This window comes from Pan paniscus, chromosome 9 (genome assembly GCF_029289425.2).
Source record: "Pan paniscus chromosome 9, NHGRI_mPanPan1-v2.0_pri, whole genome shotgun sequence".
NCBI classification, from domain to species: domain Eukaryota; kingdom Metazoa; phylum Chordata; class Mammalia; order Primates; family Hominidae; genus Pan; species Pan paniscus.
Window position 1 is genome coordinate 39,775,059 of NC_073258.2, and position 288,358 is coordinate 40,063,416.

The 288,358-nt window shown below is 35.1% G+C and overlaps 1 pseudogene; it reads left to right on the forward strand.

Annotated features, from left to right (window-relative positions):
• Positions 1 to 52,644: 52,644 nt before the first annotated feature.
• Positions 52,645 to 159,401, forward strand: LOC130540628 (large ribosomal subunit protein eL8-like; annotated as a pseudogene).
• The last annotated feature ends 128,957 nt before the right edge of the window (positions 159,402 to 288,358 follow it).

A 288,358-nucleotide genomic window follows, 5' to 3' on the forward strand; every position in this document is an offset into this window, starting at 1 on the left:
TTATAACATGTTCTTGCTAGCATCTCACTTGCTGGTATTATTGAAGCAAACTGCTATGTTTTGAGCTGCTGTATGGAGAAGTTCATGCAGTGAAAACTGACAGTGGTCTCTGGCTGACAAAAAGCAAAACAATCAAACAAACAAACAGAACAATGCCTTTGTTTCTACAATCCACAAGGGACTGGGCTCTGTCAAGAACCAGATGAGCTTGAAAGTAGATTCTTCCTCGGTCAGGACTTGAGGTGAGACCACAGCCCTGGCTGACACTTTATTGGAGGCATTTGGGAAGACTCAGCTAAACTTTGCCTAGAATTCTGACCCACAGAAACAGGGAGACAAAAATCTTGTGTTGTTTCAAACCACTAATTTTGTGATAAATTGTTATTCAGCATTAGGTAACCAATATAGAGGGTAAGAACTAAGTGGCTACCAAATACAAAAGAGGTGAATCTGGTCATAGCCACATCATTAACATGTCTTTTGATCTTGGAAAAATGACTTAAATTCTTAAAACCTTGATTCCTTACTACTATCCTAGACACTATGACTAATTAATGGCAATGAAATATTTTAAAATTAAAACTGGCTCGTGAGATATACTTATTTTGAACAGGATTTATGAAACTTATACTAATATAAGGTGTTAAGCATACATATTGGTCATCATCATCATCATCATAATTATCATGTAATGTATTTCTGGAAACTGTATGGTTTTAATGTACTCAGAACTAATACATGCAAAATGCTTAGCACATTGCCTGGATCTCATGTGATAATAGCTATTATTATCAGTTCCAAAAGAAGTATGTCAGATTTGAAGACTATTAGGCAAACCACAAAGTAAAATTGTCTGAATCCTTGTAAGCCTCACAACATCAAGCATGCATACTTTGGCAAATGCTATGCCCCTCATGAAGAGATATTATTTGTATAAAATCTACTTGCCATAAATCCCATGTGTCTCATTGGACATATTACCACTAAAAATTATTAATGCAATCACAATTTTGCAAAATGTTTATCATCTCTAGTAAAACCACTATGTAATTATTATCATTTCATAGCTTAACATTAAGCAGCATTTACCGATTTTGCTGTTAGGGTGATTTAATCGTATGTCAAATCTCTGGAATGGTGAAACACCTTCAGGTATGCAGTATCTTTCATCCACAAATCCCTGCTATTTACAACTATCAAAACATATCATTACAAGCAAAAGGCAGGGAGATAGAAGGGAACAAATACATGCATTATTCATAAACTGTATTTCTCTTCTGCTAGCTTTCTCAAAAATCTTCTTTTCTTTAGGAGATGCCCAGAAGCATGCATTTAGATTAGTTTATTAACAAGATCATTAATCAGAAATCCATGTTTTAAGACATCTTGTTGATCAGCAAGAAAAAAATAAGATACCTATGAGATGTGAAATCTAATATTGTAGCAATACATTAGTAATTACCTCAGTTATGATTTATTAATGTAATAATTCACAAACTTAAAAGAAATGTACTTATAATTAACATAGATTTTATAAGCCAAAATATACATTCTCAAATATTATCATAAAGCTATGGGTGTTGATTTTAGGAAAAAATGATCGTTTCATTGACATTTCAAGGTGACTTTTCTATCTATGATCATTCTTTTTTTTAATTAAAGATGAGCATAAAAGGTATTCTCAATTCTAGTTTGCAGAAGAGAAAAATGAGGTCAAGTGATTCACTTAAAACTGAAAAGGTATGAATCCCATCTCTGATTACTAACCATGACCTTTTCCCAATCACTGTGCCAGACTGTATCCTACCTCCTGAAAACTTGTGCCTTGTGGTCAGAAAATAATACTGTTTTATGAACCTCAGTTTTCATGTCAGTAGGCTAAAAAGTATAATACTTATTACCTAGCTGATAATATTAGAATGAAAAACATTGGATCTAAAAAATTTCAGAGAATATACACATTTTAAGTATTAGTATTACTAACATACTCTTAACATTGTAATAAATTAATAGCAATCTCTGTTATTACTATTCTATCCAGAACATGTAAAAATTTCATTAAAACTAGTGCCCTAGAGGATATATATGTTATTGATTTTATGTGTCAGTCCTCATCATAATACATTTTCAAATTAAAAGCTGTTTTCAATAAAATATGCAAATGATTGGAGTCAAAGTAGTTTTTTTGTTCTAATGATGCTGTGTAATTATATTTTCTACAATAAATATATTATCTGGAAAGTGAAGTTATGTAGTAAACATAAATTATGTGAGTTTAGATAATAATCTGAATGAGCAGAAATATAAAAGCTTTTCCTGCATTTAATAAAGAAATGTAATAGAGTTCACATCTTTCAACAAAGAACCTAAGATTAAAATATGTTACTTGTGTTATGCAATGATTACTTATTAAAATTATGCACTAATTATTTGCAAATTAGTTGATAGTTATTACATATTCAGTTAGGCCTTTCTTTGGACATTTCTTTAGAAATTCCTCTTAAAATTTCTGCAAAACCCTTTTGTATTTGGTCATTGGACTAATTATTAAATTCTTATTTATGAATCACACATTCTAGTTTTTGTTTTCAGTAAGAAAAATTTTTTACAGTTTCCAAAGCAATTACAAACTTCAAAGACCTAAAGAAGGATTGAAAAATTTCTCAGGAGCTGGTACTTCCAGAATGATAGAAAGATGAAAGTGAGTAAGTTGCCCTTATTTTCTATTTTAGGCGGCTTGTACATCAGTTACTTTGCCAAAAATCAGTGATGTGGTCAGTTTCTTATCCAGACACCTGCAAAAGAATTCATTTTAACAGTAACTCTGAATTTCTCCCAAGTCTGCCTATTACTCAACCATTTGTAAAGATTTTTCTGTTTTTCTTTTTGAAGAGAGGAAATACAGTGGTCAAAATATCTGAAATGAACATATTTATTTTGAGTAATAAGCAAGACCAGGGAAACATTCAAGAGTAATGAGACCAAGAAATAAATCTATGACACAAGAGAGTGATTTAATATTTAATAAGACACAAACAAAATAGTGTTTTGTCTTTAAAATGGGATACTTTATTTTTAATGGTGAAACATTCTATGTTACAATGTTAAAACTTCTTATGGTGTTGATAATTCTACGATCTATGACATAGTTAAAAATATCTGTTCAGGAAAGTCAGGAACTAAAATTATCCAAGTTTTAATGCAAAGATACCCCTATCTAATACTAGAAAATATTTTTTGTTAGTCACTGAATAATAGTCTTCACCAACCTAATTTGTGGAACTTGTGAATATTTTACCTTAAACGGAAATAGAGTCTTTGTAGATGTGATTAAATTATGGATTTCAAGATGAGGATATTATTTTGGATTATCCAGGTAAACCCAAGCTAATCATAAGGCTGTTTATCTAAGGGAGTTGGGAAGATTAGAATCAAAGAGCAAAAGGCAATGCAATGGTGGAAACAGAGAGGCCAATTGGAAGATGCTATGCTGCTGGCTTTGAAGATGTAGGAAGGGGCCACAAACCAAGGAATTCAGGTAGCTTCTATAAACTGAAAAAAGCAAGCGAGAGTATTTTTTCCTGAAACCTCTAGAGGAAAAGCAGTTCTGCCAACACCTTGAATTTAAATTTTTGACTTCCAGAGCTGTAGAAGAGGAAACTTGTGCTGTTTTACCTTACTAAGTTTGTGGTAAGTTGTTACATAAGTAATGGAAAACAAATATACTTACACTAATATGTGGAGATATACCAGAGATGGGTGAATTTAGTGATTTGGAAAATTATAATTTCCACTTGGAATATGTAAAACTGTAATTATCCCTAATTATGATTTTTGACCTGCTATTTTCTAGAATAAATATTTATGATGTGAAAGTTTGAAAAGAAAGATACTTGTGGCAGCCAAACAATGTTTTATAATTCATTTTGTTCACTTTTAAACTTAATTTCCCAGAAATATATATTCATATTTTATAAATTGAAGTATAAAAATGTATCAATGAAAATGATTCAACCATATTATGAAAGAAAATCACCAGTGTTTGAACTTATACGTGGTTTACTGAGCATTAACAAAATCTGCAAAAAAAATATTTAAAAGGCTATGGAAAACCATAAACCACATGTTGTTTACCTTAAATGAGCTATTGATGGTGGTTATGTGTTTATTTTTTGGTATGAGATACATTCTGAAAATTCTTCATTTTCCTCTCAATAAGAGAGCATTTCAATTGGTCTAAGATACAATATTTATTAGTATTCAGCAGCATAGATTTTGGCTGGACCTGGATTGTCTGTCACCAAATCCTAAGTGTGTGGCTTAGGGAATTTTAGCTATCCTATGCTATATATACTCATCTATAAAACATAGTTTAAAATAATGCCTTTTCATGAGGATCACATGAATTAATATATGTAGCACATCAATTAGTACCTAAGACAGTATAGATAAAGTTTGTGTGTTAGCTATTTTATTTCTGCTCTTATTTGATCCCTGAGTAGTTCAAGTGGCAACAAGTTTTTACTTTATCATTTACAAATACAGTTGTGTACTCCATTAAAAGACTGGTATACATGTTCCATTGTAAATTGTTATATTCCTTAATCTCCAAGATCTACAGAATCTCCTTTAATTTCTATCTCACTTTTCCTAAAAAAAGGTTTAATATTAAAAAAGCAATTCCTGTAGGAACACAGCTGTATTAAGAACTTTTCCCTCTTTATTTTTAAAGTAGCTTGTCTTATTAAAATACAAGATATTTTTTAATTGGATGATTAGAATTTTTTAAAGACGGTTCAACTTTGAAACATAAGATTTCTTAATTCATTTTTTAATAGAGGAGAGTCAAAAAGCAGCTTTCTCAGCAGGTTTAAATTTTGAGATTTCAGTGAAAATTTATTATTAATTTTTTAAATATAATGAGAATTTGTAAGATTTTTATTTTTAAACACTCAGTACTCGCACCTCTGCAACTTTGAGTTGGTTTCAAACCACTCAAAATAAGTGTTCTAAATGAAAATAATTGTTAGGGTTTCCTAACAATGACAAGTGTCATTACCTGATTGTCATAAGATTGAAACTCTTGGTTTAAAATCAAAACGCAAGATGAAAGTTTGAGTTGTTTGGCCTGGCGCAGTGGCTCACGCCTGTAATCCCAACACTTTGGGAGCCAGAGGCAAGTGGACCATGAGGTCAAGGGATCGAGGCCATCCTGGCCAACATGGTGAAACCTCATCTCTACTAAAAATATAAAAATTAGCTGGGCATGGTGGTAAACACCTGTAGTTCCAGCTACTTGGGAGGCTGAGGCAGGAGAATCACTTGAACCTGAGAGGCGGAGGTTGCAGTGAGCCAAGATGTGACCTGAATGCCTATGTCAATGTTCTGGAACTAGAAAGAAGTATCTGAAAATAGAATATATCTCTCCCACTCTCCAGCCCCATGCTTTCATACAAAAAATCTCTCCCCAAATGAGACACAACCTTTTGGAGAGTTGTCAGCAACCCTAAACTCCATGGGAGCTTATTATAAACATTAGTAACTGATAGAGTTTGGCCATGTCCCCACCCAAATTTCACCTTGAATTATAATAACTTCCATGTGTCATGGATGGGGCCAGGTGGAGATAATTGAATCACAAGGGTGATTTTCCACATACTGTTCTGGTGATAGTGAATAAGTCGCATGAGATCTGATGGGTTTATAAATGGGAGTTCCCCTGCACAAGCTGTCTTGCCTGTCACCATGTAAGATGTGCCTTTGCTCTTCCTTTGCCTTCCACCATGATTGTGAGGACTCCCCAGCCATTTAAAACTGTGAGTCCATTAAAACTTTTTTTTTATATAGTTACCCAGTCTCAGGTATGTCTTTATTAGCAGTGTGAAAATGGACTAATACAACAACATATATAAAAATGAGTATCAGTAACCAGAAAAAGTCTTTTCTTGCTCACCTGGAGTCATGGGCTAATATTTGTAGCTGCTACATAAAAGCGATAACTCACAGCTCTGCAATTTTGAATTTGGCCCATTTAGTCAATTAAATATATCATTAAGCCATACATGCTACTGTAACAATTTTAATGATAGATATTCAGATTTGTCAGCAAGAAAATTAAAGAGTTTGTAGCAAACGAAACAATCAGCAGAGTGAAGAGTCAATTTATCCGATGGAAGAAAATATTTGCAAACTATTCATCAAACAAAGGGCTGATATCTAGAATACAAGAAATTCAAGCAACTCAACAGTAAGAAAAATAATCACATTAAAACGTGGGCAAAAGACATGAATAGACGTTTCCCACAGTAAGACATACAAATAGACAATAGGTATATGAAAAAATGTTCAACGTTATTAATCATCAGGGAAGTGCAAATCAAAACCACAATGAGATAGCATCTTACCTCAGTTAAAATGGCTGTCATTAAAAACACAAACATAACAAATGCTGGTGAGGATGCAGAGAAAAGGGAGATTTTTTTATGCACTGCTGGTAGTAACGGAAATTAGTACAGCCACTATGGAAAACAGCATGGCGATTTCTTAAAAAATCTAAACATAGAATTACCACTGTCATGCACATCTGGGTAAAGAGACCACCAAACAGGCTTTGTGTGAGCAATAAAGCTGTTTATTTCACCTGGGTGCAGGTGGGCTGAATCCGAAAAAGGAGTCAGCAAAGGGAGATAGGAGTGGGGCAGTTTTATAGGATTTGTGTAGGTAGTGGAAATTACAGTCAAAGGGGTTGTTCTCTGGTGGGCAGGGGCAGGGGTCACAAGGTGCTCAGCAGGGAGCTTCTGAGACTCATTGTCCAACAGAAGGAATTTCACAAGATAATGTCATCAGTTAAGGCAGGAACCAGCCATTTTCACTTGTTTTGTGATTCTTCACTTGCTTCAGGCCATCTGGATGTATACGTGCAGGATTGGGCTCTGAAGCCTGACATTCCTGTCTTCTTATATTAATAAGAAAAACAAAACAAAATAGTGGTTAAGTGTTGGGGGGTGGTATGGAGAGATAATGGGCAATGCTTCTCAGGGCTGCTTTGAGCGGGGTTAGGGGCCACATGAGAACCTAGAGTGGGAGAAATTAAACTGAAGAAAGACTTGGGGTAAAGGGTGATATTGTGGGATTGTTAGAAGGAGCATTTGTCATATAGAATGATTGGTGATGGCCTGGATGCGGTTTTGTATGAATTAAGAAACTAAACGGAAGACAGAAGGTCCAAGTAAGAGAAGGAGAAAAATAGGTATTAAAGGGCTAAGAATTGGGAGTACCCAGGACATCCAATTAGAGAGTGTCCAAGGAGGTTCAGCATAATTATTTGCTTGGTTGGCGAGTTTTGGGGCTTTATCCTTGAGTTTTTTTATGTTGTCATATACCAGGCCAGATTGATTTAGGTAGAAACAATGTTCTTCATTTAAAAATATACAGTCTTCGTTTTTCAGCAGTGAGAAAGTCAAGGCCTATTCCTGTCTTCTTATATTAATAATAAGAAAAACAAAACAAAATAGTAGTGAAGTATAGGTGTCACGAGGGGGAACAGGAAGCTGTTTGGTCCTATTCGCAAATTAATTTTGGGGGGTAAGGAAAACTAGAGTACATGTGCCTGTCCACTTAACAGGTGGACACATGTAGGTGGAGGAGCCACATAGGAAGAAGAGACCTTGTGTAAGGCAAAACTGAAAATGTAAAGTGGGTGAAAGAATTGGAGTGTGCCTTCCCAGCAAAAGGCATCTATCCACTCCAAGAGGGAGTTAAGAGTGGGTAAGACCAGGGGATAAGGTCTTAGTGGATAAGACCAGGACCAGCTATGATGGTTTGGAGAAAAAGCACAAGCTGGCAGTGTAGACAAGGGCAGGGCATTTATGGATAGGTGAGAATGAAGAATAGGAGTATGACTAGACAGAAGATAGCAGGGAAGAAATTTTTTGGGATGCACTCTAAGTAATGGGGGTGAATGCATAAAGCCCTGTTGCAAAGAGCAGGGTAAGGAAGAATAGACTTAACAAAATAAAAGTATGTATAGAAGTGACAAGGCCAAACTGAGGAATTATGTCTGACAGAAGGGAAAAAATGACCACAGACCCTGTGGGAAAGGCCTCTACCTAACCAGTGAAAGTGTCTTCCCAGACGAAGAGGTATTTTAGTTTCCTGACTCGGGGCAAGTGAGTAAAGTCAATTTGCCAGTCTTTGGCAGGGGCAAATCCTCGAGCTTGATGTGTAGGGAAGAGAGGGGGCCTGAACAATCCCTGAGGTGTAGTAGAATAGCAGATGGAACACTGAGAAGTGATTCCCTTGAGGATAGATTTCCACAATGGAAAGTAAACAAGAGGTTCTAAGAGGTGGGCTAGTGGCTTGTAACCTATGTGGAAGAGGTTATGAAGTGACAACAGAATAGAATGGGCTGTGAGGCTGGAAGGAGATATTTTCCTTTGTTCAAGAACCATTTGCCTTGAGTAAGGAGGGATTGATAGGTGGAAACTTCAATGGGAGAGTAAGTAGGAGTGACTGATGAGGAGAAAAACTGGCTGTGAGGGATAGAATTAGGAATGCTAGCTGCTTCTTTAGCTACCTTATCAGCATAAGCATTGCCCTGAGCGATGGGATCTGATGCCTTTTGATGGCCCTTGCAGTGAAGGACTCCAGCTTCGTTTGGAAGTAAAGTGGCCTTGAGAAGAGTTTTTATTAAAGAGGCATTAATGATGGAGGATGCTTGCATAGTGAGGAAACCTCTTTCAGCCCATATAACAGCATGGTGGTGCAGGATATGGAAGGCATATTTAGAGTCAGTGTAAATATTGATGCTTAGTCCCTTTGCATGTGTGAAGGCCCAAGTTAAAGGAATGAGTTCAGCTGGCTGAGAGGTAGTGGAGTAGGGCAGAGTGGTAGCCTCAATGATGGATGTGGAAGACAATATAGCATAACCTGCCTTTGCCGGTGATTGGTGATTGGGCCTGGAAGGACTACCTTCAATAAACCAAGTGTGGTCTGTGTGGGCAAAAGGAAAGAGGGAAATATGGGGAAATGGGGAGAATGAATGGTTTAGTTGGGATGGCAAAACCAGGTATCCAAAAGTGGAAGTACCTAACTATGCCTAGGAAGGAAAGGAGTTGTTTTGTAGCAGGGGTTAGGGTTTGGGAGATTAGCTGGAGATGATCAGCAGGGAGAGCACATGTGTTTTCATGAAGAATTATGCTGAGATAGGTAATGGATGAGGAAGAAATTTGGGTTTGACTGAAGTAATGGGGGCTGTCCCCGAAGCCTTGCAGCAGTACAGCCCAGGTAAGTTGCTGAGGCTGATGGGTGTCAGGGTCAGTCCAAGTGAAAGCAAAGAGAGGCTGGGATGAAGAGTGCAAAGGAATAGTAAAGAAAGCAGGTTTGAGATCCAGAACAGAATAATGGGTTGTGGAGGGGTTGTGGAGTGAGGTATTGAGGATAGGGAAGTATAGGGGTTTAGCACCACGAGGTGGACAGGCAAGACAGTTTGGTTGATAAGACACAGATCCTGAACTAACCTGTAAGACTTGTCCAGTTTTTGGACAGGTAAAATGGGGGAATTGTAAAGAGAGTTTATAGGCTTTAAAAACCCATGCTGTAGCAGGTGAGTGATAACAGGCTTTAACCTTTTTAAAGCCTGCTGTGGGACGGGATATTACCATTGAGTGGGGAAAGGGTGATTAGGTTTTAATGGGATGATAAGGGGTGCATGATCATTTGCCAAGGTAGGAGTAGAGGTATCTTATTCTTGTGGATTAAGGTAGGGAGACACAAGGGGAGGATGTGAAGGAGGCTTTGAACTGGGGAAAAGGACAGCAGTGAGGTGTGGCTGTAGTCCAGGAATAGTCAGGGAAGCAGATAATTTAGTTAAAATGTCTCGACCTAATAAGGGAGCTGGGCAGGTAGGGATAACTAAAAAGGAGTGTATAAAAGAATGTTGTCCAAGTTGGCAATGTGGAGTGGGTAGCCTCCATATTTATGAAGAAGGGGATGGACTTACCTTCCACTGTAAGAGTTATCCAAAGCTTCTGTGATGGTCTTGTAGGTTTCTGAGGCGATTGGACAGTGTCAGTCTTCAGCTGCTAAGCTGAGAAGATCTGGGAAGTCAGTCAGAGAGCCTTGGGCCAGAGTTCCAGGGCATCTCGGAGTGGCTGCCAGGCGAGTTGGACAGTCTGATTTCCAGTGGTGTCCTGCACAGATGAGACATGGCTTAGGAGGAATCCCAAGCTGCGAGCATTCCTTGACCCAGTGGCCAGATTTTCGGCACTTGAAGCAAGATCTTGGGGGATGAGGTCCTGGAGGAACACCTGGCTGCTGCGATTTAGGCATTTTGAAGTTCTCGTGTGCTGAAGATGTGGCTGGGGTTTCTCTTACAGCAGAGGCAAGTAATTGCAACTTTTGTCTATTATTATACACCTTGAAGGTGCATTGGGAGCAGAGACTAGGGAAGGACCAATGTGTAAAATAATGCCTGGACATCAGGCATCACAAACCATTTGCCCATTTTATGACAATAATTATCTAGATTCTGTAGGATGGAAAAATCGAAAGTGCCATTTTCTGGCTATTTGGAACAATTGTTGAGTTTGTATTGGGGTCAAGTGGTATTGCAGAAGAAATTAAGGCATTTAGGTTTTAAGTGTGGTGTGAGTTGAAGAGGTTTTAAGTTCTTGAGAACAGAGGCTAACAGAGAAGAAGGAGGAATGGAGGGTGGAAGTCTGTCCATAGTGAAGGAGGCAAGCCCAGAGAAAAGAGAGGGTATAGGCATGGGGGGGGTACTTGCCCCCCAAGGTGAGGTGGTGCTTGCCACCAAGGTGAAGGATCAAAGCAAGCATCCCCTTGGTGATCAGACACCTCTGAAATGTGGTTGAATAATCAGGTAGGCGTCTCCGCAGTGATTAAACACCAAGGGAAGACTGTTTTCCCAAGTCCATGACCGGCGCCGGACTTCTGGGTTCATGGATAAAATGCATCTCTGTCTCTACCAGAAAAGAAAAGGAACTGAAATTAAGGGAAGGGAGAGATTGAAGGGTGATGCCAAAATTGAAAAGAGAAAGAGGTTGAGGGGTAGTGAGAGAGGTTAGAGAACAGAGTAAAAAGAGGCAGCTTACCTGATTTAAATTTGGTGAGATGTTCCTTGGACTGGTTGGTCTGAGGACCCAAGGTCATAGGTGGATGTTTCTCATGGAGCAGGAAGACAGGGGATTGATCTCCCAAGGGAGGTCCCCGATCCAAGTCATGGCGCCAAATATCACACACATTCATGTGAAGAGACCACCAAACAGGATCTGTTTGAGCAATAAAGCTATTTATGTCACCTAGGTGCAGGCGGGCTGAGTCTGAAAAAGGAGTCAGTGAAGGGAGATGGGGTGGGGCAGTTTTATAGGATTTGTGTAGGTAGTGGAAAATTACAGTCAAAGGGGTTGTTTTCTGGTGGGCAGGGGCGGGGATCACAAGGTGCTCAGCAGGGAGCTTCTGAGACTCATTGTCCAGGAGAAGGAATTTCACAAGATAATGTCATCAGTTAAGGCAGGAACCAGCCATTTTCACTTCTTCCTGATAACCACATAATTTGGCAATCACTTAACTGTATTTATCCAAAGAAAAATAAGTCACTATAACAAAGGGATATCTACACTGGCAAGTTCATTGTACCACTGTTCACAGCAGCAAATATATGGAATCAATCTAAATGTTCAAATGAATGGATAAAGAAAATATGGTATATATACACAATGAAATACTATTCAGCCACAAAAAGGAATAAAATCATATCATTTTCAGTTATGTAGAAGGAACCACAGGTCATGTTACGTGAAATAAGCCAGGCACCAAAAGACAATTATCACGTGTACTCACTCATATGTGGGGACTAAAAAAAGTTGATCTCAAGGTTAGGAAGGTTTGGGGTGTGGTGGGAGGATAAAGAAAAGTTGATTAATGGGTACAAACATACAGTTAGCTAGAAGATGTAAGTTCTAGTGTTTGATAGCAAAGTAGGGAATAATTAATTATAATATATTGATATTTCAAAGTAGCTAGAAGATAAGACTTGAAATGTTCCCAACACATAAAATGATACATACTTAAGGTGTTGGATATCCCAAATACCTTGACTTGATTATTACACATTTTATGCATGTAACAAAATATCACAGGTAATATATAAGTATGTAAAATATTATGTATCAATGAAAAAGAATTTAAAGGAAAAATATTAAGGTATTTTATCTGAAATGTTAATTATAGAGGCTTGACTTTTCTCAGTAATTTAGTGAAAATAAATACATACATACATAAATACACAAATAAATAGAAATTCTGGAATGCATTACTATCTTGATTGCAAACAAGTATGCATACTGAAATAAGTCTGGTATTAAGTTGTACTCATTTGAAAGCTGTTGGAGCTCAGGCAGGGTGGCTCACACATGTAATCCCAGAACTTTGGGAGGCCAAGGCAGGCAGATCAGGAGGTCAGGAGATTGAGACCATCTTGGCTAACGTGGTGAAACCCTGTGTCTACTGAAAATACAACAAAAATTAGCTGGACATGGGGGCACACGCCTGTAGTCCCAGCTACTTGGGACGGTGAGGCAGGAGAATTGCTTGAACCCGGGAGGCGGAAGTTGCAGTGAGCAGAGATGGTGCCCCTGCACTCCAGCCTGGGCAACAGAGTGAGACTCCATCTCAAAAAAGGAAAAAAAAAAAGCTGTTGGAATTGTTTTAATAGCTCATGAGCTCATGCCTCTAAGTGCAACAAAAATGAAAAGACTGCATTTTGACAATAGCTTTTATGTGAGCTTCTCTTTCTGAGGTTTTACTTGCTATTGCTATCAGGCATCACTGCTTACTTAATAAATAATGTTAATAAATGATTTAACACACATTCATTGACTTTTATTTATGCATCACATATTTTTTAAAAGCTAATTAATCTTTCTTATATTCATCATTACACATATATTATGTGAAGCAAACACATGGAAAAAATAAAAGAAATATCCCTAGATTTATCCAATTGAATTATAATTATTTTGAGTAAATTTAACCTTTATTTCTTACAACCTTCTAAATTATATATTTTAGCAATCTGCTTTTGTATAATATTTGTAAAACTAGCAATAATATTTATGTGTTATTTCATGCAAGAACATTAATTAACTGTTACGTTTTAGGATTTGGCCTCAGCATCTAGTTTAGTAAGTGGTGCGCGTAGACCTCTTTGACTTGTTTTTGACCTTACAGAAAAAGCATTATGTCTTTTATCATTAAGTAAGGCGCTAGCTGTATGGTTTTCATAGATTTTCTTTATTAAGTTAAGAATGTTATGTGTTATACCTGGTTTGCTAAGAGTTTTTAGTAGGAAATGAACTTGAATTTTGTGCAAATATTTTATTTTGCATCTTTTTGTATGATCATGTATTTAATTTTATTCTGCTAATACCATGATTGACAATGATTAATTTTCAAATTTTAAACAAACTTTGCATTCCTGGGATAAATTCCACTTGGTCATAGTGTGTTATCTTTATTATACATTTTTTGATTCTCTTTGCTGTAAATGGTCTTAATTTTTGCACCTATGTTTATGTGAAATGCTCAAATGTAGTTTCCCATAATGTCCGTCTTTTGAATTAAAGAAATGTGGACATGATGATATGAAGTGGGAGCTATCATCTTTCTTCCAAATCTTTGCAAAATTTGTGGATAGTATTATTTCTTAAATAATGGTTAGAGTTAACCAATGAATTCATCTGAATCTGAAGTCTCTGTAAAAGAAGGATTTCAGTTATACATTTATTTTTATCAATATAGTGCCCTTAAGATTCTCTATTACTTCTGTGTGAGTTTTGGTAGTTTGTATCATTTACACAATTTCATTTCATTTAAATTGTCAAATGCCTTTGTATAAAGATGTTCAGAATATTTTCTTATCACCCATTTAACATTTGTAGATTGTATGGTAGTCAACTCTTCAATCACTGATATTGGAATTTTTATACTAATTTCTAATCAAGTTGGTCAGATAGTTATCAATTTTATTGATCGTTTTAGAGAAATCATTTTTCATTTTATTATTTTCTGTTTTCTATTTCATTGATGTTGACTCTTCTATTAATTTCTTCACTCATATTTTGGGTTTTCTTTGCTCCTCTTCTACTGGTTTCTTAAGGTGGATACTGAAATCATTCATTTGAGAATGTAATCTTTTCTAATGTAAATGTTTACTGCAATGAATTTCCTTCTTATACTGCATTAGCTTTATTATGCAAAATTTGCAGGTAATTTTGCATTTTCATAGATGTGTTGCATTTTTATTTGTATTTAATTTAAAATAAATTTTAATTTTGCTTTTGAGATTTTCTTTGATGCATTGATTATTTGCATAAGAGTTATTCAGTTTGCACATATGTATTTGTTTTTCCAGATATCTTTTTGGAATTGCTTTCTGGTTTTATTGTGTTCATAGTACATAGTTTGTATAATTTAGAACTTTTTAAACTTGTCAAGACTTATTTTATAGTTTTAAGTAGGTTTTATCATGGTAAATGGTCCATATACACTTGAAAAAAATGAACATTTTGCCATTATTGGATGGAAATTTCTATAAATATATATCAACCACTAGCAAGTTGGTTGATAGTGTTGCTAAACTTCTACATACTTACTGATTTTTAAAAAATCCTTTTTATAACAAATACCAGCAGAGGTGTTAAAATCTCTGACTTTATTTGTAGAATTGCCTATTTCTCCTTATTGTTCTACAGCTCTTGTTTTATGAATTTTGAACTTCTGTTATTATATATATATATAATAATTTAGGTTTGTTCAGGTCCTGTTGATAAATGGACTGCATTATGATTATAAAATTCACCTTTTAAAGCCCAGGTAATATTCTTTATCAACTTACTTTGATATTAATATAGCCCCACCACCTCTTCTTTTGCTGATTTTAGGATTTTCACTTGTTTAAGCAATTTTATTGTGGCCTGTTCGTATTTGATTTCATTATGTTTTTTTGTTTTTTTTTTTTTGAGATGGAATCTCACTTTTGTCACCCAGGCTGGAATGCAATGGCGCAATCTAGGCTCACTGCAACCTTCGCTTCCCTGGTTCAAGCGCTTCTCCTTCCTCAGCCTCCAGAGTAGATGGGATTACAAGTACCTGCCACCATGCCTGGCTAATTTTTTTATATTTTTAGGAGAGACAGGGTTTTATCATTTTGGACAGGCTGGTCTTGAACTCCTGACATCAGGTGATCCGCCCTCCTCATCCTCCCAAAGTGCTGGGATAACAGGCATGAACCAAGGTGCCCAGCCTAATTTCATTATGTTTCTTAAGCTTGGGGTTTGTTGAGTTTCTTAGATCTGTGGCAATACAATTTTCATCAAATTGGTAACTGTTCTTGAAATACCAACTTGAATAATGCTTTTAATAAATGATTATTTTTATTTTTAATAAATTTTATTTTAATAATTTTTTATAAAAACATTCGTTTTATTTTTTCCTGTTCATCCCCTATTGGAATCTCCTATTTTACAATATTAGGTAGGCTATGTGAAGTTGTTTCACAGCTCACTGGTAATTTGTTAATTCGTCTATTCTTCATTGTGTGATTTATTTTGAGTAGTTTCTTTTTCCTTGTTTTCATGCTCACCAAACTTTTTTTTGCCATGTTTAATCATCCTAATGCCATTAATTATATTTTTTACTTTAGACATTCTAGTTTTCATTTCTAGAAGTTTAGCTTGTTTTTTTTTAATATATATCTTCTATGCTTCAATTTAACATGTTTAATTCTTCCTTTAGGATTTTTTTTCCATGGGTGCCATTATAATAAAAAGTATCCACTAATTCTAGTATCTGTATAATTTCTGGGTAAATTTAATTGATAATTTTTTTCTCTCCTTTGTTACGGGAAGTCAGGGACCCCGAACGGAGGGACCGGCTGGAGCTGCGGCAGAGTAACATAAATTGTGAAGATTTCATCTTAATATGGACATTTATCAGTTCTCAAATAATACTTTTATAATTTCTTACGCCTGTCTTTACTTTAATCTCTTAATCCTGTTATCTTCATAAGATGAGGATGTACGTCACCTCAGGACCACTGTGATAATTGTGTTAACTGTACAAATTGATTGTAAAACATGTGTGTTTGAACAATATGAAATCAGTGCACCTTGAAAAAGAACAGAATAATAGCGATTTTTATGGAAGAAGGGGAGACAACCATAAGGTCTGACAGCCTGTGGGGTCGGGCAAAAAGAGCCATATTTTTCTGCTTGCAGAGAGCCTATAAACAGACGTGCAAGTAGGAAACACATCACTAAATTATTTTCCTAGCAAGGAATATTAATATTAATACCCTGAGAAAAGAATGTGTTCCTAGGGGGAGGTCTATAAACAGCCACTCTGGGAATGTCTGTGTTGTGCAGTTGACATAAAGACAGATACGCCCTGGTCTCCTGCAGAACCCTCAGGCTTACTAGGGTTGGGAAAACTCAGCCCTGGTAAATTTGTGGTCAGACTGATTCTCTGCTCTCAAACCCTGTTTTCTGTTGTTTAAGATGTTTACCAAGACAATACATGCACCGCTGAACATGGACCCTTATCAGTGGTTCTGCTTTTACCCTTTGCCCTGTGATCTTTGTTGGACCCTTATCAGTGGTTCTGTTTTTGCCCTTTGCCCTGTGATCTTTGTTGAACCCTTATCAGTGGTTCTGCTTTTGCCCTTTTCCCTGTTCTCTCAGAAGCATGTGATCTTTGTTAGACCCTTATCAGTGGTTCTGCTTTTTGTTGTTTTGAAGCATGTGATCTTTGTACCTACTCTTTGTTCTTACACCCCCTCCCCTTTTGAAATCTTCAATAAAAACTTGTTGGTCTAAGACTCAGGTGGGCATCATGGTCCTACTGATATGTGATGTCACCCCTGGCGGCCCAGCTATAACATTCCTCTCTTTGTACTGTCTCTCTTTATTTCTCAGCTAGCCGACATTTATGGAAAATGGAAAGAACCCACATTGAAATATTGGGGGTGGGTTCTCCAAATACTCATTATGGATTTCCTCTTTACATGACTGTTAAGTTTTGTGAAGTTACCAAGCAATTCTGCTTCAGCCTCCCGAGTAGCTGGGATTACAGGCATGCGCCACCATGCCCGGCTAGCTTTGTATTTTTAGTAGAGACTGGGTTTCTCCATGTTGGTCTTAAAACTCGTGACCTCAGGCGATCCACCCACCTCGGCCTTCCAAAGTGTTGGGATTACAGGCATGAGCCACCGCATTCAGCATAACATTCTTAATCATTACTATGGAACATTATTAAGTTAATAGGAAAGAGTCTTGCTTTTAATCTTCTAAGACAATATCAGCAGCGTTTATTTTAGCCTTTTTTTTTTTTTTTTGCCCATTGTTGAGACAAAACTCTTTCTAACTGCTCTACCCAGTACTCTTTCAATTATTGGACTTTACATTCTGTTTGGTGGGAATCACTTTCCTTTGTTGCCTCATCCAATGTCTTGCGAGCTACTCTCTCATAGGCATGTTTTTTCTTTTTATTCTGTTTTCTTTTTTTTTTTTTTTGTCTTTTCAGATGGGAGGTACCAGGGGAAATTCCTGCCCTCTTATTACATGTAAGCCAAAATTATTGAGTCAAAAATGTTTTCTAGCAACAGAAACTCTCAGCCATTGCTGATAGGAATGCAAAATGGTACAGCCACTTTGAAAGACAGTTTGGCAGTTTTTTACCAAACTAAACATACTCTTACCATATGGTCCAGCAATCATATGGTAAGCATTCCACTGTGTTTACTCAAAGGAGTTGAAAACTTGTGTTCACACAAACATTTTTATGTGAATATTTATAGCAGCTTTATTAATAATTGCCAAAACTTGGAAGCAACCAAGATGCCCTTCAATAGGTGAATGGATAAAATAAACTGTGGTACATTCAGACAATGAAATATTATTTAGTGCTATAGAGAAATGCACTATCCAGCCATGAAAAACACATGGAGGAAACTTAAATGCATGTTACTAATTTAAAGAAGCCAATCTAAAAGGACTACATACTGTATATTTTCGACTATGTGACTTTCTATAAAAGGCAAAATGACAGAGACAGTAAAAAGATCAATGATTGCCAGGGGTTTAGCAGAGAGGGAGAAGTTAATAGGCAGAGGACAGAGAACGTTTAGGGCAATGAAAATACTCTGAACAATACTATAATGGCAGATACATGTCATTATACAGTTACCCAAACCCATAGAATGTACAACACCGAGAGTAAACCCTAATGTAAAATACAGACTTTGCGTGATTATTAAGTGTTAATATAGGTTCATTAATTGTGACAAATTAATTGTGTTAATTGTGACACTCTGAAAAGGATCTTAATAGTGTGGGAGGTTATGCATGTGTAGGGTTCGGGGGGGCATATGGAAAATCTTTGTACCTTCTGCTCAATTTTGCTATGAACATGAAATTCTTCTAAAAAGTAGTCTATTAAAATTTCTTTTTTGCATTGTTAAAAAAATAGAACTTATAATTTTTTGTTGAATATATAGGAAGTTCTGTTTTCTAATTTAGTGTGTTTTGTTTCAAGATAATCTTTAATTTGTAGGGGTATAAAACTATTTTGCAAAACCCAAGAACTTGTTAAGTCCTATCACAATATTTTGCATATTTGATGAACATTTTTGGCATATTGCTTTAATGCTGTTTCTGATTTGATTGGGTTTGATATGTTCAGATGGTGATTATTATTTTATGACTAGACTTTTCTTCTTTAGCATTATTTAAAAGCTCTTTAGAAATAAAAGGCCATACAATTACAACCTCTTCAAAAATGTAAAGTCATACTCTGAAACTCTTTGTACTCTCAAATTATTTTAAAAGCTGTAAGCATTCACTGTGTGGTAGCAGGACAACTGCTAAACAATGTCAAGTACTGAACAGATGTTTCTGAATCTTATGTTTTTACCATGGCTGATAAATATAATATATATGTTTTTTAAGATGGAGTCTTGCTCCTTTGCCAGGCTGCAATGCAGTGGCATGATCTTGGCTTGCTGCAACCTCCGCCTCCCTGGTTCAAGTGATTTTCCTGACTCTGCCTCCCAAGTAGCTGGGACTACAGGCGTGTGCCACCACACCTGGCTAATTTTTGTATTTTTAATAGAGACAGGGTTTTACCATGTTGGCCAGGATGGTCTCAATCTCCTGACTTTGTGATCCACCTACCTGGGCCTCCTAAAGTGTTGGGATTACAGGTGTGAGCCACCACACTCAGCCAATATTCATTTTTAAAAAGCATCTTAGACTAACAAAGGGTAAAAACATTTATACCATTTTAAAATATAATCCCATTATTTATAGTATGAAGATAAAACAAAATATTGAAGGCATCTGATATTTGCAAAGACAATTGTGTATTTTTAAATTAAAATGTATAAAATATTTATGTACTTAAATATTTATAAAATATTTATGTACTTAAAAAATATTTATGTACTTAAATATTTATAAAATATTTATATACTTAAATATTTATAAAATATTTATGTACTAATTTGAATCATTGGTTTTGGTTAATCTTTGGAACATCTTAGTAAGAGTACAGATTTCCACAGATTATAGATAAAATCATGACCTTGGCATTTACAGTCAATTACACAATGGCTTGTCAAAAAGTTTTAGTATGTATCTTAAATCTATTCTGTTATTTTATTTATTCATTTATTTGTTTGTTTATTTGTTTGTTTTTGAGATGGAGTCTCCCTCTGTGGCCCAGGCTGGAGTGCAGTGGAGCAATCTCGGCTCACTGCAACCTCAGCCTCCTGGGTTCAAGCGATTCTCCTGACTCAGCCTCCTAAGTAACTGGGATTACAGGCTCATGCTACCACGCTCAGCTTATTTCTGTATTTTTTAGTAGAGATGGGGTTCACCATGTTGGCCAGGCTGGTCTCAAACTCCTGACCTCAGGTGGCCTCCCAAAGTGTTGGGATTATATGTGTGAGCCACCCACACCTGGTCTATTCTGCTATTTTTTGAAGCAGAATTTCTCATCTTCATTAGGATGTGTGACTTGAACATATTTGAGATGAGAGGGAGAGATAAAAACATACAACAAAAATATTTTAATACAAAGACAATTACTTATAAAAATAAAAGGGAATAATTGAGTTTTGTCATTGAATATTTTGATGTTGTAAACCTAACTTAACTCTTTGCCTAATTTTTCACGAAGATTTAGTTCTAATATATTTGAGGGCTTTTTATTATTTTCTTGTAAAGATTGGTGGAGAAGAAATTATTGAAGCCCATATCTTTGAACTACTACTGTTTGAGGAGAATAAAAAATCACATATTCCTTTGAGACACCTGTCTCATTAACTTCAGTATGGATTTTGTCAGCATGAAGCCTGTATGATTAGGCATTAAAATTAATTTCATAAGAAGCTCTAGCGAAATTAGATTTCACATGGGTTTAGTTTGGCAAAGTATTTTTCATCAGGGCTTTGGGGCCATTTACAAGAAGTATTGGAATTTTTAGTGGATGTAACTGATGTAAAATATAAATAATTTTTATCATAAAATCATTTGCATGTATTACTTTTAATAATCACTAGATATTGACATATATGACTGATTCAACAGAGTATATGAAGATCCAAGCTCTTAAAATGAAAGAAAAACAAATATAATGTTTTTTCTAGGACCTATTAATTCATACCTCCATATTCTAATACTGCATATACACCTAAAAATGTTTTGATGACGGATTCTTAAATTTTTAAACATTTCATTATTACTAAGACATGATCAACAACTTTTAAATATGCAAGGTTCATAGATTATGACCATGTGAATATTTCATGGTTATATATATATATATATATATATATACACACACAATATATGAATATATTATAACCATTGATTAAGTTAGTATTTAAAATGTAACATGATACATTTGGCTCAAGTTCAAGACATAATCTCTACTTTCAAGTTATAAAATAATTATGAAGTAATGAGTTTTGAATATATTCACTTTGTTTTTAATAATTTTTAATTTTTATTTTTATTAAAAAATAAAAATTGTTTTGCCACAATTTGCTTGCACAAGACCTGAAAAATATAATTATTATCCTTTGAAAGCTGATGTGAAGTTAATACAACATACCACCAGTATGTAAAGAGACAGTTTATTATATACAAGAATCTGATTGTTTAGAAATTCAAAAAGGACACATGGAGGCCAGTCTTCCTCTGTCCTCCTACATCTGGGTCTTCAGCTAGGGACATGAAATGGTGACAGTCTAGAACAGCTTATCTGCAGGGTCCAGTTCCATCTGGCATTTTCACTCACCTGTCTATGTGGGCTGGGCTCAGCCGGAACTGTCAGAGCACCATCTGTGGCTTCTCCACAGTGGCAGTCTCAGGGTAGTCTGATTTCTTACATGGTGGCTCAGGAACACGGCTTTTTCTGATTTAGTCTCAGAAGTCAAATGGCAACACTTGTCCCACATTCTGTTGGTTGAAGCAGTCCACAAACTCATCCAGATTCAAGAGGGTAGGTACTTGGACCTTTCCTCTTAGTGGAATAAATATTAAAGAATTTGAAGCCATGTTTGAAAATCGCTACATTGTGCATGCAATTTTGTATTCTGCTTTTCCACTTAACATTATACTATAAACATGAAATGTCTTTCTTGTAAACATCATTTGAACACCTATTTGGCATGATCTAGCTCTCCTAGCAAAATTTGTCACTCTACATGCAAATATCAAATTATACAGCTATTGAATGGTTTAGGTAGGAAAAATGTAGCGTCTGTTTATATTTCATACAGCAATATATTCATAGTAAGGAATCATGAAAAAATAAAACTACTTCATGAACATTTAGCTAGGTAAAATTATTCTCAAAGACCATCTGCATACAGAAATATATATTTTAGCATTTCATTGAAAGTTACAGGGCATATTTAACTCCACAAAAGAATATTAGATACTTATGTGTATTTTAGCAAGTGCAATATAGTATCTTAGAACTACTAAACTGCAAAATTTCTGCTGCATCAGCCAATCCATGTTTGTGTCTACAACTTTGTCAAAAGCCAATAAAGCAAAAAAGCTTATTCATCTCGCTAAGGGGTTGTAAGCTCTATTTATTTAAAATGGAGTTCGGAGATTGGCTTTTTCCATTTTGATATGAGTCGTGTATCACTTTCATTTAGTGACATCAAATGTTAAGCCTCAGTAAAACTGCCTTATAAGAGAAAAAATATGTTGTTGACTCAGTGATAAACAATTCCTAGATAAAAGAGGATGCTGGCACTGAGATGAGTTGCATAGATTTTGAAAATTTAAAAAAAATCTTCTGACAATATGTCTACTTTAGAGAAGCTCCTGGTTAGTAGAAAGAAATAATTCCTATTTAAGGACGCTAGACTATGATAAGGTACTATCTTACCTAAAAACCTTGGCTGGAGTGCTTGTCATAACTGGTAAGCTGTAAAGAAACAGGAAACCAAACAAAGGTTTCTAAAGTGGATCAACTTTTAATGATTCTTCCTCCAAATTCATCATTTTCCTGCAATCCAACTTAGGAATGTTGCTGCTGTCATTGACACATGCTTCATCCTAATTCTCCTTACATAACTAGTCATTGGGTTGTATTTTTTTTTTTTTGTCTAAGAAATCTTTTGTCTAAGAAATCTTTTGTATCCATTTCCTTCTCATTTTATAGCAGCCATCTTGCCATCTTAGAATATATAGGAGGATAAATATTGATTTTTCTGGGGCTGAAATTGCCTTTTTAATGGAATTTAAATGCTTTTAGGTAGAATAGCTTCTCATTAAATCCTTAGCTTTCTCTGTGTTTTAATAAATATGGTTGTGTATCAGTATGACCCATAAAGGTATTTGAATTTGTGATGTTTACTATTTAAATAATCTCAGAAATAATGAAAACTACCTTGGCAATATTTCTTGCTTTTTCCCAGTCACTCCTCTACACTCTCTGCCATAAACTTTTCACACTAATCCACACTGTTAAAAAAAAAAAAAAAAAGACAATAAACTTCTTTAAATACCTGCCTTCATATGTCACTCCTCCATTGTACTTATCCTTGATTCATGGTAGTATAATATCAAGTATGTTTTCATACTCTAGTCCTATTAAACTTTTACAAATACATTTGTTTTCTACCTCATCATGGCCCTTCCACTCAAATCAGACCTGCTGAGCAGATGCTTTATACATGCTTCAATTCATGATCTTAAAATACCTAATTTTATTTCAATTTAAGGGGTCAAGATAACCTCATCTACCTTGTTCCAGATAGTTTCCAGGGAAAGAAGATAACCAGGCATACTGTATTGTCAGCAGAACCTGTGAGTGAAATCACCCTAAAAGTGGTGGCAGGGACATTCCCATAAGAGAATATCCCAAATAGTCCCTGAGATGGGGCTGGTTGGGATTCCAAAGAAAGAAGTACTAAATGTCGCAATTATCAGTCCAAAGCATTTATTAAAGAAACGTACAGAGTGGGCTGCAGAAATCCTTGCAAAAATGTCAAGGGAAAGGAGTGTTATACCTAGTTATGTTGGCAGCATGGGGGTCAGGTTATATAGAGTTTATATGAGGGTTTAAGGAATTTTAAGGCTCAGGGTCAGGGCCAGTTTCTTTCAATGTCTTAGGCAACAGCCTAGATACCTTTATCATTGCCTGGGAATGTTCAGGGTTCTGGTTTGCGTTAACCCTGTTGGGCAAATCGTGCAGCTAGCTGCGTCTCAGAATGGTGAAGGAAACAGAAAGAAAGTGGAAGAGGGTACTGGGGGACCCTATAATCCATGTCCCTGACCAGCTCTTACTTAAAATCTTACAGCCACCTCTTCTGTGATGTTTTCTGAGCTAGCAGGAAAGGGTGAGATTGCCTGCAAGGTCCTTTTCCCTAACTTTATTAAACATTGCAAACAAAATTTATACCAGCATAAATACAGGTGAATATAATAAGACCTAAGAACATGATTCCTAAAAGGCTTACTAGCAGAGCTTTCCACCAAGGACCCTTTCCTGAAAAGAATGACTTTATTGTAGACCACCAGGGTCATCCCCTCATGTGGTCAATTAGCTCTAATTGCTTTTGTAAAGGAAGGAGGAATTGATTAACTTCAGATGATTCCTCTGGGCTAGATACATGACATTCAGTTTTCAAAAGGGCACATGTGGCCGGGAGTGGTGGCTCATGCCTGCAATCCCAGCATTTTGGGAGGCCGAGGCGGGTGGATCACCTGAGGTCAGTAGTTTGAGACCAGTCTGGCCCACATGGTGAAACCCCATCTCTACTAAAAATACAAAAAAATTAGCTGGGCATGGTGGCAGATGCCTGTAATCCCACTTACTCAGGAGGCTGAGTCAGGAGAATCACTTGAACCCAGGAGGCAGAGGTTGTAGTGAGCCGAGATGGCACCATTGCATTCCAGCCTAGGCAGCAAGAGTGAAACTCTGTCTCACAAAGAAAAATAAATAAATAAAATAAAATAAATAACAGGGCACATGTTCCTCTTTGCACAGCTGTCAGCATGTCCAGAGACATTCCGTTCTGTAAGAGCACTTTCTTCATTGTAGTTGTTTCAATGTTCAAGGCCTCCAAACCATGCTTGGTGTTGTTCAAAGCTGTGGGAAATCTTGGAAGGACTTCTGCCTTCTGCATAATATCAATAAAGCCTCATGAAGGCACAAATATAGTCAGTATGTAATCTCACCTAGAAAAAGCAGACCTAGTCTACCTACACCTCCAGATGGGTTTGTTGAGGCGGACAGGGATGGTGTCAGAGATTCTGAAGTGCACCTGTGGACTCACGGTCCAAACCACCCGGGGGAAGCCAAAGCCAGAGGTTAGTACCACGGAGCCACTGGCTGCCATTCAGGACAATCCAATATATTCCTGCCCAACCATACCAATCTGTGGCAAACCAAGTGCCTGGGTCTCTAGGTATAATTGTGCATCAGCATTGGGCAGTTGGGGGGAAACTTAGTGTTGTTTACCTGGATGTATATAGAGTGGTTACTTTGTTCCCAACAGATTTCTGCAACCCAGGAGAGCATCCCTGCTCTTGGGGTGAGCCACACAAAGCCATCCTGCATTTGCCAGTATGACCGCTGTTGCTGGGATGTGGTGTTCTTCAGAACAATTCTGGCTTTGGTGCTGGCCGCTCTGCAGGACATATTTAGGGAAAAACTTACATTGTATCCAGGGTTGCTTGGTGTCACATCCAACTGCACATGTTTGTGCATGTGATGTCGGGGCATCCAGGGTACTCATTTCTACCATTGTTTAGTTATCCAGGTCTGCACAGAGTTCCAGTCTTCATCCAGTAGTTGCTCAGTCCACCATGAAGTTGTTCAGCCCAATGCTGATGCATAAGACACCCAGCAGTTAGATCAGCCTTGCATATGGGCTGTATGATGGGCCCAGGCCAGGAAAATAATTCTACAAGGTTATCTAAGTAAACACTAGTGGGGATGATTTAACAGCAATAGAAAAGGTAGCTCAAGCTAACAAAAGATAAAAATATATTAGAAACACATGGGGGAGCTCCTCCCCCTCTTGTATAATAAAACTGGTATTAGGTCTCTCCTCTGCAATGATCTTGGCTGATTTGGAAATCTTTCCAGGAGGGCCATACCAGACTTTGTATCCCAGTGTGGGAGGAATTGTAGACTCCACAGTGACAGGACTGGCTAAAATCCACCAACCAGTGCCATTCCGGTGTATGGGAGCACTGCCTGCCCACTACCAATGCCTCTTCCCAGGGCCGTCATCAAAAAGAAAAGTGAGGGTCAAGTCCAGGGTGGTGGTAGCCTCCTGCCTCAGGAGAAGACAGATACCAGTCCAGCTTGGTGGCACTTTCTATCCCAGGTCCCATCCCAGGGTTCTTTGCCTGTGTGTTATGGGATAAGGGGATCACAAAATCAGAACATTCCATGTCGAACTGAGTTCTGAGTCATTGATTTTTTTTCTCATATCCGCATGACTTGCCTCAGGCTCAGTTCTGTCAAGAGCTTAATTAGTTCCTTTAAGAGGCCATTTTTGCCTGTCTGTAAGTCCTTCTTTGTTTGAGTTGTAGGGCAGATAAACTGCCATGCAATACCCTGTTTTCTACCTAATCTTGGATTAGGGAGCCTGTGAAATGTGTTTATTGATCAACGGTTATTGTTCTTGGTGTCCCATACATGAGTTGCAAGCATTGCAGACTCTGTATAGTAAAGGTCTAATTTTTTTTTTTTTTTTTTTGACGGGAAAGCTTGCAAGAGGTCACTCATGGTGTCTATGCATGTGAGTAACTATCGGTAGCCCTTTTTCTTAGGGAGTTGGCCAATATAATCAATTTTCCATGTGTCAATGCCTCTCTCTTCTCTTTTTATGTTTCTAGTGGCCCAGGGTGATAGGGAAGGGGGACAGGAAAGTGCTGGGAGAAGGGCGGGTCCCTGGTGAGGGTTCCACCTCTGGGCCTGTGCCCATGGACTTAGGTGAGGACAGGCACTCCTGCCTTTGCGCCCAAATGTTTCATTTCCCAAGACCACCCTGGCCTGCCACACCCTCATCCTGTTCCTATAAAAACCCCTGAAACCCTAGCAGGCACAGATACAGGTGGCTGTGTCAACGGTGGAGGGTGTCCAGGTTCTTGGCATCTTGAACAAAGGATTGGACAAAACACATAAAGCAAGGACAGAATGAAGGGATTTACTGAGAATAAAAGAACACTCCAGAGTGTGCGAGCGGACCCAAGCATAGGGGCTCAAAGGCCCCTTTACAGAATTTGGGGGAGTTTACATACCCTCTAGAGGATTCCATTTGTTACTTTGGGTACGCCCTGTATAAATGAAGAGGATGAAATAAAGTTAAAGTGAATTACTCTGCATACGCCCTATGGAGAGGATATAGCTCATAGCTGAAGTGTGAATTGGCCTTATGTTCCCTGCCTCTAGATCCTATTTGCCTGCCTCAGCTGGACGTCAAGAGGAATGCACCAGCATTGGAGCACACCGCTGGATGCCAGCAGGCCATCAACTGGCTGAACGACATGGAGTTTGGCTGGGACCGTTGGAGGAGAGCTGGGCTGCTAAGCGGCTGGACTCTAGGGGAAAACCACCTTCCTACTCCATCTCCCTGCCACTCTCCCATCTGCTGAGAGCTACTTCCACTCAATAAAACCTTGCCTTCATTCTCCAAGCCCACGTGTGATGCGATTCTTTTGGTACACCAAGGCAAGAAACCCCAAATACAGAAAACTCTCTCTTCTTGTGATAAGGCATGGGGTCCAATTGAGCTGACTAATACAAGCTGCCTACTGATGGCTAAATTTAAAAGAGCACCCTGTAACACATGCCCACTGGTGCTTCAGGAACTGTAAACATTCACCCCTAGACATGGCCATGGGGTTGAGGCCCCACAACGTGCCGGTCTGCATGCTCCCCCTAGAGGTTTGAGCAGTGGAGCACCGAAGAAGTGAGCCACTCTTTCATTGCATGCCCTACGAGAGGGACAAGGGAATTTTCTAGTTTCAACAGCACTTGCTGTGAATAGGCGTGGCAACAGGCAGGGTAATTTTGAATTCTTTTTTATGTTTTGTTTGGACACTGATAAGCCTGATTTGGGGGCCAGTTTCCAAGTAGAATGCAGCCCCCTAGGACCTCCCTCATGATATATCCAATGTGCTTTACCTGCTTCTTCGGAGGTGACTATTGACGAGGCTTGGGCCAAATCTGCTTCCATATTTCCATTAGGGAATGGTTGTTGGTGAGCTGCTATATGGGGCACTGTAACTTCAGCCCCTGGTGGTTGTAATCAGTCCCAAATGTCTGCCCATAACTCTACCCTTCATAACAGCCTTCCATTTATGGATTATTGATACTTTTCGCATTGATTTATTCACAAGGTTCACCTGTTTTGTGCTACAGCTGATGTGGGTCTGGCAAATTTGCAGGACTTCCCAGGAAATTAGGACACAGAGTTACTGGATGTGGCTCTTTCACAATCACTCAACTCTTAGCTTGTAGCTCTGTCCATTGGCTGCTGTATCGTGTTCCCAATTCCAGACATATGATATTGGTGGTTGGTTGCCTAGCCATATCAGTCCACTTGGGTGGTTGACCCACACTGAAGTCATCTGTGTAATAAGCATCCTTGAGTGGTTCCCATCTCCTTACCTTATTTGGTGGGGTTTCTCTAAGGGCAGTGTTGGGACTGGTTTTAAATCTACAGTACATTTTACATTCCTGGCAGGGCCTGTGGTTCTATAGACAGAAGGCTAGATGGAATGTGCCCTCTCTGCTGGAGATACACACGCCACCTAAACAAAGTACTGCTTTGTGCTATGGCTAATGTAGTTCTGGCACATAGGCCATCCACCATCCACCTATCCATTAATAGGTAAGCTGTTTTTACTTCCATTGGCATGTCTCCAACTAGGGCCTCTGTTTGCAAAAGAGCCTGGTAAACTGCAGGGAACCATTTTCAGACAGGGTGTATCATTGTTCACCCCCATTGAACAACAGAAAACACAAGCCAATGGGCATTCATTGGCTATCCTCCCCCTGGAGAAGGAAAGGAACAATCTTTCCTTCTTCAGTCACAGAAACATCTAATTCAAAAAGTCTTCCAGGCATGACCATTTGTAAGGCTAGTGTTTACATCACTGTCTTTTGTCCAGTAAACACTTATTCTTTAGGGCCCAAGTCCCAGTGTGCCCCCTTCTTGATCAAGCAGTATAATGGCATGAGACATTAGGCCAAGTGGGGAATTAAGGGCTTCCAGCATCGTAGCAGACTTGCAGATGTTTGTAATTCTTTAACAATTTGGGGTCATGGGTATGCCTGTATCTTGCCAGTCATGGCTGTTGGCAAAACCTGATACTTACCAACCAGACTATGCCCAGGAATTTTATGATGATCCCTTACCCCTGGACTTTCTGCAGATTGACAGCCCATCTCCAGATTGCCAGTGCCCTAGAACCTTTTTTGGTAGCCTTCTGCAAAAGACTCAAATCTGTAGAAGTTCACAAAATGTCATCCACAGAATGTTTCCGGTCAATGCCAGAGACAGCACTCACTCATAATGATCAGGTCTCTTACCACCAAACCACAGCAGTAGGGCTATGTAATTATTTCTGGGAAAGCAGGGGATATTGTTTTGGGCCAAAAGTATCTCTTAAGCCTGAATCAGCAATTTATCTTTCAAAAAAGTAATGATCCCTGAACATTTTCAGAGTCTTAAAGAATTCTCCAGTGATTTAGAGGAAGACAAAGTAGAATGATACAAAAGATCCCATAAGACTGATTTTTTTTGCTTTGAGATATGGCAGACAATTATATTTCTTGAATTGTTGGCCCAACAGTGCACCCATTTTTGGCCTCCTAGGTGAAGGCAAACATGTCCTAGAACTTTGAATCTAAGGGTATGCTAAATAAAGTGTTTGCTAACTTCAATAAAGTATGTCATGTACCTACATTTTTCAATGTAACTAGACAAGAAGTCAGCCTTTCCAATATCTGAACCACAATGGGGACAGCAGCATGTATGGCCAGAGTCATCTTATTCAATTCCTGGTAACCATCATCCTCTAGGTGCCATCAGCTATTGTCTAGCTGTGACCTTGGGTAAGTTAACAACTCTAATGCCTCAGTTTCCTCACCTGTGTGATAGAGATAACAATACCATGTATTATTCACAGTTAATCACTATTCAAACAACTCTTAGAATAGTGCCTGGCATTTAGTAAATATAACTTAAGTGTTTGGTGAACAAACACAAGCAGCTGAAATATTTATGAGTGTTCTATATTAAATATTTTTATATCTAGGTTTCAAATATACTTGATGCATATAATATATATATGTATATAGTACATATGCATGAGTCAGAACAGGAACAGTGCGTAGCAGCCTGAGTCATATACTTTTGTTCATACAAATGGAATTATGAAGCTCAAATGCAGAATCTCTGGGACTGACCCATTTCTGCAGACTGCTTGGTTTAGAATTGACTCTACTTAGGATGCCTTAAGACCATACTTATCATAAACAACCCCATTATGTTTCTTTAAGAGTATCATTATTCATAAAATATAAGAAATGAAGAAAGAAGAGGAAAAAGCCCATTTTCTCTATTTCAATACAGCCTTATCAAAAAGCAGATTCATTCAACCTTTCAAATACTCAGCAAATGGAATCTGAGTACCATCAAGACCTATAAGGTAGGAATGCATCTTCAGAACACCTTTTTCTCTAAAAGGGTGCATTTGCCTCAGGGTACTGAATCTTGGTTGCTGACAAATCTATGTTTTCTTTTGTCATTTTAGATTATCTTATTAAAATAAACAAAACCTTAGATATTTTACAATTTACTATTTTGTCTACAGGTAATATCATTTTTATAATAATGATATTATAAAAATGTAATATCATTTTTATAAGCCTTTACTAAATTATCTTCCAAATCATATAAAATATTGTCAATTAAAATATATAACATAATAAAACACTAGGGAGGGAAAACAAAGGTTTTAAGTGTTTGAAAAATTTGTCATCCTTTCCCTCCCTCCCTCCCTCCCTCCCTCCCTCCCTCCCTCCCTCCCTCCCTCCCTCCCTCCCTCCCTCCCTCCTTTCCTTCCTTCCTTCCTTCCTTCTTTCCTTCTTTCTTTCTTTTGACGGTGTCTTGCTCTGTCGCCCAGGCTAGAGTGCAATGGCATGAATCTCAGCTCACTGCAACCTCCGCCTCCTGGATTCAAGTGATTCTCCTGCCTCAGCTTCCTGACTAGCTGATATTGCAGGCATCTGCCACTGTGATGGGCTAATTTTTGTATTTTTACTTGAGACACGGTTTCACCATCTTGGCCAGGCTGGTCTTGAACTCCTGAACTCATGATCCACCTGCCTTGGCCTCCCAAAGTCCTGAGATTACAGGTATGAGCCACCCCGCCTGGCCTATTTTCATGCCGATAATATTAGAGTTTTCCAATAAATGGTTCTCATATACACACATAAGATGGATCAACTAATTTGTAGCTCTTTAAGAAAAATTATGTATGTGTGTTTGTATGTGTGTGTATGTATTTGTATTTCATGACATATAATTAATAGTTCCTTTTGTCCCAAATAAATATTTAAAGCTATCATTGTTTGTCATTGCTCTGATTAAAAAAAAAAATGACTCCTATAGAAGATTACATCTAGTTTGTCTTGTTTATGTACTGTTCATATTTTTAAATGAAAAAATGATGTATCTGGTAGGAATATAAAAAAATCTAATTTGATTATTTTTATTGAATAATAGTTTCACTAGACGGAAAAAGACTAAATTCACTCAAGTTTATTATTCTCCCTTATTTTTCTAACGTAAATGATTTTTGAAAATCTGTAGTCTAAATTGAATCAGTGCTAAAACTTAAGAATACTGTGTCTTAAGAATACTACAGATTCACCCAGCTTTTTCACAGAGGTAATAATTGATTAACAGAACTTTTAGCCCCTAAATTCTCCAAGATGGTTAGGGTGGTAGGGCTTGGAGCCCCAACCCTCTAATCATGCCCTGGTCTTTCTAGTGACCATCCTCTATCTAGAAGCTATTTAGGAACCCCCAGCCCCTAAATAAAGTGTCTTTCATATGCTAATGAATTTGGGTCATTAGCATATGAAAGACCCTTATCACTGGGGATTCCAGGGACTTTATGGACCATGTGCCAGAAACCAGAGGCAGAGATCAAGTATGTAATTTTTATTACAGCACATAATCACAAATACATACGTATATATGTATTTTTTTAACATTGTAGTTCAGAAAAACTAAATGTTATTCTTTTTTAAATGGCTAAAATGGAATTAGCTAATTACAAACCATAAGCAACTTAGACCTAAATTAGTTTCTACTCACATAAAAAAATCTCAAAGTCCTTAAATATTTATTTTTACTAAAATATCCCATAGTTTAGGATAGTGCTGTTTTGGCAAACTGTAACAATCACTTATGCATTTTTTTTTCTAAGAGAAACTCATTTCATTCTTAAAATGTCTAGGATGATATGCTTTGCTTAGAATATGTGAAAAACCTTGCCTATTATACAGAAGAGATGGGCCAAGCTGCATTTCTGAAATGCTGGTGATTTTAAGACTCTTTGGAATTTACAGAGCCTTACTTGTTAAAATGAAATAAGGATCTACTTCAGAAGGTAGCAGGCTCTGAGGAGAGTAATACGGAGGATAATGTAGCTTACTTCTTCAGGGAGTTATGCACCAAGTTCCCAAAATAAACCAGAATCAGAGCAGTCAGCCCTGCCACTTCATTAAAAATTGCAGGAAATAAGTGGCTTTCCTTAACTATTGTTTTAAAAAATCATTTATGAGAATAGGAATTCTGTCCCCAGGTGAACATAATTTGACTTCAGAACACTGAAAGTTGCATGATGAGGCTGTAGTTAAAACTAAAGGGAGGGCTTGTTCGTTTGACTTTCTTTTTGCAAAATCAAATGGTAAATATTTAAAGCATCTATTCAAGTTTCATATCTGAAAAATGGGGGCTAACATAAATTTGCAAGTAGATGTATTTTTTATGTCTGTATGTCTTGATACATTGAGTTTTTAGATAAGATGCAGCAAAGGTGCTAGATAGAACTTTACATAGTACGTTAGTCAGGGCTTCTTATCCTGGAAAGTAGAAAGGGTTCTGGTGGGGGTGGTCACAAACACTCAAAATTATATTCTAAATTGTACATAAGTATGTCTTTCTGGGGTGAATTTTACGTTTTTCCTCAGATTCCTCAAGTGTTCTCGAATATAAAACATTTAGGTCCTTGACTCTTAAAAAAAACATTGAAAACATGCCACAGTTTAAATGTTTTGCAGTTAATAAACATGCTTCACATCTCTGAAACCTCTACTTTTTTTACTGAGTTCTCATAATCAGCCTCCAGAACTCTGTAATTTCTCAGCATGCAAGTTTAATTTTCAATACTGCATCTGAAAATAAAATTCCTTGAAATATTTTAGGAAATCCTGGAATTTGTTTATGACTTCATACAGAATCAATTCAATTTTTCTGATTTTTAGTGAAGTTTGATCATATGTACTAGGTGGGAAGTATTGTGGCAGTTAAGGCAGCCCAGAGGTCTGGATAAAAACCGTGATTCTAGCACTCACTATCTGTGCAGCCTCAGACAAATGATTTGGTCACTCTGTCTTCAGTTTCATCATCTCTAAAAGAAGAATAAAAACAGAATCAATTCATAGCTCTATTCTGATAATTTAATTACATAATCTACATGAAACTCTTTGAAACATATTAAGCATACAATAAATGTTGACTAATAATTATAGCTCATCCCATATATCACTAATATATGCTAGGTGTGCCTCTAAGTACTTTAATCTCTTTAACCCTCGTGACTATCTAATGATACAGGTTTTATTGTTATTCCTACTTTGCAAATGAAGAAACTGATTCACTAAGAAATCAATCAAGTAATTTATCCCTAATTATATAGCTCATGAGTGGCAAAGTCAATTCAAACCTAGGCAGTTTCGTGCTAGATACATTTAACCACTACGGCTTTCTCATATTTATATTACCATTGTGTCTTTTACAAAAATTTCACCATGTAGCATGCTTGTTATAGTTGATGTATAGGTAGAAGAAATCACAGTCTGAGAATTCTTAGGAAAATGTACACACTATGTAGACTATACAAAATCATAGTTCTTGGTAATGTACCTGGAGAATTAACTTTGTGTGTGTGTGCTTCCAGAGAAAGTAAATGCTAGCTAATGTTGATAGAATGTCAATACCAAATATATTTTCTAAAAAAGCAAAGTCATATTTACTTCCATCCTGTAAACCTTTATGTGGAATAACATACACAGTGTCATTTTCATGTTAATGATGAGAGAAAACACAGTTTAGAGCTAATGAGGGATAGTTATCAGTTATTTGCAGAAGAGAACTAGAGCCAATATTCAACATTAGCCAAAGAGAGAATTGAACTGACTCCTAATCTAGTGTTATAATTATTACTACATAAAATGGGTCTGCTTTCAGAATATAAAATGAATATCTCTGCAAAGAGAAAAAAATTCTGGGTTTTACCTTAGACAAAATTGTGCTACAATGATCAATTTCACCTGCAGATAAAGGAGTGTAAATTATATATTTTCTTGTTCAGCAGCTATTTTAGGCAATAAAATATGATGGGATATATAACCCACTGGTTTATAAAGAAAAGAATTGAAGAGAAAAATGTGCAAATTGAATATTTTTCAAGATGTGCTTATGATAAAGGAATCCAGAGAGAAACTCATAGCAGTATAATGATTGCTTAGAAGAAAATAATGTAAATGCCCAATGAAAATGCAAATTATTACTTGTTTTAAAGTGATCATCGAATCCCTATAAATGTATAATAAAGCAACTATAAAAAGATACAGAGGAGATATAAATTTGGTATATAAACTGGCTCTTTAAAAAATTAAGCACATTTAAAGTATATACAAACAAAACCCCAAAAACTACCAAATCCACATTAATTTATTTCAAACCATGTTGAGAGAACATTATCCTGAATCTCTTAAAGTGGGTATGTCCTCTCTCGTGATAGAAGTTTTTCCCTTTACTTTTATTTTTCCAATTTCAGTTGTTTTGTTCCTTTTCACAAAAGTGTATAGTTTCCCTTAAAGGTATACGAAGAAAATTTTCTTCTCTCATGCCTCTCTTAACTTTTATGTTAATTCATTTTTGAAGAAAATAGTTTAATTCATATTTTGAAGAAAATAGTTTACTCTCATTGACTCAGCTTTCACAGTCCCCACCTCCTATTGATCTCTTAATGTCTGAAGGGTATTTTCTTCTAGAAAAATACTGAAACTGTTCTTGCCAAGATTACTTGCAAAATGCCAAATCCAATGGCTTCACCTTTCTATATCTTTCTGCATAATCTGCTATTTTTGACTACTAAAAATTTCAAACCTCTCATCTTTCCAAATCCACTACTTCTGATTCTTACTCTTTTTCTTAACCATCTACCTTATTGTCTTGTTACTTTCACTTCTCCCTATGTTGCTTTCAAAGCTTTATTAGCCCAAAAGATTGACTTCAGTTGTTCTTATTTACATTCTTTCTTTTGGCAGACTCACTCACATCCATGGCTGGAACTGCCTCAGTTATTATTTCAAAACTCACACATCTGTAACTCCAATTTTGACACCTCATTGAGCTCCTAATCCATTATCTCCAATTCTTCCTGTGCCTACTATCAAGAAAAAAAGGCCAGCTGATACTGCAAACTCATCTTCCAAAAGATGAATTTGGTTAGTTTAAGATTTGCAGTGTATATTCAACCAATATTCAAAGTAAACATAGTAAAAAATTGGTGCTATTGCTTTATCCCTCTATTTCCCTATTGCATTGCCAAAGTTTTTGTGCATGTAGTACAGCTACCAAAAGTAACGCCTGTCACTGTGGGTCTCTGTGTAACTCTAAACAAGAGCTCCTGATTATATGTAATATTAATTACATGATCTCCTTGGTTCCTATAGGCATTTTATTTTGCAATGACTTCCACAGATTAATAAAGACAGTTTCATTGTTGTTCCTTTGCCTCTATGCACACATTCTCCTTAGGGATTTTATTGGAAGAAGTACTGAGGAGGTTTTTTAGCTCCACACCTAGACACAGGCTTAGGCACTTGGTAGCTGCCATTGGGATCTCCCTCATTGTTAATAAGTGTGCCTGCCATCAGGGGACCTGTAGGTGGGCCCGCCTGGTCTGGCTCCATCCATCTTGCCTCTTGCACCCCCATGACTGGGGGATGACCATGAAACTCCAATGACTGTGCATTCCATAAATCAGCCCATTATTTGAGGCAAAAAAAGAGCTTCTTCCAGTAAAAAAAGAATCAAGTATATACTTTGCCACATTGGCTGCATCCAGCTCTTACTCAGGAATACTATCTATTGACTTGTAAGTTAAACTGTACAGCCCAACCCAATATAAAACCAGCTGAAAGAAGTGCACAGAGCTATAAAAGAAAAGCCAAATGACCCTACCAAACGTTCTCTACAGTCACAAGCCATGGAGATGGGGGAAGAAAAAGGGAAAGGGAAAAATAAACTAGAATATTATGGAGAAAGAAAGAAAAAATTCCCACCTAAATGAAAATATTTATGAAAATTAGAAGTGCCAGCATCTCTAGATAAGAAAGAACCAGTGCAAGAATTCTGGCATCATGAAAAATCTGAATGTAGTGACACCACCAAAGGATCACACTAGCTCTCCAGCAATGGTCCCCAATGAAGAAGGAAACTCAGACCTGACAGATAATTCAAAGTATGAATGGCAAGGAAGATCAATAAGATCCAAGAAATGGTTGAAAATAACATTACTTCTAAATCATTATAGGAAATGAAGGAAGAGATAATCATCATAAAAAGAAATCAATCAGAACTTCTGAAATTAAACAATTCACTTAAGGAATTTCAAAATACAGTTGGAAGCTTTATCAACAGGCTGGACTAAATAGAAGACAGAATTTCAGAGCTTAAAGACCAGTCTTTTGAACAAACTCATTTGGACAAAAATAAAGAAAGAAGAATTTAAAAAAACTGAACAAAGCCTATGAGAAATATGGGATTATATAAAGTGAGCAAACCTAGGAATTTTTGGCATTCCTGAGAGAGAAGGAGAAAAAGTAAACAACCTGGAAAACATATTTGAGGGAATGATTCAAGAAAATTTCCCTAACCTTGGTAGAGGTAGGCATCCAAATATAATAAATCCAGAAAACACCTGTGAGATACTAGACAAAACAAACATCACCAAGGCATATAGAGAGTGGACTGCCTGAGGTCAGTGCTAAAGAAGAAATCGTAAAGGTAGTGGGAGAAAAAGATCATGTAGAAAGGGAACCCCATCAGCATAAAAGTAGACTACCCAGCAGACACCTTGCAAATAGGAGAGATGGGGGCCAATTTTCAGCATTCTAAAGAAAAGAAATTCGAACCAGAATTTTGTATCCTGCCAAACTAAGCTTCATAAGCAAAGAAGAAATACATTTTCTATCAGAGAAGTGAGCCCTAAAGGAATTTATTACCACTAGACCAGCCTTAAAAGAGACCCTTAAAAGAGTTCCAAACATGGAAACAAAAGAATGATATCTGCTACCACAAAAACACAATTAAGTACATAGCCCACAGACTCTATAAAGCAAATATGCAATAGAAACCACAAGCAAACATCTAACAACTTGATGATAGTATCAAAACGTCACATATCATTATTAATTTTGAATGCAAGTGGTCAAAACTCCCCCACATTCTAATAATGACAGAGCTGCAATAAAAACAACTCAGAGTTGGATAAAAAGACAAAACCTATTCCTCTGCTGTCTTCAAGAGGCCCATCTCACACATCAAGACACACATACACTCAAAGTAAAAAAGCGCAGAAAGATCTATCATGCAAATGGAAAAAAAAAGAAAGCAGAGGTCACTATTCTTATGTCAGATACAATGAACTTTAAACAAAACATAGTAATAAAGGACTGTTGTAATAACTTTGAGAAAAGGGCATTACATAATGATAAAGGGTTTGATTTAACAAGAAGACTTAACTCTCCTAAATATATATATGCACACAACACTGGAGCACCAGATTCATAAAACAACTACTTCTGGAAATACAAAAAGACTTTAAAGCCACACAATAATAGTGGCAGACTTCAATACCCAATGACAGCATTAGACAGATCAGCAAGGCAGAAAACTAACAAAGAAATCCTGGACTTAAATTCACCACTTGGCCAATTGAACCTATTAGACATCAACAGTATACTCCATCCATTAACTGCCTAATATATTCTTCCCATCTACACATGGAACATATTTCAAAATTGACCACATGCTCAGCCATAAAGCAAGCCTCAATAAATTCAAGAAAATAAAAATTTTACCAACCAGAATCTTGGACCATAGTAGAATACAAATGAAAATTGATACCAAGAAGATCTCCCCAAACCACACAATTGCATGAAAATTAAATTTGCTCCTAAATGACTTTTGGGTAAACAATGAAATTAAGGAAAAAATTTAAAAAAAAATTTGAATCTAATGAAAACAAAGATAGAGCATACCATAATCTCTAGGACACAGCTAAAACAGTGTTAAGAGGAAAGTTTATATACTAAATATCTACCTAAAAAATTAGAAAGATCTCAAACTAATGACCTAACATCAATCCTAGAGGATCTACAAAACCAATAATAAACTAAACTCAAACCTAACAGAAAAAAAGGAAAAAACTGAAATCAGAAGAGAACTGGACATAATTAAGACTCAAAAACTCATGCAAAGAATCAATGAAATAAAAAAAGTGTTCTTTGAAAAAATAAACAGGATTTGTAGAATGCTAGCTAGATTAACAAAAAAAGTCCAAATAAGCACAATCAAAAACGACAAAGGTGACATTACAACTGATCACACAGAAATACGAAAGACCTTAGAGAGACTTTAGAGACTATTATGAACATCTTTATGCACACAGTCTAGAAACTCTAAAGGAAAAACAAAACAAGAAAAAAATATATAAAGAAAATCTAGAGAAAATGGATAAACTCCTGGAAACGCACAACTTCCCAAAATTGAAATAGGAAAAAAATAGAAACCCTGAACAGGCCAATATTGAGTTTGATATTGTATGAGTAATAAAAAAATCTATTAACCAAAAATAGCCCTAGACCAGATGGATTCACAGCTGAATTCTACCAGTCATAGAAAGAAGAGTCGGTACCAATTCTAGTGAAACTATTTCAAAATATCAAGGAGGAGGGATTCCTCCCTAACTCATGTTACAAAGCCAGGATCATCCTGACACCAAAACCTGGCAAAGATACAATGACATAAGAAAACTATAGGCCAATATCACTGATGAACATAGATACAAAAATTCTCAACAAAATACTAAAAAAAGCAAATCTAGTAGCATATCAAACCGTTCATTCACAGCTATCAAGTAGGCTTCATTCCTATGAGTCATAGTTGTTTCAACATACATAAATCAATTAATGTGATTCACCACATAAACAGAATTAAAAACCAAACTATATAATCATCCCAATAGATGTTGAAAAAACCTTTGATAAAATCCAACAATCCTTCATGATAAAGGCTGTCAACAAATTAGCCATTGAAGGAATATGTCTCAAAATAGTAAGAGGCTTCTATGACAAACCCACAAACAACAGCATACTGAAAACTGGAACAAGACAAAGATGTTGATTCTCTCCACTCCTATTCAACATAGTACCAGAAGCCCTAGTTAGAGCATTTAGGCAGGAGAAAGAAATGAAAAAAAAAAAAAAAAAAAATCCAAGTAGGCAAAGTGGAAGCCAAACTATCTCTCTTCATTAGCGATATAATTCTATACCTGGAGAACCCTGAAGACGGCCAAAAGGCTCCTGGAACTGATAAATGACTTCAGTAATGTTTCAGGTTACAAAATCAATATGTGAAAATCAATAGCATTTCTTATTTTATTTTATTTTTTATTGTACTTTAAGTTCTGGGATACATGTGTGGAATGTAAAGGTTTGTTACATAGTTATACATATGCCATGGTGGTTTGCTGCACCTCTCAACCCATCATCTAGGTTTTAAGCCCTGCATGCATTAGGTATTCATCCTAATTCTCTCCCTCCCCTTGCCCCCCACCCCTGAACAGGCCCCGGTGTGTGATGTTCCCCTCCCTGTGTCCATGTGTTCTCATTGTTCAACAATAGCATTTCTATACACCAATAACATTGAAGCTGAGAGCCAAATCAAGATATAATCCTATTTATAATAGCCACACAAAAAAATAAAATACTCAGGAATACATCTGATAGGGAAATAAAAGATAACTATAAGGAGAACTACAAAACACTGCTGAAATAAAACAAGAAGAAATTTCAAGCTATTCCATGCTCATGCATTGAAAGAATCAATATCATTAAAATGGCCATACTGCCTAAAGGAAATCTACAGGGTTAATGCTATTCTTATCAAACTACCAACATGATTTTTCACAGAATTAGAAAACAACTATTCTAAAATTCACATGGAACCAAAAAGAGCCTGTATAGACAAAGCAATTCTAAGCAAAAAAAGACAAAGCTGAAGGCATCACATTATCCAAAGTAAAACTATACTGTAAGACTATGGTAACCAAAAAGCATGGTACTGGTACAAAAACAAATACATAGACCAATGTAACAGAATAGTTAGAACACAGAAATAAAGCCACACACCTACAGCCATCTGATATTCGACAGTGTGGACAAAACTAAATAATGGAGAAAAAACTCCCTACTCAACACATGGTGCTGGGAAAACTGGCTAGTCATATGCAGAAGAATAAAAGCGAACCACTACATTTCACCATACACAAAAATTAACTCGAGATTGATTAGTGATTTGAATGTTAGACCTCAAACTAGAAGAATGCTAAAAGAAAACCTAGGAAACACCATTCTGGATAATTGGCCTTGGGAATGAATTCATGGCCAAGTCCCCAAAAGCAATTCTGGCAAAAACAAAAACTGAAAAGTGAGGCCTAATTAAACTGATGAGCTTCTGCACAGAAAATAAACTATCAACAGAGTCAAGAGACAGCCTACTGGCTGGGCGCGGTAGCTCACGCCTGTAATCCCAGCACTTTGGGAGGCTGAGGCAGGTGGATCACGAGGTCAGGAGATCGAGACCATCCTGGCTAACATGGTGAAACCCCATCTCTACTAAAAATACAAAAAAAAAAAAAAAAAAATTAACCGGGTGTGGTGGCGGGCGCCTGTAGTCCCAGCTACCTGGAGGCTGAGGCCAGGGAATGGCGTGAACCCGGGAGGCTGAGCTTGCAGTGAGCCGAGATTGCGCCACTGCACTCCAGCCTGGGTGACAAAGCGAGACTCTGTCTCCAAAAAAAAAAAAAAAAAGAGAGAGAGAGAGACAGCCTACAGAATGGGAGAAAGTATTCACAAACTATGCATTCAATAAAGTGCTAATTTCCAGAGTCTATAAGAAACAAACAATGCAACATAAAAAAAGCAAATAACCCTATTAAAAAGTGGGCAAAAGACATGAAGAGATACTTCTCAAAAGAAGATGTACAAACAAACAACCAACATATGAAAATATGCTCACTAATCATCAGAGAAATGCAAATCAAAACTACAGTGTAGTTTTCACATCAGTCAGAAAGCTATTATTAAGAAGTCAGAAAACTATAGATGCTAGCAAGGCTGTAGAGAAAAGGTAACGCTTATACACTTGTTTGAAAATTAGTTCAGCCATTGTGGAAAGCAGTTTGGATATTTCTCAAAGAACTGAAAACAGAAATACTATTTGACCTAGAAATCCCATTACTGAGTATATACCCAAAATAAAATAAATTATTCTACCAAAAAGACACATAAATTCACATATTCATCACAGCATTATTCACAATAGCAAAGACATGGAATCAATTTAGATTCACATCGACGGTAGCTTGGATAAAGAAAATGTACCCATGCATCATGGAATACTATAGAGCCATAAAAAGCAATAAAATTATGTCATTTCCAGCAACACTGATGTGACAAGAGGCCATTATCCTAAGCAAATTAATGCAGGAACAGAAAGGCAAATACTGCGTGTTCTCATTTATAAGTGGGAGCTGAACATTGAGTACACATGGGCATAAATATTACAATAGATATTGGAGACTACTGGAGAGGCGAGGGAGGGAGTGAAGTAAGTGTTGAAAAACTATTGGGAGGCTGGGCATTGTGCTCACACCTGTAATCTCAGCACTTTGGGAGGCCGAGGAGGGTGGATCACCTGAAGGTCAGTAGTTTGAGACCAGCCTGGCCAACATGGTAAAACCCCCATCTCTACAAAAACTACAAAAATTAGCCGGGCGTGGTGGCAGATGCCTATAATCCCAGCTACTTGGGAAGCTGAGGCAGGGGAATCACTTGAACCCTAGAGGAAGAGGTTGCAGTGAGCTGAGATCACACCATTGCCCTCCAGCCTGGGCAACAGAGCAAGACTCTGTCTCCCCCCTCCCCACCCCCCCTAAAAAAGAAAAAAGAAAGAAAGAAAAACTGTTGAGTACTACGCTCACGACCTGGGTGATAGGGTCATTTGTATCCCAAACCTCAGCATCATGCAGTATACCCATGTAACAAACCTGAACATCTACCCCTTGAATCCAAAATAAAAGTCACAATTATTAAAAAAAAATACAATTGATGTTTTGAATGTTTAAGAAAAGAAATACTCCTTCAAAGATAAAATAGGCATTTCAGATGTAAGGTATTTTATATTAATTTTTGTATACAGTGATGTATTCTTCGGTGATATCCATTTAACATGCACAGTATGCTTTATACTACTGGGACAGGGAATAATTAGCGAGGGTGTGAGAGGTACCATTTGCATATATTGGAAGTCATACTGAGGTAAGCCTTTTGCAAAACCCCAGTATTATGTCTGTTTGAATTATTCAATGCTACTAAGCACCACTCTAAATGGATAGCAATAGAAACTTATCACTATTCAGGGGATACCTGGGAAAGTGATACAATGAAAATCAAAGGAGAATCTGAGGAACAAAAAGCCAGTCCTTGTAAAGCTTAAAACACTTGGCTGCTTTCATTTTGCCACACCTTCTCAGTTGCAACTACAGAAAAGATGGTTCAGATGATGTTGTATACTATAACTGACAACATCTGCTACCTACCGCAAACACAGCCATTTGTTTGGCTAAATACATGTGTGACCACAGGGAAATCACTCTGGTGGATTTACTGACATTGCCATGGTGTTTCAGTAATAAACTTGGGAATCAACTTATGATACAGATGGCTGCAGAAGGATTATGCCACAGTGGGCTCTTGGAAATGAATTATCCAACCAACTGGTTTGAATTCTAAAATGACACTGACTCATGATAATTGACTACAACTTAATGAGAATATTATCCTGTTACATTTAGTATGGCAGAGCCTCTAAATATTTCCCAAGTAATTTAGGAGTCAGACTTAATTGCAGCCCTTGGATTTTTCTTAGGGGATTCTGCAAGGCAATGGCTTCACTCTTTTGTGACATTTAAACTTGGTCAAACCTGTTCTTCTTGAACCTGGGTATAGCAATTTATCTGCCTAGCCAAATTGCAGATATTTATTTTCTGGTGTTTAATTTTCTATTTATTTATTTCATCAAAGGGACTTGGCATCACACAGTTTTTAAAATATTTACAGTAGCTTCCTAGGTTCTCTGGAATAAATCTACATAAAATGAATATATTCAAGTGATACACAAATAAACACAAATACTTTTTTCCAGTGGTTTAGAAATGTGCTCCTAAATCTGTATTTTTATAACAAAACAAAACACATGAATGTGACAGTGAAAACTCTGGGATGTTATTACCTTATTGATATTTCTAATATACCTCAATGGTGAGATAATAACTATGTTTTGAAAAACAATTCTATTTCACTATTTGTAAACATTCATCAGATAGATAGATGTAGATATAGACATAAAATAAGTAGGCATTACATATTCTGGGTGTGTGGCGGGGAAAGGAAAACTCTCCCTGCCCTCATGGAGCCTATTTTTTGGAAACAATTTACGTTTGTCAGAATTCATTGATCACAAGAACCATCCGCATTCATTAACAAAGCATGCTTTCATATGCATCATTATATTATTTCATCTTAATAACAGAGAGAAATGCTGTGCTTGTTTTTGATAAGAAGAAATGTGGTTCATAAATAATATCTGCTTAGAGAACACAAGAAGGGACACAGGTGTATTAAGAAGTGATACTGGGTTAAAACAAAGTTGTGTTCTTACTGCTAAGCATCATGGTCAGTCTATAACAGCATGATTGATCTCTATTAATACAAGATCAAGAAAGTAATTGTGGTATAGAAGTGTTTTAGAGATACTTCTGGAGTAATGGTGAAAAAGGACACAAATACAGCAAACAGCCAGTAGAACATATAAGCCATTGCATAATTTGGAATAACCTAAGTATATAATCTAAGTAAATATAATATGTGTTAAACGCAGTGATTAGTTGATAGCTGACAGCACTTTCTACTAGTTCTAGGAATAGAACCATCTAGTCAGATAATGCATTTTGCTAAATCATATATTTATTATTCATCTCTCTTACTATGAATTGAAGAAAAATCAGTGTAGACTATGAGCCAACATAAAAGATTAGGTTGTTAAATAAGAATCATACAAATCAGATATTTTACCCAGAACCAAGCTTTACTAATAGTTTCAAGGATATAAACAATCAAGCCACAGAGGCAAAACTGGAAGAGGTCTCAGACATTGTGGGCAGCTCCAAGGCTATTCATTCTTCATTAACATCGGATATATGCCTCACACAGTGGGTTTTAGCTTATTTATATAAGCTGTATTGTATAGCTTACATGACATTCTTCAGGGAGCCATGATTCATTGAAACATAGCTCCTAGATTTGTTTCTCATAAGCAATCGTAGATCTATGACACCCAGCTAACAGTATTCTATAGAGAGGTATTTTGCTCCTATCAAATATCATTATTGTATTTACTAAGAGATCCAGTTATCATAACATTCACAAGGAGATTAGAAAATGCTCTCTATCTTGTTTCTTTGCCCAGAGGGTTCCCAGTCATTGGGAGAGAAATTAATCAAAGACAGGCAGCTTTAACTTTTTCTTTCCCAACTTAATGTAGACTTTGAATCTTTTATCATGAAATTATGAGCATAGCTGATTAGTATGATCCTCTTTTTATGAGAAAATGTGGATGAATTTCATATTTATTTGTGATGTGGGGACTACTTACATAATTCTATATATAAGCTCTGAATCTTTCTAAAAATAGCTTAGTATCATACAAATGAATGTCATAGTCATAAGGAAATTCCTGGTTAATTTATTTAAAATAAAAAATAATTTTTGCATACTTCGTGGGTTAAGGCAAGGTTATTTTTGGACATGTTGAATAATCAAATATACAGAGCTATATTGCCTAAATATTTACACATAATTATGTGTATTAAATACACATAATTTTTAAGTCACAGGTGTGAAAGAAACTATGATTTCTGCATGCAGGCTGTAATGAATATATTTTTATAGTGAAATACTTTAAATTTATTTTATATTTTATTTGTTTTAGTTATAGTTCAGTATATGGTTATTTGATGTGTTTTAGAGAAAAAAGAAACTTCCATAAAGGACTATGCAATCTGATTGATTTGTGTGACTATAGGAAACTTTTTCTCCTTTCTGAACAGCAATCCACCATCTGCAAAAATATATATAAACACGCATATTTATTCATTTTTATCTAACAAATGTTTTTTGAGCATCTGCTTTGTGACAGAGACTGCTAGAAACTGGAGAAAATGCAGAGAATAAAACTGGAGAAATCCTCCCACTTCCAAGGTTGTACTATGTTAAGTCATTGTGAAGATTAAACAATATAATGTGTATGCCTTCAATAAACATTAGCTTCATTTTTTTCCTAAACACTATTTACCTCTTTTCCATAACTTATTAAAGAGAAATGTGTTCATTGTCATTTCAAGAAGTTTGAACGGCCTGAGTTTACCCTACTCACGAGCTAACAAGTGAGACTGTCATACGTTTAGAGTAACCAATAGAACTACTTGAGGCCAGGCCCTGTGGCTCACGCCTGTAATCCCAGCACTTTGTGAGGCTGAGGCAAGCGGATCACGTGAGGTCAGGATTTCAAGACCAGCCCGGCCAACATGGTGAAACCCTGTGTCTACTAAAAGTAATAAAATTAGCTGGGCGTGGTGGCAGGTGCCTGTAATCCCAGCTACTCAGAAGGCTGAGGTTGCAGTGAACCGAGATCACACCATTGTACTCCAGCCTGGGGCACAAGAGAAGACTTTGTCTCAAAAAAAAAAAAAAAAAAAAAAAAAAGAAAGAACTGCTTGAGTTCTCTGGGTCAGAAACAGAAGACAGTTTATTACTCACAGCACCAGCCCTAGCTATTATGTGACACATGTTCCTCAAGTCCCAAATTCCCAAAGGGCAATATCATGAAAACGACATGTTGCCAGCATAAGTAGTGGTGGTAATTTACAGAACTGGAGCCCTGACACTAGAAAGTGCCAATTTTATATAGGGGCTGCTGGCAAATCTGTCCAGAAAAAGATATTATCTTTATTATCTGGAATGTTAGCAAGTCTGCTCTGGAGAGAAGAGGGAGATGTCTCTATTTTTACAATCTTAGAATTTCTCCAGAAGACGGAGACATTTTTATCTTTACTAACCTGGAAATTAACTAAATCTGCTCCAGAGGGGATTACTGTCTTATTCTTACCAAAATCATTTACTCATACAATCATTTCTGAAAAGATAATCTGAAGCAAATTGACTGTTAATATCGAGATGTGTTGAAACAAGAGAGACTTTTGGAAAATTCTCTTTCAATACAATGTTTCCAAAATAATTGGTTACCTGATATTTATTGGCTAAAGATAAATGCATACTTTCCAGGTTTTAGGGCATAAAAGATGAGAGTTTCACCTTCTCATCACATGGGGGCAATGTCTGGGAAGAAAATTATGCCCTTCATTTCATATCCTTATTCTATGGAGAAGTAACCAATTTCATTTTGTGTGTGTGTGTTTGAATGATAAGTATGAGATCTTATTTTACTAGGCTGTAGAGTTATGGTTGTGTTAGAGCAAGAACTCAGCTTTTGTCTCTTTGATCTGTGCCCTGGTACAGCAGGAGCTCTGTTCTCCCCCTTCTGAATCCCTTTGAGCTTCCTGTTTCTTTGTATTAATGAGATCAGAGAAGACTTTCCCACAGAGGACAGAGGGAAACTTGTTATACTCTGGCTATCTACGGGCTCTTCTGCCTATAACTGGATGGGTAGGTCAGGACAGCCTTGAATTACAAGTGGTTTTCAATTCCAAAGTAAGGAAACAGGAGACTCCACTTGAACCTTCCCCCTAATCTGTGTCTTATAAATCAATTTTTACCAAAACATGTGTTTTAAACATAATAGTTGCTGTGGTATTAATAAATGGTCTCCCGGTACTGTTTGTAGGTACTGTTTCTCTTGGGTTGGGGTGGGGGCGTAGATGTTTTATCAAGCAGAATCTGAAGGGAGAAAGAGGGTGAAGGGTAATTCTTATGCCTCAGAATGCCTACTTAACAAATTAATAACTCTAGGTGAGTTATTTCCAATATATCATAGCAAGAAATTTCTAGTGTTAAAGTGAAGCTAAGACTCACTCTGCAACCACTAAGGATTCTATAAAATAAAATAAAATAAAATAAAATGTGATAAAAATATTAAACATATTGTTTTTTACAATTTGTTGATATAACAACCCTATTTCCATCATTGTGATGGCAGGTGATGATTTTTTTTTCTAATTTGATAGGAAAAAAAAATCCAGTTCCTCTAGTAATATAATGTTTCTTAGTGGTTAGGCTAGACTCAGGTGGACTGAAATATCAATGAGGATAGAATAATTCTTTGAAAGTTATAAGCAATCAAATATCCATTTTCAGTAATATATACAGAAGTTCTAAATGAATATTTTTATCAAACATATATATTCAATATATACAGTGTAAAAAGAAAGTATTTATTTTGCATCTGTGTATATATACAGCTATGTGTGTATATACATGCATTCATATAAAAGTATTTATTTTGAAGCTATCTCTGTGTATGTGTGTGCTTGTATGTCTGTGTGTGTATATATATATACATATATATATATATATATATATACATATATAAAACTTTTGACACCAAGGTGGGGGAGGGCAGCTTTTATCATCTCTGAAGACACATACTATCAAGAGAAAATGAGGAAAATCAACTGTAGTGATGCTGTTGTTATCCTAGATGATGACCCGAGACAAAGAACATAAATTCAGAGAAGAAAAAAGAGAGTTCACCAAAAAGACTCCCTGATTTCTGAATCCTCCAACACAGATGCTTGAGAAATGACATAGTCATTTTGGAAAATTATCAGACAACACAAACACCAAATAACAATGACAAGAAATTCTTCTAAATACAAAGGGTTCAGAAAGCATCAAGAATACTTACACAGCAGGAAAAATTATATTTATGCTATATACCTGAAAACTTGTGATTTGCATATCATTTTTGTCTGACTTATTACTCTTAATGACTGCTTATTAAGCACTTAGTGATGAAAAACATTATGTGAGATAATAATAGAGTACAAAGTATTATTATGCAAATGTGTTTGACAAGGTGTACGACTACAAATTTAGTTTCATACTGATTTTACTTCTGCAATATTCTCTTAAGTTTATTCTTTCTTTCCAGTTCCAACACTACAAACCATTAGTATTTTGATCTTCATAATCAATTTATCTTTCAAAATACCCCAAAAGTAATTTTCTCAAGTTTAGGATGGCATTCAAGGCCATCCATTTTTTCACTCCAATCTACAGTTTTAGTCTTATTTTTCAATACACATCCAATCTATCATACCTCAGCCACATCAAGGTTGTGCCTTTTCTCATCGTTGACTGTTGAAATCTTATTTTTCAAGGCTCAAAACATCTGTCACCTTTCCCATGTATGGATATTTTTCTGGATATTGTTTCACTATTTTTTATCTTCTTATTTTAGGCTCTCAAAACTTTGTTTCTCTTTTGTATATTTACAATTTGTATAATTGTTGTCTACATACAAATCTATTATTTGAGCTCTAGTTTAATAAATTCTGTCAAGTCAGGAAAATGCCATGTTTGTATCTCTTATAGAAACTAGGAAGAACAATTATGCACTAAAATATTTTGGTAAATTCTGTGTCAACAATTTAATTATCTAGATTTTAAGGGTTTATTATTTAAAATAAATAAACACATTCCTCAAGAATATTTCTAGCTGCTAACATGACATGGTACCAAATAGCATGATGTGGTACCATTTAAGGAAGACCTGGAGGGAAAGGGTCATGGCTTCAATATTGATTAATAGCGTATTTTTAGTTTTCTGTTTCTACCTTTGGTGTCCTTCCATGGCATAATCAGTTAATCCTGAATTGCCTATCGTAAGCATATCTTTAAAACGGTTCTCTGTGTTTATCCAAACATGTAATCAGGAATTTCAGTTAATGCTAAAACAAAAATTATTTTACATGTGAATTACAACCTAATTAAGTGGGGGAATTTGCACAAATACATATGAAAATGTTGAGCATCATATAGTGTATAAAAAGGCATCTGGTGTTCATGATGCTGAATGATATAGGGGTATCTGAAACAATTTTTCTGCATTGCTAGGTATTCCAGAAGCCAGCATTTATTCTTTGATAGAAAAAAGAAATACAGTCCCTCCAGCCAAATAATGTTTCTAAAGGGTTAAGCTAGATTCAGGTGGACTGAAATATCAATGAAAATAGAATAATACTTTGAAAGTTATAAGCAATGAAATATTCATGTCCAGTGACAGATTTAGAAGTTCTAGGTGAATATTTTTATTTATATTCTATTTCTATCCTATTGTTTATATCTCACCATAAACTACCAAAATCTAAAAGGGACTCCGGAAATGATCTAGTACAAGCCCATTGTTTTACAATTAAGAAAACTTGTGTTTCAATGAGATAAAGTGATTTTGCTCAAGGTTACACTGGCAATTAATATGAAATTTTAGTTCTCCTGAGTCTTAGATCAGGGTACATTTTATTTTCCACACATACTATATTATATTACATTTCCAACCACTATAGTACATACTAGGCACATAATATTTTTAAGCTAAATTTTGTTTTATATTTTCTTGTGTTCATTTATTTTCGTCATCCAATTACTTTTTCACTTAAAAATATTTTCTTTTACTAATCAACTCTGTACTCCTACTATATGCAAATATGTAAGTCCATCAAACCCCATATCTATCACTTTCTTGCCTTCACTGAATAAGACTGAGAAGTAAATATCCATTAAAAACATGTCAGTGAGAGACACCAGGACTGGAAAAGTAATAGGGCTGGTCATTGATAAACTAATTTACTGAGATACAGATCAGAGAATTGTAGATGAAACTATGAGGTCAAGAGAAATTGAGTTTTGCTGTAATGGAAATAGATGGCTCCGGAATCTAAAAGATTGATAATCTGAAACACAAAGGAAAGAAAACAGAATAATGGACAGCTTTACAACTCATAACTGGGACACACAGTGTTGATCTAGATAATATGTCAATCTAATGACAGACTGTGATATCCTTTAACATCACTAGGGTCTTAAAGTGAATTTTAGGGAGTTCTGAATCTTTTCCCACAGGAAAACCCAACTGTCTAAGTTCATGATCATTTTGCTTTTGTAAGAATACAAACTATTTTATGAGACATGAGCAGATGTTCATGCATCAAGACAAAAATCTGTTCCACTAAGAGAAAGCTTTTAGAATTCTCAGAAAGTAGTCTTCTTCTAATATAATCAAATCTGATTATCATTTCACAGATTCAATTCTTTATAACAGTAAAAGTCCTGAATAAACTACAGCATAAAACTACACATTGCATAATTATATATAGGGGTTTGAATGGTGTTCCCACCAAAAGATACATCCAAATCCTGACCCCCAGGACGTGTGAATGTAACATTACCTGGAAATAGGTTCTGTAAAGATGAATTAAGTTAAAGATCTCACGATCAGATCTTCCTGGATTTAGGGTTAGCCCTAAATGGAATTATTGAAGTCTTCATTAGAAAACAGAGAATGAGAGTTGAGACACTGAGCTGCAGATCAGAGAAAGCCATGTGAATATAGAGTCAGAGACTGAAGTTTTGGAGTTACAAACCAAAGAATGCCAAGGACTGCTGGCAGTCACAGAAGTTAGGAGACAGACATGGAAGAGATTCTTTTTCAGCTCCTCCAGAAGGAATCAACCCTGTTGACAACTTGATTTCAGACTTCTGACCTTCACATTTGTGAGAGAATAAATATGTTTTTTTTAACCACTCAAATTGTGATAATTTGTTTGGGCAGTCCTAAGGAAGTAGTATATTACATAATATAATTTTTGTACAATTGATAGTTGTTTTTAGGAAAAAAATGAAAACTTTAATCTCTAAAAAACGTTTCCACACTAATTTCAAAGAAACACAATTCAACCTACTTTGAAAGGTTTTGGTCTTAAACTGCAGTACACATCAAGAGTGCTTCATGGTAAACATTATAATCATCATAAATCACATCATGATGCAAAAAGCATATAAGATCATATATTTTGAGTTTATTTAACTATTTTTGTTGCTGTTGGTTTTGATTTCACTCTTAAGAAAAATGATGGCTGGAGTTGTTAACTAATCACAAATACAGGCTTTCAGGTTGCTATGGTTTGAATACATTTTTATGTGCCCCTCCAAATATCTTGTCGACACTTAGTCCCAAATGCAACAGTATAAATATGTCTATTGATATGGCTTGGATTTGTGTCCCTGCCCAAATCTCATGTTGAATTGGAGGAGGGGCCTGGTGAGAGGTGATAGAATCATGGGCTGTTCTCAGATAGTGAGTGAGTTCTCATGAGATCTGATGGTTTACAAGTGTGTGACATTTTCCCCTTCTCGCTCTCTCCCTCCTCTGCCATTGTAAGACTTGCTTGCTTGCCCTTCACCTTCTACCACGATTGTAAGCTTCTTAAGGCCTCCCAGTCATGCTTCCTGTTAAGCCTGCAAAACTGTGAGTCAATTAAACCTCTTTTCTTCATAAATTACGCTGTCTCAGGTAGTTATTTACAACAGTGTAAGAATGTACTAATACAGGAAATTGGTACCAGGAGTATGGGGCACTGCTATAAAAGTAGCTGAAAATGTGGAAGTGACTTTGAAACTGGATAACAGGCAGAGGTTGGAACAGTTTGGAGGGCTCAGAATAAGACAGGAAGATGTGGGAAAGTTTGAAACTTCCTAGAAACTTGTTGAATGGTTGTGACCAAAATACTGATAGTAACATGGGCAGTGAAGTCCAGGCTGAAGTGATCTCAGATGGAGATGAGGAACTTTTTGGGAACTGGAATAAAGGTCACTCTTGCTATGCTTTAGCACAGAGACTGGTAGCATTTTGTCCCTCCCCTAGAGATCTGTGGAACTTTGAACTTGAAAGAGATAATTTAGGGTATCTAGCAGAAGAAATTTCTAAGCAGCAAAGCATTCAAGAGGTGTCCTGGATGTATCTAAAACTGTACACTCATATGCACGAAGAAAGAGATGGTCTGGAATTGGAACTTATATTTAAAAGGGAAGCAGAGCATAGATGTTTGGAAAATTTGTAGCCCAGCCATGTAGTAGGAAAGAAAACCCATTTTATGTGGAGAAATTCAAGCCAGCTGCAGAAATTTGCATAAGTAAAGAGGAGCAGAATGTTAATAGCCAAGACAATGGGTGAAATGCCTCTAGGGCATTTTAGAGACCTTCTTTGCAGCCCCTCTCATCACAGTTCTGGAGCCTAGGAGGGATAAATGATTTCACGGACCAGAGTCAGGTCCCTGCTGCTCTGTGCAGCCTCAGGACATGGCACCTTGTGTCACTGCTGCTCCAGCTTTAGCTATAGTTAAAAGGTGCCAAGGTACAGATTGGGCCACTGATTCAGGGGATGTAAGCCCCAAAATTTGGCAGCTTCAACATGGTTTGGGGCCTGCAGGTGTGCAGAAGGTAAGACGTGAGGTTTGGGAACCTCCACCTAGATTTCAGAAGATGTATGGAAATGTCTGAATGTCCAGGCAGAAGTCTGCTGCAGGGGCAGAGCTCCCATGGAGAACCTGTACTAGGGCAGTGCAGAGAGAAAATGTGAAGTTGGTGCCCCCCCACCCCACAATCCCCACTGGGGCACTGCCTAGTGGAGCTGTGAGAAGAAGGTCACCATCCTCCATACCCCAGAATGGTACATCCACTGATAGCTTGGACTGTGAACCTGGAAAAGCTGAAGGCACTCAATGCCAGCCTGAAGGCACTGAAAGCAGCAATAGAGGCTGTACCCAGCACAGGCACAGAGGCAGGATGCCCAGATCTTTGGAGTCCTTCTCTTGTATTGGCATGGCCTGGATGTGAGACATGGAGTCAAAGGAAATTATTTTGGAGCTTTAAGATTTAATGACTGCCCTGCTGGGTTTCTGACTTGCATGGGGTCTATAGTCATTTGTTTTGGCCAATTTTTCCCATTTGGAATGGGCGCATTTACCCAAAGCCTATACTCCCATTGTATCCTGGAAGTAACTAAGTTGCTTTTTTTTATTTTACAGGCTGATATGAGAAAGGGACTTACCTTGTCTCAGATGAGACTTTGGACCATGGAATTTTGAGTTAATACTGAAATGAGCTAAGACTGGGGGAATGTTGAGACAGCATAATTGCATTTTGCAATGTGAGAAGGACATGAGATTTTGGAGGGGCTGGGGCGGAATATGGTTTTTATTTGTGTCCCCGCCCAAATCTCATGAAATCGGAGAAGTCCTAGTGGGAGGTGATTGTATTAGGGGAGCAGATTTTCCTCTTGCAGTTCTTGTGATAGTAACTTCTTGTGAGATATGATTGCTTAAAAGTGTGTGGCACTTCCCTCTTCTCTCTGTCTGTTGCCACCATTGTGAAGAAGGTGCTTGCTTCCCCTTTGCCTTCCGCCATGATTGTAAGTTTCCTGAGGCCTCACAGTCATGCTTCCTGTTAAGCCTGCAGAACTGTGAGTCAATTAAACCTCTTTCATTCGTAAACTAACCAGTCTCACCTAGTTCTTTGCAGCAATGTGAGAACAGACTAATACACCTATCTTACCTCATTGCTTACCTTCTCATAATGGTCCTTGTGTCAAGGGTACCTCCACTTGCCTCAATGGTATCATTTGTAAATTGAAAAATGTGAGGTTACCGGGTTTTGATCCAAACAAAAAGCTTAGGATTCAATATAAGACTATGACTTTTTATTTAGTAAGACAATATTGTTGGGTAAAGATGACAGAAATGTCTTAGGTTTATAAATATGCAGTTTATCAACACTCCGGGAAACACTGCAGTAGACGTTTAAGTTATAGAGACTGTCTTAGCTGACTTCCACTTAACTCATCAAATCATTGAACACTCTCCCTTCACAATAGGACCAGGATTCAGGGGTTTTCCCTAAAGTCAGCCTCCACAATTCCAGGTTTATTATTTAAATTGTGTGCTTGTCAAGAGTAACTTGTGGTTTTTATTTTTCCCCATATTTGTTCCTTTTGTTATTATAATCAATACAATGCTTACTCTGATTAAATATAAATGCAAGGGGAAAAAGAGCTGTGTTTTTATGCAAACTGTTAAATAATTTTGACTTTATAAGGGTAAGCCATCTAAAGCAAAATCGCTATCAGAATAGATGTGGAAGAGGTGAGTAAAAATTATTTAGAAAACAAAAAGGTCATAAACATCTACAAATATTTTGTACTGGATTCAATTAAAGGGGTTTAAAAACTTCAACTTCACCTTAAGAAACCTATACTGGAAATCGTAGAAGATACATTAAATGGATTTTGTTGTTGTTGTTGTTGTTTATTTTATTGGCAAGAAAGAGTATACAGATTTCTATCAGCAGACACATTCAAGGAAGACTTGACTCTACATCAACAGAGTAGTTAAATAAATAACCTTTTTTGTTTTAGGCTAAAATAAAACATTTAAGGCACATATTTATTATTTTTTTACATTTTTTCACTTCAACTGAGTTTTTCAGTAGCTTACCAACAACATAGATGCTTGTGACTTTTGATGGGGTTACATTTTAATAAACTCTGAAAAACCCATCATAAAGTCAAAATATTACAAATTGAACCCTTATAAGTCTGGTACCACCCCTATTGGTTATGATCTTGTCAAGCGAGAAATAGAGAGTTCACACTGCAAATACCCAATCAATGGACATGGGTTTTACCTTCATCAATACTGAGCACTTTTTAATGACATTTTTCTAATGGGTTTATTTGCCATTTTAATTTATGAATTAATAATTTCTAAATAATCTTATTGATCAAACTTTTTTCTGTGCTTTGTGACTCTTTAGATAATAATAATTCTTATGAATTATGAATAAAATTAAATCATAATTTACAGCTCTCTTAATGAACTTATATCCTCAAAATATATAAAAGCCTAAATAATTTCTTAGAAGAATCATGTTGGAATATATTCAGTTTGCAGAAAATGATTTCAGCTGAAACTTTTAGAGGACAGCTAAATGTTTTCAGATTTTTCTGTGATATATTCATATAGGCTTGATCTTTGGATATCACTTTAAATAATTTAGCATTTTGTTCCTCTCTTGGATTCTCCCAAACTCCTGAAGCAGAACATATTTTTGATTGATTATGCTGTCTTTTTCCTCCTCCCTCCCTTCCTTCTTTGTTTTATTCAACACATATTTATAATGCATCTACTATGGTCAAGCTGTTTCTTCAGGCTCAGTGAACCAAATGAACACAGTCTCTAGCCTCATAGAATCCTATATGCTGGTGAGGAGAGAGACATAACACAAACAATTATGCAGATATTAACTAACTATAATTATGATAATTGCTATGAAGAAGTAAATAGTTATAAAATGCATAAGAGGGATTGAATTAAACTAGTCGGGGCAGTGGGAAGAACTTTATTGGAGAAACTGACATTAAGATGAAATTTGAAAGATAATCTAAGTAAGTCAGAACAGTGTGGAAGGGAGAGTAGAGAGTGTTCAATGCAAATGGAACAGTCTGCGTAAGGGCCCTTTTGGAGCATGGGGAAGAAATCAAAGAGGTAGGGATCAGAATTCTTATAATTTTGGTAAGGTATTGCAAAAGGAAGTCTAGGAAAAAGCTGCATCAGATTGCATTAGTGGGCACTTGTAAAAAATGAAGATTACGGAGACCCACTCACGACCTTCTAATAGAGAACATCTGGAAATGAAATCTGGTCATCTCCTTCCTGGCAGATACCCAGGTGGTTCTTTTGGACTGGAGAAGTAATTTGAGATTTACTGAATTAGACTAATTTGCTTTCTAAATGTATTACCATAACAAATTGAAGACATGGCCTTACAATGCCAAGCTTTATAATCATATTCAATTCTGGAAACACTATGTTCTTTCTTTCTTTTTATTTTATTCTCTTTTTACCCCAAGACAACAATAAAGAATTAAATGGAGAGAATGTAGTAAAAACCCTTCTCTCTATTTTTTTAGTAACTGATGCCTTACTTTCTCCTCATAAACTATCAAAGCATTAGGCAGAAGCATCTGTTTCTCTCATGGTGTACACATCAGAATCAGTGGCCCAAAGAGATTAATTGTCTTTCTGGGAGTCATAGTTTGCCTGAAGTAGTGCAAAGATCTCCTGATTCCCATGTCCACATCCTTGCCCCCTACATCCTCTGCATCCCTTGATCTCATGTGGAGGTCATTAGTATTTGTTCTTTTCCCCAAATAGCACTTTTCACATCAACACTCAAAGAAAAAGGAAAACAATAGGAAATGCTAAATTTTGAACTTTTCGCAGGTGATGTTTTCAGAAATTGATGTCAAGAATAAAATAGCTGTTGTCAGTTACAACTGTTTGGATGTCATTTTACAGAACAATTGCCTATGAGGTCTTCGTGGATTAAAGTTCTTACATAATCTGGGGAAAGCCTGCTGCCTGCTCTCCCTTCTGACCTCCTCTCACTGGCAATTTTTACATAACTACATAGCACAGTTGGTTCCCAAGTCTGCTAAGCTTTTCCTTGCCTAAATAAATCATAATTAGTAAAGAAGAAGAGCTTCAAGTTGAGGAGTCATAAAAATCATGGGGATATTCTCATTTATTAACAGGTTTTGAACTTACAGCATCCCCTGAACTTCGATGATTCTAATCAGTGGTGAAATGAGACTAACTTTATCCCTAGACATTGGTCAAACATATCAGGCTCAGCTGTATGGCAGATAAGGCATTGTGAAGCAGTTTTACCTGGAGATGTACTTGCTACTGAATTTCTGAAGCAGAAGCTAATTTGTATGATGGAGCCATCCACATGCTCATTTTTGTGAAGGGGAATAATTAGCAATTCACCACGTTGAAGTTTAACAGAGAAACCTCCTTAGGAAGATAGAATTTCACATGACCTCCAGGGTCCTATCTTCTAGTATTCATGCCTTTGTGTACAACTCTCTCACTGACTGTGTGCTGGACCTATGACCTGCTTCTAAGCAATGGAATTCAGAAAAGATGATGTATATTTGTAATCACAAATACAAAATTACATTACATAAAATTGTAGTGCCCATCTTGCAAGGAGATTTTCTCTCCCTGAATCACTTTAAAGAAGCAGGCTCAAATATTGTGGACTGCCATATGGAGAGGGCCACATGGCTAACAGCTAAGGATCACCTATAGCTTACAGTCAGCAAGAAAATTAAGTCTTTCACCTAGTAACCTGCAAGGAAATGCATTTTGCGAACAACTGCATAAGTCCCCTGATAGAGGCTCAGATCACAGCCACAGCCAAAAATATGACTGAAAATTTTTGAGACTCTAAGTAAACCATTACCTGGAGACCAAAGTCAATCATGCTTGGGCTCCAAACCCACAGAAACTATGCAGTAACAAATGTATGTTATTTTAAGTCACAAGTTTGTCGTGTTCTTGCTATGCAGCAATGTATAACTAATACACATCTGCAAAACACTATAATTTGTATAGAAAGTAGATTCCTCGACAGAGATCATGTTAAGGAGTCTATTCTCCTAAATAAAATCATGAACTCCTAATCTGAATACTCAAGCTTGAAGGGAAGGGTAGTTAAAGATATTTGGGAATTAACTTCCTATTTTCAAAATGTGGGGATTTGAAGTTATTAAAGCAGCAATAAACCAAACGTGTTGTCGCATGCTTTCTTTCTTTCTTTTTTTTCATTTTCATCTTTACTCTATAGGATGGGTTCCTTCTAGCAAAAACTTGGTAACATGGCCTTTACTTATTTCATAGTGTAATTATTGAATGTTTTTCTTTTTCTACCAATCAAACCCAGGCCTTTGTAGCTCCATGTGGTCATGGTTTTGGGCTAGTCTATAAAAAAACAAGCTACTCGCTCTCCTTACTTGAGCTTGCACCTGCTCACTCCTCTTTATCTCCTTAACTTTCTGTTCTCTGCCTTCTTTGTCTTCCCTTTCTCTCACCCATTCTGCAGGTCTCAGCTCAAACATAATTTACTCCTAAAAGCTTTTCAAAGCCCCCTAACTGTATAGCTTAAGATTTCCTTCACTGTATCAGTATACATTTAATCTTGCCATAATACACCTGTCTCTTTATTGAAATGTTCTTTTTATTATCCAGTCTCCTTCACTACAATGCAAACTCAATATTGAAGGTAGTATCTTGGTCACCTATTTATCTTCTATTCCGTAGCATCTAGCTTAATGCATAAGTGCATACAAAATGATTTTATTTTAAATAGATGAAAGGATGTCATAGTAACAAGAGTGGAAGCATTAGAGTCAAATTTTACTCAAAGTTTAGTTTACTGTGTGACCTTGGGTAAATTACAGAATTTATGTTAACCTTGATTTTCTCATCTGGCAAAATGAGAACTATTAACTTCTATTCCTTCTGTGATTCATTGAAAAATTAGTTTTTTTTCAACAAATGAATAACTACTTGTGCTTTTATAGTGTATCTGACATGGATCTAGGGTTTGGGATACAGGATTGTACAAAAGAGTCAAAATATTTGCCTCTGGAAGCATAAGACATTTAATAAACAAGATGGATAAAATATACAGTATGTTAGGTAGTTATAATTGCTAAGGAGAAAAATTAATTACAGAACAGGAGTAAGAAGCATTGGTGAAGAGGAATTGCAATTTTAGATAAGGTAGCCAGGAAAGACCTCATCGAGAATGTGCCTTTTGCATTAAAATGTGAAAGGGATGCAACAGCTAGCTACACCAATAAGTAGGAGAAGAACATTTCTGACATAGAGGGTGGGATATTTGTAGTAAATTAATTTTCTGGAATAATCAGTGGCACAGTACCTGTCACATAGAGTTCTCGGGATGGTTAATTACTACCTCACACCCATTTTTTAGTATTTGCATTTGTAATATTTGCATTTGTTAATTCTAAACTATATACTCATTATTTACATACTTCCATGTTTGTTCTTGAAAAATGCCTTAATCTTACAGTCATCAGAGTCAATGTATCACATATACTGAGAAAAACTGTATCTATTTTGATTTCCCTAAATGGAAAGTTAGAAGCTTACTCTGCAGGTGGCAGGTAAGCACCAATCCTTTTATCAGTTTTCTAGGTAGGATAATAGAACATCAATATCCAAGGCAAGAATTCCATAAGGAAACATTAAAACTGCGAAAACTCTTCATTGTGAAAGTACAAAATGACTGTCTATGCAGGCAGTGAAATATAGCTCAAAAAATTTACAAAAAAATTATTTATCAGTTAATCTGATTTGGAATCTGAGTTCTCATACTTCTGTACTTACAGAGGACTCCAGCCTCAGGCACTGTTGGAACTCCAGTACCCTGGATGTAAAGAGGTAGTGTGGAAGCACAGGAGAGGCCTTCTTATTGTCCCAGGTTACATGGGTCTTCAGGACCACTACATCTATTGCTTCTGTGCCACGCTTGGGATACAGTGAGGCTAGGAATCCTTATGCCCAGGATTTGACCTCCCTAAGTCCTCAACATGGCCCTCAGGCTAAAGTTGGGTCCCTTCTTGAGGACACTGTTCTGGAACAAGATTTATTGTCCTATCCTCTGCTCCTCTAAATGTCTCTGTTTATTGTTAAACATTTTAGTGCATAAAGACATGTTTTTCATAACAGGTTTGGGTTTTTGGAAACAATAGTCAATGAGGGACATGTCTTACATTTAACGTCAGTTTTCCTTCTAGTCACGTATCTTCCTTGAAGCGAGGTAATGAGTAGACAGCTACTTACCAGAAGGTGGAAACCAAAGATGATGAAATATAAGGAGAAATATAAAAATTACTATTTTAAACTTTATCCAAACAAATCTATATGTTAATATCTCCAAGAGTATTTACATTTAGTGGAAATCAGTAAAAATTGAAATATGTCAGTTGTAAGTTGCATCATCTCTCTTTCCTTCCTCCTAGGATGCTTTTCTTTTGCATAGCAATGACCAAGATCTTGATAACTATTTTTAGAAACACTCACATCAAATTCCATATACTTTAAATACTTGATTAAATATTGAATAATAAACAGACAAACAAAATATCTTTTTGCATCATCAACTTTCTTTTGAATCAGTAGGTTAGAACTTGAGAAAATAGGAATTCATTTTTGTTTATGGTTATTTGTTAGCCTAATTTCCTCTAGGAATTATATCAGAACATGGCTCAGACACAGGCAGCCTAAATCAAAAAGATAATAAACGGCTTTCTAAGACTATAGCTAGTAAATGCTTTTGAAGTTGGTGGCAGTGACATTTACCTACATCAACTGATAGGACTCAGCCAACACAACAAAGGTATTTTCTGAATAGACTTGGTCTAACGTGCTTAAAATCAAAATATTCCCAATGGATTCAGAGAGAGAAAAAAAGGAAAATATATTTTCAATTATTTTGTTTTAGTATTATGTTTTACTAGATTCAACCTGGTTTTCTCCCTCTCTGTCAAATCTCTCAGGTGGATTGGCTCTCATACGTGAATCTTTTGCACTACCTCATTTGAAATGAAAAACAGGTTTGTATAATTCACAATTTTATCACCTTTTTGTGAAATTATTTGGTACCATATTCCTGAAAAACAATATATTTTATAGTCAAACCCTATGTTGTACTATTTGTTATTGACACATTATAATTGTACATATTTATGGGATGCAATTTGATATTTTCATACATGCCTAGGTTGTTAATTGATTCAATCAGGATAGTTAGTGTATCCATCACCTCATGCATTTATCATTTCTTTCTGGTGAGAAGCTTCGAAAGCGTCCGTTGTAGCTATTTTATAATATGCATTATTTTACTGTGAACCATAGTCACCACACTATGCAATAGAACACCGCATATTTTACTAATCCTATTAAATTGTAACTTTGTATCCATTGACCAACATTTCCTCATCCTCCCCTCCATCTCCCTCAGTCCCTGGTAACCACTGTTGTACTCTGTCTCTATGTGTCACCTTTTTTAAGATTCCACATATAAGTGAGATCATTTGGGTTTGCCTTTCTGTGGGTCTGGTGCATTTCACCTGCCATGATGTCTTCCAGGTTTATGCAATGACAAAGTTTATTCTTTCCATGGCTAAGTAGTAGTCTATTGTGCATATATACCACATTTTCTTAATCCTTTCATCCATTGGTAGACACTTAGGTTGATTCCATTTCCTGCAATAACATGGGAATGCAGATAGCTCTTCAAAATACTGACTTCATTTCTTTTAGAGATATATCTAGTAGTGGGATTGCTGGATCATATGTTACTTTCATTTTTAGTTTTTTAGCAATCTCCATATTGTTTTCTATAATAGCTATACTGACTGACATTCCCACCAACAGTGTGTATGTTCACTTTTCCACATCCATGCCAGCATTTATTACTTATTTGTCTTTTTGAGAATAGCCATTTTAACTGGAGTTAGGTGGCAATCACAGTGCAGTTTTGATTTACATTTCTAGATAATTAGTGATATTGAGAATGCTTTATGTACCTGCTGGTCATTTTTTAATTGGGTCTTTTCATATTTTGTTTTTGAGCTGTTTACATTATTTATATATTCTAGATATTAACCCCTTGGAATACATGTATAGTTTATAAATATTTTCTCCTATTCTGAAGTTATTGTTTCTTCACTCTGTCAATTATTTTATTTGCTGAATGGAAGTTTTCTATTGTACAATCTTATTCGTCTATTTTTGCTTTGGTTGTGTGCTTTTTTAAGGTCTCAAAAAAATCCTTGTCCAGTATTGTCACCTAAATTGGTACAGGTACTGACTGAAAATCTCTAGTGGATAATCATAACACTCTTGGTCACATGTTCTTCTTTCTGCTTGAAAACTTTTTTTTAAAAGGAAAATATACCAAATGCCTGCTGCTACCGCCCTTTTCAGTTGCTATCTTTTGAAAGGCACCAGTATGTGTTTTAGATTGATTTCCATTTCACAAAAATGACAGACAGTAGTTTCAGCTCTGATGGTATAAGCAAAATAAATAAAACATGTTTATAAAAAATAAAAAAAAATCCTTGCCCAGACCAATATCCTGAAACATTTCCCCTATGTTTTCTTTGAGTAGTTTCATAGTTTGGGGTCTTACATTTAAGTCTTTAATTTATTTTGAGGTAAATTTTTTGTAAGTAGCGAGAAATAGGGATTTAGTTATATTCTTTTGTGTGTGATTATCCAGTTTTCCAAGTACCATTTATTGAACAGACTGTCCTTTCTCCAAGTGTGTTCTTGACACCTTTGTCCAAGATCATTTGGCTATAAATGTATGGATTTATTTCTGAGCTCTCTATTCCTTTCCATTGGTCTGTGTGTCTGCTTTCATTGCAGTACCACGATGTTTTTGTTACCATAGCTTTGTACCATATTTTGAGTTGAATAGTGTGATGTCTCAAGTTTGTTTTTTTCCACTCAGGAATGCTTTGGCTTTTGAGTCCTTTGTGTTTCATATGAATCTTATGATTGTTTTTCTATTTGTGTGAAGAATGTTGCCAGTATTTTGACAAGGATTACATTAAATCTGCAGATCACTTTAGGTTGTATTGTCATTTTTACAATATTAATTTTTCCAATCCATTAACACAGACTACCTTCCCATTTCTTTGTGTCCCTTCGTATCCCCTGTTGTAAAAATTTCATAGTGTTTTCAATGTAGAGATCTTTTACCTCTTTGGTTAAACTTATTTTTAAGTATATAATTTTTTGTAGCTATTGCAACTGAAGTTGTTTTCTTGATTATTTTTTCATATTGGTTCACTAACACTATATAGAAACACTAATTTTTATTTTGATTTTGTATTCTGCAGCTTTATTGTTTATTAGTTCTAACAGTTTTTTTTTTACTGAAGCCTATTTTTTTTATATACAAGATAAAATTTTCTACACTCAGGGATAATTTTATTTCTTTTCCGATGTATATGCCTTGTCTTTGTTTCTCTTGCCTAATTACTCTGGCTAGGACTTCCAGTAGTATATTGAACAAAATGGTTAAGGGAACATCCTCATCTTGTTCCTGGCCTTAGGACAGATTTTAGCTTTTCCCCATTCCCTATGATGCAAGTCTCAGATTTGTTATGTATGACATTTATTGTGTCGAGGTACATACCATCTATACCTAATTTGTTTAAAGTTATTGTCATGAAGCAATTTTGAATTTTGTCAAATGCTTTATCTGCATCTATTGAAATAATCATGTGGTTGTTTTTCTTTCTCTTAATAAAGTATATAACATTCATTGATTTACATATGTTAAACCATCCTTGCATCCCATGAATGATTCCCACTTAATTATAGTGAATTATCTTTTTTAATGCACACTTAGATTCAGTTTGCTAGTATCTTGTTGATAATTTTTGCATTTACTTTTATGAAATATACTGGCCTATAGGTTCCATTTTGTTTTTTATGTTCTTATCCAGTTTTGGAATTAGTGTAATGCTGGCTCATAAAGTGAGTTTGGAAGTATTAACTTGTCTTTAATTTTCTGAAACAGTTTGTGGAAAATTGTTATTAGTTATTTAAATGTTTGATAGAATTCAAGAGTGAGGACATCAAGTCCTGGGATCTTCTTTGCTGAAATACTACTTTTTACAGCTTCAATTTCTCCACCCATTATTGGTCTGTTTAGATTTTCTATTTCTTCATAATTTAATCTTGGTAGGCGGTGTGTATCTAGGAATTTATCCATTTCTTCTATGTTATCAAGTTTGGTGGTGTATAGTTGTTCATAATAGCTTTTTATTGTCTTTTGTATTTCTGTGATATTTGTTCTAATGTCTTCTTTTCATTTCTGATTTTATTGTGTGAGTTTTCTCCCTCTTAGTCTCACTAAAGGCTTGTCAATTTTTTATATAGCACCATTATATTCTGGGGTATTTAGAGTTTGATTTATAAATTTACCTCTACTGGTGGGTTTCTGTTTAATTTTCAAAAAACCTGCTTTATATCTAGGTACTCTAGTATTGGGTACATATATTTATAATTATTGTAATTGCTTGTTGAGTTGATCGCTTTATCATTACATATTAACCTTTTCTCTTTTTACAATTTTTTTACTTAAAGTCTTTTTTAAATTTGATCTAAATACAGCTGCAAAAGCTGCATGCAATTTTTTTTTCATCCGTTCACTTCAATCTATGTTTGCCTTTAATGGTGAGGTGAGTATTGCAGGCAGCAAGGAGTTGGGTCTTGTTTTTATGTTTGTTTGTTTGCTTGCTTTTTATCCACTCAGCCACTCTATCTTTTAATTGAATAATTTAATTCATTTACATGCAAGGTTAATATTGATTAATAAGAACTCACTTTGGTTATTTTGATCATTTTCTGATTATTTTGTAGTTGTTTTGTTCTTTTCTTCTTCTCTTGTTGTTTACCTCTATGGTTTGACAGTTTTCTGTGGTCCTCAGCTTTGTTTCCTTCCTCTTTATCATTTGTGTCACTTATTTCTTTGCGGTTAACATGGGCTAACATAAAGAGTTTTGTAGTTACAGCAGACAATTTTAAGCTGATAACAATTTACCTTTAGTTTTAAAAAAGTACTCAAGACCATTTATATTTTTGTTACCTTAATTTACTTCTTTATCTATTATGTGTTCCTTAGTCACTAATTTTAGATATGCTGGTTTTTTTATCGTTTTGACTTTAAATCTTCATGATAGAGGATTGAGAGATTTATATAGCATCACTACATTGCTGGGGTATCTTGAGTTTGATCTATGAATTTCCCTCTACAGATGGGTTTTACCTATGGTGTGTTTCTATTTAACAGTTTTCTGTGAACACGTTTTAGTTCTTTAGCTAGACTACAAATTTATAGCTGGACACATGGCAGTGGTAAATAGATATTTTCTTTTAAAGTATTTGAGTGCTTGCTACATGCAGCTTCTCTATCAGCATCTTACATACATAGTTCATTTAGTGCTTACATCAATAAAGGAAAGAATGTATTGTCCTTTTTTCCTAATAAGTAAAATTAATTTCTGATCGTTAAAATAGCTTGCAAACATGTTTACACAAGACACAACACGAAGTCATATAACTGGCATCCGAATACATTTTTCTCTGACTTCAACTCTGTAGCTGAGCCAATATGCTATCATGATTCTCTAAAAGTGAAGTCCTTCATAAAAGGTAATAGAAGGTTTGTGAAAATACCCATACATAGAGGTCAATCTTCTTATAATAAACAGAAAATGTGATTTACATATGTTGTTTCTCCTAGGAGGAATATATATTCCTTTAGATATTTCACTTGATACCTGTTACACTGAAACTGAACTATTTTAACTAAGGAATCTTGCAAAGAAGCCTAGTGATTAGATGAATAAGTTATCTGAGCAGAATGGTACAGTCCAGAATAACAATATTTCAAAGGTCATATAAATGGATTAATTCAGTAAGCATTAATCGATACTAAATCTCAGGCGCTATGTTAAGTGTCATGAATACAAAAAGAATGGCATACTTCTTAATCTCTACAAGCTTTCATTTTAGTGAGAAGAGGTATATGTAAAAAAAAACTCCTGATATAAAACAGACACTTATTAAATAATATATGTTGAATTTAAATGCCTTAACATATTCATGGGAGTGCAGATGGATGAGTGATTAATTCTGTCTAGGCAGGAAGTAGTGGGAGATTTAGGATGCCCTATGAAAGATTTAGGATGATAGTAAACCTATGATTTGAAAAATAAGAGAACATTAACTAGTAAAGAACTAATGAGACAGACATACCAGAAAGTCAAGAGTGTTTTTGGAGATACAAAATATAACTTGTTCAGATGCATCCTATTTTTCTCCTATGTATAAAAGGGGAGGGATGAGAAATAGCAGTGAAAAGTTAGATGGAAATAGACATTGAAGCATTATCCTCAAGATAAGAATTTTCTGCTGTGATCAAATATCATTGCAAGTTTCCCAAATACTTTAAATGTATACTTTTTAATACACTCAAAATAGTCTTAATAAAATTATTGCCCTCTTAATTTGGTACTGTCTATTAACATCAGTGGCCATATAGTAATAACAACATAGTTTTAAACACAGTAGGGAAGCTCAGTGAAATAGAGATAAGAAAGTAGAATGGTAAGTTTTTGTAATAACCTTCTAGAAGAAGATTCACTTAAATCAGTTAATTTCATGGCATTCATAAAATATTTGCAAAGGAAAATGAGCTCTCTGGAGGAATAACATTGGTCTCATTTCTTCACACTTTCTTTTTTTTTATTTTTCTTTCTAAGAAGTTTTGACAATTCAGGAGTGGTTTTTTAAATTTTCTCACATTCTGTAACCATCTTTTTACCATATTTAACCTCATTGCCTCTTACACCATTTTAAGACTTGGTGGGAAAAAATGAATAGAAACAGAAAAAAGAGGTCAATTCTTTTTTCAAATCTAACACATTTCTCTACTTGATTATAAAACAAAGAAGAGTTTGTAGTTAATATTTGGAAGGGAAAACAATTTTGTTTCATTTCGTTTTTCAGCAGACCAAGTGGTACATATTCTTTGGGAAAAATATCAAAAATTAGATAAATAGATGCAGTGGATAAATTATAGAAACATTATCTCTAAATTGGGAAATATTCTATCCCTTTATAAACACCACGTGAAACTTCTATTGTTTATAGCGTAACTTCTGAAAACAGGAAAATTTTTAAAATGTGTTTACTATGTACTACTTATAATGTAACATTGTTCTTTTTTCTTATTTTAAATAATCATATTGAAGTATAATTAATAATACACATGTATAAAGTGTACCATTTGATATTCCCACATATGCATACCTATAAAACTTGTGCACATTGTAATTCCTCCAACCTGTCTTCAGTGGTTTACATATGATTTGTTTCCACTAAAACAAATTTGATCATATTGAGGGATCACATTTCAATGGGAAACACTGTCAATGAGAAACACATTGATCCCCCAATGTGACAGTGTTGGGAGCTGGAGCCTAGTGGCAGGTATTTTGGTCATGGGAGTGGATCCCTCATTTACAGATTTATAGACTAGTGCCTTCTTATGGGGATGAGTAAGTTGTTGCTGTCTGGAGAATGGATTAGCTCCTGTGAGTGTGGGTTGCTAAAACGTCTAACTACTTCCCTCGCCATGGGATCTCTTTGCGCGGGCCTACTCCCCTTCTGCTTACGTGTTGAGTGGGAGCAGCATGAGACCCTGACCAGAAGATGAGCAGATGCTGACGCCATGCTTCTTGAGTTTCCTAGGCTGCAGAACCATGAGCCAACTCTTTTCTTTTGAAATTACCCAGCCTCAGGTATTCAGTTGTAGCAACACAAAATGGATTAAGACACCATCCTTGCCATTCCAATTCCCATAAGTATCAGCCTAATGTCACTATGGAGTAGTTTGTATTTTCTATAATTTTATAAGTGGAATAATGGACAATATAATTGGGAGAGGCATCTGGCTTATTTTATTAAAAAAATTACTTATAGGTTCATCCATTCACAGTGTTGCATGTGTAAATGACTTATTCTTTTTATCACTGAGTAGTAGGGCATTATATAGGCAACCTCCCATTTTTTAATTCATTATCTGTTAATGAATTTGCATTCATTTTCTAGGGCTATCACAACAAAGTAGCACAGATTAGAAGTCTTAAAAAACATAAATTTATTTTCCAACAGTCTGGAGGCCAAGTCAGAGATTCAGGTAGTGGCAAGGTTGATTTCTTTTAAGGTCTCTGTCCTTGGCTTCCACATGTGTCGTTACTCTCTCTCCTTGGCTTCCACCTGTGTCTTTTCTCTGTGTCTTCACATGGTATTTCCTCTGTGCACTTCTGTGTTCTAATCTCCTTTTCATATAAGGACACAAGTCATCTTGAATTACGACCTACCCTAAGCACCTCACTTAAACTTAATTACTTCCTTAAAGACCCTATCTTCAAATACAATTATATTTAAAGTATTGAGGGCTAGAACTTCAACATATAAATATGAGGGGGTGCACAATATATAAGTATAGGGCACAATATGCGAGTGCTCAAAGTAGACAGGGTCCTGTCTACTTTTTGACTATGAATATTTACTTATAATCTTTCTATGAATATATATCTTTATTTCTTTTGAGTAAATACCTGGAAGTGGAATGTCTGTGTCGTATGGTAGATACCAATTTAACTTTAAAAAAGAAGCAAACTTTTCCAAAAGAGTTGTACCCCATTTTACAATTCCACTAGTAATATATGAGAGTTCCTGTTGCTTCACATCCTCATCAACACTTATCATTAATCTTTGAGTATGTGGGGTGTGTGTGTGTTTGTGTGTGTGTGTGTGTGAGAAAGAGAGAGAAAGTCCTACTGTTACATTTTTGAAAAATCTCAATGTTTATTAAGCATAATAAAGCACCACAAAATGATATTTCAGGCAACAACAGACCACATATGCCATGATGGTGCCATAAGATTATAATACCGTATTTTACACTACCTTTTTACACGAATACTTACTATTGTCTTATAATTGCCTACGGTCTTCAGCACAGTAATATGCTCTACAGGTTTGGAGCCTAGGAGCAGTTGGCAATACCATACATCTTAGGTATGGAGAAGGCTATAACCTCTAGGTTTGTGTAAGTGCATTTTATGATATTCACACAGCAAGAAAATTGCTTAATGACACGTAACTCACAACTGTATATCTAACTTTATAATAAACTTTCTATGTATATAAAATTTTATGTATCTATACCTGGAGTTTTTGATAGAACTAAATCATAAAACTCTCAGACTGGTGGCTTTATTATGAGAAGGATTTTAACAACTAAATCAATTTTTAAGTTTTATTTTTAATTGGTACATAAAAATTATACATATTTATGTGGTAAAATGTGATATTCTAATACATGTATAAATTGTGTCATGATCAAATCAGAGCATGTAGCTTATCTATCACCTCAAACTTTTATCATTTCTTTGTGGTGAGAACATTCAAAATCCTTTCTTGGAGTTATTTTGAAAAATACAGTATAGACCTGTTAACAACAATCACCCTATTGACAATAGAAACTAGAACTTATTCCTCCTATCTGAAATTTTGTACACATTGATGAAAACTCTCCCCATCCCTCCTCCACCCTACTATCCCCAGACTCTGGTAACAATTATTCTACTCTGTACCTCTATAAGATCAGCTCTTTTAAGTTCCACAAGTAAGTGAGATCATATGGTATTTGTATTTCTGTATTTGGCTTAACTTCATATAATGTCTTCCAGGTTTATATATGTTGGCACAAATGAAAGGATTTCATTTTTAATGGCTGAATAATATTCCATTGCGTATATATCACATATTATTTATCCATTCATCCATTGTTGATAGACACTTTGGTTGATTCCAGATTGTGGTTATTGTGAATAGTGCTGCAATAATCTTGCGAGTACAGGTTTCTCTTAAACACAGTGATTTTATTTCTTTTGGATATATATTTCACCCAGGAGTGAAATTAGTGGACTATATAGTAGTTCTATTTTTACCTGAGAAAGCTCCATTCTGTTTTTTATAATGGCTATACTAATTCAAATTCTCACCAGCAATATATAAGTGTTCTCATTTCTTCACATCCACAACTAGCATTTGTTATTTCTTGTCTTTTTGATAATGGCCATTCTAATTAGGGTGAGGTGATAACTGATTGTGGTTTTGATTTGCATTTCCCTGATGATTAGGACTGTTGAGCATATTTTAATATACCTGCTTGTCATTTGTATATTTTCTTTTGAGGAATGTCTATTCAGTTGTTTTGATCATTTTAAAAATCAGATTGTTTGTTTTGTTGCTATTAAGTTGATTTTTTAATATATTCTGGATATTAACTCCATGTCGAATGCATAGTTTGCAAATATTTTCTCCCATTCTGCAGGTTGTCCCTTCACTCTGTTGATTGTTTGTGTTATTTTTGTTGTTTTGCAGAAAATTTTTAGTTTGATGTGGTCTCATTTGTCTATTTTTGCTTTTGTTGTTTGTGCTTTCGACTTTTAATCCAAAACAGTTCTTGCCCAGACCAAGGTTATGAAGCATTTCTCCTTATGTTTTCCTCGAGAAGCTTTATAGTTTTGCGTCTTACATTTAATTCTTTAATTTATCTTGAGTTGATTTTTGTATATGGTGAGAGATAGGGGCCTAGTTTCGTTCTTCTGCGTGTAGATATCTAGTTTTCCCAGATCATTTATAGTGTTTTAAATTTTGATGTAGGTTACAGTAGGTGTCTAATATCTTGTTACTTTGGTTGTGGAAATTGAATTCTTTTAAAAGAAATTTTATTATTAGAGCAGTATTAGTTTCACGCAAAATTGAGCTGAAGATACAGAGATTTCCCCAGGTCCCCTGCATTCTCACATGGGTGTACACTTCCCATTGTCAACATCTCTCCACAAGGTGGTATATTTGTTACAATTGATCACCTTACCTTGACACATCATAATCACCTAAAGTCCATATTTTATATTAGAGTTCAGTCTTGATGTTGCATATTTCAAGGATTTGGACAAATGTATATTGACATGTTCTCCATTATAGTATCATAAAGAGTAGTAGCTTTACTGCCTTAAAAATCCTCTATTCTCCACCTAGTCATACCTACCTTGTGCCTAACCTCTGGCAACCACTGATTATTTTTTAAACTCTCTTCATAGTTTTGCCCTTTACAGAATGTCTAATGGAATAATATAGTATATAGCCTTTTTAGATTGACTTCTTTCATTTAGTAATATGCATTTACATTTCCTCCGTGTTTGTTCATGGCTTGATTCATCATCTTTTTTAGCCCTGTGCTATATTCCATTGTCTGAATATACCACAGTTAGTTTATCCATTCACCTATTGAAGGACATTTAAGTTGCTTCTGAGTTTTGGCAATTGTAAGTAAGTAGATATAAACATTCGAGTGCAGGGTTTTGTATAGACATAAGTTCCACTTTTATAAGATTGTTTTCTTATTGTTGAGTTTAAATCTTTATTTTGTATTTTGTATGAGTTCTTTATCAGATATGTCTTTTGTTAAAATTTTTTCCCAGCTGGTGGCTTGTCTTGTTGTCTTGACATTGTTTTTCAAAGAACAGAGTTTTTAATTTTAATGAATTTTAGAGTATCAATTCTCTTTAAAATGGATTGTGCCTTTGTTATCACCTCTGAAAATGCATCACCATACCCAATAACATTTACATTTTCTCATAAGTAGTCTTCTAGGCATTCTGTAGTTTTGTGGTCACATTTGGCTTCTGATTCATTGGGAGTTAATATTTATGAAGGGTATAAAGCGTGTGTCTAGATTTTTTTAAATTGTAAGTTTGTCGCATATAGTTTTACGGTTGTTTTAATACCATTTGTTGAAAAAAAAAAAACAGTCTTTTCCCTGTTGTATTATCTTTGCTCCTTTGATGAAGATCAGTTGACTATATTCATAACGATCAATTTCTGGGCTCTCTATTTTATTCCATTTATCTGTTTTTCTATTCCACATTGTCTTCATTATTGTAGCTTTATATAGCAAGTCAATTCTTTTTATTTTATTTTCATTTCCTCTTGTAGGATCTAAAACTAGAAGATAATGTCACTGATTTGAGACTTTGTTTTTTCCTACTATGGACATTTATTGCTATGATTTTTCCTTTAAATAATCACCTTGCTTTATTTAACTCATTTTCATTTTTATTTCCACTAAGCTCAAAATGCTGTCTCATATTCCTTTAAGTTGATGCATTGACATATCAGTTGTTTAGAAACGCTAACTAAATTGTAGTTCTGATTTTCATTTTCCTAATGATTAATTATGTAGATCCTCTTTTATGTGCTTATTAGCTATTCGTATATCTTTGGAGAAATGTCTATTCAACTCCTTTGTCCATCTTTGATTTTTAAGATTTTTTCAATGAAAAAAATTACTTTTTTCTAATTTTTATTGATTGATTTATGATTACCAAATTATCTTAGCCTTAATAATATTGTTTATCCTGAAATTCACTTTGTCTCATATTACTATTGCCACTCAGCCTCTCAGCTGGTTTTGATTAGTTGCAGCAGCATTTGTATTTTTTGCATCTTTTTAAACTGATTTTCATCTTAAAATTCAAAGTTAATTTCTTGAAGGTAACACAATGTTAGGTCTTTTTCATCTAATCTGTACATCTCTGTCTTTTAATGGGGATATTTTGAGCATTTATATTTAATACTATTAATATTGACAGACTAAATGCTTTATTCTTTTTTTGTTTTGTTTTCTTCTTCCCCATTACTTTTTGTTCCCTTTGCCCAGAGTTATTGCTTTCTTTAGGTTAGGTTTTTTTTTTTTTTATCATTTCATTTTATCAATTTGTTGGCATTAGTTGAAACTGTTTTTCTTTCTGTGTATTGTGGATTGCTTTAGTGTTTACAGTTATACATTAACATCAAAATTTATGAGCCATAAATATAATTTTATATTTCCCCTCTTGTCCTTTGTACTATGATTGCATTTAAATTTTACATATGATATAAATTCTATGGCATACTGGTACAATTTTTAATTAGTCAGTTTTCTTAGATTTGATTTTTGCTCAGACATTTACCTAAAAAATTAACCGTTTATGATGATCTTCATTTCTTGGTGTAGATCCAGGTTTCTGATATTTTTCTTATAACTGAAAGATTTCTGCCAGCATTTCTTGTTGTCTGAGAGTTGATGACACATTTTCTAAACTTTTCCTTGCCTGAATAGGTTTCTTTGTGCCTTATTTCCCTGCCCAACACATAATTTTTCTTGTGATAAAATACTTACATAATTTAATGTCTTCATTTTTTAAGTGTGCAGTTTAGTGGCATTGAGTGCCTTCATACTGTTATGCAGTCAAGACCATTCTTCGTCTCCAGAATATTTTTTATCTTAGAAAATGGAAGCCCCATATCCATTAAATAATAACTTTTCATTACTTGCTCTCCCAGTATGTTGGCAACCACCATTCTATTTTCTTTCTTTATAATTTTGACTACTCTCATTACCTCATGTAAGGATAATCATGCAGTATTTGTCTTTTTGCAGTTATCTTATTTTGCTTAGTATAATATCTTCAACATTTGTCTATGTAGTGGCATATGGCAGAATGTCCTTCAGGTTTAAGGCCAAATAATATTTGATTTTATGTACAGACTTTATTTTGCTAATTCATTCTTCTATCAATGAACATTTAGGTTACTTAGACATTTCAGTTATTGTGAGTAATGCTGTTCTAAACACAGGTGTACTAATATCTATTTTAGATCCTCATTTTAATTCTTTTGGGTAAATAACCAGAAATAGAATTGCTGGATCACATGGTAGTTTTATTTTTATTTTTTTGGTCAGTGTGGCAATTCCTCAGGGATCTAGAACTAGAAATACCATTTGACCCAGCAATCCCATTACTGGGTATATACCCAAAGGATTATAAATCATGCTGCTATGAAGACACGTGCACACATATGTTTATTGTGGCACTATTCAGAATAGCAAAGACTTGGAACCAACCCAAATGTCCAACAACGATAGACTGGATTAAGAAAATGTGGCACATATACACCATGGAATACTATGCAGCCATAAAAAATGATGAGTTCATGTCCTTTGTAGGGACATGGATGAAGCTAGAAACCATCATTCTCAGCAAACTATCGCAAGGACAAAAAACCAAACACCACATGTTCTCACTCATAGGTGGGAATTGAACAATGAGAACACATGGACACAGGAAGGGGAACATCACACACTGGGGCCTGTTGTGGGGTGGGGGGAGGGGGGAGGCATAGCATTAGGAGATATACCTAATGTTAAATGAAGAGTTAATGGGTGCAGCACACCAACGTGGCACATGTATACATATGCAACAAACCTGCACATTGTACACATGCACCCTAAAACTTAAAGTATAATAAAAAAAAGAAAAATTCCTGTACTATTTTCCACACGTGAGTGAACAATTTTACTTCCCACCCACAGTGCATAAGGGTTCCAACTTCTCCCATATTCTGGCCAATACTTATTTCTTATGGTTTGTATGTTTTTGCCTGTTTTATAGCAGGCAAGCTAATGGTAGTAAGCTGGTATCCCATTGTTGTTCTGATTTTCATTTTCCTAATGATTAATGATGTTGATCCTCTTTTATGTGCTTATTAGCTATTCGTATATCTTCTTTGGAGAAATGTCTATTCAATTCGTTTGTCTATCTTTGACTTTTTAAATTGTTGATTATTAGGAGTTATCTTTGTGTTCTGGATATTAATTATTTATCAGATATATGATTCGAAAACATTTTTCCCATTTTGTAGGTTGCGTTTCACTCTGTTGATAGTGTTTTTTGATCCACACAATTTTATGTTTTTATAAAGTCTAATTTGTCTATTTTTTTCTTTTTTTTTGTCCCTTCTTTCTTGGATAATATATTGACTGGATAAATAATTCTATGTTTAAATATTGTTTTCATTAAGTACTCTAAGGAGGTTGCTTCTGTCTTCTCACTTGTATTTTTTCCAATGAGAAATTTTTGCTGACGTCTTTACCTTTGTGATTCTGTCCGTAATGTTACTTGGTTTTGTCTTTTTTATTGGTTTAAAGCAATCTTTTTGTGTGTGTGTGTGTGTGACAAGGTTTCTTTCTGTCACCCAGGCTGGAGTGCTGTGGCACAATCACAGCTCACTGCAACCTCCACTTCCCAAGCTCAAGCTATCCTCCCACCTCAGCCTCCCAAGTAGCTGGGACCACACCCAGCTTCTCGAAATCTTGAGCTAAGGTGATCCACTGTCCTCAGCCCTCCAAAGTGCTGGGATTACAGGTGTGAGACACTGCACCCGGCTGCAATTTGATTTTTATATGCTTTGTATTTCATGTTTTTATTATTGAGTTTTGTTGAGATTCTTGGAACACTTTTGGTCATTATTACAAGAATATTTTTCTTATCCCCAGCCCACTTTAGGGACCTCATCTATTTAGATTCATGGCTGCATGAATTGTCTCCTGGTTTTTTGACAATCTATCCACGTTTTTCATTCTTTTTTTTCCCTCACTACGCTTCATGTTGAATTGTTTCAATTGTTACATTTTCAAGTTCAAAAATCTTTTTATAAAATATTTTTTTCTACCTTAAGCAAGACAGTAATATCATTGAATAAACATAGTGGTCATATCTCATCATATATCTTATAATTGTTTAAAAGTTCCTCCATTTAGTTCCTTCATATATTTAGCATCTCCATACATTTACTTTTCCATATGTTTTCCAAATAGACAGACATTCATGGTTCTGGATTTTCTCTCATGCTGATTGTTTCCTCATTTTCTACCTGTTGAAATTTAAATTGTGTTATAAAATCTTTATTGATCAAGCCTTATCATCTCTCTGTTAGAAACTATTTTTTCTCTTTATTGTTTTTCTAGAGCAATTCTTCTTAAAAAATTGTTTTCTTCAATATTCAATTTATTTGTATTCTGTCTTTTATTTACTTAAATATTTACTATTTCTTTTTTTTCTCCTGTCTTGCATTACTGGTGTCTTGAGGTCAAAGACTATACTCTCTTCTTCTTAATATGTTTATCACCCCATAATTTTACTCATCCCAGTGCTCACTTTATGAACACAAATAAAACATCTTTGTTTCAGCAATATTTCACTCTGCTTTTATCTTTGTCCCATAATCAAGACATCTAAACAGGTTTTTCACAGAACTTAATCATTCAGACACTATGAATCACTTGGAGGTTTTACAAAAATAATTAAACTAAGAAGTTTATTATGGTTTGAGACCTTTCATCATGTTAATTGCACCTTTCTATGGGTCCAAAGGTAAACACAAAGCCAGTTCACAGTAGTTAATGAATTTTTATTATCCTCCTGAAGGCCTGATCCTCAGACAGAGAGAGCAAGATGATATCTCAGGCTCTCCTAGAGGACTATACTTTGACCCGGGTGTATATATAGATCACAGAAATCTCTTCTCCCCAGTGTATATCAGGAGTGAGAGTTTTGATATCTAGCTTTCCAGAGTCATATATTCTTTATGACATCCAGGTCAAATGGCCTCTCTGGAGGTATTTTTACCATTGTACATTTTTGGAGCCAACATATAGTTATTAAAACTTTCAAGTTATCAGACTTATAAAGACAAGAGGGGAATTTGAGTTCCTCTCAAGACCACAGGATACTATATGGAAGGAAGTTATGAAAGAAGAGCTGAGTTGTCTTAAAGCAATTAACCAGACTTATCGTATTAATTTAAAAAAAAAGACTAGATGTTTGGACAATCAACCCATTCATTCGCATTCATTCTTACTATGATTGGAGCAAGGAGAGCAAGATTCTAATTTTTTTCTGCTTTTCTGAATATTGCATTTCATTCTGCTTAACATTTCATATTCATAATCCAAATAAATAGTTAATAAGCCTTATCAGTTCCCTTTTATATTATAGATCTCATTCACTTACCCTGTCAAAAGTCAAGAGCCTATTTGATAAGCTATGCAGTTTGAATAATGAAAGTAGCTGATGAGTCTGCTAATCATCATTCCTCAAATGTTTACGTGCGTATGGATTTCTTAGAAGTCTGGTTAAAATGTAAAGTCAGTTTAGTATATCTGGGATGTGGCCTGAGGTTCTACATTTCTAACAAGCTTCCAAGTGATGCTGATGAAGCTGACCTATGCACCACACTATAAGTAAAGTTTTTAATATGATGAGTTCCTGATTTGAAGCTTTCTTGTGCTTTGAGGCTGGATTCTATCCTCTTAGGAAGAAAAGTCCAATGTTTTGGGTTAAAACAGAAAAAGAATGCCTCAGCATCATAATTCACGTTTTACATCACTCATTGGCTTGTCTGCTTGGAATTCTGATCTGAGTCATTGACTCGGACATCTTTCTGTGTTTTGTACTCGTTACTTTGCCTAGTCCTTCCTCTGACTGCCTTTGCCTTGTAGCACTGTTTCTTGAAAGTCACCCAATGATCACCAGGATCAAAAGCTGCTGGGACGCTTGTTAGAATAAGTATTTCATTGGCCCTCCTAGAGCATAGTGATACTCTGAAATCTGAAATGAGTGCTTTAAATAGCATAATAAAATTGAAAATCACTGAAATGTTACTTTCTTTGCAAGTCACTTCTAAGTTAGTATGACTGTTTATTGTTTATCTAAATTTAATTCAGTGTCTTATTCTTATCTGTAAATAATCCCACCCCGGCGTGCTTACATGACCCTCTGTGTCAGACTGGCTTGAATTCTATTCTGATGTGCTTTCCAGAGATAGTCTTTTCTACTGCCCAACCTTCATTTGCTTCGCTGTCTGCCTGTTTCTGTCTTTCTCAGATTGATCTTTCATATTCCATGTTACACTCTTGCTCACCAAAGTGCTAAAAACAAACCAGAAAGGAGTTACAGTGGTCCCCGCTGCTCCACGAGTTTCACAACCTGCAGTGTATGCCTGAAACCACAGATAGCACCAAACCCAATTGTCATCAATCAGAACATGTTTCTGTTTATGTCTTCCACACACAAATGTAATGTTATCATGCCCTGTGGTTGTAATTTTGTACACTGAGGTGTGACAGCAAAACTAGCACACATTTCTATTTCCTTTTACACAATTTCATAGATAGAAGATTCATTCTACACTGTAGATCTTAGCGACCTCAGCATATGATTTTTTTTTCTTTCTTTATTCAGTTGAGAACTTGCACCTTTTCACTTAAGAGAAGCATTTTACTGCTACTCTTTGGCATATATGAATTGCCACATCACTACTCTTGTGCTTTGGGACCAATATTAAGTAAAATAAGGGATACTAGGACACAAGAACTGTGATACCTTGACCATGAATTGGATAACTGTGACTGCTACTAAGTGACTCATGGGTGGGTAGCGTAGACTGCATGGATCTGCTGGACAAAGGGATGATTTGTTTCCTGGGGGAAGATGGAGCAGAATGGTGTGAGATTTCATGATGCTGCTCAGAGCAGCTGGTGCACAATTTAAAACTTGTGAATTGATTATTTTTAAAATTCTCTATTTAGCATTTTCAGACCTTGGTAGATAGCCGTAACTGAAACCACAGGAAGTGAAATCTCAGATAAGAGGGTGCCTCTGTCATTTTTACTGTAGTTGTGATTGTAGGATGCCAAATAAAATCAACTAAATTTATATTTATGTTTAGATGACCATGGACCAGGTTGCTTTGAGAGAGTAAAATATAATCAGGACATAGTGACAACTCTTAAAAAGTGTGTAATTTATCGAGTGTAAAGGGAACTGAGAGAAACATCTTGTAAGACAGTGAAAACATAAGCTCCTACCCACATTTTATAAACATATGTTTATTTCTGCCCAATATCTTTTGAGAGAATCATGTGTATTAATTTTTATTGCTGCTGTAACCAATTACACAAAATTTAATGGCTTAAAACGTTACACTTCTGTAGGACAGAAGTTCAGAATAAATCTCAGTGTTCTAAAATTAAGGTCTTTCTTGATCTGGGCTCCCTCTGAAGGTTCTTGGGGTATATCCATTTCTTACCTTTTTCAGTTCCTAGAAGCCACCTACACTATGTTCCTCAGCTTCCAGCCCCTTCCAGCAATGGCTTCATTCTGATTACTGTTTCCATTATTACATTTTCTTCTCTGAATCTGAACCTCCTACTTCATTTTTATAAGAATTCTTTGGTTAGGTTGAGCTTTCCTGCATAAGCTAGCATAACCTCAGATCTCAGGATTCTTAACTGAATTGGATCTGCCAAGGCCCTTTTCCCATTCAAAGTAACATATTCACAGGTTCTGGAGATTAGAACATGGCCATCTTGAAAGGGTTGGGGGAGGCATATTATTCAGCCTACCACTTCATTCTTTCCCAGTTTAATCCATGTGGTATGGCTGGGACTATTCCTACATGCCTATATCTAGATGGACTCTATTATTCAGACTGAGAGGTACAGAACTCCACTGCAGTGGTCACGGTAATAAGTTCTGAAGTGAGTCTGTGACCAAAGCTAAGCAAATGTGATTACTCCTTGCTACTTCTGTTAGAACAATTTTTAAAAGATATTCTCTTTCTCCTGGGATTACTAAGTTTGTAAAATAGGATTCTTGAGTATCTGGTAGCCATCTTTTTTTTCTCAAATGGAGAAATCTTATTAGAGAATGAAATGAACATAGAGAAAAACATTGGTGAGAAACTGGGAGAAAAATATTCACATGACATTTTAGGAATTCAACAAAGGCACCAATAACCATTTTTGTCATAAAGTTTGAGCTGTTTTCAGTCACTTACAAACAAAACAGATGTGTAAATATAGTGATTATCTGAATCAACAATAAAAGAAAAAGCAGGTCAAGTTGAGAAGACAAAACTTTGCATCAAGGGGTGAAAACAAAAGTAGCACAGCTGGTGCACAGGAGAACTATTGTCACTAGAGGAGGACAAGTGATTCCAAACTTTGAATGTTCTGAGCATACTCCTGAATATTCTTTTTATAGGATGGCCGCTTTGTGTTGTAGGCTGGGTCTATCAGCTTAAACAGCTGTGTTGAACTGCCCAGCAGGTAAGATAGGTAAGTATAAGATTCGGTAGGCCCTTACTAAATGTCATGGATAGGCTGCTGTGTGATGGAATTAAATTAAAACATGCTAGAGTAGAATGGGACATATTTTAGGGAGAAATACAACCCAACTAAACAAAGGGGGAATTGAGTCCATCCCATGGCTAAGTTTCTTGTAACAATTTAGTGAATTAATTAGTTTTATTGGTATAATTGGAGACAAGCAAAAAACTTTCTTCATCTTTGTTTTTAATGAAGACTTCTAAAGAAGAAATATTTCTATTTAATGATCAGTTATTTTTCTTTCTTGTTTTATGAAAGAAACTCTAACAGGCAAATGGTCCAGCTCCGGCATCTGCACAGTTCTGTGTGCCTTTCACACACTGGGATGCCTTGGTTTAAGAGGAGATTCCCAGCTGTGTGGAGGAGATGACAACAGTGCAGATCTAAGCTTGAAACAGCAGGTTTTATGGCACAGCGGTTGAGGCATTCATATATTCACCAAGATTAGAAAACTTCAGAAAGACTTGTTCACAAAATTCTGAACTGACCTTTAATTAAGGCTATATGGAAACTTTTTTTCTAAGTTGCTGTGAACAGATGACAGATGCAAGATTTATGGCATCAAGAATTTAATCAGAAAAACATATTTTCTTTCCTAGAGATGTGGTAAATTGTTTTGTTATATGAAGGAAAAAATACAACACTCATGAGCACAGTTGTTTATTTCCAGGTCCTTTTTTTTTTTTCCTGAGTGTTGTGAAATATTTTATTCTTCTTCATTTGAATCAGATATATAAACAGTAGCATCAGCTGGAATAGGTATAAGCATAATATATTATGTTCAAGTTTTAGATATGTCTTAAAAAGTACATGTTTTCCCATCTCTGTTTAACAAGGATGTAAAAAGTGGCACTATAATACAAATTGTTCATGAAAGGCTGGTTCTCTGGCATTTTCCAAAGTATTTGGCGATATAAAAGACTTAAAAAAGGAAAAAAAAGCCGTAAAATTATTTAACAAAATATATTAGAAAATATATAATATAAAAATAACCCCAGTGATATGCTGTCCGAAGTGAATAAACACAGTAAATATACCAGCAATACATTTAGACTCCATGTAACAGTTCAAGCACTAGCCCTGCCATTTGAATTTAATACCATGTATTGCTTTCAATAGTAAAGTTAATTATGTATTTAATAAGACTTTAAGATACTCTCCTACCAACCACTTCATGGCATTTCTGGCTGACTCTTTTAGGAAGCCTGTGTCCTAATGAAAAAGAAAGGAGCCAATATTTCAAAAGCCAATTTCACTTTTAAATGCCACACAGAAATAGGGCAAGGGAGTGAAAGCACAGAAAAAGGCAATTATAATAGTAAAGAGTGGCCCAAAGCAATGTGCAGGAAGATGCACTTCTGGTCCTGATTTATGTCAACATGACCCTCATTCATGACACTGAAGTCAATTCACAGGATTATAAACAGGCAGCTCAGTAAGAGAAGAGCGGGTAATGCAGTCCTCCAGATTTATCCATTTCCCATCTGATCATTGTCAAAAGGATAAAATTCACACCTTGGCCTCATCTGTTCTTATTACAATCTTTGTCATTGGAACGAGGTGCCTGAATGTTAATAACCATTGCGATCTGGGAAAGCTTGTAGTCTGCAGTGCTGCTATAACCTTTTCAATATTCCATATTTGATTGGCTCTCCAATCCACTCTGATTTCTCACATGAAGGAGAGGTTGTAAAAGGTGATAACAGAGGCAGTCATCCAATCAAACTGCAGAACCTTGAAAAGGTCAAGCACATATAGAGTTGCCTCCCTGAGAACATAGCGGAGAAATAAAATGAAGGCCCCTTTTTCTTATCTGAGATTTCATAATCTCAGTCTTGGACTACAGCAATTCAAATCACAGGAGTAAAAAAAAAAAAAGTTAAAAGGAAAAACTTGTCCACCTTCACGAGAAATAAAATTATTGCTATACAGTATTTTTCTGTTTTTTTCTAAAGAAGTTTAAGTTTATTCAAAATACTGTATCAAAATAATGCAGACAATGTAGAATAATAATTTTAAAAACTCAAGTTTAGGAATCTAAATTACATGAGTTCAAATCTCATCTCTAGCATTTATTAGTCAAATAACTGTGGCCACTGAATTTAGAAGGCTCAAAATTCTTATCAATAAAATATAATATTATTTTGTTTTTTAAAGCATTGTTTTAGAAATGGGAATAAATAACATATTTGTCCACTGTATAATAATCCAAAGATGGTGGCACACATCTTCACAGTAATAGCAGTAACAGCAGCAATAACAGTGGTATTAATGCAAAAGTAAAAATAGTGGGACCAGTAGTAATACTTGTAGCACAATAGTCGTAGACATATAGCAGAATCATTTGTTTTCATATGCATATTAGGGAAAAAAGTAAATTACACTGTTTTTACCAAATAGCTGTATACCAATAAAGCATATTTAAATATATATTCATAGAAAAAAAATCAGGTAATATGTCCAAAGCATATTATTAATATGTCTTGTTAACCCAAGAACTCAGAAACTTCTATAAAATACAAGAAAAGACAACTGGGTAGATTAACTTACAATGAGGAATGAGAATTACATTAGGCCTATGCTTCCTAATTTAAACTATATTTGAAATTAGGATATTTCTTACATTCTCTGCCCTAAAATCTCTTAGAAGAGGACACAGGACAGAAGTGAGTAACCAAATTGAAAGCAGTTAACCTGAAGAGTGTGTTTTACGTAGGAATGGACTAACGGGTAGGAAATAGTAGCTAGAAACTACTTCAAGGTCTGTCATAGTCCAGAAGTTATATGTGTACTGCAATACTGCGTGTAGTCTGATAATTCTATTTTCTTTTTTCCTATTGTGCCTGCCTCCCCTATATTTGGATGTAATCTTAACTGTCTAGAAACTCAGCCTAACAGAATTTATTTATAAGAACAACCACCACCAATATTGTTAGGGTCAAAACCGGATTCATCTACTAAGATTTGTTTTAACAAATTTGATTGAAAATATAGCTTTTTATTGCAAATATAACTTTGGGACCTGTAGACTGACACAGCTAATGAAGTGAGAGAGATTTTATGCTTAGAAAAAAATAAATAATATGTAATCTTTAATTTGCTGAAATATTAACTTCATTGGAGGAATTATTTCAGAATCCCACTAATACAAATTAAGAAGCTGCTATTTATAGTATAATCCTTCTTTGTAGCACTGAATCATTCTTTCATCATGGTGATTTTTTGGTATACTTTTGGTAGCTGTGGGACAGATTTTTAATGTTGAGACTTCTAGATGTATTTCTGAGCTACATGACCGCTAACTTGGTGAGGGATACTATCTGTAAACTGATTTCACTCTCAGAGTAAACCAGCTTCCAATTCTCTCTCTCTCTTTCCTCTCTCTCTTTCTCTCTCCTCTCCCTCTCCTTTCACTTCCATTTTCATCTTTCTCTTTTACCAGCCCCCCCACACAATAGCTTACCCCTACACATGCATACACACACATACACAAGGAGAGTAGAAGAGACAGAGATGCAGAAAAACAGAGACAGAGATAAAGAATTATTTTGTGACCATGAGCATACTATTCATTCAACAGGTGCTGTATAGACTATTTACTGTGTCAGATATTCAGAATAAGAGTACTGGAGAATGTTGTCATATTTACCCTGACAGAACTCAATTATGAGGGAGACATATTTAACAATTTAATTCTCCCTGTCCCCAGATGGGATAGATAGAATCAGAAATATTTGAAAACAGGCAATAGAAAAATGTGTCATAGTCTGCGATTTTGGAAAATAAAGTGGATGGCCAATAATCTAAATATCTAAGTGAATAGTTGAAAGAAAAAATTGTATTTCCTTTCATGTAATAGATAATCAGTCTTGACCACCAGGAAGAGATAGGGGAGCTGTTTTGCCATGAGGCAAAGAAGCATATGTTTGGTACACGTGTGATCCGCTTGGAAGCTTTTGGTATTCCCTCACCCAGTTTTTACAATAAATAGACAATTGTAGCAGCCATGCTACAGTTGGGCATAGTGATCAAGGAGAAGACCCTTCATGGATGAGTGTTTAGATTGTACCTTTATGTAGGCATGCCACAGAGATTAGCAACGGTGCTAGGTGACATACAGGGGAATTTCAACTGTATAGTAGAGGAGAGAGACAGAGCGCGTTGGTTGTGAACCTTAGACTAGCTGAGGTTGTGGGGCTATGATTTATATTATGACATTTTCTTAAGTTTCCCCCTAGACAGAATTTTCTTGGGAATCCTGGACCTGATGATCCCAGGAATATGTAAAGAAATGGATCTGAGCAGGGTAAGTGGTAGACTAGTGGTAATTGTAATATCCTTCAGATTACTCTTTATAATGAAGAATTCATTCCCTTAACTGCTTGGACTGCTGCCAGTTGACAATTCGCAGTTGTCAGCCTTCCTCGGGCACCTTAACTGAAGTGAGCCACTTCACTCAAAGACATGTTCCCTTCCTCAGGCAACCAATATTCAATTACTTAAGTACACGGAGTTATAAAAACCTATCCCACTTGCCCCAAGTTACATAACTCTAAGATATTATCTCAACTTCAGAGCTCTTCATAAGGTAAGCTGAGGCCTTCTGTGAGAATGCATCTTGGCCCAATATTTTATCCTGCTAATCTTTCTTTTTTCTTTTTTCTTTTTTTTTTTTTTTTGAGACGGAGACTCGCTCTGTTGCCCAGTCTGGAGTGCAGTGGCGTGATCTCCGCTCACTGCAACCTCCTCCCCCCGGGTTCAAGCTATTCTCCTGCCTCAGCCTCCCGAGTAGCTGGGACTACAGACGCCCGCCACCACGCCCAGCTAATTTTTGTATTTTTACTAAAGACGGGGTTTCACCATGTTGGCCAGGATGGTCTCAATCTCTTGACCTTGTGATCTGCCCGCCTCGGCCTCCCAAAGTGCTGGGATTACAGGCATGAGCCACCTCACCCGGCCCTATCCTGCGCAATCTTTCTTCTCTTTCTTTCTACAAATGTTGATTCCAAGAACAATTAATAAAAACTTCCAAACTAATAATGTCTGTCCCAGCCTACTTTCTGGCACAAAACTATATGAAGAGTTTGAAGAAAAACATGAATAGACCTTTCACAAAAGCAAGAGTTGCTCAATACATGTATAAAAAGATATTCTGAATTAAAATCAACTGGAAAAGCAGACATAAAGACGATTGTGAAAAACTTTTTTGTTTTATTTTTTAACTTAATTTTTCTGAAAGTATTCTGAAAGATAATACTGCTTGCATTTCTGTGTATAATATGATGGTTTGAAGTACATACACATTGTGAAATAAATAAATACTAATTAGCTAGACTAATAACTAAATCTAGCGAATTAATATGGGAATTGCCTCAGATACTACCAATTATATTGCTAATAGTGCTGAGAATACTTAATATCCACTTTCTTAGCATTTCTAATAATAAAATATATTGTTATTAGCTATAGCCACCATGTTGTACAAAAGATCGCTTGAACTTACTAATTCTTACTAAAATTTTGTATCCTTTGACCAACATCTCTCCAAACCCCACCACCAACCCCCAACCATCCTAGACTCTTGCAACCACCTTTCTTCTCTCTACTTCTATGAGATAAAACTTTTTAGATTCCACATATGCATGAGATTTTACAGTATTTATCTTTCTGTCCTTGGCTTATTTCACTTAATGTAACTTCCTTTAGGTTTAATCATATTGTCTCAAATAACAGGGTTTATTCCCATGTATAATGGCTGAATTGTATTTCATTCTATATACATACAAAATTTTCTTTATCAATTTATGCATTGATGAACACTTAAGTTGATTCCATATCTTGGCTGTTTTCAATAATGCTGCAATCAATGTGGGAATGCAGATAGTTCCTTGACATACTGATTTTATTTACTATGGATATATACCCAGTAGTGGAATTGATGGATCATATGGTAGTTCTATTTTTAATTTTTGAGGACCATCTATACTGTTTTTATCAGGGATGTCATAATTTCTACTTTCACCAAAAGTGTGCAAGGATTCCTTTATCTCCAGTTTGTCAATAATTATTATCTTTTGTCTTTTTGATAATAGCCATTCTAACAGGTGTGAGATGATATCTTATTTAAATGCAAATTGTGATTTTAATTTACATTAGAATGATGAGTTGTAATATTGAGAGTTTTGTAATACACCTGATGGCCATGTGTATGTCTTATTTTGAGAAACATTTATTAAGGTCCTTTGCCCATTTTTTAGATCAATTTTTTTTGTTTTGGCTGTTGAGTGTCTTATATATTTTGGATATTAACTCCCTGTCAGATGTATGGTTTGCAAATATTTTCTCTCATTCCGTAGGTTGTTTCTTCACTCTCTTGACCATTTCCTTTGCTGTGCAGACCTTTTTAGTTTGGTACAGTCCTATTCATCGATTTTGGAGTTTGTTGCCTGTAATCTTGAGGTCATATTCAAAAAATTGTTGCCAGACTAATGTCAGGGAGTTTTTTTCTCTATAATACAAATGGGATTGCATCAAACTGAAAAGCTTTTGCACATCAAAGGAAACTATCAAAAAGTGAAGATACAGCCTACTTAATGGAAACCATACATGTGCAAATCATTCATCTGACAATGAGTTAATATCAAAATAGGAAAGAAACTCAACTCAAGAGCAAGAAAACAAATAACATAAATTAATAATGAGCAAAGGACTTGAACAGACATTTCTTCAATGAAGACATACAAAAAATGCCCAACATAACTAATCATTAGGGAAATGCAAATCAAAACCTTTATGAGATATCATCTTATGCCTATTAGAATGACTTTTGTCAAAGACAAAAGGTAAGTGTTGGCAACCTTATGGAAAAAAGGAAACCTTTGTACATTTTTGGTGGAAATGTAAATTAGTACAGCCATTATGAAAAACAGTGTAGAGGTTCCTTAAAGTATTAAAGAATTAAAAATAGAACTACCATAAGATCTAGCATTCTTATCACAGATATGTATCCAAAGGAAATGAAATCAGTATCTCCAAGAGTTATCTGTACTTTCATGTTTATTATATTATTATTTACAACAGCCAAGACATAAAAACAATCTAAATATCCATTAATAAATACAAGGTTAAAAATCTGGTATATATGCACTGGAATATTATTCATCCTTAAAAAGAAGGAAATTCTGTCTTTTCAATAACTTGGATACATCTAGAGGTTGTGCTAAGTGAAATAAGCTAGGCTCATTAAGGCAGTCACTGCATGCTCTCACTTATATGTGTGTTAAAAAGTCATCAAACTCCTAAAAACAGAGAATATATTGCTGTCAAGGGTAGGGGAAATGAGGAGATGTTGGTCAAAGGATACAAAGTTTTACTTACGCAGGATAATTTTTTTGTGGAGATCTAATGTACAGCATGGTGACTATAGTTAATTATTATGTGTTTTATACTTAAAATTTGCTAGGAGAATAGATCATAAATATTCTCACCACACACACAAAATTGACAACTGTCTGAGGTGAAGAATATGTTAATTAGCTTTACTGTAGTAATATTTAACTCTGTAAATGTATGTCAAAACATGTTGGATATATTAAATTTACCAAATTTTTATGTGTCAATTATACCTCAATGAATCTAAAAAAAGAAATTCTAAGAAAAATTTCTTAAAGTAGAAATTTTTCTAATTTAATAATTTATGAATTTTTTTTACTTCAAAGGCAATTTTTGCTTAATGCAAAACCTTGAGAATCAGGGATAAGTATGGGAAAAGAACAGCATCATAATGTATCACAAACAAAGCACATCTAAACTATAACCATATTTAGAGATACAAAGATAAATATAGTTGGTCCTTTATATTTATGGGTTCTGCATTCCATGGATTCTTTACTATAGATAAAACATATTTGGAAAAAATAAAGTATTGTTGCATCTGTACTGAACATGTACAGACCTTTATTTCTTGCCATTATTCCGTTGACCATACAGCAGAACAACTGTTTACATAGCACTTACATTTCATTTGGTATTTTGGTGCTGTCATTCATACTAATTTTCATCCAAGGTTTCATAACTCCCCATAGCCCTTGTTACATCTTTTGTTATAATGTTGGGTGATTTAGGCCTCAGGAGCAGGCCTCTGACCTTCTTTTGCCCCCCCTTTTTTTATTATACTTTAAGTTTTAGGGTACATGTGCACAATGTGCAGGTTAGTTACATATGTATACATGTGCCATGTTGGTGTGCTGCACCCAGTAACTTGTCATTTAACATTAGGTATATCTCCTAATGCTATGCCTCCCCCCTCCCCCCACCCCACAACAGGCCCCAGTGTGTGATGTTCCCCTTCCTGTGTCCATGTGTTTTCATTGTTCAATTCCCACCTGTGAGTGAGAACATGCAGTGTTTGTTTTTTTGTTCTTGAGATAGTTTGCTGAGAATGATGGTTTCTAGCTTCATCCATGTCCCTACAAAGGACATGAACTCATCCTTTTTTATGGCTGCATAGTATTCCATGGTGTATATGTGCCACATTTTCTTAATCCAGTCTATCATTGATGGACATTTGGGTTGGTTCCAAGTCTTTGCTATTGTGAATAGTGCTGCAATGAACATATGTGTGCATGTGTCTTTATAGCAGCATGATTTATAGTCCTTTGGGTATATACCCAGTAATGGGATTGCTGGGTCAAATGGTATTTCTAGTTCTAGATCCCTGAGGAATCGCCACACTGACTTCCACAATGGTTGAACTAGTTTACAGTCCCACCAACAGTGTAAAAGTGTTCTTATTTCTCCGCATCCTCTCCAGCACCTGTTGTTTCCTGACTTTTTATTTTATTTATTTATTTATTTATGTAATTATTATTATACTTTAAGTTTTAGGGTACATGTGCACAATGTGCAGGTTAGTTACATATGTATACATGTGCCATGCTGGTGTGCGGCACCCATTAACTCATCATTTAGCATTAGGTATATCTCCTAAAGCTATCCCTCCCCCCTCCCCCCACCCCACAACAGTCCCCAGAGTGTGATGTTCCCCTTCCTGTGTCCATGTGTTCTCATTGTTCAATTCCCACCTATGAGTGAGAATATGCCATGTTTGGTTTTTTGTTCTTGTGATAGTTTACTGAGAATGATGATTTCCAATTTCATCCATGTCCCTACAAAGGACATGAACCCATCATTTTTTATGGCTGCATAGTATTCCATTCCTGACTTTTTAATGATCACCATTCTAACTGGTGTGAGATGGTATCTCATTGTGGTTTTGATTTCCATTTCTCTGATGGCCAGTGATAATGGGTATTTTTTCATATGTCTTGTGGCTGCATAAATGTCTTCTTTTGAGAAGTGTCTGTTCATATCCATGCTTTTAACTCTAATGTTCCCCTGCCTTTCTGGTTGCGGATCTTAAGGCCCTCCCAGGAGAGGGTCCCACGCTATATTCTGATAGTAAGAATGCTGATGTCATGATGCTTCCATAAAAACCCAAGAGGACAAGGTTCAGTGAGCTTTCAGATAGCTGAACATGTGGAGGTTCCTGGAGGGCGATAGTTCCCAGGGAGAGCATTGGAGCTCCTAGTCCCTTGCCCCTTCCCCCATACCTCATGCTACGCATCTGTTCTTTTGTATCCTTTGAAATATTCTTTATATTAAGCCAGTAAAATAAGTAAGTGTTTTCCTGAGTTCTGCAAGCTGCTCCAGAAAATTAAACCCAAAAAGGGGGTCGTGGGAACTCCATCTTGAAGCTGATGGGTCAGAAGTTCCTGAGGCTTGGACTTGTGGTGCAGGGCAGAGGCCAGTCTTGGGGACTGAGCCCTCATTGTGCGATCTGGCACTATGGCCAGGTAGACAGTGTCTGAACTGAATTAGAGCACACCCAGCTGGTGTTAGCTGCTTGGTTTGTGGGTGCAAAAATTCCCCACATATATGGTCATAGAAGTCTTCTTCTGTGTTGATGATTGTCATGGTGTGAGAGCACAGAAAAAATAGGTAGAGAGAGTTTTCCCTACACAGGTATTATAAGTAATCTAGAGATCATTTAAAACTGTCTGTAGGTTATATGCAAATACCACACCATTTTACATAAGAAACTTGAGCATCGATGGATTTTGCTATCTGTAGGGAATTAAACTAGTCCTTTACAGATACTGAGGGACAATGATATGTATGTGCATGTGTCCGTATTTGTTTATATATATGTAATTTTAAATAAAATTGGTACTATAGTAATAATGTAGTTCCTATTTTATTTTAAACTTAGCAATACATCCTAAATATATTCTATTCTCAAAGGTTTTGATTATGTTTATAAAAGACTGTGACATTTATTGTTGATGTTATTTTAATATTCCTGTTAAAATAATGCACAAAAACAAATTAGCATAGATGTTTATGCTTATCATGTATTAAGGAAAACCATATTTAAAGTAATTATTGGCTGAAGAATAAACACACTCAGGTTTTTGTTATATATTCCCTGATTATCTTTTAAAAATCTTTAGCAAATGATAATCTTACTAAAATTATTTTGTAATTTTTCTAATATTGTTCTTTCTGAAAGGTAAAAAATGCAAACATCCTAATTTACATTTCTATGATTTTTATAAACTTGAATTTAAAAATATTTATATTTTAATTACAAAGCTTCTTAGCATGAATTGTCTGATTCTATCCATTATATATATTTTTTCTTTTTTCTATTATGCATTTCTGTTTATTATCTTCTTAATGATATGTTATAGTGTGTTTTTGTTTCTTTGCATCCAACAAAAATACCTAGATTTCAATACAATTCTCTATAATTAAAATTCCACTTCTGCTCAATAAATTGTAGATAATCATAACCTCAATAAGAAACAAGAAAAGAGATGAGGCAAGTCAACTGATTTGAAAATAAACAATAAAAATTGAAGATATAAAAATAAGTCTAGATAAAAATATATATATTTTGAAAACTTTTAAAGTTGCAACCAAACACTTGGAATGAGATATTCAAAGAATAAAAAATCCTGTCCTCACTGTAAGATATTAAAATCAGTATTGTGGAGGAGAAAATTGACTGACTTCTGAGAATACATCGAAACTACAAGAGAAGATTCATTAATAAAAAGTTGATAGATATTCAATATTTAGGAAACTGTCCTAGAAGAAGGAATCAGAAAAGTGAAAAAAGAAGCAATATTTGAAGGGATAGTACAATATAACTTTATGGGGTGAAAATAAAATGGCATCTTCAAAAGGAAAAGACTGATAATGGCAAACATGACCACAAGATGATGCTAGTGGTATTTGTCAATATCTTTTGAGTGTATGAAATGTGCACAACTCAATATAAGATACCTGTCTTTACACATGTTATTTAACCCTCAAAATCACATTTTAAGGTACATATTTTTTAAATGAAAAATGAATTCTTAAATATATTGTGTAATATCACAATCAGTTCAGTATAAACACAAAAGTTTAAACAGATTTAGTGATTTTCATTTCACATATTTTTATTCATCACATATTGGGTTGATACATTTATATAAGTTTCAAAGAGTTTTAATTTTAAAGATAAAATAGCAGACAGCTATGTGGTCAGTTTTGGAATAGGTGCGGTGTGGTGCTGAAAAAAATGTACATTCTGTTGATTTGGGGTGGAGAGTTCTGTAGATGTCTATTAGGTCCGCTTGGTGCAGAGCTGAGTTCAATTCCTGGGTATCCTTGTTAACTTTCTGTCTCGTTGATCTGTCTAATGTTGACAGTGGGGTGTTAAAGTCTCCCATTATTATTGTGTGGGAGTCTAAGTCTCTTTGTAGGTCACTCAGGACTTGCTTTATGAATCTGGGTGCTCCTGTATTGGGTGCATATATATTTAGGATAGTTAGCTCTTCTTGTTGAATTGATCCCTTTACCATTATGTAATGGCCTTCTTTGTCTCTTTTGATCTTTGTTGGTTTACAGTCTGTTTTATCAGAGACTAGAATTGCAACCCCTGCCTTTTTTTGTTTTCCATTTGCTTGGTAGATCTTCCTCCATCCTTTTATTTTGAGCCTATGTGTGTCTCTGCACGTGAGATGGGTTTCCTGAATACAGCACACTGATGGGTCTTGACTCTTTATCCAATTTGCCAGTCTGTGTCTTTTAATTGGAGCATTTAGTCCATTTACATTTAAAGTTAATATTGTTATGTGTGAATTTGATCCTGTCATTATGATGTTAGCTGGTTATTTTGCTTGTTAGTTGATGCAGTTTCTTCCTAATCTCGATGGTATTTACATTTTGGCATGATTTTGCAGCAGCTGGTACCGGTTGTATCTTTCCATGTTTAGTGCTTCCTTCAGGAGCTCTTTTAGGGCAGGCCTGGTGGTGACAAAATCTCTCAGAGTGAACAGGCAACCTACAAAATGGGAGAAAATTTTCACAACCTACTCATCTGACAAAGGGCTAATATCCAGAATCTACAATGAACTCAAACAAACTTACAAGAAGAAAACAAACAACCCCATCAAAAAGTGGGTGAAGGATATGAGCAGACACTTCTCAAAAGAAGACATTTATGCAGCCAACAGACACATGAAAAAATGCTCATCATCACTGGCCATCAGAGAAATGCAAATCAAAACCACAATGAGATACCATCTCACACAAGTTAGAATGGCAATCATTAAAAAGTCAGGGAACAACAGGTGCTGGAGAAGATGTGGAGAAATAGGAACACTTTTACACTGTTGGTGGGACTGTAAACTAGTTCAACCATTGTGGAAGTCAGTGTGGCGATTCCTCAGGGATCTAGAACTAGAAATACCATTTGACCCAGCCATCCCATTACTGGGTATATACCCAAAGGACTATAAATCATGCTGCTATAACGACACATGCACATGTATGTTTATTGCAGCACTATTCACAATAGCAAAGACTTGGAACCAACCCAAATGTCCAACAATGATAGACTGGATTAAGAAAATGTGGCACATACACACCATGAAATACTATGCAGCCATAAAAAATGATGAGTTCATGTCTTTTGTAGGGACATGGATGAAATTGGAAATCATCATTCTCAGTAAACTATCTCAAGGACAAAAAACCAAACACCACATGTTCTCACTCATAGATGGGAATTGAACAATGAGAACACATGGACACGGGAAAGGGAACATCACACTCTGGGGACTGTGGTGGGGTGGGGGAGGGTGGAGGGATAGCATTAGGAGATATACCTAATGCTAAATGACGAGTTACTGGGTGCAGGACACCAGCATGGCACATGTATACATATGTAACTAACCTGCACATTGTGCACATGTACCCTAAAACTTAAAGTATAATAATAATAATAATAAAAGAGACTAAAAAATAGCAGACAGCTTAAATTTATGCATTTATACATTGAGAAGAATAAAGGTGGCCTCAGAACTTTCTACTCTATTACAATGGCAGGACATGTGTGTCACAGATACAATGGGAGACTTCATAGTAACATAAAAAGGTTAAATAAAACTGGTAAAGAATATGTTTAATTAAAATACTAAAGTGATTGCATTAGTCATGGTTCTCCAGAAAAAAAGAACTAATAAGAGAGTATATATACATATATAATATTACATTATATTATATACACCTATATGCATATATACACAGTATGTATATATGCATTCACATATATGCATACATATATACACATATAGATACATATACAAATACATGTATACATATACTCACATATGTGTATAATAAGTAATGTGTTTACATAATATTATTGAGGTTGAAATCTTCCATGATCTGCCATATGCAACCTGGAAACCCAGGAAAGCACGTGGTATAGTTCCAGCCTGAATCTGAAACTCTGAGAACTAGGAGTTCCAATGGTGTATTTCTCAGAAGACACATATTGCTGCTCAAGCAGTTCATCAGAGAGTGTGAATTCTCCCTTCTTCCATCTTTTCATTTCATTCACTTCTTAACAGATTGAATGATATCCACCCACACTGGGGCGGGCAATAACTTTATACAGTTATTCAAAACCTAATCTCATACAGTGACACCTTCACAGATACACCCAGAAAGAATATTTAACCAAATATTATTGGAGCATCCTATAATCCAGTCAAGTTGACACATAAAATTAAGGAACACAATACTCAATTATGTAGAATATTTCATCTGCTTATTATAAATAAAACTTATTCCATATTCTTGTCTGAATAACTATGCCCACCAGAAAGGAATATATAAAGCCTAAAAATGAATGATACTATTTTTATCACTCTTTCAATTCTATCATATTTTGTTTTATTTTTCACTTTAGTCTTTCTTGAAACCTTTCTTACGAAAGGAGAGGCTGAAAAATTAAAATTTGTCTAGCAGTATGGAATCTGTATAAAATAGTATAACAGGCTTCTAAGGCTCTAAAAATAGTGTCAGCAAGATTAAAAATCTAGATTGAGTTCAAAGAGGGCAAATCAACTTTTAAATATTAAAAATAAATACAATTGTGTATTAGATTCCTATTATTGCATTAACAAATTACCAGAAACTTTATGGCTTAAAATAGTATGAATTTATTACCCTACATTTCTAGAAGTCAGAATCCCAAAATTAGCTTCACCAAGCTAAACTCAACATACTGCCAGGGTTCTGTTCCTTTTTTAGGACTTGAAAGGAGAATCCGTTTCCTTGCCTTTCCCAGCTTCTAGAGGCTGCCCATGTACCTTGCCTTGAGGTAACATTCCTCCATTTATAAGCCAGCAACATCAGGCCAAGTCCTTCTCATGCTGCAATTTCTCAGATTCTCTCTTCTTCTTCCCTCTTAAATCTATACCAACCTTTGAGACTACATTGAGCCCACTTAGATAAACTAAGGAAGTCTCCTCATTTTAATGTCAGTTGACTAGCAAGATAAATCCTATCAGTCATCTTAATTCATTTTTGCCATGTATGTAGCTATTACACGTTGCAGAGATTAGTCTGTGCACATTATTCCAGAACTGTTATTCTGCCCAACATTCTAGGCTTTGGTTCCCAAAGAGTCACATCTATCCCACATGCAAAATGCATTCATTCCACCCAAGTTCCCCCAAAATCTCAATGAATTACAGCATCAGCTCAAGTTCAAAATATCATCTGAGTCACAACAGCTTAAAAGTCTCAAATCTCATCATCTATATAATGTAAAATATGTATGGATGAGGCCAGGGATATAATTCATTGTGGGGTGTAATTCCTCTCTTTTACTCTATTATGATTCCAGATTGTCTTTGAGTAGAATTGTTTTCAGACTATGAAAGATAGGGCCAATATTAAAAAGTGCAAGTTGAAGACACTGTTATGTAAGAAGGTTGGTTATGTGTAACATGATTTAGAGTCTGTGAGTGCTATGTTGCTCATAGCAAAACATGAAAGAGAGTGAAGACTGAGTTCCGTCATTCAATACCTTTTAAATCACCAGATGATAGAAGGAGGACAAAATCGTGCATATAAACAGACATCTTGACTCCCTAAGAGATGGAAATCTTTGATTTTTCTTACCATGGTTTGATGGATGTAGTTTAATAGGAAATATCTTTAAAGATTAAATTACTCAATAGAAAGCAAAACAGAGATCTCTAGAGTCTAGAATGAGTTCACTATAGATATATCAGTAAAAACCAATTTCAAACCAATTTTTCCTAGACAATTTTATCAAACTAATAAATTAGAAAAAAGTTATAGTTTTGATAAAACATTTAATAACTGTGATTTATATCACAATATAGGTAGGTATACATGTAACAAGTTAAAAGACTTCTCATAAAATAAGCATAGGTTAAAATGTTGTGTGCCTAATGGAACACCATGATATACCCTGAATTTAATATTTCAACCAGTGATTTCTATAAAGACATTTATGGCATGGCAGTAAAATGGATGAAGCATGTCAAACTGAGCAGTGTACTCAATATATTACATAAAAACCTCTAGGCTTTAACTGATTCATTTCTATTCTGCAATAAACATTGTTTAATATGAGGTAGAGACAAAGTACTACATAGTAAGGTTTAAAGAAACTTGGATTGTTTTACTGGCAAATAAAATTTTGAGATAATACAAAGGCTGTATGAAACTATTTAAGACCTGGGATTTTTAATAAGTCGTAAATGTATTTTATTTACTTCATTAACTCATTGCATAAATATTTATCGAATGATTATTTTTATGCTAAGTGCCTGATAGAAATAGGTACTTATTGGAGAGCAAAAATAGACACAGTTGCACAGTTGTCTACTTATCTAATGAAACTTATATTTTAATAGGAAAAATAGGTACAAAATTTATTTTAAAAATAAATAACACTTTCACCATAATATGAACTATAAATGCATTATATTTTGCTGTGAGAATCTAAGAAAAGAGGATTGACCTACAAAAATCAGAAAAAGAAATCACTGAGCTAGAGCTTAAAGACATACTTAGGAGTTAAAATCAAAGAAGAAAGAAAGAATTTTCAGAAAAGAAAATAACACGTCCAAAGGCCTTTGGGTAAGATCAAGCTAAGAGCGTCTACAATACTAAAAAATAACAGTGCAACTTAAGTCAATAGCCTGATGAAGAACACTGTTATAGGAGATAAATACTAATGTGAAGAAAAATGTGGAGTGCTCTGTGTTATTCTTAAAGAACACAGCTTTGCTACAGCTGTGTTTAAACTAACTCTAGTGTATTTTTTCTTGGCAAGATCATGCTTTGTTACTTACTTAAAACCAGATTCCTAGATTTCCAGTTTCTGGTTCAGCATTTAAGAAGCTTGGAAGTTGCTACTTTGTCCTAACAACAACTAAAAAGTTGTATACACTGAAAACTCAATAATGGCTCTTAGATTTATAGGACAAATGAAGTCACAAGACAAACAGTTATCCCACTCCCAACCGGAGAGATTGACAGAAGAATACAGAGAATTGCAACTTACTGAAGCAGAAACTCACCTGTAGCAACCTTCATGGGAATCAGTGCCCAGGTACAACAACTTGAACTCCAGTGGATGAATTGCCGGAGGCTCAATGTGGACAAATTTGAGAGTTAAAAATCACCAGGGAAACGAATCCCAGTCATACAGAGGGGAACACTTGTGAGTTTTACTACTAGGAGCTATACAACATCTACACAGAGAATATAGGAGAAACATCCTCTTGTGTTTCCAGCAGGCCGAGGGGAAAAGAAACTGTTTTGAAATACATCATATGTCTCATTCTTAACAAAGTCTATCTTCACAAGAAACAATTTAACTAGAGCCTAACCTGCTGGGGTTTTATCAGAGCCTAACTGACCTGAGAGAAGAGAAATACTCAACCTCAGCCTACTCTAGTCATCTTGTCTTACCTATGGGAGTAAAGGAGGCAGCAGAGGCAAGGTGGAAACAAAACAAAACAAAACATCAGGAGCATGCTTGAAGTTTAAAATTCAGAGGTATAGACTCACTAAAAAACTGAGTCCTAATCACAGGACTAGAAAATGCTTCCCCTCTGCCATGCTTTAGACCTATATTACTAAGGGCTTTTTTATAGCAATTTCTTTCACGCAGTGCATGATATCTGGCTATCAAGAAAACATTATAAGACTTACTAAAATGCAAAAAACACAGTTTGAAATTCAGAGCAAGCATCAAAGCTGGAACTCAGCTGTGGAAGGAATGTTGAAATTATCAGATTGGGAATTTAAAATAACCGTGATTAATATGCTGAGGACTCTAATGGAAAAGTGGACAGCATGCAGGAACAGATGGGAAATGTAGGCAGATAAATGGAAATTCTAAGACAGAACCAAAAAATAACATTAAATATCTAGATTCTTCTCATGTTAGATGCTGTTTGAAAACCTATAATTTTGCTCACAGATAAAATATTAAAGTATGAAATTATTTTAAATCAGAAATAATGAAATGACTTTAAATCAAAATTATTTACTATAATAATATATTTAAAATAATTATTTTAAATTAGAAATAAATCAGATTTATATAAACTTTAGAAAATAAAGTAAAGGACTTTTATTACTTTGTTTTCACACTGCTATAAAGAGCTACCTGGCTGGGCACAGTGACTCATGCCTGTAATCCCTTTGGGAGCACTTTGGGAGGCTGAGGCTGGGTGGATCATTTGAGGCCAGAAATTTGAGACCAGCCTGGCCAATACTGCAAAATCCTGTCTCTACTAAAAATTACAGAAATTAGCCAGGTGTGGTGGCATGTACCTGTAATCCCTGCTACTTGGTAGACTGAGGTGGGAGAATTGCTTGAACCCAGAGGCAGAGGTTGCAGTGAGCCGAGATCACGCCACTGAACTCTAGCCACTGAACTCTAGGTGACAGAGCAAGACTCTGTATCAAAAAAAAAAAAGAAAGAAAGAGCTACCCGAGACTGGGTAATTTATGAAGAAAAAGAGGTTTAATTGACTCATAGTTCTGAGGGAACCTAGAACTATTGACTGGGGGACCTCAGGAGCCTTATGTGGTGGAAGGCAAAGAGGAAGCAAGCATTTCTTACCATGACAGAGCAGGAGAGGGAAAAAGAAGGGGGAAGAGCCCTTTTCAACCATCAGATCTCACTATCATGAGAACAGCAAGGGGGAAATCCGCCTCCCACCAGGCCCCTCCTCTGACATGTGGGAATCACATGTGGAATTACAATTCCACATAAGATTTGGGTGGGGACACAGAGCCAAACCATATCGGAATTATTCCCAAATTATTGTATGAGATCAGTATAACCCTGATACTAAAACCTAATGAAGGCAGTGCCAAAAATATCTCTAATGAAAAAATATAAAAATGTATAACAAAATATTAGCCAATCAACTTGCACAATATATAGAAAAGAAAAATATATCATGACCAAGTGCGTTTTGAATCAGTAATGCAATAATTTAGATGACATGGTATTTACTGAAAGTAAAGATCATTATATTATTTTCCTCATTGAATTATCTTGACACCCTTGTCAAGACTCATTTGACCATATCTGCAAGAGTCCATTAAGTTAAGAATAAAGATTACAAAGCTATTCAGTAGAAAAAAGAAAGTCTTTCAATGAATTGGATTGGTATAACTAGATAAATATTTGGGAAAAATTAATAACTCTTGAAGCTTACTTCACACCATAGACAAATGTTAATTCAAAAAATTTAGATAACTGAATATAAAACAATATAAAAAGAAAAAATAAAACTTTACAGTTTTGGGGTAAATAAATAATTTATATATGGAATACTTTTTTGAAAACAAAAAGAAGAAAAGCTTTATAAATAAAAATCTTTTATCCAAATAGTGCACCTGATCGTCATGTAATAAATGGAACTATATATCCCTCCAATTAATAAAAATTTACAAAATTCCAATAGCATAGGAGAAAATTGTTTTCAGTGCTTGAATAGTCATCAGCATAAAACAGTAAGCCCTGGGAGAATAAAAATATCAATGAAACAAAGAGCCAGGTCTTTGAAAAGATGAATAAAATATAGACATTACTATAATAATATAATATTATAAATATATATAAAATAATATAAGACTGAATATTAGTCCTCACATTGCTACAAAGAAATACCTTAGATGTGGCAATTTATAAAGAAAAGAGGTTTTTATTGACTCAGGGTTGCAACCATGTTGTACAGGAAGTATGGAAGCATCTACTCTGCTTCATGGGCAACCTCAGGAAACTTACAATCACGGCAGAAGGTGAAAGGGAAGCAGACATGTCTTATATGGCTAGAGCAGGGGCAAGAGAGATGGAGGTGGGAGGTGTCACATACTTTTAAACAACTAGGTCTCCTGAGAACTCTATCAAATAAACAGCAACAAAGGGATGGAGATAAACCATTCATGAAAGATCCACCCCTGTGATTCAATCACCTCCCACCAGGCCCTAGCTCCAACATTGAGGATTACAAACTGAACATAAGATTTGGGTGAGGACATAGATCCAAATCATATCACTGACACAGAAAAGAAGGGAGATGACACAAATTACCAATATTGGAAATGTAATTACACAGGGTGTTACTATAGATCCTGAGACAAAAACCAGACTACTTAAATTTGAATTCTATATGTGCCACTTATTATTAATCCTATATCAGCCGCTTATTAATTTGTGTGTGCCCTTGAGAAAATTACCCTCTTGGTGACTACATTTCTATATTTGTAAAAATAGGGTTGGTTTATTCATTATAATTTTATTGCTCATGCTGAATAAATATTGTTCTAGACCTGAGGATATAACAGCAAACCACATGAAAATTCTTGCCCTCAAAAAGTACACATATTAATAGGGATGGGGTGTGTATACATTACACACAAGAAAAAGTAAAATGTATGTTTGTTACATAGCAAAGAATACTAATCAGAAAATAAAGTGAGGAAGGGGTTAGAATTTTGTGAAGACGAGAGGAAGTTGTATTTTAGGTAGGTGAGCTACAAAGTGCTCACTGAAAAGCTGAGGTTTGAGTAATAACCAGAAGGAGATGAATACTTTGGCCTTGCAGACACAAAGGGCAAGAGGTTTTCAAGAAGAGGGAAAAGCAAAATGTTCTTTATTGGTACGGTACCTCAGCTTTAGTTATCTAACGTCCTGGCACGACTGTCTGCTAACTGATAGTAACAATAACTATTATTTATTGAGTGCTTAGGATGAATGACATATTCTGAGAAATCAGCAATATTATCTCTATTTAATATACAGAACCAGGTATCAGAGTGATCAAATAGCTTCCTCAAATCAAACAACTACAAAAGTAACAGAACAGTTTTAAACCTAGTCTAGAGTCCTGCAGCTTCTGCTCATCCTTTTCCTTCAAGCAGAGACGATGATATCAGTAATTCAACCAATATTCGTTGAGCACTCTACTAGGATTTTAGATATGTCAGTGAAAAAGAAAAACAGAAAAAAATCCCACATTATTGAGGCTATAATTTTCAATCAAAAAAGATAAAAAGTAAATGCTTATAGGTGATGATTTGGCTGTTTCCCCACCCAAATCTCATCTTGAAGTTTAGTCCCCATAATCCCCACATGTCATGAGAGGGAACAAGTGGAGATAGTTGAATCACGGAGGTGGTTTCCCCCATCCTGTTCTCACAATAGCTAGGTAGTTCTCACGAGATCTGATGGTTTTATAAGGGGCTTCTGCCTTCGCCGGGCACTTATTCTTGTGTCTCCTGCCACCATGTGAAGAAGGACGTGCTTGCTTCCTCTTTTGCCATTATTGTAAGTTTCCTGAGGCCACTCCAGCCATGCTGAACTGTGAGTCAATTAAACCTCTTTCCTTTATAAATTACCCAGTCTCAGATATGTCTTTATTAGCCATGTGAAAACAGACTAATACAATAGATAATTAAGTAAACTACACCGTATATACATATATTATATAAGTGTGTGTGTGCATATATACATATATATAATTAAAAAGTATTGACTATTCTAGAAAAAATAAGGCAGGAAAAAAGGAGACTGGGATAATGAGGTGGGGTTGTATTTATTAATAACCTTTAAATATGAATTTTATTTTTACTTTTGAGACAGAGTTTTGCTCTTGTCGCCCATGCTGGAGTGCAGTGGTGCAATCTCAGCTCACTTCAACCTCTGCCTACCGGGTTCAAGCGATTCTCCTGCCTCAGCCTCTCGAGCAGCTGGAATTACAGGTGCCCACCACCATGCCTGGCTAATTTTTTGTATTTTTAGTAGAGACAAGATTTCGCCATGTTGGGCAGGCTAGTCTCGAACTCCTAACTTCAGGTGATTCACCCACCTCGGTCTCCCAAAGTGCTGGGATTACAGGCGTAAGTCACCTAGACGTTGATTAAACTTAGCTATTCCCACCAATCTGGGTAGAAAAAACCTTCACAAAATATGACAAATAATTATTGCCACATAGGGACACATTTTCTAAAGTATTAATAGTATATTACAGTGATGTAAATTTTTTACAGTTTTAAGAACTATTTAGAAAAACTATAAGAGGGGTGCAAGGGAAGTCTGCCCTTGCAAGCAGCATAACTAACTGTGCAAGTGTGCTTTTGTGTGTATAAAAATACTTAAATATACACATATCCATCCATCAATAGACTTACATATACACACATGCACATACACATTATGTACATACATAATACATAAATGAAAACATGCATATAAACAAAAAATGTATTTTATTAATATAAATATTAGTTTTATGTAGATATTTATTTCATAATGATTAATTAATAACATCTGTAATCTCCAAAGTATGAGAGAAATATGTCTTTAAAGTTAGTAGGGCAGTTTCACCTGAAGTTATTTAGACTAGATAAAACTGCAATGCAAAAAAGCAAAAAGTGATTTACTCTGAAATTCACTAAATGGTATCTTTATGGCCTTTAGAATTTCAATAATAGGCTTCTTCCTCAAATAGAAAAACCTCAATTTAAAAGAATTCTCCCCTGGGTAACATTTACCTTTCTTAGGCAGAATAGAAAGTGTCAATGACAAAATGGTATAAATACAGTTTCAAAGAATATAGTCTACCATCACAGCCTGTTTGAAAAATCATTATTTAAAAGGGAGAAAAAAAGGCAGTAACATTAATGATCAAAAAGCAAGGCTGGTGCTTGTCCTTTGGTTTGGTCCTTCTTTGTCCTTTGGTTTTCTTCTGATTGTAGCCTCTTCACCTGCATCAAAACACATGATCACAAGCTTTTGCTTACTCCAAGTGCAGAGCTGCTTATTCATATGGCTTTGGAAAAAATAGTAATACAAGCCTACATCTCCTTTCACCAATGCCAAGGGTCTTTAATGCAAAGCTTAGAAAGCTCCGCTCGTTGACATCAAACCAGTTAGGAATATTTATTTCAATGAATAGGGCCACAGTTGTTAGAAATGACCTTCATATTTCAAAAATTCAAATGACAGAAGATAAGAAGAGAGTTAAGCTGTGAGTAGTGTTAGAATTGGAAATGGCATATCCCTCCTTTCTCTGCCTCAGTCCATGAGTATTTCAAAAGGCAATAATCATTTTGATGTTCAAACAAAAAGCTTGAGACCATTCTCTCTCTGTCTCTCTTTCTCTCTCTGTCCTCTCTCTCTCTCTCTCTGAACAGGGTCTTTCTCTGTCCCCCAAATTGGAGTGCAGTGGCATAGTCATAACTCACTCAGTCTTGAACTACTGGGCTTAGGCTATCCTCCAGCCTACGCTTTCCAAAGTGTTGGAATTACAGGCATGATACGCTGCACCCAGCCAAGAAAGTGTTCTCAATGTGGTCATCAATATTTTGTCACTTTTCTTTCTAATGATTTGTTTTATTGTACCTTTTGTATGTTAATTAATATTTATAATTTTTAATCATTCTAAAATAAATTGATTTCTGTAGTTTGTTGAGCATTTGTGTTTCTCCTGTGAAATTTCTGCTCATATATTTTTCTCACATTTTTCACTAGGTTGTTTGTCTTTTCTTATTGATTTATAAGACTGCTTTTATATTGATGTGTTTCTGATTACATGTTTTGCAAATATTCTCTACCAATTACTGGCTTGTGTTTTCACTTTTATAAAGGAGCATTTTTTTCATCAACCTTAGCCCTTAGCTTTAATGAGGTTAAATTTATTTGTTTGTCTTACGTTTAGTGTTTTTGCTGTTTTTGTTATTGTTACTGTTTAAATAGTAGCTACTCCTATGCTTATTAAAAATCAGGGAATTCAAAAGACAATCAAAAGAGATGTTATTTAACATTAATTCAGTTGATGCAAATTAAGAATTTTTATAATAACAAGTGTTGAATCAGATATGGACTATGTGTATCTCCTATATATTGATACTGGACATGTTAATTTGTGTAACTCATTTGGAAAATATTTTAACATAATCTTGTAAAGAGTTGTAATTTGTGTACCTTAGGAAATAGGAATTACTTTCCCAGAAAACACCTAAAAGAAACTATTAGCCATGGTTTCTAGGATGTACATACATGAATATCCATAGAAACATTACCTATAATAACAAAAATGAATGTCACCAAAATGCTCCTTGTTATAAGGATGAGCAAGTACATAGTAGTTTGACTAACAATAGATTATTATACTACAATGAAAATATGCAATAACATGATTGATTCTTACATAATGTTGTGCGCCAAAAAATTTAAAAACTACCCATAGTATAATAACTTTTGCATCAGCTAGGAAAACTTAGAGTCAAACATACATAAACTGTATATTTGCAATAAAGTCATATTATTATAAAATCGGTGCGATATGCAATATAAAATTCCAAAGAATGGTGGTCTGGGTCTAGAATGTTGAAGCTAGAGGCAAAATATTAAGTTAGAGGAGAAGCACATAAACAGATGAAATAATTGAATGCTATTCTATTTCTTTAGTAAGTATCAGGCACTTTTGTATGCACTATATTTTATAACAAATTTATAAATAATATGGGTCATGTTGAGGCCAAATATAACATTGAGTGATGAACCCAAGTAGAATGAAAAAGCAAAACTGATACCCAAAGAAAAACTAATATACATATATTTTAATGAATAGCATAAAATAACATGTAAAATATCTCACTTATTTTGCCCTTCTGGCACCACTCCCTGGAGATATGCCACTATTAACAATCCATCCAGAAATGTTTAATATATAAACATATATGTCATCAAATAGCATGCCATATCATATTATATTTCAGCATTCCAGAGAATATTTGAATAACTTAAAGATGAAAACCTTGCAACTTAGAGTGTATCCATTCCCTTTAAATCTCTATCTCTCTATCACCATCTCAATCTCAATCTGCACATGAGAGAGAGATAAAGAGAGAGAGAGAGAGAAGCAGAATGTGGGAACTGGGGGAGAGGAAGAGAGGGCTGGGGGGAGAGAGAAAGGGAGTGAGAATGAATGTGGAGAACATTTTATATCCTCAAAGTATTTACATTTGCCTCACCTCACTACTGTGTTCTTCAGGAAACCCAGTCTATTGAAACATTCTGGTCACTGTCCCAGAAATCCCAAGCAGCTATACACTTCATGAGAGAAAACTTAGAGAAACCACGTGAATATATTCTAATATTTCTGTATATGTTAATGGAAAATGTGATTCCAGTATATTTAAAAATTGTGTTTATATGTTTATATAGGTATTGATAAATACAATTACAGATATAGGTAAAGATATATATATATATATATATATATACGCATAATAGAGAGTTAGATGAAAGGATACACTCCAAAATGTTAACTGTAATAACATCTAAGTATATAATAGGATTGTGAAAAATTTATCTTTTCTATCATGCCCTATATCTTTAATATTGTCTCTAATTAGTGTGCATTAAGTTTATAATAACAATAGTTATCATTATTACTTTAACAATTCATTCTTATGAGCAATCAAATATATTAAAGACTACTGTGTTTTATGTATCAAATTAGCAAACATTAATACCCCTAGCTGTAAAAGACACTGAAAAATCCAATATTCATTTATTGCTAATGGCTGCATTAACTGGCCCAATTAAAAGGGGAGAAAATCAAAAATTCATATCCTTTGGTCCTGCGTATCAATTTTCGGCAGGCAATCCCCCTGCCTCCAAATAATAAAATATAGAATAATCAAAAGGAAAGAAAAAATAATCTGCATATACAAACTTTTCATTATGAGTCATAAACTGCAAGATATATTATGTTTGTATTACAAAGCAAATATTTAGTATAAGATACCTATGTAATAGATTGTATAATCATTTAAAAAGGTAATGAAGCCATTAATAGTTTAAAAAGCTTTTAAGTGCTAAGAGCAGAATGCATCTTTGAAGTTACATGATTGCTTATGTAAAAATGTGTAAGGAGGATACAATCAGATTGGGCACAATCCTTATGGTCAAGGGTTTAAAATCTAATTTGGTTGGCAATAAATGAAATACAGAAGTTTCTCAAATTTACATTTTGTTTTTTTGTATGCCAGATTGGAAAACAAGACTTTTGACATTTACGTCATGACTGAATATAAACACAATTTTCTGGCTTTTTGAAACCAAATGAAAGTCCTTCAAAAATTAATTCATGCAAATTGAAATAATAACAAAATTTTAGTTACATAGCTGAATCAATTCTGCCCCTCCAGATTAAATAAATAAGTAAAATAAAATAAAGTAAAATAAATAAGGGGAGAAATAATGCTAAGTTCAGTCATTTGTTCTTCAAGGAAATAACACAGCTCAAATATAAAGACATACTTACTATTTATTATTGCCTGTCCTTGGGCAAGTTATACAACTGTCCCACCCTCAGTTTTGCCATTGTGTGCATTTACATTTGTGTATGTGTGTATGTGTGCATGTATATGTGTGTATGTATGTGTGTGTGTGTGAGAGAGAGAGAGAGATGATCTTAGGGGAGAGACAGATTTAAATTAAATTACCCATATAAAGTTCTGGTGTTGGCATAGAATAAGTGCTAAAAAAAATTGATGTCATATCCATTTGTCAGCAATGTAAAAACGACTTCTGGAAAAGGTGTTTTAAAAATATATGAGCTAGAATTTGAACATAAATAGATTATTAACCTAAATAACAAAATTAATCATGAATGAGAATTTTTTCATTTTCCAAAGTTATAATATACTTAAAGTCACTGATTTGCCTCCCATGTCGGTATGACAAGCTTTTGCATTGTAAATGTTTCCAGTGTTAGTCTTTAAAGGAAGAATAAAAAAGTCCAAAAACAAAAAACATATGAAGACCCACACCATATTTTTCTTCTCTGAATCTTGTTTTCCTTTATTCAATTTGCATGTCGGTTTATTTGGCTAGAACTTCTCAAAACAACACACTGTTTGCTTTTTTCTTCAAAGCGATGTTTCTTCCTTCATTCCAAATTAAAGCAATCTAAATATTAAAATGAAAATCCTGTTACATAAATTCAAAAAATCTGTTCTATACTTACTGAAAAAATATCACAAAACTCTGCAGGATGTATTTTTTTAAAAAAAGCCTGAATTTTGGAGTCAAATTTTAAAATATAACTTCACAAAGGCGTTTTAACAATTTTCAATATGATAAGGACTCCTCTCAAAAAATGGTATAGACTAAATTTTCATAATTATTTTAAGTTTATTTTCCAATTGGAAAACTGATAATTCCGTTATCTGATTTATCAGCAATCTTTTAGTCTTTTGTTTATGCATCCAATAAATTTGGAGGAATTGTGGGTTGGTTGATTATAATCACTGGTAATACATCGGTATCAATAAAATAGAATCCGTACTACGTCACATTTGTATCAGTTTTTTATTGCTGCTTTACCAAATTACCAGACATTTAGTGGTTTACACTAGACACAATTTAAAATACAAAAATTTAAAAATTTAAAAACATAAAGCTCTTGTGGTTCTGGAGATCAGAAGTCTAAACTCAAGACTTCTGAATTCTTCCAAAATTTTCTTCCAGAATTTTCATAGGATAATCCATTTCCTTACCTTTTTCAGCTTCTGGAGATTGCCTTCATTCCTTGGTTCAGGGTCCCTTACTTGAGTTAGTGACAGAATGGAGGCTCTTGCTTCTTTCATCACATCTCATCACATCTTTGGCTTCTGACACTTATCTTTTCCTCTCTATTTTATAAAGACACCTGTAATTACATTGGGCCCACTTAGATAATTAAGAATAATCCCTCCTTTATCAAGATCCTTTACTTAATCACATATGTGAAGTCATTTTTATCATATAAAGCCATATATTCACAGGTTTTTGGTGGGGATTTGGATGTAGACATCTTTGGGCAGCCATTATTTGGTCAACCACAGAATTTATTATCAAGGATTACTTTTGAAAACCTGCAAAATTCCATTTCCTGAAGTATTTGAGCTTTAACAAAGTGGAAAATAAATAAGCAGGTGATTATAATGTAGTATCTTATGACTGGTAGAATGTTGAGAAATAGAAATTCTGTGGTTACACAGATGTAGATTGAATTTGAGTTTTAACATTTTCTAATTGTGGGAAGTTAGGAAATTTCCTTCACCTCTTTCTAAGCCTTAGTCTCCTCATGTGTAAAATAGGGATAATAAGAGTACCTACTTTGGAGGCCTGCACAAAGGAACTCATGCATAGGAGAGTAAACAAAATTTCTGATAAATACTAAAAGTTCAATGAAGTTTTCTTATCACCTTCATTAATATAATTATTAGATTGGGGAAATATAGTCCAATATAAATGGACAGAACATGGATATGTCAAAGATTGTGTCATGAAATAATACTTTATGGAAACAGTAAATCTGAAATGGATAAGTAGACACCCAGTTTTCCTCCATGTATATCCACATAAAGAATTTGAATATCATCTTGGAAGGCAAAACAGATTCTTGAGGAAATAGAACGGAGGGGGAAGAAATGAGAGAAGGAGAAAAGGAAAAGAAGAGAATAGAAAACAAGAGAAAAGTAAAAGAAAGAGAAAAATGTACCTTAGATGCTTGGCAGTTGCTCTATAAGGCAGACTGAATTATTGTCCCTATAATTCTATCTGCATTGTCGTAAAGGAATAGCTGAAATTGGCAATTTATAAAGCAAAGAGGTTTATTTGGCTCATGTTTCCCCAGTGTGTACATGAAGCACAGTGCCACTGTGCCACAGTGTGTACATGAAGCACAGTGCCACCACTGCTTCTAGTGCTCCCTCAGCAAGTTTACAATCATGGTGAAAAGCAAAGGGAAGCCTCTTTCTGTCACATGCCAAGAGAGGGAGCAAAAGAGAAAGGGAGGAGTTTCCAGCCTTTTTTAAACAACCAGATCTCATGCGAACTCACAGAGTGAGAATTCTTTCATTATCACGAGGACAGTATCAAGACGTTCATGAGGGTCCTGCCCCCATGACCTAAACACCTCCCACTAGGCCCACCGTTTACGTTGGAGGTCACATTTCAACATGAGATTTGGAGGGGACTAAACGTTTGAACTGTATCAATGGTCCTTTTTTTGTTTTGTTTTGTTTTTCTTTTCTTCTTCATTTTTTTACCCCTTTCTGTATCCATCTGTATCCATGTTCTTTTTCATGTTACTGCTGCCCCTCCTCAAGAGGCTGAGTATACTACCCTGTCCCTATGGTGTGAGCTCAGTGAGGTTAGTTGCTTCACCCAGTGGAAGCTGGTAGTGAAACATTCCATGCCATTGCCTTAATAAACAACATGTATATATATGTTGTTTATTAAGACAATATATGTATATATATGTTTATTAGGCAATATATATATGTTGTTTATTAAGGCCAAGACATAGAAAATATATATATAGTACATATATACATAAATATTATATATATATATATATATTTTTTTTTTAGTTGCCCACTTTTGCCTCTGTCATTGCCGTGAGAAGAACATGCCCCAGATAGGCTGTTGATCCAAGAAGGATGGGAAACACATGCAGTATTCACAGAAACAGTCTGCAGCTTACAGCCATTTAGCCGAGCCCACTCTAAGCTGAATAGATGCCTATTATGTATCCCACTGAGATATGTTGGTTGATAGCTACCCAGCAAAGCAACTAAAGATGCTTTCCTTATATTCACAGTAAACCACTTACCTCTTATTTGCCTGAAACCTATACGAGTATGTTTTGGTCAGGAGAATTATAGCATACTGCATATTTCTATTCTGTTTTATTAAGGAATCAATTCTGCCCACTTTCCTCTGTGATGCACTTTAATTAATAGGTTTATAAGTATTGTAAAACAGAGCTATCACAGAATGAAAGAATTGCAATGATTAAAGTTGACTCTACTCTTTATTAACATTACAAAACTGGTAGATACTAATTACATGTCATAAACAAGTAGTTAAAGGGAACATTGCTTTTCAGCAGAGAAGAACGAGAAATTTAAGCCTCAAAACTAAAATAGAACACATTTAGCCCTCTACTAAACAGAACATGCCCTTAATCATGATAATTTCCAGTGAACACTTTTAGGATGGGTGAGTACAGCTTTATGACAATAAACAGTGGCTAACTAGGCACCTGGTGATTCACACTGATTCACAGACTTAAATTGATATGTGCAGGTTAAAATTAAGTTGTCCCACATTGACTAGCTCAAGCCATCTTGAGCAAAAAGAAAAAAGCTGGCTAGCATCACACAATTTGATTTCAAAATCCACTACAAAGCAATAGTAATGAAAACACCATGGTACTGGCATAGATAACAAACACATAAACCAATAGAAGAGAATACGGAGCCCCAAAATAAATCCACAATCAACTGATCTTCATCAAAGGTGCCAAGAACACACAAAGAGAAAAGGACAGTCTCTTCAATAAATGGTGTTGAAAAAACATGTGGAGAAGAATGAAATTAGACCTTTATCTCACTCTATACACATGAAAAAAAAACTTACTTAAAAGGGTTAAAGACTTAAATATAAGACCTTAAACTATAAAAATACTAAAAGAAAACACAGGGGAAAACACAATGATATCACTTTAGGCAATAATTTTCTGACTATATCCCCCAAAACACAGACAACAGAAGCAAAAAATAGACAAATGGGATTGTATCCAATGACCAAGCTCTGCATAGCAAAAGAATCAGAGTAAAGAAGCAAGCTATAGAATGAGAGAAAATATTTGCAAACCATATATCTGAAAATGGGTTAATATCATAAATATACAAGGAATTTAACTAAATAGCATGAATATAAATAACTTGATTTAAAAATGGGCAAAGAAACTAATAGATTTATTTAAAGAAGACATACACATGGTCAACAGATATATTTTTGAAAGTTCAATGTCATTAATCATCAGAGAAACACAAATAAAAACCACAATGAGATATCACCTCACACCTGTTATAGTGGCTATTATTTAAAGGGGTGAATGTCTGGACATGGTGGCCCAGGCCTGTAATCCCAGCTACTCCAGAGGCTGAAGCAGGAGAATCGCTTGAACCTGGGAGGCAGAGGTTGCAGTAAGCCGAGATCACACCACTGCACAGCACTGCACTCCAGCCTGGATGACAGAGTGAGACCCTGTCTAAAAAAAAAAAAAAAAAAAAAAAAAAGAAAAAAAAAGAATGAAGGATAACAAGAGTTGGCGAGGATATGGAGAAAAGGAAACTCATTGTTGGTGACAGTATAAATTACTACAGCCATTATGTAAAACAGTATAAAGTTTCTTAAAAAATTAGTGATAGAATTATCCTATGATCCAGCTATTCCACTTCTGGGTATTACCAAAATACCCAGAAATGTTGGTCAAAGGATACAAAAGATTTGACATTAGTGTGTTGAAAAGATATCTGCACTCCTATGTTCACTGAAGCATTATTTTCACTAGCCAAGCTATGGACTCAACTTCATTGCTCATCAGTGAATGAATGAAAAAAGAAAATGTGGTACGTGCAAAATGAACTACTTAGTCAGATACAACAACAACAATAACAACAAAGCTATCATTTCTGACAACATGGATGTACCTGGAGGATATTATGCTGAGTAAAATAAACCACACATAGAAAGACAAATACTGCCTGATCTCACTTATATAGGAAATCTAAAGTAGTCAAATTCATAAAAAAAGAAGGTAGAATAGTGGTTACCTAGGGGCCAGGACCATTGGGAGGGGAATAGAAGCAGCTTGGAAAAAAATGTTGGTCAAAGGATACAAGCTTTCAGTTAAAGAGAAAGAATAAATTCAACAGCTTAATTGTATAATTAATTAGTGAATATAATTAATAATGGTGTATTACATACTTGAAAATTGCTGAGTGTAGGTTTTAAGTGTTCTCACCACAAAAAAAGATAATCATTTGAGGCAATGCATATGTTAATTGCTTGATTTAGCCATTCTGCAATGTATACACGTATCAAGGCACCATGTTATACACCCTATATATTTACAATTTTTGTCAATTTAAAAATATTTTTACATAGTCAATGAAAGATATTTTATAATATGTTGCTATATAAAAGGCAGGGATCTAGAAGTCTTCAGTAGTTGTCTAAAGATTTAGAAAGATAGAAGTTGATCCAAATTTGCAATACACATTTCAGTAGCTCAAAGGGAAAAGAGAAACAATAATATTGAACTACAGCATAGTGTTATTGTTTCCTGTCTTAAAATATAGTCTTCTCTAATTCTAAGGTTTGCTTTAGATATTGCAGCTATATGGTACTTCAAAATGATTGAGAATTAATTGAAGATGAGTATGACTCTTAGAGGAGGAGAAGCAGGAGTTAGAATGAAACAAGTTTTTAAATATTTTTCTCTGTGTGTCAGCTACATTAACGGGCATTAAATAATGGTGTTGATGATGGATGATAATTAACAGGAAGATGAGGATGATACTGATGATGATTATAATAGTAATAATAGGCAGTGCTTATGGTGTTCTTATTTGTACCAGATACTGTGCTAGAAACTATAGATGGACTTTATTCCAATATAATAATCTCACATCAAGGAGGATCTACATTAATATAGAGAGGTACCAACATTTACTAAATGCATTCTATGTTCTAAGGATTGTTCTAGGTACATTAAATGCTTTACCCCTTTTAATTCTGGCAATAATTTTGAGAGCTACCTACTAATGCTCCATGTGTATATATATGTGTAGGTAAACATAAAATGTTTTATATATATATATCTGTGTATACATATATATGTTTATGTATACGTGTATATATAGTTATGTATGTATATGTGTATATATATTATAGTTATATATATATCTATGCACACAACTGGGTTTCACATTGAATAAAAAAATAGTATATATGACTGAAAAGCTTGGCTTTTTACTGAGAAAGGTTGGTAAAAAAATTAATAAAAAATGTTCACAATCAGAGTTGTCCAGAAGCAATCTGTTTTCACTCTCCCCAACAGAAAACTAAAAACAACTATTAGGTGACAAGACTGTTACCACCAATATCCCAGAACTCAAAGCTGAGGCTATGACAAAACATGGGCAACAGAGAAATGAAAAACTGTGAGGAGGAAGAAGGAGAAGTGATTTATCTATCCTCAATGCCCTTTTCCCAAACTTTCAGGTGCAATGCCCCTCCTCCAAACTTTTAGGGGAAAATTCCCTAAAAGCTCACAGTTTCTACACTAGAAAAAGTGAGATTGAGGCAGCCAGCCCCCATTATCTTTGGTTTCTATGCAGGAAAGCTGCTCCTGTCTCAACCCACAGACAGCGTTGCAAGTGCCTGTAAGGAGAGGGATTCCTGAGGGCAGCTGGAGACAGATAGTGAAGGTAGAGCTAAAAGCCTCAGCACATAAAACTCTAGGGCTAATTTCCCTCTTAGACAAAAATTACCAAATTAGAGAGATGGTTCAGCAGCACCATGCTGTAAGAAGTGTATTCCACAAGCCCTTTGGGCATTGTGGCCAGCCTCCCCACAAAAACTGGGAATCCCACTTGGAACCCTTCCATCAGGGCAGCACTTTGATATAGTGTGAGAGCAACAGCAAACCTGGACTTAGGTCACCATCTAGTACAACAAAAGAGGCAGCAATTGAGGACTAAGGAAATCACCAGGAAAACTGCACAGAACTTCTAAACACATATGCACTAGAGAAAACAAACCAACCCAGAGAACAATGACTGGAATAAATAATACTTCAATGTGAAGACATAGATAAACATTCAGAATAGCAATATTAAGGAAACTCATCAATGCCAAGATTACACAAAAAATGATTCAGAAATTTGTCAGAAAAAATTAACAGATATTAAAATATTAATAAAAATTTAAAAATAAACAGAAAAAATTTAACTAAGAAATACATTGAGCTGAAAAGTAAATCAGAGATCCTCAATAGCAGACTTGATCAAGCAGAAGAAAGATTTAGTGAGCTCTAATGACAGGGACAGGAGGCAGGGAAACTCTGGGCAGAAGAAGGCAGGTCCCCAGGGGAGGACCCTACCCTCAAACCGAAAAGCCTAATATCAAGGCCTACATGAGATCATACATCACTGTTTTCCCACTTGAATGCTGCCTTTTCCAAAACCACACATGGCCCACCGTGGCCCCCATCCTGTGCTCATAAAAACTGTAGAACTCAGCCGGCAGATAGGAGAAGCAGCTGGACGTTGGAAACCACGGTTGGACGTCAGAGAGAAGCAGTTTGACATCAGAGGGACAGCTTGATGGTGTAGCTTCAGAGAAGAGTCCGGCTAGTTTCCATTTGCATGAAATAACTTTTTTCATCTTCTCACTTTTAGTCTTTCCCTATTTGTCTTTTTAGGTGAAGTGAGTTTCTTAAAGGCAGCATATTGTTGTGTATTTTTAAAAATATTCAGCCACTCTATGTCTTTCAATGGAATAATTTTGTCCATTTGAATGTAAATGCAATGTTCTCATTCATAGCTAAGACTTACAACTGTAGTTTTGTTACTTTTTTCTAGTTGTTTTGTGAATTCTCTCCTCTTTTCTTCCTTTCTTTTTCTCTTCCTTTGTGGTTAAGTGATTTTCTTTGGTAGTATGTTTTCATTTGTTGCTTTTTATTTTTAGTGTATCTATTATAGCTTTTTGCTATGTGGTTGACTTGAGTTTTACAAAAAACATCTCATAGTTATAAGAATTTACTTTGAATAGATTACAACTAAACTCTGATCACAAAGAAAAAAAGAAGCAAACAAATAACAAACTAAAAAATTCTACACTTTTTCTCCCAGACACATTTTGACTTTTTGTTGTCTCAATTTACGTTGTTTATATTGCCTATCTCTTAGCAAATTGGTATAGTTATTATTTTTATATATTTTCTTTATTGTATTTATATTAGAATTATGAGTAGTTTATATACCACAATTACAGTATTAGAGTACCCTGAATTTTTCTGTGTACTTATTTCAACTAGTGAGTTTTTTTATCTTCAAGTGAATTTTTTTGCAGCATGCTAACATCATTTTCATTCACATTGAAGCACTCCCTTTAGCATTTCTTATAAAGCAAGTCTGGTGGTGAGGAATTCCCTCAGATTTTTGTTTGTTTGTTTGTGTTTTCTGGAAATGTCTTCATCTCTCCTTCATGTTTGGAAGATAGCTTTTCTGTGTACTCTGTTATGTGTTGGCAGCTTTTTTCTTTCAGCACTTAGAATGTCATCCCAATTTCTCCTGGCCTGTATGGTTTCTGCTGGGAATTCAGTTGCCAGATGTATCAGAGCTCCTTTATATGTCATTTACTTCTTGACTCTTGCTGTCTGAGGATCCTCTCTTTGCCTTTGACCTTTGAGAGTTTGAACATTATATGCCTTGGGGTAGTCTTATTTATGTTGAATCTGTTTGATGATCTTTGATCTTTCTATACCTCTACATTTATATCTTTCTCTAGGTTTGGAACGTTTTCTGCTACTTCTTTGAATAAGCTTTTTACCTCTTACTCTTTCTCAACTTTTTCTTGAAGGCCTATAACTCATATTTGCTCTGTTGAGGTTATTTGCTAGATTTTACAATGTTCTTCATTTTTTTTCTTTCTTCATCTTATTGTTTTCAAACAACCTGTCTTAGTGAAGCAGGATATTTCCCTGACCCCTTCATGGGCAGGAACTAGAGTGCACGGGTGTTGGCAGGAGGAAACTTCCCCAACTCGCTGCTCCACCCCTGGTGGGAGGGGGAGCACAGGTTAGCAGGTACAGGAGCTGGGGCGAGCACTTTTGGGTGCCCACAAGAGCAAGCTCTGTACTGAACCTGTGCAGTGTTTGGGGGAGTGTGCCCATGACCCCTGAAGCCCCAGAGTAAGTGTTACAGTGCCCTTTTAGCTTTGTTGTCCATGGGCGGCTTAAGTGTTAATAGTTCAGTGGAGGGTCAGTGTGACAACTTTTTGCACCCATTCTTGTGGCACCCGAGTTCTTGTCTAGAGCCCAGGAGGAATGAGGTCACATGAATGACTTGAAGATGGTAAATATACAGGATTTTATTGCCTGTGAAAGTGGCTCTCAGTGGGAAGGGGAACTGAAAAGGGGATGGAGGGGGAAGGTAATCTTCCCCTGGAAGATGTAAAGAGCGGCAGTAGCTATACTTATATCAAATAAAATATAATTCAAGTCAAAAACTGTAAAAAGAAGCAAAGAAGTTTATTATGTAATTATAAAGGAATCAATTTGATAAGAGGATATAACAACTGTCAATTTATGCACCCAACACCAGAACACCAAATACAGAAAGCAAATATTACTAAATCTAGAGAGAGAGACTGCAATACAATAAAAGTCAGGAACTTCAATGCCCCATTTTCAGTAAAAGACAGATCATCAAGAAGGAAATTAACAAAGAAATATTGGAGGTAAATGACACTTTAGACAAAATAGACCCAACTGACATTTACAGAACATTTCATTCAAGTGCTAAATACACATTCCTCTCATTAGTACAGGAAACATTCTCCATGATAGATTATGTTAGACCACAAAACAGGTCAAAAAGTTCAAAAAATGTCAAAATCATATAAAATATCTTTTCTGACCACCACAGAATAAAACTAAAAATCAATAACAATAAAAACTTTGGAAACTGTACAAATACATAGATTAAACAACATGCTCCAGAATGAATAGTGGGTCATGAAGACATTTAAAATAAAATTTAAAAATTTTTTGAAAAAATGAAAATGGAAATACAGCATACTAAAATCTATGGGATTCAGCAAGAACAGTAATAGGAAGAAAGTTTATAGCAATAAATGCTTACGTCAAAAAGTAGAAAGACGTAAACAACCTAATGATGCACCTCAAGGAACTAGAAAAACAAGAACAAATCATTCACAAAGTTTCTAGAAGAAAGGAAATAATGAATTTTAAAGCATAAATAAATAAATTTGAGACTAAAAATAATATAAAACATCATTAAAACAAAGGGTTAGTTTTTTAAAAAGACAAAGAAAATCATCAAATCTCTAAGTAGACTAACTAAAAGAAAAAAGGAGAAAAAAAACCCAGATAAATAAAATCAGAAATAAGCAGGGAGAAAATTAAAGTGATACCACACAAAATATCATTAGATACTATTATGAGCAGCTATATTCCAAGAAATGAAAAAACTTGGGATAAATGAATGAATTATTTGACACAAAAAACTTACCAAAATTGAACCTTGGAAAAATAGAAACCCTGAATAGGTCAATAACAAGTAAAGAGACCAAAGCAGTTATTAAAAGTCAAGCATCAAAGAAAAGTCAAGGACTGGATGGCTTTGCTGCTAAATTTTAGCAAACATTTAAAGAACTAACACCTATCCTATTCAAACTATTCCAAAAAAACTGAAGAAAATGGAATATTGATACATTCATTCTATGAGGCCAGCATTACCTTGATACCAAAACCGGATAAAGATATGAATTAAAAACAAAACAAAACAAAAAACTACAAGCCAATATCCCTAATGAGTGTAGATTTAAAAATCCTCAACAAAAGTAAACAGAATTGAAAAACACATTAACAAGACCATTCACTATGATCAAGTAGGATTCATCTCAGGTATGCAAGCATGGTTCAACATATGCAAATCAATAAACATGATACATCATATTAATAAAATCAAGACAAAACTATATGACCATTTCAAGAGATGATGAAAAAGCATTTGAAAAAATTCAACATCCCTTCATAAGAAAAACTTTGGGTATAGAAGAAATATATCTCAAAACAATAAAAGGTATATAACATACCTACAGAATATAAAATGGGAATAAATTGAAAGCATTTCCTTTAAAACTTGAAAAAAGGCAAGGATGCCAATTTTTGCCACTTTAATTCAACATAGTAAGTACTGGAAGCCCTGACCAATGCAATTAAGAAACAAAAAGAAATGAAAGGCATCCAAATGGGAAAGAAAAAGATAAACTTATCTTTGTTCACAGACAACATAATATTATATTTATAAAAAATCTACATACACTACTAAAAACTGTTAGAACTCATAAATGAATTTTGTAAACTTGTAAAATAAAAAATCAACTCACAAAATCAGTAGCATTTATGCATTTATATATCCCAACAGTGAGTAATTGGGAAAAAATATCAATAAAGCAACCACATTTACTGTATCTACAAAATAATTTCATAAGAATAAATTTTAAAAAAAGAAGTGAAAGAATTCTAGAAAGGAAATTGTAAAATGTTAAAAAATGATGATTAAAGAGATTGAAGGGGATACACACAAAAAATTGAAAGATATTCCATGGTTAAGGATTGAAAGTATTAATATTGCTGTAATGTCCATACTATACTTAAAATGATCATAGATTCAGTGCAATTCCTATCAAAACACCAATTAAATTCTTCACAGATATAGAAAAAAGAATCCTAAAATTTGTGTGAAACCATGTAAGACCCTAAATATCCAAATAAATCCTGAACGAAAAGAACAATGCTTGAAGCATTACACTAGCTGAGCTCAAAATGTACTACAAAGTCATGGTATCCAAAACAGTATGATACTAGCATAAAAGCAGACACATGCACAAATAAAACAGAAGAGAGAACCCAGAAATAAATCTACATATTTACAGCCAACTGATTTATGACAAAAGTACCAAGAATATACAGTGGGGGAAGGAAAGTCTCTTCAATAAATGATGCTGGCAAAATTTCACAGCCATATGCAGCAGAATAAATCTGGACCCCTATTTCTTATCATATACAAAAATACAATCAAATCAGTTAAACACTTAAATATAAGATGTGAATCTCTGAAGCTACTAGAAGAAAATACTGGAGAAACCATTCAGGACATTGGTCTGTGCAAAGATTTTATTTTGGGAAAACCTCAAAACATAGGTGACCAAAACAAAAACAGACAAACTGAATTGGATCAAACTAAAAAGCTTCTGCAGAGCAAAGGAAATAATCAACAGAGTGACGAGACAATCTATAGAAGCAGAGACAATATTTTCAAACTACATATCAGACAAGGGATTAATAACCAAAATGTATAAAGAACGGTATATACCCAAAGGCTTATAAATCATTCTATTACAAAGACACATGGACACATATGTTTATTGCGGCACTATTAATAATAGCAAAGACTTGGAATCAACCCAAATGCCCATCAATGATAGACTTGATAAAGAAAATGTGATACATATATACTATGGAATAGTACGCAGTCATAAAAGAAGGACGAGTCATGTCCTTTGCAGGGACATCAATCATTATGCATAAGCAAAAAAATTCTACAACTATTAGGACCTTAGATTATTTAAATAAATAAATAAATATATATGATGAAGATATATATATTATATATATGATGAAGATATTTATATTATATATATGATGTCAGTAATACTCAGAATAACTATCTGTGTAAAGTAATTGAGATACAACATTCTGGAAAGAAGATCAGATTGATATCAGAGACAGAAAGTTAATATTACCAATGACGCAATAAATAAGTGGGTCTTTACATGTGATATATTAAAGGTTTTATTACTGTAAGTAGTAGGTAGAAATTGATAAATATAATGTGAAGGGATATTTTTTGTTTGTTTGAAAATCTGGAACACTGGCAACACATATTTACCAGACAGATAAGTAGGTAAAAAGCCTGGACACTGGAGAAATGCTGACTCAAGGCTCCATTATCTTTGGTATGATGACCTTAATATTTTGTAAACTGAAATGGGAACAACTGTGTCATGATGTGCACGGTAGTCCCTTATGAACAACTACGGGATGAAAGACCTGGAAGAGATGTCAAGTAAGTGAAAGACATTTTGATTATGCATCAATATATGTGAATGCATTTACTTATAAACAGTTAAACTTTTTGTACACTAAGATTATGTATGAAGAGACAAAATAGTGCAAACATTTAGAGTGTTATCTCTGGGTCCAGTGTATGGAGGTTTGAAGCTTGGGTTCTCTACTATACCTTGGAAAAGTTAAATAAACTCTCTGTGGCTTGGTTGTCTTACTTTTAAAATGGAGATTAAAAATATGTCTCACCTGCACACTTAATATGAGCATAAATTAACTATATAGGTAAAGCACCTGGAATAATATGTATTGCCTAGTGAACACCTAACACCTAACAAATGCTAGCTATTATTATTTTAATTATCATTTCTGTTATGAATCACTCAAAATGAAAGTTAAAAATGTAACATAAAATGTATACACTAAAATTCTATGATATATTTTCTTCGTGTAACCCAGTTTATCATGTTAAGAACCCCTTGGATATATGCACCTGTGTTTAATAGCTGCTATTCTATGGCATGTAGTCAGAACATCCAGGTGTTTATAAGGATTTAGTAAGGGTAGGGCCTTGTACCAAAGCTTCATGGTCAACACTCTAGTTAGAAAGAAAATTTATGCTTTACTAAGTCATCTCAGCCTTGCAGAGGCTAGGTAGTTTAAACAATAATTACCAGAACTATGTGATATTATCCTGGAAGCCCTAGGCAAGTGAACCAGAATAAATAAGGGATGAAAGAACTATTGACAAAAATGAAACAAAATTATCATTATTTACTGATGTTAAGTCAATATGTTTGGATATCTGACTCAGCTGAAAGGCTGAGAGAAAACAAAAATCTTCTGAAGACTACTGATAGAGCAGAATATAATACAAGTATCTGAAATTTTACTTTACAACAGCAACAAGTTAGAAAACAAAATGCACAAAGAGAGCTCAATTCACAAAAACAACAAATACTTAATTTTAAGAAATTCATATTTCCACCGGGCGCGGTGGCTCATGCCTGTAATCCCAGCACTTTGGGAGGCCGAGGCGGGTGGATCACGAGGTCAGGAGATCAAGACCATCCTGACTAACACGGTGAAACCCCATCTCTAGTAAAAATACAAAAAATTAGCCGGGCATGGTGTGGGCGCCTGTAGTCCCAGCTACTCGGGAGGCTGAGGCAGGAGAATGGCGTGAACCTGGGAGGCAGAGCTTGCAGTGAGCCGAGATTGAGCCACTGCACTCCAGCCTGGGAGAGAGAGCGAGACTCCGTCTCAAAAAAAAAAAAAAAAAAAAAAGAAAGAAAAAAGAAATTCATATTTCCTATATAAAGAAAATATTAAAATTCTATTAGAGGTAGGAGAATTCCAAATAAATGTAGATATATGCTCATTCTTAGAAAATTCAGTTCTATAAAGATACCAATATTCCCCAAACTGTTATTTAATTGTATTTTAATCCTATTTGAAAATCTAATAGTTAAAACACTTTGAACCTGATAAAAATATATGAGTGGTACTTGTACAGTTAAGTATAACAAATAGTAGGAAATTTGAGAGAAACAAACGTAGCAGGAGAGTCTTTCCTCTACCGGAGTATAAACATTTTATGAAGGTACAGCAATTTAGACAATGTTGTAATTATGCATGAAGAGACAGCTTAAAGAAGTAGAATAGATGGTTCAGAGATATACCCAGCATGTATAGCAATTTAGTATTATAGAGAAAGAAGTGATTTTTGGTCAGCATAGGATAAGATCAAATATATTTATTTCTTTCCAATGTAAAAGTTAAAGAAGTATTTTTTGTTCAGTAGAGGGTTTTGTTCCATGCTCTGTCATATTGCGATATTCTTGTATTTTTGGTCACTGATCCTCAAAGGGTAATATCAGACTAGCAGCACCAGCAGCACCAGGGGACTTGTTAGACATGCAAATATTGGCCCCCATCTCAGATTTATTGAATCAGAAACTGTAGTGTTGAGGGCCAGCATTCTGTTTGTTTTAACATGCTCTCCCAGTTGATTCTGATGTGTGATAAAGTTTGACAGTCACTAGCCTAGGGGATGGTTACCAACTTCATTTGGCCATGAAAGAGCATAGATATTGTACCATCTGGGAGTCATGGTTATTGTAATGGATTGAATAGTCTTCTTTAAAAAGTCACCACCTGGGACAACCTCAGAATGTAACCTTGTTTGAAAGGGAATTTTTCAGAAGCAGTTTGTTAAATATCTGTAAATGAAATTACCCTAGATTTAAGGTGGGTCCTAAATCCTATGACTAGCTTCCTTATAAGAAGAGGAGAGAACAAAAGAGACATATGGAGAAGAATGTCATGTAAAGAAGGAGGCAGAGATTGGAGTTATGCATCTATAAGCCAAGGAACTCCAAGAATTGCTAGGAGCCACCACAAACTAGGAAAAAGCAAGAAAATATTATTCTCTGAAGCCTTCAGAGGAAGCATGGTGCTGCCATTGCTTTGATTCTATCCTCCATCTCTGTGAAAGAAGAAATTTCTGTTGTTATAAGCCACCAAGTTTGAGGTAACTTGTTATAGCAGCCTTTGTAAACTAATACTGTGATTAAGCACTCTCATAATGCATTATGTATTATATAATATTAGGTAATGGCATACATTACTTTGGCTTAAATACCATTTGCTAGTACTCAGTCACATGGTTTCTCCTAACTGCAAAGGGAAACTAAGAAGTACAGTCTGGCTATGTCCCCAGAATGAGGAGAAGAACATAATTTTTGCAGGACATTTACCAATCTCTAACAAAAATACTTCAAGTTATTGAAAAAGCAATGTGAATCAATAAATAATGTTGAAAGAACTGATTTGCTATTTAAAGTAATTACTGTAATGATAACTAGCACTTCAGAAGTGCCTAGAACAATATATGCCTGATTAACAAAAATGGAAAAGACTGAGTAAAACTGGCATTTGTGAGAGTTAGGTAAAAAAGAATATTTCACCCTATCTTGGCAGAAGTGAAAATATAACACTTCAGGTGAAAAGGCTGGCAATATACACCAAAATGCACAATATTATATTAATTCTCTGAGAAATTCAAATAATTTTTAAGTGTAAGGAAATGAAATATAGATATGCCCTTTAATTAAGAGATAATTAATCAAATTATGACATATAAATTTAATTCTCTAATATTAACATCATGTTAGTAATATTTATAGAAAAGGAAAAGCTGCTTACAACATACTGGTGTTTGAAAGCAGTAGCATACCTGGCATTATTCTGCCTATGTAAATATTTACTATGTTTTCATATCTTTTTGTTTATATACCTGCCCATTTCTACTTATACACAAAGTGAAGTATTTACAAATATATTCACCAAAATATTCCAAAGGTTCTTTCTAAGTTGGCTCATGTCAGTCGTTTCTTTTGAATTATTTTTCTGTGTTAGTCAAAGTTTTGCAAGTTTATGCAACACTTGTCCAAAAATAGCATCAATCTAGGCTGTTGGTTTACTTGTTTAAATGGCATTTGAGCTATGCCAGAATAACTGCCCACTGGTAGATTATAAATGTGAGTTTTACTGAAGTCTACAGATTCTTTTTGGCCTTGGGCTACGTGGGGAGGCTTGGCTTGGTTGAGGCCACCTATTGAGGCTACTAACCTGGCCATCTTAGGCTAAATTTTCTTCATCCTAATCTCTCAGAGCACAGACCAAACAAAACGAGGTTTAATGGCAATCTCTGAGGTAGTCTCATGAAAGAAAAAATTAGTATATGCTGCTCAAACATAGTATGCCAAAGACAGCCAAGAAAGAGTTTTTACTTGTTGGAAACTTTTTTTCAGGAGTAAATTGAAGAAAACACCTTGGTAGAAAATAAGTATATGGAGATATTGAAAAAATCTCATTTCAGATACCCCAAAATGATCGATATCCAACCCAAAGGGATATGGTGAGGAGTTCCTGGTAAGTAAAGTTTAGAGGTTGACCCAAATGGCTGTCATCTGATAAATCACGTATGTCTATCCATTCTGTGTTTGATGTGTCATCCTAGTGGCATATAAGCCAGGTTCAGGGTGGCTTGCTAATAATATGTACATGTGCTGCAAATTGGAACTTCATTAATTGGCTTGATATATTTGATGTAAAAATTTCCATGAAATTTGAAATCAATTTACATTAGCACAAGAACCTTCCACTTTTTACATGTCATGAAAAAAAGGCAGAGCTGTTAGATCCTTTAAAAATAATTTCTAATGATCTAAATTTTTCAGTGGGTATAAAAAGAATGTTAAATATTTTATCACCTTTCTGTTTGAGCAAAGTTTCTCCTGATGGTCACTTTCAAGAATTAGAAGAGATCGTCATTAAAAACCTTCATAAGCAATATCTTGTGAATATTTCCAATATCTTCTGAATATTTCTAACCTTATATAAAAATTTTATGTAAACAAAAACACATTCCAATTTTATTTAAACATTTATCTTTTTAATTTTATAAAATATATAATTTAACATTTTCCTAATACTTTATGATTAATTTTGATGGTAATTAATTGATATAACTATAACTTTTTTTGCAAACCCCATATGAAAGCCCCACGCCCCACATATTCTATAATTTTCCCTAGTATCCTTTTTTTTTTTTTTTTTTGAGACAGAGTCTGGTTCTGTTGCCTGGGTTGGAGTGCAGTGGCACAATCTCAGCCTACTGCAACCTCGGCCTACCAGGTTCAAGCGATTCTCCTGCCTCAACCTCCTCAGTAGCTGGGATTATAGGCACCTGCCACCACACACAGCTTTTTGTATTTGTAGTAGAGACTGGGTTTCACAATGTTGGTCAGGCTGGACTCAAACTCCTGAACTCAAGTGATCCACCCATCCCAGCCTCCCGAAGTGCTGGGATTATAGGCATGAGCCACTGTGCCCTGACTTCCCCATTATCTTTACAAACATCATTAGCTTCTCTGAGTGACATTGTGGTAGAAAGACAGACCCTGAGGTGACCCCGAATTGCCCTAACTCTTGTACTCATGTCCTTATATAATCCCTTTACTTGGGATGTGAGCAGTGCCTGTAAGTTTCTTCTAACCAAAATAATACTGATTTTAAAAAGTCACCTTAGTCTATTACATGTTACATTATGTTGCAAAAGTGATGAGATGTCACTCCTATAATTATTTTCTGTTATATAAAACTGCATCTTGCTAGCAAATTTGCTCTAGATGTTCTATTTTTCATCTTAATAAAGTAAGTAGCCATGTTGAGGAAACAAGCTTGTTGCACCCAGACTCTGGAAACTGCAAACAGCCTCTGAGAAAGGTAGATGTTCTCTAGAAAATGTCTAGATGCTGAGGGTGACTTCTAATTCATAACCAGCAAGAAGCTGGACCTCAGTCCTACAAACACAAGAAAATAAATTCTGGGCCTGCACAGTGGCTCACACCTGCAATCCCAGCACTTTGGGAGGCTGAGGTGGGTGGATCACCGGAGGTCAGGAGTTCAAGACCAGCCGGCCAACATGGTGAAACCTTGTCTCTACTAAAAATACAAAAATTAGCCAGGCATAGTGGCAGGTGCCTGTAATCCCAGCTACTCAGAAGGCTGAGGCAGGAGAATTGCTTGAACCCAGCAGGCTGAGGTTGCAGTCAGCCAAGATTGCACCATTGCACTCCAGCCTGGGTAACAAGAGCGAAACTCTGTCTAAAAAAAAAGAAAAGAAAAGAAAAGAGAAGGCAAGGGAAGGGAAGGGGAGGGGAGGAGGGGAGGGGAGGACAGGAGGGGAGGGGAGGGGAGAGGAGAGGAGAAGAGAAGAGAAGAAAGGAAAAGAAGAAAAGAAAAGAAAAAAGAAAAGAAAAGGAAAGAAAAGAAAAAAATTCTGCTAACAGCCTCTTCTTCAGTTGTGACTCAGGATGAGAGTGCAGCCCTATGAGAACTGAGTAGAAGACTCAGCTAAGCTAACTGTGAGATGATAAACGTATGTTGTTTTAAGATGTTAAGTTTGTGGTCCTTTGTTACATAGCAATAGAGAACTATTTCAATTATGTTGTGAATATGTTTGAAAATAATTGCTGTAGATAAATCTTAATTGCCTATTGGCAAACCACGTTCATCAATACCAATAAAATCTTCTATGAGTATAGCTAATTTCACTAGGGTTCAGCCCTCATCTACTAATTACATAAAATGTCAGCAGTTTGTAAGACAATGTTCATCCAAGTATTTGTTGGCATCCCTTAGGTTGATATTTTTATAGTTTATGCATCTTTCCTGACTTCTTTTTTCAATGATTTCTGTAACCTGAAGTTCTATCACTCTTTCTGTCACTAAACATCCTGTATTCCAAACACAACTATGTCATATTAGATCATTTTTATTGATCTGAGCAATACCAATACTATAACCACTGGTGTTTCCTACCCCAACACAAAGATCACTGAAGATTGTGGCAAATTTCTCATGCATGTTTTCTACCTTGAGGTGCAATAAACAAGCAATCGCCTAGGCTTCACTTAATTCAGAAGCAAGATGACTCTTTGTTGTTATTTTTAGATAAGGAAATCCCACAATCTAGCTCTCTTGGCTATTAAGTTTTAAGAAAATAATGATATAGGTATTTTGCCTATGTTTATGCTTACATGCTTTTTTTCTTTGTACACAGGCCACAGGAGGAATGATTGGGATAAAATCAGACTCTAGCTACCACGGTATTAAAAATGCTTCCAAATATGTGAATTGGGGACTAGAGGGGCCCTCCAAAATCCTTTCAAGGTCCACATAATTAAAACTATTTTTATATAATAACACTAAGAAATTGTTTGTTTACCTTTTTATTGCTTCCATGAGTTCACAACAGAGTTTTTCAGAGCCCACATATGTGCTTGTGTATTATGTTTTAAAAATTCCTCAGTTTATATTCACAATAGCAAAGACATGGAATCAACCTAAATATCCATCAATGGTAGACTGGATAAAGAAAATCTGATACATATACACCACGGAATACTATGCAGCCATCAAAAAAGTGAGATCCTGTCCTTTGAAGGAACACAGATGGAGCTGGTGGCCATTATCCTTAGTGAACTAACACACGAACAGAAAACCAAATACAGCATGTTCTCAATTATAAGTGGGGGATAAACACTGAGGATATTTGGACACAAAGGAGTGAACAACAGACACAGGGGCTTACTTGAGGGCAGAGGGAGAGCAGAGAATGAGAATTGAAAAACCTACGTACCAGTTACTATGCTTACTACCTGGGTGATGAAATAATCTGTATGTCAGTTCACCTGTATAACAAACCTACACATGTATCCCTGAACCTAAAATAAAAGTTTAACAATTTCTGTTTAATTCCTGATATACTAAATCATAGAGATTGGTAAACTGGTTTTAAAAATAAATAAATAAATAAAGCCCTGATTTTTACATTTGCAACTCAATTTCCACTGTGTGAATATTCCTACCAGGATTGATTTCAAGCTACCAAGTAACATAACTGAATGTAATTTTGAGAAGAGAGGCATAGCATGATTAGGTTTTATTGGTCACTAAGTGCTGGCCCCAGAATATCACTGACTATGAATGTCATGAACTGAGAGTATCTTCACAGTACTTAATACTTTTTAAGAGTATAAAGGAATCTTAAGACCAAAAGTTTGAGAACTGCAGTAGTTGTCTTATTGCAGTCATCCTACCAGACTCTATCATCCCTAACACTCTCAGAGGATCCCCTACTTCTGCAACGTTCTCCACAGACTTCCAAATATACTTATATCTGTTCCCATCCCACTTTTGGTTTGAAGTATTTCACTAAGTACCCATAATGAATATCCATTAATAGAAAATGTCACAGTAGGGTGATATGGTTTAGCTGTGTCTCCACCCAAATCTCATCTTGAATTCCCATGTGTTGTAGGAGGGACCTGGTAATCATGAGGACACTTGAAATCATGGGGACAAGTGTTTACTGTGCTGTGTCATGATAGTGAATAAGTCTCAGCAGATCTAATATTTTTTTAAAAAGTTCCCCTGCACAAGTTCTCTCTCTTTGCCTGCCACCATCCACATAAGATGAGATTTGCTCCTCCTTGTCTTCCACCATAATTGTGAGGCCTCCCTAGCCATGTGGGACTGTAATTCATTAAATCTCTTTATTTTGTAAATTGCCCAGTCTTGAGTATGTCTTTATCAGAAGCGTGAAAATGAACTAATACAGTAAATTTGTACCAGGAGTGGGGTGCTGCTGAAAAGATACCCAAAAATGTGGAAAAGACTTTGGAACTGGGAAACAGGCAGAGGTTGGAATAATTTGGAGGGCTCAGAAGAAGACAGGAAAATGTGGGAAAGTTTGGAACTTCTTAGAGACTTGTTAAATGGCTTTGACAAAAATGCTGATAGTGATATGAACAATAAGGTCCAGACTGAGGTGGTCTCAGATGATGAGGAACTTGTTGGGAACTGGAGCAAAGATGACTCTTGTTATGTTTTAGCAAAGAGACTGGTGGCATTTGGCCCCTGCCCTAGAGATTTGTAGAAGTTTGAACTTGAGATAGATGATTTAGGGTATCTGGCAGAAGAAATTTCTAAGCAGCAAAATATTCAAAAGGTGACTTGCGTGCTGTTAAAGGCATTCAGTTTCTTAAGAGAAGCAGAGCATAAAAGTTTGGAAAATTTGCCGCCTGACAATGAGATAGAAAAGAAAATCCCATTATCTGAGGAGAAATTCAAGCCAGAAACATAAATTTGCATAAGTAACAAGGAGCTGCATATTAATCCCCAAGACAATGGGGAAAATTTCTCCGGGGCATGTCAGAGGTCTTCATGGCAGCCTCTCCCATCACAGGCCCAGAGGTCTAGGAGGACAAAATGGTTTAATGGGCCAGGCCCAGGGTCTTCATGCTGTGTAGTCTATGGACTTGGTGCCCTGCGTCACATCCACTTCAGGCATGAGTAAAAGGAGCCAAGGTACAGCTCAGGCTGTGAATTCAGAGGGTGCAACCCCAAGCCTGGGTAGCTTCCAGGTGGTGTTGAGCCTGTGAGTGCATAGAAGTCAAGAATTGGGGTTTGGGAATCTCCACCTAGGTTTTGGAAAATGTATGGAAGTGCCTGGATATCCAGGCAGAAGTTTGCTATAGGGGCAGGAGTCTCATGGAGAACCTCTGCTAAGGCAGTGTGGAAGGGAAATGTGGAGTCAGAGCCCACACACAGAGTCCCTACTGGGGCACCAGCTAGTGGAGCTGTGAAAAGAGTGCCACCATCCTCCAGACCCCAGAACGGTAGATCCACTGACAGCTTTCACTATGCGCTTGGAAAAGCCACAGACACTCAATGCGAGTTTGTGAATGCAGCTGGGAGGGAGGCTTTACCCTGAAAAATCATAGTCCTGGAGCTGTCCAAGACCATGGAAACCAACCTCTTACATCAGTGTAACCTGGATGTGAGACATGAAGTCAAAGAACATCATTTTGGAGCTTTAAGTTTTGACTTGGATTTTGGATTCGCCTAGGGCTGTATCTCCTTTGTTTTTGCCAATTTCTCACATTTGGAACACCTGTATTTACCCAATGCCTGTGTCCCCATTGTATCTAGTAAGTAACTAACTTGCTTGTGATTTTACAGACTCATAGGTGGAAGGGACTTGTCTTGTCTCAGATGAGATTTTGAACTGTGGACTTTTGAGTTAATGCTGGAATGAGTTAAGACTTTGGGGGACTGTTGGGAAAGAATGATTGGTTTTGAAGTGTGAGTACATGACATTTGGGAGGGACCAAGGGCAGAATGATATGGTTTGTCTGTGTTCCCACCCAAATCTCATCTTGAATTCCCACGTGTTGTGGGAGGGGCCCAGTGGGAGGTAATTGAATCCTGGAGGCAAGTCTTTCCCATGCTGTTCTCATCATAGTGAATAAGTCTCATGAGATCTGATGGTTTTAAAAAGAGGAGATCCCCTGCACAAGTTGTCTCTCTTGCCTGTTGCCATCCATGTGAGACATGACTAGCTCCTCCGTGCCTTCCACCATGATTGTGAGACCTCCCCTGCCATGTGGAACTGTAAGTCTGGGCATCAAGGCATCATTGGTTCAAAGGCAGCACCCTGATAATTGAAATTTGGACAGACTGAGCCCCCATTTCCTAACTAATGTCTCCAGAGCCAGTCTCTCTGCTTTGACAAAGATCTTACTGGCTGAGAGAGTAGCCATCAGCCCACCTGGGGCTATATCCTTCTTGCACCTCAGGTGCACCTATAGCTATGAGCCCTATATTTTTATTGTTTAGAGAATAAGATTTCTAAACAATGCATGGCATAAAGGCTTTTATACTTACCTTCTGTTGAGCTTCAGAAAATTAACCTATGCTCACCTTTAATCATGCTTATTTAAGTATCTGTAGACTTTTGTTTGCTGCTAAAAAATGATTTACTGCCAGGTCACATAAAGGAATCAGTGGTACATGAACATTTCACAATTGCCTTCTGAGTTTTTATGACAACTGCTACTCTTTATCTGTCTCGTTAACACATTCCAACCAGTACCTAAAAATTTATTCCCAATGAATTGGCAAAGCACTTCCCCCAAAGTACAGCCAATTGTAGTACCCATGGTTCCTACAGAGCCTCAACAACCATTCATATGAATTGCTTCAACATTTAGAGCCATGTATTTCTTGACATAAATGGTCTTAGACTAAGGGTGATTCTTCATACTCAAGGAACCTGGCTTCTTTAGCTAAGAACTCATTTAAGAATTTTAGAAATGTAGTGTATAAGGAATGCAGATTTAAAAAATCTTTCCTAGGTTTGACTTTTTACTACCTTCCCCATAAATATTAGAATGACTAACATTCTTAGTAACTATGAAGTAAGGCTTCATTCACTTTATATTTCCACTCTCCTTACTGCAAGGTATTGTTTGGTGTCTTTCATGAACTCATAAATGGGTCTGTGTTCTTTTAGTTAACTCCTACTGCCATTCCACCTTCACTACTGTTGTTCTCAGTCCTGATCTATATCATTATGTCACTGTCCTGATGGGCCAATACATCTTCTTCACAGATGATTTCTCTTCTATATTACTCTCATGTAGCAAAATCCATGTTAGAGATTCTTGAGCAAAAAAGTGTAACACCTTTTAGTGAGATGTCATTTTAATTTGTTGTAAGACATTTATTGCTCTCAAGATGAGTGGGTCATGATTGGTTCCAGCATCAGCTTCCACCCAGTTTCCAGAACAACTGCTGACCTGCAATCCTAAGTTCCCATTGCCAATACTAGGTAATGTTCAATTTCTTCCCTTATGCTAGATGATTTCTTCGAAGCCTCAATATTGTGCCATTATATTTTCATTCTTGTATGCCAAGTCAGTAGCTTTAGTGGACTAGATATAGAAACTTCAATGCCAGAATATAGGTAAATAATTTTCTTGTGATTCCAACATACCAAATAGATAAACATATATGTTTTGGCTCAGCTAGTATCTATGTCACCAAACAATCACAAAATTTTAAAGTTAGCCCCATCATTTAACTTCATAGTTAAGTGTTCTTATTTTAGATCTTTGCTTTTATTTATTATTTCTCTGAAGCCTAGTTTTAGAAATGAAGGAATTTGCTGACATTTTATGATCAGTGCAAATCTTTCCCTTGGGTTTTATTTTCCTATTTGTACCACTGTCCAGTATCTTATTAATCCGTAGAATTTTCTTGAACTTTGTCCTCTGAATTTCCTCTATCCAAATATTGTCTTAGGTTAGCATATAACCTAACCCTATTTTTATTCATAATTATGTGAAATTGATGGGTATATCAATTTCATAGAAGATTTGAATCATAAATTTATTTCTTTACCAGGTCTTCCCTTAATTTTCCAGAAGGTAGCAGAATAGGTGATTTGGAAATAGCAGTTCTGGAAGACCACCCCATTGAACTGATCCCAAGTCTTTATTTAACTTTAACTCTGCAGCATTTCACAATGCTGACTACTTCCACTATTCCTTTGACTTCTATTACATGATAGATCTATTTCCAGCTTTCTGTAGTTAGTTTCATTTGTAGACATTTTCCCCTCTATCTTTTCATTTTTGTTGCCCAAGATTCTATGATTAACTCCCTCTCTTCTTATTTTTTTTCACATTCTTTAGTGTTAACTGCACACACTATATTGCTAAGAAATCTTTATACCTAACTCATATCTATTCCAGAAAATCCATGCCTTATGAGCTCACAGCTATTGCTCATTTGTGACCATTTACATTTTATAATAATAGCCAAACTAAACATGTCCAAAGTTGTATCCAAGTCAGTTATTCCAATTCTGCGTATGAATTTCATATGTATGTCTCCATATCTGGCCTTTGCCAGCGCTATTCCCTGGACTGAGGAATTTTTAAAATGATACTTGAAGTAGGCGCATGAAAAGCACTTTTAAATATGTACTTAAGGAGTGAGTGTTTCTATATTCTATATTTAATCATTAAGTGTAATGATTTATGATTTTAGAGATATAAATCAACATATTTTGTCCATTCCATTATATCTCTTTGGAAATTGAGTTTTGTGAGAAAAAGTAATTTTGTTCTAGATCACTATTTGAGTTTGTAGAAAAATTAGAAAGTGACCAAAGCCTTGGATTCAGTATTTTTCCACAATACCAGGTTTTCTCTATTTATATACAAACATCAGCCAAACATACTTTAATCATTTTGTATTCCCCATATTTTTTCAAGGATGCAAATTAAGCTACTTGAGAATAAAATATCATGAGTGTCTATTGTTATCATTATGCCTCTAACAGAAGAAAGTGCAATATACTTCTATTAAATGATTTGAGAGTCTTCATAAAAAGATGCTATTGACACATCTATTTTAATTTCTGTATTTCTATTTATAAAGCAGAATAATGGAAACTACTCAGAATATTTGTCTGTACTAATTCTTCTAGCTCAAGAATTTTTATTTTTAAGATACTGCTTTATTTAACAACATTACTTTTCTTCAATTAGCTATCATTTCACCTTCTCAAAGTAACCCCTTATATCAGTCTGTTTTCACACTGCTATAAAGATACTATCTGAGACTGGGTAACTTATAAACAAGAGAGGTTTAATTGACCCACAGTTCCGCATGGGTGGAGAGGCCTAAGGAACCATAATCATGGTGGAAGGCAAAGGGAAAGCAAGGCATGCCTTATGTGGCAGCAGGAGAGAGAGAGCATAGAGGGAATGCCAGATGCTTATCAAACAACCAGATCTCCTGAGAACTCACTCACTATCATGAGAACAGCATAGGGGAGACCACCTCCATGATCTAGTCTCCTCCCACCAGTTCCCTCCCTTGGCATGTGGGGATTACAATTAGAGATGAGATTTGGGTGGTGACACAGAACAAAACCATATCACCTCTCTTTACTGTACAATATTAGGGTCAAATCTATTTCATATCAGAACAAGAGAACCCTTCTTTATACTCATAACTATGCAAAGTTGACTTCTCTCAAATGGATAGATTCAAACAAATACAAAAAGCTTTTTTTTTCCATTTAGGCTGTTCCTTTAGCAGATATTTGCCAAAGATATTAAAATATATATTTCTGCAAGAAGATGTGAGAAGTGTTAATTAAAACAATTTTGTTCTTTTTCAGGCCAGCTTTTAGTTGTATATTATTTTGACCCAGAGGGATATAATCCTTTACACCAATACGTAAAATAATTAATTCCATGTTGCCATTATATTATAATAAATATTTAATACAGTCCCCATGGAATCATTGCCAGCTAATATTGTGACAGAATTAGGCTCAAAATTTCTTATCAGCTTGTTTAGTGAAGGTCTTTCTGTGCTAGTAAAGAAATTAATTCATTGTTTCTGATAAGTGCAGAGTTGATAACCTTGGTTATTGAGATGGATTTACCCAATAACTGAACCATTGAGTTTATATGTAAAATTGATGGGGTAAGTCATTTTTCTCTCTCCAGTTCTCAAACTACTCACAACTTTTTATCTCATTACCATATAAAATAATGTCTTCAAGGAATTTAATGTCTTAATAAAAAGTAGAGAAGTAGGAAAAGAGTCTGTAATAACTACCTTATAAATATTATGTATCTAATAATTAAAAATTAAAACAATTTTAATACATATATGAGAGTGAGTTGATTCAATTATAAATACATAACTTCTTTCACTTTAATCTTGAGAGAATTTTTTTCTTCTCAGTCATTTTTAAAATTATATTTTCTAAAAATGTTTCTTTTTCTTCCTATAACACATGATTTAGAAACTTGCATTCAAGGATTCATTCATAGCTGTATTTAATAGATAATATGTATAGGCGCTCTAGGAAACATGATAGGTACAGGCTAGGTTAGTGATAGCCGAGTTATTGTTTACCAATATGCTTCTAATCTAATAAGAGAGATAAAACATGCCCATTTAAAATCATCAGTGACTAGATGCTATTTGAAGACAGAAGTTGGAGTGAACCAAGGAAAATGATATTGAAAAAGGGAGAAGAGCTTTCATTCTGTTGAGTAGTTTTATAAAGTTCCATGGAGAGGAACCGCCATAGCAGGTGGACTGGAAATGTTGCAAGAAAAGATATACAAGCAGTAAAGACTTCAGAGTAGATAACATAAATGATGGATCTCACTAAAATATTGTATGCAAGTTCAAATAATTGTTAATTACTAAAGTATAACAAAACCATAACTGTTAAGAACAGGAAAGGAGGGTGGATAAAATTTAATACCTACAATATGCCACAAAATAATTATAATCCTAATTGGTAAGCAAATGTCAGTTTTAAAGGTTTTTTTGGGGGAGGGGGAAATAGACACAATCAAGATGCGTTTTACGTAGTGGATTGTGATACAATGAACATAAGACTGGCAACTTAGGAAACCTAGCTTGTAGAATGCATCTAATTCTAATAAGAAATTAGGTAAGTCACAGTGAATTTGATGTACAGGAATGCCATATGCTTAAGAGATGAGTTTTGTAAAATAAGGCAAGGAGATATTATTCTTCAACTAGAGATATCTGCATACGTCAGAAGGCAGGTTGAATTGCTATTTTAGTGGAAATAGCTCAAGGACATCTTAGTGGATCCATTACCCTCAATTTAGCTGTGAAAGACAGAATCTTGGGAATAACACCTCTCTATCCAAAAATCACACAATTTGTTCTCCTCTACCCATATAACTAGTCTTTAATTTTTATTCCCTGAACAAGCATGATTGGACCTCCAAACTGTTCTAGCATTCACTCTGTTATGTCAAGTAATTTATTCGCATTTCAAATATGAATTAAAGTATGCCATTCCTTTGTCTAGATACTGTAGTGATTTATTTTTCTTGTAATATTCATCATAAGGTCACAAAAGCCCTTCATAATGCGTCCCCTGCCTACCTCAATAAACTCATCTTGAACTACTTAATTCCTTTTTCAGCCACAGTGGCCTTCTTTCAGCAGTTTAAATTCAATGTGTTTCTTTTCAACTCATGGTCTTTATACATACAATTTCTTTTTATTTTACCCCTATATTTCTCTATTCAATCTCAGCTACCACAATCAGACAGACAGTGTGAGGACATTTTTTTCCCTGCATCTATAGTGTAAACCTTAGCAGAAGATAGTAATTTAAGTATTTATTGATTTTGAGACAGGGTCTCACTTTGTCTTCCAGGCTGGAGTGCAGTGTTGTGATCAGGGCTCACCTCCCTGGCTCAACCTCCCTGGCTCAAGGGATCCTCCTTTCTCAGTCACTTGAGTAGCTGTGACTACAGAGGAGTTTGGCTGATGGCGTTTGGGGAGGAGTTCAGCTGCTGGACAGTCCAACTCAAGGGGAAGATCATCTTCCCACTCCATCCCCACATTCTGCCTCCCCATCTACCCTGCTGAGAGCCACCTCCACCACTGAGTAAACCTCACATTCATTCTTCAAGCCCGTGTGAGCCAAATTTTTCTGGGATGATGGTCAAGAGATATCAGAAAGCTGTCAAGGATACAGAAAGCTGTCACACTGGCCCTCTGCCTTTGGGCAGAGGGTCCATTGAGCTGATTAACCCTTAAAGCCATCTGTGGATGGCAAGGCTAAGAAAGCATTGTAACACGGGTTGCAGGCATCCACCCTACAACAGGGCTGTAGCCCAAAGCCCTTGCCCCCAGCTTCTTCACCTGCCCATCTGCATGCTCCTGCAGCAGGCAACCAAACAGGCGAGCCACATCCCTGTCACACATCCTGCAAGGAGGGTCAGGGAACTCTCCCATTTAATTAGTCTGGAAAGGCCATATTAGGCCTACAGTAAAAATAAGCTCTATTAGGCCATTTTTGCACTGGTATGAATAAATACTGGAGACTGGGCAATTTACAAAAAAAAAGAGGATTAATTGGCTCATGGTTCTGCAGGCTATACAGAAAGCGTGGGCAGTGGACATCTGCTTAGCTTCTGGTGAGGCCTCAGAAAGTTGACAGTCATGTCTGAAGACAAAGGGGGAGCCATCCAGAATGGGAGCAGGAGAGTGAGGGCAGAGGTGCTACAAACTTTTAAACAGCCAGATCTTGTTAGAACTCATTATTGTGAGGACAGTACCAAGTCATTCCAAGGACAGTGCCAAGAGGAATGGCACTAAACTATTTGTGAGAAATTGGCCTTCGTGATCCAATCAGCTCCTACCAGGCCCCACCTCCAACACTGGGGATTAAAATTCAACATGAGATTTAGAGGAGACAACATCCAGACTATATCATAAGCCCTAGAGTAAAAATGGAACAAAATATATCTGTGTTTTAATCACACAACATCTCGTGAGGGTCGGACCAGTCTTCCACGGTACTTTTCTGCCCTGCTGTGGCTCAAAAACTCAGCTTTTCCATATCAACATGGAGATTTTCCCTAATGACTGTGAAAGTGAAAGAAAGAAGAGAGGTAAGACAGCAAGGATTAAATGCTTAGAAGTGACACATGTTTCTTCTACTCACAGACCGTTTGGCAGATCAATTATTTGATCTTTCCTACCCTCAAAGGATGTAGGGAGTGTCTTCTTTTATGTACCCAAGAAGTAGAGGGAATGAAAGTGGTGATACTATATGTGGTATTTTAATTATCAACTGTTATTTCATGATTTCTTTAAAGTATCACATTTAGAGGACAAAAACAGATCCAAATTTGATCTTGTGCCATTCTTGATGCTTTCCAGTTGAAAATGTGTGTTTTAGTAAATATGTTCCAGCATTTTTTTTTTTTGAGATGGAGTTTTGCTAAGTCGCCCAGATTGGAATGGAGTGGCACAATCTTGGCTCACTGCAACCTCCGCCTCCCGGGTTCAAGCAGTTCTCCTGTCTCAGCCTCCCGAGTAGCTGGGATTACAGGCACGTGCCACCACGTCCAGCTAATTTTGTGTATTTTTAGTAGAGATGGGGTTTCACCGTGTTAGCCAGGATGGTCTCTATCTCCTGACCTTGTGATCCGGCCACCTCGGCCTCCCAAAGTGCTGGGATTACAGGCATGAGCCAGCACGCCTGACCTCATCGTTTTTTTGTTGTTGTTGTTTGTTTTTTGTTTTTTGTTTTTTTTTCATTCACATCTTAGGACAACATTACAGATAGTTTGAAACAGCTGTTGATCTGTATTTTTCTTCCAGCTCTGTTTACCAAGCTTACCAGCATCGGAATTCTTATCCTTTACTAAAACATAGATGTTTGAATATGAGAATAGTTCCCCGTCTGCCAGACAACTACAACATAGATGATTTTTGATGGACCAGTAGTGTGTGGAAGTCACCAATTAAAAATTTAATGCAAAAAGATTCTGCACGTTCTCAGGCATGGAAACAAAAAGCAAACACAAGATAGAGGAACGGGAAGATGAGAAACCCTGTCTTACATAATTTTGTATGATATTTATGTTGCAGTATAACATACTTTTATGCTAAAATATATACAATTATGATATAATTAGACTACTACTGTGGAGTTTGCAATAGATTCTAAGCCCAATGTTTTCCTAACGCTAAGATGCCACTGTTATATAATTTATCAGATATTTGACAACAGCTTACTAAAAGAAACGATTCTCATTAAGTGTGTTCATTATAAGCATAGTGTTTATATAAAACTCCAAAGGCAGAAATAACCTAAGTCTTCGACTATAGAAGGTAGAGTCATCTGAATATTAGTTTTTTTATGCAAAATATTTTCCTAGTTGGATTTCTGTTTTTAATGCATTTTTGGACCAATGTTAATTCATATGACTATTGAAGCAAATTAGATGGTAGAAAGTAAATCAGCATATATTGCTTTTATAGATCAGGGTGTTTTCAGTAATTTGATTCTTGCAACTATACTAAGAGGAAAGTATTTATAATCTCATTTAACAGATGAAGAAATAAGTTTTGAGAAAATGAGTTGTTTCGCAATTTCACATAACTTGTAAGTGGAAGAATCAGAGTTTTAACCTCGTTCAGCCTGACCTGTAAATTGCTCTATGCTCTTTCTATTAACCAGGTGAAATCAGAGTAATTTGCAAGAAATACCCTGAATGTAGTTTCCTGAATAGTATATAGTGTCCCACAGGACACTTCCCTATCTCTTGGGAACTACATGTGTGTGTGTGTGTGTGTGTGTGTGTGTGTGTGTGTGCATGTTCACATATTCAGTCAGACTAGTGAGATTAACAATATTTAGTTCTTAAACTAATTTGTTTGACAAAAGTTTTAGGGTGCAAATGTTAAAAGTTGACTATATCTTTAGGTCAAAGGATAATTATAGCGAGAGATTAGTCACATCAGAGGAAATTCACTTCAGACATTTTTTTAAAGTCAGCTGCAATATTTTGACTTAGGAAATCTAGGCTTTTCTAAAAAAGAAAGAAAGAATTGTCAAATAGCACTACATCAGAGGAAAGAATACTGTTCATTTTGGCTGGAATATATTTATAATTTACTATTTTCTATTGCAGAACTAAAATCTTTTTTTTTTCTTTTCAGTTCTTTTTTTAAAAAAAACCAACAGAATTTTTTTTTTTGCCTAATTGTAGCTACTCTTTCATTACCATCTAATTCAGACATAGTCTGCAAAAATATTCCACTGGGCAGAGATGCTAGCTAGGCTGAGAATATAGCCAGAGGTTTTTCTGTCTCTTATTAGGATAACAGTGCAGGAATATTGCCACTGTCACAATCATGATAAATAATTATTATCCATAAATTTCTCTGCTTTCTCTAAATTTCACCTTGTATCAAGTTAAAATTCTAAAAATTGTTTATTGGAACCGCATTGTTTTGGCACTAGTACATATTAACAGTGATGTTTCACCATCATTTTCCAATGAGGTATGTCTCAAGAAATATTTGTAAGAAAATAATCGTATGGGACATTTTCTGCAACATCATGTAGCCTTCTCTTTACAAGGATCCATGGGAGAGATTTTCCAATCACTGTATAAAAGTACAAACTTTTGCTTACAAAGCAGGTTTTTACATTTTTTGGATTCTGTCTATAACATAATTTTTTAATCTTGTTTATTCTATGGATTCATGTAACCTACAATGTCTTCTACTTCTATAGGTCCCAATCAAGTGTTACCTTGTCACCATGCTAAAGTATCACTTGATTACTCATAGAAAGTAACACCTCTGTGTGACTCCAGAAACTTATTTCTCTTATCCTGTTTTTCTCTTTATCATTCATTTTCAATTAATTGTCACAGATGCATTTTACTATCTCTCTTTCTCCACTAAATGTAAGATTCATGGAGCCAAGGACTTTGTCAAAGTGCTCACTCCTTTATACCTACTGAGAAGCATAGTTCGTGGGGTGCAGTGCCAGCTTACTGAGTGAATGAATGCAGAACAGCCAGTATGATTTTTTTTCTGCCTGATTGTAATATCCCACATAGCTCAGACCACATTTCCTAAGCTATCAGTGTCTTTTTTTTTCCTCAGCAGTTTTCATCTCACTGTGCTTTTGCTTAATAAACAGAATATACATTCTTGTACCATAATTGAATCAATTTGAAACTCTTTGACTCTTTGTTAGTCCTTTGTGTGGTATATTATTAGACATCTTTCCAAACCCACTTATCAGGCAACTTCCATTAAAGAGAGAAGCAGCTGCTCCAAAGAACATTTTCAGGTCATCTTCATATCATTCAGATTTCACTTTTAGTTGGTTTTACTACCTGAGTACCAACTCTTCTTGCCTTTATCCTGTGTGGGTTTTTTTTTTTTTTTTTTTTTTTGGCACTGACACTGCTTTTTAGTACATTTCATCTGACTCTTTCTCGTGGGCTTCTTCTTGAATTTGCCTCACCGACAAGACTCTCTTTTAACTTTAACTAGTGACCTGGGACCCAATCAGGAGTTTGTCTGTCTCACAAGATTAGCTACATGGAATGGGAGTACTCACACACCAACTAAACTTTTCTCCACTATGTTCACATGTATTCTTTGTGCTTTATGTAAGACAATGTCTGCACAAAGTTTTATACCTTCATGGCATTGCTCCATGATCCCCCTTTCAGTTGTCATCATTTCCCTCACCTTATCAGGCAATGCAGTATTTTATTTTATTTGTTTCTGTTCGCTTACAAAATACTGCCTCAGGAGTCAGAAAGGCAAATTGTAAATCTTGACTCTATTGCTACCAAATAGAGTGACAATGGCTACAAAGAATATGTATTAAAAAGCACTGCCCTACATGATCACAGAAAAAAAGCCACAAAGTCATTTATCTGCAATTAGTCATAATTGCAAAGGGACTAATATGTTTTAAAAAGTCTTCCTTGGAAGAGTTGATTAACCTCTTACCTTACTAAAGCTTCATCTCACCTTGGTCCTCTAGTTCAATGTTGCAATTTTATTGACTGAGATAGATGCATCCTTGCTCAATCGATGAGAAACTTGGGCTTTCTATTTCTACTCAGTTGTGCCTATTTGTTCAACAGAGTTTCTTGAGTGAGTGAATAAACTTAGGGGATAGAAGATTTCCTTAAGTTTAGGAACTATACACTTACAAAATAGCTTGGGAACACTCTTTAGTGCTGATTACATTTATAATCATAACTACCACTTCCATGGTCTAAGGGACAGAACTAATGGGCTACTTAGCAGGTCAACTATGTATGCATGGCATGGGGTGCAGGGATAGCATACAGCAGAATGATAATACATAATGCAATGAAGCTCTGGGGGGTGGGGGCTAAAGAACATATAGAATTTCTAGAAAATTTCTTATGTATTCCTCATCTTGTGTCTGCAGTTACAGTATTTGTAATAATAAATTTTATTTGAGGAATTATAATTTTAACACTAGTTTGGTAAAAATTGTGTTTTATAAATATTTTTGGGTGAGTACTACTAAAATTATTACAGTGGACCAGAGATATAAATAAAAAATAACACTCAAGATGTTTTCAGAAGACAAGCTGTTAATGAGTGTCAATGTAATGATAAGAAAAATACGAGTTAAATGAAAAAGGAAACTTAATGGCAAGAAAGGAGCTATGAGGAATAAAAATAACCAGGAGCACTAAATTTTGTACATTATGAATTCAAGACTTCAAAAACAAATTTGTCACAATTGACTTGTAGTCACTTGTGATAGTACTTGAAATTTTTAAAATGAGAAAAAGAGGTAAGGAAAGCAAGTAAAAAGGAAAGAGGGATCTTAAATCTAGCCAGAGGAAACACCAGCCAGCAACAAAAGTTACATTATAAGTATCTCATTCAATTCTTCCAACAATCGTGTTTTGTAACAATTTATTTTATAGGTGTAGACTGAGTATTACTGTAGTATCCACTTCTGAGATCTGAGACCTTGCTGAAATCTTTAACGTTATGTAACAACAAAGAGATTTTAAACGTCTTTTAGGAAAAGTTCATTGCTTACTTGGCCCAAATAAGGAAAACACAATTCAGCATTCTATTCTAGATTATCTTCTTTTCTTATTCCACATGCACCTGTTTGGTGAAGTCATCAGTTCTCAAAGTTCTGAGCAATCAATCAATCAGTCATCAATAAAACTTAGATCTTCCTTCTGAAATCCAGAATTATATGCTTAGCTCCCTACTGAACATCTTTTTTGTGTGTGTTCTAAATATGTAACCCAATGCTTTCTAATCCAGAATTCTTTGCCTTCCCCTCACTGTTTGCTTGCCATTCACTGTTGCTTAAGTAAATGGTGCTGCCATCGTCTAATTGTTCAAGTTAGAAATGGGACATCTTTCTTGACTACTCAGTCCTCTGCCTTATGATCAAATCTAATTCCATAAATTCTTATCCATTTGTCACACTACATGTTTCTCAAACAAAAATTTTTTTCTCTTTCCTTACTATGAAGGCCTTCATGATGTGGTGGCTGCTTAACACCTCCAGCATTATATTTTGCCGAGCCTCAAACATCTACTTAATTATGACAAATAATAATTATACTCTACATTTATAGAGCATTTAAAAAAATATGTGAGGTTTTTACATCTGTGATCTTGTTAGATTCTTAAAGAAACTTTGTTAAAAAGGGAAGATACACACTTACACACACACATACATATGTATAATAAAAGCTATCATTTTAGAGCAGAGCAAAGTTTGCCAAATTTATTGTTTAATTTGGAATTACAGAGTAAAGTAGCCAAATACGGAGAACTGAACGTCCATTATGTACCTAAAATTTTGCTTGCATTATATATCATTAATGCTCAAAACCACCCAATGAAGGAACCACCCTACAATACTAATTATATCTTTCTTTTTTTTTTTTGAGATGGAGTCTTGCTCTCTCACCCAGGCTAGAGTGCAATGGCACAATCTCGGCTTACTGCAACCTCTGTCTCCTGGATTCAAGCGATTCTCTTGCCTCAGCTTCCCAAGTAGCTGGGATTACAGGTGTGCACCACCATCATGGCTAATTTTGCTTTTTTATTAGAGAAGGGGTTTCACCATGTGGGCCAAGCTGGTCTTGAACTCTTGACCTCAGATGATCCACCTGCCTCGGCTTCCCATTGTGCTGGGATTACAGGCATGAGCCACCACACCCAACCCTACTTACATCATCGAATCTGCAAAATCACCCATTTCACAGATGATGTAGATGAGTCTCAATGATATTATGTAATTTACATAAAATCACATTACTGTTTTCTTGAAGAGACCACCTTTGTCATTATATGCTTTTCAAACTTCTTGAAAGCTTAGCCCATGTCTTACTCACTTGTGGAAGATCAGAATTATTCCTCCCAAAGTTTCTATAAGAAGTTAATTCTTGCTACAAAAATACTCTATTTTGAACATCTAAAAAAGTTATTAAGAACCTGAAATTTGGAGAAGTTTGCTGTTTTATGAGTTTTCTTGATGTTTTCCTCCAGTCACACACATGGTTCTTGAGAGTAAATATAATTGCTTAGACCACTTTAATTTTATGACCCTGATTTCACTCACATGAAGAGATGATGATCCTGAAATTCTCATTTGCTTAGTAAGAAATGGTTTTAATGAAGCAAGAATACACAAAAGCACCAACTAAAAAGGAATGTCAAGATGTAAGCTGTGGATTCTTTCCTTCTAACTGCAATTTTACTTCCACAAGTTCCTACTCTGGAGTTGTAAAACTGCTTACTTATGTTGGAAACTATTCCCTTTTGTGTAGGAGGCAGATGGCATTTTCTTGGCACAGCACAGAGTGGATTTGCAGAACTAGCAAAAAGGGGGAGGTAACAGAGAGGGAGACAGAAAGTGTTTTTTCACGATGCTTTCCTCAGCAACAGCTACCATGGACTGCAGTTGACTTGGCATAGAAGATCCATTCCCAGTTGAAAATAGTGGAGGTCTTTAGAGACTGCATTAAATGTTGCAAAAGAGGACGCTCATCCCAAACCCCAACTGAAAACTGTATGGCATTTAGAGAAACCTGAATGTCATACAGGTTAAAGTTTGTTCTGCCTACTCTCCTGTGCTGAAGTGAGAATTAAATAAAACAACCTATGTGAGTAATAATACTAATCTCTTTTATTCTATAACCATATTTTCATTGTTTTAAATAAACTTGACATATAGTAGTCATGTATCAGAAACCCTAAGATTACATCTGGGTTCCAGATGTATTTTGATTCTTCCAGATAGAATTTTTAAAAATAATGAATGAGTTGTTAATACTTAACGAGGCTTTATAGAACTATCTCGTGAACAATTGCAAAGCTCACTCTCCCATTCCTGCCAAGTACCAACGCACTGGACCTGAGGACAGAGCACTCTCTCTCTCAAGATTCTCAATTACTTATTCCCCTCATTTGCCCTAAATCACCTGGCTTAAAATGGATTTGTATAGAGTGATTGGGTTTCTGTCCTCTGACCAGGAATCAGTAGTATTTTCCTTTCTTTTGGAATAACTTTTCTTAGGCTATACCAAATAACCAGACTTCAGAAGCTTGGGTTGGTGATGATAGAATGCTTCTCATTAGGCAGCAGGAAGGCTTTACTCTATTTTCTGAGTGTTTTACCTAAGAGTATCCTCAAAGAGTACACTCAAGAGTAGCAACACTTGGGGAAAGATCTGAGAACTGTATGTTGAGGAAAGCCCACCCTACCCCTGCACACACATACCCAGAGCACACACACGAACATGAACATCTCTGTAGAACATTCTCTTCGCTCTGTTCCTTTCATGAAGACTACTAAAGATTTTCCCACCAGTTCTCTATAACAATACTTTTTAAAGCATTTTTTTTCACATTAAAATGTAGTTGCCCCAACCATTTTTTCCAAGATGTTTGCTAGGGAGGAAATGTGGCAGAAAGAACCAGTCTGCTTGGACTCAAACTGACTAGAATTTTCAGGTTAATCTACTAGCAGTGCAAACTTAAACGTGTTATTTAATGGCAGTAAGCCTTAGTTTCCTCATTCTTAATATGGAAGTAACAATATCTACTCTGTATATAAATAATTAGAATTGAAGCAGATAACTTTGAAAGTATCTCTAACATACTGTCTGGCAAAGAATTAGAGGTTAACAAATATTGCACTTTCTCCCCAAGTGGTTAGTTAATCAATCTGAAATATGCTTCCCAAACGAAATTTAAATTTTAGTAGTGACTTTTATTGCCTTCATTGATGGGAATGAGTGTATGAGAATTTTAGTCAATGCCAAATAATTAGAAAGGGGAAATATTTTGGAAGTAAAAAAAAAATCTTTGCTTTGAAGCTGTAACTAAGCAGTGCCTTAACTTCAGCTACTTAGCAATATTGAAAAATAGTACCTATCCCCCCCAAATAATTGTCAGATTATTTGGTATCTGTTATTGGATTTTGCATGTGTAATTGTCTATAATTGTACATAAGATATGGTTAAAGCATTTCCACTTATTTTGTTGAGCTCTTTCCTTTCCCTCAAATATAGTTACTTTTAAGGAGCAGGCAGAGCCACCTAGGTAGCTTAGAGAAGCTATTGACATTTAGAAACAGTGCTTTTTTTATCTTAAGATAAATTCAGTCTAACTCTAAGAAGATGCTTAAAACTCTGGTGACTTGCTCTGTCCCTCTCCTGTGGGGTTGTTCCAGAAGAGTCCTACTATCCAAGCTGCTAAAAAGACGTGTCTTGGGAGTAAATGTGAACTAAATAAAAACACAGCAACAGGGAACCAGGCTTCATTTGTGCTCCTTTGAAAGATAAAAATAACACCCAGTGTAGTAGAGAATCCCTGAATGCTGATCACAATGCATAAGAAAAAAAGCACAGTACAAATAAAAAGCATCTCATTCCCAGGGACATACTTCTCATACACAGCTTTGCAATCTGAGCAGTTACTAAATGCAGGGCCTCCTCCTTTCGTTTTTCTCTCTGTCCTCTAGGGGTGACGGAGTGCTCCAAAGACAACCTTAATTGGTCTGCTCTGGCTTAACAGACCCATCTGCCATGGCTTCTAAGTGCATCTCTTGGGTCTTTGTTGTGTTCCCTGTGCATGGCGGGGATCCTTCACTCTGTCTTGCAGTAGCTGCATGCTAAATTTTCATATATATTCAGTTCATTTTCTAAGACTTTTTTTTTTCCTGAGAAAGGTTTTTAAGTCACTCAGGTCTTTGTGAAGCATTTATGCTTAACTTCTTCATTGGTAATGTGCTTGAAAATTATTTAAAAGTAAGCAAACAAAACATCAAAAAATAAGAGATATATAGTGCCTAAACAAGATGTGCTTTTCATATTTGTGAATAAGGCAGGATGCATAGGAACAGATTTAGCTCAGAATGGAATTTCTACACATTAGGAAAATGATCTTTTGATATGTTCATCTCCTTAGCAAACACCTGGTACTGCCAAAGTGAATATTGCAAATATCTGGGTCTGGCTTCCACTACTAGAATCAGTATTTTAAAACAACTAGTTTAACTGTACTTTATTTTGACTGAGTTATGCCTAATTTGTCTTTCCTTTCAAAGTCATTGATAATCCAGTGCCTTCTGCCCGGAGTATACCTGCAGATATTCTTTTTGTGTTCTGTAAGATGTTGCACACCTGTGCCCTGTGAACATGAATAATATGAATTAATCACTAGGAGAATGGTGTGTATTCAATAAACTGAGAAAATTAAGTCCCTAATTTTGGAAATTTGAAATTTATCAAATCCCTCTCAAAGCCATGGAGCTACTATACATTGAGTGTATAATATTATCTGTTTTGTTAAATAGGTAATATATAACTGCAAATATTTTAAGTTTTATGTATAATTCCCTCTATATATCTGGCCAACCTGGTGCCTTCTTATTCAAAACCATGTGACTCTAGATTTTGCAGTTGTGATATTGTGATTTATAATAAGAAATAGTCATGCATAGCTTAACAACAAGGATATATTCTGAGAAATGGGTCATTGGATGATTCTATTCTCATGTGAACATCATAGATTGTACTTACACAAGCCTAGATGGTATAGCCACCTATACACATAGGCTATATACAGTACAGCCTATTGATCATAGGCTACAAAGCTGTGCAGCATGTCATAGTATTGAATACTGCAGGCAATTGTAATACAGTGATACGTATCTATGTATCTCAACACACCTGGATGTAAAAAAGGTAAAATAAAAATATGGCATAAAAGATAAAACATAGTACATCTGTACAGGACACTTACCATAAATGGAGCTTGCAGGACTGGAAGTTGCTCTGGGTGAGTCAGTGAGTGAGTGGTAAGTGATTATGAAGGCCTAGGACATTACCGTGCTCTATGGTAGATTTTATAAATACTATACACTTGGGCTACACTAAATTTATAAAAAATATTTGTATTCAATAATAAGTTAACCTTAGTTTACTGTAACTTTTTAACTCTATAAACTTTTATTTTATTTTTTGATGCTTTTGATGCTTAAGAATTAGCTTAAAACACAAACACATTTCATAGCTGAACAAATATTTTTTCTTTATATCATTATTCTATAAGCTTTTTGTATTTTACCTTTTTACTTTTTAAATTTTTTTGTTAAAAATAAGATGCAAAACACACACATTAGCCTAGGCCTCCACAGGGTCAGGATGATTAATATCACTGTCTTCCACCTCCACATCTTGTCCCACTGGAAGGTCTTCAGGGGCAGTAACAGAAATAGGAGTAGTGTTTCATATGACAACAATGCCTTCTATTTGAATTCCTCCTGAAGGACCTGCCTGTGGCTGTTTTACAGTTAGATATATACATACATATATATGTTATAAATATGTATAGTTATACATACATGTGTATAACTGGAAGGAGTATACTCTAAAATAACAAGTATAGTGTAGGAGATGCATAAGCCAGTAACATAGTCATTTATAATCATCATCAAGTTGTATTATGTACTGCACATTATTGTATGTGCTATACTTTTATAAGACTGTCAGTGCAGTAGGTTTGTTTACACCAGTATCACTACCAGCATGGGAGTAATGAATTTCACTATGATGTTACACTAGCTAAGATGTCACTTGGCTATGGAATTTTTCAGCTCCATTATAATCTTATGGATCCACTGTCATGTATGTGGTTTATTGTTGATCAAAACATGATTATGCAAGACATGACTATATATTTTGGCCTTTGTCCCCTCTTCCTGGCATAGAGCTTCTAAAATCCTTTGTAATTTTCTAAGTGATAGGTGTGCTAGGAGCATACTTTCCTCAAATATTTTGCCTTTGACCCTGATTCTTGACACAGAGTTTTTAATCCTATGAGGTTTCCTTGGTGGTAGAAGCTTTTTGTGGAGTTATACATTGACAGCCACTTCTGTTTTTATACAGAGAAATAAAATGTAGTAATGGGGAAGTAGATGGTAGTGTTTAGGAGGAGAATTTACTATCACTGTTCCTTGATTTTGTTACTCTTATTCCTCTAATTGAAATTCAGTAAGAAGTGTTCATAGACAGAGAAATACAATTTGACATCTATCATGGAAAGTAGAAAAAAAATTTTTTTCCAAACAGTTTTTGAAACATACACTTTCCACCAGCAAGGGAAAAACAACTCACTGTATTCCACCTGCTCTTCCATATGCTAATATCTTGTGTGAAAAAAGGTTTGTGTTTGTTTGTTTATTCTTTTGGAGAAATTATGATTAACAGCTAGATACATTGTTTATATCTTACATGGGTAGAATCAGAAAATAAGAGACTTGAAGCAATTTGACAAGAAGAAAATATTAAGCAAGAGGAAGATGTTCTGCTCCCAGTGCCAGAGAGTGTTAGAGGGGAAGCTAAAACTCAGGTCATCAGATTTCTGATATCCTGAGAATTCAAGATGCATGGCATAGAATTTCACATACATGAATACAAGAACAGAAAGAAAAAAGGAAAGATAATTATGCTATCATGGTAGGAAAGTCAAGAATCTAGCCAATGGTGTCATTTTAATTGCTTTATAAAGCTTTCCCACTTTTTAAAGCTGTTTCGGTAAATTTATTTCAGGTGGTCACCTACTGAAATATGGAGGCTTTTTTCTTTGTTCACCTTTGGAGATAGACTGGAGGAAATAAGTGTACAAAACTAACTGGTAGAAATCTATCACGGTAACATTAAAAAATCTGTTTTTCAGTCACCTCTCTCTTCAGGGAAACATTACATATTTGTCAGTTATTATCTATCATTTCTTATCTCTGCTTACATATGTCTGCAGAACTGATCATATCAAATAAAAAGGGCTTTTGTAATTAAGAGTGCTTTCCTTCCATGATAGATTTCAATTTACTCTTTTTGTCAACAATAACAAAAAAGATATTTTCAAATAAAAGACCTTGTTTTAGAAGCTTTTAAATTTTTCAGATAAACATTATCCATCATTAATAAACCGTTGTAATTCCATTATCTAGCATTTAATTTAGTGTTTACTCATAAATGATAGCTGTAACGCATGATGACATATCACAGCCTGGGATGAAAACACGCGGCTTTGGATTTCTCATGTGATTTTACTCCTCATTTTTTTAGCAGGGATTGCTCTTGAAGTTTTAAATGTTGTGGATGAGGAAGGCAAGGAATGACTAGGTTAATATCTAATTATAATGAAAATATGGGAGTTCTATTATCTCTTCTATCATTAGCTATTTTTAACTCAGTTACTGTAGGCAGTGACAAAGACATAAAATCTGTCAAGTGCCACTCTGTCTTCAGAAGAAAAATGCATACAAATAGGGTTTTTATTACATATCCTTGAATAAATTTGGAAAATTAAAAAATCTAGTATTAAATGTAAGTTATTATAATAAGTACTTCTGCATTAAATAATTGGAGCGAAAAACTGGATTTGTTTAAACATAGAATACAAGGGATTTGTGTAAAAGTTTTAAAGCTGGTGAAAGTTACTATCCCTTTAAACTTGTGGCTGATTTTTTTCAAGATAACTTCTTATTGTGCACTTCTTATTTTCTGGCTGGTTAGCGTGTGATTAATGTAGTCTCATCATTTTGTCATCAAGCCAGGGATCTATATGCAGGAGGGTTGGGTATGCCCCTAAAAGATGCTGTTGCTATTATCTTGATGTCTACTTGAAGAGAGAGAGTTTTCCTCAAAACTGAAAATCCTATACAATGTAGAATTGGCATTGTCTCATAGGTACAAACGGGCATATAGAAACAGTTTATATGAGGTTTTTTCTTTTGTCCTTGCTTTTTAATTTGCTTTTTTTTTCTTCTAGAAATAATCTCCAGTTTTTCCTTGGTATTCTCAGCCAAGAAAATTTGCCATAGAGCATCAGAATAATCAATGTCATGTCAAATAAATTTTATAAGATTTTTTCAATTAAATTAACCATCAAGGAAAAATGATAGATAGATAGATAGATAGATAGATAGATAGATAGATAGATAGATAGATAATAGACAGATGGTAAATAGAGAGGCTGTTCCCTCCATATAATGAGGTTTTTGAGAGGGGAAAGAAGGCCTGTGACCCTTGAGGACACTGAAAACTCTTGTGAACTTGCTGTATTAATGAAATAATGTATTTTGAGGAAGAATTATTGTGAGCAAATACAAAACTATAATATATCTCCCTTTCAGATACCCATCTCCCCAAAAAAGGAAGATCTGGCAGTCTAATTTGTGTTTTTGACCTAGCTTGTCTGAATCCAGGTAATTGTCTTGTTCATTAATACCTGACCAATCTTTAATAATAGAATCTCTTATTCTATCTCAAAGGCTTCCCTTCTTTCATATTTCCTGAATTATTTCCTATTCCTTTCTCCCTTCAAAGTTGAGTTTTAAATATAACCAATCTCTTTGTGAGGATGGAGTTATGAATTGATATAAGATGTTTGGTGTATATGAGCAAGAAAAATCAGAAAAAGAAATTTGGAGAGACAGAGAGAGTGGGGAGGAGAGAGAAGGAGAAAGCAGATACTGATAAAAAGTAGACAGTATAATTATTATCAATCTCCAGTGATAATGGAGAGCCAATGGCATCCTTAGTTTCTCAGAACATTCCAGTGGCTGGTACTCATCTGTCTTATCACTGACTAAGCTTTAAGAGATGATACTATATCTTCTATTCACATTTTTTGCTTATTCTTGACCAAGTGAACATCAGAAAAAAACTTCAATAATCAAAGTATTATTTATTTATTCTACATGATTCAATAAGAAATACAAGTAATATAGTTTTATGGTTATGATAATGTTTTATAGTCTTGTAATGTGTTACTATGGAGGGAGACTTTATGAATGGTACACAGGAACTCTGTGTTATTTCTATACTTTTATTGTGAGTTGCTAACTACCTCAACGTAAAAGTTAAAAGAATGACCTAGGCACCCAAACCTTGGTTTCTAATACCATTGTCCATTGAAAGGATGCAGAACTCCCTAGATAAATGGCTGATTCGAGGATTGGAATAGGAAATAAACAAAATGACTGGAGCCTCTCATAGAAATAAAACAAAATGCTCAAAAATTCCAAAAACATGGGGCTCGGTTAAATGGATACAGAAGTCAGCTGAAATTCCAGAGCCCCAAACTGGGACAATTTGAACAATACAACAAATAAAACAGTATTGGATTATAATTTGAAGTATAAAATAAATATCCATGAGTCTATACTTATAAATAACCAAATAACTAAATGAGGGTGAATAGACAAATCTTATACACTGAAAAATTACAAATAATATATATAGGTACTTCATCCTCAACATGATGGAGCATAATTCCCCACTCCATTAGTGTGAGCTACTCACATTGATTTCCTTCAAAAGAATCCAGTACTAAAAAGTAGGAAAAGACTAAGTTTAGAATGGAAAATCCTAATAAACACTGTTTTAGCCAGGTGATCAACAATAGCATCAATAGTTATAAGTCATATTGATAGTGATGCAGGACAGGTGAGCCTCAAAATTAGGGCTTAGCCTGGGAGGGTTCTTGACTGTGCCCAGGAAAGAATTCAAGGGTGAGCCATTGGTACTGGACAGCAACTTTTGTGAAAGCTGCAGTGTACAGCAGCAACAGATGTACCAATCCTTGCATAACAGGGTTACCCCATGGGCAGTGTGCCCAGAGTAGCATCATGTGGGCTGTTGGGAGCTATATTTATACCAACTTTAATTACATGCTAATTAAGAGGCAGGTCATTTAGAACTTTCTAGAAAAGGGGCAGAGTTCCTGGAACCATATAAGGTAACTTCTGGACCACTGCCATGTCCTGTTGCAATGGCATTTGTAAACTATTATGGTGCCAGACAGAGTGTCTATGCTAATGAGCAGTAAGGGCAACTAGAGGTTATTTTTCCTTGCTGTCTGCTGGTTTGGGCTGATTTCCTCACTATACCCTGTTTAGACCAGATACTGCCCTGATCAGGGGGGTCACAAATGGGGCCGTGACCAGTGCTTGGAAAACAAGTCCTGTTGATCTCCCACCTCAATAGTATGTACCCTTAATATGACGTCATGAAAATGACCCTTCACAGCTGAGGTCTTCCTCCCAAAAACCAAACTCCAGTTTAATCATGAGAGAAACATCAGACAAATTTGAATTGAAGAATGCTCTACAAAGTACTTGATGAGTAAACTTCAAGACTGTTTTTCAAAAAACAGGGCATTATGAGAAATTTTCACAGCAAACAGCCCAAGATAATACGGTGGCTAAATGTAATGTACCCTAGATGGTATCCTGGAAGATAAAAAGGGCATTAAGCAAACACTAAAAAAATAAATAACATGTACACTTTAATTCATAATCATTTAAAAATATTGTTTTATTAATAATGACTATGCTACTACATTTGTGTGAGATGTTTGTTAAAGAAAATCCAGATGTGGGGTGAAAGGAAACTCTTTGTATAATCTTCACTTTTTCTGTAATTCTACTACTGTTCTAAAACTAAAATTTTACAAAACAGTGCCAAAAAATGTGCTGACAGTGTTTCACCCAGATTAATTTAGTTAATTTTATAGATCCATTTGTTGAATAAACCAAACCATCTTTAGACTTTACATACACACACACACACGCACACAGAATGAGAGAGGAGGAGAGAGACAGAGAGGGAGACAGAGAGATAAATATTTATGTAAAATTTGTTTGGGTACAACCTTTATTTTTATTATAATATCTATGCACTGATATGGCATTTTTATTTTTGCAAGTTTACTATACATTTTACCATCTGATTTATACCTCAGTTTTCTTATTTGTAAAATCAGGATATTATGGACTCACTGGATTGCAGTGAGATATAATCAAATTATATTTATAAGGCATTAGCTGACATTTCTGGCCACAAAATAAATTGGAAATGAATATCTAAATTTAACTTTCCTGCAGTGGACTACATATCATGATTGCAATGCATATTCTCTAGAAAAACTGGTATTAAATTAATAATATACCTAAAGTATCTGAAAATCAAGGAAATCAATCCAGATGGATTGTTTCTATCATTTTTAATTTGGTTTCACATTGGGTAAATAAATATTTTGTATCTGTAGCAGATTGTATTTTGTAAAGATAGTCAACAATATCTCCCATTCCACTTGATCTTCTGTAGTGTGACCTTGCCATTTTCCCTTCAAGAGACAATGTCTCATTCCTCTCTTCTTGAGTCTAGGCTGGAGAGAGTGTAACAGATAGAATGTGCCAGATGTGATCCTGTGTGACTTTTAGGTTGACTCAGAGAAGACCATGCAGCTTCCACCTTGCTCTTGGCTACAGCCTTTCCTTGGGGGATGTTTTCTTTTAGGATCCAGACACAGGGAAATACAAGTCACACACAAAAAAGCCATGTGTAGGTGCTTTGGTTGACAATACTAAACGTTGGCAACCTAAACGTCGCGTTCTTCCAGCCCAGTTACCAGACATATGACAGACATATGAATGAATACACCTTTAGATAATTTCAGCCCACACCTGCTTGAGTCAACACAACATTCTGAGTTTTTCTAACTGAAGCTCCAGATATAGTGGAGAGGAGAGACTAGTCATCCCTGTTGTACCATCTAAAATCCTCACCACAGAATCTGTGGTTATTGTTAAGCCACTTAATTTAAGATGGTTTATTATGCAGCAATTAATACCCATATCAAACTTCTGATATTTTTTCAGATCATAAATGTCTCCCAGTAAAGTTTGGTAGATTTTGTTTGTATTTGTTTTGTTTTGTTTTGTTTCATTTTATTTTATTCACTTTATATTTCTTATTGGGAAAACCCAAGCATATTTTGTTAGGCATTAGAATATTTTTTTCTGTTATGTATGTGAAATATTTGTTTCCATTTTGTCTTCTGATTGGGCTATTCATTCTTTATTTGATTTTTATATATGTTACTAATATCTGTCTCATATTTAAAACATTTTTAATATAAATTTTAAGTTGATTATCTGAGTTTTCTAATTATATATCATCTACAAATAATAATGGTATGCTTTTATCACAAAAATTATCCTTCTTTTTTATATCAAGTGATCTTAATGGATCCACATTTCTAGAATAATATTTAACAATATTGTTGACAATTTGTATTTTTGCTTTATTTGGAATTTTAACTAGAATGGACACAAAATTTGCACATAAATACACATGAATTATATGCCAATTCTTGTCTGCCAACAGTAGAAATTAACTCTGGATAAATAAAACAGGAAAATATGGTATTGGAAATATTTTGATTAGTTTACATAATCAACATAAAGGTTGAAACTATGATAAAACTTATATTAAGAGCAGGCTGTAGTCAGCAAGGTTGGAGCTGCACCACATTTATTGCCTCTGAAGGCCAGAGAACAGCACACTCTCAACATCTTATATAAATGCTGCACTTCAGTCACTTGATCATAGGAGCTCTCCTTTTAGTATCTATGTATCACTCTCAAATGAAATGATCATGCCCAGGGTGTTATAAAAGGGTAGATTATATTACCCAGAGCCCAAACCAGTAGCCTAGGAATTTGTGCTGAATTTCTAGGAAATACTGAGTTTAAACGTTGTAATATAGACAAGAAAAAATGCATTCAGGCCCTACAATTCTCTTGAATGAAACACAACTATTATACATTTTCTCCGTAAGTTCTCAAACACAATGGGATACAATTTTATCTTCTGGATCTCTACTATGAATCATCATGAGCTCAGAATGATCCTAGGCAGATTTTTTCATATCTCTTTACTATTAGCATGAGCATGGAGTCATTTATTTTTCTGATTTTGATATCTGGCTGCTTGTATTGTTGATCTTTCCTTCTGGTTCAGGCAAGATAAAAGCACACAACCAATTTCTCATTATTGGTCTGAGAAGGTAGCCCAACTGACCACACTGAGTAACTAAATAATTTCCCTCACCTACTTTATTATTTATTCCAATCTCATTTTCCTTTTTCAACTTCAGTATGCTGGCTTCTTGGTAGTCCTCAATATTTAAAAATGACTCACTGAATTTCAGGTAGCCTTGATTGTCTCTAAGTAAAAATATCTGGAGAGTGGGTGAGACAACGAGAGGAAAAAGAAATCCAAGAATTGATATTTCTCATAATTTTATTATGCTCAGATGTTTGTCCCTTGGAACCAAAAGAAAACCATAACAGATCTTTATAATTCTCCCATCTCCTACAACAGGCACCCTAGAAATTATTATAACAATTTGGAATATTGGTATTTGGCAAAGCATTCCTAGATATTACAGCTGAAATAAAAGAGTGGGGAGATAGCGCCACCATCAACAAATGCCAAAAAGTGAATAACTTTATTTAGGGGAAAGGGGTGAGACCAAACCTGGGGAAATTTTGCAGGTATGCACCTATTGATTGAAATATTCTTAAAGGCGAACTATCAAAAAGAGTTCTAGTTTCTTCTTCCTTCGCTCTCTCATTATTGCCTCTCTCTGTTTTCTAGGTAATGATTCACAATGTGTCTGCCTTCCTTTTTAATGTCATTCATTAATATAGTATAGTTTTCTTCATATAATCAACGTGTGTGTGTAAGTGTGTGTGTGTAAGTGTGTGTGTGAGTGTGTGTGTGTGTGTAGCTTTCTTCCTAGAAATTTTATTATTTCATTGCTCTTAAAATGCTGTTTTTATTTGATGATATATTATATGGTATGGCACAGAAACACTATAGCTATTTATTTTTATTTTATTGTATATTTATTTTGTTACTACTCATATTGCTAAATACACTTACTGGAGATTTAAAACTGTTTCAAAACATATTCATTAGACTTTCAATTTGATAATAAGTATTCTATAAATAATAGTTACTTAAATCTTAGAAATACTTTTCTTATCCTATTTAATTGTCAAGGAATACTCCCAGATTTGTTAAATAGTGATATTATGAATGCCTTATTTTCCCTCATATTAATAAAAATGCATCTAGTTTATTTCACTATTAAATACAATATTGTTATTTGTTCAAAATACCAGTTATCTTAGCTTGCAATATGTTTGCATTCTAACAGCACTCTTAAAGATCCCTTTCATTACCCTCCTTCCATTATTCCAACTAATCATAATTGTATCACCAACTTGGCATATTGCTGTGTTTGTTAACTGACTGAATTAATAAAGAAAAAGAAGAGATAAAATCTAATCAATGACTATGAGTTGTTCTTGGAAAGGACTGACCTTAACAGGGTTTGTAGCTTAAGTATAGTAATTAGGGTAAAACATCCTAGACACTGGAAATTCTCTTACAGATAGTCTCAGTTTTCACAAGTTTTATGGTTAATACTCCGCAGTGTTTTCTTAAGTATTTCAAAAGAAAGTCCAGTGAGGACAACTAGCTATTTACCATCACAAATTAAATGAAAACTTTTGCCCATAGGAAAGGAAAACATAAAAGGAAGCAAAAACCTTACATAGTATTTATTTTTAATTCTCCTAATGATTTATCTTGCCAAATATAAATTCATACAATCCACTCTACACTACACTTAAAATCACTGATTTTTCTGTTTAATATACTCTCTGCTGAGCAACAATTATGTGTCTGTGACAAGGTTAGGAGCCAAGCATGCAAGGGTATATATGAGTGAATCTTTGCCCAAATTTAAAGATACTGTACTTTAGACGTAAGATACTTATGAGAAGAGTCTTTAGGTAATAGAGAACTAGTTATCCTTGTTTATATGCATATGACATAACTTGCACATGCAGACCATTCTGTTCTTCAAAATATTGGGACTCAGATTCCACAAAGTCTTTTTTCTGTCTCTCCCTCTCTCTCTCTCTATCTCTCTTTTTTTTTCCAATTTGAGGGTCTTCATTCAATGAAATTTAAAATTGACTTAGAACATATTGCTCATTGATCCTAAAACTTTGTATCTCGTTGACAGTGTAATACAGCTCAGATATAAATTAAATTGTAGTGTTTTAATTGTTACTGAAAGTGACATGCCCTACATCTTTCTTCTTGACCTTTGTGCAATAATAAAATATCCTATCTCTCTGGCACTTTTGTTTTCATAGTTTTCTCTTCTTTTAGCTCCTTAGGGCACTTTTCCAGACCACCTCAAGATTCCAAATAGAATTGTGTGATTTAGGAATAATAGCACCCGACAGCAGTAGAGAAAAGATCTTTCTTAAAGAATTTATGGATTTTTCAGAATGCTATCTGGGATGCCACCTCTGCCCACATCACTGATTCATGAGTTCATCTTTGGCAAGACAGCAACAGAATTACTTTTCTAGGGAGGACAGATAACTTATTGGAGGAGAAGAGGGTCAGCCTGTCACTGGGTGAATATCATACAACATAAAGCCCAAATGCTATAACACCATAAAAAGTCATCAAGTTTACAAAATGAAGTTCTTGCTGTTGGGATCCCATCAGGCAGCAATTTTTGCTCTGATTACCTAAAGTCCCTTCATCTGTCTCTCAGCATTCCACTGCCTGTAGCTTATCAGCTTTCCTCTAAAGGGGATTTAATGTTCTGTCAATTTCCATATTGTTTCTGGCACTGTTGTGTGCGGATAGGATCTTAAAATAAACAAAAAATCTGAACAACTAAAGCAACATCAATCTGTCTTTGCCTCTGCCAAATTTCCTAAGGTTTGTAAACCCTTCCAGCAATTGATAACATTAGAACATATTCAGATCTCTGTTTCTGTCTCATACTTATCGAAATCTTATTTACACTTTTAAAAACATAGTTTTTTTTGTTTGTTTGTTTAGCAGTTGGGTCACATGTAGCAAAAATTTTTCCTGACATTTGTATTTTTACTCCATGATTGAGTCTAGACACATCAGCTCATTTGTGAGATCTGAGATCTAAAGTACTCCAAATCAACTCAAAATGGGTTAAAGACCTAAGAGTATGACCTGAAACCATAAAACTTCTTGAAGAAAACACACAGGAAAAGCTCCTTGACGTTGGCTCCTTGACAGACAATGGTGTTTTGGATATCACACCAAAAGCTCAGGCGACAACAGAAAAAAAGAAAATCAAAACAAGCGGTTTTACATCAAACTGAAAATCTTCTGCACAGCAAAGGAAGCAATCATAAAATGAAAAGGCAACCAACTTATGGACGGAAGGAAATATTTGCAAACCAGATATCTGATAAAGGGTTAATATCCAAACTATATAAGAAGCACAATTCAATAGCAAAAAAATACATAAATTAAAAATGAGCAAAAGACCTAAATAGACATATTTACAAAGAAGACATAAAACATGGCCAAGAGGTATATGAAAGGATATTAAATATCTCTAATCATCAGGTACATGTAAATCAAAACCTCAAGGAAATATCATCCCATACCTGTTATGATGACTATCATCAAAAAGATAAGAGATAATTATTGGTGAAAGTGGAGAAAAGACAATCCTTGTACATCATTGGCAAAACGTAAATTCATACAGCCCTTATTAAAAATAGTATGAAGTTTCTTTAAAAAAATTAAAAACAGAACTACCAGCAATCTCCCTTCTGAATATACACCCAAGGAAATGAAATCAGTACTTCAAAGAGGTATCTGCATTCCTATGATCATTGCAATATTATTCACCATAGCTGAGGTATAGAGACAACCTAAGGGCCCATCAACAGATAAAGGGACAAAGAATATATGGTATAGTCTCTCCTTCAGTCGCTCAAGATGCCAATAGGAAAGAAGGGCAAGGAAAAGAAGCTCCTGCTGTTGTGAAGAAGCAGCAGACCAAGAAAGTGGTAAATCTCCTCTTAGAGAAAAGACCTAAGAATTTTGGCCTTGGATGGGACAACCTGCCCAAAAGGGACCTTACCCACCTTGTCATATGGCACTGCTATGTCCAGTTGCCCTGGAAAAGGGCTACTTTCTAAATGAGGCTAAAAGTGGCTCTTGCAATTAACCAGTTCACCCAGGCCTTGAGCTGCTAAACAAGGGCTCAACTGCTTAAGCTGGCCCACAAGTACAGACCAGACACAAAGCATGAGAACAAGCAGAGGTTGTTAGTTCAGGCTGAAAAGAAAGCTGCTGGTAAACAGGATGTCCCACTAAGAGACCTCCTATTCTTGAAGCAGAGATTGGCACTGACACCACTTTGGTGGAGAACAAGAAGGCTCAGCTGGTGGTGACTGCACATGACACAGATCCCACAGAGCTGGATGTATCTGCCCTGTGTCAGAAGATGGGTGGTTCCATTGCATTAACTATGGGAAGGCCAGACTGGACTCTAGTACACAGAAAGACCTGCACTACCATTGCCTTCACACAGGTTACCTCGAAAGAAAAAGGAGCTCTGGCTAAGCTGGTGGAAACTATCATGACTGATGACAAGGACAGATATGATGAAGTATCATCCTCTCTGGGAAGGAAATATCCTGGGTACAAAATCTGTGGCTTTCATTGCCAACCTGGAAATGGCAAAGGCTAAAGAACTTGCCACCGAACTGGGTGAAATGTATGCTATTGAGTTTTATGCTCATAAAACAAGAAAAATTATTTTCTTAAAATGTGATATACATACACACATAAATGTGAATACTATTTAGCCTTTAAAAAGAAGAAAATCCTGCCATTTGCAACAACATGGATGAAGAAGGGGCACATTATGCTAAGTGAAATAAGCCAGAAACAGAAAGAAATATACTGCAGGAAGAACCTTAAAAAGTCAAATTCACAGAGCTAGAGAGTAGCATAGTGGCTGCCAGGAGTAGAGAGGTGGGGGAAATTGGAAAATGTTGGTTAAAAAGGTACAAAGTTTCAATCATGTAGGATGAATAATTATAAACATCTGAAGTACAGCATGCTGACTATGGTTAATTAAACTGTATTTTACACTAGAAATTTGCTAGAAGAGTAGATACAAGTGTTCTCATTACACACACACACACACGCACACACCAGGAGATATACACACACACATATGTATATATAATTTTGTTCACTGTAGTAATCATTTCACTGTGTATGCATATATCAAAACATCATGTGCATCTTAAATACATACATTTTAAAATAAAATAATAAAATAATAAAAAAGGAAAAGAAAATACACTTCTAAGAGTAATGGATTACTAATATAAAAATGAAAGAGTTTGTTATTTTTTATAAAGTATAGAGGAGGGAAATCTTTTCCTCTATCTTCTGAGGATTTGATAACTGACGCCATCAGATAAACTGAGAGTAGGCAGATTAACAGGCAAAAATGTATACAAATATGTGCACAGGGACATCACAGAAAAGCAAAGTGAACATTCAAAAACCCAGTGAGATCTGGAAGCTTAAAAACCCTCTTTATAGGGGAGAGAGGAGGAGAAATATCAGTAATTTAAGGGAGAGTGAACGATCTCAGAGAAAGATAAATGAGCCCCCAGAAAAAAATAGATGATAGCCTGTGAAAAATTCTGTCTGGGGATGGTGCTGACCTCCAGTCTTCCCTCCTATGGTCTGAATTAATCTTTCCTGGTTGATGCGATTCCTGAGCAGGAGATTGATAATAACTTACTTCCCTTTAGAGGACACATCATTAGGCAAATAAAGGAAGTTCAGAGAAAGGCCCTCTCTGTGTTGGCTGTTTTCCAGGCATGCTCAGTTTAAGTAATCAGTGTACCACAGCAGCATACCTTGGGGTGGCATTTCCAGAACCCCTTTCAATAAAATGAGAACATATTGGCCAATCAAAGAAAACAATTATTATTAAGGTAGAATAGATATTACTTAATAAGAAACTTCTAGGACTTTGCAACCAAAAGAGCAGTCAAAGGACCATGAAGGAACTTCTTAGAAATGCAGGCTCTTGGGCCCCACTTTGCACATACTGAATCAAAAATCAACATTTTGCCAAAATTCCCTGGTGGTTTGAAAGCATAAAGAAGTTTAAGAAATACTCTTCTACAAACCATACTAGACTGTAGCTATTTTGTTTTATACAATCATCAAAGCAGTACTTCTATGTAAACAAATTATTATTATTATTATTATTATTATTATACTTTAAGTTCTGGGATGCATGTGCAGAACGTGCAGTTTTGTTACATAGTTATACAGGTGCCAGGGTGGTTTGTTGCACCCACCAACCTGTCATCTACATTAGATATTTCTCCTAATGCCATCCCTCTCCTAGCCCCTCACCCCGTGACAGGCCCCCGGTGTGTGATGTTCCCCTTCCTGTGTCCATGTGTTCTCATTGTTCAACTCCCACTTATAAGTGAGAACATGTGGTGCTTGGTTTTCTGTTCCTGTGTTAGTTTGCTGAGAATGATGGTTTCCAGCTTCATTCATGTCCCTGCAAAGCACATGAACTCGTTTTTTTATGGCTGCATAGTATTCCTTGTTGTATATGTGCCACATTTTCTTTACTCAGTCTATCATTGATGGGCATTTGGGTTGGTTCCAAGTCTTTGCTATTGTTAACAGGGTTGCAATAAACATATGTGTCTTTATTATAGAATGATTTATAATCGTTTTGGTATATAGCCAGTAATGGGAATCCTGGGTCAAATGGTATTCCTAGTTCTAGATCCTTGAGGAATCGCCACACTGTCTTCCACAGTGGTTGAACTAATGTACACTCCCACCAACCATGTAAAAGCGTTCTTATTTCTTCACATCGTCTCATACCATTGTGAAGATAAGAAATGTGGTTCCCGAAAATTTAAGTACCTTTCTCAAGGTCATGCAGTGAGTAAATTAAAAGGAAATGTGAAAGAGGGATTGTCAGAATTGTGAACCCAAGTATATCTGATTCAAAAGCCTGTGCAAAGAACCTGTTCTTCATTTTTAAAAAATACAGTAACCCCTTTTAAATCTGACCTAAGTGCTCTCAGCATTTTTGGATGTCTTTGAAATACTAATCTGGATTTTATATAACATACCTGGAAAAAATGAGAAGTTTTCTACTTCCTCAAAGAACTAAAATTTTGGTAAGGAGGTAATATAATGTAAAGCTAATGGCACTGGCCCTAAAACATTTGTACAGAATTTAGAACATCCATGTCTTATACACTCATCTTAGGTGTGTAAATATGATTTCATGCTGTAATTTACTTACTACATAAGGCAATAGTAATGACAGTAGTTTTCCTAAAATACTGTGGTAAGATCTAAAGTAAACTAAATAATTATTCCAATAATGAAATTAAGTAAGTACATGGGGAAAATATGAAAATATTAATGCTGGGCAAAGCATCTTTTAATTTCTTTGTAAAGATTAGAAAAATGTTTCAGAACTTATACCCTGTTACTATATCCTGAGGTCTGAAACACTGTGAACTCTTAAAATGAATAAAATAATAAAACATTTCAGAAATTAGACAAGAAAAATTTATATGCAAAACTTTATACACAACAATTATGATGATTTTTAAGACTTGACAGAAAACTACATGTATGCTCTTGCCGGTACCACTCAATATAAGAGTGGAATATTAATGCAGGAACTATATATTACAAATGAACAATCAGATGTGATCTGACATAGAATTTTAGTAAAATAACCAGGTAAGAGCTATAGCTTGAATGTGAGAGTGTTTTAATTTCCCAGACACCTTGGGGTGGTTTATTGGGACAGCAAAAGAACTCTCAGAAATAAGACACATATGTTTTCTTCTTCTGTAAGCTATTTCCCATAAAAAGCTCCAGGGCTAGTCATAAAACAGTCTTAAAAATAATGAGCTAAAGGGGATTCAGTGTAGATTTAATGATTTTTCAATCTCTTATGACAAGAAAAGATGAATGAATCTTTAGTTTTAAATACTTGTCTTTCAGACTTTTTTTGTTTATAAGACATGACCATAACTTTAATCTTTCCACAATAAAGAATAGTTTCATCTTAGTATGGCATATGTAAATCAAACATTTTTCATTCTTTTTCTTTTTCTGATGATAAATGGAAAGATGTTTTTTTCTTTGATGAGCAATCTTTATCAGTGACTTCTATTTCAAAGTCATTTATAGAAATCTATTGAAGCAGATGATCAAAGAATCTATTGAACTTGCTTTCAGGGATGTCTGTGAGAAGCATCCTTGTGTAACAATAACATGATATTATTTACACACTTAATTCAATTAAAAGGAGACTGTTTTAATTCTTAGTTTAGGCTGAAGTTCCATAATTAAACTGAATTAGGTATCAATATCCGTATTTTATAGGAGAAATATTTTACTGCCTATGGAGGACTTGCCATCAGGGTGGCCCTTGGCTTTCTGGGCCTCTCAACCATTAAGCAGACTTAAGCCAAACATAGTGGTAGGGCTGGGCAACACTGATTGTGAAGGGATTCAGGTTGAGGACTTCTTGGGAGTGTGTCATTGAATAACTGTCTAGCTCTTCTCCCTTGTCCAACAGGATAGGAGCAGGTACACTGGCCATTTTAAGCCAAGTGAAGGTGCCTTCAACACAACCACTTAGAAAGGTTCTCATGTGTTATCTGAAGTTTGCAGAAGAGAAAATGAGTATATGCCTCTTACCTAGAAAAGTCTAAGGGAGTAAAGCTGATTGAGACTGAATTGCATGCCCACGGATAGGACCAGAGATTTGTATTTTCTGTGTCCAGAATGGGCAGAGTCAGTCCCACAAAAGGGGACTAAAGATGCAGCCTCATGGCTGAGAACCTCACCCTCTTGAAGAGTTCTGCTTTGAGACTCCAACTGAAAGAATCTTCCTGAAATGTAGGGAGAAGAAACAAGCATGGGATGGGAGAGTCATATGTTATGCTAAAATATCATTTCAAACAATTCAGTTTCAAACCCATTTTAAAGTGCTAAAGACCCATAGAGAAATACCTCTACCAGGCTCCTTCAAAAATTCACTCTTGGTGGCACTACTTAATAAGAAAAAGGGAATTGTAAGAGAATAAGTGTTTAAAACAAAAAGAACAGAGTATTTGGTAAAATCATTAGAGTTGAATGACAATCAACTGATATTTATTGACATTCATGGAAGTAGGTAAGTAAAGAATGTGCCAGAACAAGCATTAATTCAATTAAAGTTAGTCAAGAAGTGGCTGAAGCATTTTATTATGCATTCTAATTGACCCCAAAAGGAAGTGGAGAATTAAATCTTTCCGAGACAAGAACTGAGTATGGAACATTTTTCAAATGTTCCATCCAGAGATTACATCCTCCACACTAAGAAAGAGTGCAAAGAGAGAAGGAAGGAAGGAGAGAAAACAGTGTTCAGATGGTTGGATATAAAGAGTGATTATCAAAAGGGGGAAGTGGGTATGAATATTCTAAATATGCAAGTCTTGAGAGAAAGGACCAACATTTGGACATCTTTCAAAATCAAAGGACACTAACACCAGATTAACTGTGTCTGCTAAGTAGATCATTTTTTGCATCTTCCATATGACCCTTCCTTTGTGACGAGGCAGAACCAGAGACAACCCATCGAGTAGGAACAGAAAGTAGAAATGGAGTAAATACACTAATGTTGAAAATATATATTTTTTTCTCTTTATCTCTTTTTTTCAGGCCTTAAATTCCAATAATCCAATTATACACATGAAAAGAGAGCACGGATGATTGCAATACTCAGAAGACCCAAAGCATATAATTTTCATGAAATATGGATATGTGATTAACTAATCATGCTTTTCAAAGTATTTATTTACTTCTTTTTTCTTGTCAGACACTTACATAGTTTTGTATATGCTAGGCAATTTTCTAAGCACTTTGAAAATGTTAACTTACTTAATGATTAGTAATTTTCATTACCTATCAAAATAAAATTCTAGGGGACATTTTCCTGACTACTTCTCTTATAAATTTACTGGAAAGAAATTAGAATAAAAGATTATGGTAAACACACACGTGCGCGTGCACACAGACACACACACTCTTACTCAGCTAATGTCAGTATTTACATATTGAGTAATCATGAAAGGACCTTTGCAGAATCATTTAACTTATGCTTTTATTTAGGCTAATAGGCTGTTTTGTGAAGACCTAGGAAAGTGGAAGTTATGGTAGAAATTCACTTTTTAAAAATTTAATGCAAATAGCACATTGTTAAGATAAAATTATACTGGATGCTCATCAGACCCCTTTTAATACCTCTCTAAAATGTTAGTTGAATTTATGCATAGCTGGTTGCTGATAAGAGGCAAAACATCTATACATGTTGCACCTAGATGAACTTCTTCAGGAAAATCTTATGTAAAAATATCAAAATTTGAGATCTATTATTAAATCGCATAAATCGTGAAACTACTTAAACCTATAAGCTCAGCTCCAAGTTTCTTTGTAGAAACTGAAGTAAAGAAATAACCCTTTCTCTACTTATAAATTACTCTATTTTTAAGTCTAATTGTTCATTCATCTGAGTAGTACACTGTTCACTCTCATCTCAAGATATACAACATAAAACTGGTTACAAAATTTAACGTGAGTGATTTATCTCAGTGAACTCTCAAAAATGGCAATTAAGTGAACATTTTCTGAATTTGTTTTTAACAGCTTAAAATGTAATTGGCATATAGTAAACTATATGTATGCCAACTTTATAATTTGATAAAGGATGTGTGTCTGTTATGCATATATAATGTATAAATTTTCTTTATAGGTATATACATGTGTACATTTGAAATCATTATGCAATCAATGGAAAATGAACATAACCAACATCTGCAAAAGCTTCTTCTAGTTCTTTGATAATTCCTTTCTCCTGTCTTTCCTGACCGGCTTCTTGTTCCCAGAAAAAAAATGTTTTCTGTCACTATTGATTTTATTTCATGTTATTATTGATTTTCTTTTATTGATTACTAATATAGGTTGATGTCCCCTACAAATCTCATGTTGAGATGTAATCCCCAATATTGGAGATGGGATCTGGTGGGAGGTGATTATATCATGGGTGCAGATTTCTCCTAAATGGTTAGCACCATCCCCTTGGTGATGTCCTCACAATAGTGAATGATTTCACGTGAGATCTGGTTGTTTAAAAGTGTGTGGCACCTCTCCCCCTCTCTCTTCCTCCCTATCTTGCCACGTGATGTGCCTGTTTCTGCTGCTTCTTCTGCCATAAATAAAAGCTCCCTGAGGTCTCCCCAGAAGTTAGGCAGATGCCAGCACCATGATTGTACAGGCTGCAGAACTGTGAGTCAATTAAACCTCTTTTGTTTATAAATTACTCAGTCTCAGGTATTTCTTTATAGTAGGAAAAGGATGGCCTAACACAGTTGCATTTCCTAAAATATTATGTAAGTAGACTCATACAGTGTGCACTCTTATTCTCTGGCTTCTTGCATTTGGCATAGTTATTATTTTGAGATTCAGTCATGGTTTTGTGTGTAACAATAGTTCATCTTTTCTTTGTACACTTCTAAAAATTGAGGTAAAATATACATATAATTTATTCTTTTTTATTGCTAAAATTGTTGTATTCAATAAACCAGATTCAATTTACCAGAATTTGTTTATTAGTTCACTTGTGGATAGACATATAGGTTATTTCCAGTTAGGGGCTGCTACAAAAAACAAAATATAAAACCGGGGTTATTTGTGTACTGGCCTTTGTATGAAGGTATGCATTTATTTTTCCTGCATAAATAATTAGGAGTGAAATGGATACTTAAAATAGTCAGTACATGTTTATTTTTAACTTTTACATTATTATCTTTATTTTCATAAAGAGATAGGTTTTTATTATTTAACAAATGCATAGCACATACTACCTAACAAATACTATTGTAAACGCTTTACAATATGTGTACTAATATTAACTCATTTAATTCTGTGTGATAGGCAACATTAATACCAACCTAATTTATATGGATGGGTAAACTGAGTAACAAAATTTAAACAACTTGCTCAAAATCACTTTGTGAGCAAAAGCCAACAGAATACAAAATTCGAATCCAAATAAGGGCACTATGCTCAAACTCATCCGCTCAACCGCCACACGTGGAGACTCTCCAGGACAGCGAGTTTCCAACTCTGGTTCTCAGATGTGTACCAAGGGGTTTTCACTATTCCATAAGAAAGTGAAAAACAAAAAGATTAAAAAGTGAAACTTTTATAAAGCCAAATATATTATACTTAAAGTACTATCCTTTTATTTTATGTGGATTACATCTGTCCTGTATTTATTTCCAGATAATTTATTTTTTGTTGATTTTTCCAAACATGTTATGATGAAACTTTTCAATCACCCAGCATTGAGCCAAGAGTATAAGGAACATCCATATATCCCCCAGCCAGACACAGCCATTGTTAACCTTCCGTCATATTTGCTTAAAGAGATTCTGTTTTATGGGTTCAGCCATTTGAATGTGAGCTGACCAACAACATGGCAGTCAGCGTCAGTATACGTCAGCAGTTGTCTCCTAAGAATAAAGATGTTATTTTTTCTAAACCAAATACCATTAACACATCTGAGAAAATTATTGACATTTACATCATATTATCAACTTGTACCCAAAATTTATTTTGTTTTTTTAAACTCCAAGATTTAACTTGCATGACATAATTTTTGCCATATTTTTAAAATGTAAAGTTCAGTGACATTTAGTATATTTACAGAATTATGTAATCATCATCACTATCTAATTATAGAATATTTCCATCACCTGAAAGAGAAACCTATTAGCAGTCACTCCTCATTCTCCCTTCCCCCAGCCCTTGACTAACATTAATCTACTTTGTCTGAATTTGCCTATTCTTGACATTTCCTATAATTGGATTCATACATTATGTAATTTTTGAGTGTGGCTTTTTTCACTTAGCGTGATGTTTTCGAGATTCATCCATGTTGTAGCTAGCATCAGTACTTTATTCTTTTTTATGTTCAAAAGAACATTTTCTATTATGTGGGTGGACTAATTTATTCATCAGTTTTTAGATATTTAGGTGGTTTCCACTTTTCAGCTATAATGAATAATGCTGCTATGAACATTCATGTACAAGTTTTTGTGTGAACATATGTCTGTGTGGACATATGTTTCATTTCTCATTGGGATATATCTAGATGTGGAATTGTTAGGTTATATGGCAATTCTATGTCTAGCTTTTTGTATAATGTCTTCTATAGCTTCTTATTTTTTCTCTGAACCAAGAGAAATTTGAGGTTTATGCATCATCCTTGGTTGCCTTTGTCCTTGGTTTCATTTAATCCAGAACAGTGCCTCAAACTTCTTCTCCCCATAGCAATGACATTTTAAAGAATGAAGGTCACATTATCTTATAGAATGCCCTCTTAGATTTTTCTTATTGTTCCCTCATGGTGCATATAAATTTGTCCTCTATCCCTGTATTTCCTATAAGCTGAAAGTAAGTCTAGAAGATTTATTAGATTCATGGCAAAAATTGTTCTTAGTTGATATGTATAATTTCTTACATTTTTTGTGCTAAAATGTTTTACCTTTTATGAAATGAAGGTGAAAGTGATACTAAGATGTTGTTTTTTGCTTGCTTTTTTCATATTGAAAATGGCCTCTATTAATACATTTATAAACATGACCATCTCAATGTAAACCACCTTACTAAGAACATTGCACAAATAGCAATAAAAACAAGCAAGAAACAAAAATCTGTCTCTGTTGTGCAAAATCTAAAAGATTAGGATCCACTAAACTAGGTAACTTATAAACCTTTGCAGCTGTGAGAAGTTATAAAGTTGATTCCCTAAAGCATAAGAAGAGAATAATTTTCTTTTATTGTCAAAGTTCTCTGAAATAAATAATAATACACATTTTCCTCCAGACTACAGGTAAGCATTCTCTTCTAATGAGAGCATCTATTGTAGGGACTTATGAAAATTAGGCCCTTAAATTTGATAATGTATTATTTGTTTATATTTAAAGACCTCATGCTTTACTGTCACTTTGGAGTATAATTGTTAACTTGTCAGCATTATAAAAATTGTATTTTTGCCTAACTTCATTCCTGCCTACTTTCTTCCTTAAAGACAGAAAAATCACCCTGCAGCAGGGCAGCTGTGTTTCACCCAGGAGCTCAAAAATTACGATGACGATTCCATTCTGTTTAAAGTTTTCTACCACTTGTTTAGAATGTTTTCTTTTGGTAACCGAGGCTTGTAAGATGTTGCTCTGATTCACAGCTTGTTGCAATCTTGCAAATAAATTCTTCTAAAGACTCAAGGCCCTCAAGTCTTGATCCCAAGACTCACCCCAGATCCCATGTCACAGTTCAGCACTCAGGCTCAACTTATCTCTTCATGTTGTCGACCCTGCATAACCTCAATCAGCTTTACGCTGCACTGTACAGGAACCATCACCATGTCCCTCACATGGAGTTCTATGTCCATCTTACAGGTGTTGAATATTCGGTGGAAGATGGTCTTCATTATTGAAGAGCTGAGAGTATGATGAAGAAATCTAACAACTTTGGGATCAGAGCATGGTTATGACAAAGCAATGCGTCAGAGGCAAAAGTTTCCATAGATTTGCAGATAGAAGCTTGGTTGTTTGACTGCCTAATGCAAGCTCAGGGATTCATTAGCTGAAGAAGTGATCTCAAAACTTTACGTTCTTACATTTGTCAAAATAAGTATTATAACAATCAAACGTGAAAATTGTGTTATTTAGCAAGGAAATAATCACTCATTTAAAAACCAATTTGGCTAATCAGATGTACTCATTGGTTTTTAATCCATATAATCTGAAAACAAAAATTTAAATATTTTTTAATCAGAAAGTTTAAAAGTAGCTCCTCTGAATTGCTAATCTAACTCCTGACTGTTTTATTTTAGCAACACTGCAACAATACTATGTATAATGACATTTAACTTGCATATTTGCACAAATAATTTCAAAGTATATGCAATTTAATGAATCTACTACCTGGTACAAATAAGGAATAGAGGCAAAATAAACATTTGAATTTATAACTACGCTTAAATTTATCTAGAGCACCACATTTGAGATAAAAAGTTATGATATTTTGAAAAGCTAAATTAAGAGAATTGTTTTATAGCATTAGATCTTTTCACATGGTCTTTAACAAATTTCAAGCTTTTGAAACTTTATATATATTTTAAGTTGCTTGTAGAAGATCAAAAAGCCGTTTCCTCTACTTAAAGAACATTGAAAATCATATCTTTCCTTCAAAAAACATTATTATCTTGGAGAACATTTTCCAAATAAACTCTGCAATTTAAATTACAATTAAAAAATAACATGAACAATTAATTCACATATATTTCATTTTAGTGATAGATGATTCACCTAATATTGCCCAAAGTCTAGAATTCTAGAGTTAGAAGATTCTATAAAGTTTATGTAGTTCAACTCATTTACTTAATAGATGATAGAATAGAAGTTTGGAGATGGTAAATAGTTAAATGAAGTTCTCTCACCACTTGTGTACAAGAGTGATGGTTTGACTATAAAACACCTGTGTCTAGTGTGTGAACTCCTGACTTTATTTGTAATTAAAGTAGCACAATCTGTAACTCAATTTGTACTGAAGAATTGTCAAGCACGCACTCCTTTTCTTACAGAGCTATATATACCAACTACATTCCTAACAACAAGATTTTGTTCCATTTTATATCATCTCTGAATTTTCCACACTAACAGAGCCCACAGACTCTAACTGGGGACACGGTCATTTGAGATCAAGACTGCTTGCATTTCTGAATCTATCTTTTGAAGAACAGAAATAAGTCTGACCTCTGCCCGGTGAGATGCAAACAAAGCTTCAGGTGAGAATTTCTGGAAAGCATCCTTTAAGGGAGGTAGATATGTCTTTTCTCCACATTTTGCCTTCTGCTTCTGGGAGTTTCAGCAAGATAGCCAAAAATGAGCATCTTAGACAACTCAGTAAAGCTAAATTCTGAAGAAAAGAAAACAACACAATGGTAACAGCCTAGACAGCAAAAAACTTTGTGGAACTACCACGGACTTTTGTGTCTACATAGTTTATGTCTAAATGGTCTTCTTTACAAATCATCTTTCAAAGATCAGATACTCCTGGGGAATGTAAAAGCCTTTAGATTCTTGAAGTCTACAGCTGAGCTCATATGATAAAGTCACTTGCACAGCAGCCAAATAGATTTCATCAATACTTTATAGCAAAGATTCTCAACTGTTGTATCAGAAATGTCGATCAACTCAGTTATTAGAGTGCCCAAATAGGTCCTGAGGCAGCCAGAGCTGTCAAGCGTATTGTTTTCTATTTTTCCCAAGATATGTCAAAGATAACAGTATTATTTTCTATGTGCTCCATATTCTGAAAACTTTGGGAGAACACTGCATTATAAAGGCACAGATTTTTAGAAACCAGTTATTTAACCCCCTCCCATTTTAATTATGAAGTTATTTACTCTAAGGGAGCTTAAGCCACACACCTATTTTAGAGAGAATCAGTTAGAATAAAAAATATCTTGCTTTCAAGTGTCTTTTTTTTTTTGGTTTGTTTATTTTTAAAACTAGTTATACTTTTATTTTTTTTTTAACTTTTAGGTTCAAGGGCACACATACAGGTTTGTTATACAGGTAACTTGTATGTCATGGGGGTTTGTTGTACAGATTATTTTGTTACCCAGGGGATAAGTATAGTACCCCATAGGGTTAGGTATTTTTTTCAATTCTAACTCTTCTCCCTCCCTCCACCCTCAAGTAGTATTATATTTATTATAAAATAATACTCTTCATGAAATGGCATGTGAAATCACATAGCACATTTTAGGGTGAATATCAGTTTTTGAATTATTGTGCAAGAAACATGTCCAAGAAAGTGGCTTAATAAAATTAATTTGAGTCATGATTCATACAGATTATGATAGGTGATGAAAGCTATAGAAGAGATAAATGAGGTCAAAATTAGTTTGACGAATAACCAAAATTAATTTTTATCACTAGCAATAAACTGTGATGCATCCATACATTGGACTAATATACAGCTATTAAAATGAATGATGTGGATCTCTCTCTGATAACTCCCAAAAAAGTATTCTAAGAAAGATTGAGTGTAAAAGATCAAGCTGCAGAAAATATATACAGTACATCTTCATAGTTATTTATCTGAAATTTTGAAATATATAGAGGTCTAAATTGTTTTCATAATGTATTTGGTGACAAAAACTAACTAGCTTTGAATTCATTTGGCAGGAAATCTTGACCTAAATTGATATGAGGTGATGTGTAATCATTACTTTAATTACTTCAAGTATGCACATAATTTGCTAATGTAATATTGTATTGAATAACATGGTAGTCGCCCAGTCCTCGCTGGTATTTTATTGAGTTTGGAATTTCTTTTTCTTAGCTTTCTAAAATCTGAAAAATTTGGCTCCAGAAATATATTTGACCTCAAGAGTTTTAGAGAAATATTTAGCAGTTAACAGTGAATATTTTCCATGATTTATAAGTAATGGAAGTATCGATTTTCATAGATAATATTTCTGTGATATCTGAGATGATAAGCCTGTATTAATTATGTAATAAGGTAAAATGTAACAAAAGTTTGAAAATAAATAGAAAAAAGCTTCTGATACTATGTTAATTCTTAGGAAATACTCAGCATTGAACAGTAATATTAATCTTTTTTCTTTTTCCTCAAAGTATTGTTTTTCACAGACTTGGATCATAGATAAAACATATTACTATAGTATTGGGTTTAACATCTCATGCTCTAGAACTGAATAGGTCTGGTTTGGAATGATTACTATTCCACCTACTAAATTTATGAAAAAGGAAAGTTATATTCGTAGAACTTTTAATTTTAAACTGGAGAAAGGAGATAATGGATATACGTCCCTCATAAAATAATTGCAAGAAGGGCATAATCTAATGAGTACAGCTCAATTAGCCCAATGTCTGCCAGTTATTAAAACCTATAGTAGATGTTAATTATAAACATCATCATCACATTTTTCTGAAGACATTCTTTCAAAACCAAAATTATTTTTGTCTGCCATCATCTCAAACAGCTGAGCCATATCTTCTCCTTTTGCATACTCCTGGGTCTCATCCCCAAAAGGATGTGTCTTTTGCAACGTTTGAGATGTGAGCAGGTAGGATGAATGAGAAGTGGAATCAAGTCTCAATTGATTTTGTCTCTGATTTTTTCGAACAGATCTCTTTATTGTCTTTGATTTTTTAAATCCTGATAGAAAATATTGGCTCTTTTTTTTTCAACCATTCTGCTACTTGTGTTACTTCACCCCACCTTTCTTTTTTTTGCTTTAATCATACCTGATAGATATTGGTATTAATCTTTGACTAATGTGATCGATGGTAAGTAATCAATTCAGATTTTTAACACTATTATATTCTCTTAAAATAATTTCTATTAAACTTAGTGCAATATTTTAGCATACAAGTCTATAAATAAATGCCTTTTAACCAATAACACATTACCTAAAATTAAAGAAATAGTTTATGATGTTTTTGTAGTAAATCACCTAGTGCTCTGCCTTGTGAAAGACTATTATTCAGGTACATGTTTTGAAATAAATATATGTTATATAAAATATAAATATATATTTTGGAAGTTATACATACATAATATATAATATATTATATAATATGTTATATATTATATATTATATATTTATATATAATATAGTATACATAATATATATGATACATAAAGTAATATAGATATTTTCTTTGAACCACATAGTTTTGATCATTTTTTATGTTAACCCCTGATTTTAAGCGGGATATGGCTATTAAATGTGTACTATATGTCTATGTGATACCAGAAAAATTATAGGCTGATTGGTGATAATTTAATTTCATTTTAATTAAAACAACATTACATTACATTTGTTTTCACATTTGAGGAGAAAAGAAAGAATATTATAGAGGGTTTGATTTAAGTAACCCCTTCAAGGAGATATTTAGAAAGAAGCACATAAATTATTTACCAACTAATTAGATTTATATTATGGTCATAATAAAATCATTTGAAGATGGAACTACAACATTTCAACGACAGACTCAAATTCCTAAAACAATTTTTGAAATAGAGAAAACCTCTAAATTTTCAGTAAAATTTTTGAATTTGAATATATAAAAGTTTATTTAATGGTGATTCTCAATTGCAAAACCATTGTGTACTGGCTTCATCAAAGGCTTTTGATAAGTTAAAAAACAAACAAGGAAAAGATAAGGGAAATAGACTGATTTTCTTTGGCTCTGTTATAATTATGTCACAAGGAAACTCTATGTGAAAAAAAAAGCTGTAATGTCATTTCGATATTCAGCCAGATTTGAGAAACAATGCTCAGTGTTATTGATCAACATGTTCCAAGGAGCCTCAGGCCTCAGAGATATTCTTTGTTAAAATTGTTGTCTGGAAAAATACATTTTTAAAATACTTCGAACTATAGTTCACAGATTTCCAATGCTCAATGGCATATTCTGAATAGATCTATATTAAAAATCCATTTAACTTTATTTAACCCACGTTTTAATTTTATGCTAATGTAGTCTAAATACATTTAGAAATAATTGCAATTTAAAGACATCAGATTTATATCAGCATAAAACTAAATTTTTAGAATATTTATGCACCTATTTCTCTTGATTTACATGTGAGAACTTTGTTGTACTTAGTGCAAGTAGTTTTCATGCTACTTGTAAAATTTTAAGTATCCCCTATAAATTTTGCTTATATTAATCTATCATCTAAGTAAGTTTATGTAAGATGGACTAACCAAATTTCTGGGGCCTAGTGTTGTTCTTGAAGTGTTCACAGGCATAGTCATGACCAAGGTAGTATAGGGAGCTTATTGCTTTTGTTGAAGAAAAATTACATTATATGGAGTTGGATGGGCCAGGAAGACTTTATTCAAGATTATTGCAAGAGGGGAGAGATCTAGAACTCAACTCCATTAAAACAAGAAGTAAGAGTTTTTAAGCACTGAGATGCGCTAGTGGAAAAGTATTGAAGGACATTAGTAAGGAGCTTCATCAATGTGATTAGGCCATTTGTTTTTGCTATTGACTCTTATTGAAGTTAGGCTCCTGCTCTCCCATGGAGACTGGGAGATAGGGACACTATCTTTCTTGATAATTACATGTCAAAGGGATGGCTCCCGGAATCTTGAGAATGACATTTCTGGATTGTAAAACTAACAAGAGAGTAGAAGAAGGAAGAGGCAGGGAAACAATTTACTACTATAGATTTTATAAGTAAATACTGCAAGAAAAGAGAGTTCCGGGACCTATAGTCAGGAAAAAATCTTGTCTAAAGTTTAGTCAAGCTGAGGGAAATGTTAAGGTTGTTTTGGTAACATTCTATTGCACAGAGTGACACCAGCTGTGCCTGAAGTATGGGGAGATTTAAGTCCTCATAGTTAACTTGGAACTTCACTGCAGACTGCATTATGCAGAGTGAAGAAGAACACATTACATGCCAGCCATTTATTAACAACTACATCTTCATCTCATGCTCTGTATACATGGAATGTAGAAAACTGTTGGCCCATTCCCATGCCTATATGAATTATTACTGTTGGTTAATGAACAAAAAATTCGTTAAAAAGGCACGCAAAATTTTATGCCAGAATATACTAAATAACTTCCCTTCTCCTGCCCTGTTGTAATTTCCAAAAGAAATAAGAGTAAGAATTAGTCACTAACCATCATTCACCAAGATGACTTTCCCAGTCCTCTGAGTTATTTGGAAAAGAAAATAATCAGTATAGTTTGAAAATCACTTGAAGAAAGAACAACAATTGAAAGAATTTGTCTGTTTTTATGGAACCATAAATTGAAATTCAATTTGGGGATTTAACTAAAGCAAGTTACTAATCCATTAAACAATTATTCAGCTTGAATCCCCAATGCATAAAAAAACTTGACTTAATATTTTTCTATAGAATCGTATGAATAATAGAATACACATGTATTAAACTCTTTAATTAAAATTAAAGTGAATCTTTTACATTTTCTTAAGAAAACACTAAAATTTTAACTTTAAAAAATGAGCTTTGAGGAATCATCTGAGAGAAGGAATAACCTTTCAAATGCATTTGGTTTTCCATGTCATCATTGTAAAAAGATCTATGGATACTGGAGGTCTAAGTAAGGTTGATTTTTCTTTAAACAATGTGGGCCTCACAAAGGAAGGCATCCTGTAAAAGTTTGCCAATTTATTTTCTACAAGGACATTTCCTGCACTTATCTTGGTAAAACAAGAATGTTTATTTAGCCTAAAGGCATTTCATATCTATCTAATGCTCCAATCCACTGGGGCTATTTGGTATGTCCGTTAGTTCACTTGGAAAATCTGCCATTTTAATTATTTACAGATTTCCCAAGGGTGCATATATTGATATATACAATGGTATACATGCCAGGCATGTGAAATCCAGTTTTTTTTACAAAAGAAAGTATTAGAAGTGGTGGAGTAAGATGGTCAAATAGAACCCTCCAGGAAACATCACCCAATGCAGGAAAACCAAATTGAACAACTATCCATACAAGAATGGACCTTCATAAACACCACTCTCCTCCTCAGCATATGGAACATTCTCAAAGGTAGAAGATATGTTAGGCAACAAAACAAGTAAAAAATTATTTAAAAATTGAAATCATATTAACTATTTTCTCTGATCACAGTGGAATAAAACTTGAAATCAGTAACAAGAGGAACTGTTAATACTATACAAATACATATAAATTAAACTATATGCTTCCAAATAACCAGTAAGTCAATGATTAAATTAAAAAATAAATTAATGAAATAAATGAAAAGGGAAACACAACATTTCAAAACCTATAGGATACAGCAAAAGCAGTACTAAGAATATAATTTATAGTGGTAAGTGTTGGGGTAATCAGACTCAGCACCAGGTCGTAGGGGTGAGGAAGTCTGGTGGAGTCAAAGGATTGAGAAAAAGACAGTTTGAGAACTAAAGTGGGACCAGGGGGCCATTGCGATTGTGGAGGCTGGGAAGGCCCTGAGCTCTGGGAGCCCACGCTCTTTATTGGTAATCCAACAAAGAAACAGGTAGTGAGAATGTGGGGATCAAAAGGGCAGACACATAATCTACAGCTGTGACAGTATAGCATTTGTATGGAACATCTTCTGCTACTTGAGATAATGGGAATATAATCTATCTAGGAGCCTAGGAGGGCTAGAAACAAGGAGCCAGCAAGTCTAGACACATTCCAGAGGACATTATGTCAGACATGCAAGCCCTGCCTCAGCTTTCTTCCCAACACTCAGCTTTTTCCCGACAGTAAATGCCTGTATCAAAAAAGCAGAAAACTTCAAATAAATAACCTAACAATGCATCTTAAAGAACTAAAGAAGCAAGTGCAAACAAAACTCAAAATTAGTAGAAGAAAAGAAATAATGAAGATTAGAGCAGAAATAAATAAAATTGAGCCCAAAAATAATACAAAAATATCAATGAAACAAAACATGGGTTTTATGAAAGGTACAACTGACAAATCTTCAGCCAGATTAACTAAGAAAAAAAGAGAGAAGACTCAAAAAAAATCAGAGATGAAAATGGAGACATTACAACTCATACCACAGAAATTCAAAGGGTCATTAGAGACTACTATAAGTAAGTACCTGCCAATAAATCGGAAAACCTAGAAGAAATTGATAAATTCCTAGACACATAAATCTTCTGAAATTAAACCAGAAATAAATCTAAAACCTGAGTAGATCAATATCAAGTTATGAGATCAAATTCATAATAAAATATCTCCAAGTAAAGAAAAGCCCAGGACACAATGGCTTCACTGCTGAATTTAACCCAACATGTAGAGAAGAACTAGTACCAACTCTACTCAAACTATTCTGAAAAGAAGAGGAGGAAGAAAGATTTCCAAACTCATTCTTCAATGCCAGTATCACCCTGATATCAAAAGCAGACAAAGGCACATTAAAAAAGGAAAATTAAGGGCCAATGTCTCTGATGAACATGGACGCAAAAATTCTCAACAAAATATTAGCAAACCAAATTCACCAACACATTAAAATGATCTTTTATCATGAGCAAGTGAGATTTATTCCAGGGATGCTAGGATGGTTCAACGTACACAAATCAGCCAATGTGATATATCATATTAACAGAAGGAAAGATAATTGGTATGATAATTTCAATTGATGCTGAAAAAGCATTTGATAACATTTAACATTTATTAATGATAAAAACCTTAAAAAAACTGGGTATAGAAATAACATAACTGTATAAAATAAAAGCAATATATGACAGACCCACAGCTACTGTAATACTGAACAAAGAAAACCTGAAAATCTTTCCTTTAAGATATACAACACAACAAGGATGCCATTTTAATCACTGTTATTCAACATAGTACTGGATGTTCAACTAGAACAAGCAGAAAATATATGTAAATAAAGGGCATCCAAATTGGAAAAGAAGAAATAAAATTCCCTTTGTATGCAGATGATATAACACTATATTTGGAAAAACCTAAAAATTCCACTAAAAACTATTAGAATTGATTTAAAAATTCAGTAAATTTGAAGGCTACAAAATCAACATACAAAACTATATGCCAGCCATGAACTATCTGAAAAAGAAATCAAAATGTAATCCCATTTACAGTAGCCACAAATAAATTTAAGTACTGAGGAATTAATTTAACCAAAGAAGTGAAAGATCTCTATATTGAAAACTATAACATGTTGATGAAAGAAATTGAAAAAAAATTGAAAAATATTTATATTAATTGGAAGAATCAATATTGTTAAAATATCCATGCTGTCTAAAGCAATCTACAGATTTAATGCAATCCCTGTCAAAATACCAATGACAATCTTCACAGAAATAGAAAAAGTAAAACCTAAAGTTTACATGAAACCACAAAAGACCGAAGATAGCCAAAGCTATCCTAAGCAAGAAGAACAAAGTTGGGGGAATCACATTAGCTGACTTCAAATTATACTTCAGAGCTGTAATAACCCAACAGCATGACACTGGCATAAAAACAGACACATAAACCAATGGAACAGAATAGAGAACTCAAGAGATTAAGCCATACATCTACAGTGAGCTCATTTTCAATGAAAGTGCCAAAAATATATATTGGGGAAAGAATAATCTCTTTGATAAATTGTGCTGGTAAAACTGGATACACAGAAGAATGAAACAAGACTTCTGTCTCTTGCCCTATGCAAAAATCAAATAAACATGAATAAAACACTTAAATATAATACTTCAGCCAATCAAAGTACTAAAAGAAAACATTGAAAATCTCTCCAAAACAAATATTTCTTGAGTAATACCCAATAAGCACAGGTAACTAAAGTAAAAATGGACAAATGAGATCATATCAAGTTAAAAAAATATCTTCACAAAAAAGGAAACAATTAACAAAGTGAAGGGACAACCCACAGAATGGAAGAAAATGTCTGCAAACTACTCATCTGACAAGAGATTAATCCCCAGAATGTATAAAGAGCTCAAACAACTCAATAGGAAAAAAAACCCTAGTAATCCAATTTTTTAAGTAGGCTAAAAAGTTGAATAGACATTTATCAAAAAAAGGTACGAAAATGGGTATATGAAAAGATGCTGAACATCATTGATTATCAGAGAAATGCAAACCAAAACTGCAATGAGATATCATCTTCCCCCAGTTAAAATGGCTTTTGTTCAAAAGTCAGGCAAAAATGAATGCTGGCAAGGGGTAAAATGAAACCCTCAAACACCGTTGGTGGGAGTATAAATTAGCGTCGCCACTACGGAGAACAGTGTGGAGGCTCCTCAAAAAACTAAAAATTTAATTAACATATGATCAAGCAATTCCATTGCTGGGTACATAACCCAAAGAAAGGAAATCAGTATATCAAAGAGATATCTACACTCCTATGTTTATTGCAGCACTCTTCATAATCGCCAAGATTTGGAAGCAATCTAAGTGTCTATAAACAGACAAATGGATAAAGGAAAAGAAGTACATGTACACAGTGGAGTACTACTCAGCCATAAACAAATAATGAGATCCTGTCATTTGCAATCACATAGATGGAACTGGAGGACATTATGTTACATGAAAAAAGCCAGGCAGAGAAAGAGAAACTTCACATATTCTCACTCATTTGTGGGAGCTAAAAATGCAAACAATTCAAGTCATGGATATAGAGAGCAGAATGATGACTATCAGAGGCTGGGAAAGGTAGTGGTGGCAGGAGTAATTGGGAATGGTTAATGGGTACAAAAATATAGTTCCACGAAATGAATAAGATTTAGTATTTGATAGCACAATAGGGTGACTATAGTCAACAATAATTTATTGTATATTTTAAAATAACTAAGAGAGTATAATTGGAATGTTTGTAACACAAAGAAATGATACATGCTTGAGATGATGGATACTCCATTTACTCTGATGTGATGATTACACATTGAATGCCTGTATCAAAATATCTCATGTACCTCATAAATATATATTAATACACCTATTATGTACACATAAAAATTTATAGTTAAACATTCTTTAAGAAGAAAGGAGCAATGGCTATATTCATATCAGGGAAAGTAGACTTCAGGAAAAAAAATTATCAGAGACAGTGAGGGACATTATTGAATAATAAAAATAGGTTAATCCACCAAGAAGGCCTAGCAATCCCAAAAGCACCAGAGCTACAAAAACATGTGAAGAAAAAAACTCATGAACCTAAAAGGAGAAATAGACAAATCCACATTACAGTTGAGACTTCAACACCCATCTCTTAACAATTGATAGAAAAACTGTCGAGAAAATCAGCAAGAATATAGAAGAACTCAAAAAAAGCCACCAACTCTCAGGATTTGATCAGCATTTGTAAGACAGTTTGCTGAACAGGAGTGTCTTATCTGTATCAATGTCTGTATCCAAGTTGCAATATTTAATATAATTTTGCAACATGTTTATAGTGGGGAAAACTGGGGAAAGGGTACAAGGGATCTCTCCTTGTTTCTTTCTTTTTCTTTCTTTCTTTCTTTCTTTCTTTCTTTCTTTCTGCCTTTCTTTCTTTCTTTCTTTCTTTCTTTCTTTCTTTCTTTCTTTCTTTCCTTCCTTCCTTCTTTCTTTCTCTTTCTTTCTTTCTTTCTTTTTCTTTTTCTTTCTTTTCTTTCTTTTCTTTCTTTCTTTCTTTCTTTCTTTCTTTCTTTCTTCTTTCTTCTTTTTCTTTTTTTCCTTCTTCTTTCATTTTTTGAGACAGAGTTTTGCTCTTCTTGCCCAGGCTGGAGTGCAATGGTGCAATCTTGGCTCATGGCAACCTCTACCTCCTGGGTTCAAACGATTCTCCCGCCACAGCCTCCACAGTAGCTGGGACCACAGGCATGTGCCAACACACCCGGCTAATTTTATATTTTTAGTAGAGGTGGGGTTTCTCCATGTTGGTGAGGCTGGTCTGGAACTCCCGACCTCAAGTGATCCTCCTGCCTTGGCCTCCCAGATTGCTGGGATTACAGGCATGTGCCACCACACCCGGCCCTCTCTGTGTTTTTTCTTTCACCTGCATGTGAATCCAACATTATCTCAAAATTTTTTAAATTTAATTTTAAAAATGAACAACTATACTTCCCATAAGAATATAGTCCCAGCAACTTGGGAGGCTGAAATGGGAGAATGGCTTGAGCTCAGGAGTGTTAAACTGCAGTGATCTAAGTTGGTATTAAATGTTGATATTAAATCAATGCTGAATAAAAGTGGTAAAAGCATACGTCATTGCCTGGTTCCTAATCTTAGGGGCAAAGCTTTCTGATTTCATCATTAAATGTTAGCAGCAGGTCTTTTTTTTCCCATCAGTTTCAGGGCTTCCCTTCTATTCCGAGTTTGTTGAGAGTTTTGTTATTTCATAAATAGGTATTAAATTTTGTTAAATACTTTTTGTGCATCTACTGAGATGATCATATGGGTATTATCTTATAGCCTGTTCGTATAGTAAATTATATGGATTGACTTTCCAATACTAAGCCAGCTTTGTATTCTTTGGATGAAACTTAGTCATGATGTATTGTTATTTTTATATACTACTGTATTCATTTTGTTAAATTTTAAAAAGATTTTTTAAAAAATAAAATAATTGTTTCTACATTCATAAAAATATTATATTTGACTTGCCCAAGATACTGCTGCTACTTCAAAAAAATCTATATTTAAGAACAAGAACAGATAAAACAAGGAAAAGGCTAGATTTGAAAAATTAATATAAGAAGTAACAAAGAGAATAGAATTTCTAAGAAACAGAATTGTTCAAGCTGAACTTGTTTGACTCTTTGTTGAAGTCATTTAAATCCTGAATAGGAGATACAGGAGAAGAAGTGGCAATAATAGCTAGTATTTTTGAGCACTTTATATGTGCCAGCCTTTGTTCAAAGTGCTTTATACACCTCATATAATCTTCATAACATTCTTATGAAGGTATAATATCAGGAAAGTACATTGACTAGTCACTATGAGTCAAGCATTGTATTAATTGTTTCATATGTTATGCTATATATAATTCTCATAAAAGCATGCATGTCAATTGAATTATTGTTCTCATTTTTAAATTGAGGAAACTGAGGTAGAGAGAAATTCAGTAATTTACTAATCTGTTTATGTCAAGTAAGATTGGAGCCAAAATGGTGCCCAGGTAATATCATCCCCAAGCCTGAGCTCTTCATCACTCGCTACAACAATAATATAAGCTGTTTTTTATTCCTGTTTCCACTCATTTAAACCTTTATTTAAAGACATTTATTTAGTCATACACCACGTGGCACATAACATGTTTATTTGGTAATCTACCATGTGGCATGTAACTGCTGAGGATATATCATCTGTCTTCTGGAGAAGAACAAAGCACATTCAGCATAATAGGCTAGCACCTTTAGACCACACAAGAGGCACTCCTGCCATGTGCCCTGTTTGTTCTTTGGAGAGCCTTCCTCAAGAAATTTAAATCTCGTCTGGTGTTTGGAACTAACTGAAGCTGGCAGGATTGTCTGTGCAGAGACAGGATCTGCATAGACCTTGGTCTTTGTTTCTCTCCTCAAAGATGTTCTTTGGCTTTTTACATCCATCCCTTGCCATAAGTCAGGTTGACCAGATGGATGGAGAAGCTCCAGGACTTGTGATTAGGAGGGTCTTCCCAGGGCAATGTTGACAGACCAGACTACAGAAGCATAGCCTAGTGAGCAAATGCAGTACTACTTTCCTGAGATCCAGTGAGGTAGGACCTCCAGAATGGTGCTGACATGCTGATTTGGAGTTATGCTCACATCAGACATAGGGTGAGTTCAGAATTATTGCTATGATAATCCCTGGTTGACCCTTCAAATTGAGATGTGTAGATAGGCTGCTGTGTCAGCTCTCACTTTTGTGTGTTCTGACCACAGTGTCTTCTCTAGTTTACAGCACCTAAAGGTAATGTGAGTGGTGGCAGATGTTCTGCACACTGTACCAAGGGCGTCATTCCAACTCCTTGACAGGTGATTCATCACATATCAGAAAGTCCTGTGATTGCCATACCTATCTGTTCGAAGGGCTTGAAGACTGCTCCTTATACCAAGGGTCTTTTCAGACCTGTGTATTTTCTCGTGTCTGATCAATGTGGTGAAGGTACGCTCTTCTAGATGATGTTAAACCCTGGCAGGAAAGGTATGGATGATACTTGTGTAAATTGAATTGCTCTTTTTGCTTGAAACCTCTCCCTGGCTTTCTTCTGGTGGCTATATGTGGAAGGAGGTAGTGCTACAACATTAAAAATACCATGTTGTAGGGATGCAGTTGACTATGGCCTAAGAAGTTCAAGAGGGGATGTTATTGAAAGATGTGCTGTTCTACATTTATACTATAAAATTTCAAACAGTAAATTCAACATGACTAGAGAATGAGTGATAATTTCCAGTCTCTCGCACACTCTAGGGAAGACATGCATTTGTGTTCAGTATCAACAAAGCATAGTCAGAAACTTTGAGAGTATTATCAGGAGTTAGTGTTCAAGAACAAATAATGCCATATCATGAATACTAGGAGCTTATGCCAGTAAGTTATTCAAATTGCATCTGGTCTGTGGCTAGACTCAGCCAACAGCTGCCAGTCTGAGAACCCTGTAACTCTAACACTTACCCCACTCTCTCCAGTCTTGTGGTCCTTCATCTGTCATCAATAGCATTTGCCCACATTCTTCACTGTAGCACTTGTGAAATTACATTGAACATACTTGTTTTCATATCTGTTTCCCTTTATTCTACACAAATTCCTACAAACTGAACTCTCCAGGTCCATCTTTATAGGTTGAGTAATACGGTCTATGGCTCATGATAAATATTCACAATATATTTTGCTCTTTGTTTAATAAGAAATGTAATTTCAACCTTTAGGTTATATTATACAAAGTTATTCATTTGAGTTAATCTTATGAACAAGCAAGATCCTCAAAGGGAGAATCAGACCTGCTAAAACAAAGGAAATCAGTTAAGGCTGATTTTAGACTGCTATTAATATCTAACAAAGTCTTATTGGACAAAAGTTGGTCAGAAATATCCAAGGGAAGAAGCCATTGCTAACTGACATTTTGATACTATTGGATACTGCTGTTAACTTGAGTTGGCCAGTGTATAAGTTGTTGCTGAGAGCAGTAAACCTCTAATGAGTCCACAGAATTTAATGTCTCCTAGTATGTTCAATCTACTACCAGAGTAGCTTTAACACTGAGAATATTTAGTTTACTAGAAACATTCAGATCATTTCTACTTTACCTCACTCTGTGCTACCTAGATGATTCCAGAAAGTGAATCTTATTAAGGATAATATTAAAAATAATACCTAACATGTTTAAACCTGCTTATTAAGTGCCAGTCATTACTCAAAAATTTTCATGTGATCTCACTTAATTTTCATGAAGACTATTATAAAATAAATCTTGTCCACCCCAAAATCCATATGCTGAAGCCCTATCAACCAATATGATGGTATGTGGAGATAAGGCCTTGGGGAGGTAATTAGGATTACAGGAAGTCATGAAGATGGGGGTCTTCATAATGGGATTAATAGATTTATTAGAAGAAGAGAGACATACTATGCTCTCTTAACCATGTGAGAACACAGCAAAAAAGCAGCCTACTGGCCAGGCACAGTGACTAACAACTGTAACCCCAGCACTTTGGGAGGCTGAGGCAGATGGATCACCTGAGGTCAGGAATTCAAGACCAGCCTGGCCAACATGGTGAAACCCTGACTCTACAAAAATACAAAAAGTAGCAGGGCATGGTGACAGGTGCCTGTAATCCCAGCTAGTCGGGAGGCTGAGGGGGGAGAATCACTTGAACCCAGGAGGTGGAGATTGCAGTGAGCCGAGAGCATGCCATTGCACTCCAGCCTAGGCCACAGAATGAGACTCTCTCTCAAAAAAAAAAAAAAAAAAAAAAAAGGCAGCCTACTAAAGGTTGCAAAGTAGACCCTCACTGGAAATCAAAACTAGTCAGCAACTTGATCTTGGACTTCCCAGACTCCAGAACTGTGAGAAATAAATGTTTGCTGTTTAAGCACCCATTCTAAGGTGTTTTGTTATAGCATCGCTAGCAGACTAATGCAACAAGCTTGTTAAGTAAATACTGGTGTTATCTCCATTTTATCAATGAGGGAATAGAGGCACAGTGCTGTAAGCAGCCCAGGTAATTCACCAGGGATATAGTAACGCAGCTTCTGGTGCTCGGGGCTCCAGGCTTGGGATCTGACATCCTAGGTTTTATTCTCAGCTCTTCCCTGACTCTCTCGTAAGCTTTACCAAATTGCATGAACTTTTTGAACCTCATCATTCTTATTAGCCAGATAAGAAATGTATGATCTACTTTCCAACTCTGAGATCTGACATAAAATATTTGAATAAACTTTAAAGTACTGTACAGACTCATAGTGTTACCATTAATACCACACCAAATCTCCCTTGAACCACCTGCAGATTTCTGAAGAAATTTTGGGCCCTTTACATGCATATTCTCTCAGTCATTTTTTAAGAAAAAATTATAATAATTTTATATATTGGAAATTTCTTTCCAAGCAGTACACAGCATGTAATTTTGTAAAATAAGTATAAAACATCCTTCTCTCTTTCTCTCTCTCCAGTTGTGGTAATACTCTCCTTTTGGCTGGATTAATCTATCTTGCGTAACACAAATAGATTACATACATTCAATTCAAAAATATTGTAGACCCCTCCTAAATTAATAGAATCATAAAAAATGTGGAGAGCAAGAAGATGCTAGAAACCATTTCAATATTAACATGAGATTTTTGGAAAAAAAGGAAAAGTGATAAAGTGCCTCTGTCCTTCTGGCAATCTAGAAAATGAATTTTTATTTTTGGCTGGGCTTGGTAGCTCATGTCTGTAATCCTAGCATTTTGGGAGGCTGAGGCAGGTGGATCACTTGAGGCCAGGAATTTGAGACCAGGCTAGCCAACATGGCAAAACACCATCTCTGCCAAAAATACGAACAGGCATTGTGGCATGCACCTGTAATCCCAGCTACTCAGGAGGCTGAGGCACAAGAATTCCTTGAACCCAGGAGGTGGAGCTTGCTGTGAGGCAAGATAGTGCCACTGCACTCCGGCCTAGGCGGCAGAGCGAGACTCTCTCAAAAAACAAGTTTTATTTTTAACTGACATATAATAATTGCCCATATTCATGGGATACAAAAATATAATGTATGATTATCTAATTAGACTAATAAGCATATCCTTTACTTAAATATTTATTATTGCTTTGTGATAAGAACATTCAAAATTCTCTATTTTAATCATTTTTATATACTAAATATATTATTGTTATCTATAGCTATCCTACAGTGCAATGGGACAGGAAAGGTTTTAAAATTATTTCTGTAGAACAAGAAGCAAAGTGTTTAAATTCAGAATCCATAAATCTTTAATATCTTGCTCTGTGTAGAGTAAAATATTCTGTACTTGTCAAACAAATAATACTAAGTATAACTTACAGAGAATTGGTGTTGTGTTGAATACTGTGTGATGCAGTTTAAGTTTATGATCTAATTGAATTTTCACAATAACCCTTCAAAGTGAGTTTCATAATTTCTGTGGTAGTGATTACAGAACAGAGGCATGAAAAGTTATGTCCCCTTTCCAAACTTGCACAACTATTAGTTTTCCATTTTTCACACTTAGATTTTTATTCTAAAATTAATATTTATCTACATAAACATTGTTTGAGTGACTAATGAGTCCTGTTGAATAACAATAGTTTAATTTTTACTGTTGTCTAGTGTAGTCTTCCAACTATTAATTTTCCATTTTTGACACTTAGATTTTTATTCTAAAATTAATATTTATCTACATAAACCATGATTGACTAATTAATACTGTTGAATAATAATAGTCTAATTTGTACTGTTGTCTAGTGTAGGCAGTAAAGGTCGGGACTGCAGTTGGCTAGTTTATTAAACATTTCCAATCTCTGAAAACCCTTTTTCCTTCTGCTCTTCCACAATAAAACATGTAAGAGGCATATTCACTTTCTTAGTCTCTCCTACAATTAAAGGTGACATCGTTCTAGTCAATGACAGAGATTTTCTGGAGATTATTTGAGAAACATATTTTCTGCTGTAGGTACACGTATAGCTGGCACCAGACTTTTGCCATGCCTTCTGACCATGAATACTGATGTGATGCATGCAGCTGTGACAGCTATTCTATGGCCATATGGTAAAGGCAAAGAAAATCATAAGGATACTGTATCTGACATTAATGAACGGTTGAAAGAAGCAGCTGCATATATCTCCACATCCTTAAATCAAAGAAATTGAATTCCTGTTGATTAAATCTACTATTAATGAGGTAATCTGTTAATTGAGGCCAAAAATATTTCTAAGTAATATATGCAAGCTCTGAAAATTCCATGCCTCTTTGTAGAAAAGGGGTATAAATATTTGTTGCAAAAATGAATTTGGAATTTTACGCTTGATGAATATTAACTGAATGAATACCCTGTATCTAACACTGTTTCAGGAACCACAGGGTTTTTTTAAATAAGATATAGTCTATGTCTTCAGGATTCTTAGAACATATTAAGAATTGATTAAGATAAAGATAGAATGGCCTACACCATGGCTATATTTTTTCCCCTCAATCTATTAACTTTAATTTTAATGAGAATCTTGTGTTTCCCTCTAGGTACAACTATTCCTGGCCCCAATTTTTTGTTCTCTGTAGTCATGAACTTGAAGTACCTCATACTACAAGTGGGGTGATGTTCCTGCTCCTTGATTCTGGTCTCCACCATTTGATTTGCTTTGAATGACCTATGTTTGTGGATATGATATAAGCAAAAGCTTAAAATGGTCTTCAACAACGAGGCTTGCTATTTTGAATCTTGGATATTATGTTATTAGCCCACTGGGCCCCAAAGGAGAATGAGACATTTGCATAACAGAGCTAGCCTAAAGAAAGAGGACCAACCCTGACAATATCAGCTGAATACTATAGATGATAATTAATGTTTATGCTTATGCCATTAAGTTATGAAGTTAGGCAATAAGACCTGACTTGCACACTCATCCATTCTTTGTCCACATCATTCGAGTAGAACTGGTAATACTATAAGCTCTGGGTTTGGTAAACTTTATCTACACTAGTCAATATATTCAATTCTCATCACCTTAGTGATTAATTCATAAGTTGGCTTGTCAGCATACCCAAATCTTTCAAATTAATTCAGTGGTATTTTGTAATTATCAGGAAAAAATAGTCTTTCTTCCTAGCTCTAAGAATCGCACAAACTTGTAATTGCTGGAGATCACATATGGACAGTGCAGACCTGAAAATAAACACAACATTAAATACAACAGTCAAGAGATAGAGAGAAAAAAATTACATCTTAGTAACTAGGCTGCAATCCCTGAATCCAATTTCTTTTAGACATTTTATTACTTGAAGTTTACATATTTCCTTTACTGCTTAACTCGTTTTGGTTTAGGCTTCTTTTGCTTGGTATAAATAAAAAGGGTCCCAGAACTTTCAAAGGTAATTATAGAAAAGTGCAAAATAATACCATAAAAGAGATAAGAAAGGGTTCCTAGGAGAGGCTGTGTAGTGGTTTGATACTCAAAGAAAATTTTAAATAAAAATGGAATTTTGATGAATGAGAAGTAGAAAAGCATATATCCTGTGAGAAAAAAAAAGGTTTTTAAAAGGAAGTGTATGCTAGGGACAGTGAGCAATTCAGTTCGATCAAAGTAGACTTAAAATGGAGAAGTGGGAGACAAAGTTCTACAACATTTTAGAGCTGATTTGTTGAAAAACCTGAAAACCTAAATAAGGAGTTTGTGTCTAATATACACTGAAGAATTTTCACTAGAGGAATCATAGCATTAGCCCTTTTTAGAATGTATTCACTTGGTAGAATTTATTGGACAGAAAAAAAAATGAATGTAGGTAAAGAAAGCAATTGTAAGATCAGTATCTATCATGTGCCCAGTCCTTCACAGTGTTGGAAATATACTAAAGACTTAATAAATATTTTTGGATATTACATTGAATAGGAGGCTTCTGTAAAATTGTTAATGAAAAGTAGATTGATCTGAATCAAGACATAATGCAAATTCAAAAAGAGAAGATAAAATATTTAAATAAATTCATTAGCATTTGGTAGCAGAATGGATAGTAGGGCTACAGTGGAGGGTAACTGCAAATGTGACTTGAGAGGTTTCAACTTTGATCATAGAGAAAACAGAATTTCTGATGTTTGAAAAAAAAAATTTGGTCAAAACGCTGTAAGTTTGCTTTAGTTTAACCCAAATAATTTTCTCCATACAAAAGCATGTTTTTTTCATATTTATAATTTCTTGCAGACAAAAGTTAAAATTTTTCTGGTGCAGAAATACACCTCTTTTTTTTCTTTTTACATCAGTGAAAATAATGTCAACATAAGCAATCCATTTTGAGTTGTTTTAGTTGTAGTGATTGGGAATACAGTTCTTCAATGATACATGGAAACCATTTGAAATTCTTGGAAAATTTTAATTAAATGTTTCAGGAACAAACTCCCCTAAGCCACAGTGTCTTTCTGGTTGCCATGTTAGTTAACAAACACTTATTTTCCAAGGTGTACATTGTTATGCACTAAGACAAACCTTTTAGTTCCTATAGATGGCATGCAGAGCATTTATGTATTTTATAATATTTCCCAATCCTGTAGACTGTGTTCCATTTTCTCTGGCTGACATTAAATAGTTATATTGCCTTAATATTCAGAATGAAAGCAACTATATTTAATGGCATTCATGCTTAAACATGCTTTTAAGTATTTGACACATTATACAACCTGATTTCTACCATGGTAGGAATACCTAAAACTTCCCTTCCAGACATAAAAATTGGCTATTCTAGGTAGGCATAGTGTCAATATTTTGTGGTTTAACTCTAAAGATAATTTCACAGAGGACTATCAGGAATTATAATTGATGATCAGCTGGACATTCTATGCTGATTAGCCAAACATGGAAGGTCAATATAAAAAAAGCATTGTATTTTTAGACCTTAGTCCTCCTCCTGAATTTTTTTTCTATTGCCATCTAAAAGGAAAGAACCAAGATTGGAAAGCCATAATGAGACAATAGAGTTCTTAAACCCTGCCTTAAGTGTGGTTTTTGGTTAATTTTCAGATGTCATGAAGGAAGCTATTGTATTACAGACAGTGATGGTACATATGATTCGCTCAGAAACCAATTTGTCACGGGCCAAATATTACCTCAGTTTGAGGCAAAATAAAGTAAATGCGTAGAGTATTTGCAATGTTTATTATTTAATAACTAACACTATCATGCACACCTAGGAATAATTTTTGTGTGGAAGTGTGAGAGACATATAGATGATATAACCATAAGCATTCAGTCCCCACTACTAATTTAGGTGAGACTCACTGTTTGTTTGTTTTTTTTGTCTTGTTTTGTTTTGTTTTGAGACAGAGTCTTGCTCTGTCGCCCAGGCTGGAGTGTAGTGGCGCGACCTCGGCTCACTGCAACCTCCACCTCCCAGGTGCAAGCAATTCTCCTGCCTCAGCCTTCTGGGTAGCTGGGATCACAGGCACCTGCCACCACACCCAGATGATTTTTGTATTTTTAGTAGAGATGGGGTTTTGCCAGGTTGACCAGACTGGTCTCGAACTCCTGACCTCAGGTGATCCACCCGACTCAGACTCCCAAAGTGCTGGGATTACAGGCATGAGTCACCAACGCCTGGCCAGAAACTCACTGTTAATAGCAGTATTTGTAATGCTAACAACCAAAATGCACACGTTTACCAGTCTAGGTTCACTGTAACCAGATAGTGGTAGAGAATCTATTCTTGAGGCAAAGTTTGACACATGAAGATCAGTTCTATCTGAGATCCATAAAAATAGTGCTATTTACCTCAATTTTTTATTTCATTTGCAGACATATGCCTACTTAAATGTGCTTAATGATATTAAATTTCATACTACTTAATTATATGTCTAAACTACAATCATGCATAATTTTTAAAACAGATTTTTAAACAAATGCTTCAGCAATATTTTAGATTATTCTGGCTTGTAGGTATATTTTATTAGAACTGCCTCATAAGCACTATTGTGTTACAATGTTATCATTATAGAAATATTAGCACAGTAAAATACACATATAGATTCATTATATTTCTGAACAGAAGAGTAGCCACACAGAGATTGGTGAAACTCATTGAACCTAGGAAAGACTTTCCTAAATATTACTGTTGAGGGAAGAAGTGCCCCCACAATTGAATGAATAACAGAAAGCCCTGTAACCAGAGGTATGGAACAATTCAATAAATTAAAAAAAATATTTAAACATCCATAGTCAAGCTTAATGTAACTATAAAGTATGCTACAGTAGCTATGTAACTGTAGCCTGTAACTATGAACTATGCTATGATGACTCCATGTAGGACTGATTACAGAAACACCTCCATCTATTCCTCAGTGTTCCAAAGCTCACTCCCACATTGGATGATGTAGCCCTGTAGTCTTTGACTTGCAATCCAATATTCATCCGTGATTCTCAGCCAGGGTATGCTCTAATATTATCATATGAACTTTATACACATGCAGATTCTGAACTCCACTGTTAACCTACTTAATTTGAATATCTAGAAATGGGTTTAAGCTCTCATAATTAAAAATTTCACTGGTGATTCTAATGTACACCCCAAATTAGGAATCATTAACTAAATCAAAATATGGTATTATACTTGAATCCTTGAAAATATAATACTATCTTTTCATTCTAACTTATTTTTATGTTTTATAAATTGTGGCAAAATAAATATAAAATTTACTATCGTAACCATTTTTAAGTATACAGCTTAGTAGTATTAATTACATTAACATTGTTTTACAATTATCACCACCATATATCTCCAGAACTCTTTTCATCTTACAAAACAGAAACTCTATATTCATTAAAAAATAACTCCTCAATCTCTCTCCCCTAGTCCATGGAAATCACCATTCTACTTTTCATCTTTATGATTTTGCTGTTCTAAGTACCTCAAATAAGTGGAATCATACACTTCCTTTTTGTGTCTGGCTTATTTCATTTACAATAGTGTCTGCAATGTTCATCCACTGAAGCATTTTCTTTGTTTCTAAGGTAAGATAATATTCTGCTGTATGTATGTACTGTATTTTGCTTATCCACTCATCCATCAATTGACACTTGCACTGCTTCCACATTTTAGCTATTAAGAATACTGCTGCTACGAATATGGATGTCCAAAGGTCTCATGAGACACTGCTTTCCATGCTATCAAGTATGTACTCAAAAACTGAATTTCAGGATCTTGTTATAATTCTATTTATTTCATAATTGCCATGCTATTTTTATAGCAACTGCATTATTTTATATTCCCAACAACTCATAAGGTTTTAATTTCTCCACATTCTTGCCAACACTGGTCAATTTTTGCTATATATTTGTTGCTCTGTTATTAGGTACATAAATGTTATAATTATCTTGCTGAATTAAACATGTATTAATAAATCATCCTCTTTGCATTTTCTAACCCTTTGTAAAATTTAAAATCTATTTTCACTGACTTTAGTATATCCATAACTATCCTCTTTTGGTTACTACTTGTGTGAAATATTCTTTCTGTCTTTCCGCTTTCAATCTATTTGTCTTTTTGGATCCAAAGTGAATTTATTGTGAGCAGAATATAACTAGATTGTGCTTATAAAGTCAATTTTGCCCATCTCTGTCTCTTTTTCCAGGGGTGGGGAGTGTCAGGGTTTACTCTGTGACCCAGGCCAGAGTCTAATGGCATGATTTCAACTCATTGCAACTTCCACCTCCTGGGCTCAAGCAGTCCTCCCACCTCAGCCTCCTGAGCAGTTGAGACTATAAGCATGTGCCACCATGCACAGATAATTGTATTATTATTATTATTATTATTGTAGATATGGGGTATTTCTATGTTGCTCAGGTTGGTCTCAAACTCTTAGGCTCAAATGATTCACCTGCCTCAGTCTCCCAAACTATCTGTATCTTTTGATTGGAGAGTTTGATCTCTCTACATTTAAAGTAATTACTAACAGAGAGAGACTTTTTTATTGCTATTTGTTTTCCATATGTATTTTACCCTTTCCTCCCTCATTTCCTGCATTACTGTCTTCTTTTTTGTTTCATTAAGCTTTTGTAGTGAAACATTTAAATTCCTTTTTCATTTCTTTTCTGTATATTTTAAAGATATTTTTGCTATGGTTACCATGGGCATTACATTTAACATCCTAAAGTCATAACATTTAAATTTAGTTATATTAGCTTAACTTCAATAACATAAAAAACTGCTGCTTTAATAGCTTTAATTTGTTGATGTCACAAAATTACATCTTTAAGCATTGTGAATTCAAACCCACGAACTAATAATTTTAATGTATTAGTCTCTTAAACTATGAAGAAAACAAAATGGGGAGTTACAATCCAAAGTTACAATGATATTAGCTTTAGGGATACTATAAAATGTGTTAGTCTCTTAAATCATGTAGAGAACAAGAAGTGGAATTATACACTATTATTACAGTAATAGTAGCTTTTATAGTGGCTCATATATTTTCTTCTACTAAGGTCTTTATTTTTTCATAAGTATGCTTTTATTTCAATGTACATGACTACCTTCAGCATTTCTTGCAAGGCAGATCTAGTGGTGTTAAACCACCTTAGCCTTCATGTATCTGGGAATGTCTTAATTTCTCCCTCACTTTTGCAGGAGAGTTTTGCCAAATATGCAATTCTTGACTGACAGCATTTTTCTTTCTTTTATTGCGTAGAATATATCAGCTTACTGTCTGTGGCCTCCAAAGTTTTTAATGAGAAACCTGCTGATATTCTTATCAAAGATTATTTTTAATGTGATCCATTATTTCCCTTTCATTGCTTTGAAAATGCTCTTATTCTGTGCCATTGAACAGTTGATTATAATGTGTCTTGGCATGCATCTCTTTGAATACATTCTATTAGGACATTATTGAGCTACTTGCATGTTTATACTTATGTCTTTCATCAAATTTGGGAAGTTTCAGACTTCGTTTTTTCAAATATTCTCTCCACCCCGTTTTTTTCTTTTCTGTCTTCTCGAACTCATAGAATGCATATTTTGGCCCACTTGATGGTGTCCTCCAGGACCTTTAGGTTCTATTAACTTCTCTTCTATCTTTTTTGTTTTTCTCTCTTATACTCACTTATTCTCATTGCATTATCTTCAATTTCTTTTATATTTTCTTCTGCCTGCTCAAATCTGCTTTTGAATCCCTCTAGTGATTTTTCTTTATTATATTTTTAATCCCAAGAGTTTCTTTTTGCTTTATTTTTAGGTTTTCTGTCTCTAAACATCTAAGAAAATGATGTATCCAGTTTCTTCATACATTATTTCTTTTTTGATGTTCTTCACATTTTCTTTAGTTCTTTGTGCAAAACAGTTGCTTTAAAGTCTTTGTCTAGTACATCCACCATCTTCTTCAGCAACAGTCTCTGTTGGTACATATATATATATATTTTTCTTTGAATGGGCTATAAATTTCTATTTTTTTGAATTCCTTGTGATTTTGTTGAAAACAGAACATTTGAATCTAATAACTTGTCAACTCTGAAAGTCAGATTTTTTTTCCTTTTTCCCAGGGCTTGCTGGGATTTTTGTTAGTTTGTTTCTGATTTTTAAAAAATCATTTTCTCTGTGCCAATGATCACCCTGGAATGTAAACAGAAGCTCCTCTCAGATCTTTCCTGAGCCTGCACCTGGGCATTCACAATGACTTTCTGATTTCCTCCATGCATGTGGTTTCTTCTGAATATAGTAGTCCTCATTGTTTTGTTTTAAAAGAGGAGAAAGAGAAATATGAAGGTGGAAAAGTAAAGGTGTCGATTTTTTAAATTTTCTAAAGGTCACTTTAGCTAAGAGGGAGGCAACAACTGGGGGAGGTACAACAACAATGGTGCTCACTTTTTGTCTGTGCCTTTGTTGTCAGAAGCAGTAATCAGTGATCAGAGAACAGATTTTCAATATTTGGAATCCTGGCTTTCTAAAACTATGTGCAAGTTGCTCCTGGAAAAGATGTGTAGGTGCCTGTCACAGGGCTAGGGTGTGGACATGGGTAGCTGCTGCAGTGCCAAGAGCCAAAATTGACCCTCCAAGCCTTCCCCTGGAAGTTGCAAGCTTTCAATAAACTTCGTAGTTCCAAAACAGTTGCATCAGACAGATTCTGACAGTACAATTTTTGGCCAGATGGAAAGATATATTTCTAATACTTTCTATTCTTCCATCTTCCCAGAATCTCCACCTTAATTTATTTTTTTAGGATGAAGTCCTTCTTAACTAAATTATCAATCTGGAGCTTAAATCAATTTGTCATCAAAAATTCTTCTAGATTGCCTTTCTCAACTGTCACTGAGTTCTCTCTATCTCATTTGCATTTACTCTTAAAATAAGAAATTTATTCTGATTTTCTAGTCTCCAGATCAGTACAAAGCTCTGTCTTAGACATATATCGAATACATATATATATAAATAATTAATATGTGTCATAAAATAACCTAACTCAGGTATACTCAGTGAAAAACTAATTTATTCTACCTGAGTATGGAATGAAATGACCTGCTTAGTTGTCTATTCAAGCTAATCTATTAGTTCTGAATAAATAGTTTAAATTAACTTTAGGTCTTGCTCTGTCATCCAAGATGGAATGCAGTGGCATGATCATAGCTCACTGCAGCCTCATACCCCTGGGCTGAAGTGATCTTCTCACCTCCGCCTCTCTATTAGCTGGGACTACAAGTGCTTGCCAAGTATTTTTTCATTAATTTTTGTAGAAATGGGGACTTGCTTTGTTGGCCAGAATAATCTCAAGCTCCTGGCCTTGAGAAATCCTCCCACGTCAGCCTCTTGAGTCATAAGGATCACAGGTGTGAGCACTGCACCCGTCTAAAAAATTTTCTTTTATAAAACAATTAACTTCCTCAGGGCACAAGATAATAAATTACTCTGAACATAATTTATCTTCACACTTGAATTTTTTAAAAAGTCTACAGTTATTCTCCTGAAAGTCTTATTAAGTAATTTATTTTTAAAAAGAAACCTTAACAAGGTTTATGAACAGATATTATGAAAGATTGTAGTACAGTGTCATAAAAGTTAACTTTTGATGTAATATTGTTCAACATTTAAAAAATATTTTGCCTCTGAAAGTCTTCCATGTAGAAAAGCATTTTATTCAATTTAAATTATGTTTCCAAAATGTTTTTTTCTCAAGTATTTTAGCCATTAAATGCAATAATGATTTGTCTATATTTTTCCAGTGAACATTTTCATGTCTCAGAAGTCCAATTAGAATTATATTTCTTAGAAAAAACCCATCATATTAAATGACTTAGAAACTAATTGGTTTACAGGTGAATGATGGAGTTAAAGTACCCCTTTAAGAGAAATACAGAGATAAGCAAAAATTTAATTAACATTAGAACAGATTAATTACAAATTTGTAAATATATGAATGTGCACATATGCATATTTGTGTGTGTATGTGTATGCGTCTTAGTCCATTTTGTGCTGCTCTAATAGAATGTCTGAAACTGAGTAATTTATAAAGAAATGAAGTTTCTTTCCTTAGAATTCTGGACAGTAAGAAATCTAAGGTCAACATGCTGTCATCTGATGAGGGAATTCTTGTGTCATAATATCGTGGAAGGTATCACATGGTCAGAGGGAGAAGGAGAGAGACAAAGGGTGCCAAACTCATCCTTTTCTAAAAAAAAAAAAATTCACTTGCACAATAATGATGATAATGAGGGCAGAGTCCTCACAACCTAATCACCTCTCATTAGTCCCCGCTTCCCAACACCATTGCATTTATGATTAAATTTCCAACACGTGTTTTTTTGGGGATGCATTCAAACCACAGCAATATGTATAGACATATATACATATATATGTATATAATATATATATTATATATGTATAAAATATATGTATATACACACACACACAAACACACATATATTATGGCAATAAATAGATAACTGCACATTCATAAATGTTTACTATATCAATATTGTGTTATACTATGTTTATACATAAATAGCATATATAGCAATGTCCTATATATGTGTGTATATAACTATACCTATAATTATTTCTGTAAATGGATGTTATATTTTTTTCTAGATTCAGAAACATCTCACAATGTTTCTGAATCTAGAAAACCATCTTAAGAGTTTTCTATTTGGCTCATATCTGACAAGAACTGTAAGGGTGATTTACTGGATTATTCAAGTTCAAAAGAATAATCACTGTTTCTTAGGATGTACTTTTTCTGAAATAGTCTTTCCCAGTTTAGGTACCAGAAACCAACATTGGTAATAATGAAAGATATGATTTTGCCATCTCAATAATGTGGAAATTTGATCAAAGATCAGCAGTTTCTTTGTAAAAGTTTTCTGAGATATCTATTTTAAGAAATAAAAACTATGGCAATGTCTTTTCACCCAAATATGGTAAATACTGCAATAAAATTAATGTTTATATTGCTTTCTGTCTCAAAGTAAGTGATTGATGAAAAATAAAAATTTGTTTTGAAAACACAGTTAAAGAGAAACATGCTGAAATGTATAATCCTCCTCTACTGTACTGCTCAGAGTAGAAATAGGCATCTCCTAGGATTGGTTCTACATAAAAAGTTTGGGAAATGCTGTAATAAATTCTTTTTAGTATTTATTTTGTCTCTGTTTAGTGTATTCTAAATTTCATACAGACAGATCAACTTTAACTAAACTCCTAAATGAACCAATAATCAAAAGAAGAAAAAAGATATTCTGTTTAGGTGTAAAATAATGGGCTATGTTACATCTACTTTAAGTGATTTTATTTACTACTCTAAAACAAATTTTGCCTCTGTATGCTCCTAATAAAAGTGCATAGTAAAGTCAGAAGGAGGATACTTAGTCTTTAGACAGAAGTCAAAGCGAAGTTAAAAATAAATACATAGCTTGTCAACTAAAATATCCAAAGGTATAGTTTGCACATTCACTCACAGAGATAAAATAATGTTTGAAGAATGTTAAATGCTGACTAAATACAGATGTGTGTCAGAAGACACTTGGCATAGGAACAGAACCAATCCCCATGACTAACATAGAAAAAGAAAGAAGATTGGCAACAAACTTGAGAACTCTAAATAGGAGAACAGCTGTTAAAAGAGCAAATGATTTTTGTCATCTAAGTTGGTCTTTGAAAAATTATTTGTTTTAATCAAGAGCAATATTATGTAATGACAATATTACTAGTTCTTCCATGAATAATGAAATCATATTTTTACTCATTTATTTGTTTGATTATTCACTCAATAAATTCTTACCGAGTACCAAAATATGCCAATCACTATGTTAAGTGCACCAGAAACAAAATTGAATAAAAACTAGTTTTTATTCATAAGGAGTAACGGGCACTTAAACAGAAAATTATGATGCTTTGTTAAAATACATGGATACAAAAATATGTGAGCAATTATGGAATTAGTCAATGTATGATGTGAGTGTGTATTTTTTAAAAATATACTGGAGGAAGTAAACTGAATTTCTCTAAGCCAAGGAAGAAGAGATGGGCACTTCATTACAACTGAGCCCTAATAACACACACACATAAGAGTAGGAATATAGATGATGAAGGACTTCAAAAAGTCTGTGGTTATTGGAATATAGAGGGTAAACTAAAGCAGTAACTTAAAGAAAAACTAACTAAAAAAAGGACATTGTTCAGATGTAGAATTTCTTTTGCATGTGAGTTTATTATAGAGATTTAAATAGCCTAACATTCATTTTAATTAGAACCATGTACAAAGAATATATTTGAAGTAGACCAGATTGGAGGCAGGAGGCTTATCAGAAAGCTTTTCTTTATTTCAGAAAGACATGACGAAGCCTGTAATAGGGCAGCAGCGCCAACATCAGCAGCAGCAGCAGTGGTAGTAGTAGCAGTAGTAGTGGTAGTGATGGTGGTAGTAGTAGGTATTGGCGGAAATCAGATTAGGAAATATTTGGGAGATAAAAAAGCTGTGCAATGAAATAAATGCAATCCAAATCAAAATCCAAGTAAACTATTTTATCAATATTGACAAACTAATTCTAAAGTTTATATGGAAAGGCAAGAAGTCCAGAATAATCAACACTTAAGGACAAAGTTGGGGGACTGACACTACTACCTGATTCAAGATTAACTATAAAGCTACAGCCATCACAGCAGGGTGGCAGTGGTGAAAGAATATTCACATAGATCAATGAAACAGAACAGAGAACCCAGAAATAGACCCACATGAATATACTCAACTGATCTTTCACAAAGAAATGAACAAAGGTAATTCAATGGAGAATGAATAGTGTTTTCAACACATGGTGCTTCAACAATCAGACTCTCTATATTAAAAAAAAGAATGTAGATATAGACTTTATACCTGTTACAAAAATTAACCCAAAATGTCTCACAAAGCTAAATATAAAAGTATTGGAATGGCAAACATCAAAAACGTGGCAATTCTGAGCGCTGGTGGGGATGTAGTGTAACAGGAACTAGCCTTTATTGCTGGTGAAAATGTAAAATTATGTAGTCACTTTGGAAGACAATTTGGCATTTCTTACAAAGCTAAGCATAGCCTTGCCGTATAATCCAGCAACCACTTCCCTAGGTGTGTATCCTATTTAGTTGAAAACATATGTTCACACAACAACTTGCGCACTGATGTTTATATCAGTTTATTTATGTTCTGCAAAAGCTGGGTAAACCCAGGTATCCTTCATAGGTGAATGGATGAGTAGTGTGTAATGGTTAATTTTGTGTGCCAACTTGGCTAGGCCATAGTATATAGATATTTGATCAAACTTTATTCTAGATGTTTCTGTGAAGATATTCTTAGATGATATTTATATTTAAATAATTAGATTTTGAGTGCAGAGATTATGTCTTATAATATAGATGAGCATTGTGTAATTATTTGAAGACCTTAATAAAAAAAGATTCACCTCCCTGGAGGAAGAGGAATTCTGCCAGCAGAAGGCCTTTGGATTCGAACTGCAATTCTCTCCTGGGTGTCCATCCTGCCAACTCACTTGCAAATTTTGAACTTGTCAGTCTACACAACTGTATCAGCTAATTCTTTACAAACTTGTCTCTCTGTCATATATATATATATATTTATATAAGTTTTTATGTATGTTTTTATATAAGTTCTTATATAAGTTCTTATATATGTTTTTATATAAGTGTGTTGTATCTATATGTATCTCATACACACACAATCTCTCTCTTCAGAGTATATCTCTACACACACACTCTCTATACACAGACACACAGACACACACATAGCTGTCCTAAAAATACAATATATTAATTTAAAAAAAGTTATATGAAGAATTGAAATGTTATGAAAAATGAAAGATGGAAGCAAAAACATAAATTTTGTAGCTACCACCTTTCAAGATGGAGAATCTAGGAATATAAGAGTAATATTAGGTTGATGTAAAAGTAATTGCGGTTTTTGCCAACCTAATATTATGTTAGGGGCAAAGATAAGCGAGTGGATTTTCAGCATGTTAAACTTGAGTTGCCTGTTAGATATAATAATAGAGACTCTAATAAACTATAAGATTAACCATGATTAAAAATCCAATGAATGATATAAAATAATAACTTAGACTTGAGAATTGTGAACATGTAAATGCTATTTAAAACAAAAACCTTCTAATTAGCTGTATTAGTATCTTTTCATGCTGCTGATAAAAACATACCCAAAACTGGGATGAAAAGAAGTTTAATTGGACTGACAGTTCATATTGCTGGGGAGGCTTCAGAATCATGGAGAGAGGTGAAAGGCACTTCTTACATCATGGCGGCAAGAGAAAAATGAGGAAGAAGCAAAGGCGGAAACTCCTGATAAGCCCATCAGATCTCTTGACACTTATTCACTATCATAATAACAGCATGGGAAAGACTGGCCCCCAAGATTTCATTACCTCCCACTGGGTCACTACCACAACACATGGGAATTCTGGGAGATAAAATTCAAGTTGAGATTTGGGTGGGGACACAGCCAAACCATATCATTCTGCCCCTGGCCCCTCCTAAATCTCATGTCCTCACATTTCAAAACCAATCATGCCCTCCCAACAGTCTCCCAATGTCTTAACTCATTTCAGCATTAACCCAAAAGTCCACATTCCAACATCTGATCTAAGACAAGACAACTCTCTTCCACCTATGAGCCTGTAAATTCAAAAGCAAGCTAGTTACTTCCTAGATACAATGAGGGTACAGCTATTGGGTAAATACAGCTGTTTCAAATGGGAGAAACTGGCCAAAACAAAGGGGTTACAGAGCCCATGAAGTTCAAACTCCAGTGGGGCAGTTAAATTTTAAAGCTCCCACATGGTCTCCTTTGACTCCAGGTCTCACGTCCAGGTCATGGTGATGCAAAAGGTGGGTTCACATGGTCTTGGGCAGCTCTACCCCTATGGCTTTGCAGGGTACAGCCTCCCTCCTGGCTGCTTTCACAGGCTGGCATTGAGGGTCTGCAGCTTTTCCAGGTGTACAGTGCAAGCTGCCAGTGGACCTACCATTCTGGGGTCTGGAGGATGGTGGCCCTCTTCTCACAGCTCCACTAGGCAGTGCCCCAGCAGGGACTCTGTGTGGGAGCTCCGACCCCACATTTCTCTTCTGCACTGCCCTAGCAGAGGTTCTCCATGAGGGCCCTGCCCCTGCAGCAAACTTTCTGTGCATCCAGGCTTTTCCATACATCTTCTGAACTCTAGACAGAAGTTACCAAACCTCAATTCTTGACTTCTCTGCACCTGCAGGCTCAACAGCACGTGGGAGCTGCCAAGGCTTGGGGCTTCCACCTCTGAAGCCACAGCCCAAGCTCTATGTTGGCCCCTTTCAGCCATGGCTGGAGCAGCTGGGACACAAGGCACCAAGTCCCTAAGCCACACACTGTGAGGCTTCTGAGCCCAAGCTAAGCCATCATATCCCATGTGACCTGCACTTATATATCCAGATGGCCTGAAACAACTGAAGATCCACAAAAGAAGTGAAAATAGCCTTAACTGATGACATTCCACCGTGATTTGTTCCTGCCCCACCCTAACTGATACGATATATTCTCCCCCTTGCCCTTAAGAAGGTACTTTGTAATATTCTCCCCACACTTAAGAAGGTACTTTGTAATACTCTCCCCACACTTAAGAAGGTACTTTGTAATATTCTCCCCACACTTAAGAATGTACTTTGTACACCTATCCCAAACCTATGAGAACTAATGATAATCCCACCACCCTTTGCTGACTCCGTTTTCGGACTCAGCCCGCCTACACCCAGGTGAAATAAACAGCCTTGTTGCTTACACAAAGCCTGCTTCGTGGTCGCTTCACACAGATGCGCGTGACATACACAACACATGGACTCTGAGCCCGGCCCACGAAACTACTTTTTCCTCCTGGGCCTCCTAGCCTATGATGGGAGGGGCTGCTGACAAGGTCTCTGATGGCCTGGAGACATTTCCCCCATGGTCTTGGGAATTAACATTAGGCTCCTTGCTACTTATGCAAATTTCTGCAGCAGGCTTGATTTCTCCTTAAAAAAAATGGGTTTTGCTCTTCTACTGCAGCTTCACGCTGCAAATTTTCCAACCTTTTATGCTCTGCTTCCCTTATAAAACAGAATGTTTTTAACAGTACCCGAGTCACCTTTGAATGCTTTGCTGCTTAGAAATTTCTTTCACCAGATAACCTAAATCATCTCTTTCAAGTTCAAAGTTCCACAAAGCTCTTGGGAAGGGACAAAATGCTGCTAGTCTCTTTGCTAAAACATATCGAGAGTCACCTTTGCTCCAGTTCCCAACAAGTTCCTCATCTCCAACTAAGACCACCTCAGCCTAGACCTTATTGTTCATATCACTATCAGCATTTTTGTCAAAGCCATTCAACAAGTGTCTAGGAGGTCCCAAACTTTCCCACATTTTCCTGTCTTCTTCTGAGCCCTCCAAACTGTTCCAACCTCTGCCTGTTACCCAGTTCCAAAGTCGCTTCCACATTTTCAGGTATCTTTTCAGCAATGCCCCATTCTATTGGAACCATTAGTCTGTTTTCATGCTGCTGATAAAGACATACCTGAGACTGGAAAGAAAAAGAGGTTTAATTGGACTTTCAGTTCCACATGGCTGCAGAGGCCTCAGAATCATGATGAGAGGAGAAAGGCACTTCTTACATCATGGTGGCAAGAGAAAAATGAGGAAGAAGGAAAGGCAGAAACCCCTGATAAACCCATCAGATCTCATGAGACATATTCACTATCACAAGAATAGCATGGGAAAGAGCAGCCCCCATGATTCAATTACCGCCCACTGGGTTTCTTCCACAACACGTGGGAATTCTGGGAAATACAATTCAAGTTGAGGTTTAGATGTGGGCACAGCTAAACCATATCTCTAGCCATTTTGTTTCCACTCTTCCCTTGCCACTATCCAACTATCAAATAGCTGATTTCTGATTACTAGACAGAACACATAAATAGATCTATTTTAAAAATGTGAGTGACATGAAAATGTAAGTCATTTTTCTACCCAGAATGTTTCTAGATTTTTTCATTATACTCAGAGTAACATTCAAAATTATCCTTGCCTTTGTATTCCAGATTGCCATCTCTCTCCAATATTTCCCTACTTCTTTTTATATTAATAGAACTTTTAGCTTATGACATAGACATGCAGTTAAAAACTACATTTCTTAATTCTCTTGGACTTAATTTTGGTTATGTAATGGGGTTCTTACATAAAGAACACTAATATAAACAATGTGTTTAACCTTTCAGTCATTCATTCCAAGTAAAAGACATTTGCTTTCGCTTTCTTTTTTCTTTCTTATCACTAGATGTATCACAGATGTGTGACCAATAACCACCTGGATGCAGTTTTGGAAGCACTGAGTTTAGTACAAAACGAAAAGATGAAATGAGCTAGTAGGCTGCATCAGGACTAGCACATTGTTTCTGGAGAGCTTTAACTTAGACTGCCAAATGAGACACAAGCTACTTCTATTGTGTTCAAAGCCACTGTTAAAATTTGTTTTTTGTTACAGCAGCTGGAACATCCATTTTAACTTATGCAGCCTACAAAGTCTTCATGATCTTCATGTCTCCACCTCTCTGAACTCAACACATGCCATTCTCCTTCTTGCTCACTCCACCTCAGCCATATTGGTATCCTTGATATTTCCAAGATACACCAAGCATACTTCAAACACAGAGGCTTTTCAAAGTGCTCTGACATTTTTTTTTTTCTGAAATGTTCTTCTCTTAGAAAATGCCTTCTTCATTTTACCCAGTTTATTGTTGAAATATATCTTAATACATGGCACTCTTTATCACTCTCGTTCCACCAATTTGCTTTATTCTTCTGTATTAGAATTATCACCACTAAGAAACTATATTGGACTATTTATTTGTGTTTTGTCTATATATAATAACAAGAGTCTTAGACCATGAGTTTAAATCTTCATTCTATAAACAGTATCTGGAATATTCCCTGGGATAGTGAGAATGCCAGAGATTTGTTGAATGAAGGATTGAATGAATACATGAATAAAATTATGGAAGAATACGATGTCACTGAGAGAGGTTGTGTAGAGTGAGAAGTGCCGAAAGCTGAACTCAGTTTGGTTACCTCTAAGGGAAAGAAAACTGAGAGGTCTCTCAAAGGGGACCTGAAGGGGAAGTCCAAGACAAAAAGTGGTAATCAAGAGAGGGTGGCGTCTTGAGAATCAAGGATATCAGAGCTCCTCGGAGAAACATCTGTAAAATGTAGCAGAGAGATTCAGAAAGATATCGGCTCCAAAATGGTCAATTGATTATGCAAACCAATAGGCCATTACTGAGTTTGAGGACAATAGTTACACTACAGCAGTAAAAGCAGAGGGCATTTTGCAATGGTTTGAGGACTCAGCAAAGCTGAATGTTTTCTCACAAATATAAGGTACTTCCTTGAGAAGTTAAAAAAAAGAAAGAGAACAAGAAAAGCAAAGAGTAATGAAACAATTACCTATAAGAAGGACAGAGGATAATGTCAAAGTAACATTTGTTAGTCCCATGTTGAAAGAAAGAGCAAGAACTCTGCTGAGACTGACAGAAAATAAATGAAAGGATGAGGTAGTGTGAATGTATCTTGGCAAGCAGGGAAGTCAGGAGAGAAGTCAAGCTTGACAAAGAGTAATTATTAATAAGACATGGATTGGAGGAAAAGTTCAAAGGAATAAAAAAAAATTTCCAAGAGCTGTAGAGGTAAATGTGTGAAATATTTGGTGAGAATAAATCAAGGTCTGTGGTCAGCACAGGGACTTACATGAAATTAGAATCACTACGTTTACTTGGTTTTCTAAAGGCAAGATGCTGGTGTTCCCAGATTAGGATCAGATATACTGAAATATAATAACACTCTAGTAAGTGTTACCTTAAAACCTAAATTCCACTTCCCTGCTCTTCTCCTAGTTATATTCATTGGGAAAATTACTTAACTCTCTGATTTCTGGTGTGTTGTCCACTAAAATAAATATATAAATATTTGTCCTGCCTAATTCAGAAGAATATTATATAATTTATTTTACATTTTTAATATTTTTGGTTGTAAAATTGGATGCATTATTAAGAGACTTGGCTCTCCCAATCATAAGCCATCATTCTATATGTTCTCTAGATGTTTTGAAATGCCCAGAAGCTCTGAATATTGGTTAAGCTTACTCTCTTAAGAAAGCATAACATAGTGAAGAGTAACCATCATAAAACTGACCACTTTTATCTATACTACATCATAATTTTTTTAAAAGACATTTGTGTTTTACACAGTTCTCTGGTATAAAAGCAATGATGTATCCCTTACATTCAACAAACCTGGGTTTAAATCTAACTGTGCCAAATACAAATGGCATGATGTTGAGGCAATTTATTCAATCATACCGAGTTTCCTGCATGAAATATGTTATCTCAATCAGTGCTTTGCTCATAGACCATCTGAATAAATGAAGGCAACATTATATGGTGGTGGATGTATAGTACCTAAAGTTTGTAGTTTGAATGTAAGGTCTCACACTTTTTAACTCTTAAGAATCCAGACCTGTTATTTAACCTCTCTCTAAACCCAACTTCCCTCATTTATACAAGAATTGTACTACTTCATTTGGTTGTTGTAAGATTTCATAAGTAATGCATATAAAGCATCAAGCACTAGCTTAATGCTGAACATAGAGGATGCTTAATAAATGTCACCTGTTATTATTACTGTAATAATATAATTATTAATGAAGGCCTTAAAGACAAACTTTCTTTTTCACACATGCAAAGCCCAACTTGATAGCCTTATTGTAATAATATAGTATAGAATTGCTCGTGTAAACTTAAAAATCTAGAGTCTTCCTTCCCACCCCATAAAATTCTGTAATGGTAATTCAGAATAATCAGTGTTTATGCATCTCTTACTATGAGCTAGATCTCTCCCACTTTACCTTGTTGGGAGTGGATGGAGGAAAAAAAAGATGTAATGTACTGTTTTAAGCTCTCAAGCACTTTGGAGGTTTAAAAGTGGGAAGCTATATTCGTGCTCTGATTCATTTCGTTCACATTATTTTATCTTTTATTAACTTTACTGCAACATCATCACCCTGAGTCTACGGTCCACTCATCTAGTAAACAGATATTAAGAAGCTAATTAAGTGACCATCTCAATGATGTCCAAGACCAGCTTCATTATCTTAATTAGGGTTTGAATTATCAATTAACTGCACTACTTATAGTTTTAGAAGCATTGTGCATTGCAACATGTCAAAATCTAATTACAGCACAGGCTATTAAAAGCACTTAGAACAATGCTTTGTGGTTAAATAATAATAAAATACTTTGAAATGTAACTATTATAAACCCCTTAGCATTAATTTTTAACAGTGCCAAAGCAGCAGAATTGCTGAGATTTGGGTAGGATGGTCACATTGATGCAAAATAGTCTCAGGAGTCTTTTGTAGTAAGTCCTTTTCTCAAATTCCTTTGGCACTGATGGATTGCTTCTGATGATAAAGTCATGAAAAGAATGTGTAGAAGAAAGCCATATTCTCCACATAGAGATATGAGTTATTATTATACCTCAAATACATGTAAAAGCTATACTATGAAAAATGTAATTTATCTTTAAAGAATCTTCTAGAAAAAAAAATCTCTGCATTGCAGAAAAATAGATATTCTATACTTTCCCCTGTAAATGATGCTGTGAAGTAGGAACATGCTTGCTTTTTACAGTGGGATGATGTAAATGCTCAGTTTTGCATAAACTTGGAAGTAGTAAAGTATCTCCTTAAGCCACCAAATAATTGCCACTTACAGACAGAGATACAGACATAGACACAAATACATATTATACAGATATAGCTAACTCTGGGGAATGTCTCAGAATTCTGTGAAGGCCTGGCCTAGAAAAGAAGCCTTGAGGGAGTTCTTTGAAATTCAATCCTCTTTGAGAAGCTCATGGGATAGGGGTTTGCATGTTGAAGAGGGAATGAATAACTTGGTGACTGCCACAAAGCTAAGGCTGGCCTCAGCTATCCTATCAGTCTTTGTATCAAATGATAGACTGGTCAACATATATTTTGAATAATATCTCCTTAGGTAACAAGTTTATAAGTTGTCACATATTTAATAAAATTAAAACTGACTTGAAAAAACAGCAAATATTTCATGAGGCTGCTCTTGTACTACAGCTAGCACAGAGCCATTTTCTATTATTTAAGATAATAAGCTAAACATGAAGAATTACCTCAAAATTCCCAGATTGGTTCTATTCAGTGTGCTAGGACTTGCCAGATAGTTTCTTCAGATATTGGGCTCCACTACTTGAAGGTATCATACATTAATTGCTGTATTATAATTTTTTAGGAAGTCTGGGACACTCAGGAATAAATAATTAGCTGAAATTATTATTGTAAACTCTCTGTTTATTGTACCTTTAAAACTACAGCTTCAGGTCACTGAAAAAATGTCTTGTTATATTTTTTATGAAAATAGGCTAAGTTTCTGGTGTTTGCTCATTGTAAATAGCCAGCTCAACATTTGTGAGTGTTTCACGGTCCTCTTCATTTCTTTCTATTTCTTCTTCCAATAATTAATTTGTCATCAAGCCCTGTTAATTATATTCTTAAAATGCTGTTTGATATTATTTTGTCCCTTCCTTCTTAGGTATATGTTTCCTAAACCAGATAAGATCTTTTACTGGTACTATTGTCTGTATCTTAATTTATTTATTTTTCACATGAATTCAGGTTATTGTATAAAATGTTGACCTTGGCACTTCCTTGTTTAAAACTTCACTACAAAGCGTCTTTTAAAAAATCATGGAAAATGTATATTATGAAAAAATTATGCATAGATTTCATTTTTTTGCATCAAATAATTTGGTAGTAACTTATAGCATGCCTGAACAGGATCTAGTTTGAGGTACTAAGAAGGATAAGTCATCAGACTGAAAAGAACTCCTATCAGAGCAACATGAATTCTGCTAACATTAAAGCAGAAACAAACATCAAATCTATGGTGAAACTTGGGTGGAAGAATGGTGAAATTAATAATGCTTTATGAAAAGTTTATGGACACAATTTGCCCAATAAATTAGCAGTTTACAAATAGATAACTCATTTTAAGAAGGAAGAAGGCAATGTTAAAGGTGAAGCTCTCATCCCAACCAAGATGGCCAATTAGAAGTAGCTGTGGTCAGCAGCACTCATAGGAATGAAAAAGGGTGAGTGAATTCAGCACCTTCAACTGAAATATCCAGGTTCTCACATCGGGACTGACTAGGCAAACAACTCAAACAAAAGGAAATAAAGAAAAACAGGGAGTGTGGGCAACAGTCCACCCAGGATTGGGATGGAGCCAAAGGAAGCCCCACCCCCAGACAAGAGAAGCAGTGAGTGATTGTGCAGTCCTGTCCAGGAAACCATGCTTCTCCCATGGATCTTTGCAACTTACAGGTCAGGAGATCCCCTTGTGAGCCCATGCCACAAGGTCTGTGGGTCTGATAGCGCTGTGTGAAGTCCTGGCAAACTGGATATTCAGGCACACACAAAGATCAAGGACTTTTACATACTCTGGTCCCAGGATCTCCAGCAAGTCAGGGAATTTATGTGTACCTATCCCCAGGAAGAGGGTGAATCCAGGGAGCAAAGCAGTGTTATTCTGTGGGTCCCACTTACAGGGCACCTCACAAGTTAATACCCACTGTCTTGGCAAACCAGACAGCCAATGGCAGCAGGTTGGAATCCACCTGAGGGAGGTTCAAGTTCCCAGGGTGAGAGGTGGTCTCCATCTCTGCAGTTTAGTTGCCTCAGCAGCTACCACCTGCCAGCTATGGAGAATACAGGTGGTCCAGATGAAGAAGGGTCCCCCCTGCACCAATGCAGCATACCTGCTCTACCAAAAATCAGCCAGACTGCTTCTTTACACAAGTCCCTGATCTCATTCCTCCTGACTTGGTGGGACCTCCCAGTGAGGGTCTCCAGCTATCTCCTACAGGTGCATGTAGGCCGGCAACAGGTCAGTATCCCCCTTGGACAGAGGCTCCAGGGAAAAGAGCTGGCTGCCATCTTTGCTGTTTCTCAGCCTTCACTGGTGATATCTCCAGGTACAGGAGAAACTAAGGTAATTGGGACTGGAGTGGATCCCCCAGCAAATTACAACAGCCCTCTAGTAGAGTGGCCTGACTCTTAAAAGAGAAATAAACAAATGGAAAACAACAACAACAACATCAACAACAACAACAACATCAACAACAACAACAACAAAAGAGCCCAAAAAAGCCTCATTCAAAGGTCAGCAACTTCAAAGATCAAAGGTAGATAATCCCACAAAGATGAGAAAGAACACAAAACACTGAAAACTCAAAAAGCCAGAGTGCCTCTTCCTTCCAAAGGACTGCATTATCTCTCCAGCAAGGGCACAGAACTGGGCTGAGGCTGAGATGGTTGAACTGACAGAAGGAGGCTTCAGAATGTGGGTTGTAATGAACTTCACTGAGCTGTAGGAGCACGTTGTAACTCAATGCAAAGAAGAAAAGAATCATGATAAAACAATACAGGAGCTGATAGACACACTAGTATCAATAGCAGGATAGAGTAAGCAGAGTTCTATTCTGCTTGATCTTTAAGAGACCTGTCTCATGGGCAAAGACACACATAGGCTCAAAATAAAGGAAAAGGGGAAAATTTGCCAAACAAATGAATAACAGGAAAAAGCAGGGGTTGCAATGCTAGTTTCTGAATAAAACAGACTTCAAACCAACAAAGAAGAGAGAGGACAAAGAAGGGCATTACATAATGGTAAAGAGTTCAATTTAATAAGAAGAGCTAACTATTCTGAATGTAAACATCTCCAACGCAAGAGTGCCCAGATTCATAAAGCAAGTTCTTAGAGACCTACAAAGAGACTTAGACTCATACAAAATAACAGCGGGAGACTTTAACAACCCACTTACAATATTAGATCATTGAGACATAAAATTAACAAATATATTTAGGACCTGAACTCAGCTCTGGATCAAGTGAATGTGTTAGATATTTAAAGAACTCTGTGCCAAAATTCAACAGAATATACATTTGTCTCATCAAAACATGGCACTTACTCTAAAATTGATCATAGCAGAAGCAAAACACTCCTCAGCAAATGCAAAAGAACTGAAATCATAACAAACAGCCCCCATGACTACAGTGCAATCAAATTGGAACTCAAGATTAAGAAATTCACTCAAAGCTACACAACTCGATGGAAATTGAACAACCTACTCCTGAATGACTAATGGGTAAATAATGAAATTCAGGCAGAAATCAAGTTCTGTGAAACTAATGAGGACAAAGAAATATGTATCAGAATCTCTGGGATGCAGCTAAAGCAGTTTTAAGAGGGTTATTTATAGCACTAAATGACCACATCAAAAAGCTAGAAAGATCTCAAGTTAACAACCTAACAGCTCAACTAAAGGAACTGAAGAACCAAGAGGAAAAAAAAAAACTAGCAGAAGACAATAAATAACCAAGGTCAGAGCTGAACTGAAGAGAGAGAATGAAAAATCCTTCAAAAAAATCAACCAATTTGGGAGCTGCTTTTTTGAAAAAATTAATAAAATAGACCACGAGCTAGACTAATAAAGAAGAGGAAGAATTAAATAAACACAATCAGAAATGATAAGGGGGATATCACCACTGACCCCACAGAAATAAAAACAACCCTCAGAGAATACTATGAACACCTCGATGCACATAAACTGGAAAATTTAGAAGAAATTTATAAATTCCTGGACACATACACCCTCCCAAAATTGAAACAGATGGAAATATAATCTCTAAATAGATCAATGATGAGTTCTGAAATTGAGGCAGTCATTAAGTAGCCTACCAACAAATAAAAGGCCTGTACCAGATGGATTCACAGCTGAATTCTACCAGAGGCACAAAGAAGAGTTAGTATCCTTTCTACTGAAACTATTCCAAAAAATTGAAAAGGAGGGATTCCTCCCTAACTCATAGTATGAGGCCAGCATCATCATGATATGAAAACCTGGCAGAGATACAAAAAATAAAGAAAACTTCAAACCAGTATCCTTGATGAACATCAATGCAAAAATTCTCAATAAAATACTGGCAAATGGAATCCAGCAGCACATCAAAAAGCTTTCCACCACCATCAAGTTGGCTTCATCCCCAGAATGCAAGGTTGGTTCAGCATATGCAAATCAATAAACATGATTCATCACATAAACAGAACTAAAGACAAAAAACACATGATTATTTAAATAGATGTAGAACAGGCCTTCAATAAAATTCAACATTCTTTCCTGTTAAAAACTCTCGATAAACTAGGTATTGAAAGAACATACCTCAAAATAATAAGAGCCATGTGTGACAAACCTACAGCCAATATCATACAGAATAGGCAAAAGCTGGAAGCATTCCCCTTGAAAACCAGCACTGGAAATAAGAATGTCCTCTCTCCCCACTCCTATTCTACATACTATTGAAAGTTCACATCAGGATAATCAGGCAAGAGAGAGAAGTAAAGAGTATTCAAATAGGAAGAGAGGAAGTCAAATTATCTTTGTGGATAACATGATCTCATATCTTGAAAACTCTATCATCTCAGCCCAAAAGCTTCTTAAGCTGATAAGCAAAGTCTCAGGATATAAAATTAAGGTGGAAATATCAGTAGCATTCCTATACACCAACCACAGGGAGGCAAAGAGCCAAATCATAAATGAACTCCCATTCACAATTGCTACAAAAAGAATAAAATACCTAAGAATACAGCTAACAAGGGAAGTGAAGAACTTCTTCAAGGGGAACTACAAACCAGTGCTCAAAGAATCCAGAGAAGACACAAACAAATGGAGAAATATTCAATGTTCGTATATAGGAAAAATCAATATCATGAAAATGGCCACATTGCCCAAAGTAATGTATAGATTCCATTCCATTCACATTAAACTACCATTCTTCACAGAATTAGAAAAAAACTATTTTAAAAGTCATATGGAATCAGAAAAGAGCTCAGATATTTAAGACAATCCTAAGCACAAAGACAAAACTGGAAGCATCACTCTATCCAATTTCAAACTATATTACAAGCCTACAGTAATCAAAACAGCATGATACTGGTACAAAAACAAACACATAGACAAGTGGAACAATGTAGAGAATTCAGAAATAAGACCACACATCTACAACCATCTGATGTTTGACAAAATTGACAAAAAAAAAGCAATGGGGAAAAGACTCCTTATTTAATAAATGTTGCTGGAAGAACTGGCTTGCCATAGGCAGAGAATTGAAACTAGACCTCTTTCTTACACTTTATACAAAAACTAACACAAGATGGATTAAATGCTTAAATGTAAAACCCAAAACTATAAACACCCTAGAAAAAAAATCTAGGCAATACTATTCAGGTCATAGGCACAGGAAAATATTTCATGACAAAAATTCCAAAAGCAATTGCAACAAAAGAAAAAAATTGACAAATTGGATGTAACCTAAAGAGCTTCTGCACAGCAAAATAAACTATCATCAGAGTGTACAGATAACATACAGAATGGAAGATAATTTTGCAATCTATTCATATGACAAAGGTCTAACATCCAGGGTCTATAAGGGACTTAAATTTACAAAAACAAAAATTAAATGTGGTCATAGGACAAAAACAGACACTTGTCTAAAGAAGGCATGCACATGGCCAAAAAACGTATTTTAGAAAGCTCAACATCATTGATCATTAGAGAAATGCAAATCAAAACCTCAATGAAATACCATTTCACACCAGTCAGAATGGTCATTATCAAAAAGTCACAAAACAACAGATGCTGGTGAGGTTGTGGAGGAAAAGGAATGCTTTTACACGATTACTGGGAATTTATATTAGTTCAACCATTACGGCCCACAGTGTGGCAGTTTCTCAAAGGTCTAGAAGCAGAAATACCATTTGACCTAGCAATCCCATTACTGGGTATATACTCAAAGGAATATCAATAATTCTATTATAAAGATACATGCATGCGTGTATTCATTGCAGCACTATTCACAATAGCAACAACATGTAATCAACATAAATGCCCATTGATAATTGACTGAATAGAGAAAATGTAGTACATATACACCATGGAATACTATACAGCCATAAAAGGAATGAGATCATGCCCTTTGCAGGGACATGAATGGAGTTGAAAGTCATCCTCAGCAACTAATGCAGGAACAGCAAACCAAACACTGCATGTTCTCACTTATAAGTGGGAGCTGAATGATGAGAACACATGGACACATGTAGAGAAACAACACACTGTGGCCTTTCTGGGTGGAGGTGGGGGTAGGGAGAGCATCAGGAAGAATAACTAATGGACGCTGGGCTTAATACCTAGGGGGTGTAAGATGATCTATGCAGCAAACCACCGTGGCACACGTTTACCTATGTAACAAACCTGCACATCCTGCACATGTACCCCTTAACTTCAAGTCAAAGGACAATATATATAATCTATATAGATAGATAGATAGATAGATAGATGATAGATAGATAGATAGATAGATGAAGCTCTCAGTGGCTGACCATCTATGTTAATTTGTGAGAAAACAAAATAGCCTTGTATGTGCCCTAAGCAAGGAGGACTGATGGGTAACCACAGAAACAATGCCCAACATCATAGCCATCATACTTGGCTCAATTACACATTTCTGACTAATGATTAAAGTTGAACAAACTTTCCATTTAACGGATGCCAAAACTGTTGCACTCAGATCAGCTGCAGACAAAAGCAGAGCTTTCAATAGAAAATTTAAACTAGTGGGATTATGACACTAAAACATTTGTTTGAAGAATTGTAATGGAAGGGGAAATATGAGTTTACTGGTACAATTCTGAAGACAAAGTCCTGTCAAAGTAAGGGATACCAAGAGATGGAAGTGGTCCAGTCAAAGCAAAAGTGAATAGGTCAAGAGCAAAGGTTATGTCAACAGCCTTATTGGGATCCTCAAGGCGTTTTGCTTGATTTCTTGGAGTGCCACACAATGGTAACATTTCCTTATTATGAGAGTGTTTGGAGAAACTTAGCAAAGCCTACCTGAAAAATGCCTGGGAAAGCTTCACCAGAGAGTCCTTCTTCATCACAGCAATGTTTCTGTTCATTCCTCTCATCAACAAAGGGCAATTTTTCAAGAGCTTTGGTGGAAAATCATTAGGCATCCACCTTACAGTCTTGATTTCACACTTTGTGATTTGTTTTTGTTTCCTAATCTTAAAAAGTCTGTGAAAGGCACCAACTCTTTGTTAATAATGTTAAACAACAAAACAAACAAACAAACAAACAAAAAACCTGCATTGGCATGATTAAATTCCCAGGACCCTCAGTTTTTTAGAAATAAACTAAATGGCTGGTAACAATGCTTACAAAATACTTTAGTTTGATGCAGCTTATGCTGATAAACTAAAATCAAGCTAATTTTGTTTCATGATCTAGATAATAATAGGCAAGTTAGTCAATTTCTCCATGTATCTCAATTTACCTATCTTGGGATTAGACATAGCATTATGCCTTATTAACAAAGTTTTGTGGTAATAAAAATAACTAGGAAACACTTTTTAAAACTTTAAATATAGTATAAAGAAAATAGAAATTATTACTATCCACTATTATAAAAGGTAAACAAGATTCAGACTCTGCCTTCAGAAACTTATACCAAATGATAAGATGAGTGGTAAATGTTCACTGCAATTTACATAGAACACAACCTTAGTCAAGGAGAGTTGTTGAGGAAATACCTACCCAGCTTTCAGGTACCACTTTAGGTTTTAGGCTCACTATGTAGCCATTCCTGACATGCAGGTATACAAAAATTTTTACTCCTCTCTGAACTTCTATAGTTACACTAATTTTATACCACTGTTCACATGGCATTTATAAATATATTACAAATATACTCATTATACACATATTAAAATAAATGTATTATAAATATTATAAGTGTATTATAAATATTATAAGTATTATAAATATATACTCTTGAATTAGTATGCATATGACTTGAGTTCTCATATCTAGAACTTTGAAGAAAAGAACTTTATAAAATAAGTTTTGTAGATATTTTATAGTTAAACTAATTGTTACTGCATGAATAAGTAACATAAGTAAGAAGTGAAAAGTTTTTAGAGATAAGAAAGTGCTATATGTGGAGAAAATTGAATTTTTGAAAATCCTGACTTAATAGAGAAACAGATTTTTTTAAGTTTAGCTTCATTTATTTTACATGACTTTGTTTCTGTACAAACAAAAGAATTACAAGATTTTTCCAGATCATTCAAATAAGAAAGGAAATAAGTCAATGATGCAGAAATTATTTTAAGATTTGAGCTAGTCTACAATCTGTTAAGATCTGAGAAATTGAACTATATTTGTACTATTTCCATATTAAACCAAGCAGCAAATCAATATTAATAATAACATTGTGCTTCCTGGAACTTTCTAAAGAGTCTATTAAAGTTTTGTTAGAAAGGATTGTTTTTTAAATTAAAAACCATGAGTGGTTCCAGGCAAATCCACATACCTATGCCATCATAATATCAATCAGGGAAAAACATGCTTGAGTCTTTTATGAAGACTAAATGACTAAGGAGTGGTGCATAAGTTTTCCCTGTTTCAACAAGCTGAGCACTTCCTTTTACTTCACATTTAAAAATTTTTTTTTCACACTTTATTTGGGAGCAGGTGGTGTTTTGTTACATGAGTACATTGATTTGCAAGACTGTGGTGCACCCATCACCTGAGCAGTATACACTGCACCCTATTTGTAGTCTTTTATCCCTCACCCCTTCCCAGCCTTTCCCCCTGTGTCCCTAAAGTCCATTGTGTCACTCTTATGCCTTGGCATCCTCATAGCTTAGCTCCCACTTACAAGTGAGATCACTTACAAGTGAGATCGTACAATGTTTGGTTTTTCATTCCTGAGTTACTTCACTTAGAATAATAGTTTCCAGTCTTATCCAGGTGGCTGGGAATGCCATTAGTCATTTCCTTATGTGGCTGAGTAGTATTCCATCGTGTATGTATACCATAGTTTCTTTATCCACTCATTGATTGATGGGCATTTGGATTGCTTCCACGTTTTTGCAATTGTGAATTGTGCTGCTATAAACATGTGTGTGCAAGTATCTTTTTCGTATAATCGCATCTTTTCCACTTGGTAGATACGCAGTAGTGGGATTGCGGGATCGAATTGTAGTTCTACTTTTAGTTCTTTAAGGAATCTCCACACTGTTTTCCATAGTTATTGTACTAGTTTACATTCCCATCAAGAGTGTAGACGTGTTCCCTGTTCACAGCATAAATGCCAACATCTACTATTTTTGATTTTTTGATTATGGCCATTCTTGCAAGAGTAAGATGGTATCACATTGTGGTTTTGATTTGCATTTCCCTGATCATTAGTGAGGTTGAGCATTTTTTCGTATATTTGGTGGCCATTTGTATATCTTCTTTGAGAATTTTCTACTCATGTTTTTAGCCCAATTTTTTATGTGATCATTTGTTTTTTTCTTGTTGATGTGTTTGAGCTTATTGTAGATTCTGGATATTAGTCCTTTGTCAGATGTACAGATTGTGAAGATTTTCTCCCACTCTGTGGGTTGTCTGTTTAATCTGCGGACTGTTCCTTTTGCCGTGCAAAAGCTCTTCAGTTTAATTAAGTCCCAGAAATCTATCTTTGTTTTTATTGCATTTACTTTTGGGTACTTGGTCATGAAATCTTTGCCTAAGTCAATGTCTAGAAGGATTTTTCCAATGTTATCTTCTAAAATTTTTATAGTTTCAAGTTTTAGATTTAAGTCCTTAGACCATCTTGAGCTGATTTTTATATAAACTGAGAGATGAGGATCCATTTTTATTCTTCTGCATGTGTCTAGCCAATTATCCCAGCACCATTTGTTGAAAAGGGTGTTCTTTCCTCACTTTATGTTTTTGTTTGGTTTTTTGAAGATCTGTTGGCTGTGAGTATTTGGGTTTATTTCTGGGTGCTCTATTCTGTTCCATTGGTCTATGTGCCTATTTTTATTCTAGTACCATGCTGTTTTGGTGACTATAGACTTACAGTATAGTTAGAAATGAGTAATGTGATGCTGCCAGATTTGTTCTTTTTGCTCAGTCTTACTTTGGTTAGGCAGGCTCTTTATTGGTTCCATATGAATTATAGAATTGTTTTTTCTAATTGTGTGAAGAATGATGGTGGTATTTTGATGGTTATCACATTGAATTTGTAGGTTGCTTTTGGCAGTATGATCATTTTCACAGTGTTGATTCTACCCACCCATGAGCATGGGGTGTGTTTTCATTTGCTTGTGTCATCTATGATTCCTTTCAGCAGTGCTTTGTAGTTTTCTTTGTAGAGGTCTTACACCTCCCTCCTTGGTTAGGTATATTCCTAAGTATCTCAATTTTTTTTGTAGCTATTGTAAAAGGGGTTGTGTTCTTAATTTGATTCTCAGCGTTGTCTCTGTTGCCATACAGAAGAGCTACTGATTTGTGTACATTAATTTGTATCTGGAAACTTAGCTGATTTCTTTTGTCAGTACTAGGAGGCTACTGGAGGTGTTTTTAGGGTTTTTTATGTAAACAAACGACAAACAGTGACAGTTTGTCTACATCTTTGCCAGTTTGGATGGCTTTTATTTCTTTCTTTTGTCTGATTTCTCTGGCTAGGACTTCCAGTACTATATTAAAGAGAAGTGGTGAGAGTGGGAATCCTTGTCTTGTTCCAGTTCTCAGAAGGAATGATTTAAACTTCTCCCTATTCAGTATTGTGTTGGCTGTGGTTTGTCATAGATGGCTTTTATTATATTGAGGAATGACCCTTGTATGATATTACTGAGAGTTTTATTTATAAAGGAATGCTGGATCTTGTCAAATGCTTTTTCTTCATCCATTGAGATCCTCATTCAATTTTTGTCTTAATTATGTTTATGTGGTGTATCACATTTATTGATTTGCATATATTAACCATCCCTGCATCCCTGGTATGAAATCCACTTGATCATGGTGGATTTTCTTTCTCGTATGTTGTTAAATTCAATTAGCTAGTATTTTGTTAAGAATTTTAGCATCTATGTTCATCGAGGATATTGGTCTGTAGTTTTCTTTTTTGGTTATGTCCTTTACTGGTTTTGGTATTAGGGTGATACTGGCTTCATAGAATATTTTAGGGAGGTTTCCCTGTTTCTCTATCTTGTGGAATAGTGTTAGATTGGCACCAATTTTTCTTTAAATGTCTGGTAGAATTCTGCTGTGAATCTGTCTGCTCTTGGACTTTTTTTGGTGGCAATTTTATAACTACAATTTCAATCTTGCTGCTTGTTATTGATTTGTTTGGGGTGTCTAATTCTTCTTGATATAAGCTAGAAGGTTTCCATCTTTCCAGGAATATATTAGTCTTTTCTAGTTTTTCTAGTTTTTGCACCTAAAGGTGTTCTTAGTAGCCTTGAATGATCTTTTGTATTTCTGTGGTGTCAGTTGTAATATCTCTCATTTCATTTCTTATTAAGCTGATTTTGATTTTTTTTTCTACTTTTCTTGGTTAATCTTGCTAATGTTCTATCAATTTTATTTCTCTTTCCACAAAACAAGCTTTTTGTTTTACCTATCTTTTGCATTTTTTTGTTTAAATTTCATTTAGTTGCACACTGATCTTGATTATTTCCTTTCTTCTGCTGGGTTTGTATTTGGTTTGTTCTTGTTTCTCTAGTTCCTTGAGGTGTGACCTTAGGTAGTCTGTTTGTGCTCTTTCAAACTTTTTGATGTAGGTGTTTAGGGCTAAGAACTTTCTTCTTAGCAGTGCCTTTGCCATGTCCCAGATGTTTTGATAGGTTATGTCTGTATTGTCACTTAGAAGAATTTTTAAATTTTCATCTTGATTTCATTTTTGACCCAGTGATTATTCAGGAGCAGGTTATTTAATTTCCATGTATTTGCATGGTTTTGAAGCTTCCTTTTGGAGTTGATTTCTAGTTTTATTCCACTGTGGTCTGAGAGAGTGCTTGATATAATTTTAATTTTCTTAAATTTATCGAGGTTTGCTTTCTAGCCTATCATGTGGTCTATCTTGGAGTAAGTTCCATGCGCTGTTTAATAAAATGTATATTCTGTGGTTGTTGAATGGAATGTTCTGTATACATCTGTTAAGTCCATTTGTTCCACGGTATATTTTAAATCCATTGTTTCTTTGTTGACTTTCTGTCTTGATGACTTGTGCAGTGCTGTCGGTGGAGTATTGAAGTCCCCCACTATTATTGTGTTGCTGTCTATCTCATTTCTTAGGTCTATTACTAATTGTTACATAAATTTGGGAGTTCCAGTGTTAGGTGCATACATATTTTCCTGTTGGACAAGGCCTTTTACCATTATACAATGTCCCTCTTTGTCTTTTTTAACTGTTTTTGCTTTAAAGTTTGTTTTTTCTGATATAAGAATAACTACCCTTGCTCGCTCTTGGTGTCCATTTTCCTGAAATGTCTTTTTCACCCCTTTACCTTAAGTTTGTCTGAGTCCTTATGTGTTAGGTGAGTTGCTTGAAGGCAGCATATAGTTGGTGAATTCTTATCCCTTCTTTAATTCTGTATCTTTTAAGGAGAGCATTTACATCATTTACATTCAATGTTAGTATTGAGATGTGAAGTACCATTCCATTCATCATGCTATTGGTTGCCTGTATACCTTAGTTTTTTGTTTTTGTTTTTTTAAATTGTATTTTGTTTTATAGGTCCTGTGAGATTTATGGTATAAAGAGGTTCTGTTTTGATTTGTTTCCAGGATTTGTTTCCAGATTTAGAGCTCCTTTTAGCAGTTCTTGTAGTGGTGGCTTCGTAATGGTGAATTCTCTCAGTGTTTGTTTGTCTGAAAAAGACTATCTTTCCTTCATATATGAAGCTTAGTGTCACTGGATACAAAATTCTCTGATAATTGGTTTGTTTGAGGAGGCTGAAAATAGGGTCTTAATCTCTTCTAGTTTGTAGGCTTTCTACTGTGAAATCTGCTGTTAATCTGATAGGTTTTCCTTTATAGGTTACCTGGTGCTTTTGTCTTACAGCTCTTAAGATTATTTTCTTCATCTTAACTTTAGATAAACTGATGACAATGTGCATAGGTGATGATCTTTTCGTGTTGAATTTCCCAGGCCCCCAATATCAGCCTAGAGTCTGGTAGACTTGCTGAGTGGCTAGATCCTGAAGAGAGATAACAATACTACAGCTCAACTCCCAGGAAGGCACATCTATAGGAAAAGGGAAAGAGTACTACATCAAGGGAACACCCTGTGCAACAAAAGAATCTGAACAACAGCCTTCAGCCCTAGACCTTCCCTCTGACAGAGCCTACGCAATGAGAAGAGTGTTCTTTGTGCTTTTTGTATTTGGATGTCTGGGTCTCTAGAATGGCCAGAGAAGTTTTCCTTGATTATTAGCCCAAATAAGATTTCCAAACTTTTAGATTTATCTTCTTCCCCAGGAACACGTATGATTCTTAGTTTTAGTTGTTTAGCATAATCCCAGACTTCTTGGAGGCTTTGTTCATATCTTCTTATTCTTTGTTCTTTGTCTTTGTTGGAGTGGGTTAATGCAAAGACCTTGCCTTCAAGCTCTGAATTTCCTTCTTCTACTTGTTCAATTCTATTGCTGAGACTTCCAGAGAATTTTGCATTGCTATAAGTGTGTCCATTGTTTCCTGAAGTTTTGACTGTTTTTTATTTATGCTATCTATTTTCTTGAATACTTCTCCCTTCACTTCTTGTATCCTTTTTTTTTGGCGGGGGGAGGGATTTTCCTACAATGGATTTTGCCTTTCTCTGGTGCCTCCCTGATTAGCTTAATAACTAACCTCCTAAATTTTTTCTCAAGTAAGTCAGGGATTTGTTCTTGGTTTGGGTCCATTGCTGGTTACCTAATGTGATTTTTTGGGTGTGTTAAAGAACCCAATTTTCTTATATTAACAGAGTTGTTTTTCTGTTTTTTTCTCATTTGGGTAGGCTCTGTCAGAGGGAAGGTCTAGGGATGAAGGCTGTTGTTCAGATTCTTTTGTTGCACAGGGTGTTACCTTGATGTAGTTCTCTTCTTCTTTTCCTATAGATGTGGCTTCCTGAGGGTCCCGCTGTAGTGATTGCTATCTGTCTTCAGGATGTAGCCACACAACAAGTCTACCACGATCTAGGCTGATATTGGGGACAGTCTGCACTGAGTCCTGTAATGTGGACCATCTGTGGGTCTCTCAGCCATGAATACCAGCACAGGATTCGGGTTGTCTCCCAGGTCCTGCAGGAGCGATCTTCTTCCTTCAGGGGGTCTGTGGGTACTCGCAGATTTTCTGATTTATTCCTGCAGTTGTTCCGGAGCAAAAATTCACAATGAGATCATCCACATACTGCTTTCTTCCTTTGGGTCAGAGCTGCAATCTAGTTCTGCCTCCCATCCACCATGAAACAGTTCCACATTGAAATAGATTATTTTCTAATGATCTTAAAAATTAGTGTAACTGAAGCCTATGTTGTGAGGTAAAAGTGAAAGTGGTAGGTCCCAGATATAGTAAATTAAATATTTTGGAAAAGAGCAGAATCTCATCATTTCCATAATTTCTAATGCTTATCAATGATACAAACTTGTAAGGTCTCTGAGGGCAGACTCAGTACTTACTACACATTTAGCATTTTCTATATATTTAATAGTACGACAGTCCTACATGTTTCTCGAATGAATGAATACATGATTGAATGAGTAATAAGCTTAATGTCAGATATATAATACTAAAAATCAAATTTTAGCATGGTTATTAGAGTCAAAGCCAGAAAAATAAATCTAAAACAAGTTATTAGTGGAGATAGTCTAGGTCAGTGTTAATAAACTAGAAATACCTGGGGGCTTTAAAAATCTTGACCCCCAGATCCACTCTGTAATAATTTAAGCAGAAGCTTGGGAGTGTGACTTATGTATCAGTATTTTATTGTGCATCTAAAATTGACAGCCAGTCAGATGATCAACAGAGAGTCAAGAAGAAGAAGCAAACAAACATGTCTTAACCAAGGAAGCAGAAAGTAAAGAATAATTAGATCAGGCACAGGGGAGAGGGTCAGAATTAATATATCTGCTATTAACTTGGGTCTTAGAGAAGAGATTGGCTAAACCTACCACATGTTTATCATCTCCCTCAACTGCCAAGGAGTGGATTAGGCATTATTTCTCACTTAGGTAATGGTATGGTTTGCCTGTGTCCCCACTCAAATCTTAACTTGAGTTGTATCTCCCAGAATTCCCACATATTGTGGGAGGGACCAGGGAGAGGTAATTAAATCATGGGGGCTGGTCTTTCCCATGCTATTCTTGTGATAGTGAATAAGTCTCGTGAGATCTGATGGGTTTATTAGGGGTTTCTGCTTGTGCTTCTTCCTCATTTTTCTCTTGCTGCCACCATGTAAGAAATATCTTTTACTTCCTGCCATGATTCTGAGGCCTCCACAGCCATGTGGAGCTGTCAGTCCAATTAAAGCTCTTTTTGTTCCCAGTTTCTGGTACATCTTTATCAGCAATGTGGAAACAAACTAATATAGTAAATTGGTACAAGTAGAGTGGGCTGTTGCTGAAAAGATATCCAGAAATGTGGAAGTGACTTTGGAATTGGGTAACAGGCAGAGGTTGGAACAGTTTGGAAGGCTCAGAAGAAGAGAGGAAAATGTGGGAAAGTTTGGAATCCCCTAGACACTTTTTGAATGGCTTTAACAAAAGTGCTGATAGTGATATGAACAATAAGGTCCAGGCTGAGGTGATCTCAGATGGAAATGAGGAACTTGTTGGGAACTGGAGCAAAGGTGACTCTTGTTATATTTTAGCAAAGAAACTGGCAGCATTTTGCCCCTGCCCTAGAGATATGTGGAACTTTGAACTTGAGAGAGATAATTTAGGGTATCTGGAGGAAGAAATTTCTAAGCAGCAAAGCATTCAAAAGGTGACTTGTGTGCTGTTGAAAAGCATTCCATTTTAAAAAGGAGACTGAGCATAAATATTCAGAAAATTTGCAGACTGACAATGCAGTAAAAAAGAAATACCCATTTTTTTAAGAAGAAATTCAAGCCGGCTGCAGAAATCTGCATAAGTAGCAAGGAGCCAATGTTAATCTCCACTCCCATCACAGGCCCAGAGGCCCAGGAGAAAAAAGTGGTTTTGTGGGGTGGGTCCAGGGTCCCCATGCTGTGTGCAGCCTAGGGACATGGTACCCTGTGTCCCAGCAGCTCTAGCTTTGTCTGAAAGGGGCCAATGTAGAGCTTGGGCTGTGGCTTCAGAGGGGAAAGCTCCAATCCTTCGCAGCTTCCACATGGTGTTGAGCCCTTAGGTGTATAGAAGTCAGGAATTTAGATTTGGGAACCTCTGCCTATATTTCAGAAGATGTGTGGAAATGCATGGATGCCCAGGAAAATATCTGCTGCAGGAGGAGGGCCCTCATGAAGAATCTCTGCTAGGGCAGTGCAGAAAGGAAATGTGGGTTCAGAGCCCCCACACAGAGTCTCTACTGGGGCACTGCCTAGTGGAGCTGTGAGAAAAGGGCCACTGTCCTCCATACCCCAGAATAGTAGATCCACTGACAGCTTGCACCATGTGCCTGGAAAAGAAGCAGACGTTCAATGCCAGCCAGTGAAAGCAGCCAGGAGAGAGGCTGTACCCTGCAATGCCACAAGGCAGAGCCGCTCAAGGCCATGGGAACCCACCTTTTGCATCAGCACAACCTGGATTTGAAATATGGAGTCAAAGGAGATCATTTTGGAGCTTTAAAATTTGACTACCTTGCTGGATTTTGGACTTGCTTGGGCCCTGTAACCCCTTTGTTTTGGCCAATTTCTCCCACTGGAATGGTAGAATTTACCTAATACCTATACCCCCATTGTATTTAGGAAGTAACTAGCTTGCTTTTGATTTTTACAGGATCATAGGCAGAAGGAACTTACCTTGTCTCAGATGAGATTTTGGACTGTGAACTTTTGGGTTAATGCTGAGATGAGTTAAGACTTTGGGGGACTGTTGGGAAGGCATGATTGGTTTTTAAATGTGAGGACATGAGATTTGGAGGGGCTAGGGAAGAATGATATACTTTGGGTGTGTCCCCACCCAAATCTCAACTTGAATTGTATCTCCCAGAATGCCCAAGTCTTCTGAAAGGGGTTCAGTCGTAGGTAACTGAATCATGGGGACTGGTCTTTCCTGTGCTATTCTCATGATAGTGAATAAGTCTCACAATACATGATGGGTTTATCAGAGGTTTCTACTTTTACTTCTTCCTCATTTTTCTCTTACACCTGCCATGTAAGAAGTTCCTTTTGCCTCCTGCCATGATTCTGTGGCCTCCCCAGCCATATGGAACTATAATTCCACTTAAGCCTCTTTTTGTTTTACTTAAACATACCCAGTTTGAGGTATGCCTTTATCAGCAGCATGAAAATGAACTAATATAGGTAATTGTATTTTACATGGAGTGTGAGTCCAGTATATATTCTTTTGTGATCAACTAAATGTCAATTTTATAATATTCTGTCAGAAGAAGCTTCTAACACAATAGAAAAAAGAAATGAGCCCCATTCGTCTCGATAATCAGAAAGGATGAACTGCTTGGAACAGGGTTGACAAGAAAACCATGCCAAATATATATATATATATATATATATATATATATATATATATATATTTCTAGGAATTTATGCTTCTATGGCTCAAATTATTTGTTTTCATCTTGAAGTTTGAAAATGATATTATGTGCAGTTTTAGATGACTGCTTTGCTGAAGAAGAAAAAAAAAAGCCTGGACACATTGGCTTTATTCCCTGTATTCCCAGCAATTCAGGAAGCACAGGCCCATGGATCTTTTGCACCCAGGAGTTCAAGACTAGCCTGGGCACACATCTATAGTCACAGATACCCAGGAGGCTGAGGCAGGAGGACCATGTGACCCCGGGTGGTCGAGGCTGCAGGGAGCTGGGATCGCACCACTGCACTCCAGCCTGGGTGAAATATCTTGGGAAAAAGCAGAATCTCATCATTTCTATAATTGTGTTGAATTTCATGAAGCCTTAGAAGATATGACTGAGAACTGTATTATAACATTAAAATGCTTGGGGTAACATTTAATTAAATGCCTGATTCACTAAAGTAAGTAGAGAAAACATTCAAAAGATTCATTGAAAGGAAATATAAAAAACATTGATTTACATGTTTAATTATTGTAGTTTGCTAATGCCTTAAAATTCTATGCACTCTCCATCTAAGAGGGAACTGAGGTCAAAGAGGATAAATATTTTGTTCAGTGTTTGAGTTTGTAAATAGTTTCTCCACCAGGAACATACTTTTGAATAAAAGCTGATGAGAAACACATTAAATAAAAACAGTGGTTGAATAAGAAACTAAAATGGTTGGATGATTATCTCTCTTATTTAAAAAATTCATTGTAATTTTATTTTGTTACTGTCATAAAAAGCATAATAAAAATTAAAATGCTTTTAACTATCTAAACTCTTTTCCATATTTATGCCTTTATTTGAAAATGGAAATAGAATTCGTAACTTAAGAAATCATAATTTAGAAAATGTGTGTTAAGACTTCAAAGATAAATAATTAGTTTCTGCAAATCAAAGTATTTTCGTAGCTATTTTTTCTGTCCACGGCTATTCTTATTCCTCTAAGTTTATGACTGTACAAATTAATGGGGCCACACCAGTCTCCCCTAAACCTTCACAAAACTCCCTGTGCTCTCAGTTGAAGAAGGCTTGCTCCATTCTGGGTGGCTATCTCCTGGCTGCTGCTTCCTAAACTACAGAATTAGGAGTCAATTTAACTTAACCTCCCTTGATCAAGGAACCCCTGGAAAGATTATGGATGCCCTTTGAGGAAGTTTAAGTAAATGGCTAGTCAATTATCTGGTCGTCAGCAAAAAAAAAAAAAAAAAAAAAGATTAGGTTTAGCCTGGGAGGAAAGTAATGTTAAGTCCAAAGACAGAGAATCCATCTTCCTCTTAAGTTTCCTTCTGCTGTTAGCAAGCCTTCACAAACTGATTAATCATAAATTATTAATGTCAGTGGGACTGAAATGCATTCCATCTTCTTTCATTGAAATTTGTCTCCCAGGCTTCCTGGCAGTGGGTTTGACTGATAAGCTAATAGCACTGGTATTTGCACAATCATGCTGGCACCTTGCTGCCAAGCTCACTTGCCATGGTGTTGAGAGAGTAGCTCATGATGTATTTGCGGTTGGTGTAATCTTGATGGTCCAATCAACATTCTAGCTGAAAATAATATAAATAAACCATTTTTAAGTTGTAATTTATCACCTGATTAATACATGTGTCTACTGATAAACATTTTGGGGAGAAAATCATCTGTCTCTAGTTGGTGAAACTATGAACTGGACATAGCAGAGCTGAAAGATTGAGAGGGTTGAGATGTGACATTTCTGCAAAATGCTAGACTTCTAGCACTTTGAATAACCCAAGTTATTCATTGGGAATGGCTGGTACCATACATGAAATTTTAAGAACATACTCTCTGTCATATTTGACCCTTTAAGAGTGCAGACGAATTTTATACAGCTCAATGTTTAGCAAGACATACTCAGTAAGCAGAAAAATAGAAAATGTAGGAGAGCAAGTTTCACTGAACCACATCTTAAAACTCTGGAGCTGGACACAATTTTCCTTGACCTGGTGGCATTTGAGGGACAATCTGACATAAAGCAACCAGAACTTTCAATGAATGCTTTTCAGTGGACTGCAAGCTAATGTAGACTTATTGAATCTATCAAATGTCTACTGACATTGTTAATTTTCTAAATGATTTGATGAAAATATAATTGAAGTAAACTAGGGGATTACATTTCTTATTTCAGTTTTAGAATACTTGATTAATATGGAATGTCTGAAATGATTTGCTTGCCCCCTTCATTGTATAAATAAGAAAATTGAATTCCAAAAAAAAAAATAGTTCAAGATTACCTAATTGGCTATTGCTAGAGCTGGGTAATATCAAGGCAAAGATCAGACAACTTCAATTCTTCTATATATATCAGAAGTTAATTTTTTTCTATTAACAACCTATAATGCAAAGAGTTTAGTGATTTTAAACAAAATCTGGCATAGAATGACTGGCTACATGCTTCTTTAAGCATTTTCTTTCTTTCTGGCTCATAGCTAGACAACAGTTCTGGCTGCAGGGGATACAGAAGAGAACTCTGACGCCCTAGGATATGGTGAAGTTGTATGTTAAAGAAGGATATGTTTCCATTTTTTAATATCGTAAATTATTGCATGGAATAGAATGAAATTATTGCATGGAATTATTTATTATCTTAAATTATTACATTTGCCTCACCCAAGTCTCCACCCTTCTCACTGCCAGTAAGCCACTAATATCTTGGAGTTAATTTGTATTAGATGCTAACCTTACTTATCCTGAAAAATTCACAGGACTATTCTGTACTACAGAAACATTTTGACAAACATGCACTAAAGCAGAAACCTTATTTGTCTCTAATATTTTGGTATTTGCAGCTGAGAGAAGCTGAATAGCAAGAAAAGTCAGCTGTCAAATAAAATTAGTTTAGGTCATTTCTGGAATCTTCTTTGTTCTTCTTTAAAAGAAGAACTCCTCAGAAAAATTGTCTGTATTTCCTGCTACACTTCCATACCACAGTACCATTTGAACCTATGCTAATCATGTTTGAGAATCACCACTCCAATGGAAATCCCTTCTATAAAGGTCAACAGTGGTCTCCACATTGGTAATTCCAAAGACCAATTATTGTCATCATTGTACTTGAAATCCAAGCACTCTTTGTCATATTTGATGACTCTCTTTTTCTCAAATCACTTTTTATCATTTATTTCTGACACATGATACTTTTCTTACACCTTGCTGGAGGCTGTTTTTTGTCTGTTTCCATTACTAAATTCTCTTTTTGAGTAGGGACACAAAACCCACCATACCAACTTACAAGAGATGATTGTTAGTTTGAAGAATTTTGCAAGCTGATTGCTGTGACGCTGAAAGCTTCAAACCAGACATTACACCATTATTAGTATTTACACCATAAAAATAAAACAACACAAATCAGCCCCTCCCCTACTCTTGAGATCGGTTTGTGAAATGTTTACCAGCATAACACTACATCCTCTTTCTGACTTTTAAATATTAGAGTAACCCAGAGCTTAGTCTTTGGACCTCTTTATTCCTGTACTTACTCCCAGATCTCAATCTGAAAGCTTTAAATTGTATCTATATTTCATGACCTTCAATTTATACCTCTAACATTAACCTCTCTCCTCAGTTCCAGACCCTTTTACCCAACTGCAACTTTACATATTACTTGAAAGTCTAATACATACACTTGATCTGTATGCTTTAAGCTGAATATTTGATATCACTCCCGCAAATTCTGATTCTTTCTCACATTTCCTAATCTTATTTAATATCACTAGAATTTACCAGAATAATTTGGATTTATGCTTTATCCCTTTATTTGCCTCCTGTCTCACACTCAACACTTTAACAGCACAGTTACTTTCACCTTCAAAGTAAATATCAGCTGTTACTTTATGCTGCTAATGCCACCACACAAGTTTAATACATCTTGCATAAAACACATGTTATAGCACTGTAACTTGGATACAAACTTAATTTTTGGCTAAACTTCCTGCTAACTCATTCCCTCACTCAGTGCATCCTTAGCTCTATGGCTATCCTTGTTGTCATTATGACTTTCTAAGCACATCTCTGCCTCATGGGCTTTATATTGGATGTTCCCTCTTGCAACACATGAATGACCAGATCATTCATTTCATTTAAGACACTGACCAAATTTGACCTCCTTAGAGAAACTTCCCTGACCACTCTGTCTGAAGTGGCACCTGGTATTAATCTCTACCTATCTGCTTTATTTTGTGTGATACTCATTGGTACCAATAGTGCTTATTTACTGACTTTTGTCTATCTTTCCCAAGCAAAATCAGTACCTTCCAAGCTATGAGAACAGAAATTCCTGGGTGGTTATTGTTGGTGTTTATTGTCTTACTTGCATTGCCTAGAATAGTGCATGGTACTTAACAAGTATTTAATAAATATTCATTAAAGCAATCACTATGTAAGCCAATGAATTAATAGTTAATTAGTAAATGACTGAATGAAAGCTCGTCTCTTAGAATATTTCATACTGACTATAATCTTCAGGCATATATATATATTTTTTTTCTGTTTCCTTAACAAAAATATTCCCAAACAGTAATAATATTTGTATAGTTCTTTACAGATTACAAAATAAATTTGAATAAATTACTTAACGGAATCCTCAGAATGAGGCCTTTTACTCTGACTGACTCCTTCTCATCATTTAGGTCTCACTTCAATGTCATCTTTTGTGAAAAGCTTTCCTTGACTAACCTATCTGAAGTGTAATCCCAACATTATCCTTTCTCTTTGAACCATGCTTACAATCTTATTCTTTCTCCGCGTATTTTTATTTATGTAAAACTGTTTATCTGTTGGCTTGCTTGTTTTCTTATCTCTCCTTCTGATTCTTGAGGTCATAAACTGGGTCTCATATTTATCTCTTCTAGCTTATGTTTTTACAATAATGTAGTAACTCTCTGCACATCATTTTGCTACATGATATTATCTAGTGTGGATAATATTAAGAGCAGCATATTCAGCTGAATATTGTAGAGTGAGAACAATTCTCGTATTTCAGCATTCATTACCATCACCTTCAGGATTTGTTAAAACTCAGATTGCTAGCCTTAAAGTTTATCATTTTTAATTTAGTAGGTCTGAGGTAGAGCCTGAAAGTTGGCAATTCTAACAAATTGCAAGATGATGCGGATGCTGCTTATGTGGGAATTGCAATTTGAGAACCATTGAACTAGAGGAATAGAATAAATTTTGACAAAAATTTCTAGTTGCCATGATATAATACTACAAATATTTATTATCCATTAACTATTACAATCATTAATACATATACACACTCATGAAGAGCTACTTTCTCTTGAATAGTCAGAACTTACTTAGATGGTAGCTCAAGACAATGTCTGATTTAAGGCCAAAGTGAAAAACTTTAAAAAGAAAGTTAATATTTTAAAATTGCAAGACAAGGTACAATCTCTTGCTTAGTTTGGTATAGTAGTTGAGAGGTTAGCAGGAATTCTAGTCATGGGCTGGGTGCGGTGGCTCATGCCTGTAATCCCAGCACATTGGGAGGCCCAGGCAGGTGGATCACTTGAGATAGGAATTCGAGACCAGCCTGGCCAATATGATGAAACCCGTTTCTAGTAAAAGCAAATACAAAAAATTAGCCAGGCATGGTGGCGGATGCTTTTAATCCCAGCTCTTCGGGAGGCTGAGGCATGAGAATTGCTGGAACCCAGGAGAAGAAGGTTGCAGTGAGCCGAGATTGTGCCACGGCACTCCAGCCCGGATTACAGAGCAAGATTCTGTCTCAGAAAAAAAAAAAAAAAAGGAATTCTAGTCATGGAAGTGAGAGAGGAATATATGCTTGTGTACAGGATTGACTTAGTTGACAATAAAGACTCACTCTATACACACTAGGCATCCCGTGAGAATTCTCATAGATCATAAAGAAATCAAGGTTCGCTGACTATGAATGAATCATTCCAGGGGATGGAAAAGCCATAGGTCTCAGGCTTGTGGTACACTATTGGAGACTTGTGACTAGCAGAGGGGCGAAGCAGCCCTGTTAAGGAGCATCCGTTTCATAGGAAGTCTTTTCTTCCGGCACTGCAGAAAAATAACTGGGGTTGAACACAGCCCAAATTCTCATCAGTTTTATTCAAATTTAGTTTTGGTTGATCTTTATATACAAAAACATCTTTCAAAGTTTTCATATAAAATGTTATTAGAAATCACCCTAAATTATCACAGCAATTGTTATCAACATTATAACTGCTATGTGTAAAATTTTAATACTGTATGCTATAATTTATATTTTTAAAATCAGTATATTTGGTGGATTTCATTTACCTGTAAATGTTAAAAAGATATAGTCCATGTTCTCTTGTTACTATTTGTGTAATAAGTGAGTGAAAAATGAAATTTTTCACAAGGAAACTTAGGATCCATCCTTTCAATTATTTAGCATGAAAGCATAATTATCATAAACCACATTTTCTAAATATAAAATTCATTATGAGAAAGCTACTTCCTAGTTGTAAGGAAACATGTTAGGCACAAATAAGTAAATAATGTTGTCATGAATAAGTATGTGGCATCTACAACCTCAAAGAGTTATGGCACTCAAATTTTCTAAACAAACTACAAAGTATATTTCAAAGGGGATGTAGTTCTAAAGGAACACAGAATCATAGAACTTTACAGTTAAAATAAAAACAATAACAAAAAGCACTCAGAGATTCTTACATTTTATTGTATTTTATCTTATCTTATCTCATCTATATATCTTATCTTATTGAGACAGGATCTTACTCTGTCATCTAGGCTGGAGTGCAGTGGTGTTATCCCGTCTCACTGCAGGCTCAACCTATTGGGCTCAAGCAATCCTCCCACCTTAACTTTTCCAATAGCTGAGACCATAGGCACATGCCACCAGGCCAGACTAATTTTTGATTTTTTGTAGAGATGGGGTCTCATTGTGTTGCCCAGGCTGGTCTCAAGCTCCTGGGCTCAAGCAATCCTCCCACCTTAACTTTTCCAATAGCTGGGACCATAGGCACATGCCACCAGGCCAGACTAATTTTTGATTTTTTGTAGAGATGGGGTCTCATTGTGTTGCCCAGGCTGGTCTCAAGCTCCTGGGCTCAAGCAATCCTCCTGTCTCTGCCTCCCAAAGTGCTGGGATTGCAGGTGTGAGCCACCATTCCCAGCCAGATTCCAACATTTTATAATCTATATATTACAACTTCCAGATGCTGGAGTCTGAATTTTATTTCCACTTCACTCCTAAAAAATGTTATGACAACATTCATTTTATGAATATATATACTTTTTTTCAATATTCAATGTAATTGATTAAGAAACCTAAAAAATCTTAAAGATCATAATATAGCCTTCCGTTTTAGGCAGTATGGCATACTAGATGAAGTCAACAGTCCTCCTGATAAAACAGCTTGAAGTCTGATTTAAATAATTTTTTAAAGTGTGTGTAAGTGCTGAGAGGCACAAAAAAAGGAAGAAATCTACATAAGCTAAAATGATGGGCAAGCAATATTATGCTGGCAAAAGAGTTTTTACCACTCTGAGAACAGTTTTTGCACTGTGTGCAGGGTAATTCGAGTTGAGCATTGATGCCTGCATGAAGTAGAGGAGATAGGAGAAAAAGTCAGAAAGCCACTAACTTGGGAGCCTATTAGTAAATCTGCATATAGAGCTGGGACCAATAGAGCTACACGATGGCTTTGTATTAAGGGTGAAATAAAAATCAATTTGCTGGGAGGAAGGAGACTACGAAGAAACTTGTCTGTCTTTAAATTTGGTGGCAGTTGGCTAACTTTTACTGTAAAGTGACAGAGAATAAGAATTTTAGGTTTAAGATCTCTCTCATAATAATTCACAATAATTCATTGTGGCAGTAGAGCAGCTATAGGCAACATGCACGTATTATAACTGTGTTACAATAGAACTTTATTGTGATAGACCCTAAAATTTGAATATTATATAATTTCACTTGCCATAAGATATTATCCTTATTTTGATTTTTAAAACTGTTTTTAAAATGTAAAAACTATTATTAGCTCACAAAGAGAACAAAAACAGATGACAGCTTGTATTTGGCCTACAAGCCATAGTTTGCCAAGGCCTGATTAGACAGTATGATATTGGTACAGAGGTACATGAGTTAACAAATGAAACAGAATATAAAGCTCATTAATGGACTTTGTACCCATAGTGAAAGTTATTTGTAAGAAAACAGTCTTTGCATACCTGTGGGAATGAATGAGCTAGTTAATACACAGTTCTGGGAGAATTGATAGCTTATACAGAAAGAAACAAAACATCAAAAATTAAATCTATACCTTACACTGTAATGGTAAAAACAAATTTCATATTAATGAACGTATTATCTATTAAAGTAAACATTTTAGAATTCAGCTAATAAAATATTATTTTTAACCTTATCTTAAAGAATAATCTTTTAAACAAGACACAAAACATGCAACTATCAAGTTAAACATCCATACAGTTGGTGATATTACTATTAATCACTTCTGTCCATCAAACATCAATAGTTATAAGTCACAAGTGGATGAAGAGATCGCATGTTGTCAGCAAAGAATTTATGTCCTGAATATAAAATACTCTCTGAAATTTAATACTAGGAGACAAACTAACAGAAAAATGAAAAAATAATACAATAGGGATTTCACATAAACAGGAAAGAGATATTCAACCTAATTGATAATCCAATAAGTGCAAATTAAAATCATTAAAACCATAAGGCCATTTCACAAACACCATATTTACAAAATATAAAAGTCTGTTGGGAGAATAAATCAGTACCTTTTTGTATTACTTGGTAAAACAAGGTATACATATAAGAAATAAGCCCATTAATTCTACTCTCAGTGGCACAAAAGGATGTGAACAAGACCTGGTAATTACGGCATTATAAACACACACACACACATGCTCGCAAACCTCAAAAATGATTTTTAAAAATCAGAAAATCCCTTGAATGTGCATTAATTTGAAATTATAGGATTTTCAGACAATAAAATATAAATTAGTGGTGAAATATGAATGAACCCTAAAATTACAAAATACATTTTTTAGAAAATTATGCATATTACAAAAACATATATGTATTAAGTCATATAAAGTTTAAAGGAAGGCAAAAATCCAGCATATTTTGTTTTAGAGGTGAATACACTAAAACTATAGGGAAAAACATATAATAATTTTTACAAAGTGAAGTAGTTACTTTGTGTGGCTCAGAGAAAGAGAAGAAATCTGAAAGGGGTATTTATAGTTTGTTTAGCTAAGTTATGAACATATGGGGCTTTCTTTTAATATTATTATTCATTATTTCATTTTACATGTTTTAGTAATATGCAAAATCCATAGTAAAAAATGAAATACTTTTATATTTAGCCATAGATATTGAAATGATTCGTTTTACATTTCTATCATAGAACCCAAGACATAAGTTCAGAGCACAATGACCAAGAATTACAACAGATGTATTGTCCATTAATGGTGAGCCTGCAGGTCTTCCGATAAAAATTGTCTACCTAGGAACTTCATTACTACTTATTAGACACTTTTATGTGCTCCTGGTTTATTATTTATTTTGAATTTTAAATTTTCAGTTTTCTAAGGCACATGATATTAAAGGCAAGTATCTATGAATTTGTTTTTATATAAAAGTCCAATATCTTGCATTTATCCATTCTTCACTCTATTTTTAGAGGTGTATTTTCAGAACCCTTAGACATTTGTTCAAACAGTTCAATATCATCCGGATTCAATAAAGATAGTAGGTTCCAGGTGTATTTTAAGCCATTTGGATTTTTGTACATTATTAAAGTTTGATGGATCAATGATAACAGGGTTTATATCCCAAAAGCAAACTATTTAGATCAGGGCAACTAAAAAATAGATTTACTATCTAAATATTAAATACTTCAAAAGAAAGTTTCTATCTCAGTACATTTTCTCAATCACTAACACCTGTGCACCAGCAAACACACACACACACACACACACACACAAACATACACACACAAAAATTAAATGAGTTGGTGATTATAAAATGTGAATAATTATGCCTATTACTTACTATAAGTCCTAGGAGTGTTTCTTAAACAAATAAATGTTCATGCAAAAAGTATATTTGGTACCAAAGATTCAAACCCCAAAGGTCTTTTAGGAGGGTGCAATGATAGCCTGCATTTCAAAGACAATGAAATTTTGAATGACTTCATAAACAACTTTGTACCACTATTCTTTTCTGATGTCCAGAGAATATGAAGATTGATATTTTACTTTTCAACAGACAGAAAACTAGTTAATTGACGTGGTTAGCTGAAAGATGAAAGTGAACACTTGTAATAAAGCAGGTGTTAGAATGTTGTTCAAGAATATTGTTAAATTTAGTGAAAATATTTTAAGACATCCAAGTATTTCAGCAGCTTCTGAGAATATAAACATTTTGGCAAAGTCTGCATTTGCAAAATTACAAGGCATGTTTTACAAAGATTAATGAGATTATATAATGATTTTGATCAATGTACCCATAAAAATAAGAAAATTCTGGTCAAATCTCTCCTCTTTTTATTGTATTTTGTGCTTGCCTCTACTCACCTATAATCTTCACTGCCAAAAGACACGTGAACAAAAGATAAGTGAGTTTATGCCTCAGTTACTGAGATAAGTTATTTCAATTACATTTTCCCTGCACAACCAGATAATTTGGGGGAAAATAAAAATGGTTAAATGCATATTTTTGTGAACTTAACGCTTGACTTTTTATTACTTGTCTTTTCAAATATGACTGTATAATCTAATTATGACTTTCCCCTAGGGGAAAAGGCTCAAAACATGATTTGAATTTGTTAGATTTTTTCCTGCTTAAAGAGTGCATAACTTGAAAAATACTTGTGTGCTGTAATACACTGACGAAGTCAAGTCAATAACTTGGCATAATCTGGTTATTCTGCCTGGCAATTATTTAACCTTTAAATAATTTTCAAGCTATTTAAGCCAATAATTTCAAACCTAAAAGGTGACAAATATTATATATTTGATGAAATATTCTGAAGCCTATAAAAATATTTTTCTTAAAAAATTACTAATGGTTGTTACAGGGAAGATACATTGATTAATGTCAAAATTAGTGGACATTAAGAAGAAACACAATATTTGCATAGCCTTAAAGTATCTCCTCAAAAGTTTAGTAACTACTGTAGTAGTTTAAATATATGGCCATAAATTTTTTGGTACCCTCTTCTGCAGGAGTTAGAGTTTAACGACCTTCATAAGTGACACAGCTCTTAGTAAATGGTATCTATGAATGGTATGTAGAAAGAGGAAAAAAAAAAAACAGCAACTTGACATGGGAAAATTCTGGAAAACATCACATTAACCAGGTAATTGAAGTGAACATCAACAGCAGGTCATCTTGATGTTATATGCTCCCTAATACAATTCAAAGAGTAAGGCTTATCACTTCTGTAATATACTTTCCTTCCCTCAAATCGAATAACCTCCAACTGTTTTGAGAAAATATCAAACATTGAGAGGTAATCTACAAAATATTCAACCACTATTTTGCAAAGCTATAAGATCATGAAAGACATAAAACTATCACATATTAGAGATTAGGGAGGAGACTAAAGATGAATAAATGCAATGTGTCATTCTATATTGGATCCTTGAACAGATCAATATCAGACTTGTGAAAAAAATGGAAAAATGTAATCAAGTCTGTAATTCAGTTAATAGTAATGTCACAATGTTAATTTGTTATTTTTGATAAACATACTATGACTGTGTAGGAAGTTAATGCTAAGGAGAGCAGGATGAAGGGCACATGACAAATGTCTCTTCAAATCTTCCACAAATCTAAATATATTTGAAAATAAAAATTGTTAAAAATAAAAAAACATAAAAAATATGACTGTCTCTTAAATAGAAAAAGTAGACATTTTCTTTTTCTCGGTAAAAAATGAGAAAAACCATATGCCTTCATTGCCTCTTTCGAATATATATATTTTTGTTTATCTAGCAATCGTTACCCATCCCATCTGAAACTCAGTTTCTTGTTTCCAGATTTCCCTCTAAAAAGTCACTTCTCTGAAGCCCTATTTCTCAGTTCATGTTGTTCAAGTGAGGTAGCTAAAAGTAACAAGAACTTGGATTTAAACAATTCAAGGATGTACATTTCCCCTGGCCATAGAGATTCATTCTATGGTACTTATGTCATTACTCCACCAGAGCCAGTGAAATGAATGAGACTTACTGAGATTTATGATAAGTAGTTACTCTTTCTATTGTACTTGAATTAGGCAAGATGTGAAAAAAATACCATAACCAACATGGAACAAAGTGGTTCCATGGAAAGTGGAACAAAGAGAAAAAGAGACCTTAGTGATATCATTCATGTGTCTGATCAAATTTTGTCTTATGCTCACTCTACTCCTGGACTTTTCAGTTATATTATCCAAATAAGTCACTTTTTAGAGTTGCCATATTGTATATGTTTTTTTCTGACTCATGGAACTAATGAATATAATAGTTAAAATAAAATTAACATGGGTAAAAAATTTCAAGATGTTTATTTGACCAACAAGTAAATTGTATAACGTGGTCATAGTATTTAGTACTGGAATTAAACAGATTTGATCTTACTTGATATTAATTTATTATTAATATTATTAATTATTATTGTTGTTGTTTTATCATTACTTCGAACAGAAATTTGGCTATAACATACTCTATGTGCCATGGGAAATAATGCTTTTTTTTTGCTACAGGTTTCAGTCTGTCTAATAGGCATTCACATAGAATTAATCTCTGGGAGTTATTATGAGTATTATTTAATATTGTATAAATGCATATGTATGGCTAAGAGTATAGTCTTAAAAACATGAATTAATCATAGACTAATAATAAATTACTTTAACTTTCTATCAATAACAGCAAAATCTATGTAGTTATTGTTAGAAAGCTAATTTATTTTCTTGCCATTCACATATTTACCTGCAGTTTTTATCTTCCAAAATGCCAGAATTTGAGAGTTCATCAACTTTCAAAGAAGTATATGTGAAAGTGAATATTATATGAAATGATTATATATAATACAAGACTATCTTGTCTCAAAAGCAATCACAGGATGTCATGATTCCTTGTGCTAAAAATTGGTTAATACGTGTGCACATATGCTGGAGTCCCATAATTCAGTTTTGTAACCACTAGTCACGTTAAAATTAAATAACATAAGATTTTCATCTCCCCGGTCACAGTAGCTACATTTCCATGTTCAATATGAGACTTGTTGCTACCACATTTAACGGTACATTTACAACACTACATTGCATACGAAGTCCTATTGGAAAGTGGTATGATAGAGTTAAAAAAATTAAAGAGGGAAGTAAACTGTCTTCAAAGGTAAAAAATGTATTTGGTTACAATAAATGGTAGCATAATCACTGTAGATATAATACATCCTCTGTGGGAAACTCCCTCAGGCTAATTTGCTTGAGAATTTCTCATAATGTCCAGAACCAAAATTTACTGCTCTGCAGAGAACACATCTAATCATCAAATTTTGCATGTGGTGATTCCACATTTTGATAAAATCTGTGCTCTGAATGTCATACTCATTGTCCACTAAAGGTCAATACTTCTACCTTATTCATCTGCAAAGTAATATGCATTAAGTAATAATTAAATTTTTATGGGTGCCCACTATCAACTACTTTCTTTGGCGTTTCCCTGCTCCAATTCATTTCCCACAGTTCTGGCAGAGTTATCTTTCTAAAAGCAGTTCTGATGACATCAATCTCCTCTTTGAAAAGCTTCAATAATTCTAACTTCTTAGGAAGTTCATCTGCCTTAGAAGGATTTACAAAATTGTTGTCAATACTCACCTAACTTATGGTTTAGCCATATCTGTCACGTTCTTCCTATTTGACCTCTGGCAACATGAGCATTCTTCAGTATAGGTTTTACTTTTTTAGCTTCCTAATCTTTGCCTGGAATGCTGTTCTTTCTCTTCTCTGCTTACAGTATCCTTTTCTCTTTCCAGATACAGCTCAGATGCCTCATTTACTAGTATATCTCTAGTGTCTACAAATCACTTCACTATCGGGGAACCTGCCCCGATGGTCACGTAGGTTCTTTTCTATTTTCCCTGAGCTTCAGCCGGCTTGAGAAATAAAGGGACAGAGTACAAAAGAGAGAAATTTTAAAGCTGGGGCATCCGGGGGAGACATCACATGTCTGTAGGTTCCGTGATGCCCCACAAGCCGTAAAACCAGCAAGTTTTTATTAGGGAGTTTCAAAAGGGGAGGGAGTATACGAATAGGGTGTGGGTCACAGACATCAAGTACTTCACAAGGTAAGAGAATATCACAAGGCAAATAGAGGCAGGGCGAGATCACAGGACCACAGGACTGGACTGGGGCAAAATTAAAATTGCTAATGAAGTTTCAGGCACCATTGTCATTGATAACATCTCATCAGGAGACAGGGTTTTGAGAGCAACCAATCTGACCAAAATTTATTAGGCAGGAATTTCTTCTTCCTAATAAGCCTGGGAGCGCTATGGGAGACTGGGGTCTATTTCACCCCTGCAGTCTACAGACCATAAAATACGGCCACACCTGGGGGGCCATCTATAGACCTACCCCTAGGCGCGTATTCTCTTTCCCAGGGATGCTCCTTGCTGAGAAAAAGAATTCAGCGATATTTCTCCCATTTGCTTTTGAAAGAAGAGAAATATGGCTCTGTTCCACCTGGCTCACCGGTGGTCAGAGTTTAAGCTTATCTCTCTTGTTTCCTAAACATTGCTGTTATCCTGTTCTTTTTTCAAGGTGCCCAGATTTCATATTGTTCAAACACACATGCTCTACAATTTGTGCAGTTAATGCAATTATCACAGGGTCCTGAGGCAACTTACCTCCTCCTCAACTGACAGGATTAAGAGATTAAAGTAAAGACAGGCATAGGAAATCACAAGGGTATTGATTGGGGAAGTGATAAGTGTCCATGAAATCTTTACAATTGATGTTTAGAGATTGCAGTAAAGACAGGCATAAGAAATTATAAAAGTATTAATTTGGGGAACTAACAAATGTCCATGAAATCTTCACAATCCACGTTCTTCTGCCATGGCTTCAGCCAGTCCCTCCATTTGGGGTCCTTGACTTCCCACAACACTTCACTGTTATGGTCTTAGGATTTATTATACACTTCCATAAAAATATGGTTCTATTCTACTCTACAGATTTCTGTGTGTGTCTGCCTCTTTCACTACACTTTGAATCCATAGAGGACAGACAACACATATTATCCCAGGAGCTCCTTCACCTGCTATATACCAAGCACACAATAGATATTCAATATATATTTATTGACTAAATATCATTTTGTACTTGCACTATCAATTTGTCTAAATTTTGTTCAATTTGGGGAGTGGGATAGATTTAGTCTTACCTCATTATTTTACAGCTTAGGAAACTGAAATTGAAAGACTAAAATTATTCTCAAGGTCACATTACTAGTAGAAGTAGGAAATTAGAAAAAATTGATGATGATTAAGTATTCAAAACAGATAATATCTCACTAGATACAGCTAAAGAAATCAAATAAGGGAAGGCATTAACTTCTCTTATCACAGGTGATAGAAAGAAGGAGAAAGAAAGAATGCTGAATTTTGATTTTCCAGATTGAGAGATAAAATATTACTATGGCCCATTTCCTTCCAGTTCTCTGCATGAAGGTGATTGGTGGTGGGAAAGATAAGCTGTTGGAAAAACGGACTTATGCAAAAAATAAGTTATTAAGATCTATAACATCTATATCTATATATATGCTTCAAATAATTTTTTGTGAAAATTTTTTCTAGGTAGTCTTTTATAACATGAAACTAAGAATTTTGTCAGCTATCAAATATACCATATACTGAAATATAAAGCTATAAAAAGACTGAAAAAATGGTGAAAAATATATTAGGCATGTTCTTCACCAAATTATGTGAGAAAATAAGCACATATTTCAATAATTAAAATTATTTTGATTCAGTGTTACATTGTAAGGGCTATGACTATGAAAATATTAAATTATCAACCAAAAGAATCCCTGGACCAGATTAATAGCCAAATTCTACTGACATACAAAGAAAAGCTAGTACCAATCATGCTGTAATTATTCTCAAAAAATGAGGAGGAGGGACTTTTCCGTAACTCATTTTACAATGCCAGCATCATTCTGGTACCAAAACCTGGCAGAGACACAACAAAAATAGAAAACTTCAATCCAATATCCCTGATACACATAGATGCAAAACTTCTCAACAAAATACTAGCAAATCAAAAGTAACAGCACATCTAAAAGCTAATCCATCACAATGAAATAGGCTTTAATCCTTGGATGCAAGATTGATTCAACATACACAAATCAATTAATGTCATTCGTAAACAAAATGAAAACAACATGATCATCTCAAGAGATGCAGAAAAGGCTTTCAATAAAATTCAACATCCATTCATGTTTAAAACTCTCAATAAACTAGGCATTGAAGGAACATATATCAAAATAGTAAGACCCATCTATGACAAACCCACAGCCAACATCGTACTGAAGGGGCAAGAGCTGGAAGCATTCCCCTTGAGAACTAGAACAATCCAAGGATACCCACCCTTACCACTCTTGTTCATCATACTACTGGAAGCCCTAGCCAGAACAGTCAGGCAAGAGAAATAAATAAAAGGTGTACAAATCGAAGAGAGGAAGTCAAACTGTCTCTTTTCACAGATGATATTACTCTATAACTAGGAAACCCCACAGACTCTGCCGAAAGACTCCTAGAACTGATAAATAACTTTGGTAAAGTTAAAGGGTACAAAATCAATGTAATCAATGTACACACATCAGTAGCATTTCTATATAGCAATAATATTCAAGCTGAGAGCAATCCCATTCACAATAGCCATGAAAAGAATAAAATACCCAGGAATACAGCTAACCAACGAAATCAAAGATCTCTGAGATTACAAAACACTGCTGAAAGAAATAAGAAATAACACAAACAAGTGGAAAAATATTCCAAACTCATCAATAGCAAAAATCAATATTATTAAAATGGCCATACAGCCCAAAACATTGCACAGATTTGATGCTATTCTCATCAAACTATTAATGTCATTTTTCACAGAATTAGAAAAAAACTAAAATTCATATGGAAATAAAAAGAGCCCAAATAGTCAAGACAATCCTAAGGAAAAGGTAGAAAGCCAGAGACATCATACTACCAGACTGCAAACTATACTACAAGGTAGTATAACCAAAACAACATAGTACTGGTATAAAGCACACACTTAGACCAATGGAATAGGTTAGAGAACCCAGAAATAAAGCTTCACACATACACACATCTGATCTTTGACAAAGTTCACAATAACAAGCAATGGGGAAAGGACTCCCTATTCAATAGATGGTCGTGGAAAAACTGGCTAGTTATATGCCAAAATGGGAACAGATTACTGTCTTTTACCATATACAAAAATCAACTGAAGCTGGATTAAAAGCTTAAATGTAATACCCAAAACTATAAAAACCCTAGAAGAAAACCTAGGAAATACCATAATGGACATCAGCCTTGGCAAAGAATTTATGATTAAGTCCCCAAAAGCAATTGAAACAAAAACAAAAATGGGCAAGAGGGACCTATTTAAACTAAAGAGCTTCTGCACAGAAAAAGAAACTATCAACAGAGTAAACAGACAACATACAGAGTTGAAGAAAATATTTGCAGGCCAAGGTGGGCAGATCACCTTTGGTTGGGAGTTCGAGACCAGCCTGGGCAAAATGGAGAAACCCCATCTCCACTAAAAATACAAAATTAGCCAGGTGTGGTGGTGCATATCTATAATCCCAGCTACTCAGGAGGCTGAGGTGAGTCACTTGAACCCAGGAGGCAGAGGTTGCAGTGAGCCCTGATCACACCATTGCAGTGAGCTGAGATTGCACCATTGCACTCCAGCCTGAGCAACAGGAGTGAAACTCCATCAAAAATGAAAGAAAGAAAGAGAGAGAGAGAGAGAAAGAAAGAGAGAGAGAGAGAAAAAGAAAGAAAGAAAGAAAGAGAAAGAAAAAGAAAGGGAGGGAGGGAGGGAAGGAAGGAAGAGAGAGAAAGGAAGGAGAGTGTGAGAGAGAGACAGAGGGAAGGAAGGAAGGAAGGGAGGAAGGGAGGAAGGAAGGAAGGAAGGAAGGAAAGGAGGGAAGGAAATATTTGCAAACTATGAATGTGACAGAGGACTAATGTCCAGAATCTATAAGGAACTTCAACAAGCATAAAACAACCCCATTAAAATATGGGCAAAGGACATAAACAGACACTTCTCAAAAGAATACATAAATGCAGCCTACAAATATATGAAAAAATGCTCAATGTCACTAGTCATTAGAGAAATGCAAATCAAAACCTCAATGAGATACATCAAATCTGTCAGAATGGCTATTACTAAAAAATAAATAACAGATGCTGACAAAGCTGTGGGGAAAAGGGAACACTTATACACTGTTGGTGAGAATGCAAATTAGTTTAGTCACTTTGAAAAATAGTGCAGAGATTTCTCAAAGAACTTAGAACGACCATTCCACCCAGAAATCCTACTACTGGGTATATACCACCCCCCAAAACAATTGCTCTACCATAAAGACACCTGTGTTTATTGTAGCACTATTCACAATAACAAAGCCATGGAATCAAACTAGATGTCCATCAAAGGTGGACAGGATAAAGAAAATGTGATACATAAACACTATGGAATACTACACAGCCATAAAAGGATGAAATAATGTTTTTTTGCAACAACATGGATACAGCTGGAGGTCATTATCCTAAGCAAATTAATGCAGAAACAGCAAATCAAATACCACATGTTCTCACTTATAATCAGGAGGAAAGATTGGGTACACATGGACACAGAGCTGAGAACAATAGACACTGGTGACTACTTGAGTATTGAATATTGATATCCATTCAATTTTTTAATGTCATACTTATTTACCAATTGATGTTTTATCAAAGAACAGAATATAACACTGTGTTAGCTATAGCATGAGACATTTTCTTTGTTTAAATGTGGGTCCTTGGGATCATTAGTTTTCACATTTTCTTAAATTATTGTCCATTTTGACAAAATTTCCACGAAAAAGACCAATTCTGCTGGTGAAAAAAATACAGATCACAAAGGTTTCTGTCAAGATTTATAATGCGGTGTTAAAAATAATGAAATTTACAAAAAATGAATCTCATAATTACTTGATTGCAGATGAACAAAATCTAGATATGTCATATAGTATGCACCTGCAAGTGTCTTCATAATGTACATCATAAGTGAAGAATCATTGTTTTAGACTCTTCTTCTTCAGTATAAATGAGTGACATATACAATAGAATGGCTTATAATATCTTTAGATTCACAGGCTATTTCTTACTTTTGACCATTGGGGAAAGGCATTAATTTATACCTAATTGGGTAGCTGATTAATTTGGCTGACTCCCTATAGTAAAAGAAACTGATTGTATTTCACAGCAGGATGTTTTTAATCATGACATGATTATAATCTCCCTAAGGATGCATTAACTTAATATATACATTGACTGCAGTCTATATGAAGGTGGTGAAAAGTAGGACAGTGAAATTTGTATCTACCAGATCTGAGTTTTAGAGTTTGCTCTGCAGTTTGTTACCTATAACATTTAACAGGTCTTATTAAGTTTTCTTAGCTTTAGTTGTTTTGAAAAAAACTTTTTTGCACATTTATTGAGAGCATTATATATTACTTATAAAAATTTAGTTATTTTAGAATCTTAAGAAAACTGATCAAATATAGTTGAAAACATCTGCATATCATGTGTAGATCTAAATAAAAGGATACTAAAAGAGTTTAAGCTATATAAAGGAATTACCTACTTTATTATTCCCATTTAATCCTATGTGGGTTAAGAAGATAAGAAAGAAACAGAGAATCACTGTGGAGCAGAATAAAATGGTAATTGAAGTTCAAATTTTAGGCTAGGATGACCACATGTATTACTGAATGGGTAATGAACACTGATATCCAGTTTGTTGTAGGAAAAGTTTGCATTTTTTTCCTGTCTTTTTTCTTCAAGATTTAGCTCATTTCTTAGTACCAAGCTGTTCAGCATACAGTACATCTATCTAGGCAGTATATGCTGTACTTTATGTTGTTTAACACAAACAGCATCACCAAAAGGCTTGTTAAAATTGCAGAATCTGAAGCCCCACCCCAGTCCTGTTGAACCAGAATCTGCATGTTAGCAGGATCCCAGGTGATTCACGAGCACATTAGGATTTGAGAAAAACTGTATTCTCTGGAACTTCTACCAACAATGAAGAAGAACAAGAAGAAAGAAACTGAACATGAACTGCCCAATAGTGTCAAGTGTCTGGAATCAATTCTGCAGAGACTTTAGGGTTTAATATTCTGCTAAGGACTCCCGAGTTAGCAAATCTCTCACCCACTGACATTAACATGTTTTTGCTATAAGATATTTTTTGGGGGAGGGGGAGGGATAGAAGCTGTCCCTTGAGAAGTCCATGTTTAAATGTAACCACCAGCAGGTGAGACAACAATACATTCCACCAGTAGCCATTACCTTCTTCAGGCAAATTGATTGCTCAGTAGTGGAAATTGAACAACTGAGGCTTCATTTGAAATTATAAGGTCTGGGACATCAGGGACTGTGACTGTACCTGGTACAGGATACGTACACACACGAACCCATATACACAATCCGTTTTGAATTAGACTTTTTTCAGGAAAAGTTCCAAAGCATGAGATGCTTCTGTTTGGAAATAAAATAATTTTTTTATAAAATTGTGGTAACATTTAAATAATATAATGGTGGAAAGATGCTCAATGACAGTAATTTTTCTTATTTGACATTGAATTTATGATATGAATAGAAAGACATTATGTGTCCTTAAAAACTCAATTATATAAAACAATGTAAATCAGAATTCAATATCAATTCAGTGCAGGCACAAAAATGAGTCAATTTCCAAATTGCCATTGTGAAAGTTGAAAACTTCATTGCTTGGCGGTTTTCCAGTTTGGGATCTGTTCAATCTAGATATCTAGTTACAAACCCCAAACCATGTCTACAGCTGGTATGCATTTTAAGACCAAACAGCTCTTATTTGTATTTGTGTTTGTGGAATAGAGAGATAAATAAAACAAAATTATTATCAAATAAATTATTACAAAATTTAAAAATAATTGAAATAAATAGATTAGACTTGGATTACTCCCGGAATAACAAAATGAAGTTCAGAAGTAAATCTAACTAATTTGTGTATGTTTTATTACAGAAATCTTTGGCTATTTTTTTGTTCTAGGCCAGCTAAATGTTAATTTAAAATTGCATGGTATTTATTTTTCATGAGTCATGTAGTTTACTTCCACAGCTGAACTCTAACAATGTGATGAGGATAAATATAACCCAAATAGAAGGTCCTATTGTTGGCCATGATGCCTGAATTAGCATGTCCAATCCACCAAAAAAAACTATTTGCTAAATATTAAGAAAAAGACACAATGATTGAGCATTATTTGGCTTGTTTTTAAACACAAATACAAACTATTGACTTACGGTATGATTAGAGTTCATTTTTATACAGATCAATGTCTTAAGAAAAAACAAAATATCCTTGAGTTGACTGGGAATAACCAATGACTATAAATCAAACAGAACATTTCTTTATAATTTGGTTACCAACTGATAAATATCTTATTGAGGTTTGACAGGTCTTCCTCATTCCCTTCCAAATAACACTTAGCTTTCATGTGTGGATTTTCTGAGAAAAAATTCAAGCCAAGGCAATCACATCGGAACACTGGAATCTGCAACCTATGCATAATACTGCAAAACACCAAATTGTTTGTGGCTTTTAGTTGAACAGGTCAGCAAAATGTCAACCATATTACATCTTCCTCCTCTTAATCCCCAGTATATGAGGAAACATTTATTGCATACTTACAATGTTGTAGGCATCATCAATTTCTCTTTATAAATACACTATAAAGGGAGGACTATTTTGTATCTTCTATTTAAAAATAAGATGAAGTGACTTTTCCAATGTCATATGGGGAGAGATGAACACAAGTTCTCTTTAGGCAGCATGAACCAGCTCCAGTACAGTACTGAAAGAGCCAACGGTTGCAAATGTGAGGGGTATTTCAAAAGCAGAGAGCTAGTGAAGACATTGTTTTCATCAACATTTCCATTAGAGACCACTTCTGGGATCTTGGAGAAACTCAAAAAAGGGCCAGTTACTGTGCATCCACCATTATAATATATCACTCAAACTAGACTACAGCTGTGGTACTGTATTAGTCTATTCTCACACAGCTATAAAGACATACACAAGGCTGGGTAATTTATGAAGAAAAGAGGTTTAATTGGCTCACAGTTCTGCAGGCTGAACAGGGAGCGTGGCTGGGGAGGCCTCAGGAAACACAGAATCATGGCAGAATGTAAAGGGGAAGCAAGCAGGTCTTCACATCGTGGCAAGTGAGAGAGAGCAAATGGGGAAGTTCTACACCCTTTTAAACAACCAGATCTCGTGAGAATTATTACAAGAACTGCATGGGGGGAAATCCACCCTCATGATCCGATCACTTCCTGCCGGATCCCTCCATCATACTGAAGATCATAATTTAACATGAGAGTTCGGTAGGGACACAGAACCAAACCACATCAGGTAGTGAAGTCACATTCTTTTTTCCCTCCTTTCTGTTTCAACTTGAACCTTGATGGGCCACAACCTGCAACTGAAAAGTGGGTGAGAGACTATCATACCAGAAAGTGAGGACTGACTATTCTCCCTTCTGCCCTATTGATTTCCTACCATGAAGAAGAGACGAACTATGTGTGTTGGGGAAGGAGGGTAGTTATATTAGATAGAGATTCAAGTTTCATTTTATATTGGGGGTGGACTTTTTAATTACCGAATGAGTAAGACATGACAAGAAAAGCTATGAGGACTGACTGGGATTCCACCTAGGAAATTATTAAAAATAAGGTTTGTTTTTAATTGCACTTGCCAAGTCTGTTACATCTCCACTGAATCTTCTGTACCTGATCAATGCCACATGAGATTACATTAAGAGTTCTGTATTGTTTCTGTTCCCATTTGTAGAAAATGTGATTGTTTTTAATAATGGAGAATTACAGATGGACAAATCAAATCAGCACCATGATTTATGTCAATATATCAAAATAAAAAGAGTTTGTGAGCAAGTGGGGATGTCAGTATAAATGGGTGTAATCACATTTGCTCCCAAATTGCTCTGTAAAGCTTCTATCCTTCTTGCCTATCTCAATCACAGTTTTCATGAGGAATTACAGATACCTGTTTAGCATTAGTATTTGCTAGAAAAATTGCAAAGATTCTATTGGATGCCACTACATTCGATAAACATAGAAAAATATTTAATTGGATGACAAGGGTGTCTTGGGTGCTCTTGTGTATTTAGACATAAAAACACAAGCACAGGAAATTTCACACCAGAGCCAGTATGTCTGCAATAACTCTGTCTTCAATTGTAAAATCCCAAGTTTTTGTCCCAGTTCTGCTACCCAGCTGCCACACGATTAGGCAGCTCTCAAAACCACTTAACTTTTTACTTTGGAGAATTTCAGTGTGTACACTGGTACCCTAAAAGCCTTCTTCTACAAATGTTGCTATAAAGTATTTTTTATCAGACCAAAGGTTGTCACTAGAACCAATATCAAATGGTTTTGAGTGTCATTCTCCAACTAGATATCTGCCTAGCTTCAAACACAATCAGAATACTTGTATTCCTGGGTTTCGGACGGTTGACTTGCATCATAAGACATTGACATATAATTTGAAAGAGAATAAGTATGCATAAATATAGTAATTTCTGAGTCTTATAAAGGTAACAATAATTTTGAAAGAATTAAAGGTAATGAGTTATTTGTGTCTCTCCAATAGCACCAAACCAGTTTAATTTTTTTCTGCCACTGAAGTGATCATTTTGAAAATTGATTATCAGCATTGACTGGTTGTTTTTATGTTATAAAAGAACAATCTATGTTACTCTAAGGGGTACTGTTTCCTATTAAGGGTCATTGATCCACAGAAAATAAATCAACTGAGAGCTGCACAACTATAAAATATAGCTTTATTTAGTTTGGTTTCTTTTAAAAAAAGAATGTAATAGATGATAGTTAAAAGAAAGGAAAAAAATACAAGAGACAAAAAAAGAAAATAATTAAAATATACGACAAACAATACTACGGAAAAGCTAGATGAGAGAATCGTGTTGATACATTAGCAGTTATGGGAAAAAGAGAATTGAAGATATCAAAAAAGACATTCAAATTTCAAGGGTGTGTGTGTGTGTGTCTGTGCGCACACTCATGTATATATAGGAGAATATAGAAAAGGAGAAATAGATTACTGTAGAGTAGCATTATTTTATAGAATAAAAGTTCCCATGGCAGTTCCTATTTAAAGGCATGTTTTATTTTCATTCTTTTAGAAATAAATACAAAGACTGTCTTTTCACCCATGTGTTGTAGATGTCATGCAACTAAGTCCCAAACTAACATCTTGCTAACCACCCACACTTCATAAGCAAACCAAACCTCAGTTCACTCAATCTGAGTTCTCTTGCTTTTCAAAGCAGTTCCAGGAACAAAAGAGAGGCAAACAATACCATTCCCAAGCAGGAACACTTACACAAATATTTTATTTGAAACCACTGACTTGTCCTAATTACCATATTTCCAGTATACATGATCACTAAATAGAGACATTCTCTATGCACAGATATCTGAAGTTCCAAGTCTATAAGTCAACATAAATTTAGAAAGAATTAAATTAAATTCTTACATTCTAATTAAATTAAATTAATTTAAAAAGAATAAAGAAGTTACACTTTGGATTTAGGAGCATAAATTTTAAAATCCAAGGTCTCTACTCATTAATGGTTTAACTTTAAGTAGATTTCTTAAGTATTCTGACTTGTTTATAAAGTGGAGGTAATAATGTGATTTCAAGTTCATCATTGTAAGGATTAGAGCTAATATACGTATAATACCTACAACATAAAGTTGCTATATGAGAGCAGTAGTAACAATTATCATAATTATACTTTGCTTGTGATATAATACAGAGATTATTTTTCATTTTCTATCTGATTTTGAAAATTATTAATATGTGCTTTATTGTTTCTGTTTTATATGTAAATGTGAGTGCATACATATACATAAAATATTCTAGAAAATATAGTCATTTAACTAGAATATTTAATAGTTTCACTGACTCCTAATAAATGACATGTTTAAAATATTATAATTCTTCTTTCATTGTTTCCTAAGCATTACATAAAATTAAATTCTGGGTGTCAGATTATACTTCATGAATTTATTATCATTGTTTGATTAAAAGTACACTCAAAATCTCTAGCAAGACAAAGCCTGTATATATATTTTCATTTCATTTATTTTAATATTTTCTTACTCATTTGTCCTATCTCTTCTTACATGTTCAATCTATATATTAATTAAATATTCCTTTTTTAAAGTTATGTAAGTATATATATGTTACTTTGTTTATATAGACCAAAAGTATTTTATTCTATCATTTTTATTTCTTGCTTTTAGAAAATTTTTCATGTAAAATATGAACATTAAAATATTTTACCAGGTTTATTATTATTGCTTTTCTTTTTTTATATTTTTTTATTATACTTTAAGTTCTAGGGTACATGTGCACAACATGCAGGTTTGGTACATATGTATACATGTGCCATGTTGGTGTGCTGCTCCCATTAACTCGTCATTTACGTTAGGTATATCGTTTTTCTTTAACTTATGTTATCAGAAAAAACTTGCTTGCAACTAAATGTTATCTATCTACATTGTTTTTCAGGGTTACTTTCCTCTTATTACAAGAAAAGGAATATCAGTCTATTAAAACATGATTTAGAGATAACATTGTCACTGTTGTGTTTGCACAACAGTGCTAGGATTCCAATCCAATCATATATGTCTAAAAACTCAGTAGGAATATTCAGGCAAACTTGTATATGCATTCAACATTACAAACAGTCAAGTCTTTGGTCTTGGTACCAACAGTAATTGGACAGGAGGGCAGAGAGAAACAATGGCTTACAAAATTTAAAATATCATTTTAATCTGATTCTATAATCCATTCAGTGATATTTAGTATTTAGTATTAAGTGGATATGCCTTACTGAAATTTTCACTTAAGTTAATATTAAAATATGCTTATTCTATCCAAAGACATACCTACAGACAGCAGAAATAACAATTTTCCTTATGTAATTTGAAATCTACTGTGTTTATGTATGTCTAATGCCATACACACAGAAATATCCACAGAGAAAGTGCCTGTTTTCCATTTATCTTAAGTATTTGGGGAATTTTGGCACGCTTATTTTGCAAGAACAGAGATTCACAAATTTTGTTCCAATATTATTGTGAAACCATTGTAATATCCATTTCCTTAGCCCTAGCACCAAATATTGATTTAATCTGTTTGTTTGAATAAAACAAACTATAGATCTTTCCAAGTAGATGTTTTTGTTTCTTGTTCTGAAAAAGAAACTAAAATTGCTCTATTTCAGAAACAATTCAATATTTATATATTAGAAAAACAAAGACACAAATATTTCTTAGTGGTACCTGCTATTCAATAAAAAGCGAATTCAGATACTAGGTATAATACACTTTTTCCACTGTATAGAAAAACCTGCCAACAGCTCTAGAAATATCAAAATTCTTGTTCTCAATTTGAGGTATTGAATTCATAGTTATTGTTGTTGTTTTTCAATAATTGAAATAATACTTATAGTGTTAATTATTTCCTGTTAAACATCAGGAACACTGTTACTTATAAATATATTTTTGCTTAAACAACAGAAATGTAAATTCTCACAGTTCTGGAGGCTGGAAGTCCAAGATCAAGGTCCAGCAGGGTTTGGTTACTTCTCAGGGCTCTCTTCTTGGCTTGCAGATGGCTGCCTTCTTACTGTGTCCTTACATGGAAAGAACACACAGATTTGCACATAGAGGGAAGGAGACAGTGAGCTCCCTGGTGTCTCTTTTTATAAGGACACTAATAGTACTAGATTAGAACCTCACTCTTATGACCTCATTTAACCTGATTACATTCTAAAGGCCCTATCTTCAAATACAGTCAAATTGGAAATTAATGCTTCCACATTTTGATTTTTTTGGGGAACACATTCAGTTAATAATATATACCAATGTAATAGAAAACCACTTAGTTAGATTAAGATAAAACCCTTCTGAGTCAGACAGACTGGATTCAAATCCTGATTCTATAGCCTGTCTATTACTATGGCAAAGGTGGCATCACTAGCGCCTATGTAATTACTTGCATCATAAATATGTTATAGCTATTCAATAAAATCTACTTAAAAGGAACCCCACCTAATGTCTAGAATATGGCAATACTCAATAGCTAATGATAATAATTATAATTTCATTAACATAATCATTAAAAGACAAGCCGATAGACTCTCTCATGCATTTACGTAGAAGTTCAAGAATTGTCACGGATCTTTAGAGTGTTATTTCATCGGCCAGAAACTTCTGTGGCTGGTGGTGACTCTGCTTGGGTTTTGCTTGTGCCTGCTGGGCTTGTTCTGCCCACTCAGTCTAGCAGGCTGCACTCGGCTCACATTACCAGCCTGGATCCCATGCCTGCCAAGAGCCAGCCAGGCGTGGAGCAGTGAGGGCTCCAGCCACTGCACACAGCCAGGCATCCTGCCTGTGGTGGGACAGGCAGCTCTAGGCACCCACACAGGTGCCCGCTCCATGTGAGGCTGCAGCTGGGCCAGATATACGACAAGAGGCTTCTGCAGCAGGCACCAGCATCTAGACAAAGGAAACGTGGTGGCATCCGAAAGCTCTGAGATACCAGGAACTGCAGAGCCCCCATAGAGAAGGCTACAGCCTGTTACAGCCCTGGCTCAGTGATCCCCAAGGTCTTGTCTTCCAGAAGGCCCACAGCTCTTCTCTCTTTCTTGTCCCCTGCAGTGAGGCAAGTAAGGGGCGTGTTTCAGCCCTGTTGGTGTTACAGTTCTTTTAGTCTCTCCATTCAGTGGGTCCCAAGTTCTTGTATGGTGTCCAGGAAGAATGAGGTAGGCAGACAACTGGAAGGTGACCAAGGCAGAGAGGCTCTTCACTGAGAGCCATAACAGCTCCCAGGAGACCCAAAATGGGTGTCTTCTTTCTGCAGGCAGGTCATCCCAATGAGTGTCCAGCTCGCAGCAAAGAGGACAATAGTGGAGGGCAGCTCCTTTCTGCAAGCAAGTCATCCTGAAGTCAAGGACACCCAAAGTGGGTAGCTCCTTCCTGCAGCTGGTAGCTCGTATAGCTGTCTGAGTCTGGCTGACAGACAGGAGGAAGTGCATGCTGATTTGTCCATGGGCGGCCTTGAGTGGGCCTTGAGTGTGTTTTTAGTGGCTTAACTAATATCCTGAATACCCCCATTTCCATATTATTTTTGAAAAGTGTTCATTCTTTAAGATATGATGTAATTGTCTCCTTCTCTCCTACTCTGGGAAGACTTCCCAAGTTCCCTTAATCATTGTTTGCTTTCTTAGTTTTACCTTAGAATTTTGTTTACAACACTAGAATAACACTTATTACGTTGTATTATACTTAGCTTTTTAAATGTTGATCTTTCCTAACAGACTATGATTCCTATATGGAATCTCACCTTTCTCATTTCTGTATCTTTGGTGTTTAGAATAGTCTCTGGCACATAGTAAGTGTTTCAAAAATGAGTGCGTTAAATTAATTTCTTTTTTTACAAAGAAACTTAACTAATTGGGATACAAGTCAAAACTCTTACAAAATCAATTTTTTGACCCGACCATTTCATTCCCAGCATTTCTTTTAAAAAATGCTAAAAATGAAAGAAAGGACACAGGTTAGCTAGAGAACTTTCCTAAAATAAGATATCAAAAAGAGGAAGCAACAAATCACAGACAGATATTTCAACATTCATACACACAGAGTCAATTTTTGTTATTCGAGTTTATTATGTTCTATAAGGTTGCCACCAACATCGAACTGGCAAATATTGACCCATTGTTCCTAGGAGAAATACAGGGATAGATATCTGTGAGCCTTTGGTCATAGGATTTTCAAAAACTGATCTATACATAACCTTGATTTATGTGCGTTTATATTTAAAGACATTGCATTTAATATATATTGTTAATTCATTAACTTTGTAGTCACAGAGAACAGCACTATAAATCATGCCTGAATGAAGTTTGTCTAACACAAAAATATTCTCCATAAGGCACATCACAGCTTCTTGCACTTAGAAACACTAGAAAACACTTTAACACACTATACTTGGGAACCATTTTAAACAGTAAAATCACCAAAAAGGACAAAAATGCGAAAAAGTGGAGCTAAATAAATGCAAAAAGGACACTTGTTTACAGGAAAGTTCTGTTCGACCTCAGCTGGGAATGTATTCATAGAGAATCTCAAATCTTGTGCAGATATGCACAGGCACATATCTGCAAATGGCCTAGAAAGCATCACAAGTGTTGATTTTGGAATTACAAATACATTTTAGCTAGTAAAAAAGAAAATTGCAAATGCAGAATTCACAAATAATGAAGACTGACTGTATATGTTTATATGTTGATGTGTTCTAATTTACATACATAATACATACATTTCTCTGAAATCTACAAAGACTTAGGTACCTTCTAAATGTAAATGATCCAGACCTATTGAAGACAAGAAAAAAGCTACTGTCTTTATATTATAGAATAATAGAAAATAGTTTCCTTTGCTGTTTGGGAAAAGAAGTATTACACTATATAGGGAAATTGTTTTGCAACTGCCATGTGGTATATAGCCAGCTAATCAGAGACACATTAAGAACCCTACACAAGGTTTTACAGTGATTCACAGTAAAATATCACTGCCTTTTATTAAAAAAGAAGGAATAACATTTAGTTGCTATATTGGTCTCTTTTTTTATCAGAAGATGATTTTTAGATACATGAACCTGTTTTATTTAAGCTTAATTCAGCCACTATTTAAAATCAAAGTTTGTGTAATAAGAGCCTACTGTCTTGCTAAGACATCTTCAAAGACTTTTTACATCAGTGTATCTCCTTCTCCCTTTTCACCCCTACTATTGAATGCATTCCTTTGACAATCTACTGTCTACTGAGATTAAAGTCACTAGACTAGTTACTTAGAAGAACAAAGGATGAATAGAAATAGTAACTTCATGTAGAGATTCTTTGCAGACTCACTAACTCCATTTCTTCTGTTATTTTCTCACGTAGGAAATATATTCAGATTGTTAAATGGAAAGGTCCTGATTTTTTTTAACCTTAATATGGAAATGAATTTCTGACTTGGGGAAATGCTGTTAACTTTTTAATTTACTTGGCCTTTTCCATATGAATTCCCATGAATCCTTCATATTTCTGTTTAGTCTCTTGTGGAAATATATTATTTATATTGAACAATGAGTTGACACTCTACTGCAACTCTTCCTCCAAATCACTTAATTTTAAAAAATAAGGTAGAAGGAAAAGACGTATTTACTTGAAATATCAGCTTTTTAAGTTAAGCGTTTTCTTTTCTCCTGCATTTTTTTTTCTTTGCTACATTTCTTAAAGCAAAATGAGAAAAAATAAAATAAAACACTACGGGGAAGGTTTATTACATTATCTGGCATACAATTTGCTTTTTGAACCAATCATGAAAACTTAAATCAAAATTATAAAAATCTAAATGTCTAATCCTGTCTCTGAAGAGACCCCAGGAACCATTTAGAGTAACAGACCTGAAGAAAAGAAAGAATTGCTGAATACTCCATTATGTATTAGAGCATTCCATTGTCCTATAGAGCAAATGAATCCACAGAGTAAGATGTTCTCTTAGTATTCATATCAACATTTCACTAGGGAAAAGTTGGACTGGAAAATTCTAATCAACTATAAATTAAAGGTGGGTGCATGATGAGGTGAATAATTTAAGGTTATAGAATGTCAAGACTCTACCCATTATCTTCCTTTCTCAAATATGCCTGCAAAGAACTGACCTATTCTCCACAAAAATAGAATAATTGCTGAAATTCATCCACATGTTTGTGTGGTATAATAAAAATACCACCTTGCTAAGAGTCAGTGTTTTTCACTATTGAATTTTGTGCTTAGAACGTACTAGCCGTTTGACTTTGATCAAGTCACTTTACTTCTCTGTTTTCAGGCTCCTTAACTGCATTATTGCATACAAGAATCCTCCTCTATTTTACCAAATAGAATTTTAATAGTAAATGAAGATGGCTCCATAAAGTATAATCTTCTCTACAGGTATAGCTCTCTGAAAGCTCTAATTAACATGGTTTGAATGATTGACACCTGAGAAACAAGGTAAGTGGGTAACCCAATACTAAATTGAAACTGTGAACACATCTTCAAAATACAAAAAAGTTAATTCCAAGGAAAAAGCACCACATGTAAAATTTACAAAGAGAAATAATGAAATTTGGTTCCATGACTCTTGGATCTTCAGACAAAATAAGGCTATAAAGATGGATTGGGTCAGAATATCCAGTCCATTTTGGAGAGAGCAACTGGTAGGTATAAGTCCTCATCTGTCTCCCTTTCGCATCCCAATGTGGGGAGGAATGCAGAAGGCTGATCCTTTTGCTTCCATCTTAGTAATGGAAACTTTTATATAGTTTATTTTTCCTGTGGCCTAGAATAACAAAGTACTGGTACCAGACCCATTCTGACAAACCAAGCTAAGCTAAAAAAAAAAAAAAAAAAAAGACTTACAATGCTATAAACTCGCACTTCCAGAATTTGTATGGGGCAAAGAATGGATCAGTGTATAGCCATACTAAAAAAATTGTCAGCTTATAGATATTATTCTCTGTAAAATGACTGCCTAGAGAAGTAAGAAAACCCCATATCAAAAAGGTGAAAATGAGAGGATTTCTTGGGGCTAAAAGAAAGCAATTGATCTTCTGGAATAGAGGTTATTCTGCCCAGGAAAGAGGACACAATAGTCAGACCCAGTGAAAGAGAGGGATATTTAAATATTAGCCATTCTCAGGGATGAAATAATACAGAAAAATCTTTTGTATACTCTTCTCTCCTTAGCTATAAATGTTACCTAGTAGACTTCAGAATTGGCTAGTAAGCCACAAAGGAGGTGAAGAGGAGAAATAGGAAAAAGGGGAAGAAGGAAGACTCGAACTGTGTTATTTTCTTTGCACTATGAGTTTCCATTTGCTATCAAATTTAAACTGTGAGAAGAATGATTTTACTGTCAAATCAACTTCAAATTTATAATTCATATGTTTTACTGCACATTTTAGATATTGAATAGAGACTGTATGTGTGACAAAATGACTATTAAACTGCCATTTTCTCAGACAAAGTGCATAGACTTTTTTGTTTCTTTGTTTGTTTTTTTGTTTTTGAGATGGAGTCTCGCTCTGTTGCCCAGGCTGGAGTGCAGTGACGTGATCTCGGCTCACTGCAAGCTCTGCCTCCCAGGTTCAAGCGAATCTCCTGCCTCAGCCTCCCGAGTAGTTGGGGACTACAGGCACGTGGTGGTGCGTGCCACCATGCCCGGCTAATTTTTTGTATTTTGTTGTAGAGACAGGTTTCACCGTATTAGCCAGGATGGTCTCAATTTCCTGACCCCGTGATCCCCTGCCTCGGCTTTGCCAATGTGCTGGGATTACAGGCATGAGCCACTGCACCCAGCCAGTGCGTAAGCATTTTTAAGTTTTAGTCTGACATCAGGGAAAACACCTCTTCCCACTGAGTAAAGTTTAACATGAACAGTGGAAGACTGAAGAGTGAAGCTGCATTTTCTGCAAGTTATGAGTAATGCTTATGCAACATTTGTGTTGTGATAAACAGAAAGCAACAAAAGTAAGCCCATTATATATTCCTGCTCTCAACTGGTGTTAAATAGGATTCAATCAGGAAGCACCACAGTAATTCTATAGTCCCTTTTCTCTTTTTACAGTCACTTTTATCTTTTGCCATTTTCCCCACAAAATATATTCTCTGGAACAACTTAGTCACTAATTACTCAGCCTTCAAACATCATTTTTGGTTGCCAAACTTGAACCCTTCAAAAATCATCTCTCTGCCTTCAGCACACAGTGTATCATTTGCCTTCTTATATCATTTTTCTTTAATTTCTTTATTATATAATATGACTAAGTTCTTTCACAAATTCTTTTTTAAGTAATGTTAAATAGAGATAGGAGGAGATTTGTGGGGTGGAATCAATAATTTCTCTTAAGTCTTAGCTAGAACAATTAGAAAAGAGAAAGAAATAAAGGGCATCCAAATTGGAAAGGAAGAAGTCAAATTATCCTTGCTTGAAAATGATATTTTATATTGGGAAAAACCTAAAGACCACCAAAAAAAAATGTTAAAACTAATAAAACTTCAGTAAATGTGAAGGATACAGAATCAATACACAAAAATCAGTAGCATTTGTATGTGCCAGCAGTGAACAATCTGAAAATAATCAGAAAAGTAATCCCATTTACAATAACCACAAATAAAGTACTGAGAAATTAATTTAAGCAAAGTAATGAAAACTACAAAAAAACTATAAAAAGTAATAAAGACTATAAAACACTGATCAAAGTAATTGAAAAGAACCACCAAATAATAAAAAGATATTCAATGTTAAAGGATTGTAAGAATCAATAATGTTAAGATGTTCATCCTATCCAGGCAATCAACAGTTTCAATACAATCCCTATGAAAATATCAATGACATCCTTCACAAAAACAGAAAAAAAGTCCTAAAATTTATACGGAACTGCAAAAGACCCAGGATAACCAAAGCTATGCTCACCAAGAACAAAACTGTAAGGATCACATTACCTGACTTCAAATTATACTTCAGAGCTCTAGTAACCAAAACAGCATGACACTTGCATAAAAACAGACACATAGACCAACAGAACAGAATAGAGAACCAAGAGAAAAATCCATACATCTACATTGAGCTCATTTTCAACAAAGGTGCCAAGAACATATGTTGAGGAAAGGACAGTCTCTTCAATAAATTGTCTGGGAAAACTGGAATGTAAAACCTCAACATACGAAACTACTGCAAGAAAACATCAAGGAAGCTCTCCCTAGGACATAGGTCTGGGCAAAAATTTCTTCAGTAATACCACACAAGCATGGGCAACCAAAGCACAAATGGACAGGTGGGATCACATCAAGTTAAAAAGCTTCTGCACAGTGAAGGAAACAATCAACAAGGTGAAGCGACAATGCACAGAATGGGAGAAAACATTTGTAAACTACCCATTTGACAAGAGATTAATAACCAGAATATATACGGAGCGCAAACAAATCTATAGAAAAAAACTAATAATACATTTTAAAAATAGACAAAATATTTGAATAGATATTTCTCCAAAAAGACATACAAATGACAGACAGGCGTTTGAAAAGGTTCTCTGCATCACTGATCATTAGAGAAATGCAAGTCAAAACTACAATGTAATATTATTGCACTCCAGTTAAAATGGCATATAACCAGAAGACAAGTAAAATCAAATGCTGGTGAGAATGTGGAGAAAAGGGAGCCCTTGTACACTGTTGTGGAAATGCAAATTAGTGCAACCAATATAGAGAACAATTTGGAAGCTCTTTAAAAACTAAAAATGAGATACTATATGATCCAGCAATCCCACTGCTGGATATATACTCCCTAAAAAGAAAATCAATATATTGAAGAGATAGCTGCACGCCCATATTTGTTGCAGCATTATTCACAAAGTTTGGAAGCAACCTATGTGTCCATTGACAAATCAGCAGATAAATAAAATATGGTGTGTGTCTGTGTATGTGTATATATATATATAAAGTATATATATATAAAGTATATATATATATATAGTGTGTGTGTGTATACACACACACAAAATGGAGTACAGCCATACAAAATAATGTAATTTGCAACAATATGGAAGAAACTGGAGGTCCTTATGATAAGTAAAATAAGCCAGGGACAGAAAGACCAAACATCACATTCTCATTTTGGGGTTCTAAAAATCAAAACAACTGAACTAATGGAGACAGAGAATAAAAGGATGGTTACCAGAGGCTGAGAAGGGTGGGGGGGTATAAGGAGGATGTGGGGCTGGAAAATGGGTACAAAAAAGAGTCAGAAAGAACAAATAAGACCTAGTATTTGATAGCACAACAGAGTGACTATAGTCAATAATAATTTAATTCTACAATTTTGTTGCAGGTATCTTCCTTAGTTCAGCTAAAGATGGGCCCTTGTCACCACAAAAGATTAGGCTTGCAGAGAATTTGAAGGGTGAGAATAATGGGATTTATTGGGCAAAAAGGAAGAAAAAGCGTTGAAACAGGGACTCAGCAGAGTGAGAGTCCTTCTAGTCTAGGCTTTCTGCCTCACAGATTGAATTCCAGGCTCCATACAGGAAAAGGAGGGCCTAGGCTCCTTTCCACTATAAACAGCACTAACTTCAGTGGCTCCACCCCAGTGTTCACTCCCCCAATGTGCAGGCTGGTTGGAGTTTCTCTGGGAACCCCTTCTCACCTGGCTGTCTCATTCTGAAATAACTAAAAGAATATAATCAGATTGTTTATAACAAAAAAGATAGATGCTTGAGGAGACGGATGCTTAGTCCATTTTACATGATGTGATTATTACACATTGCATGCCTATATCAAAACAGCTCATGAACCTCATAAATACATACACCTACCATGTACCTACAAAAATAATGTTTCTTAGTATATTCAATAACAAATTGTATCCTATCACATGGTTCCACATTATTCTTCATCATGCTCTACACACACATACAAAAACACACACACATCCCTCCAATCACCAATATCAAAATAAAATCCAATAATCATCTTATCCTTCTTCTCTCCTCTTTTTATCTTTTTCTTCAAATTTCTTTCTTTTTCTGCCTTTACCTCTTCCTTCCTGCAGATGCTTTCATTTGTAAACCAGCTGATTCCATTATAATCTCCTTTAACAAACCATAGAAGAATAAATATTTTTTAGGAAAAGCATTAATCTGAGAATTAAATATCTTCCAATAGTTTTGCTATGGAGAGGAAATGAGGAATAAAGAGACTATATTTTTAAAATCTTTTTCCATAGTCAAAGTAAGTTTGGCACTAGTATTTAAAATTTCTTTTTTTTACATTTTTTAAAATTTAATTTAATTTAATTAATTTATTTATTTTTTATTATACTTGAAGTTCTGGGGTACATGTGCAAAACGTGCAGGTTTGTTACATAGTTATACACATGCCATGGTGGTTTGCTGCACCCATCAACCCATCACCTACATTAGGTATTTCTCCTAATGTTATCCTTCCCCTAGCCCCCCACCCCTCTACAGGCCCCAGTGTGTGATGTTCCCCTCCCTGTGTCCATGTGTTCCCATTGTTCAACTCCCACTTATGAGTGAGAACATGTGGTGTTTGGTTTTCTGTTCTTGTGAGAGTTTGCTGAGAATGATGGTTTCCAGCTTCATCCATGTACCTGCAAAGGACATGAATTCATCCTTTTTATGGCTGCATAGTATTCCATGGTATATATGTGCCACATTTTCTTTATCTAGTCTATCATTGATGGACATTTGGGTTGATTCCAAGTCTTTGCTATTGTGAATAGTGCCACAATATACATACCTGTGCATTTGTCTTTATAGTAGAATGATTTATAATCCTTTGGGTATATACCTAGTAATGGGATTGCTAGGTCAAATGGCATTTCTGGTTCTAGATCCTTGAGGAATTGCCACACTGTATTCCACAACGGTTGAACTAATTTTCACTCCCACCAACAGTGTAAAAGCGTTCCTATTTCTCCACATCCTCTCTGGCCTGTGTTATTTCCTAACTTTTAAAGTATCAAGATTTAACCTATCTATAGGTCATAAAAGAATCAGAAAATAAGTAACTGAATAACAACAGAGGATATTATGACCCAATCTTCTGATAATAAATAAATTAGGAGCACAGCTTCCAGCTTGAAGTATAAAATTTGCCTCTTTAAGGATCTTATGACTGAACAATTGGGTTTAGGAAATCTGTTTATTGGCTTTTGTTTTCATTTTTTTTTCCATCTTGAGGAAGTTGGCATATCCAACATATAGGACCATGTTTGTAAAACTTCCAACTTAAGTCCCACAGGTATCTACGATTTGCATTATATTATTTGGTCCTGATTCTTTGTTGACCAACAAAGCTATCTACCATTTCCTCCTACCCATGTTTAAATTTACCAACTGTTAGAATTCAGATGTCCTTCAGAACAAAAAATATTGTGTATTATATTATTTATTATTTCTAACTGTGCATCATCCTTATGTAATTTTATCTGAAGTGCTTAATTCTGTGGCTTGCTAGCAGATAGCCCACAAGAATAATTCTTCCATTTGGAGAACAAAAAAAGACAACTTTTCCCTGGGTCACTGGCTTGCTGTATTGAATTCAGAATATGAATTCCAGTTACTGTCCATTCTATTAGGCGCTTATTCTAGTCCTATGCATAACTGTCACCCTTTATGGATTTGTGTCAAAAATGACCCTTATGACAGTCATCATAAATTCTCACAAGCTGGCATTGTCTTTTGTCTCTGAGCCTATCTCTCCATGTGTGACTTCTGAGACATATTCCAACCATAATTCAAAGTCACTTTATTTGAATCCTAACTCATTAATTATCTCTGCCTTCTCAAATTTTTTATTGCTGGTTTCCATGCCAGCAGCTCCAAAGCTTTTTAAATCATATGTCTCCTAACATTGTTCTTTATAACCCAAATGAATGTCTTTGCAATAATGGAATCTAGCATTAGCTTTGAATTAGCTTAAATAAATTTGGCCTCACACTTGTATAATGATATAAATGAAGTTTAATTTATTAATACATAGTAAACAGGAAGTAAAAATTATTTTCTACTTTACCTCTTCCCAGTGAATTTTCCCTCATATCCAGTTAATTTTTGCATCACTAAATAAATTTAGTTAGCTATCTGCCTGGAACATTCAGTTTCAAATAGCACATATTTCTTAATTTGCAAATTTGAATGTCATTCTTTCCGAAATACTGTTAATATATCAAAGAATTATTCCAAGGATCACATTGACTCATAATTAGAGACCCATTTCCATGACCCATAGTTTAATAATTTGCTTCAAGCTTAGTGTAACAGGGAACAGTATTAGCCTTAGGTGTGCCTGACCATTACTTGTCTCAGAGAAGCTGCCTGGTCTCCTCAATTGTGAACCTATTGAAGCTAGCCCTATATAGTTTAAATGATGTCACATTCACAAAAAATCTAATTCTAAGAAGAGTCTTTTTCTTTGTGTATAATCATCAGGCAACATTAAAAGTGAAATTCCAAAGATCATCCCAAGAATACTTTTTCTTTGTAATTTTTTTCAAGCCTTGTATTTTTTAAGACATTCTCCTTTACTAACCCCTACCACTTCCTCTACCCAACCTCCTCTGCATTCCCTAGGAAAGGTAGCTCCTTCTGAGTTTCCCCTTTCCTGATTACCCCTGTCTTTTTATCATGTACGTTGACTTTATATCTCTTTGCTAAGGCATTCTAGTTATCTGCCTCCTCTCTGATTAGAATTAAAGACTTCTAATCAAGTCTTTAATTCTGCATCACAGAAATCTGTTTGCTTTGAGAGAGATCATAGATAAGAAGGTAGGAATGAAAATAGTTCTTTCTTTGGTGTGCTGAGAAGAGGGGAGCACTGTAAATATTTCTGTATCTTTTTTTTTCTGTTCAGAAAAACTATATCACTCAAGAGATACAGATTATGTCAGCTTGTGCCAAATAATTTTAACTGCATCAATTAAAACCTATGCAAAAATTGTCATATTAGCAGCTACATATTGGGAAGTACAACTCATGGAATTAAAGTGCTTCCATATCAAGTTAAATTTAAATAGGAATGTTGTAGTGAGAGCCAGTGTCTTTCCAATGCCTTTCCATACTGATAACATTTCCAAAATGAAACACTTATCTTTATTTCATGGGTTACTTTATTAGCATACAAATTAAATTACATTAACATTTAGGAAAATACTATAACGTCTACAAGCTGTCTTTGGCTCATTGAAGGACATTCAACCTTTTTTCATGTGTCTCTTCTGCATATGTGTCTGGAAATACTCAAGAGAGCTTATTTATTTTTATATTTGCAATCCTGGTTAAACTATTTTCTTTCTGTAAGGGGAAATGGAACACGGATGTGGTCCTTGAGCTCTAACTTTTCAATTCCTGGTCTCAAACTAGCTGGACTAAAGATTTGAAATTGCCATGTCCTCCTTATTCTAGCTTACAGTTGCATCACTAACTTTTTAGAAGTGAGAGATGCAAATTGTGTATGTTATACAATTTGAGAACATTTGAATCTGTTATGGAGAATAAACAAAAATCAAGTAAATAGAACAACTGGAAAAACTCATATGATGTGTTCAATCACAAGTAATTATGAAAGTATTTTGTGAGAAAAGGGGGAAATTCATAAGACATGTTAAATATAGATACTAAGTTACTAATGTTGGGAAAACACAATTAAAAACAAAATCAATTAACAATCAAGAAATCCTCTACACAAAGGTAGTAGAGAAGGAAACCAATTTTGTTATTAAACAAGCAATGTACATCATAGGCAATCCACTAAGACACTGCCAAGTCAGGAAAAAACCTCACACTTTTTTTAAATAACCAAGCAGTTACAACCTATTTCATGAACGTTTTCAAGATAAACAAAAACTAACCCTCAAGTAAGAGGACTTGGTATCATCCTAAACTTTCCTGGTAGCAGGAGTCATCATCAATTTTAGGTAATTGGCTTTATTCTGAGAAGAAACAAACTTCTCATATGTTTATAACAGGTTTTGCAAAGCGGAGCAAGGCACCTACTTAAGTTAGGCTCCTACCCTCCCACAGAAACAGTGAAATAGGGGTAAGATCTCCCTTGATGTTTACATTTCAAAGAAATGGCTTCCAGGACCTTGAGAAAGAAATCTCTGGGTTATTGATCTGACAATAAACCTATCTAGTCTTCTAAAGAATTTATATGCATTTCAAAGAGAGGGGAAAGTATTTATATGATTTCTAAAATAAATACTCCAAGTAAAAGGATCCCTTCTCTTGGATTCAACAGGCAGAATTAAGCCTCTTATTTTAAATTTTTATTTGCCCTTCCTTCCACAAACCTTTTAGACATAGTGGATACATGTGGAATAAATGGAGCATAAGTATAATTAACATTGTCTAAAAATTGACCAAATCAAATCTTCCTAAATACTTTCAGATTCACAACTTTCTTAAATCAGACATGCTTTGTGACACACTTTTTGTCCCACATGTCTGGCAAAGACACACAGAGAAAAAGAATAGTTCTCAGCAGCTTATTAATGAGTTATTGATGCAGCCAAGCATACCTGCCAGGTGCAGTCAAGGTTTTTTGTTTACCTTTACATCTTGCTTAGAAAGGAAGCCTGGTGCAGCAAAGGAAAAAAATTAAAAAGATAGAACATAGAATACTGCATAATCAGGATTTCATAGTGTGCTTCTTCCATCTCATCTGCAAACTATCCTAATTGTATTAACTTACTTCATATCTTTTCTTTTGCTCTTACTTTTATGTTTTAACTGTAGAATATGAATTCCTCAAGATTTTACCATCTCAATTTGAGACACCTTTCTGTTCCATGGCCTCTGAGACTGTCTGGCCCAGTGATGTGCCAGTGTTTGACAATTTCTCCTCTCTCTAGGCCTCCTCCATGGTACTGTCGAGCACATGATTGAGGTTTTTATTTTGGAAATTTTATTTTTCCATTCTAATATGGCATTTGTTTTTCCTTTGTTTTATATCTTTCTGAAAATTTCTGTTTCTCTGCTGAAACTTTCTATTAAAAATTTTGTTCCAAGCATGTTTGTAATTTGTTTGTTGAAATGCTTTTATGGTGGCTGCTTTAAAATACTTACCAGATAATTCTAAAATTGTTATAATCTCAGTGTTAGCATCTATTGATTCTTTCTACATTTGGAATATTGGGATATTAGGTAATGGGATTCTGAATCTTATTTAAATGTATTGTTTTAGCTGGTTTCACCAGTATGAGTCTGGCAGGGAAACAGGAGATGCTGTCTCATTACTACCAGTGCAGGTAGAAACTCTAGTTCCTCACTTGACCACAGTTGACACTTGGGGGAAAAAGGTCTTCTTGTTACTTCTGAGTGGTCATGAGACTTCTGGCTTCCTTCTAGGCCTCTCTCACCTGGCTGGGAGTGGTAGAAGTTCCTAGTTATTGCTTCCTATGTGACTCCAGTTGGGTGACATCATTGCTGCTGGGTGATGGTGAAAGTCTTGAATCTCCATTAGGCCTCTTTGACATTACCTCTGCAGGAAGAATGGAAGGACACCTTGCTACTTCTGGGTGTTCATCATGAGCAGTTAAGGCTCACCATATGGTCTCCACTGATATTTGGGGGAAGGAGACTTGTTACTACCTAATAATGAGATGAAAGATCCTGATTCCCTACGTGGTTTACTATGACACCGCCCTGGCATGATGGTTCAGGAAACTCTTTACATTTACAGATTGTCAACATGGAGCTTCAGGCTGCCTACTCAGCCTTTTCCACCCTGGGTTGGGTCAGGCCACATTTTTTTTATGTTGTTTGTGGGAGTAGAACAGTTACTGTATAAACGTTTTCTATCTTACTATGGTGTCCCTTTCCTTATCCTTTTTTCACTAGAAAGAACAGGCCTCTGTTGGGGCTTTTGTCATCTTTACCCACTGTCAGCTTTTTCTAAGCTTGGGGTGCATGAAGCAAAAAGGAAATCTGAAAATTTCACACTGTGTCCTTTCCTGGGTCTTAGGTCCCTAGGCAGTCTGCCTTGTTCTCGCCACCTTTCAGAGACTTCTTCCATTAGTTTTACAATAATATTACAGGTGTTTTCATATACCTTATGGGGATAAAGATGAAAAATTATTGTCTACTCCATTTCCCAAAAATGGAAGTCTATTATTGTATTTTTTAAAACATTTATCAGTTTTCATTTTATTAGGCAGTTATATACAAATTATCTGTAAAATTCCAGTAAAGTGTAAATCTGTATGTTAATCCATCAAAGCTCACACCTGCATTCTATGCAATTTTTTGACATTTAAAGAGGAAGACTTCTCTATTTCTGTCAAAATGTATTTTATCAGCCTCCTTCTATTTTAATTTCATTTCTTCCACCTGGGTCACAAATTCATTTCATTACCTCCTTCATTCTGTGTAGGCAGAATGTTACAGATGAAATATTGGTATAACAACAACAACAACACAAAGATAGGGTCCTATGCTTCACCAGAGAAGATGGATTTTAAAATCACGTTTATGTATCTCTATAGAATCATCTATACAGGGATAAGAAGATTACTCCAACTAATGACAATCAATGGTTTACTGCAGTTTTTTCACACACACACGCACACACACACATGCACGTGCACGCAAACACACCAATTACAGTTATGTGTATGTCTCCATAAATACATCTATGAAATTTCTTTAAAAAAGAATACTGGAAACAGAAGAAAAGGAGGAGGGAGTGGGAGAAACAAACAAGAAAATAATCCCAATTCTTCAAGCTTGGCTAGGGAGAGAATCTCCACATGGGGAATACAGTCAGGCCTCAGAATGGTGTCCCATTTTACTGAGAATTTCCTGAAGGATTTCTACTAAATTCTAACAACTGCTACCACTCTCACAGTGAGTGCATATTCTTCATACTGTTTTAGCTTAAGTATGAACATATCAACATTTCCTAAATATCCTGAAGCCTAGATAATATCATGCTGAAATATTTAGACAAGACTTTACTAAAGCAATGACAAAAATATAACAAAAATTATGTTTGCAAGTGATAGCCTGTTATGTAAAGTGGGCTTGCCTCATTGTTGGCTTGGAATCTCATAGTTTTTACCTCCTGTCCGAGACCTTCGCCAGCAGCCAACTGGCAGAAGCTAGCAATATCCTTCCATTCAGGAACAATCTCTCTCAAATATATCAAAATAAGTAAAATCCTAGACTCAAAACAGAACAAAAAACAAAGAGAGGAGCACTTTTATTTGAATCTGTTAAAAATAATCCCGAGGTCTTTGTTGTCTAAGACTTGGAGTGTCTACCCATACCACAGAATTGCTGTCTTACCTAAAGACTCAATAGAGTTAGCATGTCAGTTTACAAGACAATTACGTGGCAGCTAAAGAAGAGATACAAGCACATAAAATTTTTATATCTTCATTTTATATATTGGCTAAAATCTGTCTTGTTTCTTTTAATATACAATCACATAGATAGCGTGGATTACGTCTTTTGAATTTACAAGGTAAAATGACTGCATGGCTTATACTCATGGTGGTAGTTTGATACCCTCTTGTGCCCAGTTTCAATGCATCTATAATTATTTAGCACACCCATTTTACATATGCTTTCGTACATTTGCATACATACACACAGACTCACATAACTTTTGATATTAAAAATGTTTAAAATGTTTCAACAAATTATATAGACTTTCATAAAATTTTAGTACAATTTATTTCTAGCATGTATACCATCAAATAGATTGCCATGATTTTCATTTTCATAAAAACACATTAGGATTTGCATTCCTGACCAAAAAGGTATAAATAAGCATAAGTTATGAAAACATCTATACAAGATATAACAATTTTTATAATGCTTAATAATGTTATGGTATATGTCTTAAATATAAATATAAATATACACATATGTTCAAATATATAATATATAAAATACACATATTGATATTTACTGTGTATTACAATATAGTTCCAATTTGTTATATAAATATACTTTACATAGAGTCCCAATGTAACATATATACATATTATACTGTATTTCTAATGCTCTATGTTATATAGAGTATATTTTACATGCAGTAAAAAATGTGTTAGATATAGACATATACTCTATATACATCATTAAATATGTTGCATAATATAAATGTACAAATGTAAATTCTTACAATATTTGTAATATTAACTTTCAGACCAAGTGTATAATAGATATATGTGTACATAATATAAAATATATTAGACATATGCTCTTTTGCTTTACATGTGACTCTATTTCTATTTCAATTGCTGTGCATTATGCCTTTGGTCGAAGTTAACATTCACATTTACATTCTAAACATTTTATCTGGACATGTTGCAATTTATAATGTTTTCAGGAAATGAGTTACATAACCAAACTCAATTGAAAATATGCTTCCTTTTTTTAAAATAAATATTTGTCTCTTTTTTTAGAGAAGCATCGAAATCATTACACTAACTTGAAAATAATTTTCAAGGTGAATTTTTAAAAATAGTCTTACTTTCCATCACGGAACAAAATTCCGTGATGTAAATGGTAAACCTCTAATAAGTAGATAAAGGCATGGGACTGACATGTAGTTCTGTGCCTATAGTGATGGGAATGAACAGTGTTCAGATACATATAAAATATGTATATGTACATAATATTATGTCATATTATATATACAGTCTAGTCATCAAAAAGTGCATGGGACAGAGATAGTGCCCCCAAATATTATTCAAAGAGATAAGCAAAACAAATGCTTATTCTCTCTCCTTTGATATATTAATAATTTACTCTGTAGCTGTTATTCATAGATTCCACACTATTCTGTCCAGGTAAAAGAACTAGACACACACACACAAAAAAAGAAAATCATTCTTAACATAATTATGGTCTACTAAGGTCACTTCATTACTATACGTTGCATATAAAAAGTGGTTAAATAAAACCATAAAGGATTAAGCAGAAAACAGTATTTGCATGAAATAGACATGCATTATCTGATATTTTCATTGATGTATAATAGCATATTTAGGTGGCCTTGAAGTAAAAGTCACTTCAAATGATAATGCACTTTTGAATAAACCACACAGACAGAATGTGTTTCAAGGCATAGAACAGAATACCAATAATGGAATAAGGAATCTTTCTTTAGAGGTAAAAATTATGCTGCTGTCTAAAGTTTAAATTTTTCTTGCCCTGTTTCTTTTATTGATATCACTATATGTCATGAAAACAAATGATTACAGTGAAAATTGAGAAATATTTTTTCTCTTCCAGTTATTCAAAATAACAATTTAAACAATGTTAGAAGTCTATATTATAAAGAACTGAGTAATTATTTTCTAGAATACTGTTTTCAATGAATACTTAAGAAAAGTAGAAGTTACTGTGAAAAGAAAACTTCAGAGAAATTGTATTAAGCAGAGTTTAATTGAGCACAGAACAATGTGCACATCAGACAGCCACTCAAACCAGAAAAAGTTTACAGAAACTCTAGGGCTGTCCTGTGGTCAGAAAGGATTTATGAACAGAAAAAGGAAAGCGATATATAGAAAACGGAAGTGAGGTACTGAAACAGCCAGATTAGTTTGTCTTAGGTGAACACTAACAGTTGGTTGCCTGTTAGTAGTTGAAGTATGGCCTCTGTGATTGGCTGAGACTCGGCTACTTGGTCCAAGAGTAGGTTACAGTCCGATTACACATCCAGTTAGGCTACAGTTCACTATGCACAGAAAGAGAAAACCTTAGGCTCAGCTGACATGAAAGTCGCTTTGGGCCAAACTTAAAATACTATTATAGTACTTTGAGTGCTGTTGGTTAAAGGTAATTTTCGGAATTAATGACACCACACTAGAAATATACTACATCCTCTCTCTGACTTAGAATACTATCTCAGTTAACAGCTGCTAGACAGCTATCATCATGTGAGCTGACTATCAGAGCGGTTTATTATTGGCCCCTGTCAGATGTACTATTCAGACGACTGAAAGGAAAATGGCTATTTCAACAAATGCAATTTATTAGATAATTGATGTTTTTGTGTTGAGAAACTGTATTTCCTTTTGTGTCTGAGTTTAACTTTTAAATGCAGCAGGATATTATTATAGGTATCAGAGGTTTAGAATTATTTCATGCCTTTATATTTTTTAGACATTCCACTGGTTGGATTATTTTAATATAATTGATCAGATAAATCAGTCAACATGGTAATTCAGTCCAAGAAGTTAGGACTTTTTGTCTGATTTACTTCCATAGGCAATACAGATAAAATGGCCCCAATGTATTGACAAGTAAATGAAGAATAACTAACTACACTTTGGGATTTGATGTGTCTTCAGGCAAGTCAGGTAGCTCTACTGTATGAAAACAAATCTGTTTGCAAATGAAAGTTAAAAAACAAATAAGTAAAACTGAAAAAAAAGAAACTAAATTGAAAAATTCAGCTGCCTAGGTCTCTTTTCTCTGGGCAATGCCATAAATTTATTTCTTTTAGCAGCTACTACAACAAAAAAAATTCTTGATTTCTAACTTGGATTCTCTAAAATCAATAAAAATGAGACAGATGTTTGAGAAAGTCTCTTGGAAAGTGGGATGGCACAGAAAGCACAGATTCCAGGTGATAAACACAGATGCTGAAATATGAATGATGCTGAATAATTATTTTTTGCATTTAAAGATATAGAGCCTGGGAAAAGTACCTAGACTACATCAGATTTATAAAAGAACCAAGACCTTCCTGTACATAGAAATAATAAATACAATGAAATAAGTTATTCAAGAGGTAAAAATAAATGTTTCATTGAATGTTGGAATAATATTAAACACTAACACACAAAGAGAGATATATCCCAAATGAACAAGGTGTATTTTACCATATTTTGTTTAAATTAATGAGAAGTATCCCATCTGATTTTGAGTCCAGTACTATTTTCTTAGTAAAATTTGCCCAGCCTGTGGATTTTCAAATAATTGATAGATACTAAAGATCAAGAAAACAGTGTTGCAATTTTACAAACACAGGCATAAACAAGTCCATAAGTGAGTTTACCAGGTAGATAGAATATCAAAACAGATTTGATAAATGTTAATGAGCTTTCCTTTTAAGGAAATGCCAAGTACACCAAATGAAGAAAATGTCACCTGTGAATTCTGCACCCTACAAAGGGCTGTGTCTCTTCTTAAAAACCTTGGAAGCTTGGGAACATAGTATTTTCAAGGAAATTTCACATTGTTTTGATTGAGTAAAAGATACGTGAAAATATACAAATTGGCATTTTAATACTGATAATCATTATACAATGTCTTATTTGATGAAGTAGTTTTATCTATTAAATACATTACCTATCTTTCTTTGCTTCTGCTAGCCAGGGAAACTTTCTGAAGGATATATATTTTTTTAATCACAAAACATTCTTGAGAAAGACTTCTTTAAGCATTCTTATACACCAATAACAGAGAAACAGAGAGCCAAATCATGAGTGAACTCCCATTCACAATTGCTTCAAAGAAAATAAAATACCTAGGAATCCAACTTACAAGGGAAGTGAAGGAACTCTTCAAGGAGAACTACAAACCACTGCTCAATGAAATAAAAGAGGATACAAAGAAATGGAAGAACATTCCATGCTCATGGGTAGGAAGAATCAATATCGTGAAAATGGCCATACTGCCCAAGGTAATTTATAGATTCAGTGCCATCCCCATCAAGCTACCAATGACTCTCTTCATAGAATTGGAAAAAACTACTTTAAAGTTCATATGGAACCAAAAAAGAGCCCACATTGCCAAGTCAATCCTAAGCCAAAAGAACAAAGCTGGAGGCATCACGCTACCTGACTTCAAACTATACTACAAGGCTACAGTAACCAAAACAGCATGGTACTGGTACCAAAACAGAGATATAGATCAATGGAACAGAACAGAGCCCTCAGAAATAACGCCGCTTATCTACAACTATCTGATCTTTGACAAACCTGAGAAAAACAAGCAATGGGGAAAGGATTCCCTATTTAATAAATGGTGCTGGGAAAACTGGCTAGCCATATGTAGAAAGCTGAAACTGGATCCCTTCCTTACACCTTATAAAAAAATCAATTCAAGATGGATTAAAGACTTAAACGTTAGACCTAAAACCATAAAAACCCTACAGGAAAACCTAGGCAACACCATTCAGGACATAGGCATGGGCAAGGACTTCATGTCTAAAACACCAAAAGCAATGGCAACAAAAGCCAAAACAGACAAATGGGATCTAATTAAACTAAAGAGCTTCTGCACAGCAAAAGAAACTACCATCAGAGTGAACAGGCAACCCACAAAATGGGAGAAAATTTTCGCAACCTACTCATCTGACAAAGGGCTAATATCCAGAATCTACAATGAACTTAAACAAATTTACAAGAAAAAAACAAACAACCCCATCAAAAAGTGGGTGAAGGACATGAAAAGACACTTCTCAAAAGAAGACATTTATGCAGCCAAAAAACACGTGAAAAAATGCTCACCATCACTGGCCATCAGAGAAATGCAAATCAAAACCACATTGAGATACCATCTCACACCAGTTAGAATGGCAATCATTAAAAAGTCAGGAAACAACAGGTGCTGGAGAGGATGTGGAGAAATAGGAACACTTTTACACTGTTGGTGGGACTGTAAACTAGTTCAACCATTGTGGAAGTCAGTGTGGCGATTCCTCAGGGCTTTAGAACTAGAAATACCATTTGACCCAGCCATCCTATTACTGGGTATATACCCAAAGGACTATAAATCATGCTGCTATAAAGACACATGCACACGTATGTTTATTGCGGCACTATTTACAATAGCAAAGACTTGGAACCAACCCAAATGTCCAACAATGATAGACTGGATTAAGAAAATGTGGCACATATACACAATGGAATACTATGCAGCCATAAAAAAGGATGAGTTCATGTCCTTTTTAGGGACATGGATGAAACTGGAAATCATCATTCTCAGTAAACTATTGCAAGGACAGAAAACCAAACACCGTATGTTCTCACTCATAGATGGGAATTGAACAATGAGAACACATGGACACAGGAAGTGGAACATCACACTCTGGGGACTGTTGTGGGGTGGGGGGAGGGTGGAGGGATAGCATTAGGAGATATACCTAATGCTAAATGACTAGTTAATGGGTGCAGCACACCAGCATGGCACATGTATACATACGTAACTAACCTGCACATTGTGCACATGTACCCTAAAACTTAAAGTATAATAATAATAAAACAAACAAACAAACAAACAAAAATTGTTCCTACCACTGAATGCCAAAATATTTGGAATAAAAATGAAAGCTTCTGACAAGCAAAAAGTAAATGTTTATCAGAGGACATGAAGCCCAACATTCCACATTATCTATGTAATATTGTGTCCAGGTATTTGATTGTTGCATACTGGAATTGTGGAAATGTATTGTGGTTGCAGAAATCACTTTTTGATGCTGAAGGGAGCCATCAGTGGAAATATATATGGATTTCATGTGAGACAAAGAGAAATGTTGATAAGTCAAAAGATTATTTCCATCATAACCAAGGCAATAATGCAAAGGTGTCTTCAAAAAATCTTGAGAATGAATATACCATACATGCCTTGCCATGCATGTATTTATTTATTTATTCTCTATTCTTCAAAAATGTCTTCATATAGTCTTTCTTTTTTCTTTCTTTGTTTTTCTCTTTCTTTCTTTCTTTCTTTCTTTCTTTCTTTCTGATTCAGGGAGCACATGTGCAGTTTGTTACATGGGTATATTGTATGATGCTGAGGTTTGGGGTACAGGTGGTCCCATCAAACAAGGAGGGAGCACAGTACCCAATAGATAGGTTATTGGCCTACACCCACTTCCCTCCTTCCTCACTGTAGCACTCCTCAGTGTCTATCGTTCCCATTTTTAAGTCCGTGTATGCTCAATGTTTAGCCCCCAATTATGGGTGGGAACATGTGGTATTTGGTTTTATGTTCCTATGTTAATTTGTTACAATAATCTTGTCATGTATTTATAGAGTATTAGAATGGCAACAGGTTTCCAGCGATAAGAAAATAATTTAGTAGTTATTACCTTTGAAGGAAAGTTAGCAACTTGTCCCTACCTCAAAAAAAAAAGTTTAAAATAAGAAGATACCCATTCATGACAAATAGGTCAACAAAACAGGCCTTACTATGTAAACCCAACGAAAATGGCTCTATTTTCCCATCTGTTTTAACATATTCACATTATTAAAAATTCTACACACCTTGTTATAGTCGTGAAACTTATAATATGCCTTTATCAATCAAAATATATTCTCATGTAATGAATTTAGATGTACCGAATTTTTACTTGACATTGTTCCAACCAATTATTGTGGGGCTCAGAATGAAGAATACTGGTGCTAGGATTATCGTTACATGGTACTGGAGTGGTCCTTTGCACAAAGGAAGTTTCAATACCAACTTCTTTGCTATATTAGCTATGCAACTTAGTCAAATGTGAGAACTTCTGGGAACTTTTAAAAAATCTTTTATATACTTATTATATAAAGCATTAATTTACAGATATTATTTTTATATAACTATTTTTAAAATAGTTATATGTAACTTTTATATGTAACTTTTTTTTAAAAGTTATATGTAAAAATAGATATTTTAAAAATAGTTATATGTAAAATCCTGGTACATGGTGTACTTTCAAAAAGTATTAGGTTTTTTCATTTTTCTTTTATTTTACAACCTGACATTTCATCAACTAGAGATTCATTATTTTTAATAAACTACCTCATTTAAAATTGAAATGTCTCTGGAAGGTTAAAAATTTTATATATCACTTTCAATTAGTTTAATTAGATTACTTTATGTCCCTATCTAAACTCAACCTCCAAAACTGACTCATGGAAAGCTGTTTTTATAGGGATGGTGGGAAGGTGATCGACATGACTTCAGTGTACAAAGCTAGAAAGAAACTTCAACTAGTTTAAAAGAATTGAATTCAGCATTTTCAAGGTTAACATTAAAAAATAATTTTCAAATGGAGTGTAGTAGATCTACTTACTCTTAGTTCTGTTCTGTTTGGGTTTTCACTTCTTGGGGTTCTCTTCTGATTATCACAACATGCTTAAATCAAAGAGAATACAAGAGAAGAAGTGTGGAGGGCATTTTCCTTTTTAATACTTGAAAGATCTTTCATTTCTGACAGCTGAGAGAGACAGGTCTTCAAAAGGCTTCCCTAAATAAATTACTAAGGGAGAATTTAAGAGAAATCCGTGCTGAGAATAGGAAAATACACATTTTAAATGTCTGGCTTATAATCCACTGGGTTCTGATACGGCCCTATTTTTCTTGGTCTCCGGGATTCCCAGGCTTTAGTTATTTTCCCATAGAAACCCATTTCCAAATCCCTGACCTGCAGTCAAAGGGCTCCCTGTGAGATATCTAGCAGTGGTTCCAAATCTGGTCTAGCAGTTTGTACATCATCAACTCGATGGATGCATGTAAACCTCACAATAATGCTAAGGAATAGGAACTATTGTTTTAAATCATTGTAGTTTACATATAAGAAAACTAAAGCCAGGCCCACTGTTTGCATATAGTGGAGCTGGCATTAGAATTTAGATAGTATATTTTCAGTGTCTGTGCTCAAAACCATTATGCTCTACCAGACGGAGTCCAATAATTTTTTTTCAAACAAAAACATTATTTTTGAGCTTTTACTTTATATGGGACTCCTTGATAAAAACTTTCTCTGCATTATTTCATATGAAATATGCAAGGAGCACTTACTATGGGTCATAACATTTTATGATTACATACGTAAATAAAATAAACCTTCGTCTCCTTGGTTCATATAATTTTGTAGAGGGACACATGCACCTGCCTATCTGCCTACTCACATACAAAAATATATATAAAACTTATAAGAAATCTGAATTAGGTACTAAAATTATCCCCATATTACTGAAGAGAACAATGAAGTCTAAGAGGTTAAAACATCAAGTACAGTTTATTAGACTTGTGCATGAATGAACCTTCATATGATTTCACTGTCTCAGGTGTCAAGTCAGTCTCAGATTTTAAGTTTTCCCTGCTCGGTCTACAGACATCATATAGAAAGACAGCATCTTTGCTGCATCCTTTCTGAAATCTGCATCCATAGAATCATTGAACACAACAAAATGATTGTTTATGACACTGAATTTACAGTAATTTTTTACGCAACAAAAATAACTGAAACAAACACCAACCCAACGAGGTATGTAATGCAATGCAATGCACCATGGTTATATTTCAAGAATAACCCCAGTGGAGTTTCAGGAGGATATTTTGTTTCAGCAGCATTGTGAAAAACATGTGAGCCTGGGAAAGGGCACTGGGCATAGAAATAGTGCTTAAATGCAGTGATTCTGAAACTTGACAAGATTTTGATCCACTTATGTGAGACAAAAGATTTCATAGTTCACCTAGCACGTCTGTTTCTACTATTAGGAACAGAAGAAATGTGAGATAACAGAGGGATAGAGAGAAACAAAATAACAACAAAATTGATAACCACACAAGTTACAAAAGAGCAAACGTGAAAATTTTTTTAAATATGTCAATTAAATGAAAGAGAATCACAGCTAAAACTTGCAGTGAAACATGACTATGAAACTTTATTGATAATATCTTAATTGCAAGACCTCTCTCTTCTTGACTGTTACATGATTTCTAACCATCTGCATTTGCACCTGTACTGTTCAGTCTTACAATGCAGTCAGGACTTGTGGTAGAGTCTAAAATGCAGAACTTGGTAAATTTTTATCAGTAAACTCCCTTTTTCTTACAAATGTAATATAAAATAAAATAAAATGTCACCAGTAGGATATCTGAGTAATGCATTAAAGTGAAAAAGAATGTCATCTTTATGACATACATACACACACAGATGTTGACATGCACATGTGTAATTAAGAAAAAAAGACACAGAATTTTGGATCAGTAATTAATTCATCAAGGAAAACATTAAGAGCCTGCTGGTTGCCTATGGACCATAGATGAGAGCGCAATGTACCTGTCCAGACCAGACACAGTCACAGAGGGTAACTTTCTGGATTCATGTAGCTTACTCCTTCCATTTATATGAAAGTATTTGCTGCCAGTTAGTCAGGGTTTCATTTCAGGAACTGCCCAGGGCTAGAAGAGGATCCCTTGTGCAGATCTTTTGGCACTGGATTACAGGGATGCTGCTTTCACTGCCCTTAAGCTTCCATATCACAACCACCCCCTCATTGTGTTGGCCCTACGTTAATTTGCGGAATTTAATCTGTGGAACAGAAAAGCCAGAGGCCTTCCTAAAGCTTCCACGTTTTCCTTTTTGAGAACCAGTGGAGAAGTTGTCCATTTTAATGCTTTATTTCTCTTCTTATAAAAGACTTGGAAATGAATGGGTCACTCTGAAATAGTCCTTGGAAAGTCTGCTATTTCTTTCATAGATTTCTGATATTGCCTTGGTTCTGTAGCAGGTAATGTCTGAAGCAAACAAGAGCCAATAATCTGACAAAGTCAAAGGGAGGTACCTTCACTACTTTAAATTATACATTCATTCTTATTCTTCTGTTCTGAGTACAGACTACAGTGGCCGGTATTCTTTCTGAATGCTAAATTCAAAGTTGACCAAAATCACAGAATATTTTCTCATAAAAGACAGTTAGAATCTACCTACTTCATGTTATAAAAGAGGAAATTGAATCTTGGTTACAAAAGCAACAGGCCATACCCGAATTCACAAAGATACTCACAAATCTGGAAATAGAATCCTTTATTCCTGAGTCTTAATACTATATTCATGTTTCTAAATTAATTATTCCTCACCAGAATCAAAGATTTAGGCTTTCTCATAGAACTCATATGTGTGCATCCACTCTTTGTATTAAAATTTTTACAGTAATGCCTAAATACACGCTATTAGTAAATTAAATATTAATCTTATTTTATCAACTATTTGCAATTACACTATTCATCATGGGTACCATGATTACTCTTCAAAAATAATTATCAATGTATTAGACACTTTATTAAGCATTCACATGTATAATTTCACTTAATTCTCATTGTCATGAGAAATAGTATTAATATTTGAATTTAAGATTGATGAAACTGAGGCATAGGGCCTAAACTTGGTGCAAAAATTCTAACACAGCTCCTTTTGCCTGGCGCTTGCATCTTGGTCTTTTTACCAGCTTTGCTTCAAAATTTTGCTCCGCTAGATTCTTTGCCAAGTAGCTGAAGCTATGGATGCAAATGCCTAAATAAACATTTGAAGATTTATAGTGCTTCATGTCAGTGTTGCTAAAATGCAATACTGCACAACCTCTTTTTGAAAAACCTTTCAAGGAAAAATATAAGATGCGTCCGATGGAGTGGCAACTACATAAATGATACCTCCTGAGAAATATACTGAACCACTCTTTCCTTGTCAGAAAGGTCAAATAAGGTATTTTGTTTGAAAGTTACAGAAATTGTTCCCTCCAAATAAAAATTTTAACCTCTGCTTTTATTCCATGCTAGGTGTAAAGTAGGTTGGTAAATTCACATTGTTTAAGAATTAAATAAAAGGACATGTACATAAAATATCTAGTATCATACCTGGAATATAGTAAGTGCTAAGTAAATGTTAGCCAAGTTATTATTAGCATACAGCTTTCCTTTCATCTCTTATTTATTCCAAAACTCCTCTGAACAGGTTGCTTTTTTTTTTTCTTGTTTGCTATCACTACTTCATTAAGACTGCTCTAAAATAGTAGAGACCATCGGATTGATAACAGCATATTTAAGTGTTCTTTTGCTTATCATCCAAACAGCATTTATGACAACTACCTATCTACCTATCTTTCTTTTGAATCTGGACAGTTTCTCAATTTCTTCTAAAATGTACAGGTGACTTTTGAACAACACAGGAGTTAGGGGTTACAACCTCCCGTGTAGTCAAAAATCCATGTATAATTTTTGACTGCCCTAAAACTGAACAACTAAGAGCCTACTCTTGACCAGAGGCTTTACAAATGACATAAAAAGTCACTTACCACATATTTTGTATGCTATCTGTATTATATATTGTATTCCTGCAATAAAGTAAGCCAGAGAAAAGAAAATGATATTAAGAAATTCATAAGGAAGAGAAATATAGTTTCTCATCATTAAATGGAAGTGGATCATCATAAAAGTCTTCATTCTCATTATCTTCATATCAAGTAAGTTAAGAGAAGGAGGAAGAGGAGAAGTATGTCTTAGTGTCACAGAGGTAGCAGAGGCTGAAGAAAATTGACATATAAGTTGACCCACATGGTTAAAACCCATGTTATTCAAGAATCAACTGTGTATATTTTATCTTCATCTTCTTCTTCTTCTTCTTCATTTATTTATTTATTTATTTTTTTTTTTGAGACGGAGTTTTGTTCTGGTCTCCCAGGCTGGAATGCAATGGCGCCATCTCAGCTCACTGCAACCTCCACCTCCTGGGTACAAGCAATTCTCCTGCCTCAGCTTCCAGAGTAGCTGGGATTACAGGTGCCCTCCACAGGGCCCAGCTAATTTTTGTATTTTTAGTAGAGACTGGGTTTCACTGTGTTGTCCAGGCTGTTCTCAAACTCCTGACCTCAGGTGATCCACCCACCTCAGCCTGCCAAAGTGCTGGGATTACAGACATGAGCCACCATGCCTGGCCGTCTTCTCTATTTTTTATGACACACTATAAAGAAAGAAAATGCTACTATTTCTGTTTTTTAGGCTGTATCAATTAATATCTATTATCTATTACCATGGTAATTCTGTGTAACAACTCCAAAACTTCCGTGGTACACAACAATAAATTTTCACTGCTCTAGCATCTGGAATAAGCTATAGCCTATCTATACTGCTGCACTAATCTTGGCTGGACTTTTTCATGTCTAAGAGGAGCCACTAGTTATTGGAACATCTAGATTCACCTTGGCTGGGGCAACTGAGATGACCTGACTCTGCCCACAGGTCTTTCATCTTCCAGCAAGTTATTCCAAGTATGTTATTGTAATGATGAGACAGGAGACTAGGGTCTGGAGGCAGGGAACCAAAGGCCAATTCATGCTGACTTTCGAGAACTAAATCAAAAGGAAAATTCCAACTTTCCATGCCGAAGTAGAAAAAGGACCAGAAGCTACTCCATTTGCAATGCCCCACTCTTTTCTGTATGGCAGATGAAAAATTAAAAGTACTTCTGATTGGGTCCTTCCCACAACCAAGCAGGCTGGTCATGGGCCAAGCCTTCATTTGCAAAAGAGTATATAACTTTGTAACTTCACTTCAGGCTCTGGTTGGTCACTTTCCACAACCAAGCAGACATTTGCATAGGGTGTAACTTTGTAACTTCACTTCAGCCTCTGATTGATTGCTCCATACAACCAATCAGACTGATTGCTGGTCACTACTTCATTTACATAGGGTATACACCAAGTAACCAATGGGTAACTTCTAGAGGGTATTTATATCCCAGAAAATTCTGTAACTGAGCTCTTGAGCCACTTGCTTGGCCCGCTTCCACCCTGTGGTGTGTACCTTCATTTTCAATAAATCTCTGATTTTGTTGCTTCGTTATTTCCTTGCTTTGTTTGTGTGTTTTGTCTAATACTTTGTTCAACACCCCAATAACCTGGACTCTTTCCATCAACAACTGTGATAGCAGTGGTATAAGCAAGGAAGCAATATGCCATGCCTCCTAAGGGCTAAGCTTAAAACTTCCTTTTTTAGCCAAAGCAAATCACATGACCAAGCCCAAGAGTCAAAATATGGGGAATTAGACTCTAGCTCTTTAGTAGGCAGAACTTCAAAACCAAAATTCAAAGGGCATTGTTATAGGAATAATTAAAGAGTTGGAAAATTTAATAAAGTCAATTTATCCTTTCACAAGAAGAAATTGAGGCTTAAAGGATTTAAATAATATAGTGTAAATTCATACACCTAGAGCATTACAAAGCAAGATCCATGTGTTTTACAAATTCCAGAGCTGCAATCCAATAATTTTGACCTTTATTTCCCTTAAAAGTACTTTCTTCCCTTGTTTTCCTAAAATGTCTTCCTTTGGCTTTACTCTTAATGCACTAGTGATTTGTTATGTCTCCCTTGCTGTGTTTTTTTTTTTTTCCCCTTTACCTATTCCGTGTTAGACTACGCAGAGAAAAATTCAGAACTATGCTGTATATCTCATTTTTTACAGAATCTATCCTGAGTTCCATAGAATTGAGTGTTTGTGGACAGAAGCCCCATGACCTCAGATGGGAAAAACAAAAACAAAAACAAACAAAACAAAAAACTTTCCATTAGCCTCCAGTTAAAATGTATCTTTTTCTTTAAATGTAGGCTACAAAATACATTAGTATTAGCAATGTGTGAAAATTTGTCATGAATAAAATAAGTGATAATTTCATATAATTACATACCACAATCACAATGTGATATATCACATTATAATTGTTTCAAGAATCTCAAAATATTATTTATCTCTATCCAAATTTGAAATTGGCATACTTTTTTTAGGAGATGAGTGTCCTTCTTGGTTGCCCAGGCTGGAGTGCAGTGGTGCAATCATAGCTTACTGCAGCCTCAAACTCCTGGGCTCAAGCAATCCCCCTGCCTCAGCCTCCTAAGTGGCTGATTATAATTAAACATCAGATACATCTTGATATTGAATGTGTCAATGAAGAAGCACATGCATTGACTATATTGCAAATTTGCTTAAAAATATTTTTATAGTACACATTGCAATACAATTAGCTTGTTTTTTAATTTAATGTATTTTATTCATTCTAATTAAAGCATTTGTAAGACGAGTCTTTAGGCATTATTAGACTGAAAATCTACAGTTTAAAAAGGAACTCTTAAAAAGTTAAGTACTCTTTTTACATCTACCCTTGCTAAATAATAGTTTCCATTGTCATAATTATGTTTCAATTCATGAAAATCTTTCTCTAGCCCTGATACCTCTCCTGAGTTTTACACTCAAATGATCATTTGGTTGCCTAATGGCACTCTGCTGTTTTGTAGGCACATCAAGGTAGATACATGCACAACAGAGCTCCTTTGCTCCATAGATATACATGCCTCTTTACCATCCTTTGATCTCTACTGCATCAATTGTTATCATTGCTATCAATATCTGGATGTTATAGTCTGCTCCTCTGCCTCACACCTCCACTGTCAATCAGTACTACCTTGTTTGGTCTACTATAGAGGTCTTCTACTTATCAATTCATATCTGCTTTTATGTTTCTCTAACCTATACTCAGTATTAAATCTTAATGTTTCTTTTAAAACACCAATCTTATAAATGTTTTCTTAGTTCACCAAGGATAACACTTAAATGTTTAACATCTTTTTTAGGCCCTCCACTATCTAGATCCCCTCTTGCTTCATCTTCTCTCGTTATTCTCCTTTCCCTCTGTTGTCAGAAGTCCACTATACTCTGCTTTTTAAAGTTTTCTGTATTATTCTTGGGAATTGTTATCAGTCAACAGTTGGTTCGCTCTGTGGCTCATAATTAAAGGATCTGTTCCAGGCTTCTCTCCTTGACTTGTAGGTGACTGTCTTATCTGTCCATCACATCATCGTATTGCAAAATATATTCACCCATCTCAACAGCCCCCAAAGTCTTAACTCATTCCCAAATCTTATCTAAATCAGATATGGGTGAGAGTTTGATATGATGCATCCTGAGAAAAAATTCGTTTCAACAACTGTGAACCTGTGATACAATAAAAGCTGTATGCTTCTAAAATGCTTCTAAAACACAATGATGGCATGAAATTAGGATAGACATTTCCTTTTGTTTTTTTTTTCTTGAGACAGAGTTCCCTCTGTTGCCCATGCTGGAGTGTAGTGGTACAATCTCAGCTCACTGCAACCTCCGCCTCCTGGGTTCAAGCGACTCTTCTGCCTCAACCTCCCGAGTAGCTGGAACTACAGCTCTGTGCCATCATGCTGGGCTAATTTTTGTATTTTTCATAGAGACGGGGTTTCACCATATTGGCCAAGCTGGTCTCAAACTCCTGACCTCGTGATCCACCCATCACAGCTTCCAAAAGTGCTGGGATTACACGCGTGAGCCACTGCGCCCAGCCGACATTTCCATTTTTTAAAGAAGAAATCTGAAAGAAGAAAGGAGTTATGGGTATCAAGGATGCCTGAAATCTAGCTGGACAAATTTCATTAGATTTTAAGGCTCAGGAATTTTTGCACACAAATTGAGCCTAGTACCTTTACTGGTAAATACCAAATTAAGAAAAAATTGACATTTGCCTGGAAATGTAGATCTTCAAACTTTTTTATTCTCTTTTCTTCTCTTTCTCCCTATCCCAAACAAAAAAAAAAACCCAGAGAAGAATAAATTGTTAACTTCGTATATTTACATAAGCAATATTTAATCATTAAATGAGATAGCATTTGCCAAAAACCTGATTTTTACATGACAGTTTTTTGAAACATGTGGTTACTGAGGAAATTAACCAATTGCTCCTTGAAAGAATCATTTTTTCTTTTTGTTTTAATTTCCTTCAAGACTCTTTAGAGCCTTTAATTTTTTTTTAAATAGAAGACTTTGAATTATCATAACATTTATTCAAACTGAGTGTGGTTGGGTCAGGCTTCAAGCACTTCTACAGGATTTATGTCATTATTAATAGTCCACCAAGTTAGTAGAGGTCACCAAAAGAACTAGTACTAATACAGAAGGAAACAGTTTAGTAAGTACCCATATAGTTGCTTTTGATACCCAATTTCTCAAAGGAAGTAAATAAACTTTCTTATCTAACTAAAAAGTTAGAGATCAGTTTGACTGAATCCAGAGACTCAGACACTGTTGTCAAAGATCTTTCTTTCTGTGTTGTCCAGCATCTTTTTCTTTCTCTGTCTCCCGCTACATTTTTTTGATTTGGATTCACCATCTCCTACTGCAAACAACTTTACCGTAATAGTTTAAAAATCTCTAAACTCACATGTTTTCATTACTGGGGGAACAATAATCCTGGTGAGATATTTTATTGTTCTAAACCAATTACTTTGGCTAAAGGGTGCAGACCTTTGGAGGAGTTATCTCCACCCAAGACTGGGACAAAATCCCAGCTGCTCAGTTACTGTGATAAAAAATTCCACCTGAAATACATGGTGTGAGAAGATATCCCCAGAGTATAAGTTTCAACTAGAAAAAATAAAAGAAAGAAAGAAAAAAAAAAGAGTCATACTGGCATGTGTGGGAGTCAGGAATGAATTTAATGCAGAAAATCCAGTGTAGGACTCAAGATCACTGAAAGATAGCAAAGCCACCTTTTGGAAAGAACCTGGTTTCAGAATGACTGCTGGAACAGTGTTCATCTGCATGGACATTACCACTTTTGTGAGCAAGAAGGACAACTTCGTTGTGTTACAGACAAGGAGAGGACAGAGAACTAAATATTTTAAAGGGGAAAAAAAAGGAAAGTGCTTTATTGGAGAGGCGGGATGCAAATTGAGTCCTGACAAACGAGCTGGTTTGTTACAGTCAGAAATGATAAAAACGTTTAAAAACAAACAATGCAAAACAAAAACCTATTGTTTTTTTACCAACTGTAAAAATATAACAAAAGTATATTGATGACAAATTGAGTTAATTGGCCTAATTAGTATTAATGCAAAGAGAAGGATGTGAGAAATGCATATATATGTCTAGATGAGGTTGCTTCAGAGATTTCACTGCAATAGTTTTCAAGTTGAACTAAAGAAACATGTAGAAATGCAACAAAAAATTCATGGTATTTATGCTGCCATTTAAACTCCTAGTCCATGGTCACATCTGTATTAATCACAATACCCTTTCCCAATGAGTACAAAGAGGGTCTTAAAATCCTTTGTATATAGCATTCATGCATCACTGCCAATCAACTGGAGATGGCAGTTGAAACAAAGCCTCAAAGTGCATTTGCCATAAATCAGAAAATTCAAATTCAAATCTGGACTTTTCCATGGCTTGTGTCATCTCTGGCTAGTTGCAGCCTCCCTAGATTGCATTTTTCTCATTGGTAACATAGGCTACTTCAAAAATTTGTTCCTCACATCAAATAAGCTAACACATGTGAGATTATTTTGTAAATATACAAAATTGGCATGCAAATTTATGGAGGAATTTTTTATACACCTTCGCTAACCTGCTTTATAGCTTACCTCTTAATTTCCATATCTATTTGAGTTGGAAAATCACATATACTTTCTGTAGGTACACTTTCCAAGTAAAGCAGCAGTCAGACACCAATGCCAACATACTTGTTTTTAATATTTTCCAGTTCTTAAGAAAAAGGTGTTGTTATTTATGTACTGGTCACCAGTCTTGATATATTTGAATTCAAATACATAGTATAATTTTTTTCTCTTATACAAGTCTATCTGTATGTTTTCTTTTCCATTGATTTATTAGAATAAAAATACTTTACCAGGATAGACATTGCTTATTTTGGCTGGGCACAGTGGCTCATGCCTGTAATCCCAGCACTTTGGTAGGCCGAGATGGGCAGATCACAAGGTCAGGAGTTCGAGACCAGCCTGGCCAATATGATGAAACCTCATCTCTGTTAAAAACACAAAAATTAGCTGGGCGTGGTGGCAAGCGCCTGTAGCCCCAGCTCCTTGGGAGGCTGAAAACAGAAGAATCGCTTGAACCCGAGAGGTGGAGATTGCAGTGAGCTGAGATCACACCACTGCACTCCAGCCTGGGTGACAGAGCAAGACTACGTCTTGATAATAATAATAATAAGAAGAAGAAGAAGAAGAAGAGAAGTAGAAGAAGAAATTGCTTCTTTTATGCCTATAAGTAATTAACTACTATTTGTAAAGATATTAAAGTGTTTATAATTATATAACTATATTATACTTATTTTTATTAAAACATCTTACAAAGTGAAATAAAAATAGACATCACTGAATCACAGGTTCTAGATTTAAATAGACTAAAATGTCTCCAGTTATTTCCTTCCTATACATCATTTTGAAATAAAGTACAATAATATTTTACAGACAGTCCTTGGATGGGCCATATAGTTGCCAGACATCTTCTTTCCTCCATTCATCCAATCAAGTATTTTATTTTAAGGATAATGCTCTATCACTGAATATTGTTGTGTGAGACATAAAATTTCTATATGTATGCATGGTCTCTTACAGAATACAAGTAAACTAAGCTCCTGAAAAGGAGCATGCAATATTGATTCAGGCAAAAATGACAAAGGTGAAGAAAGACATGTAACTGCAATCTACTCAGAATTTGTGTATAGTATAAGAATTACGGACAAGGATGATTGTGCATCTCATAACGGAAATGACATAGAGGATGTCCCAGCTCCAACCTTTATTCTCTGTAAAGATTTTCAAAGTATTATGGAGAGAAGTCATGAAATACCCAGAATGCCAAAGGGGCCACAGTCAGTAAAGGAAAGGTTTATATTCATATAAGATTCATGTGAAAGGGAAGTACACGCTGGGTGGAATAGATAAAATAGAATCAAACTTTAGCCCAATATTACTAATGGGCCTTTCCTGCATCTGAAACTATTTTGATGATTGGAAAATTTGTTGC